The 276,368-nt window shown below is 49.6% G+C and overlaps 9 protein-coding genes and 1 long non-coding RNA gene across 18 annotated transcripts; 4 read left to right on the plus strand and 6 right to left on the minus strand.

Annotated features, from left to right (window-relative positions):
* Positions 1–23,560: 23,560 nt before the first annotated feature.
* LOC311527048 (epithelial sodium channel subunit beta) lies at positions 23,561–75,302 on the plus strand. 4 transcript variants are annotated; one of them, XM_084640625.1, is made up of 16 exons: positions 23,561–23,692; positions 39,579–39,650; positions 41,459–41,622; positions 41,793–42,111; positions 43,222–43,543; positions 45,723–45,916; positions 52,219–52,322; positions 52,987–53,150; positions 54,374–54,481; positions 59,356–59,473; positions 60,274–60,349; positions 60,536–60,593; positions 63,300–63,361; positions 67,711–67,786; positions 68,362–69,132; positions 73,924–75,302. In XM_084640625.1, exons 4-15 carry the CDS (start codon positions 41,801–41,803, stop codon positions 68,740–68,742), a joined length of 1,974 nt encoding a protein of 657 aa, XP_084496751.1. In that variant the 5' UTR covers positions 23,561–23,692; positions 39,579–39,650; positions 41,459–41,622; positions 41,793–41,800; the 3' UTR covers positions 68,743–69,132; positions 73,924–75,302. The 4 variants fall into 4 exon arrangements, with proteins under 4 accessions (XP_084496751.1, XP_084496750.1, XP_084496752.1 ...); XM_084640624.1 differs by lacking the exon at positions 41,459–41,622; XM_084640623.1 differs by lacking the exons at positions 23,561–23,692; positions 41,459–41,622 and adding an exon at positions 33,688–34,070.
* A 6,612-nt stretch (positions 75,303–81,914) lies between these two features.
* COG7 (component of oligomeric golgi complex 7) lies at positions 81,915–113,867 on the minus strand. Of its 4 annotated transcripts, XM_084641624.1 has the most exons (18): positions 113,658–113,841; positions 112,609–112,822; positions 108,123–108,271; positions 106,522–106,638; positions 106,162–106,330; positions 103,906–103,988; positions 103,013–103,135; positions 101,034–101,232; positions 99,043–99,170; positions 97,128–97,282; positions 95,931–96,047; positions 93,909–93,974; positions 92,111–92,297; positions 90,688–90,828; positions 90,136–90,219; positions 88,047–88,161; positions 84,105–84,248; positions 81,915–83,343 (listed from the first exon to the last, which is right to left on the minus strand). In XM_084641624.1, exons 1-18 carry the CDS (start codon positions 113,694–113,696, stop codon positions 83,177–83,179), a joined length of 2,397 nt encoding a protein of 798 aa, XP_084497750.1. In that variant the 5' UTR covers positions 113,697–113,841; the 3' UTR covers positions 81,915–83,176. The 4 variants fall into 4 exon arrangements, 3 of the variants coding, with proteins under 3 accessions (XP_084497750.1, XP_084497751.1, XP_084497752.1); XM_084641625.1 differs by lacking the exon at positions 112,609–112,822 and having other exon boundaries at positions 113,658–113,836; XR_014713357.1 differs by lacking the exons at positions 81,915–83,343; positions 84,105–84,248 and adding an exon at positions 89,161–89,238 and having other exon boundaries at positions 113,658–113,867.
* A 3,224-nt stretch (positions 113,868–117,091) lies between these two features.
* LOC311527484 lies at positions 117,092–147,034 on the plus strand. The gene is made up of 3 exons (XR_014713350.1): positions 117,092–117,186; positions 137,583–137,855; positions 146,052–147,034. It is a non-coding gene; the product is annotated as an uncharacterized lncRNA (long non-coding RNA).
* LOC311527483 (epithelial sodium channel subunit beta-like) lies at positions 117,128–149,278 on the minus strand (the record flags this gene model as incomplete). Its single annotated transcript, XM_084641513.1, has 12 exons — positions 148,786–149,278; positions 147,186–147,507; positions 144,017–144,210; positions 143,356–143,459; positions 142,583–142,746; positions 136,651–136,758; positions 131,954–132,071; positions 131,066–131,141; positions 130,823–130,881; positions 129,503–129,563; positions 129,183–129,258; positions 117,128–117,589 (listed from the first exon to the last, which is right to left on the minus strand). Exons 1-12 carry the CDS (start codon positions 149,094–149,096, stop codon positions 117,128–117,130), a joined length of 2,055 nt encoding a protein of 684 aa, XP_084497639.1. The 5' UTR covers positions 149,097–149,278.
* A 5,669-nt stretch (positions 149,279–154,947) lies between these two features.
* Positions 154,948–178,649, minus strand: GGA2 (golgi associated, gamma adaptin ear containing, ARF binding protein 2). Of its 2 annotated transcripts, none has more exons than XM_084641072.1 (17): positions 178,566–178,649; positions 175,134–175,218; positions 173,753–173,828; positions 172,618–172,716; positions 170,534–170,657; positions 167,675–167,778; positions 166,996–167,076; positions 166,266–166,403; positions 165,302–165,383; positions 163,683–163,796; positions 161,967–162,131; positions 161,679–161,734; positions 160,519–160,676; positions 159,036–159,205; positions 158,012–158,181; positions 156,979–157,089; positions 154,948–156,266 (listed from the first exon to the last, which is right to left on the minus strand). In XM_084641072.1, exons 1-17 carry the CDS (start codon positions 178,603–178,605, stop codon positions 156,156–156,158), a joined length of 1,884 nt encoding a protein of 627 aa, XP_084497198.1. In that variant the 5' UTR covers positions 178,606–178,649; the 3' UTR covers positions 154,948–156,155. The 2 variants fall into 2 exon arrangements, with proteins under 2 accessions (XP_084497198.1, XP_084497197.1); XM_084641071.1 differs by having other exon boundaries at positions 163,683–163,799.
* A 1,784-nt stretch (positions 178,650–180,433) lies between these two features.
* Positions 180,434–193,546, minus strand: EARS2 (glutamyl-tRNA synthetase 2, mitochondrial). Its single transcript, XM_084641627.1, has 9 exons — positions 192,886–193,546; positions 190,384–190,539; positions 188,849–189,038; positions 187,887–188,359; positions 186,423–186,531; positions 185,571–185,724; positions 184,340–184,470; positions 182,174–182,309; positions 180,434–181,510 (listed from the first exon to the last, which is right to left on the minus strand). Exons 1-9 carry the CDS (start codon positions 192,995–192,997, stop codon positions 181,427–181,429), a joined length of 1,545 nt encoding a protein of 514 aa, XP_084497753.1. The 5' UTR covers positions 192,998–193,546; the 3' UTR covers positions 180,434–181,426.
* A 90-nt stretch (positions 193,547–193,636) lies between these two features.
* UBFD1 (ubiquitin family domain containing 1) lies at positions 193,637–201,195 on the plus strand. The gene is made up of 7 exons (XM_084642051.1): positions 193,637–193,718; positions 194,072–194,353; positions 194,464–194,672; positions 195,896–195,961; positions 196,162–196,267; positions 199,450–199,532; positions 200,963–201,195. Exons 1-7 carry the CDS (start codon positions 193,691–193,693, stop codon positions 201,071–201,073), a joined length of 885 nt encoding a protein of 294 aa, XP_084498177.1. The 5' UTR covers positions 193,637–193,690; the 3' UTR covers positions 201,074–201,195.
* An 8,284-nt stretch (positions 201,196–209,479) lies between these two features.
* Positions 209,480–231,658, plus strand: ERN2 (endoplasmic reticulum to nucleus signaling 2). 2 transcript variants are annotated; one of them, XM_084641276.1, is made up of 22 exons: positions 209,480–209,632; positions 215,078–215,195; positions 215,602–215,635; positions 217,006–217,078; positions 217,409–217,481; positions 217,921–218,043; positions 218,487–218,588; positions 219,329–219,590; positions 219,964–220,042; positions 220,157–220,307; positions 221,133–221,254; positions 221,517–221,693; positions 222,284–222,494; positions 222,903–222,993; positions 223,755–223,944; positions 224,613–224,712; positions 225,051–225,250; positions 226,029–226,176; positions 227,022–227,149; positions 228,415–228,538; positions 228,907–228,974; positions 229,060–231,658. In XM_084641276.1, exons 1-22 carry the CDS (start codon positions 209,552–209,554, stop codon positions 229,282–229,284), a joined length of 2,880 nt encoding a protein of 959 aa, XP_084497402.1. In that variant the 5' UTR covers positions 209,480–209,551; the 3' UTR covers positions 229,285–231,658. The 2 variants fall into 2 exon arrangements, with proteins under 2 accessions (XP_084497402.1, XP_084497403.1); XM_084641277.1 differs by having other exon boundaries at positions 222,909–222,993.
* A 2,623-nt stretch (positions 231,659–234,281) lies between these two features.
* Positions 234,282–245,041, minus strand: PLK1 (polo like kinase 1). The gene is made up of 10 exons (XM_084641789.1): positions 244,522–245,041; positions 243,608–243,776; positions 243,036–243,180; positions 241,821–241,914; positions 240,932–241,151; positions 237,696–237,854; positions 237,380–237,457; positions 236,227–236,381; positions 235,508–235,690; positions 234,282–234,987 (listed from the first exon to the last, which is right to left on the minus strand). Exons 1-10 carry the CDS (start codon positions 244,897–244,899, stop codon positions 234,781–234,783), a joined length of 1,788 nt encoding a protein of 595 aa, XP_084497915.1. The 5' UTR covers positions 244,900–245,041; the 3' UTR covers positions 234,282–234,780.
* Positions 245,042–246,794: 1,753 nt separating this feature from the next.
* On the minus strand, positions 246,795–248,816 carry LOC311527856 (ras-related protein Rap-2c-like). Its single transcript, XM_084642239.1, has one exon. The coding sequence runs from the start codon at positions 248,745–248,747 to the stop codon at positions 248,133–248,135; it is 615 nt and encodes a 204-aa protein (XP_084498365.1). The 5' UTR covers positions 248,748–248,816; the 3' UTR covers positions 246,795–248,132.
* Between the last annotated feature and the right edge of the window lie 27,552 nt (positions 248,817–276,368).

Below are 276,368 nucleotides of genomic sequence, written 5' to 3' on the forward strand. Positions count from 1 at the left end.
CCAACATTCCACACAAAGATGGACTACAAGCCGTCAGTAACACTATCCCTGATAATGTCACGGCAAACCTGGTGGCTATGGGTACCCGCATGGCCCCACCGTATTCCAACATTTTTATGGCTGACTTAGAACAACGCTTCCTCAGCTCTCGTCCCCTAACTCCCCTACTCTACTTGCACTACATTGATGACATCTTCATCATCTGGACCCATGGAAAAGAAGCCCTTGAGGAATTCCACCATGATTTCAACAATTTCCATCCCACCATCAACCTCAGCCTGGTCCAGGCCACACAAGAGATCCACTTCCTGGACACTGTGCTAATAAACGATGGTCACATAAACACCACCCTATACCAGAAACCTACTGACCGCTATTCCTACCTACATGCCTCCAGCTTTCACGCTGACCACACCACACGATCCATCGTCTACAGCCAAGCTCTGCGATACAACCGCATTTGCTCCAACCCCTCAGACAGAGACAAACACCTACAAGATCTCTATCAAGCATTCTTACAACTACAATACCCACCTGAGGAAGTGAAGAAACAGATTGACAGAGCCAGAAGAGTTCCCAGAAGTCACCTACTAGAGGACAGGCCTAACAAAGAAAATAACAGAACGCCACTAGCCGTCACCTTCTGCCCCCATCTAAAACCCCTCCAACGCATTATCAAGGATCTACAACCTATCCTGAAGGACGACCCAACACTCTCACAAATCTTGGGAGACAGGCCAGTCCTTGCCTACAGACAGCCCCCCAACCTGAAGCGAATACTCACCAGCAACCACATACCACACAACAGAACCACTAACCCAGGAACCTATCCTTGCAACAAAGCCCCTTGCCAACTGTGCCCACATATCTATTCAGGGGACACCATCACAGGGCCCAATCACATCAGCCACACTATCAGAGGCTCATTCACCTGCACATCTACCAATGTTATATATGCCATCATGTGCCAGCAATGCCCCTCTGCCATGTACATTGGGCAAACTGGACAGTCTCTACGTAAAAGAATAAATGGACACAAATCAGATGTCAAGAATTATAAAATTCATAAACCAGTCGGAGAACACTTCAATCTCTCTGGTCACTCGATTTCTGATCTCAAAGTGACTATCCTTCAACAAAAAAACTTTGAAAACAGACTCCAACGAAAGACTGCTGAATTGGAATTAATTTGCAAATTGGATACAATTTACTTAGGCTTGAATAGAGACTGGGAATGGTTGATTCATTATATTTCCCCTTGTTTATTTCTTCACCCGCCCCCCACTGTTCCTCAGACGTTCTTGTTAAACCCTGGATTTGTGCTGGAAATGGCCCACCTTGATTATCATACACATTGTAAGGAGAGTGATCACTTTAGATAAGCTATTACCAACAGGAGAGTGGGGTGGGGGGAGAGAAAACCTTTTGCAGTGATAAACACCCATTTTTTCATGGTCTGTGTGTATAAAAACATCTTCTGTATTTTCCACAGTATGCATCCGATGAAGTGAGCTGTAGCTCACGAAAGCTTATGCTCAAATAAATTGGTTAGTCTCTAAGGTGCCACAAGTACTCCTTTTCTTTTTGCGAATACAGACTAACACGGCTGTTACTCTGAAACCTGCCTAAGAAAGAATACTCTCCTGATTAGCAGAACCAGAACCTTGAACACCTTCCACCCATTTGTCTTAAGAACTTAATTAAAGTGATTAAAATATCATAAAAGTAAAAACTGTCCTATTAGGGACTGTTAGGCTAAGTAATGTATAAGACCAAAGGTCTCTTGGTCCTCTGGTAGTGGCCTATACCTGCTGATTCAGAGGAAGAAAAATACCCAATAAAACAAATAAACCATAATGCTCCTGAGCCAAATTTTACATATCAGGACTTGCTACTCCGGCAGGTGATGAGTTTACACTCTGAAGTGCATGTTACTTGTATTACGTTGGGCCCAGTCCTGCTCCTGGAGAAGGCACTGGGAGTTTTGCTATTGATTTGTGGCACATAATGTACAGCCTGGGGAGGGGATTGGGCTCACTGTCTTTTAGCTTCTATCCTTGTAAATGTTATCAATGACCATAATATTACCCACTCCCAGCCCTTTTAAAAAAACCTTCTTACACTATTTGCCTCAATGTCCCACTGGGGGCTGCCCTGAGTTCCAGGCAATATTTTAGAAACAGACTGTGAAATGTTTGTTTATTGCGAGCTACTTTGGAAGAGAGGAGGAAAAACTGCAAAGAGTTTCCCCCTCCATGGTGCAGTTAGTTCCAGTGCGAGACTCCACACCCTTCAGAGAAGTTTCAGAGTAGCAGCCGTGTTAGTCTGTATTCGCAAAAAGAAAAGGAGTACTTGTGGCACCTTAGAGACTAACCAATTTATTTGAGCATAAGCTTTCAGAGAAGAATTGTCAGAGACCTGGAGAAAGGGTTTCAGGAACTACCCTGCAGCACCAGAAGAGTTTCTGTGCATCAAGAGAACTTTTGTCACTTACCAAAATAAATTAACATATAAAAACAAGGAAACACCATGGTTTATGCAGGAGACACAGGTTTTAGCAGGAGACACAGTCTGGATTCATGGGTTTCTGCCACAAATTCGTTATGTGACCTAGAGCACATCACTTCATCTCTCTCTCCCTCAACTTATCCATCTGTATAATGGATATAATAGGCAAAATCCTGCTCCTACTGAAATCAATACTTCTCTACCACAAATGAGGTAACACAAAGCTTAATAAATTAATGCTGTAAAAAAGCGAGTCCTTTGGGTGCAAAATACAATAGAAAAACTATTATTTGTAATGATAATATCATATTTAACTAGCATCTTTCATGATAAGGGATCTTGCGGTATTTTATAAACTTAAGCTGGTATAGAAACTATACACAGTGGTCATTTCATCCACCACTGAAATGTAGCTACTTCTGAGGTGGAACAAAGCAGCTGTTTAACAGCACACAGCCATACTACATACAAGATTTTGGAATTAGAAGTGAAGAATACCTTTTCCTACTGAAATTGCAGAGTTTGATTTAATTAGAGTGAATATAAAATATAACTTGGTCAGCACACTGGGCTAGCAAGAACCCTTTTCAGGTTGTAAGGTTTTTCAGAGGAAGGAATGATGACAGGTTTCAGAGTAACAGCCGTGTTAGTCTGTATTCGCAAAAAGAAAAGGAGTACTTGTGGCACCTTAGAGACTAACCAATTTATTTGAGCATGAGCTTTCGTGAGCTACAGCTCACTTCATCGGATGCATGTGAGCTGTAGCTCATGAAAGCTCATGCTCAAATAAATTGGTTAGTCTCTAAGGTGCCACAAGTACTCCTTTTCTTTTAGAGGAAGGAATGTGACTTCATGTGTGTTTGCACAGCATCTTCTAGGACAGCTAGACCAGCCTGGCTCATGACAAAGGAAACACATCATTCTTTTGTTATGCAATAATGAAACTACACCAGATAAATACAAAACAGAATGCAAACTCCACCCCCCGGCTGCATTTCCTGCAAATCAGTTACACCTGGTCCCCTCACTTTACAAGAAAAATCTATACGGAAACTTCTTGTGAAGTTTTCATTTACCAGACTTCAGTAACATGTGCCCCATCATTCTGAGAACCAGACCCAGCCCTAAGGTCCTGATCCTACAAACACTTAGGCATTTGCTTAACATTAAGCAAATGTTTAATTGCTTTGCTGGATCAGTGCCAAATCTGCCTCTCAGGGACTTATGACATTACACAAAGAAGAGTATTTAAAACACCTAATATCCATAGGATAAGATATTCAAGAGGATATTAGATACTAACCAAAATTTCCAGGTGTGCATTGCATGCCACAAACAACAAAGACTTTGAAAACAATGAAGGAAAATGGAGAGAGAAACCCCATTTTTGATTTTTATATATATAAATGAGAGACAAGGTGAGGGAGGGAATATCTTTTATTGGACCAACTTCTGCTGGTGAGAGAGACAAGCTTTCGAGCTACACAGAGCTCTTTTTGAGGTGTAGCTCGAAAGCCTGTCCCTTCCACGGATAGAAGTTGGTGCAATAAAAGACATTACCTTCCCCACCTTATCTCTCTCATCTCCTGGGCCAACATGGCTATGAAAACACTGCAATACAGATATATAATTATTAATACTAGCAAAATAAGTTTCTGGGCTTTAGGTCAAACATACCAAGTTGTGTTTGTTTGTTTTCGCTGCCCTTAAAGGAGTTCACATAAACTATTATCATCATTTTATGTTTGACTGTGTAGTAATTTCCATACCTGTCCAATCACTCATTATATTGATACAGACAGCCCTGAATTTCACAATTCTCAATACAGTACTTCCTACAGCCCCTATTTCAATACCATTGCTGGCATGACAATGTGTTGTGGGCATTACCCCAAGTCTTGGTGTACTGGACAGGTTTCACAGTAGTGGTGAGGCACCTTGGGCTTTGTTTTGTTTTTTAGTGTCCCTGTTCCTACTCTCAATGAAGTAATGGCAAAATTCTCATTAACTTCAAAGGGAGCAAGACGGTATCCTTTGTGTTAGTCAGTTTCTGATTAAGTGGTTCAGGCTGCTACGCTGAGCTGTGCAAAGGTTTCGTGACAAAAAGCAAAATTTGGCACAGGATCATCTAAAAGGTCATCAGTGTTCCTGGACCTTTCAAATAAACCTGGGCTCAATTTTGACCAAACATCATTGATTTATTATTTTTGAAAAAAAGGCAAAATATGTATCTAAGATAGATGGTTTTACATGGCCCCATCAACAAAGTATCAGGGCGCCTGCCCAGTATACATAGATGTATTTTCCCAATAGCTCTGAGGGGTAGGGAAGTATTATTTTCCCCATTTTCCCCAGATGGGGAAATGAGGCACAGAGAGAAAAAATCACTTGTCAGAAGTCACCCATGCAGTCTGTGCCAGAGTCAAAGACTGAACACAAATCCACTGAGATGTGCTAAAGTGTCCATCCTTCCTCCTTATTTGAGTATTGCTTCAAACTTGATATTTGAACAGACTCAGAACAAAACTCAAGGAGCGGGAACCCACCCAAAATTAAACTCTAGAAAGTTTCCCCAAGCCCCAGGAAGTAGAGTTGCCAGCTCCATGTGGCTGTCCTGCCACATACTGATGTTTCTGGTGTCTCTTTTCTTTCTCCCAAAGTAGATGTCTCCCCTCACAAGTCCCCTTCAGAGAATACTTAAAAGACATTGTGATTTCACTGGAAGCTGTTGTCATCACAGAACATATACCAGTGGCCCCACCTTGGTTTTTCAAATATCACAGCCGAAGCCTGATTAAACTACAAGTCCCTGAGTCATAATGACAGGTTTCAGAGTAGTGAATCATGGCTATATTTTAAAGAATCCTTATTGAGGTTACAGGGACAAACCAGCCCGATGTGTAGAAAGAATAGTAAATATGGCAGGTGACCAGCTTGGCTTGACAGTGAAATCCTTGCTGATCTTAAACACAAAAAAGAAGCTTACAAGAAGTGGAGATTGGACAAATGACCAGGGAACAGTATAAAAATATTGCTCGGGCATGCAGGAGTGAAATCAGGAAGGCCAAATCACACCTGGAGTTGCAGCTAGCAAGAGATGTTAAGAGTAACAAGAAGGGTTTCTTCAGGTATGTTAGCAACAAGAAGAAAGTCAAGGAAAGTGTGGGCCCCTTACTGAATGAGGGAGGCAACCTAGTGACAGAGGATGTGGAAAAAGTTAATGTACTAAATGCTTTTTTTGCCTCTGTCTTCAAGAACAAGGGTCAGCTCCCAGACTACTGCACTGGGCAGCACAGCATGGGGAGGAGGTGACCAGCCTTCTGCGAAGAAAGAAGTGGTTCGGGATTATTTAGAAAAGCTGGACAAGCACAAGTCCATGGGGCTGGATGTGCTGCATCTGAGAGTGCTAAAGGAGTTGGCAGATGTGATTGCAGAGCCATTGGCCATGATCTTTGAAAACTCATGGCGATCGGGGGAAGTCCCGGACGACTGGAAAAAGACTCATGTAGTGCCCATCTTTAAAAAAGGGAAGAAGGAGGATCCTGGGAACTACAGGCCAGTCAGCCTCACCTCAGTCCCCGGAAAAATCATGGAGCAGGTCCTCAAGAAATCAGTTCTGAAGCACTTCGAGGAGAGGAAAGTGATCAGGAACAGTCAGCATGGATTCACCAAGGGCAAGTCATGCCTGACTAATCTAATTGCCTTCTATGACAAGATAACTGGCTCTGTGGATGAGGGGAAAGCAGTGGACGTGTTGTTCCTTGACTTTAGCAAAGCTTTTGACACGGTCTCCCACAGTATTCTTGCCAGCAAGTTAAAGAAGTATGGGCTGGATGAATGGACTATAAGGTGGACAGACAGTTGGCTAGATTGTCGGGCTCATCAAGTAGTGATAATGGCTCCATGTCTAGTTGGCAGCCGGTATCAAGAGGAGTCCCCAGGCGTCGGTCCTTGGGCCGGTTCTGTTCAATATCTTCATAAATGATCTGGAGGATGGTGTGGATTGCACCCTCAGCAAGTTTGCAGATGACACTAAACTGGGAGGAGAGGTAGATACGCTGGAGGGCAGGGATAGGATACAGAGGGACCTAGACAAATTAGAGGATTGGGCCAAAAGAAATCTGATGAGGTTCAACAAGGACAAGTGCAGAGTCCTGCACTTAGGACGGAAGAATCCCATGCACCGCTACAGACTAGGGACCGAGTGGCTAGGCAGCAGTTCTGCAGAAAAGGACCTAGGGGATACAGTGGACGAGAAGCTGGATATGAGTCAGCAGTGTGGCCTTGTTGCCAAGAAGGCCAATGGCATTTTGGGATGTATAAGTAGGGGCATTGCCAGCAGATCGAGGGACGTGATCATTCCCCTCTATTCGACATTGGTGAGGCCTCATCTGGAGTACTGTGTCCAGTTTTGGGTCCCACACTACAAGAAGGATGTGGAAAAACTGGAAAACATCCAGCGGAGGGCAACAAAAATGATGAGGGGACTGGAACACATGAGTTATGAGGAGAGGCTGAGGGAACTGGGATTGTTTAGTCTGCAGAAGAGAAGAATGAGGGGGGATTTGATAGCTGCTTTCAACTACCTGAAAGGGGGTTCCAAAGAGGATGGCTCTAGACTGTTCTCAGTGGTAGCAGATGACAGAACAAGGAGTAATGGTCTCAAGTTGTAGTGGGGGAGGTTTAGGTTGGATATTAGGAAAAACTTTTTCACTAGGAGGGTGGTGAAACACTGGAATCTGTTACCTAGGGAGGTGGTGGAATCTCCTTAAGGTCAGGCTTGACAAAGCCCTGGCTGGGATGATTTAGTTGGGGATTGGTCCTGCTTTGAGCAGGGGGTTGGACTAGATGACCTCCTGAGGTCCCTTCCAACCCTGATATTCTATGATTCTATGCCATCTTTTATATGCAACAATGCTACAATATCTTGCTCAAAAATAAAGACCTTCTCAACAAAGTTTACATAACTAATGCAAAAAGCACAGTATGTTCCTGTCATCAGGACAGCCACAATCAGTGATCCTTCAAATTCTTCCTCACGCTGAAAAATTCAGCAGCCACAAAGTGTCTGACTTCACTCCTCAGAGAACGGGAAGGAACCAATAAAGTGCTGATTATGGGAGATTTTCAGATACCCATTCCTCAAAGAGCACATACTACTAACTTTGTCCTCAGTTACACCTGTGCAACCCTAGGAACCTGTAACTAAGGACATGATTTGAGCCATGAGTATTTAGAGAAAGACGAAGTAACATCAAGCTGGTTATTTTTGCAGTAAAACTACTTTTGAAGAAAAATTAATGAGCAAAACTATTTTCCAGTGAGGTCTGTTGGTTATGTAGTATTACTGTGAAAAGCTGTTGAAAAATCACACCAATAACAAATGATCTACCTGGTCTTCCGGCACTATGCTTATGGAATTTCTTTGCTGTGCAGTCTATTAGTTCTGCAGCACATCTACACATGCATCTACAGTGACACTAGTTAAGACAAAAGCTATAGTAGTCATTCATCTTCATGCTACAGCAAGGGACACTAGGCCCACCATATCTTCCCCATGCTTTGTAAATCACAGGACCATGCAGAGAAGCTTACATAGCAATGAAGAAGAACAGTGTCTCTCTGACAAGGACGAAAGCCATTTCTTCTTATTTTACTCTCCGTTGGTTGACGTAGTTAGTGCTGGCCAAATTTGCAAAGTTTTATTTCAGAAGTTTATCTTGTTATATTTGTGAAATACTTTCAACATTCCAAAGATACAGAGTTTTTCAAGATAAGAATTAAGATGGCAAAAAGTCTGTGTTCATTTGAAGGGCATGGCTGAGTTAGTGCTGTCTAGTTATTGTAAATCTTATCAGCAGTCCCCCTGGCTGTTGGTTGGTTGGTAGGGAGGGAGAAAGAGATCCATTGTAAATCTGAGTTGCCCCTTAATATCTCCAAAGGCCCTTTTCTTTGCAGAGCCGCCCGGGGGGAGGGGGTGGGGGCAGAAGTGGGGCAATTTGCCCCAGGCCCCGGGGCAATATACTATACTATAGCATTGCAACTATTTTTATGGAAGGGGTCCCCGAAATTGCTTTGCCCCAGGGCCCCTGAATCCTCTGGGCGGCACTGTTTCTTTGCCAGTAGAAAAATAGGGCAACAGGAAAGTAGTCCATGACTCTTGGAGACGCTCATAAATGAGGTCACTCTTCAGCAAGATGGCTGCCATCAGCACAAGACTTGGAAAATATTAATTTGAATGCAGAATCATTGTCCTGTCCAGTTCCCCACTTGTCTGGCAGGAAAGGCTGCTCACCATGGGAACTTGCAGTAAACTGAATGCACACAGATGGGTGCCACTTTCTTTATATTCCTCGGTCATCTGTAAAACAGAAATTGTGCTCATTTTATTGATAGGCCGTAACTCTAATCAGGCAAACACAGGCTGGTAAAAGGTGTGTTATGTAGGACAAGCATTAACGATACTTGGCAGCAGGAGTGCTGAGAGCCATAGGCTCCAACTCCGTGGCTGGAGCACCCACTGAAAAACATTAGTGGGTGTTTAGCACCCACCAGCAGCCTGCTCCCTCCCTTTCCCGCCAGTACCTCCCATCCACCAGCAGCCCTGCTGATCAATTCCTCCCGCTCAGCATCTCCTACCCGCCACAATCAGCTGTTCCACAGCAAACAGGAGGTGCTGGGAGGGAGGTGAAAGAGCAGGGACGGGGCACACTCAGAGGAGGGGGCAGAAGTGGGTGGGAAGAGACAGGGCGGGGGCTTGGGGAAGGGGTGAGGGCAGGACCTGGGGAGGAGCAGCAGTGGGAAGAGGCAGGGCGGGGGTGGGAGTTTAGGGGGAGGAGGCAGATGGGGCCGTGGGCGGAGCGGGGGGGCTGAGCACCCCTGGGACCCGGAAGAAGCTGGCACCTGTGCTGAGAGCCATTGAACCAAACTGTATATAATGGATATAATGAAATCCACTTCAAGCCAGGGGGTGCAGCAGCACCCCCAGCACCCCTAGTTCTAGCACCTATGCTTGGCAGTCTGTCTAAATGTTCAGAGTCTTTGACTGGGATTTTATTGGTCACATCTCAAATTGCTGTATATATTATTTTGTTTAATCACAACATATGTCTGAAAATTAATCTGATAAACCACACAATTAAAGTGGTAAAACAGGCTGGTTTAGTTCTATGGAAGAACAGGAGAAGCCTGATTTGTTTGGATAGCACACAGCGTTAGAAATTTGTCTGCTTTATTGACTGCAGCACTTCACCATAAATGCTAAGTGAGTAATATGACACAAGGTTAGCTGTTTCTTTTCTGTTACTGCTTAGCATCGGAGTTTCCTGTAGATGGAAGGGTGGCCCAGCCAAGAGGCCAACCAAGGAAATGATTTATTCCTAGCACACAGGCTTGCTGCCTCGGTTAGAGAGCAATCTAATTTGTTTAAATGTTTGAATGTTTGTGGTGTGTGCTTAAAGCTAGGGTGTTACAATATAGTATTGTTTGCAGTTCAAATAGGATGATGTTACTGAGGAAAGGCGTCTGTTGTGCAGAAAGGATAGCAGTCTTAAAATGCATCAACAGGAATCAGATAAACAATAACAATAATATACTTTTCCCCTTTCATTCCAGGATCTCAAAGCACTTTACAAAGATTAATTAATTAAGCTTCATAAGCCTCCCATTGCATCAGCTTCATTAACCCCAGTTGGGGAACCCTAAATACAGGAAGGTGACATGACCGCAGGTCATACAAAGAGTCAATAACAGAGCCAGAAATAGAACCCTGAAAAATAGAACTCCCCATCCCCTGCTCTGCCCATTAGACCACACCTAGGACATAGGTAGGCTTGCACAATCACCCAGTTTCTCAGAGACCAGTGATTACACGGGTGTGATGACCGTGCTGTATGTGTACTGATGAGAGTGGAACTGGAAAGTCAGACACATAATTCTGGAAATGAGGATTATCAAGTGTCACAGCGGTGGGACTTCAAACCACACATGCTGAGGGGCAGAATTTGGCCTAAAGAAAAGAAAATACAGACTAAAAAACCAACAAAGCAAGAGTCACTTTGTCTTTGCAGAGGGCTAAAATCAGCTAATTTCACTGTGGTTTCTCTCCTTTGGATTTGTCCTTTGGTCTGTGTCAGGGAGGCTCCTTCCCCATTACACCTGTCCCTCAGCTGTCCTGCAGAGCTCTCTCCTTCTCCCCACAGAAATGCCTTTGATCTTTTACAGCCCCCTTAAGAAACCTGTTACTCAGAGAATCATGCTAGCATTATCTTGCATATTCAAGCTTAGCCTCTCTTTTCCTTCCTCTATTCAGCTACCCTATCTCAGCTGTGATGTTTTTTAACTCCTCACCAACAGCTGATATTCTCCCAGGTGACCAATTCCCATGCTAGTATGTGCCACATGGAAACCCGATGTCAGCCACAGTACCCCTTTGGATTTTGGGTGAGCTTAGGAGAGGAAAGCATATGTCACCTAGACATGCAGAAAAAGAGAAGGTGCCAGAAAGATAGCAGACATCCACACAGTCACATGCATATAGTCATGGCCTCTGTGAAAGTCAGTGAGGGTACAAGAAACACTGATCCGGGCTAACATTGCAATGTTTATGCTTCCAAGCGCAAGAACTATACTGATCTTTAGGCAAGAACCTCCTGACTCCTGGATTCTCATCTGCATTCTGGACAACCTGGAAAACGTTCACTTCCATCCCTCTTGCAGGCTTGCCAAGAATCATGAAGCAGTAATGCAGTTGAGAGTAAACATGACTACTCATTTGAGGAGTATGGAGTTTATCCAGTTCTGATGTGGGGAATATGGAATTTAGTTTGTTAGTTTACCCACTTTTTTCCCCACCATTACACCACTGTCATGAGGAAATGTGAACCTGCATCTCAGCATCCAGAGGATCCCAGAAGGAAGAGCAACCAAAGCTGGCAAAGTGGCTACATCATTGAGAGATCCTGAGCACAGCAAACCATCACCATTAAACCATCACCAAGTGTGTGCTGAATATTCTGGATGGATGACAAATGGGTTCCTAGTAGAAAATCAGGAATACTAGTTAAAGGACATCATCATCATAAAAATCATACATTGTAAATAAACAAAATGATTTACCAATGGTACTAATAAGACCTTAAATAAAAGTGAAATCATTTTGAAATCCAATCACTACTCCTTTTCCTTGTTTCCTTCTGGCATTTCTCATCTTGGACAATGACAATCAATTAAAATCCGTTTTAATTTGGTTTATAATCCACTTCACTTTCAGGTTCACTCAGTGCTGCAATGCTTGGGTTACAAACATTCTCCTGCTGTGTTTTTACAAAAACACTTTTGTTCACTGGATTTTTCAAAAAATATTGTGAAAACATGTCTATTGATCTTAGGGTTTGTAAAAGATTGTGCTTACAAAATGTAAATATTAGGTCAAACAAATTTTGTTTACATTAAAGGAAGAGTTTTATCAAGTGGGCATTTTCCTAATCATTACAGAAAAGTGTTCTCACCTATATAATGAGCCAGACAAATCCCCACGGACCCAAGCTGAGGAGCAGTTTGTGGTTTTGTTCGTGTTGAAAGGATTCAGCAAAGTTTTCACTGTCTAAAACATCATATCCCTAGAAATTGTGTGTGTTTTAAAACGGTTACTGTTCATGCACCCAGAGATTGTAGCAGGGGTATTGAATGGATGGATAAACAAAAAACCTAAATTCCAATAATATTTCTTCTTAGCACTGAATCTATCATTTGATTTGAACAATTTTTACTTCCAATCTAATCTAATACATGCACAATTTCATTAACCATTTTTCCTATTCTATTACTTCTTATTTCTCACTGTCATAAGTCTTAATATTTACACAGAAATCACCAGCATCATGCATGGGACATGGCATGGCAAGGCAAAGACCTAGTCCTCATACTTCATAGTATCAACTTAAAATTACATTTATATGTTTTTTTTAAAACCTGCCATTGTTGTAAATAATTTTAGGATCTTCTTTATTTTTTCAGGTTTCAGAGTAACAGCTGTGTTAGTCTGTATTCGCAAAAAGAAAAGGAGTACTTGTGGCACCTTAGAGACTAACCAATTTATTTGAGCATGAGCTTTCGTGAGCTACAGCTCACTTTGAAGTTCAAGAAAGCTCATGCTCAAATAAATTGGTTAGTCTCTAAGGTGCGACAAGTACTCCTTTTCTTTTTGTTTATTTTTTCAGTTTACTTTGACCATTTGACAGCACTTTGGATATGGTTAGTTTAATTGTTTCCCTCTTCAGTCCGTCATTATCTCCTGTTGTTTCCACAGGTGTTTCACAGAGCAGCAGCAGAGTGAAAAACTTTATTAAAAAGAAAAGGAGTACTTGTGGCACCGTAGAGACTAACCAATTTATTTGAGCATAAGCTTTCGTGAGCTACAGCTCACTTCATCGGATGCATACTGTGGAAAATACAAAAGATGTTTGTTTTTATACACACAGACCATGAAAAAATGGGTGTTTATCACTACAAAAGGTTTTCTCTTCCCCCACCCCACTCTCCTGCTGGTAATAGCTTATCTAAAGTGATCACTTTCCTTACAGTGTGTATGATAATCAAGTTGGGCCATTTCCAGCACAAATCCAGGTTTTCTCCCCCCCCCCGCCACACAAACCCACTCTCCTGTTGGTAATAGCTGTATTACCAACAGGAGAGTGGGTTTGTTTGGGGGGGGGGGTAGGGCGGGGGGTGAAAACCTGGATTTGTGCTGGAAATGGCCCACCTTGATTATCATACACATTGTAAGGAGAGTGATCACTTTACATAAGCTATTACCAGGAGGAGAGTGGGGTGGGGGGAGAGAAAACCTTTTGTAGTGATAAACACCCATTTTTTCATGATTTGTGTGTATAAAAACAAACATCTTTTGTATTTTCCACAGTATGCATCCGATAAAGTGAGCTGTAGCTCACAAAAGCTTATGCTCAAATAAATTGGTTAGTCTCTAAGGCGCCACAAGTACTCCTTTTCTTTTTGAGGTCTAAAATCTGACTCTCAGCATCTTTTTCTATTGGTATCAGAGTACTGGGTATTGGTTTCTTTCATTTTATATGAACTTGAAAAATTACCATGAACATTTACTAGCCCAGACAGAAAATCTACTCACATATCTTCTACCATGATCATTTAATATAATGAACAAATTATATTTTATTTACCCACCTAAACAAATTATTTGCCCTGTATTTGTAGCAACTAGAAATTTACAAGGCGTATTCTATACCTATTGTTTCATAGTCAATAAAATCTCAGTTTAAAAAATGTTCTGGAATCATAAACCTCCCCTAGCAAGTAATGGGATTTCTGGATGAGCATGGTTAATTTTAAGGTTCTATCTACTCTGTAGAAACTACCATGCTGGTGGAATAGATTGCAATACAGTAGTTCCCCATCATGATTTAAGTAGACAAGACCAAGCCAGGCTGAACTTTACCAAGGCTGAAATACAGCTCAGGAATAGAGTTAAAACAGAAGTCATTCCCAACTACACTATAAAACCAAAGATTCTAACCCATGTTTGGTATTACCATGCTGCAATCTGGTGCTCCACTGCTGTCACTTTTGGTGGTGTAAATGTGATTAAAAGGCAAACAGAACCCGAAAATGGCAACTCCTTATACTTTCACTCCAAATAGTTGGAGTAAGCTATCTGTTCAAGCAAAACAGGCATTGTCTGGTTTCAAGGAAGATTTTTCTCTTCTGAAGCCTTGTCAGTACAAAAAGGAATGAAAATATAACAATGTTGTCTGCTTCTTTCAGACTGAGCGTCTTGTCTTATAGCCAACTAAAATGTCACTCAAATGGACCTAAAAAGTTCCTATCCTGCACCTACAAAAACAGCTGTTAAAAACCATGATCAATGTAAAACCTGTTTTATGTCCACCAGGTAAATGTAAGGACCAGCTGATATTTTGGATACTCTATAGATTAGAGAGATAAAATAGTCAATTTCAATGTTAATCTGTCTTGTGTATCTCATTTCTCAGTGGCATTTAACCACTGACTACAGTACACCATAGTAGCACAATGCATGCAGTTATGCGACTACTCTGCTGCGCATTACGGTATCTGCTTGTTGTGCTTGCAGGAGATTTACTGAGTATTCTTCAGCTGTATTTTTGACAGGAGGCTTTTGCTTATGGGATAAGCACCTTTTTGGTGAAGTAAGTGAAAGATACAACACAAAGGTAAAGTCAGATTCAAGGTCAATGTGTTTGGTTGGCTTCTCAACTGATTTTCCATACTAAATAAGTGTAACCTGTTCTGTTCAGATTATTAGAACTGCCAGGGTGTAGTTAATAGATATTTCAGAATAACAGCAATGTTAGTCTGTATTCGCAAAAAGAAAAGGAGTACTTGTGGCACCTTAGAGACTAACCAATTTATTTGAGCATAAGCTTTCATGAGCTACAGCTCACTTCATCGGATGCAGTGAGCTGTAGCTCACAAAAGCTTATGCTCAAATAAATTGGTTAGTCTCTAAGGTGCCACAAGTACTCCTTTTCTTTTTGTAATAGATATTGTTCTCAAGGGGAGTTTATAGTAATCAGAAGGCAATTATTTTGACAGGATTTTGGTCAGAAACTGACCAAGTCCTGGTCTTCACCATCAAACCTGCTTATTCTAGCTTCATTTCAAAACATTGTTTATACACAATCCTGCATTCCTTTTCTGACACTGGGGCAGCGGGTGCATTTGTGCAATTTGAAATTAAAAAACGCCTTTGTTCCCAAACAAAATATAAGGACATCTGGGAAAGTCTGAGAAACTCTTGAATGAGAAAGGAACTTCTAGGCTTAGCTCTCACAGTGGGAAGCAAGATTTTATGCAGTGATTAGCTCTTGTGCAGGGCTTTGCATTTTCAACTTGCTTTACAAATGCGGTTAGGAGTAGTTAGGGGTGCTTAGCATTTCACAGAATCAGACTCAAAATGCTTCAAATTAATATGAGATGCTACAATTAGTTAACCTTTGTACAGCACTTCAGGGGTGCAATCCTGCAGGATGCTGACCACTCTGGCTCTAATCCAGCAAAACATTTAAGCACATGCTTGATTTTAGGCACGAGTAGTCCTAACAAAGCTAACAGGACTATGCAGGTGCCGGAATGCTTTGCTAGTTAAGGCCAGAATGCTCAGTACCCTGCAAGATCAAGCCCTAGAAATGAAAGACATGCAGAGGGGATAGGCACTATATAAAAATCTTGCCTTCCACCTGCAGTAGTAACCATAGAACGATTTTGTTCATTAAAGAGTTTTCCTCTGGCTTTCCCAGATGCCCTCATATTTTGCCGTTTGTGAATGAAAAGGTTTTGTTGCTGTTTACATTAATAGACGCAGAGGTTATTTATCCCCTTATAAGATGAGTTCATCATCTTTCAGGCCCCATATGGCTGGCTTTAAGCCACTTGCACAGACCCCTGAGCCTTCCACTATTAAATGTCAAGATTTTCTGAAGTGTGCACTTACAAGATGTACAATATACAAAATGTTCACAGAGAAACCAAACCCAGCAGCAGTCTTGATAGTAAACACAGCTGCACAAGCAGAATTACCGATATAGCTTCAACAAAAAAACCAGACCTGTAAAACGTATTGCTGAAAACTGCCTTTAGCACAGCTCACCTGAAACTACTTCCTACGTGTTGAGACCCAATTTTAAAACACCATGTGGGTGTTGTTTGTTGAAAGATAAATCCAATTTGTCTTAAACTGGAGGGAGGGGACAGAATTAGCAAACTAAGGGCCAATGTTCAAGCTAAATTGTTTAAATAATGAGAGGTCCCATCATTTGGAACATTTAAAATGTACGGGTGCATTTTCCAGTATGAATTACTATAGGGAGCAATGTAGAAAATGGATGGGGGTCTGTCTGTTGTGTTAATTTAGATGGAATACAGAGCCCAAGGAGTCAAAGGTGTTAACATGACCCTGAAACGGTCCAACATTAAACAGTTTTAAATAAGTTTTGGGGTTTTGTCAACAGAGACCTCAGCCTGCTTAGTACCCTGGCAAACACAATAGGAAATTCTTGCCAAAGGTTAGAAATGTATCGCCTGAAACACACACATGGAAAAGAATCAAAACGAGCCAGAGCATTGAAACTGAAATTGAGTAATTATGCAAAACAAACAATCAAAACCTATCAAAGTCCCCTTTTGGAGACAGTGAATATTAGTTTAAGTCTCTTATTCAGTCAAGCAAACCTTGTTGGTGGGGAAGAAAGGGTTAGTTCTGTTGTTCAATTCTGTGTCTGGAATGATAGTCACTTTGCGGCTTTAGATAAAACAGATAGACCCAGAAGGGAGAGAAGACATAGGATAGTAAAGATGGAGGTAATATGGCTTTTGTTGACATTCTCAGGACACAAGGCTGCTGCTCAGTCATGGATGGATGCTTTGAGCTGGCACGCAAGCCATGACAGCTGGCAGTCTGGACCCCGACTCACCTCCTGGTCAGGGACATCATCTGGTTTGTCTGGTCAGGGCCCTCTCTTTACTGGTCCTTCTCAGACTGAGCAGAGCTGAATGGGCTGTCTCAGCTCTCTGTGCTGGAGCCGTGAAGTACAGTTGATGTCAGGATCAAGTGAAAAGCCGGGAGAGAAAGGGGACAGGAGGAAGACAGTGGGGGAGAGAAAGGAGCACACAAGGGGAAGGCAGAGCAGGCTTTCACATATATCAGCTGGGTCAACCCTGGTGCAGCAATGATGGTTAAGTGTTCCCTCTGGAGTATCAAGGTCTGGTGTTATGGCAACAATTCTTCTGCTACAGCTGTGGTGATGGTAAAAAGGTTGCCTTTCTTCCTCCTGCAGTGTCTCTTTTGAAGGGTCCCCCAAAAGGCAATGGGTGGAATGGCCCATCCTCTCATTATTTTGCCCACCAATTAGACCTAATTTCCATAGCACCGATTTTGGTCCAGTACTCTACTCCTTTTGTTCACCAGTTATAATCCTTGTGTGGTATCAGTAAACCCTTTCTGTTTACATTAATTCAGTCTTTCTGACTCCTCCTTGCACCTTTTCTTAAACAATTGTATATAACAGATCATCGTGACAATTCACCAACTTTTACCTACTTTTCACCACTTAGGCTAACAATTAAAGTAGGCCTGCTAGGCCACAATTATTACAACATTATTATTGCTCCTGCTATTGAAGTAAATGATAAAACTCCCATTGACTTCAATATGAGCAGCCTGAGTCCCTAGGATGTGACCTAAGGGTAACAGATTTTTTCCATTACCAAATACTATGATTCTGTCATTCTATTAAGAGTCTCCTTGCTTCTTCCAAAGGGGTGGCGGAGGGAAGACATGCAAGGAAGGTGTTTCATGATGGGGGCCACCTGAGCTCTAGAGGGAAGAGAACTGCAAAAATATACCTTAAAAATTCATAAATACCTGATAAGAAAAACCTTCCCCATACAATATTACAGTGGAAACAATACATTATTTTGTACAGTTTATTTCATACAAACTATCTCAAAATTCTTCACAGAATTACATAGTAGCAGCAGAGGGAGACAGATACTAAGAGGCATGAACACGAGAAACACAGATGTCTACATGGAATTTGAAATGAGATGGAGAAGAGTTAATGAAGCAGCAAAAGGCTGTTTCAGACAGCAGGAGCGACAGCGATGATGGCTCTTACACTGCTAATGGTGAGACTGTGGGAGAGGAAAGAGATGAAGCCAGGGCAAGATGGATGGAGGTGGCAGGAAGTAGAAAGAGATAAGATTTTGGAGCTCAACTAGGGCAGTTCCACGGAGGCCTGTCAGAAGAGCCATTTTAAACTGGATCCTGGAATGAACAAGAAGTCAGGAAAGGTGTTTGAGGCTGGGTATGATGTAGTGATGGTTCTTCATAAGGCAAGAACACAGCAGCATTCTGCACATGCTGGAGTCTGTTGATCTAGAGCTTGGGGGCATCAAAAAAGAGGCAACTTCTGTAGTCTAGGACAGAGGAAATGAAGCCAGAGATGGTAATTTCAGCAGAGGAGTCATCCAGGCTATGTCAGACAAAGCCAACATTATGGAGGATGAAGTAGGCAGAGTTACAGGGATTGGAGATGTGGGAGGACAAACATTTGGTTAAGAAAACATCACATCCTTGGGTATTCCATGGCTTCAGAAACATTTATTATGCTTATACATACTAGCTTCTCATCTAAAACCTTGCTCCCTTATAGTAAGACTGAACTTAACTTCTAATATGCTTCCATTATAATGAGGGTCCAGTTCAGAAACAAACCCCAATGTACAATTTTTGCAATTACAGCTGGCTGCAATACAGAATGTAGCAAATCTGTCCTTTCCTTACTGTGATACAATAACCTCCACCCTGCCCTTTTGAAAGTAGAACAGCACCTTACATCATAGATCTTAAGCAAGGTTTAAACTCAGTTTCTTTCCGTCTGAATAATCAGCCAACAGCTGATTATAAAGGGAACAGGAATGTATGGAGGAAGACCAGAACACCACACAAGCAGGCCTGATTCTGGCTAAATTGTGTTGCTTCACACACTCTGTATATTCCATTGCGCTCAGTGGAATTCCACTACGTGTGAATCAGAGCAAGAGTTGTCCTCAAACTCTAATGATATTCTACATGCCTGTTTCAGAGTAACAGCCATGTTAGTCTGTATTCGCAAAAAGCTTATGCTCAAATAAATTGGTTAGTCTCTAAGGTGCCACAAGTACTCCTTTTCTTTCTACATTCCTGAATTCCTCTTGCAGTTTCAAGTTAATACAGGTTTCCTCTTCATTTCCCATCTTAAACTGTTCAGTAGCGTTCCTTATTAATTAAATGTTGAGTGTAACTTGAAAGCTTGGGTTCTCCAAAACAGACTCCCTTGGTAAGAGGTTTTGGCTGCTGCTGATGGTGATCAGGATGCACTATAGCCTCTCCTCACTTAAGATGTGGGTTTTCTTGAAGGAGGTATGGGCCAAGCCACCTCACTTTGAAAACAACTCTGGCTGCTGGACCATAAGATGGACGGCGAGGAAATCATTAATGTCTGATAGATTGGGAAGAGGGGGCTTAGAATTGGAATTAGGTGAGGATCTGAAATCTGTACATTCACCACCTTAAAAAGAGACGCTGTCACAGTGCAATATAGAGACTGTGGCTGAGTTTTGACCCCCAGCTGTCAAGAATAATCTTGATTTGAACTCACATTATCAATCGCTCAATATCCACTCAATCATGTCCTTAAAAATCAGAAAGGTAAAATGTCCTTTGTTCATACATGGTAACCTATTCACCCAAATGTTCATAAAGGAAACAAATTGCAAATTTCAAGGCAAACAAAGCTTACCAACAAACTACTTAACTAGAGATGCTGCAATATGCAATGAAAAAAGTCTGAGTTATAATAGAGGCTCCTTTCAGAAAAAAAACACATTTGTCTGTTTCCAGCCAAAATCAATAACCATAAATATTTGCGATCAAGAGAAATTATCAACAAAACAAACTGATTTACAATCAATACCATTAATAAGCCATTCTGCCCAGTTCTTAAAATATAAATTAGAACTTTTACACATTGGATGAAATATTTAAAATGTGATAAACACCATCTCCATAGAAAACACCTATCATTCCAGTGAAAACACCTGTCATTCCTTACCTTTCCACTGCAGTGCGGCATTGGCCTGAAGGAGTCTGCCTTGAACTGGTTATGCATCTGGGTGAGGAATATTAGTTGGGATGGGAGTCACTTTGCTGACAAACATTCGCAGCCAGTGCTGCTGGTACATCTCTCCACAGAGAAAGTTGTCATTCCACCAAACACAACTGTGGTTCCTTGTAATTCCATGAGATACGGGTCTGTCTTGCGATTAATCTGTTTTGTTTCTTTAAAAGTTTTGTAGGAGCCCATTTGTTTTCTTGTGACAGTCAAATGTGTGGGCATCCCAACAGCAGCTTAATTACCTCCCTCCCTTCAGTATAACCACCAGTGGGCATTCCTCACCTCCCACACTGTTACTACAGCTAGATATTTCCCATCTCCGATCATGTACCACTGGCAGTCTGCCTCCATCCCCCATTTCCACCTTCAGACATTGTCGTCAACGAGCACTACCAATAGATGGACCACTAATGTTAAATACTGGCAGAGAAAGATTCTTTTCTTAATACACAGCAGAGACAGCTCAGGGCCTAGACTCTGAGCATTGACTCCTGTCATAAATATAAAGGGAAGGGTAAACACCTTTAAATCCTTTCTGGCCAGAGGAAAAACCCTTTCACCTGCAAAGGGTTAAGAATCATAGAATCATAGAATATCAGGGTTGGAAGGGACCTCAGGAGATCATCTAGTCCAACCCCCTGCTCAAAGCAGGACCGATCCCCAATTAAATCATCCCACCCAGGGCTTTGTCAAGCCTGACCTTAAAAACTTCTAAGGAAGGAGATTCCACCACCTCCCTAGGTAACCCATTCCAGCGCTTCACCACCCTCCTAGTGAAAAAGTTTTTCCTAATATCCAACCTAAAACTCCCCCACTACAACTTGAGACCATTACTCTTTGTTCTGTCATCTGCTACCACTGAGAACAGACTAGAGCCATCCTCTTTGGAACCCCCTTTCAGGTAGTTGAAAGCAGCTATCAAATCCCCCCTCATTCTTCTCTTCCGCAGACTAAACAATCTCAGTTCCCTCAGCCTCTCCTCATAACTCATGTGTTCCAGTCCCCTCAGCATTTTTGTTGCCCTCCGCTGGATGTTTTCCAATTTTTCCACATCCTTCTTGTAGTGTGGGACTCAAAACTGGACACAGTACTCCAGCTGAGGCCTCACCAATGTTGAATAGAGGGGAACGATCACGTCCCTCGATCTGCTGGCAATGCCCCTACTTATACAGCCCAAAATGCCATTGGCCTTCTTGGCAACAAGGGCACACTGTTGACTCATATCCAGCTTCTCGTCCACTGTCACCCCTAGGTCCTTTTCTGCAGAACTGCTGCCGAGCCACTCGGTCCCTAGTCTGTAGCGGTGCATGGGATTCTTCCGTCCTAAGTGCAGGACTCTGCACTTGTCCTTGTTGAACCTCATCAGATTTCTTTTGGCCCAATCCTCCAATTTGTCTAGGGCCCTCTGTATCCTATCCCTGCCCTCCAGTGTATCTACCTCTCCTCCCAGGTTAGTGTCATCTGCAAACAGAGCTAAGATAACCTCGCTGGCACCTGACCAAAATGACCAATGAGGAGACAAGATACTTTCAAAGCTGGGGGGGACAAAGGTTCTCTCGGTCTGTGTGATGCTTTTGCCAGGACCAGAGCAGGAACGCAAGTCAGAACTCCTGGAAAGAGTTAGTAAGCAATCTAGTTAGATATGTGTTAGATTCTGTTTTGTTTAAATGGCTGATAAAATAATTTGTGCTGAATGGAATGTATATTCCTGTTTTTGTGTCTTTTTGTAACTTAAGGTTTTGCCTAGAGGGATTCTCTATATTTTGAATCTGATTACCCAGTAAGGTGTTTACCATCCTGATTTTACAGAGGTTATTCTTTTACTTTTTCTTCAATTAAAATTCTTCTTTTAAGAACCTGATTGCTTTTTCATTGTTCTTAAGATCCAAAGGTTTGGGTCTGTGTTCACCTATGCAAATTGGTGAGGATTTTTATCAAATTGGTGAGGACGGGGTGAGGGGGAGGAGGTTGGGGTCTCTGGTGGTACAGGCTTGGGAGGGCAAGGAAAGGAGGTTGGAGCCTCCGGGGGGAGGGGGTGAAGGGAGGAGCTTGCGGTATTAGGGGGTGGGGTGAGAGGGGGAGGAGGTTGGGGGTCTCTGGGAGGAAGAGGGGAGGAGGTGGGGTGTGTGGGGGGTGACAGGGGGAGGAGGTTGGGGGGTGAGGGGGCGGGGTGTGAGGGGAGGAGGTTGGGGGTGAGGGGAGCGGTGAAGCAGGAAGAGGTTGGGGTGGGTGGGGGGAGGGGAGGAGTTGGGGGTGAGGCAGGAAGAGGTTGGGGTGAGAGTTGGGGGTGAGGGGCAGGGGGAGGAGGGAGGCAGGAAGAAGTTGGGGGAGGGGTGAGGGTTGGGGGGAGGCGGGAAGAGGTGGGGGAAGGGGAGGAGTTGGGGGTGAGGCGGGAAGAGGTTGGGGGGGTGGGAGGGGAGGAGTTGGGGGTGAGGGGCGGGGTGATACGGGAAGAGGTTGGGGTTGGGGGGTGAGGTGGGAAGAGGTGGGGGGAGGGGAGGGGTTGGGGGGGAGGCGGGAAGAGATAGGGGGAGGGGAGGGGTTGGGGGGAGGCGGGAAGAGGTTGGGGTTGGGGGGTGAGGTGGGGGGAGGGGATGAGTTGGGGGTTGGGGTTGGGGGGAGGCGGGAAGAGGTTGGGGCGGGGGGAGGGGAGGGGAGAAGTTGGGGGTGAGGGGCGGGGTGATACGGGAAGAGGTTGGGGTTGGGGGTGAGGCGGGAAGAGGTGGGGGAAGGGTTGGGGGGGAGTTGGGAAGAGGTTGGGGCGGGGGGAGGGGAGGAGTTGGGGGGAGGCGGGAAGAGGTTGGGGCGGGGGGAGGGGAGGAGTTGGGGGGAGGGGCGGGGTGATACGGGAAGAGGTTGGGGTTGGGGGGTGAGGCGGGAAGAGGTGGGGGGAGGGGAGGGGTTGGGGGGGAGGTGGGAAGAGGTGGGGGGGAGGAGTTGGGGGGAGGCGGGAAGAGGTTGGGGTTGGGGGGTGAGGCGGGAAGAGGTGGGGGGAGGGGAGGAGTTGGGGGTTGGGGTTGGGGGGAGGCGGGAAGAGGTTGGGGCGGGGGGAGAGGAGGGGAGGAGTTGGGGGTGAGGGGCGGGGTGATACGGGAAGAGGTTGGGGTTGGGGGGTGAGGCGGGAAGAGGTGGGGGGAAGGGTTGGGGGGGAGTTGGGAAGAGGTTGGGGCGGGGGGAGGGGAGGGGTTGGGGGGTGAGGCGGGAAGAGGTGGGGGGAGGGGAGGAGTTGGGGGGGAGGGGCGGGGTGATACGGGAAGAGGTTGGGGTTGGGGGGTGAGGCGGGAAGAGGTGGGGGGAGGGGAGGAGTTGGGGGGAGGGGTTGGGGTGTGACGCGGGCGGGCGGCTCGCGCCCCGAATCCGCGTCCGGCGCGCGCTCCGGCTCGTGCCCGCGCCTGGCGGGAGCTGAGCCGCATCAGCCGCGAGAGCCGCGCCGCCCGCATCCTCCCCGCAGCCAGGTAAGCTCCGCCGGGCGGGGCGCTGGGGGCCGGGAGCGGGGCGACACTTGCCCGCGGGACCCCCCGAGCCCCGAGCCGGGGCGCTCAGGGCGCCTGAGTTCTACGGCCGGCCCGCGGGACCGGGGGCAGTCGCTGCCGTGCCTCAGTTTCCTCGCCCTGCTCCAGCTCGCAGGGGCTGCGAGGGCGCCTCTGTCGGTGTCTGCGAAGCCGAGACCCACGGCCGGGGAACAAGCTCAGGGCCAGTCTTCAGCTCAAGATACCCCCATCCCAGCCCCATAGCCTGGGCAGGGGCCATGCTGCCCCCACCCTCCCGTGGGATCCTTCCAGCTGGGCATTTTCCGTAATGCCTCCTGGATAAAAAAAGTTGGATTAAAAGTAACCAAAAATATTTGCAACCAGCTCTCCCCAGGCAGGGCCGTCTAGCCAGCCCGGCCTGGATTGCGAAGGTGGCAATGCCCTGCTCCCAACAATTTGCAGGCAAAAAGTGCTCGCTGAAGACATGGGTGAATAGTCCCCCAAATGACAAATACATGCAAGAATTTTTTTTATCTGCTCTTGGAAAATTTGCACAGATGAAATTTGCAGAATGAATGGTTGTTCTTTACACGTCACTAGCTCAGCTGTAGCTGGGGGCGTGCGCACCTTCGGGAGAGCTCGGAGATAAGTCGGAAATTGAGCCGTGATTGACGTGAGCTGTCAGCACTTGAACCAGGGTTGGAGACAGTTTGCTACTGTAAACAGGACAAAACTCTTGTCAGCACTATTACAGAAAGCATGGCTTGGAGGGAATAGCCACCTTGCAGTTTGTATTCGATAAACACTGGAATTTTCTATTATTTTTCTGGCTAGGTCTGTCAGGCATGAATGATAGGGGATGGTCTCCCTATTGGGTTTTCTGGTAAAATGTGCAGCAAGCTGAACTCCTCAAACAGACTGACATAGCCCGGTGTTTCACCAGGCAATGTCTCTCTGACAGATGGTACCCTGGGTCTTCCGGGGGTGTTCTATTCCTGCATACATTGAGGCCTCTCGTGCAGAGCCTATGCAGGCGATACTGGCTCTGAAGTCTTTTCCCTAACTACTTTGTATTCAATAGGGTGAGGTCTATGACTTTGTGCCTGTACCGCACTGAGTGAATAAGAGATGCTACCCTGTCTCCAGCCCACATCTTCCAGCAGAATTCATACTCATCAAAATCCATTCTGCACAAAAATGTTACCCTGTGCATCTTACATGCTGAAGGGACAGAGAAGTGATCAGAACTTGTTTTCCTCTCTGTTTGCCTAGGGATTCATGACACTTCATCAAGACGGACCCAATCTTGTAGTCTTTACACGTTCAAAACATTTGTAGCTTTTCTCATCTCCTCCCTTTGTCTATTGTAAATTTTGGACATATGGAATAATGTTCTGTGACTCACATTAAAATGCATTCAACAGCATTTCTGAAAGAACGAAGAGGGGCTGGAATGTTTATGGGATTGTTAATGTTACTCTGAAACCTGTCATTAATGGGACAAGTTGATCCTGGGCAAAGAACCGTTCACCCTGGGCCAAGTTCAGGCAAATGGCTGCCCAGCCCACCATCACTTACACAAACAGTTACAGAACACCTTGCCTCAGATGGCCCCATGCTGTTCTGCCTGTAGAATAGAGCTGTCCTGCTTTCTCTCTAACAACAGTTTCAGCTCCCGTTAGTAGTGGCTATTGCCAACCCCAAGCATTCAAAAATCATGTCTCAGGCCCCCCAGGTCAATGAGACTGAGTTAAAAATCACAAGCTTTTTAAAAAGAAGAATGCATCTGTGGTTCTTTTTATTTACCTCCTGATGTTGGAATGTTCAGGGGTCACATTTTCAAGATTTTCTCCCCAGAAATGAGGGCTAGAAACTTACTAAAAAAAGCAGAGATTCCGAGCTGATAACTTAATTCCAGCAGCTGGGTCTTTAAGAAAAACACCAAATGTGATGAGAGTTGGCAACACGACGTTTGAGTCTCGGTCATGTTCCTAGTGGATACGTGCCCATATCACAAAACCTGCTATAGTAACAAGCTCTATTTGGGTCCCTTGCTGGCAGCCTTAGCAGAGGAATGAATGGGTCAAAGGGAGACATCAGCGAGGGGGGGAGGCTGTACCTGTTCTGGGGTGACAGAAGACAATTCAGTGTTCAGTGCTGTTAATCTGGCACCTTTCACAAGCACTAAAATTCACTTAATAAAAACAGCAACACCTTATTACCTGTATTGACACACAAGGCTGCATTAAAGGATAAGTGACAGTTATAAAATAGACTAACAGACGTATTGGAGCATAAGCTTTCGTGGGTGAATATCTTATTCACTTCGTCGGATATTCACGCACAAAGGCTCACAATCCAATACGCCTGTTAGTCTATAAGGTGCCACAGGACTCTTTGCTGCTTTTACAGTTCCAGATTAACATGGCTACTCCTCTGATACTTGAGTTATAAAATAGATATTTTCCATTATGGGTTGGAGTTTGTGCAGTGCCAGAGAAGCAGCCACCGAATTTCTATTAGTTTTAATGGGTTGCTTTGTGGTTAAAATTGTGCAGTATGCTTAAAATTCACATGGTAATATTGACTATCAATAGCCAAGAATGGATTTTACTTGTTATCCTAAAACACATACTGAGGAGGCCAATCAGAAAGCTTTGGGGATTTAAATGGTTGGTTTTAGATTGTAAGAATAGGAAATAGGTATTTCATTCGTTTAATTCATTTTTCATTTGGTGTGTTTGTGATGTCGCAGGAACCTGTCATTCCTTTCTTACAACACAGGAAATTAATTTGCACTTCAGTAAAGGCTTTAAGCTCCATGTTTTGCAAAATAGAGTATTCTGAGCAGATAGCTTTGTATAATGTGAGGCAGGAAGGAGGAGACCCTTATTGGAATGACAGGATGTATGAGATCTGTTCAGGAGCAAAGCAGGTGTGACCTCCCTAACACTGGGCAGCTGTCTAATGATTAAGCATGAGTGAGGATTTGTGTGTGTCTTGCTGAATTAAGATGAAAAACTTATTAGCTCCATGTATAAATGAGGGCAGAGTAGGGACGTAGCATACAGAGAGGAATCATCAAAATTCTAGGGCAAGGAACTAGTCCTAAAATTGATTGGTATTACTAGAAGAAACTCTCAGTATGGAAACTTGCCACAGGCCATGGTGAAAAACCTATATAAATAAGAGGAATACATTTTAAAAAGTCATACAAAAGGCATGAGATAGATATCATTAAATTGGCAATAGAAAACCCTCAATTTGTGCAAACATTCTGGAAATACTAATTCAAAATACAAGTTTTCAGTGCTCTACATAAGTCAATAAACCCTTAACTCAGGTGTTCACAACATCCTTAATATGTCCCTAATGGATTTTATTTTATTATAAGACAAATGAATTTCACAGGAGGAATCAAAGTTCAGGAAGCTCAGTGGACTAGTTTGAACAAATAAGATAAGTGTGTTTTGTTTCTGCCTCTGTCAGCAAATGATTTGCTTCACTAACATAACAAGGAAGAATCACTTATTTTACCTCCTTCTGTAATATGTATATGACATATGTCAATGTTTTTGGAATGGAAACTTGTCACTCAAACATCACATAGGTTCAGTAAATGTTTTTCCTACCTGATAAGAGTATGTGCACTACTGGTTCCATTTTTGTTACACTGCCTGGAACTGTGCTTTTTAGTGTTTGATCTGCTGATGGGGGCTAGAGGTCTTTCAGTTCTTTTACACTTTGGCAACACTTGTACAGGCAGTCAAGCCAGTAGAGTATACTGAATGTGTGTATAGTGCAGTCAGGTATAATGTTTCCTATTTAATTTGTATTAACTTCTCAGTTTTTTATATTTAAATCTCTGTGACTAAATGAATGAAGTTAGAGTTTTGATTTTCCAAATATATCAGTGGCCATGTCCTTTGTTCCAGATGTCCCATGCATCCCCAAACAGCTGTCACTTGGATTTCTCATCAGAGAACTGTCCCTCTTGGGGATGTATGATGTGTTACCTGATCTATTCCTGATATAGTGTTATTGTAAAGCACTAAGAAATCCAAACTTATGAGGGAACTGCTGGTTAGAGCTCTTGCTGCACCAGTTACAAGGCTTCTCTTCACACATGTACATTTCTGTTGATATGTATAATACATAAATGTAATTCTCAACATCATCATCCTCACTAAAAACCAACAAAGAACGTGGTTCCTTGGCTTGTTCTAAGTGACTGAAAGGCCACTGACTCTTACAGGAGAAACACAGGACTTGGAATGTATGTCAAGGAGAGGTTTCCAATATTTGAAGAAGAAAGGCCAGGGCGCTCCCCTGCCGTTTAAGGCAAGATAAGCAGGGGAATTCCTGTCTTGCCCTAGTTTGAATATTATGAGTTGGGACTTAGACAAGAGAGAGGCATCCATGTGCCGGCTTGAGGTAGTGCGTGCAGGCCCATAGGTAGAAACTTAGGTGCCTAGGGAACTTTTATGGCAAAAATGTAGGTCCTATGGCACCTACAGTGTCAGGTCGCAGCTGAGGAGGGGGTTCTGGATTGCAGTAGTGCTTAAATCTGGGCTTTAAGTGCCTAAGTCCTTGTGTGGTTCTGGCCCCAAAAGTACTGTAATTTTTCGTGTTGGAAATAGACTGTTATTTTTAAAAACTTAATCCTTTTAAAAAGTCTTCTAATGACATGTAACACACATACTCCATCCCACGCTAGTACTAAGCGTTGTGTCTAGGAGAGTAGACCCTACAGGGAGGTTGGATCTCATTCAGAATTAGCCAAGATATACACAATAATGGAAGCAAAACCTTTGCTGATCAAGTTAACATCACACAGGTTCAGTAAATGATTTTCCGACTTGATAAGAGTATGTACACTACTGGTTCCATTTTTGTTACACTGCCTGTTAGTCTGAAAACTGGTACTAAAATAAGAATATTTCTACCCCTAAATTGCAACAGTTAAATCAGAACAGAGTAAAATCCTTTCTGTAGGAAAACAAGGCGGCAGGTGATTTCTATGTACACTTTGCCCCAGTCTTTGGTTCAGGCTGTGGAAAAGGTGGCATGTGACCAAATGAAGATTGGAGAGGAATTATTGTTGTGCATTTCAGCAAGGAAACTAATAGCAGATATTATGGGCCTGTCCTAGTATCGGAATCATGTTAGCAACTGGTTATTAAACAGAGTCATGACCAACAAACCTTTTGTGTAGACTCCCTAATCAGCGTGGACTGGGATTTTTTAAAAATGAGAACTATGCTCGCCAAACCCTATTACAGACTAATAGGTAGTCTATAGCATGATTTTATAACGTGAAGTCTGATCCTATAGGCATCATCAGGCACAGGAGTGTCCCTTTGGATTTCAACAGGAGCAGGATTGGATTTATGGGTCTCAGGGTGTGATGGGAGTAGCCTCTCCACAATGCTGAGGCAAACCATGCTAGGACCATACACACATTTGTTGCTAGCATTATTTCGACCACTGTGTGGATAGGGCCTCCGTGAGTGTGAAATGCATATGGCTCCTTTTGTGCTACAGAAGCCCTGCATCCAGAACTGATTTTCACGATCAGTTATTGAACATTATTTCAGATCACACAATTATGGTAGCAGATGCCAGCAAGAGCCAAACTTTAACTGTGTCCAGACAATGGTGGAGGTATCATCTGGTGTAGACAACTGCTCCATTGTTGACTGGAGGTGTCGATTAAAGTTTGTAAAGTGCTTTGAGATCCTCAGATAACTATAAAAGGGCAGAGTATTACTACAGTATATTGTTGAAGAAAAATGCAACTAATTTCTTATTTACTTATTAGAGAAGAATCCTTACAACCCGAGTAGTGTGTAGGGGCAAAGTGAAGATCATCAGAAGAGGAAGAGACAGGTAGCTGGTAGATGCTCTACCCAGCAGTGCCCAAATCAGGGGAGGGGAAGGTAAAACAGTAAAATGAGAAGCTTCTGGAAGCAGCAATGGGGCATCATAAAGTTTCCCCCATGGCTGCAGTTATTGCTGCATACTTCAATTTTGTAAACAGTGCGATCTAGGGGAAGCAACAAATACATACATTGCCCTGGGTTCATCTGCTACTGCAGTAGCCTGACTGTGCGGTGGAGTTCTGTCTGGCTCCTGCAACCTTCCAAGTTCTCAGCCAAGTTCTCCATTTGGATGTGGGGCAGGGGAGGGGAAGAGTATTGTGCTGCTGTGTTCCCTGATTCAGGGTGGGATAGGGAGGGGTTAGCAATAGTGGTGGGTGGGTGGATGTGTGAGTGCCAGTTTCTCACTTATCACCTGTGTGCTTTACACTACATGGTACATCCCAGCTAATGGAAGAGCCGGGCAGCCTGAAGGGTTCATAGAGAAGCTGTTGAAGTATCCCTTTAGAAAACATGAGCCACTTGAACTCCTCTGACATTAAGCTCAAGTGAGTACAAGGAGCTGTCTCAGGATTGCAGGTGTGGCTACAGAACCAAGCAAGAGCCAGCTGCAGGAATAAAGAAAGAGTAAGATTTCGTCTTAGAAAAAAAGATTGTAGAAATTAAGGTAAGGAAATGTTGGAAAGGTTAAAAACAAACGTAGGGTTACTTCCCTTCTGGAAAAATGACCATTTGTGTGTGTGAAAGTGCAACTTTTTCTTTTCTGAACCAGCTTTGCCCTTTGAAAGCAACGCTTACTCCGGCCAGAGGGAGTGAGCTTGGCTCTTGGCCTCCTGCAACATTAGAAAATCCCTGTAAAATGGTGTTTGTTAACCAGTCTATTGTGCTACCAGCATTGGACAGAACATTGTTAAAATGTGTCAGGGTTTTTTTTAGAGACGAGGTGGGGGAGGTAATATCTTTTATTAGACCAGCTTCTGGTGGTGAGAGAGACAAGCTTTCAGGCCACACTGAGCTCTTCTTCAGGGCTGGGAAAAGTAATTTTAAATCATTTTATGGTCAGTTTGCTAACCTGGCAGCCAGTTTAGTGCTCAGTCCTGTAAGATACTGACCACTTTAGCCCTGATCCAGCAAAGCTTTTAGATACACGTTTAACTTTAAATCTTTGAGCAGGGTCATTGAAATCAGTGTGCACAGGGTAAAAAGCCAGTTTGCTTCCTGTGGGATTTGGCTCTTAGAATATGAGTCCCCACTACTGTGTTATCTACTGTGTGTAAGCGATAAAGTGAAGGCAGGTTATGTTAAACTCATGCAGGTAAGGATTGACTCCCTCTGCACTGGGGATAAAACTTTTTATGAACAGTTTTAAGCACAGTTCAAAACCAGTTTGGGCTAATTGGATTTGTCTGGTCAACATGGGCAGGGGTTAACTATTTCACAATAACAGGTTTCAGAGTAACAGCCGTGTTAGTCTGTATTCGCAAAAAGAAAAGGAGTACTTGTGGCACCTTAGAGACTAACCAATTTATTTGAGCATGAGCTTTCGTGAGCTACAGCTCAAAGTGAGCTGTAGCTCACGAAAGCTCATGCTCAAATAAATTGGTTAGTCTCTAAGGTGCCACAAGTACTCCTTTTCTTATTTCACAATAGTGTTTAAAAAGCTACTGTAGAACAGTGTTTAGGCCTAGTCATAAACCCATAAATACATAAACCACGTCCGCTTGAATGGGTGGTAAATTGTGATTCAGACTGATTTGATGATAGAAAGATCTGATGACTATATTCCTGTATAAAGTCTCTTGAAATAACAGCTGTTGTGATTATTTTGTTTCGGATATTTACATGACAAGGATTTAACCTCCTAAGTAAATAGTTTCTAAAAATTATTTGGATAAACAGTAATCTCCAGCCGCCTGGAGCCTCCACAGCATTTTTGGTGGGGTTAGAGAGGAGATTATGTCTACACTGAAACCGGAAGATGTACTTTCCTGCTCAAGTAGACATGCCAGCTTGATCAGCGTTGGTGCAGGCATGCTAAAAATAGCAGTGCAAGCGGCAGGATGATGATCTAGCTTCCCTATGATCCCATCTGAGATGGTAGGTGTGTACTTGGCCAGCTAGCCCTCCTCCAGCTGCACTTCTATTTATGGCTACTCAAGCTGGGAATTAGGACTTCCTGCTCAACAGGGCAGAGTCCTTTTACCAACATGCTATCTAAGTCAGCTCACAGCAGGTCTCGATGGTAGGAGGTTAAAATGCCTTTGGCTTGCCTCCAGTCGCTCTCCCACCATGTCTGTCACCAGTAGAGGTGTACCAGTGGTTCTGCAAAGATGGGTAGATTTTCTCAAAATTGTTATTGAAGTCACAGCAGATGTGGGCAGAGCCTAACTGCAGCCTGGAGCCAATTCAGGGCACTTCCCAGGTCCAGAACTAGGACACGTTTCCACAGATGGATTTAGAAATATCAATTGTGTTAAAATCTTTAAAGGGCCATGGTCAAGATTAGTCATAATTAAAAATCCTCTATTAATAATGTCTCAAATTATGAATAAAGAATTCTCATTTCATTTTCACCTTTTATGCTGTTTGTTTTTTCTCTTCACGGATGATCCAACGCTGCAAAAGTTTACTCACATGAATAATTCCCTCTCAGGCAAGCACATCATTTGACATCAGTGGGATGTCTCGTGTGAGTAGGAGTTGCAAGATAGCATCCTTAAGTTAAGCAATAACACAAAGCTGGTCAGATTAGCTGGTTTTGTTTATACTAGTAGTTATTTTTCCACTTCTTGTGGGGTTGTAACCAGTGTAGTATAATGGGAATGAATCCCAAAGAAAGTTTTAATTGAGTGTTTAGAAAATAATTGAAACATTAGGATAAGTAAATAAACAATTAGATGTTGTGTTTGAACTACTTGACACTGTTTTAAATTACAAGAAAACATTATAAAATAAGTAATCTGAATCTAGTTTATGATGGCTAATTCTGTGAAAACAACTAGTTGCAAGAGAATACAAAAGGGTGCTGAAAGTACTGGAAATATGAGCTACAAAGTAACTTTTAAAAGGGCCATTTGTTAGATGGATAAATGTAAATACATTCAAGATAGTGCATGTGGGTGTAATGACTGCTACAAAATTATGAACAAAGAAATATAAGTTTCATAGTGGTAGTCATGTTAGTCTGTATCAGCAAAAACAATGAGGAGTCCTTGTGGCACCTTAGAGACTAACAACTTTCTTTGGGCATAAGCTTTCTTGGGCTAAAACCCACTTCCTCAGATGCATGGAGTAAAAATACAGTAGCAGGTATATATACACAGTACATGAAAAGAAATATAAGTAAACACTTCAAGGTTTTTAATTTTATATAGATAAAAAGATAAGGATACAATGGTGTACATATGCTGCATTATAACTGATTGTAATTGTGTAAATGAAAAGGTTTAAATATTCAGAAGACTATAGAAACGTTGTGGTTTATTCTAAAGAGAATACAATGTTTGTTATGGAAACTTCTGGGGAGCATTTGCTTGAAGAGAAACAAGAGGAAACCCTTCAATCCTGGGTAGAAGAGATATACATTTTACAGTATTGTAATATCAGAATTTATGCATGCTTTATGAATTATGAATGTTGGCTGTCTGGGCAGTAAAGTGAAAGGCTAATTAATGAATAGTGATTTTCTTGAGTCTATCTGCAATTTCAGATTACTCAGAACATTTTTGAAAAGCACCTGTAGCACAGAAGTCTGTGCTGTGATCCTGGCTGACTAGGATAATTGGCAAAAAGGAACCAGCTGGTCACTCAGGTCACTGGTTCTTGATCGAGTCCTGTTCAGTAGCAACCAAAAATCGCGAGTGCCTTAGTGGAAGGAGGTGGGGTCTCTGACAGTTCCCAGTCAACAGATGTTGACCTAACTTTCAGAATAGAAAGAAATTATGTGTGTGTCTGACAGACCAAGGACTCGCTGGACTTGGAGAGGGAACACCCCTCTTGCCACCAGAGGTTCTGTTTCTTGTAAAGGCTCATGGTAGATTGACATGGTAATTTGGAAGAACTTTCCACTGCTGCCACCCATCCCATCCCAGATCTTTGTCTGGAGGTCTTCCCAGAACTGCTGTTCTGGCACCTTCTCAGCACTGAATTCAGAGAGTGGAAGTGTGATGCTCATGTCGTGGCAGTTTGAGGAACCATTCAGTGGTCACCAGCTTGATTAGAAGGGAAAAACTAAGCAGTTTATCCAGTGGGAGTATTCATGACAACTTCCTGTTTTTTTTCCCCTACAGTATGTTTGACACTGTGCCCTGATGCCATAACTCCACTGTCAACACAGTCACATGTAGGAGAACATCTCCTTAACATTTACAAATCGTTTATGAAAGATGATGTAATGGAAGGGAAATATAAGGAACTGAAATTCAAAGTTATCTATAGAAGCCAGTCATCCGGAGGGGATTGTTCAACTGTCAGCCTGTTACTTGGTATGGAGAAGAGCAGTTCTGGATTGCTGGTGATGATAGTAATGCTCATCATCTGGTTTTAATAATCACTGGAAAACCCTGTGGCAAAGAGAGTAGGAAACTGAGGGAGAGAGAATTTTGAAGTTATCTTTCAGAGGCTCAAAGAAATCCTCTTCTTTGAGATGCGTTGGAATATATCTGAATGTCTTGGCATCACTTGACCACACCCTTTCCAAAGAAAGCTCCACAAAATCTGGTACCCAGTTTGCATCAGCTGCATGACAACTGCAAAAGCAGCACATCCCTCATAACCATGAGGGCTTAATGACTCATTAGTAGGGCCATCCAAATTCACGGCCATGAAAAGCATTTCATGGAGCGTGAAATCTGGTCTCCTGTGAAATCTGGTGCTTTTACACTATACAGATTTCACAGGGGAGACCAGTGTTTCTCAAACTGGGGGTCCTGAGCCAAAAGGGAGCTGCAGGGGGGGCGTCACAAGGTTATTTTAGGGGGTTGCAGTATTGCCTCTCTTACTTCTGTGCTGCCTGCAGAGCTGGGTGCCTGGAGAGCGGCAACTGTTGGTGTGGGCAGTGGGGGGAGGCACTATCCTTGTCGTTTTCTGTGTGGTCGTATATATTTCCCTCTCTTAACTGGTCCCTTCAGCCTGCAGATAAACTCACTTCACACTCTATTGCCAGTAGCAAGGCAGATCTGGGTTATGTCTACACTATGCCACGATGCAGACTATGGGGGTGGGAACTGCAGAGCGCACCAAAGTTTTGCAGCCTCATTGCCCCATATGGACGCTGCTGGCACAAACTAAAAGGTACCCAGTTCACATTAACATAGTCCAGCATGGTGCATTCTGCGGTTCTTGCCCCCGGAGTCCACACTGCAGCACAGTGCAGATGAGAGTGTTAGTCCTTCCTCTGCTGTATGTGAGGAGCTAATTCAGGAAATGCTGTGATGGTGAAGGAGGCTGCAGAAAGTTCCCACTCCTGAATTGGTGGAAATCTTTGAAAGGTCACACAGCTTCTCTTCCAGATTACGGCTAGTATCTCTGTCAGGGATAGGTCCCACACAGTCAGAGCATTCTACCAGCTCCTGGGAAGCAAGTGTTGGCAACTACGGTCTATTGATTTAAAACTATGTAGGAGCCAGAAAGCACTGCCCAGTTACAATTCAGTCATAGTTACACTCACAGTTTCAGTCAGAAAAGTACATGCTACAGCCAGAGTGAGTTGTACAAGGGAAATGGAATTGTTTTCAGAAACTGTAAACTATCCCCTCCAACCACTGCAACTGTGACGGTGGCTGGGAAACAGTGTGGCACACTGCAGTTTAACGTGATCATTAAGGCTGCCTCTGGTCTTAAATCTGTCGTAGTAAATACCTCTCTACAGACCCTCTTTCTTCAGCTGGAACAAAGCTCTAGATTGTACTTTCTGAGGGGAACATTAGCTTTCACAGACTATTTTAGTGAGTGCTTCTCCATCACTACCCATCAGCTCACCAATCTCATGTTGTTAATGGAAAGAACAAGGTGAGAACAAGTTCAAACACAAAGTGAACAACAAAATCTCCAAACCAAAGATGTGAGGGAGAATGAACATTTGAATATAGTTTGGTCAAGCCATGGGCATTTAGACCAAACTTTTAGCCACCTGATTGGGTAAATGACTCTGTGAAACCCTGAAACCGTTCCCACTTGTTGCTCAGAGCTTTCTGGTTTATATAAACTGTAATTTGCTTCCCTAATTTGAAACTTTTATTATTCCCATATCCTGCAGAGCTGTGAACACATTATCCATGTGATGGGCGATCATTGTGTGTCCAGCATGAATGGGGTAGCTCACGTTCTAGTCTAAGTGAGCTAACAAGGGGTTGAGTTGTAATTTGATCTGTTCTTAGAGACCTCTTTACCATTTATTTTCAGAGTTCAGAGCATTATTCCTTTCTAGATGGAACTGTCTGAATCATGGGTCTTAGTTTAGTGTGTCTGATTGCACCCTCCCAGGAAATACCCACAGGAGGCGTTTGGGGAGAAGAAAATCTATTGTGTGTCCTCCCAAGTTTTTCACTTGAGAAGTATGTGTTGGGGATGGGAAGATATTTGTCCCCACATGGACCCAACACCAAAGCAGAAGGTTTAGCCCCATAGCCCCACAGAGCTGCTCTCTGGGGATACACTGGAGGCCAGAGCCATCTGCACAGAGACTCCTCCACACTAACTCCTCTTGTTCTCTCTGGTTGCATAGCTCTGCTGTAGTTGAGGTGACAGGACTCCAACCAGCTTCTTCCACGAAGACCTTAAAGAGGAAAGTTCCCTCGCACAAAAAGGACTTGCTAAAATGTTCAGCTCAGGCTGCAATAACTTTATGATAGCCTCACCGCTGGTTTGAGGGGCTATGGGGGAGGAGGGTTAGGTGAAGGGTCGTGGTACATTTTAATCAAGGCAGCAAAGGGAGTGAAAATATGTGGCCAGGAATGTACAAGTTACTTGGAACAGGGAGAATGCATTGAAAGGAATCCATGACACCTCCTACAGTAACGGCTATCTCAGTGAGCTATTCCAAATAGCATTGGTGGCCAGCAGAATGCATTTCCCATCTGTGCACGCACACGAGAAAGTAGTGGAGTTGCCATGTGGGTTTTTCTTTTTTAAAGCTTCTCAGGATAATTAGGAGCAAACTTGCAAAGCTTTGCCCTTTTTCAAAATGATTGCCAACTCCATTGTTCTTAATTAGGTGAAGCCACAAAACTGTCCTCAATTAAAATAGCCTGTGCAGGCAGCAATGAGGCTGCCCTTGGCAAAGATGGACACGACCTCCCGTTGTTTCCAATTGGACTAATGCTAGATTGGGCTTAATGAAAACGGCCCCTCCTTTGTGCTGTCAGGAGGCAGCGAGAGGGATGCTGTAAGGAGCTGGTGAACAGCAGTGGGACAAGGAGGGACAGTGGGGGAAGCAGGTCACCAGGGGGGGGCAGGGAGGGTGCTGTAAAGGGCAAATGAAGGGGGCCAGCACAATCTAGAAGAGTAAGGAGGGCAGCTGTAGGAGAGAGGAATGGGGCACCAGGGAAGACTGAAGGAGGCAGAGGAACCCATGGGGGTACGATGCAATAAGGTGCAGCAAGGAATAGGGGGCAAAGAAGAATTTGAAGGGTAGGAAGTGAAGGGGGGCAGGTAGGAGACTCTGGTGGAGCACAGAGGAGAATGTGAGTTGGACAGAGATCAGGAGGGAGAAAGGACAGTGAATGTGGGGGTGGACGGAGGATAAGGGGAATCTCCCATCAAGAAGCCGGCAGGGAGGATGATTATGTGTATGCTCATTTCAGGGTAGCGTTTGAATCTCAAATTATCAAACACAATTGGAGTCGGCATCTTCCCCCTAAAGCCATAGATCACAGCTCAAAGCAAGAGGCTGGCTTGACAAGAATGAGATTTTTAAAAGCAATCCCCTGACTTAGGAGCCCGGGGCATCATTCTGAATGCTGGGGGGGGGGGGAGGAGGGGCTACACTGAAGAGATTCTGATTGGTTGTGAATTTTGTTTTAAGAGCGTTAAAATTCAGACTTGGGAGATGTACTATTAAAATAAAGACAGGTTTCAGAGTAGCAGCCGTGTTAGTCTATATTCGCAAAAAGAAAAGGAGGACTTGTGGCACCTTAGAGACTAACCAATTTATTTGAGCATGAGCTTTCGTGAGTCTCTAAGGTGCCACAAGTACTCCTTTTTTTTATTAAAATAAGCCAACTCTTCCTTCAAGCCCTTCAAGTATATGAGCCATTGATACACATGTCTGCGTGAACTCAGGATCCCCTTCGGTGGGAGATTTTTAGAACTGAAACAAGACCAGACTTTGTACCTCTCAATTTCAAATTCTTATTTGGTCAGTGGGAAGAGTGAATAAGCAGCAGAGCGAACCCAGATCCCAGGGAATCCAGGTAGTCTGGTCTATCAAGTATGGATTGGATGAATGTACTATAAGGTGGACAGAAAGCTGGCTAGATCATCGGGCTCAGTGGGTAGTGATCAATGGCTTGATGTCTATAGTTGCCAGCCGGTATCGAGTGGAGTGCCCCAGGGATCTGTCCTGGGACTGGTTTTGTTCAACATCTTCATTAATGATCTGGATGATGGGATGGACCCTTGCACCCTCAGCAAGTTCGCGGATGACATTAAGCTGGGGGGAGAGGTAGGTATGCTGGAGGGTACAGATAGAGTCCAGAGTGACCTAGACAAATCGGAGGATAGGGCCAAAAGAAATCTGATGAGGTTCAACAAGGACAAGTGCAGAGTCCTGCACTTAGGACACAAGAATCCCATGCACCACTACAGACTAGGGACCGAATGGCTAAGCGGCAGTCCTGCAGAAAAAGACCTAGGGATTACAGTGGACGAGAAGCTGGATATGAGTCAGCAGTGTGCCCTTGTTGCCAAGAAGGCCAATGGCGTATTGGGCTGTATTAGTTGGAGCACTGCCAGCAGATCGAGGGAAGTGATTATTCCCCTCTATTCAGCACTAGTGAGGCCACACCTGGAGTATTGCATCCAGTTTTGGTTCCCCCACTACAGAAGGGATGTGGACAAATTGGAGAGAGTCCAGCGGAGGGCAATGAAAATGATTAGGGGGCTGGGGCACATGACTTATGAGGAGAGGCTGAGGGAACTGGGCTTATTTAGTCTGCATAAGAGAAGAGTGAGGGGCGATTTGATAGCACCCCTTTAATTACCAGAAGGGGGGTTCCAAAGAGGATGAAGCTCGGCTGATCTCAGTGGTGGCAGATGACAGAACAAGAAGCAATGGTCTCAAGTTGCAGTAGGGGAAGTCTAGGATGGATATTAGGAAACACTATTTCACTAGCAGGGTGGTGAAGCACTGGAAAGCGTTACCTAGGGAGGTGGTTGAATCATCATAGAATACCAGGGTTGGAAGGGACCTCAGGAGGTCATCTACTCCAACCCCATGCTCAAAGCAGGACCAATCCCCAATTTTTGCCCCAGATCCCTAAATGACCCCCTCAAGGATTGAACTCTCAACCCTGGGTTTAGCAGGCCAATGCTCAAACCACTGAGCTATCTGCCTCGCGTCCCCGTCCCCGTCCCCCGGTGATCCTTAGAGGTTTTTAAGGCCCAGCTTGACAAAGCCCTGTCTGCGATGATTTAGTTGGGGATTGGTCCTGTTTTGAGCAGGGAGTTGGACTAGATGACCTCCTGAGGTCTCTTCCAGCCCTATTCTATGATCAAAGCTGGATGTTGCCCAGTGGAGTTTGGGTGTGTTTTAATTTTAATCTAATCTAAATCTTTTAATGTTTTTTTTTTAAAAGAGGGAGAAATATTTACTAGTTTGCTTTTGCCAATCTCTCTGGCTTCCAGTGTATTTTGGTTATGCCAGTTTATGAAACAAGGGTTGTCCTTGAGGTTTCCTGATCTGGGATTTAGCAAGCAGATGTCTAACTGGTGACAGGACAGCTGAGGTGAAAAGACCACATGTAATAAACCTCCAGCCTTTCTTTATGCCGCAGGTTTGCTTATTCCTCTGGAATTGCCTACTCAGAGGGTATCTACTGCTTGGACCACTCCTGTCTTGCATGGTGGTGAGTTGGGATGCAGCGAAGAGCCATTGCTTCTGCAGTACCCCAGCCCCTGCAGAGAGCTTCTGCAGGGTCAGGCATCCATGACTGGAAAGTAGAAGAGATGGGCAGGAAAAGTGCATATTGCCTGCCCTCATCCCCACCACAGACCTGCACAAAAGCCAGTGGAAAGTTAATCGAACCTAAAGGCCCCCTTCATGCTGAAGAAACTCTTGCGAGCAGGGGGCTTGGAGAGTCCTTCCTTGGTATTGTGACTTCATTGGAGCAATGCTGTCAGGGAGGCGGAGGGCTGGGGGCCCCAGGTCCCCTTTGCAGGTTCCATGAAATCTGCTGGGTTTGGGGACAAAACTGCTTCCTGTTCCCAGGAGGAAGGAGTCTAAGCCCTGTCCCTGACACAACAATCCTAGGAAATCTCTGGAATGGGATAGTGCTAGGGGGCGGGGGAGTTCCTCCCCTCCAGAGCTCCTTACCATGGGTTTTGCTTAGGGAAGAGGTAATCTGGGTCTCATGACATTTGATCTTGGGTGATGAGGCTCTGTTGGGGCATGGCACAGGATCATAGGGCTGTGAGTAACTGGAGACAGATGGAGTTTGACTCCAGCTCAGCATGAAGTTGTGAGACACCACAAAGTCAGTGAATCGTTTTCAATCTTTATCAAACTCATTGCACTCGCAGTCTTGGCCAGATGTGGAAGGTGTCCTCACCCACTCCCCATAAATAGCTGAGCCTGTGTGAGTACTCAGTTACTATCCAGTTCCTCTGCTCGGATAGGTAAGGTTTCAAACTGATGCAGTCATCTCACCAAACAGGCCCAAGAGAAAAAGACCATCTAACCAAATGAAATCAGCCTACATTGTCTTCCAATTCTAGAGGAGTAAAGAGATCCTTCGAGTGTGCATGGCCTATACCCCAGCAACCTGTACAGCAACTTTCCTTTTATATTTTATCTACATGGGATTAAAGTTAGTGAGAGTAACATTGAATAAAAGCAGAATTTGTTCTTTCTTCTGAATATTGCTGATTATTGAAACGTTTCTAGTTCTACACTTTCAGTATTACTGCTCCCTCTGTGCTTAATACCATATTTAACATGGGTCCTCAATCCTGACATTCTACATTTTAAACCTCTGAACGATTTTCAACTTAGCTAGATCTCTCTTTTGTTGTGAAATTCTGCTCCGGGATATAAAGATTTAGTAACACGCATTCTCAACTCACAATAGCAGCATAAAATGTACCATGTACTCACAATACCAATGCAAAATATGCAGCATCCCTCACATCAGCAGCACAAAATGTACTGATATTATCTCAAAACAAAGGAATCTGGAGAAAAAAAAACAATCTATTGTCCTTTCTCTGGCAGGCACCCTCACCCCTTTGACATTTTTAGTCTTGAGAACGGACACTTGTGCCCAAATCCCTCTTTCCTACTCCCCTTTCGGGAGGTGGATACATCTGATGCCCAAGGAGTTGGTAATACTTCTTCCCCAGTCATTTTAAGTCAAATCCCTTTAGGTCCCTTCTACACTGAGAGTTGAGCTGAGTTAGCCTAATTGCTGTTCTAAACCAGTTCAGAGTCATGCAGTTTAAACAGACCTAGAGCAGATAAAGATTTAAGACTAAGACTGGTCTACAGTAGTAGCATACATTAATGTTCATACAGTGCCATGAATGATGGTTCTTTGAGACAAAATAGGGGTCCCTTCTCCAAGGATCTTACACAGTTTAGGCTGTAATAGGCTCAGAATGGGTTTGCAAGTATGACTTGCCTTCCAATAACTGCATGTTTTCTGTTCCCCACGTCTAGGTGGGAAGGATTTCCAGTATTGCCGTAGGAAGCCCAGCTCTGGGGTGGTGGTACAGGGGGAGGTTGAGAGGTCTCCAGAACTCTTTCAACACGGGTAGTGAGACGCTGAGAATCTCATTCACATTTCCCTCGTGGCAACACAGACCACAACCATTAGGGCATAGGTGAGATTGCTACCCTGTGATCTGTGAAATCCACCTGTAGAGCTACCAGAGACAGGCTGAAGGCACCTGCTGGTTAGCCTCCCATCTGAAGGACTCCTAGAAGCAGAATATGGCAAGTAATTTAAATCCTGCTGCCTAAGACTAACCTGTTTCCCCCCCCATGTTCACAGGCATTACAATGAACTTTAAAAGGTATTTCATTAGAGTGCTGCACCGTCTCCAGAAGGGGCCAGGATACACATACAAAGAGCTGCTGGTCTGGTACTGCGATAACACCAACACGCATGGACCCAAGCGCATCATCCGAGAGGGGCCAAAGAAAAAAGTCATCTGGTTTTTCCTGACTCTGCTCTTCGCATCTCTCGTCTTCTGGCAATGGGGGATCCTCATTGGCACATACCTCTCCTACAGTGTCAGTTCATCTCTCTCTATAGGGTTTAAGACCATGAAGTTCCCAGCAGTCACAGTCTGTAATGCCAGCCCCTACAAGTGAGTTGCCTATCTGCACCAAGTGATACAGCATCAGCTGTGAAGCTGACTTTCTCAGTGACATTTCCAGAGCATAGCACTATAAATCTTTTCCATCTCAAATTGCAAAGATATGGGCTTTCTGAAAGTGGCCATTGTCATTCAGCAAGCCCTTTAAACCAGTGGTTCCCAAACTTGTTCCGCCGCTTGTGCAGGGAAAGCCCCTGGCGGGCCGGCCGGTATGTTTACCTGCCGCATCCGCAGGGTCGGCCGATCGTGGCTCCCAGTGGCCGCGGTTTGCTGCTCCAGGCCAATGGGGGCTGCGGGAAGCGGCGCGGGCTGAGGGACGTACTGGCTGCCGCTTCCAGCAGATCCCATTGGCCTGGAGCAGTGAACCGTGGCCACTGGGAGCCGCGATCGGCCGAACCTGCGGACACGGCAGGTAAACAAACCGGCCCAGCCCGCCAGGGGCTTTCCTTGCACAAGCGGCGGAACAAGTCTGGGAACCACTGCTGTAAACAAATGAAAACAAAAGAATGAATGAAAACACTTTCCGCAACCCAACCCCATTATCTGGGTGCCACAAAAGGCTAATATCTGCTCTCAGTTACTTCAATGTAAATTCAGAGTAACTCCTATGAAATCAGGCAGTCCAACAACTTCACTGGAGGTACTTTAAATTTACATCAATATGACAGAGCAGAGGTGTGGCCCAAAGTGTAAAGTACATCCCAGTCAGTAGTGTAAAGTACATCCCAAAACTTAGAGCAGATCCACAAGTAGGTTGATTTTTGTGTCTTCTCCTTCTAGAGTGGCTCCTGGGTATGTTAGCCCTCTGCTGACCCAGGAACATGAGTTATTTGAAAGATAATGACATTATTTCTGTAAACACAAGTCATCAGTAAAACACTGATGGTTTATCGCCTCGCTAATTTTATATCTGGTTCTTGCTCCAGGGTCTGGCCGCCAGGATACACATTCTAGCCTAGATCACACTTTGTACATGGACTGCATTCATTTTTCAGTAACTCTTTATGAAGCTACCTAAGGCCCGTGTTCCCTATAGACATTCAATCTACTGCAAGCCACTGCCACCTTCCCAGCACCTGCTAACTGCTCTTTGTCCTTCAGATACTCCAAGGTGAGGCATCTATTGAAAGAGTTGGATGCGCTCACCGAGGCAGCCCTGGAAAGGATCCTGCAGTCCAAGCATGGGGACGCAATCTCAGCTCCCCCACTAAACTCCAGTGAGACTGTTTCTCAGAGGTTAGACCTGAAGCTCTGGAACCAAATCCCCTTGGTTCTGATTGATGAGAGTGACCCAGACCATCCCGTCATTATCGATCTCTTTGAGACCGACCAAAGCGGCTCAGGAACCCGACCCAACAGTTCCTCTCCCGCCCTGTCCAACGTGACATCAGAAGCACAGAAACACAAAGTGGCAGTGAAGCTGGTAAGTGTAGGTTTGTGGCTCCATGCAGACGTGCTCTGCACTTCGCTCGAGGACACAAATGGGAGTTACACAAACATTTGGGGAGGAGAGTTAAGCCGTGGGAGTAAGGCAGATAGGGCTGTATCCATTGACACAGGATGACTATGGCCGTGAAAAAAGCTAATGCAGTCTTGGGATGCATCAGGCGATGTATTTCCAGTAGAGATAAGGAGGTGTTAGTACCGTTATACAAGGCACTGGTGAGACTTCACCTGGAATACTGTGTGCAGTTCTGGTCTCCCATGTTTAAGGATGAATTCAAACTTGAACAGGTACAGAGAAGAGGTACTAGGATGATCTGAGGAATGGAAAACCTGTCTTATGAAAGGAGACTCAAGGAGCTTGGCTTGTTTAGCCTAACCAAAAGAAGGTTGAGGGGAGATATGATTGCTCTCTATAAATATATCAGAGGGATAAATACTGGAGAGGGAGAGGAATTATTTAAGCTCAGTACCAATGTGGACACAAGAACAAATGGATATAAACTGGCCATCGGGAAATTTAGACTTGAAATTGGACGAAGGTTTCTAACCATAAGAGGAGTGAAGTTCTGGAATAGCCTTCCAAGGGAAGCATTGGGGGCAAAAGACCTATCTGGCTTCAAGATTAAACTCAATAAGTTTATGGAGGAGATGGTATGATGGGATAACATGATTTTGGCAATTAATTGATCTTTAACTATTCATGGTAAATAGGCCCAGTGGCCTGTGATGGGATGTTAGATGGGGTGGGATCTGAGTTACTACAGAGAATTCTTTCCTGGGTATCTGGCTGGTGAATCTTGCCCACATGCTCAGGGTTCAGCTGATCGCCATATTTGGGGTCTGGAAGGAATTTTCCTCCAGGGCAGATTGGAAGAGGCCCTGGGGGGTTTTTCACCTTCCTCTGTAGCATGGGGCATGGGTCACTTGCTGGAGGATTCTCTGCACCTTGAAGTCTTTAAACCATGATTTGAGGACTTCAATAGGTCAGACATAGGTGAGAGGTTTACTGCAGGAGTGGGTGGGTGAGATTCTGTGGCCTGCATTGTGAAGGAGGTCAGACTAGATGATCATAATGGTCCCTTCTGACCTTAATACCTATGAGTCTATGAGACATAGCCTCTGCTAGAACGTAAAGCACAAATGGGGCCTCTGGATTTTGTTTCTCCACCAGGTTTCTCTCTTGAAAAGCTGCATCATGTGGTCCATGCTGGCTCATAAAGGGGCCCTGGCACAGTTCTGTGCATCATTTCCAGTCATTTTCTCTCAGTTTAGAGCTGGTTGGAACTGAGCAAGGATCCCATATCAAATGATTTCCCGCAGAGTGACACACTGGGTGTATGGCTGGGGGCTGCTCCATCAGGCTGGTGCATCTCTGGAAGGTTGTTCCATAGGACTCGCTGGTAACACTGGCGTACTGGGGGGCTGCTGGGTTTGAGATTTTTCTAATCACACCAGCCTAGAACCAGTTTGTTTCACTTCTAATCTTTTGGGCCTGATCCTGCCCCCAGGTGACACACCCGAGACTCTGGCTGCAGTCATTCATTAGGGATTCTGAGGGCCCCCACCAGGATCAAACACTCAGGGCTTGTGTGGATGAAAAGTTAGTGCCCAGCAAGCTGGTGTGTAAATCTCTCTCATGCTAATGTATTGCACACTGACGGTCTGCATGGACTCTGCTCCCACACCCGGAAAGCTCCTTAGTACATTGCTATCCACTCCATGGGAGTAGCACACTAGGGATCTTCTAGTGCACAGTAGCAGGGTCGTCTGGTAACTGAGCTAGGTGCAACTGACAGCAGATGGGTTCCAAGGTGAAATTCACCTGTGGTATGAAGGCCCGTGTTAGATGCACCAGTCCACTGAAGCCCTGCCCTGGGGACCATGGGCAGAGCTGCACTTAGATGTCCTTGCTCTGCAGAAAGGGCATCCATGCCAGCCATGCAAATACCCATATGGGTAGTGGTGATGGAGTGGGCTGGGAGGTGGCCACAGGATTTACATTCCTGTATGCTGTGACCCCAATACCCTGTGAATGCTACAGAGGGCCACAGCCACTACTCCAGCCCGTAGGTTATCCCATCCCTCTGAACACAAGGCCAGCCGCCTGCTGGTTGTTTGTTAGTTACACATTAATATCTAACTCCATGTGTCTTCAGTGCCACCACAAGGACACCCCCCAGTGCATCTACAGGAACTTCACCAGCGCAGCCCAAGCAGTGACAGAATGGTACGTTCTACAGTCTACTAGCATCCTCTCGAAAGTCCCGCTGCAAGAGAGGATCAGGATGGGCTACCAGCCAGAGGACATGATCCTAGCATGTCTGTATGGGGCAGAGCCCTGCAGCTACAGGTATGTGGAACCCACTGAACTTCTACTTACTCTCAGTGTCACTTGAAACTATACTGGGCAAAATGAGTATGAAGCTCTTCGGAGCAGGGACCACTTTCTTCTGTGTCTGTAGAATGCTGAGCACAATGGGGTCCTGGTCCATGACAGAGGCTCCTAGATGCTTTGGAAATATGAATAATTACTACTACTATGAATTATTAAATCATGTACGAGCCAGGGCCTCACACTGATGTGTGATTCCTGCTCCTTTTATTGTCTTTCTAAATATTTTAATTGTACAGAATCAAGTCCTTAAAAGGCAAAGAAAAATGTTTATCTAGAAGTCTGTATTAATTTGTAATAGAAACAGCACACAAGTCTCACTCCTTACAGCAATGAATTGCAATTTGGCTTTTATCCATCCAGTGTTGCTGGGTGCTCATTAGCCTGAATGGAGCAGGGATCTTATAACAGAATCTCAAATCAAATTATTAAATGGCCTAAACTTGAACTGGGTATTCCCATCACAGCTTCCCCATTTGGAGTGTTACTGGATGCTCGCTTCTGTTAAAGCCTCCAACCAAAATTTAAGGTAACTTCTTAAATAGTCAGTTATTTAAAAAAAGGGAAAAGACACCTCCGTTCATGCTGCAGCTCTGTCTCTGCGGTTCCAGCCAGTACAGAGCCTACACTTGAGTCTATTTCACAGGGAGAGCGGAGTGCAGCAGGGGAAACAACCCACATAGTCAGGTTTATGGCAGAATATTTTTTAATTTTAAAAAGAAAACCTCAATTCAAAAACTTCAACCTCGAAGACCATGCGCCTGACCTGTAATTAGTGATGGACAAAGCTACTGCAATAGGCTTCAGCAGCTCCAGGGGTCGCTGCTTTTCTTAAGCTTACCTCAGTGAATCAAGAGATTTCCAATGCTCCCTAGTTAATACGAGAGCCACATATCCCACAGGATTTCTGGTTTTGATCATAGAATCATAGAATATCAGGGTTGGAAGGGACCTCAGGAGGTCATCTAGTCCAACCCCCTGCTCAAAGCAGGACCAATCCCCAATTAAATCATCCCAGCCAGGGCTTTGTCAAGCCTGACCTTAAAAACTTCTAAGGAAGGAGATTCTACCACCTCCCTAGGTAACGCATTCCAGTGTTTCAGAATGTAGCAGATGACAGAACGAGGAGTAATGGTCTAAAGTTGCAGTGGGGGAGGTTTAGATTGGATATTAGGAAAAACTTTTTCACTAAGAGGGTGGTGAAACACTGGAATGCATTACCTAGGGAGGTGGTAGAATCTCCTTCCTTAGAGGTTTTTAAGGTCAGGCTTGACAAAGCCCTGGCTGGGATGATTTAACTGGGAATTGGTCCTGCTTTGAGCAGGGGGTTGGACTAGATGACCTTCTGGGGTCCCTTCCAACCCTGATATTCTATGATTCTATGATTCTATGTTTCACCACCCCCCTAGTGAAAAAGTTTTTCCTAATATCCAACCTAAACCTCCCCCACTGCAACTTGAGACCATTACTCCTTGTCCTGTCATCTTCTACCACTGAGAATAGTCTAGAACCATCCTCTCTGGAACCACCTCTGAGGTAGTTGAAAGTAGCTATCAAATCCCCCCTCATTCTTCTCTTCTGCAGACTAAACAATCCCAGTTCCCTCAGCCTCTCCTCATAAGTCATGTGTTCCAGACCCCTAATCATTTTTGTTGCCCTTCGCTGGATTCTCTCCAATTTATCCACATCCTTCTTGTAGTGTGGGGCCCAAAACTGGACACAGTACTCCAGATGAGGCCTCACCAATGTCGAATAGAGAGGAATGATCACGTCCCTCGATCTGCTCGTTATGCCCCTACTTATACATCCCAAAATGCCATTGGCCTTCTTGGCAACAAGGGCACACTGCTGACTCATATCCAGCTTCTCGTCCACTGTCACCCCTAGGTCCTTTTCCGCAGAACTGCTGCCTAGCCATTCGGTCCCTAGTCTGTAGCTGTGCATTGGGTTCTTCCGTCCTAAGTGCAGGACCCTGCACTTATCCTTATTGAACCTCATCAGATTTCTTTTGGCCCAATCCTCCAATTTGTCTAGGGCCCTCTGTATCCTATCCCTGCCCTCCAGCGTATCTACCACTCCTCCCAGTTTAGTATCATCCGCAAATTTGCTGAGAGTGCAATCCACACCATCCTCCAGATCATTTATGAAGATATTGAACAAAACCGGCCCCAGGACTGACCCTTGGGGTACTCCACTTGACACCGGCTGCCAACTAGACATGGAGCCATTGATCACTACCCGTTGAGCCAGACAATCTAGCCAACTTTCTACCCACCTTATAGTGCATTCATCCAGCCCATACTTCTTTAACTTGCTGACAAGAATACTGTGGGAGACCGTGTCAAAAGCTTTGCTAAAGTCAAGAAACAATACATCCACTGCTTTCCCTTCATCCACAGAACCAGTAATCTCATCATAGAAGGCGATTAGATTAGTCAGGCATGACCTTCCCTTGGTGAATCCATGCTGACTGTTCCTGATCACTTTCCTCTCATGTAAGTGCTTCAGGATTGATTCTTTGAGGACATGCTCCATGATTTTTCCGGGGACTGAAGTGAGGCTGACTGGCCTGTAGTTCCGAGGATCCTCCTTCTTCCCTTTTTTAAAGATTGGCACTACATTAGCCTTTTTCCAGTCATCCGGGCCTTCCCCCGTTCGTCACGAGTTTTCAAAGATAATGGCCAATGGCTCTGCAATCACAGCTGCCAATTCCTTTAGCACTCTCGGATGCAACTCGTCCAGCCCCATGGACTTGTGCACATCCAGCTTTTCTAAATAGTCCCTAAGCACCTCTTTCTCCACAGAGGGCTGGCCATCTATTCCCCATGTTGTGATGCCTAGCACAGCAGTCTGGGAGCTGACCTTGTTAGTGAAGACAGAGGCAAAAAAAGCATGGAGTACATTAGCTTTTTCCACATCCTCTGTCACTAGGTTGCCTCCCTCATTCATTAAGGGGCCCACACTTTCCTTGGCTTTCTTCTTGTTGCCAACATACCTGAAGAAACCCTTCTTGTTACTCTTGACATCTCTTGCTAGCTGCAGCTCCAGGTGCGATTTGGCCCTCCTGATTTCATTCCTACATGCCCGAGCAATATTTTTATACTCTTCCCTGGTCATATGTCCAACCTTCCACTTCTTGTAAGCTTCTTTTTTGTGTTTAAGATCAGCAAGGATTTCACTGTCAAGCCAAGCTGGTCACCTGCCATATTTACTATTCTTTCGACACATCGGGATGGTTTGTCCCTGTAACCTCAGCAGGGATTCCTTGAAATACAGCCAGCTCTCCTGAACTCCTTTCCCCTTCATGTTAGTCCCCCAGGGCATCCTACCCATCCGTTCCCTGAGGGAGTCGAAGTCTGCTTTCCTGAAGTCCAGGGTCCATATCCTGCTGCTTACCTTTCTTCCCTGTGTCAGGATCCTGAACTCAACCAACTCATGGTCACTGCCTCCCAGATTTCCATCCACTTTTGCTTTCCCCACTAATTCTTCCCGGTTTGTGAGCAGCAGGTCAAGATCCCAGCTGCAGTGGACATGCAGGGGCAGAGTAAAATATTCTCAGGCTGGAGTTGGTTTGAGTTTTAGAAGCAGGTGCAGGTTGGTCTTAATTTGATCTGAGTTTGTTCACTTTCCCTGCTTATAGTATCTCATTCTTGTCCACAGGCTCCAACACACAACTTGAAAAACCCTACTGGTGAAATCTGATAGTGTTCTTACTTTAATTACATGTACAGATTGGCATACTGAGAAGCCAACACTTAAGGCTTAGCTGGTAAAGTCTGGGTAACTGAGATCAATTTAATTCTGCATAGGAGCATTGCAAAGGAATTTGCTGGTGAATATTAATTATAATATTTACATTATGTATAATATTCATGTCAATCAATAGAAATGACCCTAAGGAGCAAAAGAGCAGACATGTCTGACATGTACATGGGCTGCAGGGTGATTATGGATTGGTTAATATCAACACTACTCCAAGCTCCCCTCCAAATCAGTGGGAATTATGTGCTCTTCACAGCTGCAGGATTAGACCCTTAATCTTTCTCATCTTCCTTCTTCCATTTGTACAGACTGAGTAATTGAAAATGTGCCTGCTGATTAACACCCTGCGGTCACTGGTGGATGATTTGGAACTAACATAAGCACAGAGACTTAATTACTCTTCTATCACGGTCTTATTTGTACCAAGTGTCCCAACACAGAACAATGCCAGTGTGTCTGTGTACCAGGTGGAGAGTCTGTGCATGTTTTATTCCTGTCAGCAACAAAGCCAATTGCCCTGGGCATATTCCCAAGGTTGCTGATTACCATTTGGATATCAGTGGAGTTCCATGCATGGAGTGAGAGCCGTTACTCTGCAGGGCGCCTGGACACCCAATGTCCGCTCTGCAGTCTTCCAACACAAGTTGATGGGTTCGCTCGTTATTATGAAGGGTTGTACCCTCCACATGCTCTCAGAGTGGAACCTATATTGACAAGAGTGGGGGCTCTACCTGCTAACAGAGGAGAGACTGTGAGCCAATGCTCATAACAGATGTATTTGCCCATCTGTGTTTGAGAATGTACGAACTTCCCTTGGTGCCAGGAGACCTCGGAGAGGTGCTCTGCTCAGCTCAGCAACTGTTAATCGTCCAGTCATCCCTTCTCTCTGACCCGCTGCTGGTGGGTCTGGTGATGTAAGCACAGGACAGGGAATCAGAAGAGTCCCAATCCCAGCTCTGTCACCGACTCCTCATGACCCCAGAAAAGGAACTAAGGCCAATCTTTAAACTTCACACCCTAAAGTCGAGTACATAAATAAGTGGCCTGATTTTCAGAGGGGACGAGCACCTTCAGAGCTCAAATGGCTCCTGTGAGAGTTTGTCTGAATAACTAACCCTAGAGCACAGCATTTGGCCCAGTGTACACTTCTTCCCTCAACATGCCTTGTGATTGACAAACCCTTTGTATCTGCAGTTCTGCAGAACTGAGTGTATGATTCCAACCTGGGCTGTAACGAGCCCTTCCCACAGTACTGCTCTGTACAGGATATTACAAGAATTATCAACAAACAAATAGTTGGGTAGTTATCTAAACTTGGCAAGTCAATTATTACAGCCCTAGGGCAAGTCAGTTATCACAGCCCTAAGCCAGGCACTTATTTGGGTGTGCCACACTTATGTCACACTGTAGCATTCAATAGAAAATCCCAGGCAGGCTCCTTTCTGTCACGGGACGGCACGTACCTCTGAGATGCTGGCTCTGTGGGCAAGACTGTGTCTATACCCTGCACAGGTGAGCAAGAGGGCCGAGGGGTAGGTGCTACAAGGAACCTTTTTCCCTCTCTCGGCGCAAGGTCAGGCCTGGTGCTCCCCTGAGCCAAGCAGTGCCAGTGACCTCCCCGAGGAGATGAGCCCTGGCTAGCCCCGTGCTGTGGGTATCACAATGGCTGTGCTTCTAGAGGTACTGGGCCTGCGTGAGGCATGAGGCTTTCCAGAGCAACTGTGGGGCAGGGAAGCTCTGCACTTCTCCGTTCTAGGACGCACCGTAGGCACAACTGAGGCTCAAGTCACAGCGTCTCCTGTGCACTTTGTTCCATTCCCAGAAGGAACGCTTGCGTGTTAGTTCTGTGTTTAAATGTGGAACATCCCCTTTCCCCAGTCTGCCTCCACTGATACTGGAAAATACTTTATTTACAAGGTCCTTAAATACCATATTCTAAATTCTGTTTGGGTTTTTGGCTAAGTACAACGTATCGATGGCACAATTTAAGCCTCCTCCCAGTGCTTTAGGGTCCTGTAAGTGAGGAGCCCTGAAATAATTCACACCATTAAAGACACTTGTTAGCACTGCACCTCCACCGACCTGAAGCTCTGATCTAGCTCCTAGTGTATTGCTCCCTTTGCCAACCAGCACCATGCTTGTCTCAGAAGCAGGAAGGATTTCTATGGGACAACGAGCCCGCGACACTGTCAAATTCAATAGGAAAAAATGAAATCTTGCCATGGAAATTAATAAAAGAAAAACTTCAAACGAGTCTCTCTGAAGTCCCACAAAGAGCTGCTGCTGCTATTTTTCAGTAGAGCAATTTGGTTGAAACTACACCACTTAGGAACTGAGCATCGTCTACCAGAATAAACTGTTGTATTTGTGTGTGCAGCAAATAAACAAGCTACCTGTACATCCCAGGCACAACTACAAGATATCAAAACATAGGATCAATTAGTCCCATTCTTTTACCACCTTAGAGGGTCACACCTTACTGTGCATGATTCTTACAGAAATTTCACCCAGATCTATCATCCTGACCATGGCAACTGCTACATCTTTAACTGGGGCATGGATGAGGAAGCCCTGATTTCTTCCAACCCAGGAGCAGAGTTTGGTAAGTACTAAACCCCCAAGGAACAAAGGAAACAGGACAGCTGGGAAATGTTTCATCTGCAGAAAGCAAGATGTTACATGTTTTGAAGAGGCCGATTTATGGTATCATATAGGGCTACGACAGGGGATAGATCATTTGACGATTGTCTATTCTGTTCATTCCCTCTGAAGCACCTGGCATTGGCCACTGTCAGCAGACAGAATACTGGACGAGATGGACCTTTTTGTCTGACCCTGTATGGCCGTTATGTTCTTTTGAATGAGTTCTTGGAGCTACAGGGAATGGATAGGAAAACGATAACTGTCTGCCAGGATTAGAAAGGGGCTAAATCCCAAAGAAGGACATGGATTATATATGGAATGGCAAAGGGTATAACACAGAATAATGGGATGACTTTAAGAAAAGTGCATCTCAGCTGAATACCTGGGAAAACACTGACAGAATCAGGTGTTACACTCAGCCAATGTGTGGGAAGGAAAGAGTCCTTTTCAAAGCATTAACAAGTGTAACAATGGTCAATCTAAGGATGAAGGGTCTGTTCTCCTCTCTTAGTGGGAGAGGGATTTCCCTGCATAGTAAGAGAGTTCCTCTAAACAGTCATGTTTATATATAAATGCTGCACTTCATGTTGTGGGTTTTTGAATGTTGTGTTTGGTGCCCACAGGACTGAAGTTAATTCTGGACATCAGCCAACAAGACTACATTCCCTACCTCACATCTACTGCTGGGGCCAGGCTTATGCTGCATAAGCAGAAGAGTTTCCCGTTTCTTAAAGACCAGGGCATCTATGCCATGTCTGGGACAGAAACTTCTATTGGCATATTAGTGGTATGTGTGACATTTTATCAGAACAAATTGTCGGAGAGTAAGACTCTCTGATGGGGCAGCAGCCAAGTTTGTTTTCAATCTTAACTGAACTGGCTCAGTCCAAAACAGCCAAGTTATATTCGAGCTACGGCTTGGAACATTGTTTATGAAAGATTGAATGCAACTTATCTGGTAAACTGATTTATTGAAGCCAAAAGCCGCAGCCTAGGTAATTGTTGCCTCTTCACTCCATGTGTCAGGAGCTGCAGTGCTAAGCGAGTCCAGTTACATTTAACACTGCAGCTAAAGTAACTGGATGGAGTCTTCGGGGCAGGGCACCTCTTCCTTGCCCCCTGCTTCTCACTAAGGTGCAGTTACCTGAATGTTACACTCCCTGACTGACCTTGTCGTTAGTCTTCAGAGCATACTTATAATTGTCATTAACATCATAATCTTCCTAGAATTCTACAGACAACAGGTGTCATGTTTCTTTCTGTACGTTCAGTGAATAAGGTACTAGGTGTTTTGCTTGGTTACTACTGGTCTTGCTGGCTGTGCCTCTGTCAGCCTTTACCATGCATTGAATGTGGCTAAGACAACCCCCTCATCATAGATCCCAGCTTCTCACTCAATCCTCCCCTTCCCTTCTATGGGCTATAATGCAGTTGTCACTGCAACGTATAACCTGGGGTTTGGGACAGGGTGGAACCCATGGATCTGCCATTAATCCTCCCCCAGAGACAATCAGATGGGGTCACAGAGCAGTGGGGTCTGAGGAGGTCCTCGCTGTGTAATCCAGGAAGCCCCATGCTCCTCCTGAGCACCAAAGAATTCCAGTTCAGCACCATGCATTTCCCAAAGATGATGTTCCTTGAATATTGCAACCTGTGGATGTTATAGCCTCTCCAGGACTGTACATTTCAGGGAAACTGCAGGATCTGCGTGTCTGAAATGGTCTCGCACCAAACAAATGTGACAGAAAGAAAAGGAGTACTTGTGGCACCTTAGAGACTAACCCATTTATTTGAGCATAAGCTTTCATGAGCTACAGCTCACTGCATCCGATGAAGTGAGCTGTAGCTCACGAAAGCTTATGCTCAAATAAATGGGTTAGTCTCTAAGGTGCCACAAGGACTCCATTTCTTTTTGCGAATACAGACTAACACAGCTGCTACTCTGAAATGTGACAGAAAGGAACTATGACTACAACATACAGATATTTGGTGGGTTTGGTTTTCTTTCAGGATGAACTTGAGCGGATGGGTTATCCCTACAGCGACTGCACTATGAATGGGTCAGATGTCCCCGTAAAAAATCTTTATAACGAATATAACACCTCCTACTCCATACAGGTAAAAAGCATTATTAATTAAAACAATTTAAAAATAAATCTTTTAAGCAATTTAAATTCTTAATTTATATGAACGATTCTAGAGAATAAGTTAAACGTAATAGATCAGAATCTCTAAAATAACCATTAAGCATGAAGCACAAGAAACAAACACAAATGAGAGCCCTAATCTTGCAAACGATTATGCATGTCCATAACTTCATACATATGAATGTTCCCAATGAGTTCAGTTGGAAAATTGGTGTGCATGTTTGCAGGATCAAAGCTTAACAATTTATCTATTCCAAGTTATATTAAGCCACTAGGAATTTTTAAATTGCTTAGACAGAGAATCCAGTTCAATGTAATTCTCTGTCTCTCAATCTTACTACACAGATTGCTGAGCAGAGTGAAGACATGGTGGAAAACAGTTCTTTTCACTCTGTCCAGTTGGAAGCTTTATTTTTTTGCTGTTCTGTAGCTTTCTGCAAAGCGGTAGCCTAGCAAGTTTCCCTTGCAACATTCCCTATGGTTGCACAGAATTCCAATAAGTGCAACTTACAAGCAAAACAGCTATTTGTAAACCGAAAAAGCAAAATGTTTTTGTTGTGCTTTTGGTCCCTGGAAGAGACTGTGGGAGCTCAGGTGACATGGATGATTATTATACACAAGTCAAAGCAGTCAGAATCTAGAATATCTGTGCATCCTCCAATATATTATACATTCTCATTGGATCCCTCCCAATTTTCCTCCCTTTTACTTACCTTCAGACAAGCATCCAAAGGCTTGCTTGTCTGTCTCTGCCAGATAAAAACTGTTAAGAAGATTGGAGAGAACAGAAAAGGAGTACAGAACGTAAATTGATTTCCAGTAGAGTGTATTTTAGAAGAACAGGCAAACTGTTGGGCAAACTTGAATGGATTAAAGGGTCAGACCATAAAGGGGAAATGACAAAAGTTCCCACATAAATTGCAGGGTGCAACAAAATGTGATGTACCAAAATAAGTGCATTAGCAGTAAAGTAATGGGAAAACTCAACAATGAATAAAGCAAAGGTGGAGCCTGCACATGGGGCCCAGAGAAATGCCAAGATGGACAAGGACTCCAAGTGAGATGTTCTCACCCAGTGAGAACTTGTTGGCCAGAACAAAACCAAAATGAATGTGGTGAAAGTACCAGAGAGCTGTTTTGTTTGAAGGATGTCCTAGGGCTTTAGAAAGGCTGGGAGCCCTAAGGGACAAGTGTCCCTGCAAAACATCAGAGAACAAACTCAGGACAATAGTGCTGGTGGAGAGCAGGGTGATTTACCTCCTTGGTCCAGCCGGGCAGCACTTGTGAGCTTTGTCTGGTTTTGTTCATTGCCTCTACACTGCTGCCCAGTTTCTGTCTCGGGGCTGAGCGTCCCAGAATAGAGTTCCCTCTGAAGCCCCATGGCTGGAGGCCCCCATCCATCCTGAAATCAGAGCAAAGGCAGCAATAGGGTGACTCCAACCACAATGTTCAAAATGTCCCCTCCTGTTCCCGTCCTAAATGCTGTGTCTGCAATTCAGCCACCTCTAAGGCCACTTGGGTTTCCACCGCCTGCGGCACTTAGCAGGACTCTAGCAGGGCATAACAAAAGCCGAGCAGAAATGGCCCAGAATCTCTGTAGCTATAAATTACCCCTGAAGCTACCATATGACCCTACCCAATTCACAGCTGTGAAAAACAGGTCACAGACTGTGAAATCAGACCTCTCCCATGAAATGGAGCTGTTGGCGGGGAGGAGAGGGGGAGGAATGGAGGCATCCTAGCCGGGGCTCCTACTGCCTATAGGAAAACTGATGATTCTTTCAAGGAACTGAAAGTCCTTGTGCCTTATCTACAGAGAGAGAGTGAAAGGGGCTTGTCGTCCAGTGATCCCAAAGTCAGACTTAATTAGGGGACACCCCTCCTGGCAGAGCAGTGCACAGGACAACAAACGGGTTTGCTAGAGGATGAGCTGCTGAATGACCGTTCTGCCTCCTGTGTTGCAAACGTTGTCCTTGTCAGACAATAGAAAGGAGCCAACAGTAAAGACTCAGCGGGCAGGGAGCAGCTGAGGAGGATTGGGCCTGCACCTGCTTTAGCAGATTGTCTGGGGGCTATCCCTTTGGAGGCGGGGCACGGTGCGAATTGCCATGGGGTATGGCTAGTGTGTTAAAGGTGACTCACAAAGGGGGAAAATGGGTGTGACCCCCTTTTTTGCTTCTTTATGAAGGATAAAGGGGGCTTGAAACACTTTTTAAAGAGAAATTATCCAGCTTGAGCACATCCCACATTCAGGTCTTCTCTGCTCTGTTCTTCTTACAAGACACTATTGACAAGCATTATGGCCCCACAGATACCCAGAAGGTATCTGCCTGAGGGGGTGAGAAGAGAATTTTTATTTGGACAGTTTGAAATTTCTACTTTTGTTGGATAACATCTGTTTCTTCCACAACTTAAGCAAGGGCTGAGAAGGCTCCCAGTCCACAGCTGGGGCCTCTCTAGAGTCCGCCAGCAGAAAAAGCGCTGACAAGCCTCTACATTCCTGATATTTCTCAGCTAAATCACCAACAGGACAATATATAGCTTGTTAATCTCACACCTTACTGACCCTTTGTCATCATAAAGCAGCAAAAGGCACAAACCAATTTTTGCCTTTGCAGGTCTCCTGTAAAGGAGCACTGTGATATTTACATAGTGTCAATAAGGAAAGAATTTCATTGTTGGTCGTGAGAGGATAATGTTTGATTTGTGTGTGTCTGATGATTGACTGCAATCCTTTTATTATAGAACAGTGAGTTAACTAGCCAATGGGCCTGGAGTTGTAATGTAATCGTTACACCTGTGCACTAGGGATGTGCTTTGGACTCAGAAGGGATTATTGAACAATCAGTGTATACTTCCCAGGCTACTTCGGTTAGAATATTGGAGGGTAAAATCAGTCTAGAATAACTACTACAGTCTTGGGTGGATTGCAACATAAACAGCTACCACAATTCTGGATAGGAAGCCATTCAAGATTATCTACTTTTCCTTCAGACTGTAATATTCAGTTATTTCGGGAAACAGCATGATTACTGCTGTTTCATAGGCATTGGGAAGTTAAAGGTATCTCTGGTCTACGTAGCTGTATAAATATTATCTTTTGACTTAGGTGTGCTACAACTTTAAACTGCTAACAACTCTGCCTTCTGCAGAGACAGGCAGGCACAAAGGCTGATGCCTGTGACAGGAACTAAGCACACAAACGTGGCTCTCTCATGGAGACTTCACTTTTGTTCTTTCATTATCTTGTTTTCCTTAAAGAATTTATTTCACTTGAGACTGAAAACGGAAGTTTGGCTTTCACTAGATGGAAATGCAAATTCACCCCAGGCCTTTCTTCTTCTTCAGAATCAAAGACGGGAGAGAAACCAGATATGTTTGCTTAGCATTTATATTGCGCTTTTCATAGCGTTTGTTTCTAAACTCACAAGGCTGTAACTAGGCCTAATGGAATACAAGAGAACTGAGGGATATTTAAGCAGAACATATTTCCTAATCATGACAAATGTCAGACTGCTGTGGAACAGCAGAAGCCCTTTTGCTTGAGTCATTTACAGCTGGCTTGGAGATTAACACACCCCTCCCAAGCCTGGGGATGGGCTCTATGGAGTAGTAGGTATTTCACATATCTAACAATATACATGTTTTCATTAGACCCCTTTACATTAATTTTAAAATATTTAATGAAGCGGACACTTGAAATGACACTATCAGTACTTAATAAATAATACTTAGCTTAACGGTTTCTAAATTTTGCCTCAGTCCATATGTAATGCATATCTCCCAAGGGACATTTAAAGACTTGTCATCAAAATGGAACTTTTTCATTGCTCTATGACTAATTATAGTAAAATCCTTAGACATTTCCCTTCATTCAGCTGGAGGTGTTGGGTTTTTCTCTTTTCTTAGTCTCCAATTTCTTCTCTCACTCCTTCATCAAATATCCCAGTCCAATGTCTTAGGGGTGTCATCCTGCTTCACAATGGCCCGAGACTGAAAGGCTAATCAGAACGTGCAGCCTCGATCATAGGGTAAGCTGCAGCCATGACTGTCTCATGGGAAGGATGTGGATGGGTGGAGAAGAAAATTCAGCTTTCAGAGAGCTGCTCTCTGTAATAAGAACTTTCCAATGTTTCACATTTTAATAGAAGTTAGAAGGATTTTGAAAAATGGAGTCCACCACCTAGTCAGGCATACTATCCATCAATGTTCATAAATCAAAGGAAAATAAAGAATATGCCATATAAGGCCAAGAAATAATGTCAAGGTCCATAGGTTTAGTTTAACTTACTTTTTATTTCAGTTTGGAAACCTCATATAACTCCCCAGCAACCCTAAATAATCAGTTTTGTGTGTGACTAGAGGTAAGCTGCTTAAGCTCTCTGAGACTCCATTATTCCATCTGTTAAATGGGGTTACTACCATTTACTCACCATGGTAAAGAGCTTTGAGATCACTAGATATCAAAGCAGTAAAAGTGCAAAGCAAAGCCAGCTGGAGTTCTAAAGCAAAGATTTAACAGCTGGGAATTGTAAACCAAACCATTCGCTACTACTGAGTTCCATAGTCTGCCAGTGCATTCTGATTTGTACATGCTTATCACTCCACCTGTAAGAACCATCAGCCTCAAGTCACACCATGCAGTTCAGCTTGTTAAACCAGCAAAACTGGCTCCCTGTGCAAAATTAGCTTTTCCTAACATAAGTCTCCAAAATCTTCCATTCATTGTGGGAGGAATAGGCCCTGGTAGGAAGGCATCTGGGAGCGGTCTCTGCACTCTTTGATGCACTGATCAGCGTGAGAGCATGTCCCAGTTCTAAATGGCTCCTTGTCCCCTTTTTGCAGGCTTGTCTGCGCTCCTGTTTCCAAGCTCAGATGTTCGAAAACTGTGGGTGTGGTCACTATCTGTTTCCTTTACCTGAAGGGGTAAATTATTGCAACAGTGAAGTTGATCCAGACTGGGGTAAGAACATGAAGTAACAAGGCCCCATAATGCATCAGGAAAGGGATCAGAAACATACAGGGCTCCGTCAGGAACATTTTAAGTAACTGAATTAAACACTTTCCTTGTATGAGTTCAGCAGTGGCGCTGTTTGCTAACCAGATGGATAGTGAGTAGCGTGGCAGAGTTCTTAGCTCTGGCATCAGATTAAGAAACCTCAAGTTCCATAGCAGTTTAGCTGAAGGCTGCTCACACAGAGATGACCAGCTGGTAACACCAACATGGTATGAGACAACAGGGATTTCTGCTATGAAGTGAACAGAAAGCACCGCACCGGCCTTGTTGCATTTCAGGTCTCTTAGCACAGAAAGGTCAGCACTTCTCCACAGGTTTGTACAGACCCCAGATGAATTTGCCCCTTCAATACAAGGTGACACAGAATAGATGTAATCCTCAGCACACAACTGTGTCTGCTCTGAATGTTTCTGAGTGCTGCAGTTCTCTTGTGACAGACATTCACAGAAAAGGGATTGTAGTAAAACAAGGTGCATTACTACATTCAATGAGTTTCTATTTCAAGTGACAGCCCATGATACCTACTGGAGTGATGAAGATCTATCTTATGTAGTACAGTGCTGCATAATCAATCTGCTAAGCCCTTAATAATAGCTATCTGCAAAAAGTGTTACGTCGTCTAAGAGTTTAACTGTTTTTGCTTAAATGGTTTTCCAAAAAACCAGAAGGTTAAAGGGGATGCAAATTTGTGCAGCAGCAAAGTTCTCATCTGAAAGGATTGTTTGCTTTTTGTTTTCACCAAACAGCATATTGCTATTCTTCACTGAGAGCAAGTATAGGACACAGGCAGTTTTGTATTGACTCTTGTAAGGAAACATGCAAGTAAGTAAATAAACTCTCTCTGGCAGTTCTCAAGGTGGAGGGAATCCTGCGTTTCATTCCTCACTGAACAGTGATGATCTTAAAATCTAAAATCCTTTTTGGGGTGTTTGAAATCAAACTAAAGTTCTGATAATTTAAGAAAAGTGAGAAATTCTGTGTATTAATGTTCTTGTGTCTTCTTTCCAGTGACACTCAGTACAAGATGACCATATCAATGGCAGACTGGCCGTCTGAGGCTTCCGAGGTAAAGCCAATTTCTAACTTTTAAAATGTAGATTGATAATGAGATGTTTTTACCCAAGTGACTCCCTCCATGTGTGAGGTTAACGTGTTCAGCGAGGCAACCTCCCTCTCTGCTAATTGACACTTTTGTCAGCATACAGCAGAGGACAGACTCTCCAGGCTGTGAAATACAAACAGGGAAGGAGAGCTTTTTATTTAACAGAATTGGAGCCAGGAATATTGTATCTGGTTTTAAAAAGCAGATAAGGCCTCCGTTCTTTCACTTAGATGAAAATCAGGAATAGCTGATAGTTAGAACCATGCAAAATTGGTGTCAGTGAGAGCAGAATCCGGCCCTTAATTATTCATTATTTTAGATGTTCTTTAACTATAATGAGAACAATGGCCTCCTCTTTCAAATAAATACCGCACTCGCCTTTGTAACTCACTGCGCCACGGACAGCTGCCCATCCAAAGCTATACAATAGAAACATGGTACAGGACTCTCAGGCATAACAGAAGGCTACTGTGTTTGGGCTTGGCCATTTCACCATAAACTTCCTGTCTAGCTTACACACCTCACTATGATCTGCATATTTCACTTACCCAAGAACAGCTAGAGCCTGCTAGAGAAGCAACATGGAACCGGTTGGATTTTACCCTCTCTCAATAGCAGAGAACAACAAAAACCATCCACCTTTGTACTAGATGAAAGTGTTGTCTGAAGTAGAAAAGTGTGATAAGATCTCATAGAATAGCCAGTGTGAAAGTTCAACATTCCATAAATATATTCATTAAATGTTCAGGTTGCATACTTAAGCAGCCAAAGGTCAGGAAATGTCAAAATTAAGGTTGCACACAAAGCCTTAACTCTGCCTCTTTATGTATATATATAGATCTGCAAATCTGTGGACTATGTTTGCTGATCGCAGATCAGATGCGGATACAAATTTTGCATCCGTGCAGGGCTCTACATATACATGACAAGTCTTTAATTGTATGACCACATTCTATATGTTTAATACATCATCATACAATATTTTCAACAAGATTTTAGATGGGTGTCACATCCTCTGGTTTCAGAGGAGCAGCCGTGTCAGTCTGTATTCCCAAAAAGAACAGGAGGACTTGTGGCACCTGAGAGACGAACCCATTTATCTGAGCATGAGCTTTCGTGAGCTACCGCTCACTTCATCGGATGCATACAGTGGAAAATACAGTGGGGAGATTTATATACACAGAGAACAGGAAACAATGGGTGTTATCATACACACTGTAAGGAGAGCGATCACTTAAGATGAGCTAATACCAGCAGGAGGGCGGGGCAAAAACTTTTGTAGAGATAATCAAGGTGGGCCATTTCCAGCAGTTGACAAGAACGTCTGAGGAACATGGGGGGGGGGGAATAAACATGGGGAAATGTCACCTCCTCTGGTACAAACCCATGTTAACAGCTTCTGCTTATCTAAGAACAGGTTAGAACAATTATGCAAACCTGAGAGAACGACTCAGGGACTCATTCCATAGTTGGGGAATGCTTCTGTAGAAGCGACACTTGTCTTGGTGTTATCACTGGTAAGAGCCACTAACTATGTCGGCTCACTCTGGATCGGCACAGTACAGAGCCGATGTTGCAACAATGAACAGTGCTCCGAGCAACCAGGGAATTACCTGGAGACTAAAAAGGCAGGAGCCAGACTGACAGCAGATCTACTAGAGCTGTGAAGATAATAGTTGTTGAATACATTATTCAACACTTTTCTCCATTTTTCTAGATAGAACATCTGGGTAATAAAAGTGATTTATTCAGAACAGATACAGGTTCTATGACATCTTTCTAATCAGACATGGGAACAGTATTTATAATTACCCAGTTCTACTCTTCAGAACACCCCTGCCTCCTGTTCTCTAATTTTGCTGACTTCCAGCATACTTAAAGATTCTCCTGTTGTTTCTTCTTCCCTACTGTATTTGGACTTTATTTTCTCTTTAAATGCTCTTCTCTAACACTGATGCAGATTATCCTCCATGTATTTTTAGAGCTCTAGTTTTATTTGCAGTTAACTTGTCACTCATCCCCACTGGGTATAAAGTTTTAGGTTGAGGGTTCTGTGAAGGGATATGCTTCCCCTGGGCTAAGTCCTCCACCTCTTCAAACTCTAGACAGGTCTCATCTACCACTCCACTTGCTAAGAAACACTGCCACTCCCTATCCCATAATAGGCAACTCACTTCATCAAACTGGCCTTTTGGAAGGTTTCATTTACTTGAGTTCAGATCCCAAATCCTTCCAATGATGGAAATTTGACTCTGTTTCTGGTCTGATCCCATTTTCCCAAACTCTCCCGAAGTCACCTCACCACATTCTCTCATCATCAGTTGAGAACAGTGAAGCTAAAATATCAGGGCCTGTAACATGGACTGATAGAAAATTGGAAGCTCTGTAAAATTACCCCTTTTACCATTTCAGCAGGAATTTTCCTGTTGATTTGCTTCTCTGGACCCTGGTTCTCTGGCCTGGAGGAAAGTCACCTGTCTGCAACTGCTATTGACTGAATCACAAATTCCTTTATGTAGTGTAATATCAATCGTTATTTAGCATAGGCAGGTGCCAGAGGTTCCAGCTTTCTTGTGGACCGTGTAGGTGGTATTTTACCTCCCCCAGAGCACACGTGGCTCAGAGAGAATATTTCCCTTTTCAGTTATGAATCAATTTTTCTTTTTCTAGGACTGGATTTTCCATATTTTGTCCTATGAAAGAGATCTGTCGACAAATGTGACTCTGGACAGGTGAGTAAAAACAGAGGTGCCTGTTGACATTAGGTTAGCTCAGACCTTGACGATCAACCCAAGCATGTGGGAGGAGAGCAAATTCTTGGACATGGTGCTTGTCTGTCCATGTAGGCAGACAATCACAGAAGAAGCACATGCAGATACCATGCTCTTCATAGCTCCAAACTAGGCAAATCAGAAACCTGCAACCAGAGTTTAAGCTAAAAAGCATATTGAACACAGCAGGTTCTTTTCAGCTCCAAATAAGTTTTAACAGAGACCAGGGCTAAAAATGCCACAGGTTTCCAAAGTTCAGCACCTGTATGTGCATGTGAGAGCACACACACACACAAACAAACACCCCCCACCCCCTACTCTCGTGTGTGGGAGGCAGGGTTTCCCACCTGAAAACACTGGATTGGCGCCTGCCCCCAGAAGGAGCCAATCCAGTGCACCAGGTTGGATGGAGATGGCTGTTACTATTTGATAATCTGAACTGAGGCCTCGGACAAGTGGGAAATCTGAACTCTGCCTTTGTGGTGCAGAAATAATCTGACTCCAAACCCAAACTATAGCTTTGTTTTGAAAATTCCTGACTTTTTTGGATGCGTGCACACATGCAGCAAACAAGTCACATGAAAGCGGAGGCTGGACATAAAGGCAGAGCCCCGAATGCAGTGCTAGAGGTGGGCTTAAAAAAAATCAGATAGAAACAGGTCACATTGCAACCAAACTGTGTGAACATTAAGCTCCCTAAAATAGGACTGACACTGGTATTGTATCAGCCCTGTGTCTTGCATATCAAGCCCTAAACCCAGGTGAAACAGACCTCAATGCAACTAGTTCTACCCTCACAGGAAGGCACAAGGAAACTGGTTTTAAGTCTGTGCTCGGGAACAGTCACTTCTCCTCATGCAGAAAACCAATGCCTTGGATTTCATAGCCACACCCAGGCTACTCTGGCATCACCATTTTACCGGGGTGTAGAGCACGTGCGATGCTGACCCATGGATTTCCATGTGCCTGACACTTGTCGTCGTTGTTTCTAGTGCAGCGTTTCTCAAAGGCGGCCACCATGGCCGTATGCGGCAACCAGCAGCTTTTCTTGTGGCCACAGCCTCCTGAGTGTGATGTGGGGGAGAGGGCAAAGTAGAGCCCCCTCTCCCTCCCTGTTGCTCCTGGATGCACCGCCCTGGTGTTGGTTGCTGGGGCTACCAGCAGGGGGTTGGGCCCTGCCCCCCTTAGAGTCACCTGGGGCACAACGCTGGTGGAGCAGGCAGCCGATGAGTTCCCCACCTTCCCAGGGCTGTGGGGCTCAGGCTCCAGCTGTGGGCTCCAGCCCTGGGCTCTGGCTGCACCGTGGCAGGCCCCAGGCTCTGGCCACACGGCTTCAAGCTTCATCCTGGCTTCAGGCTCCAGACCCCCACTGCCTCCCCCAACCCTCCATCTAGGGCTTAATTTGTCCCCAGGCTTGCCAGGGCTGATGAAGTCTACTGTGAAAAGTGATACTTGTATGTTTGTTAATACCACTTTTCACAACAGACTTGCTAGCTAGCAATAAATAAATTACAATAATTTGGCCGTGTCTACATGCATATTTATTTGGTTTTCCTACAGCTAATTAAGTATCTTAGGAAAAGTGTGAGAGTGGCCACCAGCAAGAGTCGTTTTAGAGTAGCAGCCGTGTTAGTCTGTATTACTCCTTTTCTTTCAGCAAGAGTTGGTGGCCGCACTCTGAGGCCACCAAAACATTTGTCCTGAGACCCTGTCCTAGGGGTAGCAGTTGCATTCCTTGTTTATACAGAATTCCAGCTCCAACTCCTAAGCAGCGTAAAGGATCCCGAACTAACAATGTTAAATAGAGAAACTGGTTCCATATTCCCATCCAGTCTGCATAATGTGGAGGATGCTGCTATGTCCAGATTACAGTGGACCTGAAATCATGTCATTGTGCAGAGTGAGACCATGTGATTAGGTTCTGAGGGAGAAATTAACTAGAGGCAACCACCTGGAGCAGATCTGTGACCCTGACTCTTCCCCTGTGGAGTCAGAGTATTAGGTGCTGTTACCCTGGGGTTATTTGCAGACTTGGGTGTTTTAAACTGAGGCAGGACAGGGAGGTTTGCTGCAACTGAAGTCCATTTGCCCAAGGGATGAATACAGATAAAGTTGCAGGTCCTGTGCTGAATTAGAGAATGAATGCAAGGCTGGCCATAAAAGGTCTGGCAAAAATGGACAGAAGTAGCATAATAATAATGCTTGGCGGAACATGAAAGTAAAACCAGCTAGCTACCAGGAGGTTTGGTGATGTGCGAGAGACCAAGTTCTGTGGCAAAAAGCAGAGGAACATTAACAAGGCCTTCACTGGAGTTACCCTAATTCTATAATAATATTACAGTCATAAAATAGATTTAAGAGACTGAGGCAGAAGAAAACAGGAAGTGCCACTGTTGCCGGCACCCAGTGCCGAGAGGCTGAACAACAGCTTGAGTGGTTCGTTACCCGGTGTGCTACACCCAATAATCACAACGGGGTGGAGAAGCAGAAAAGTTTATTTGCAGCTGCAAAAAGGTACAGGGAGAATAAAATCTCAAATCCTGCACAACAGAGCAGGAAGTTACACAGGCTTTTATACATCCTTTTTCCCAGCATACTTATCCAATAGCAAGCTGCTCCAAGTATTCATATAGCCAGCCAATCCAGTTCCCAGCTAGTTTCCTGATTCTCTGTATCATTTGTTAAACTATACATAAAGCTGCTTTATTCAGCATTGTTCTTCCATATCTCCCCTGTTTGGCCTTGCTTAGTTTCAGGCAGTCTGACTCTGCAACATACTGTTGCAGATTCTCAGCATAACTGCTGTGTGTGCCTCCAGGCGGGGGGGCCAAGGACACTTGGGCCTAGCACACAGAGCTGCTGCGAGTGCCTCCAGGCAGGAGGGGGGGGGGGCAAGGACACCGGGGCCTAGTGCAAGGGGGCTTCATCAACACTCGTGGTCTTCCATCCCCTCGAGTTACCTAGTGGCCATGCCCCAGTGTTCCCAACAACTCCCCCCTTTGAGAACACTCAACAGCCTTGGCTCTGAGTTTTCTCACTTGGGCTACTTATTTCTTTACAATATGACTTTGCATAAGCACTTTGTGATAGCCCTGAAGAGAATGACTTATTAACTTTTGCAAAAGGGCCCTGACACATGATACCGCACAGCATAATACCAATAATACAAGCAATACAGGAAAGAGAAATTTTAATAGCAGGCTAAATAAACCACCAAGCCAAGACGACAAACCCCAGCCTGAAAACAAGGTTTGCAACCAATCGTTCTCTGGGGCAGTATAGGCAACCTGTGCTCCGGCTCGGGCATGGGCCTCAGCCTGTACCACCTTTTCACAGATTTCATAACTGCTATCATTTACATATACACAACATCGGGGCCCGATAAGGGCACAAACCCCTCCTTGGGATGCCAAGAGATAGTCCAAAGCCAGCCTGTTTTGGAGGGAAAACGTCCTGAGCTGCTGTACCTCTTTATTTAATGTTTTTACTGCTGACCATCCCCTCGAGTTACCTAGTGGCCATGCCCCAGTGTTCCCAACACCACCATGACAGAGAGTTGGCAGAAACGAGTAAGTAAAGATGGCGGCCAAAATTTTCATACTTCAATGTTAGGCACTTCTAGAAGTGGCGAGAGCCTCCATTGGCTTCAGTGGGAGAGAGGCTGCTTTGCCTCTCTGAAAAGTCAGCTCCTATTTAGGTGCTTGATTATGAATTTAGAAGCCTAACTTTACCACGTCTCTTTTTAAATGGGGTCAAATGGCTACAAAACTAAGCTCCAGTACTTTCCTCATGAACAGCTCTAAAAACCATCAGAAAATGCTAACACAGGCAAAACCAAATGCCTCCCTAGCACACAGTTTATGCCCATCCCTTGGCTGCCTCCAGAACAGACCTCATGGGTTATTCAGATGAGTCAGTCAGATGAAAGGTTGCTAATTGGCTCCCAGAAATTTGCTCCTGGCAAGTTCCCCCAAGAGTCTCAAAGCACTTCCAATACAGTCACTAGGCTGCTCTGTGTTTTTAATGCACCTTTGACCCCTTAAGGGATTCAGTTTATAAGGTGCCTGAGAACAAGATCTCTCCCCCAGCAACCAGTCTTACCATTTCTACCTCCTCTACATTCCAGACTGTGTGGTTAACAGAAAGAATATTATAAATGTCACCCTTAGCACTGCTTTGGGAAGCCTGATCCCAAATGCAAGCCCAGCCCCTCCCAGGGAGCAAAAGAGACAAGCTGGAACCACACCTGAGTAAATGCACAGGGTGTACAGGGCTAGAATTTAGTCTGAACTAATTCTTGTGTCCTACAGAAATGGGATCATCAAGCTAAATATTTACTTTCAAGAGTATAACTACAGAACCATCTCGGAATCTGCGGCTACAACCGTAAGTGCAGTATCAGGCTCCTGCTTCTAAACCCGTGCCAGAGCATATTTCCATAGCCTTTTCCAGAAGCCAAATACCTGCAGAGTTCCCACTGAAATGACTCTGCCAATCTCGGCCTCTGAGCAGCGTCCCTGCAGCTCCCCATAGAGATTAATCTGAAGTATTTAGAGGTGTCCCCATCCCCTGGACTGGGTGGTAAATGCACCTGCTGTTCTGCTCCGTGGGATTGAACTCCTATGGAGTTCAGACACTCCTGGTGGGTCAGAACCACTCTCCACAGGCTGGTTCACAATCCCGTCTACATTCCTGCCGCTGCCCCATTTCTTCCTTTATCCTTGGTTGGGGCGGGGGAAAGTGATGCTAAGGAGTGCTGTGAAATCTCCTTTGGGGTGAGCCGCTGCCTTCACATGCCTCTGTGCCTGCGACATGAGGGACTCAGCGAAACGTTACAGGTGTGATCTAGGTGTGGATAGTCACCTAGTTAAACTTAACACACACACACCCCGAGTACACAGCTGCCCAATTGCTCCTGGGGCTGAGGGTAGGTGGGTCCTGACTTCATTTTCCTATTTCAGATTGTGTGGCTCCTGTCAAGCCTGGGAGGCCAGTTTGGGTTCTGGATGGGGGGCTCGGTGCTGTGCCTCATTGAATTTGGAGAAATCATCATTGACTTTCTGTGGATCACCATAATTAACATCATCAGCTGGGGCAAAGGCCTGAAGCAGAAACGAGCCTGGGCCCAGTACCCAGACGCACCTCCAACCGTGTCAGAGCTGGTGGAGGCTCACACCAATCTTGGGTTCCAACATGAGGACATCATCACCCACTCCCATGATGAAGTTCCTCCCCCTGGAGCACTCCCACCAGAGCCAGGCACCCCACCACCCAACTACGACTCACTGCGTGTAAACCCACTTGCTGTCATTGACTCGGACAGTGATGCAGAGGCCAGTTAAGCAGCACAGAATATCGCACTGCACTTGGCCTCTGAGGAGGGGCCTGCTCTGGCTTGACATGACCCTGTAATTCACTCTGCACCATGCTCTGCTCTTTAGGAAAGCTGCAGGGGATACTCTGCCATGTACATTGGTCAAACTGGACAGTCTCTACGTAAAAGAATAAATGGACACAAATCAGATGTCAAGAATTATAACATTCATAAACCAGTCCGAGAACACTTCAATCTCTGGTCACGCGATTACAGACATGAAAGTTGCGATATTACAACAGAAAAACTTCAAATCCAGACTCCAGCGAGAGACTGCTGAATTGGAATTCATTTGCAAATTGGATACAATTAACTTAGCCACTCCCAGTCTCTATTCAAGCCTAAGTCATTATGCAAGGTAACCTATTTCCCCTTGTTTTCCTAACCCCCGCCCCCTCTTCCTCAGACGTTCTTGTTAAACCCTGGATTTGTGCTGGAAATGGCCCACCTTGATTATCATACACATTGTAAAGGAGAGGTTTCAGAGTAACAGCCGTGTTAGTCTGTATTCGCAAAAAGAAAAGGAGGACTTGTGGCACCTTAGAGACTAACCAATTTATTTGAGCGTGAGCTTTCGTGAGCTACAGCTCACTTCATCGGATGCATACTGTGGAAAGCATAGAAGATCTTTTTATACACACAAACCATAAAAAAATGGGTGTTTATCACTGCAAAAGGTTTTCTCTCCCCCCATCCCACTCTCCTGTGGGGGAGAGAAAACCTTTTGTAGTGGTAAACACCCATTTTTTTCATGGTTTGTGTGTATAAAAACAAACATCTGCTGTATTTTCCACAGTATGCATCCGATGAAGTGAGCTGTAGCTCACAAAAGCTCATGCTCAAATAAATGGGTTAGTCTCTAAGGTGCCACAAGTCCTCCTTTTCTTTTTGCGAATACAGACTAACACGGCTGTTACTCTGAAACCTGTCATTATCTTTGCACACAGTTTCTGTGATCAGTAGCTTCTCACAGAATGATTGTGATAAACTAATCATACTACTAGGTATACAAGCATGATAGCAGAATAAAGGCTGTCACAATGACAACAGGAAATTTATTAAAATGGGAGAAAAGTCACAAAGGAAAGACTGAGGCTGGCTTGTGGTAGGGAGAGACTGGGATGTCCATGGCATGAGAATCTGATAGTGGCTTTGATAAGAAAAGGAGTACTAGTGGTACCTTAGAGACTAACCAATTTATTTGAGCATGAGCTTTTGTGAGCTACAGCTCAAGGTAGAGTTTTAGAAACTGAAAAGTAGAAACTAGAGCCTGTTCTACACACTTCTGTTCCTGTACAGCTAGCCGGCAAGTCACAGAATTGAAGTGACCCACCCTTTTTATCTTGTTCTAAGGTCTTCAACTCCCAATATTTCTGCCTCCAAATAACCAGGAGTATAAACAGTGACCTACTCCAGACAAGGTGTGTCGGCTGCTTGCTGGAGCCCTTATGCTTTTTGTTTGTGTTCCTATGCTCACTGCTCTGATTTTTGTAATTAGTTTCCTGCAGATGGGCACATTTGTTAATATATGTTAGAGGTAAACAGTTCAGATTCCAATAAAGATACAAGCACACCTACCATGGGTGGAGTGGCAGGTCACCTAACAGTATCATTCTTGGCAAAAAAACCACCAGCTATCATGGCTGAGTTTCCTGGTGGCAGAGCAGGTGAAGTTTAGTGCTTATAAAAAGAGACGCTGCTAGTCCAGGACAGGACTAGGTATGGTGCAGATTTGGGTCAAGCTTCCCTAGGCAGCCAGCTCTCCTAATGCAACAGCACTAGCCCTGCAATTCCATCTTGCAGGCTGCCTTGGGGAGCTGGGGTTGCTGTTATATAGTCAAATCTCCACCGGGCACTTGGCAAGGGAGCGTAGCACCTTGCTCTTATGGCCAACATGAACCATGTCTTTGTGAGGAGGGAGCAGCTCCGTGCCAAGGCTGCTGTCCCACTACCTCTCCACCACGCTGCAGATCTAGTTTATAGAAATAGTTTTCAGAACTTCAGGAAGAAACAAGATTGTGTGGTCAAGTCATGAGAGTGGGAACATGGAGTCCTGGGGCTTAGCCCCAGCTCAGCAGTTCCCAGCTGTGTGGCCATGGGTGAGTTATCATCTCCCAGCCCCCGACCTGTAGAACGGGGCTAATACATTCTCACACATCAAAGGGGTGGTGAGGCTCCATGCTAGTTTTTATAAATCCTCTTGAAATCCACAGCTGAAAACTGCTATCAAAGTGCAGTGCTATTAATTACACACACAATTCTCACAGCCCAGGCTGGCTGGAGTCTCTCCGTTCCTCCTTCACACAGCCACAGAAGTGATCAGCCTCACACATAGCAGCACAACTGATGTAACAAAATTCTAGCAAGACACACCCTGACAATCACACAATCACTTGCTAGCGCAGCAGGCCCTGGTGGCTGCAGTGCCCAGCACATTTGTGGGTCCCCATATTACGCCGATGGCTCTGCAGTGGGATTTTATTGTAAGGCGGCCTTGGCTGGGAATTTTGGATACTTCCCGTGATGTTCAAAGTACCAACCCTTGCACGCTTTGACGATCACGCAATACCACTCACACACACACAACGATAAGGAGCTGCATTCTGCACAGGCCTGTCTCCTCCCAGTCACAGGAACCCTTTTGGATAAAGTATTAGGCCATAGGCTCCACAGCGTAAACCAGGACTGACAAGTCACAAAAACCACTGAATGCCTGCCATTCTGCCCCAGGCAGGGGAGCCCAGTACAGCTTTGTCATTAGCCGAGGGCACGGCTCCTGAGAGCATACACTGAATTGGTTTTCCTTTCAGTATGAAACAGGATTCAGTGTGAATTACTGTAAGTGGGATAAAGAAAAGGAATACTTGTGGCACCTTAGAGACTAACCAATTTATCTGAGCATAAGCTTTCGTGCGCTACAGCTCACTTCATCAGATGCATACTGTGGAAAGCGTCTTCTACACTTTCCACAGTATGCATCCGATGAAGTGAGCTGTAGCTCATGAAAGCTTATGCTCAAATAAATTGGTTAGTCTCTAAGGTGCCCCAAGTCCTCCTTTTCTTTTTGCGAATACAGACTAACACGGCTGTTACTCTGAAACCTGTAAGTGGGATAAAGTTAGGGATAAGTGACTCATTCGCTAAAGCCCCAAACCTGCCGTGAACTCCAGCTGGGCAGACCCCTGTCCCCACACGGAGCCCCAGGGGCTCAGTGCAAGCATCACGCCCTCAGAACTGATTACAGGATGGGATTCTAAGATAAAAGTGAATGGCTCTCTTTCCACAGCTGGGAAATAGGCAGCTGTGGGGTCTCTCCCCATTCCTGTTTCTCGATGGAGCCACTTGCAGTCTACATTTTAAAAATTTTATTTCCTGCACCTACAATGGGGAACATGGGTAAAAACCAACAACAGTTTTCAGAGAAGTAGAAACTTTCTGAGTGCGCTCACTGAGAGGGGAAGAATACAACAACATAGCCCAGAACATTGATAACACCTTCCCCTCATTAGGACATACCAGCCCTGATTTTGATTAATTCACATAATAATTTTGGGCAGATTTCTAGTTTCAAAACCACCTCCACCAAAAGCCTTTTACTGTATCCATAATCTCAATTTGTTAAATGTTTGAGAATTCGCATTACGACCAAATCTCTATTACATCCCTCTATTAAACCATTACTAGAGAGCTGGATAGACAGAAATCTCTAATTTCACAGACTGCAGGGAGAAGTCTCCTAAAAATGAATGTGAGCTACACTTTATCATCCTTTCCTGGTCTTACCATTTACAGTGCCCTTTCCCTCCTTTTGTTAAAGAAAGTTATCTAAATTAGCCACACAATGTGTTTATTTAAGCAAATGCTCTAAAATCTGCAGAGATTATCTATAGCAAACAAAGCAACATCATGAACTAGGTTCTTAAGAATTTTTATATCTTTTTCCCTACATAAATGAACATTTACTACAGTCCTATAGCTGCAGTTCCCAGCATCACAGGAGTGAAACCAAATTCCCTTATTCTATCAACCCATATTTTGATTTGTTCCATTTACTCCAAAGGAAGCTTTTATTTACAAGAACAACCCTTGTACCGCCCATTCATAAAATATGCAGAACAAACCATCTCTGTTATCCTTCCCCATTACCACCCTTTCCTTCTATACTAGGAATACTTATGGTTTTGACATCTTCAAATAATTTTAATTATTGGTGAAAGACTGTTTCTTGGGCTACTGAGGAGGAGCGGGCTGGGGGAGTTGGGCAGATATTACTGGCAGTCCTTCGTATTGTGTTTTCATTTGTGAGCTAGGCTGATCCTATACTCTGGGCACTAGAGAGATTTCTACAAATACACAGAAACAAATAAATAACCAGTGCCACATATTACCAGCAGATCTGCAAACAATACAAAACCTGCATGTTGCCACTAATGCCACCTAATCAATATTTTAATCTTGTTCAAAACACTGGAAGCTCACTCAGGGAGACAGCGTTCATTTTTCAGGTCTAGGAAAAAAGGGCAGGATCTAAGATGTATCCATTATAACCTTCTAACAGTTTTAAAACCGGAAGATAACTAGATTAAGTAGTAGACTCTAATTTTCCAAATACTGGTCTAGCATTCCTGTAACTTCTATTTGTGTCTCTCATCTAATCACTACATTTCAAAAGGAAGCTTCTTTAGGTCAGTAAATGGAGCCATTCTGTCAAATGTTTGCCTTGAAAATGTGGTATTTTCGCTTTCCATACACAAGGGGATGAGCACAGCTACCGACTACACTTTACTGAGGGCGTGGCTACACTTGGCAGATGTAGAGCGCTTTCAGTTAAACCCGCCTTCGGACAGCGCAGTAGGGAAAGCGCTGCAGTCTGTCCACACTGCAAGCTGCAAGTGCACTGGCATGTCCACATTTGCAGCTGCACTGGGAGTGGTGCATTGTGGGCAGCTATCCCACAGAGCACCTCTTTCTAATCTGGCGCTGTGGCTTGTGGAAAGTGGGGGGAGCACTCGGGGAATTCCGGGTCCTGTCCCAATGCCCTGTGATGCATTGGTTCACATCCCAGCAATCCCTCTGCTTCTGTCCACAATTGGCACCATCTTTCAACAGTTTTTGTATGGCGCGCTCTGTCTTCCCTTTCGGTCTGCAGGAATAGATCCCGAAGTGCTGAGGAATATGCAGACGATTCACGCCAGCACATTGTGTTTGGCAGTCAAGTTATTCCTTATGATCCAAAGTGACAGTGAGGACTCCGATGATGATAGATGCGAGTAACGCATACGACATGACATTGCTTGTGGCTTTCACGGACATGCTCACCACCGTGGAACGGCACTTTTGGGCTCGGGAAACAAGCACTGAGTGGTGGGATCACATTGTCATGCACGTCTGCGATGACGAGCAGTGGCTGCAGAACTTTGGGATGAGAAAAGCCACTTTCATGGGACTGTGTGAGGAGCTCGCCCCCACCCTGCGGCACAAGATTGAGAGCTGCCCTGCTGGTGGAGAAGCGGGTGGCTATTTCAATCTGGAAGCTGGCAACTCCAGACAGCTACCTATCGGTCACTAACCAGTTTGGAGAGGGGAAGTTAACCGTTGGAATCGTGTTGATGCAAGTTTGCAGAGCCATTAATCACATCCTGCTCAGAAGAACCGTGACTCTGGGTAACATGCATGACATTGTGGCTGGCTTTGCACAAATAGGTTTCTCTAACTGCAGAGGGGCGTTAGATGGCACGCACATTCCAATTCTGACACCAGCCTCCAAGTACGTTAATCGGAAGGGCTATTTCTCTATGGTTCTCCAGGCACTTGTGGATCACCGTGAGTGTTTCACTGACATTAACGCAGGCTGGCCCGAAAAGGTGCATGACATACGCATCTTTTGGAACACTGGCCTGTTCAGGAAGCTGCAAGCCAGGACTTTTTCCCTAGACCAGAAGATCACCATTGGGGAAGTCGAAATGCCCATTGTGATCCTTGGAGACCCCGCTTACCCTTTAATGCCATGGCTCATGAAACCCTACACAGGGAGCCTTGACAGTAGCAAGGAGCAGTTCAACAACAGGCTGAGCCAGTGCAGAATGACTGTGGAGTGTGCTTTTGGCCGTTTAAAGGGCCGTTGGCGCTCTCTGTATGGGAAGCTGGACCTGGCTGATATCAGCATCCCCGCGGTTATATCCGCGAGCTGTACCCTCCATAACATTTGTGAAGGGAAGGATGAACGATTTACTCAGGCATGGAACTTGGAGGTTTAACACCTGGAGGCTGAATTTGAACAGCCAGAGAGCAGAGCTATTAGAGGGGCCCAGCACGGGGCTGCAAGGATTAGGGATGCCTTGAGAGAGCAACTTGAGGCTGAAAGCCACCAGTAATGTCTGGTGCCCTGCACGGGCGTGCAGTGGTTCCAATATTAGTAGGAATCTGTGTTTGCTACGTATGATATACTGACTTGCGGTGCCTGTTGCTTTCCTGGGCTAAGGTATCTTTTACTTTATGCAATAATAAAGAATGTTTTCAAAGCAAAAATATCCATGTATTGAAAAGAAATAACTGCTTGGGAAACAGAAAGGGCAAGGGGGTGGGGTGGGGAACGGTACAATCACAGGTTTGTGTATGTCCTATTCTCATACGCAGCCTTTCTGTCTGGAGTGCTGTGCAATGAGTGCTGCTCTTCAGGATGGCTATACTGCATGGTGATGGGGGTTGAGTGCGGTGTGTCAGAGTCGTAGTTTTCAGGGCTGGGTGGTGAAGCTACAGGTGTTGGAGGCAGCTGGTGGCTGGCGATAAGAACCCGGATGTTAGGGAAAGTGGGTTGGAGGTGACATGGGGGCACAAGGGAAAGAGTTTTGGGACAAGGGACAAGGGCTGTGGGCGGGGGGGCGGGCGCAGTAGTGCTCCATCTGCATGGCTATGAGCGCCAAGCAGACTCGATCCAGGCGCTCCACAATGCTTAGTAGCAACTCTGTGCTTTGGTGCTGGTGATCCGCATTCTGCTGGTGGACCCTCCTTTCATTTTCCCACCACTCCTGCACTTTTTGATTTTTATTAAGGGAGTGCTGCATGACTTCATTCAGCATGTCCTCTTTGCTTCTACGTGGCCTCTTCCTGATTCTTTGCAGCCTCTTGGCTGGTGATAACATGGATGGCTGAGATCTCAAAGTTGCATCTGTAAAGGCAAAATGCAACACTTGACAGAGGCAGCATTGTTCACACCAGACAGAGCAATTATGTGGTTTTTATTAAGGGCAAGCATAGTCTACACAATAGCATAATTTGCCCGTCCCAAAGCGAGTGCACATAACCCCCAGGAGCCCCAAAATGGTGAGTAAACACAGGGTCAAGGGGGACTGATTCTTTCATGGCTGTACTGTCCTCTGGGTTTCTGTGCCTTGGGGAAAGCCAACAGCGGCAGGGGGCCCCTGTACTGAACACTGTCCCCACATTTTCCACAGGAGTTCGTCCTGAAAGATATTTCACTGTTGAGGGTGACCTGGGAAGCAACGGAGGGTCTTCTACTGCAATGTGGCTTCTGCCCTGGCCCATATGCAGCTTGCCTGTGTGCAGCAATGGTCCCCCCGCCCCTCACAGCATAGTGGCGGGGACATGTTAGCCTGACTGGGACAAGGACCACAGTGGCTCTCCCATGAAACTTGTGCGAGCGCATTGCCCAAGTGCTGGATGAGACCTTTGAAGAGATCACTGAGGCCGATTACCACGATGTGAGAGCACATCAAAGCCCTATTCCACATCGAGGCATGCATGCGGCCCTAACCCTCCTCGCCCCAACAGCCTGCACCGAATAACTTCCTTCCCAAAATAAAAGCCGCTTACTGGGAACCTCCTCTGATGTTTATCCTTCCCCAAGCACCGGCCACCATAACTGGCTACCTTCCTCCTGGCTTGAGAACAGCTCCTGGCTGCATGCATCTAGGGATGCCGGGGCATCTTCCTCTTCCGGAGCACCCTCGCTCCCGCTTTGCTCCTCCTCCTCCTGTCTTGTTGGACTGGGCTCTGAAGTATCCAGGGTAGCCCCCGGAGTGGTGGTGGGGTTGCCCCCAAGTATTCTGTCCAGCTCTTTGTAAATACGGCAGGTCGCGGGGGTAGCACCAGGGCGGCTGTTTGCCTCGCGGGCTTTGCGATAGGCATTCCGCAGCTCCTTCACTTTAACCCTGCACTGCAGGGCATCTCGGCCATGGCTCCTTTCCATCATGGCCCTTGATATCTGCCCGAAGATACTGTAATTCCTAGGGCTGGAGCGCAGCTGGGACTGGTCAGTTTCCTCCCCCCTAACACTGATGAGGTCCAGCACTGCGCCATTGCTCCATACTGGGGATCGCCTGGTGCGTGGAGGCATGGTCATCTGGAAAGATTTGCAGAGAGCACTCCACGCCTGGCTGAGCAAACAGGAAGGGGATTTTCAGAATTCCCAGATGATTTAACGGGCGGGTCTGACGGTTGGTCACCTGAGGGCAGGGCAGTAGAGTTCAAAGTGATGACCAGAGTGGCTAGCACAGGCATTGTGGGACACGTCAGGAGGCCGATCAGAGCGCTCTACGTGCCTGGCCAGCGTGGACACGTCGTGCGTTAGTGCACCCTGGGCTCCTTTACTGCACTGTAACTCACAAGTGTAGCCAAGCCCTGAGTAAAGGAGTGAGACTACACCACACTTCCAAGGATCAGATTCCTTATTGTGTGTTTCAGAGTAACAGCCGTGTTAGTCTGTATCCGCAAAAAGGAGGACTTGTGGCACTTTAGAGACTAACGAATGTACTTGTGCATAAGCTGTGAGCTACATCTGCAAGCTGCATCCGATGAAGTGAGCTGTAGCTCACGAAAGCTTCTGCTCAAATACATTTGTTAGTCTCTAAGGTGCCACAAGTACTCCTTTTCTTATCGTGTGTGAACACTTACTGCTGAGCCAACTCAACACCAGACAGGACCATACCCCAAAACTCTCACCATGCAGGGATGAGCTCACAGCAGTTAGTGAGGGAACACACCTACCCCAGCACTCAAGAGGGATTGAGGCACTTTAGGTCCCCAGTATCTGCAGCAGATGCTTTTAGGGTTAATAAAAGGGGAGTCTGTTGTCCTGTGCAATGAACAGACACACTTGTGAACCAGCTTCTCATTTAAGTTCTGTTGCTGTTTCCAGTTCTCATGCTTCTTATTCACCAGGTTGTTTAGTGTTTGTAGAAGACAGAAGCTAACAGCAGATGGAGACCAGCCTATTCCATACAGCCAATTATGTTATCTGCACAGATGGTGTTGTGAGGAAGAGATCGCCTGGCCCTGGGTGCATCAAAAGCAAAACCATGAACAAGTAAAAATAACCAGAACTGGTGACAGGGCAGATGAAATGCAGTTAGGAAACCTGCTCAGGACAGCAAGATCCAGTTCTTACAAGACCTATCCTAGCCCTTTACTGTTCAACTCTTCATTACCCTCCTACCCAATAAATGGGTAACTTCCTTCATAAAGCAGAGGATGACTCTATATTGCACCTGCCTTCACAAATAAAGAGAGTTTCCCTAGAGCAGGGGCGGGCAAACTTTTTGGGCTGAGGGCCACATTGGGCTTCCAAAATTGTATGGAGGGCCAGTTAGGGGAGGCTATGCCTCCCCAAACAGCCAGGCATGACCCAGCCCCTGACAGCCCCCCCAGGACTCCTGCCCCGACAGCCCCCCCAGGACTCCTGCCTCATCCACCACCCCCTGCTCCCTGTCCCCTGACCACCCCCAGAACCCCTGCCCCTGACTGCCCCTTGCCGCCCCATCCAACCCCCCCTCCTTCCTGACTGCCCACCCCAGGACCCCTGCCCCCATTCAACCCCCATTTCCCACTCTGACCACCCTGACCCCTATCCACACCCTGGCCCCGACCACCCCCTTGAACTCCCCTGCCCCCTGACTGCGCTGCCTGGAACACTGGTGGCACGGCTGCACCAGGACAGGCAGCCACGGCGCCCGGCTGGAGCCAGCCACGCACCACAGAGACCGGGTCAGCCAGGCTCTGTCGCTGCACTGCCCCAGAAGCTTGCAGCCCTCGCCCTGCCCAGAGCAAGGTGAGGCTGCGGGGCAGGGGGATCAGCGGGGGAGGGGCCAGGGGCGAGCCTCCCGGGCCAGGAGCTGAGGGGCCGGGCAGGAGGGTCCCGCGGGCTGTAGTTTGTCCACCTCTATCCTAGAGCCCTTCACTGTGCAGCCCATGTGGCCACTGCATGAGGACTGGGTAAAGGAACTAACCTCTGGTTTTGGGTCAGTGCATTCTAGCACGCTGGTAGTAACACTCAGGAGCTTCTCAGCCACAGACCTCCGCAGCTGCATGCAGCAGTGGGCACGCATTGCTCTCCCCATTTCACAGAGGAGTTCGTCTAGCCACAGAGAAGCTATTTGCTTAAGGCACCGAGCAACACAACAGGGAGCTGAGAATAAATCCCGGTCTCCTGATTCCAAATCTGGTGTCCTAGCCCCTGGACAATGCCGTCTTAATCACTTGTAACAGCTCCTATTTCATTAGAGCACAACAGCTGTTCCAGCCCAGAGCCAGGGCGGATTTAGAAGCATGTGTAGAAATCTCATTTGGCCTCACTATTGTCCCAAGCCCATGCTTTACACGGCAGCAAGCCAGAGTGCTTAACCCTGGGAGGCCAGCTGCAAAGAGAGGAGACAGAGTCTGTTCCCAATCCAGCCCTCACCAAAACTGTTGATGAATCGGTCCCCTCCAATATAGCATCCTCTAGCTCAACAAGGCCTGGCCCAGAAGGGGGGCCTCTGGGCACTACTACAACAGAAATAAAAGAAAATGCACCATTATGTCTAAGATCCTGCCGAGGAGTAAACATCTGCCACATTCTCAGACCTTTATTCCTAGCTGGGTACCTGCAAGGGTTATTCACTCTGTGAACTGCGACAGCAGCTACAGCCTGGAAACAAAAGGCATAAAGGAGCCACCACACTCCTCAATTTTGAGTTACAAAGCAGAGAAAGGATAGGAGAGGCTCAAATCGTGAGAGTTTCAGCCCCTCACACAATCAATTGGAACAGCATGTTCTCTGGCAGCAGGTGGAAAATTTACTATTCTAGGCATTGCTGGTTTATAGAGGGTGTTTGACAAACTAATAAAATGAAAAATGTGCCTTAGGTACTTGAGTCAGGGTGTTTACTTACTTGGTTATTTCTCCCAAAGTGATCAATGAGAACGCCGAACACGTAGGTGTGACTGCCCCTTGCTAATGGGGTGCTCTGCTGGCTCAGTGAGCGGAAGAGTCTGGGCCCCATGGAAGGATATAAGCTGACAACAGACAGTCACATACTGCCAGCAGCTAGGAGGGGTGGAGGAACAAGCCTCTACCCTACCACAAAAAGCATATAGCGTGTGGAAACAAAGACATATTTACATTTTATGAAAGCAGCAGGACCTGCAGGAGATGGTGCTGGGGAGAAAGGCAGATGTGGGACTGCAGAGGAGGAGAGAGATCAGAGGGTGATTTGACAGTCACCAGCTTAGAGATAGAGACCAAAACACTGGAAACATGTACGGTCGCCAAGGAGTGCAGAGGGAAGAGAGAAAGTGGCAGAGGACAGAGCCCTGAGAGGGGAAGAAGAGGAGTCACAAAACGCAACAGTTCAGGGGCAGTAAGAAAGGAACATCAGGGAAGCCCAGGAGGCAGCGAAACCTGAGACGAGGATGGTCTGTGAGCTAAAGAGAATGGAACAATATGCTGACTTGCCTAGATATCCGGTTGTGACTAGAGAGGGCAGAAACCAGATGGAAGTGAGTTAACAATAGAACAGGAATAGAGAAGATGGAGGCAAGGGGGATGGACAACTGCCCCAAGGAGTCTGGAGGTCAAACCCTGATGTGCACATGCTACAGGTAGGAAAACCAACGTGATCCTCCAAAAGAGAATGAACCGACCAGGAGGTCATTACTAGCAGCTCAATGGCCTCAGAGAGTTTAGAACAAAAATTTGCACATCCCTGCTCTTGGGCAGGCTACGAAGAACAAACGAGTTCAAAGCTCCCCAGAGACTGGAGATTCTCCAGTGCGCTCCACAAACAGCTTCTTTCTTCCAGCTCAAAGGAGAGGCTGCACCATAAAACAAGTCCCATACACATGCCTGATGCCCAATTCCTACTGTGCTACTCAAGTCATCTTCACCCTTCTGCAGATGTTGCCAATCAGCAAGGCCTTCGGCCATTTACAACATACAGGCCCAGGAGCAACTATGCTTTGAGGCCTTACCCATTAGATGGGCCTTAAGTGAATAATGAAGGGCCGATCTGCCTGACGAGAACCTCAAAGTACGAGATAGGGTCAACCAAGGTTTGCAACACTAGAATTCCCTCCTCCCCCCATACACCAAAGCGCTTCAAGACTTGTTTCCCCTTGCACAGTTGCGGGAGCATGCTGAGGTTTTGTTTCTGCTCTGTGACACCCCTGAATGTGTTGCCTTATTACATAAACTAATGGGGTGTTTTTGTTGAGGTGCTCAGAGAAAGTCAGCGCCGGGTGTATAAATTACATTATTAGAGTCTCAGCAGCTGGGGGCTGCTGAAACCAAGCACTTCTGACCTAGAGCACCCTTCCCTGTGCAACTCACCTTGAGAACCGGCATCTCCCCTGGAAGGACACAGCACCCCCCCACCACACCCCCCCGAACTACAGTGACAGGAGCCACGTAGCCGCAAAAAGGAAGCAGTGTGAAATATTGTTTAGAGACCAATATCCTTGAAAGCCACTTGACTCCTTTATGTGTCTTCTGATTTCCCCCCATCTTGAGAGAGGTTTATAGGTCTGCTGCATACTCTTTACTGCTACTGAAAACTGCATGGGGAATGATTGGTGCAGAGGAACAACAGACACATGGCTGAAGATCAGGTCACTGCTGCATACACATAGTCCAATGGGGATTAAGCAAATGTCCTCATCTGCATGAAGGAGTTTGGCACAGAACCTCCAAAACTCAAGACAAGGAGATATCTGTGAAGATGATCCATGATGAATGGGTGCCTCTTTGGCAGAGCATGTCAGCAAATCCAGAGAGGATCGGCTGAGATCAGGAAAATGCCTCTGTTCTAGCTGGAAGAAGAGGGAGAAAGGACAAAGTGCTGGAGCAAAAGAGAAGAAAATCAACTCTGCAGTAGAAAGGTTTTATTTTTATTTGGTTAAATGGGCTGTAACTGCACGTTTCTTAAGTACACACCAGATAAAGAGTTCACTCTGCAATTCAGAGGAGGGCAGTTCACTGTTAAATAGACTATTCCATTCTGATAGGAGAGCAATAAAACCTCAGGGCTACTGCTGCCAGCAACCAAGAGAGTCGTAATCCCTTTCAGGTACAGCCTGTGCTTAGAATCAAGACACACCTGAATATTTGTGTTGGTTTGCATTCCAGATCAGGATTCCTCTCTTGCCAAAAAAACTGGTTACAGTAATGTTGCAGATGAAGTGTCAAATTCTATAGGTAGCTTGGAAAAGCAGTTCAGACTGACACTACATGGAGCAGATGTTCCAGGGAAATTCTTCTAGTGCCCCCCCACCCCCACCCCCAAAATCAGACATTTTAAAATTTCTAAGACTTGATTCACCCAAAAAAGGTTCCCATAAGCTGAGCCTTGCAGAATTTCCCCCAACTGCATTTGTATCAACCATGATTCCACACAGCCAAAATCCGAACAGTGGGATCAGTTTATACTTTCCCCAAGCCTATACCCTGGGAAGCGTTCCTAGATTAGAGAAGCCTTTTCGCAAAAACCCACACACCACTTCCATCCATTTCACAAGAAGACTACAACACTGCTACATCCAATTCCTTAGAAGCTTCCCAAGAGCTTCAGAAGGAAGAAAGTCTCCTGAGAGACAACCTGCTAAACTGGTTTTGTTGTCAGGGCTTAGTTTGGTCCTGCCTTTTCTGCAAATTGCTGAGACGCTACCTTCATGAGATTGTGGATAATGAACGACTTGAGCAATGGGCATTGCCTGCAGGTAGTAGAGTCCTCATTTCAGTTGATCCACGCTGCACATACCCTGTAATTTCAGTCAGCATTGGTTAGACTGCACTAAAAAAGCCAGTCATTTCATTGTCATGCGGCATGTACTCTCCAGCTAGTGTCACACTTGTCACAAGACAGCTCTAACTCACCCAGGTCACCCAGATGGCCATAGGGAAATGTGGTCATTAAGATATTTTTCTTTTCCATTTCATAGTTCAAAACACCTAGAGAGCTCTCTCAACATTTCCAAATGAAGAAATGTATTAAATGAGTCACAAATAAATTCCTCTTTTCCCCAACGACATTCCCATCATCCTTGGAAAGTTTACTGGAGAAAAAATTCAATTTAGGAAATTTAGCCTTTAGCCAAGAGCTCCCCTGCTGGTGTTTCTCGAGGGCCTGGAGTTAATAGTCCACACTTCTCATGGTGGCGATGTTGCTTGCTAACCTGCGGGGCAAGCTTTTGGCTGTTTGCCTGTAGTCTTCTGGTTTGGTCTTCAACAGTGTTACAATGTTTTGTAGTGTCTTTGAAGGCTGAAGTCCGAGGGCATCCATCACATTTATCAGATAATCTACAAGATTGAAGGACAAAATGTATTTAAACAGGCAATGGTTACTATGTCAAACACTCCCCAAAGTAGAGCCATGTAATAGAGAAGCCTCCATGGCAATTCTGCCCCCAAAGCACTACACCAGATGTCCTCTGTCCATCAGCACTAGTTCAGACTAACTCACAGCACCTGAAAAGCGGCTGGAATTTAGTTACGCTCCCATCTTACATTTTGGATCTTCGGTTACTGCTTTACGTGATCCGTGGTTTTGGTCAGAGGAATGGGGTACATTTCAATAACTGCACAAACTAACAGGAGAGGATTCAATCACTTCTTCTCTCCCTATCCCCTCAACACCTGTTGGAAAGGCCCAGCTTCTCCAAGTGTCCAGGAGACAAGTCTTGCCAAAAACAAAGCTGTCGGGTTTCAACTCTGACCACTTGGTTTATTTCTGCAGCTTTACTAGTTGACATGTCACTCAGAGAGTGACTTGGGCTGCAGTCTGGCACATGCCCTTAGTACCAACAGTGGGGAACAATGGGCTCTGAAATTGAACCACTAACCGGCCATCTCAGCTGTTAGCTGCAACATCATCAAAAGCCTTGAGATGCAAGATATCGAGCAGCTCCTTTAGGAGCTCTTATCCCCCAAAGAGCCCACTAGGAAAGGACAGCAAACCGCACTGCTTGGGAGCTTACTGGCACACTATAGGATTGGGGTCTAGGAGAGTAAGGCCTGCTAGGGAGAAGCAGCTCACTAGACAATGTATGTTCTGCGCTCACCAATGTCTGTGGCTAGCTGCTTCGCTGAGTGAAGGGTGAGCTCTGGAATCTGCAGGATAACTTCACAGTAGGTTTGCATTGTAGCTCTGGCGACGGAACCTAGCCAGTAGTCAGCCATGTTGTCCAGCTCAGGTAACTCGTCACCTGAACAGAAAGTTCTCATTAGTCATCAGAACCCCTACTCGCCTGCGCTTACTCAGTCTGTAGCTGGGGGTGAATTCTGTGCTAGGTAAAAGAAAAAGTCAGTTTAATCTGAAAAACTTTAAGGTACTGGGACTTAGACAGAAAGCGGTTCTCAGACTGGTCTATGGAGAGTGGGGGTGGTGACTGGTGCTAGCTCTTTTAGTTGTTATCAGCTGCTATCTCACATTAAAAGGTAGCTAAATACACAACACTCTTTCTTCATGTTACTCATCCTCATTAAGTCATTTCCACAGAGATATGAGGCAACCATGCACAGCAGTGGGCTGGGTTCCGGCTAGCACTTCTTCTCTAATTCAGACATGGAGAAGCCCTCCAGTAAGCAACAAAGGTCCCTGCAGAACGGATACATGCAAGGCGTCCTCTGTTCACGGCGACATGCGAGGTGTTTCGAAAGCTAATGAAACCCTTTTAAATATGAAAATACTTTAACGAAAGAAAATCATGCACATCACAAGCTAAACCACACATCGTATTTTTAGCAAGCTACAGGAGGAAAAAGGTAAAGAACAGAATTATCAGACAGAGATGAACATGATTTGTTGGGGAAGAGTCAACATTACTTTTGTAAAGGGACATCACGCCTCACCAATCTACTAGAATTCTTTGAGGAGGGTCAACAAACACGTGGACAAGGCGATCCAGTGGATATAGTGTAATTGGACTTTCAGGAAGACTTTAATAAGGTCCACCACCAAAGGCTCTTAAGCAAAGTGAGCAGTCATAGGATAAAGGGAAGGTCATCTCATGGATCAGTAACTAGTTAAAAAGACAGGCAATAAAGGGTAGGAATAAATGGTCACTTTTCACAGTGGAGAGAGATAAATAACTGTCCCCCAGAGATCTGTATAGGACCAGGGCTGTTCATTGTGTACATAAATTATCGGGAAAAAGGGGTAAACAGTGAGGTGGCAAAGTTTGCAGATTATACAAAATTACTCAAGATAGTTAAGTCTAAAGCAGATTGTGAAAAGTTACAAAGGGCTCTCACAAACTGGGTGACTGGGTAACAAAATGGCAGATGAAATTCAGTACTGATAAATGTAAAGTAATGCACACTGGAAAGCATAATCCCAACTATACATACAAAATGATGGGGTCTAAATTGGTTGTTACCACTCAAGGAAGATCTTGGAGTCACAGTGGATAGTTCTCTGAAAACTCCCGCTCAATGTGCAGCGGCAGTCAAGAAAGCAAAGAACGTTAGGAACCATTAGGAAAGGGAGAGATAACGCCACTATATAAATCCATGGTACACCAACACCCTGAATACTACATGCAGCTCTGGTTGCCCCATTTCAAAAAAGATCTATTAGAAATGGAAAAGGTCCAGAGATGGGCAACAAAATGAACAGGGGGATGGACCAGGTTCCACGTGAGGAGAGACTAAAAAGACTGGGGCTGTTCATCTTGGAAAAGAGGCGACTAAGGGGGATCTGACAGACTTTATAAAATCATGACTGGGGTGGAGACGGTGAACAGGGACGTGTCATTTACCCCTTCAGACAACCAGGGGTCACCCAATGAAATCAATAGGCAGCAGGTTTAAAACAAACAAAAGGAAGTACTTCTTCACATAATGCACAGACAAGCTGTGGAACTCATTGCCAAGACTATAACAGGGTTCAAAAAAGAATTAGATAAATCCATGAAGCATAAGTCCATCCATGGCTATTAGCCAGGATGGGCAGGGATGTAATCCCATGCGCTGGGGTCCCTAAACCTCTGACTGCCAGAAACTAAGAGTGGACGACGGGAGATGGATCACTTGACGATTGCTCTGTTCTGTTCACTTCCTCTGGGGCACCTGGCATTGGCCACTGTCGGAAGACAGGATACTGGGCTAGACAGACCATGGGTCTGATCCAGTATGGCCGTTCTTATGAAGAACGCAAAGCATCAAGCCATACACTGCTTCAACTGGCAGTGAAAACAAATGTCCATAAGAGATTAAACACCGCAGACCAAGCCACTTTACAATTTAACACTAAGGGGATGGAATGAGGAATTCAAGTTACAGGTGCTTTCCTTCAGCTCTCACGGAGGTCTGGGTGATCTGATCAGCAACAGCAGAAGGAAGAGCCCTTGATAATCCTTATTTACGCCAATCTGGGTAAAATGGCAGGTTGGAAACATGAACATTGTGTATAATTATTGTTCTTTATAGTATGTCTAGTAAACTGCTCAGGACCCAGCTCACCCCCACAATATTCCCTCCCCGCCACCCCGTGTATCACAGGTGGGAATGCACATATCTGCACAGGCATCTATGTCAGATGAGCAGCTATTCAGGCCAGCTTTCCATGCCATGTCAGGATACAAGCACAGAGGTAACAGAATTGAGGGACAGGTCAGTGGGGAGCATTGAAGCCAAAAGCCTCATTTGAGAGGTCTTTGAGAAACACGAAGGCGGGCCAAAATGTAGAGCTCACAGGAGCCTCACTCCTGCCAGCTACAAGAGTTTGAAGAGGACTACTGATGCTGTAGTGACTGAAGTGTTTTCCTTGAAACCACCACCCACCTTCATCACACTCAGGGCAGTGCCCATCTGCTTCAGCCAGTCACATACCAACAGCTTATGGCTGTGTTGATGCACAAAAGCCAGGGGAGCACAGGGAGTCTCAGGAACAGGAGAAGGGAGGACAGTAGGGAGAAGGGGAGCCTAGGATTTGACAGGATGCCACAAGCTTATTTAACAGTCAGCCCCAGAGCAGGGTTATGGGGCCAGAGGGCAAGAAACAGGGATGGTCTCTGCCAGGCTATGCATTGATGTTATTCAGAAGAGACTCCACCAAAGTGGTGAATTTGCTTAAGTGTGACCCTCCCTCATTTAATACTTTAATTAATCCTCAGGCTTGGCACTCATGTAGTGCTGTTCACCCAGGCAGCTCAGAGCACTTCACAAAGCTGAGGAGGAAGTAGTGTTTTCCCCATTTTACAGATGCAGTGACTGAAACAGACAGACGTGAAGCGATTTGCCCAGGGTGTACAATGAGTTAGTGGCTGAGCCAGGAATGGAACACAGATCTCCTGCTTCCCTCAGCACTCTCTCTCCGCTTGTGTGTCGCTTTGTGCTACCTAGGTAGGGCTTGTTATAGTGCTCAGATCATGTGATCTTTTATTAGCTAGACAAATTATCCAAACAGCTTCTCTGTGGACAGTGTTTCTCTCAAACATCAGCGGTTTGGTGCCAGCCAAAGAGCAGTGCTCATGATGGACATTTCAACACGGACAGCTCAGAGGGGTTTCCGGGGCATTGTCACAAATAACGAAGATTTAGAGCTAGAAATAAGTGAACGCATCAAGTGCGGCTACAATTGTGATTCAACTCGACACCCAAAGGGAACCACACAGCATTTCCCAGGAACTCACACTGACCGTGAGACAGATCCTAGCGAACCAAATAATGCCCTGGCATTGGCACGTTAACCAACTCATCTCTTCACTCTCACACATAGCCCCCATGTGGGCTCATCCCCTCTTCAGGGCAACTTCCCTCAATACAGACATCAACACAGCTCGACCTAAAGCTTCTAGTTTCAGTGAAGGTGCTGAAGTTTTCCTCATTAACTAGGGTCTCATTGTGAGTATTAGGGAGGGACAACCGGAAGGCACTATATGGTTATACAGTAAGGTACCACATCAGCAGGGAAATCAACCTCATCCCCACAACTCATATCTCTGCAATGCTAAAAATACACGCTTTCCTCCAGACACCTCAGTGAATCGGTCTTGTCCTACCTTGCTCTGGTGGATACGGCAGTTTACCAGCATGTAAAGCTAGTTCCAGAGCAGAATCTTCCTGAGTAACAAATGGCTCGAGATGAAGTGGGAGGGACATAATATATTGTCCAATCTAGGATTAAAAAAAATGAAAACCGTAAGCGTGACACTGAATTATTAAGGTTTGTGCATTAAGTGGGCACTTCACTGAATGAGACGCCAATGAGAGAGGACCCCCCACCTACAAGGTCTGAACACAGAGCGGGACAGCAGCTCACCAACCCACACTACGCCAGGAAGTGACGTCCATCTCTCGCTGACCATTAATTCCCTTTGTACAAACACAAGTTTATTTTCCAAGAGGTCAAGGCCCAGTTACAGGAGCAACCATGGCAAGAAAGACTGATACACAGATTCCCAGCTATAATTGCATTGTACTCTGGGCAGGGGCATAGCTCAGAGCACTCTGCCTTCATCCACTGGTGCTCTGGAGAGCAGATCGAGTCTCATTAACATCTCTTTTACTGAGCTCACGTTGCGCTCTCTCTTCTACATAGAAAGTCCAGTTTTGTGGATTTGAGTTTAAACGGCACTTGTAGCTTTTTGGCCATGCAGCAGCTTGGTTTTGGGGCCACCCAAGGAGAGTCTCACTTGGTCTCAATCCATAAATCACGCTCCCATCTCAATCACAGGTTAAAGAGTGGCTTGGGAAAGAAAGCAGACTTTCTACATCTGAACAAGTCCCAGAAGCCCCTCCTGGGCCCAGAAAGGCTCAAATTCCCTTTGAATCCTTACAGAACGAGACCCTAACTGATGCCATGACGTGCTTGGTTTAAAATTGCACTCAACTGCTGCCAAATGTATCCATCAGTCTCACCAATCCCACCAGGGCCTCTCTCAGGCAGTCTGCATCAGCAGCTTGGTTACACGAATTTGGTGGCGGGGTGTCCCCTCTCTTTTCTTCCTGCGACACTGCCCACGAACCTTGTGTTGTAACAGAACCCTCCCAGGTGGCTGAAGTTAGAAATAAGTGGGGAAATTACCCCACACCTCAGCAGGTGACCAACTCTTGGTATCTGCATGCGATGGGAAGAGGCAAGTTTCAGAATGCCAACACCAGAAATGAACTGACCGCATCCTACGGCCTCAGGTCCTCCCTTCAGCTGCTCAGCTGGGGCATACCCCCTCAGGGTCTCTTCCTTGTGCATGTCTGAGAATGAGACATGCAGAATGAGAGCAGTGCTGTCCGGGGCACATCACAGTGAAGAGCAGACATCCTCCTGTTTGTCAAATTACACTGGGGGGTGGAGTGAGCATCCAGCAGGTCAGTACAATTCTCTTGAGTATCGGACTGATCTTTGCTCACTGGCACAGGCTTCAGAATTACTGCCCCTGGCCCATTTAGAGAGAGAGACGATAATGAGAAGCAGCACGTGGAAGAAGTTCAGGAGCAGTCCTCAAGCCTCTGCTGGTGAGTAAGGATTAAACAGTATATAGCCAGCAAGACCAACCAGTGAGACTGATGGCCCCTGTTCACTCTTGGCATCCCAGCACCAGAAGATTATCGCTGCAGCAGAAAGGGAGATGGGAGAGGCTCCCATGTATTGAGGGGAAAAGAGATCAAGCTCTTTTCAAGCCAATAATGACACTAAGTCATCCCAGCAAACGGCAGGGACTCCAGCCCTATGTGCTCAGTGTGATTACTCTGCTGAGCTAGCCTCTCCAAGAGCTGCGTGACTGAAGAGATACTGAAAGACGCCACTTTTCCATAGTTACAACTAGGAAGCAGGGGGTGCCAAGGACTGCAGCAGAGTAACCCACCCCAGTACAAGTGTTAACACAACTCAATAGAGAAGTAATTTTCCACCACCTTTCCTGGGCTCTCCAGAAACCTTGGTGCTTTCCTGGCACCCTTTACAAGAGGTCCCTCTCCAACAACTGCCTAAAATCCTCATAGAGTGGTGTTCAGAAATCCTAGGGGTAGGAACCTGGACCAACAAAACAGCAACTCCTGCCCTTATACAATGAACAAAAATACTCTGACAGCCAAATTACAGAGTCCCCCGAGATTTGGCCATTTCTAGAAACTATCCCCATGTGCTCTTACGTTGCTGATGTACTCAAGAGGAGTCAGACTGAAGTTTGGCAGGTCATCTGTTAGTGTCTCCCCAATGCCACCTGAGCTCCAGCCCTAGGAAGGAGTAAAGCAGAGAACCAGTCAACACTCTCTTCAGCCAGCATGAGTAGCAGCCCCCAAGAAAGGGAGTGGGGTCATATGCTAACAAGGATCGGGATTGCCAGTGGACTCCTAAAGAAACCAAGGACTGTGGAAAAACCCCTCCTCTAAAACACTTCTCTAAAACCTTGTACATAGGTTGAAATTAATTATTTTCACAGAAATGTCGGAACGCTGGAGCCACAAATCCCAGCGGACGATGCAGTGGTGGGGGCCTGTGGGGCTCTCCTTTGAAGCAAGAGCACAGTTCCAAGAAGGGAGTTTACACCCGAGAAAACAGAAATCCTGGTAGCTGTGAGGGCATCCAATATGAGAGGCAATGAGGGTTTACTAGTCTCAAGCTCCCAAAAAGCGTGGGGAGAAATCCATGCTAGGTTTTCCCACTAGCTATACTGGATCAGTGGAACCATCCAGGGAACTTACCTCCATCCTGGAAATCAGTAAGAGCTGCTGTTTGATGCGAAGAAAAACAGAGTCAAATGCCAGCTGCTGAGCTAGCTGGTTGAGGTGGGTAAGGGCAGATCGAGATGCAGACAACAGGTTGTGGTTACTCGTCCCTTTCTCCTAACACAGAAAGGAACAGTTACATACAGATGCCACTAAGCTGATCATAGGAGGCCTAGGTTAAAATATCAGAAAGAAAGGTTTTGATTGGGCTCAGCACAAAGGATCCTCGTCCCGCAAGGGCCACACACATTACCAATGGAGAGCACTACCTCTCCTTCCTACTCAAGGCCCCTAGGGAGCGAGGTCCCTGAAAGGAGGCAGGAAAGGGTGGCACCCTCCACCACCACATCCCCTCCACACCAGCCAGCAGACCTGGTCAGGCACAGAGGGGAGCACACCTGTAGCTGCTGAAAGGGTGGAAGTGGAAGAGATGCCACTGCAGTATGCACTCCCCACACAGCAGCACGCCCTCTCCACACCCCATCCAGTACAAACCAGGGCTTAACAGTCACAATCCAACCGAAAGATTTTCCCTGGTTCCGTATAACTCCTTTGGCCAGTTGCAGGAGGGGCTGGCAACAGCACAGAGATTTTATTGCACTCTGCCAAGCAATCACTAAAAGAAACCTTAGATAATATAATCCATTTGCTCACTAAAGCTATTATGAAGTTACAGAAATGAGGAGGAGGAATACAAACATGACCTTTAGATGACCATGGACAGAGGGCACAAGCAACTGGCCTGCTGTGTGGAATCAAGGAATAGCTTTGCACAAAAAGTTGGTACAGAGAAGGCTGAATACAGAAATATGACTATGTTATTTCTACACAAATCAAATGTGTAATATTGAGGGTACTGATGCATGAGTTATGTGTAATTTAAGTACCAAAAAATTCAACACCCTGGGAAAATAAGGAAGACAGAACAAATAACTTAGCTTTATTATTACAAACGATCTAAGGAAGACAAACAAACATAAATTAGATCAGTCCTGAAGATAACTGGAGTTGCTTTACCCTGTTCGCAGATGCACACATGAATGCACAGGCAGAATTACACACAGTTCAGGATGGGTACACCAGCAGAGTGTAACTTGCTGAGAAAATCTTGGAAAGACAATGACCAGACTTGGAGCTCAAGGTGGCCCTCAAATACAAACTATCCCTTGCCTCTTGCCTTGGGATATCTCATCTGAACTGCACACACCCAGAGCTCTGTACTTCAGAGAGAGGGAGTGAGCCCAGAGCCTCACAGCTCTGGACATTTCGTTCTTTTGGGACTGGGGTGTCTGGAGATTTTGGAATGCCCCTCCCAATCAACAGGCTGCTGTTATGGAGGCATGTGACCAGGGAGTGGCCCCAACTGCCAGATGTGTCCCAAGCAGCACAGCAGTCCTACCTTTAGGGTATGGAGTGTTTCCATGAGGCTGGCATACTCAGACGGAGTCTCCTTCAGGAGGGAATTGTATTCCTGCCAGGGGTTCTTAACTAAGCTCTTCTTCTCTGCAGAGCTGGCATCCTGAAAGCCAGACAGACTACAAGGGCTGTAGGAGTCCAACAGGTACTTCCCAGCAGTGGATAAAACCCTGAAACCAACCAACACAACTAACAAAGTTACAAGCAAACTCCACTGAAGTTGGCACTGGGTTGCTCCAAGAGAATTCCTGAGTTTCTCCCACGGCCCCTGCCCCAGCCCTGCATGGAGTTTCCCCCATGGTCCTTCTGGGAAGCCCCATCTCAGCATCACCAGCTTTACTGACACACAAGGCTCCAGCTTGAGAAATAAAGCAAAGAACAGAGCTAATGTGCCCCTGCCCTCCACATGTTTTTTTAAACTTTGACAAACAAGTTAAGCAGCCTCTACCGGGCCCTGAGGTTAGTCCACTCTGCCCTATCATGTTTCACACCCTCCCTACCACAGTTGGCAGAAATCGTGCCATGTGTTGCTCTGTGGTGACCTCCACCTCACCCCAGCAGCCAATCTTGGCGCATAAGTCCCAGAGGGAGCCCTCCAGGGCCAAATGAACGTCTCTAAGGGTATGTCTTCACTACCCGCCGAATTGGCGGGGATCGATTTATCGCATCTAGACACGATAAATCGACCCCCGAGCGCTGTCCCCTCGACTCCTGTACTCCAGCGCCGCAAGTGGCGCAGGCAGAGTGGACTCACTGCGGTGGAGACATCACGGTAAGTCGATCTAAGTACGGCGACTTCAGCTACGTTATTCATGTAGCTGAAGTTGCGTAACTTAGATCGATCCCCCCCCGCATCCCCAGTGTAGACCAGGGCTAAGACATAAGGTAGCCATTCCACAGATCTATCGGCAGCAGAAACTTGCTCCCATGTGGCAATGTGAGAGCGGCACTGCAGCTTCAGATATCTGTAGGGACTCTAACAAGCTTGCAGCATGCCAGAATCTCACCCCCAAAATCAGGATGGGAGACAACCCAACCACAAAACCAGTCCTAGGTTGAAGGGGTTAAGAGTTGGGGCATCTTCTGTAAACTGTCCCCTTACCTGCTCTCCCAGTCACCCCCAAAAGCCACTCTTTGTACACTGCAAATGAAGTTCCCATTAGCTGGTGATTTACAGAACCCTCAAAGGATAAGCAGAAGCCTCAGCAGCACAGGACATGCTCCTTTTGTCTGGCCTGGTTATTTACCTAGCTCCTGAATCTCCTGGAAGTCACTAAGATGGCTCCTGATAAGAGAGATGCTGCACGTGGGCTTTGTCAATAAGCTGCTCATCAGAGCTTCCCAACAGCAGCAGCAAGTGGAAACTTTACTGGCTGCATTTCCTGCCTTCCCAGGAACAGATGCGAGTACCTCAGTTCCACACAGCAAAGCATCTAAATTGTTTCACTCTGCCAGTGCATGCTCTTCTCTCTATCTCTAACCATCCCTCATTAGAAAGCCCAGCTTCATTTTGTGACACCATAATGTCTGAAGCTATTGCCTCCCTTATTCCCGCCCCCGCAATTTTATAGGCCATTGTTACACATTTGGGTCTTGACCAGGGAGACCTAGGTGGATTGGCGGTGTACACAAAGTCACTACTTTTCCACTGCCGTTAGCAAAGTTCATTGGCTCTTGCGTTCCTTCTGCAGCCTCCATACAGACGGAGCACCTTGGGGTTTGGTTCCTTTTAACTGCATAGACCCGTATACGGATTGCATGCTAACCCCAGCATTTCCTACCTGTTTGCTAGCTGCTGCTCAAAGTCCCCGCACTGCCGAAGGAGTTCACCACAGGTAGCTATTATCCTGGGAGGGAACAGAACAAAACACACCATGCTGTGAACCTGGGGGAGTCAGCACACAGGTTCCCAGACTCTCCCTCACGCCATCTAGCCTTAGTATGCAAGTCTCTGGGAATAAAGTTCATCACTGGATGATTAGAGGGAGCTCTCCCCATGGTAGGAATCACTTTTTCAGCTTGGCAGTTAACATGATGCTCATATCCTCACTCTCTCCTGCTGATGTCACACCGTAGCCAGGTCTGCACTACACATCTCTGAAATACTTCCCACCATGGCTAACACCAGCTCAGCTCCAGTAGCTATTTTAAGTGATGTATCCTGCTCTGAGCAGAATCAGTAAACATACTGCTTAAAATGCCAACAGCCACCTAATGCTCAATCTCCACTAACACTTCCACTAATTTAGATGCCATGTAGACATAGCCCTATGTCAGGGGAGGGCAAACTTTTTGGCCTGAGGGCCACATCGGGTTTCCAAAATTGTATGGAGGGCCAGTTACGGGAGGCTGTGCCTCCCCAAACAGCCAGATGTGGCCCGGCCCCCAACCGACCCCCCCCGCTTCTTGCCCCCTGATGCCCCCCCCGGGACTCCTATACCATCCAACCCCCTCGTTCCCTGTCCGCCCCCAGACCCCCTGCTCTGACCGCCCCCGCTGCCCCATCCAACTCCCCCCTCTCCTTCCTGAGTGCCCCCCCGGGACCCCTGCCCCATCCAACCACCCTTTCTCCCGGTCCCTTGACTGCCCCCCGCCGCCCCATCCAACCCCTCCTCTCCTTCCTGACTGCCCTCCCGGGACCCCTGCCCCCATTCAACCCCCCTGATCCCTGCCCTCTGACCGCCCCAACCCCTATCCACACCCCAGACCCCTGACCTCCCTCCCGCCCCCCCGAACTCCCTTGCCCTCTATCCAGCCGCCCCTGCTCCCTGCCCCCTTACCACGCTGCCTGGAGTACTGGTGGCTGGCAGCACTACGGCCGGGCTGCGCAGCACAGGGCACCGGGTGGGGGGGCTCTGCCGCGGCGCTGCCCCAGGAGCCCGCAGCCCCCACCACGAGCAGTGTACAGGGGTGCAGCACGCTGAGGCTGCAGGGGAGGGGAGACAGCGGGGGAGGGGCTGGGGGCGAGCCCCCTGGGCCAGGAGCTCAGGAGCCGGACAGGAGGGTTCTGCGGGCTGGATGTGGACCACGGGCCGTAGTTTGCCCACTTCTGTCCTATGTGAATCTGAACTAGCAGGGCCTCATCAGAGCCACATTTGTTTGATATCAAACCAACTTTAAAGTAGATCATACTGGAGGCCTAGATTATGGAGTGTCCCTTTCTTGAGCATTCAGATGGTTATGGCCTGAGAGACACAGGCTCCAGGGTTCCAACTGTCTTGGGGTTTGTTAGGGTTTTCAGAAATCATTGCTTCTCCATCCCACTAAGCAGATGTTTATAAAAATTACAAACAAAAATTCCTCTAGTTTTGCAGCCACTACCACCACAGAGTGTCCTGCCTTCCCCCTCTTCCCAAGCAGCCTGGCTCTGAAGCAGCAGTCAAATTAGAAACAGTTTCCCACAGTAGTGACCACACTACGACACAGGCTTGTTCGCATGGTCAGAGAGCTTTTACTAAATTGTTGCCACAAAGAAATCCACTAGTTAATTTCACCTCTGCTCAAAACTGACAGAGTATGGGTGAGCAAAGAGACTCAGAATTAGCCAAAGGTACAAAAAGAACAAGTTCTAAAAATGGCAAATGGGAGTGGGGACTCTTCATACTTCCAGAAGGGAGTCTCAAGCAATAGAGAAAAAGGGAGCTAAAATACCCAGGCTGAAAAAAATAATAAAGACCTTCTCCCCCTTCCGTTCTCACGTAAAAACCAGCTTGACCTCAGGACCAAATACCATGTGCCATTTCTCAAGAGCCCTGTTTCCAGTGTTTGCTGCACCGGAAGCCTGGCTCATGCTATCAAGTTACCGGATAGAGTTTTGGAATGCAGTCCAGTCTTCCTGGAAGAGGGAATCCGAGGGGATATCATCCAGTTTGCACTTCTTTCTTATGGACTGCAAAGTAGTAGTGAAGTCAGACACATACCTGTGTAAAGAGACGGAGCAAAGACAGGCAACGGAATAAGACCTCAGACTACAGCAATGGCACTTGCTATGAGCAGTTCACTTCATCTCAGGCAAAGAGCCAGAAGCACCTGAACAAGAAGAGGAGCACAAAGGAAGTATTCCTGGCTCCAGCCCAAGCCCTGACATTTGCAGGCTAGAGGTGGTCAGCAGTGGCAGGTCCAGACCCACCCTGGAGGATGAGGGGTTTGGGTGGTGCCCAGAGCACCAGTCACAGTAGCCTGAAGGAGTAGCTGAGTGACTGGAACCCACCGTCATCACGCAGGTAGGAGCAGAGCACTTTGTTGTCACTAGCATCACTGCTCTCTCCTCGAGCAGACGAGCCAAAGTCAGAGGCTACTGCTCCTCTCACACCTCTTGTTCCCTCACCAAAGAGCAGTGCTCTGCTTCCACCTACTCACGGAACAGGCCTCTCCCCACAGAGCCAATAGTGCACTGATGCTAAGACTTCGTTTATGCAGGGTTAGCAGCTGCCTTGGCCCAGGGAAAAAAGGATAAGTAGGGGAAATCAGTACTGGAATGCTGTCTTAAATGGGAGTATGTGATAGATTTAATAGGGGAAAAAATACATTGCCTCTGATTAGTGTCCCTCGTTATTCTACAGGGAAGCTATGCAGCAAATACTGTAAGGGGGAGGTCACTTGTGCACCGTACATGTTTCCCACTGAGGGTTATGTTCACCAGCCTACCATGCCTCTCTTCTATTAGGCCCTCTCAGAAGTGGTTCTTTCCCAGAAGTGCTTTTAGGCACTTTATCAATGAAAATTCAGGCATACTGTGACTATGAGGAGCTTTACCTCCAATCATGTTTAACTTCCACTTTTCATGAAAAGCCACAAGTTGAGGGATCTTTATTGATGAGCTGAGTGGCAGATCACAAGGGAAGGGATTATGCTAAACACTAGCTGTGTCTATAGAAACGTGACAATATCACAAACCACAATGTCCTCAGGTCTCCCCCCGCATTGCATTCAGAGCCACCTATTGGACACTTGCTCACTCGCCTGGGATAAGTGTATTAGAAAGACAGAAAATGCTTTACTTTTTGAACAGAGCTTTCAGTGCCTTGAGCAGCCCGCACACCCCCAGCCCATCGGTGAGTTTAACGCAGTTGTCAATGGCTCCAGCAGCCAGACTGAAGAGTTTGTTCACTGAGTGGTTCAGCTCCTGGACACAGTCAATTACTTCCCAATGCTCCTGGAGAACAAAAAATACACTGGTTGATCCCAATCCTCCTTCAGCAAGTGTCCCTGCAGTAACCACATTGTACCAGGTCTTTCTGTAGCTAACACTGTAGTTGCTGTAACGCTCAGATGGGGAAGGAGGATGTTTAACCCAACAGGCATACCTTCCCGTCAACATCTAATTGTCTTGTGGAGTGCACTGAGGGCTAACAGTCTCCTTTGTTTTCATCCTCCTACACCAGGGGTGGGAAAACTTTTTGGCCCGAGGGCCACATCGGGGTTGCCAAACTGTATGAAGGGCCAGGTAGGGAAGACTGTGCCTCCCGAAACAGCCTGGCCCCCAACCCCCCCTGCTCCTTGTCCCCTGACCGCCCCCTCCTGGGCCCCCCACCCCTAACCACCCCTCCGAGACCTCACCCGCATCCAACGCCCCCTGCTCCCCATCCCCCGAGTGCCCCCGGACCCCTATCCACCCCCCACCCCCTGACAGGTCCCCCGAGACCCCATCCCCTATCCAACCCCCCTGCTCCCCATCCCCTGACAGCCCCCTCCAGAACCTCTGCCCCATCCAACCACCCCCTGCTCCCTGTCCCCTGACTGCCCTCCGGGACCCCCTGCCCCCTTACCATGCTGCTCAGAGCAGCCGGAGCTTGCAGCCCCGCCAGAGCCAGCCACGCCGCCCGCCCTGCCCAGCAGGAGCGACGGGCCAGAGTGCTGGCAGCGCAGTGGCGTCTCTGCTGGGAGAGGGGCCAGGGACTAGCCTCCCCAGCCGGGAGCTCAGGGGCCGGGCAGGATGGTCCCGTGGGCCGGATGTGGCCCACGTGCCGTAGTTTGCCCACCTCTGTCCTACACAGTGATAGCACATAAAATTCAGATTTCCCTCTCCTATCTCATCACTGCCTCTAGACAAGATACACTGACCTAACCTTCCTATAGGACAGTGTTCCTCGACCTTTTTTTTTTTTTGCTGGCGACCCCCTTTGGACTTTAAAAAAAAAAAAAAAAACGCTGAGCCCCCTACTAAGCTGGAGTCCGAACCCCACTACCCTGGGCTGAAGCACGTAACTTGGCTTTGCAGAGCCCTCTGTGGCATAGGGCTCCAGGCAACCGCCCTACTTGCCACCTCCTAACGCCGGCCCAGCACTTGCAACCCCCAGGTTGAGAAACACTGCTATAGGAGATTCTTCTACAGGAAATTCCCTCCCCCACCCACTCAGTCTATGGTAAGAAAACAACAGAGGAGGCAGGAACGCACATAGCTAGTCTATGTAACCATTTGTCATTGTTACGCCATCCTCCCTGCAGTGGTTTGGTATAGCCACTTGCAGCACAAGAATCTGGGGCAGGGACTGTCTTCTAGTCTGTACAGTGCCTAGCACAATACTCCACCTCCACTCATTCTGACTGAAGGACACATTTGCAAAAGGTTAAAAGACACAAGGCAAACTCAGAGGTTTTCTTCCTTGCTTCTAACAGTCTGCTTAAGCGTCCAAGAGGTTGTCTGCTTATCCCAAAGGTTTCCCCTACATTAGATGCATGAAGCACCAGTTACTGATTGCCCAGGAGCAGGCAAAGTTATAAAATTAATTCCAGCAACTTAAGTGAAAAAAGCAATATTTAATTAAAAAGAAAAATCAAAGGCAAATGGAAAATGCGAGCCAAAATCTAGGCTCCAACCACCCTGACAAAGATGCTTTAAACTACTCGTAAATATCAGCCTCCAATCACCTGCTGACTACTACTGTACAGATGGAGCAGAATACATGACATTACCAAGGGCACTGCACTGATCTGGATGAGGAGGTTTTCTTCTTCCAGGTCTCCATACCGCAGCTGGTAGGGCTTATATGGACCATACACTACTTCCACCAGTTCCATCACTTTTACCAGGTTATGCTCATCTATAAGGAATCAGAAGTGAGTGTACAAAGAAATAAATGAACTGCTAAAAGGTGGCCTTAAAGCAGCATGTTAGGCTCTTTCAAAGAGTTGTGCCTATTGACAGCCACTATCACGTGCGCATATACCTTGGGACTTTGCCTAGCACCTTTAAAGCTGAGCTGCAGACTTTTTAAACAAATGGGAACATCATCACTATTGGCTCCTTAATACCCAGGTATTCTATTTCAACAAGCACAGCAGGAAATTATTAAGAATATTCCTGGCTGCTCGAGAACAATCTGGGGCCACAAGTCTTCCAGCCAGCTATCTATCACCCATCCCCAGCCTGCACAATCAAAGACGAAGTAAGGAATCTGTCTGAACTGTGCCTGCCTAAAGAGAGTATAGTCTCATTTTATGTCCCATCAAAGATTCTAAAAGGAAATTACACAGTCTTCATCCATACCTAAAATAAATGATGCCAACTCATTTCATGTAGACTACTACACAGCCACAGTCACTCCCAACCTGGCCTGAAAGTGAACCAGTTGACCTAATGCCCCACTGACAATCTGCTTAGTCACCCAGCTCCCGCATTCCTGGGATGCTTCTGCTTTTGCATGTTGCTTTTAGAGCACGCCACCTTGTTGCATGGTAATATGCAAATAAAGAATGCAACTTTTATTCCCAACTGTTCAGTAACTGGTTTCCTATTCTCTCATCTTACAAACTTCGGCCTCTTCTCTCCAAGTTCCTTCTATACAGGGTCTATGGTATTTATTACCTACCCCAATTAAGCCAGACCAGTATGTGGCAAGTGTTTGCTAAGAGTGCACGAGGACTTCCAATGAAAAGCAGAACACAAGCACAGGACAATAGCCATGCTTCCTAGAATGGCACAGTCATTAAATGTAATCTACTAAAACTGGGTTTAAATAACTGAGGGGTATGACGCAAAGCAAACACAGGCAGGAAATGCAGCGTTAAAGATAACCCATCAACCTTAAGGTGTGATTTTCCTGAACGCTCTCTTTGAAGGGACACGGTGACAAATTAAGATAAACCTATAAGGTTCATAAATTAAAACTGCTGAGCCTATATAATCAGATGGTCTCATTACTGTTAACTCACCTTCCTCCCTCCCTTACCTCCAACGGTTCACATCAACTGCTCATGGATTTCTGTCTAAAATTGAACTGCAAATGCTTTAGGGAAGGGAGAGGTCTTTACTTTGTTCTGAACAGCACACTTTAGGCACTAAACAAAAGCATACTTAAATAATAAAATTTGACCCACCAATTTAATTTGGTTAAAACATGGTTTTCATAAAACCTAAGACCAACAGAACGGTTTCCACAATTTTTTTTACATTCCAGTGAAAACCATTTTGGCAAACTTTCCCTTGCAATGTTTGAGAAAGCAAACGATCAGGAGAACTTGTTAAGAGAGGCGCGGTCTAAATCAAGAACTCCTGAGCTTTTATTGCCATGCGATCTCAGACAAGTCAAGTATCCTCTGACTCCATTTCCCCATTTATGAGACAGGAATAAAACTGATCCACCTTACAGGGATGTTGCAATTCACCCACCCAAATGTTGTAAAAGGAAAGTGCTAAGTATTCTCTACACAAGGTAGCATCAACATAGCTCTGCTTCAGTAAACACAGCCAGGACTGTGTCAATATATTTGGGATAAGTTAAACATACATTTTAGTACAAACATTATGTAAACAGCAAATACTGCGGATGAAATCCAGATCCCTTACATTGTTGTAGCAGTTTCCATGAAAAACAAAACGCAAACCACAGAACCCAAAGGCTGTACAGAGAGTTACACCAAAATATACCATAAAGTCTGGGAATATTTGAAACAACAGTCCCTACTTAAGTTAGACAGCATTGCTACTTCCAAGCCTCTTGCAAAGTGGGCTGTGGTGTCATGCAGCTCCAGCAACTTATTCAGTCTGGTTTCCTGGCTGGCCCTCTCCATTGCAGTGCTGAGGCAGACTGGGATTGAAGGCACCAAGGCACCGAGTGTTTGGATCAGCAGCACAGTCACAATTTCATGGGGGTTCTTAAAAACCTGCACGAACAAGGAAGCTGTTAGCAGGAGCATGTGAGCAGGAGCAGGCCACTGCTTCTGCGTAAACTGAGCCCCCCACTCCACCACTTTAGCAAGGGAATCAGCACAATGACCTAGTCAACAGAAGCCATATAGAAGCCCCCAGAAGCAATGCATAAAGAAGAAGAGACTAAACTGCCTCAAAGATGAAATTTAAATTATGTTCATTAAGAGGCAATTGTATGCACATCGAGAACACTGTACTCAGGGAACTGCCAGATCGCTGGATCCTCTCTGGGCATGTGCAATCCCAACTAACACGAACAGGAGCACAGCATTTGAAAACTCACAAATGTTACCAGACTAAAAGCAGAGCCAGGTAAGATTTCTGGAACCTTGCTGACTGAGCATGCAGGAAAGGCTGACTCAGGATATGAAAGCAGAGTTAATCATTGTCACTTTAAGAGCCCAGCCGAGGAGCGCACTTTATCTAAGGCAGCAGAGAATTTATGAGGTTGAGCAGAGGCTGGATCCGAAGGAGGACAGGCAAATAGTGGGCAACGGAGTAGAGTAACAACAAGGTAGAGAGCCTGCTGTGTCTTCAAACAGAATTTAAACAGGTACCTTTGAAAGACACGAGGAAAGGGATAAAGAATCCCACGAATAAGCAGCTAGGTGATGGGGTCAGGATGGACTGAGGAGAGAGTTGGGAAGTACTACATTCTAGCGCCAACGAGAATATAACCAGCCGGCAAATGCTATCCTTAGATCAGCATAACACCAGCTTCACATTCATATCCATCACCCTCATCTTGGTTTGCAGTAGCTTTTATCATCACCACTTTTGACTGACTGGTCAGCTATTCTCTCTAGGTATTTATACAGCCCCCACCACTGCAGTACCAGAACATACACCCCCAGTATCCAACTCGCAGCAGTAAGACCATGAACAGCAAGTAGAACAGGGGGGAAAAAAATGGTTTTCCTAACACAAGCAGTGCAGGAGGACTAGGGAGAAAAGCCCTGGATGACATGAGCTTTGGTCCACATGGCAAGGCCCCTCACAATAACCAGGTCCTAGAGCACATGTTAGTGAATAAGCCAGCATCTGAACTGTGATTCACAACTAATTGTTATGCAGGAAAAAAACCCAAAGCTATTATTTCAAGGTAAGGCTGGGTATCCTTGCAGAAAAGGACTCAGCCCTTGTTACAAGCTTCATACCCATGAGATAACAATCTCCCTTACCCTTCACGGGTGAAAACTCTGACAGGCTCAACAATGTCCAACACAATTTGTTAAGCTAAATGAAGAGAGGTTAACTCCTTTTGGGATCAGGTATAAGTATGGTAAGCTCTGCATTTACAAATTCAAATGCTTTTCTTGGTACTGCACAGTCCTGAGGGGTTCCAGCAGAAGTTCCCCAAGAATTCACACACAAATCAGTCAAGCAATCCCTCCAGGGCCTCCTCTAGGTCAGGCGGTAATGAAATTCAGGTATTTCAAATGTTTTACAACAGAACAAAATGCAACACTGACAAATTAGATTTCATGTATGATACAGATGAAAGAGAGAGCAGTTTGAACAGCAGCGATGCAGCGATACTGCCATTGGTCTTGAGTCAAACATTTAATCTTTCTGTGGCAGCAGATGAGCTAGATCCCTAAAGCAAGCTCCAAGACGTTAGTGAAGAGGCACAAAATGAGACCATGAGCTGATCAATTATTCTGAGCCTTATGGGAATTTGCAGTCTTTGTTCCCATGCATTGCACTGATGTTGTTAACTGACAGTAACAGTACCTGCATGACCCACTGGAGTTGCGAGTGCCATGTTCCAAGCAGAGTATCATACAGTTCAGTCAGCTGCCGATTTAAACTTAAGTCACTTTGACAAAGATCCTGCCAGACTGTCACCAGCTGCACCTGCAGGGGTAATAAAAGTCACTCATGCTACAGAATTGGGCCTTGTTAACTCAGAGACATGTCCTAGGGAAACTGCTTCTACACAAAGGCAGCACCCCTCAGATTTGAATGTACCGCCATGCAATCATTCAGCACCCAAGAGGACTCAGACTTTAAAACGTTAAGCTAAAGGCTTCTTGGCTTATACAAAGATTTAATTAACCTTGGTATTTTGCTCATAAATGAGACTGAAACCAATACCACCCCATAACAGTTGAAATATTTGGCAGGCCCCAGCTCTGAAGCTAATCCTCACAAGGCCCACTGCTAATAGGGCTTTGGAGGATCAGGTTAAGGTCAATGAACCATCCAGAATTCCAATCCCATCTGAAGAGAGTTTCCATAATTCAGCAGCAGCAAGATATAATAAAGTTTAATAACAACCAGAGATCATAAAGGAAGGAAAAAGCAACAACCGAACACCTTCTCAGGGCACAGAGGGAAACCCTTTGGGATGCACAACTACATTTTTCATTTGGCCTACTAGCTGCTGTAGGAAGGCACAGGAAGACTCCTGTGGAGAGTTATTCCCCAAACCCCCATGTGCGGAGTAATCACAGCCAGGAAAAGATTCAAGCGGATGAAATGTGGAAGAGAACAAGCGCCATCCTCAGTTTAAATTGGACAAGTGAGATGACCAGAGTGGCAGCCCCCCCCACAGGCTAAACCAAGGAACTACTCCACATTTCTCTCCCCCAAATTAAAATGTGACCATGACAGAGACTAGATACCTTGTGACATTTGTAGTAATAAGCCAGGAGCTGGGGCATCCGATCAATTTCAGTGAAGACTTTCACAAACACTTTTGCCTGGTCTAAATACAACAACACAGAACATTAGTTAACAGGTCACCCTCCTAACTTGTGTGACAGAGGTACTGCCCTGAGCAAAACAAGTCTTCTGGACTAAGCAGGAAAATCCACCCTCTTCAGTTTGGAGAAGAGCCTGGATACAGTGTGTATGGGATGTAGAACCACAATATGTCAAGAAAGTGACAAGACCTCCCTGTGTTCCTTTCCCTTCACTTAGGAGGGCAGGTGCCTCTGAATCCATGGCCACAGAAATTCCAGAGTGGGTAGAGTAAAGTGATGATGGAAGAGTTTTTAACTTCCCTTGGGAAAACATTTCTAACTCCAGACCCCCTGTAACAGTACTGAGTCCCCTAAGGACATGATGCTTTTTTCAGACAGAGCTAGTGCCCTCCAGACCAGAGAACGTGTCAGTAGATCCAAACTGCACTCCTCAGTTTTGCCTTCCTCACCCCCAGGTGCCAGGACCACAACCAGCTGTTTCTTCACCTTGACTAAATGACCCAGCTACCGCTTACTCACAACCTGAAAGTCTCCCTGCTCCCTTTGCATTACTGGAGCAGTGGGGAAGGCTTTGTCTACAAAACACACCTGGGTTCAGAGATGTTAGTAATGACGTATTTAGGAACTTGTTTCTGGTTTGCTGGCAGGGCACAAGTGGCTTCCTGTAAATCTGACACACAGCAATTAACTAGGGTTGCTCTAGAGCAGTACAAGGGAGAGAACAGTGCCTCCCACCACCACCACCCCACCCCAGGGACACATTTGTTGTCCTAAAAAAATAAAAGGAGGACTTGTGGCACCTTAGAGACTAACAAATTTATTTGAGCATAAGCTTTCATGAGCTACAGCTCACTTCATCGGATGAAATGAAGGATGCATCCGATGAAGTGAGCTGTAGCTCACGAAAGTTTATGCTCAGATAAATTGGTTAGTCTCTAAGGTGCCACAAGTCCTCCTTTTCTTTTTGCGAATACAGACTAACACGGCTGCTACTCTGAAGTTTGTTGTCCTGTGTTCCTATCTACAGGGTCAGATCTAAGCAAGAACTCAGAAGAACATGTGACATACTATCAACAGAAAGAAAAAGTGTGTTTGACAGCTGCTCCGGAGGAAATATTAAAAGGAGAATAGACTCAGGGCTGCATTTATCGCAAAGTGAGCCAGAACATCTTGAATAACTAAGCGAAGCAATGGACCCATGTCCAGTACAGAAGCGCCACCTGCTGTCAGTTTCCTACCACAGCTACATGGCATTCCTAAAGAACTCATCACAGTATCCTGCAACTTCCACGAGGCTCTCTCCTGGTAGGTGGGAGAAAACATTCTCAAACATCACTGTGTCCCCTGCATCTGCCTGCAAAAGGGCCATACAGCCCAAGAGCAGCAACAAGATAGACACACATACTGAGACAGATGGGTGCAGAGTCAGTATGATAGACTGGAAGACCAGAAAGAGAGTGAAGAGAAAAGCAAAGAGAGGAGTAAAGGAGGAAGAGTGTGAAAGAGAACACAAACATAAATCGTTCATATTAACCTTTTCCTTCCTCCCTCTGCTTGTCTCACTCACTGCATCTTGTCTTAAATTAGAAAATAAGCTCGTTGGGGCATGGACTGCCTCTAGGTGCTACTGAAATACTAATAAACTGTGTAATGGTAGGGAAAGGGAGCAAGGTCAGACCAAAAACCCAAAAATCCAGGGGTGGAAAGTAGGGTTGCAGGCTTTCGGAGCACCCAACACATACTGGGCTGCAGGCTGCTGTCCCATCCATCTCTTTTTGTTTGGTTCTGCCAAGAAAGGGCACGTAACCCAGCCCCAGAGAGACCCAATGGATACACACCCAACCTCAGGCAGCATTTAGCTTTCTGGTGAGCAAACCCCAAAACACAAACAGAAACAGAGGGCAAAAGACAAGAAAGAAAAAAAGAACAGAGACAGAAATGAAGAAAGGACAAATTAAATAGGAGAGATGGTGGTAGGTGTACAAGGCTTGGCAGAATGGTGCTCCTGCTCCCTACCTTGCCCCACCTGCCAGTTCACTGCAAAGGCGGCTCCAACAACAGCTAGGAGGCTGAAAGCATGCTATTCAGAGCACCATGCCTCACGCTCCTGATGAAGGCAGCACCAACATATAAATACATCTATGCTGAAGACAAGGGAAACAGAGCCGTACTGACCTACGGACTGAGCATTGAAGGTGGCCACAATCTGGGGGCTGGCCATGGCCTCTAGCCGGTTCTTCAGAGCCTCTAGGTGCACACATTTCTCAGAGTAGTCCGGAGTGTCCACAAGCATCGCCAGGCTGTTCTGCATACCTGTTAACTTGGCAGAGATCACAGACACATCCTGCCACCAAAGGAAGTTAGGGGTTTGTTAACACAATATCAAAAATGCCAAGTCCTAAGCTCCACAGTGACATCTGGGAAGCACAGGCATATTTCCTTTTGAAAAGTGATCTGAAAGGACTCTTATTTAAATTTGGTTTCTTTATAATTGACAGTTTTTCATGCCTTTGTCTTTTTCAAGCAGGTACCTACTTGTGTTTTAAAAGTTTCCTCAATATCTGCACTCAGTGTGCTCCACTTGTCTGCTTCCTGGAGGGACTCAGCAGCCAGCTGCATTCTGGATTTCACTCGATCAAGTTCCACCAGAACCTGAAAGAGAGATGAAACTGCTGCCCATCAGAATTGGGGACAAATGTGCAAGTTGCTTCACTTGGTGGGGAGTAAGGTGGGATGGGGAGGAGAGGGTTATTTCTGTTATATTTGCATTTAAGAAACTGGGTGATAACAATTTCAGGAGGAAGTTGGCTAAAATCAATTTTAGGGGTTTACACAGAAGTGGATAATCTCTCCAAAGAGCTGAAGAAATTTAAATCAATTTTAAAGTTGAACCAGCTGATGAGCATCATCAGTAGAAATTTGAGTACATAATGAGGAATGTTGCTTTTATTCAGGGTCAACACCCAACTCTAAACAATAATATGGCTATGTGATCCGAGGGGAAGGGGGCTGGGCTCTGATGACAGCCAAAGCTGCAGGAACAACTTGCAAAACAGTTCACCAAAGATCTGCAGTAATGTGGGTAAACCATCAACCCCTCTGCTTGAGCAGCTCACTCCTGAAATTTCACAAGAAAACAAACACACCTATAAACTGGTTTGGATTCGGGATTCAATATAATCAGCGTCTATTTTGTCTGGAAAATGCAAAGCAACTCTATAGCATGGTATTAACACAACACCACCACCAATAAGCTCACACAATCAAGGCTTTTGCATCTTGCTGCCTGTCATGAAAACTGGATCACTCACATGAGGAGAGTTATCAGCTCTTGACAGGTCTGATCAGAGCTAGCTCTAGTCTGGGTTGTGAACATCTATGCCTTGGTGGTGAGGTGGGGGTACTGCACAAGCTTTTCACTTCTGAGCACACAATGCATGGCTGAGTTAACAAGGAAAATGCTTTTGGGGATGTCAACCTAGTCTCCCATCTGTCCACACACAAAACCACCATACAGCATCATTCTCTGATTAAAAGAGGCTTTGGACTCTAATATCAGGGGTGCTGCAGCCCAGAACCACGGTACAATCTGTAGGGAAGTTTGCATTGTGCCTGCTCTTGCTACGTCCTGCTCTAGACACTTCTATTAGTTCTTCAATTCAATAAGTGCGATCATTCATTCACAATAAGGAAAGTCAGCATCTCCAGAACTTTTTACTTCCTCACAAAAGTACCAGAAATCTGAAGCAGCCCACAGGGTATCAAATTGCTGAACCCTAGTGCAATCAGACTGTAGTTCAGAGAAGCTACCAGACTGTAGGAGTTTTCAGTGACTGTTCTGCTTGAAAAAAGCATAGAGATTCCTTGCATCTAGGATCTCATAGCCTCAGAACTTGCTGAAGTGTAACAGGATCACAGTAGCAATTTTAAAAGGACACAACATCAGAGCAGGAAATCAGGCTCCCTTACCTGTCAGCATCTACCAGAGCTCAAGCTGCTGCAGAGAGCTAACAGAGCCGCCCTGGAATTGCACAAACCGAAACAGACAGTCTTCAAGTTCACTCAACATCAGTAACTTTGGCAACTACAGCAAATCTGGAAATCAGAGTCAAATATTTAGTGATGAGAGAAGTTACCTGCATTGACTGAGCTGTGTCCTCTTCAAATTTCTTAATGTCCTCCTTAACAAGGACCATTTGTTCCTTCAGGAAAGTTGCCTCCTGTTTCAAGGCTTCCACATCCCGCAGGACTCTGGGCATGTTCTGGAGCGCCTGGTGGCTTGTTTCTGCAGAACGACAGAGCAATGGAATTCTGCAGAGCAATGGAACGACAAGGGACTCAACCCTCACACAGAAGAAGAAACTTGGCAAGGAGCATGGTGTCCAACAAGTCTTCATTGCTGCATTCAAGCTACAGCAGAACCTCAGAGTTACAAAAACCTCGGGAATGGAGGCTCTTCGTAACTCTGAAATGTTCAGAACTCAGAACAAAGCGTTAGGGTTGTTCTTTCAAAAGTTTACAACTGAACATTGACTTAATACAGCTTTCAAACTTTCCTATGCAGAAGAAAAAAGCTGCTTTCCTTTTTTGTTTTTTACAAGTTTACATTTAACACAGCACTGTACTGGCTTTCGGTTGGGGGTTTTTTTGGGGGGGGGATGGTGGGGGGGTGTCTCTGCTGCTGCCTGATTGCATACTTCTGGTTCCAAATGAAGTTTGTGGTGGACTGGTCAGTTCATAACTCTGAGGTTCTACTGTATATTTAATAAGATCTTCCAGATCTGAAATAGCAGGGCATGCTGCATATTAGGGACAATCCTCCAAGAGTTTGGCAAGTGCCTATCACCACATATAAATGTGAGAGAACTGGAGGTCCTGGTGATGTCAAGGAATTAGGACATGATTGGAATAACAGAGACTTGGTGGGATAACTCACATGACTGGAGTACTGTCATGCATGGTTATAAACTGTTCAGGAAGGACAGGCAGGGCAGGAAAGGTGGGGGAGTAGCACTGTATGTAAGGGAGCAGTATGACTGCTTAGATCTCCGGTACGAAACTGCAGAAAAACCTGAGTGTCTCTGGATTAAGTTTAGAAGTGTGAGCAACAAGAGTGATGTAGTGGTGGGAGTCTGCTATAGACCACCGGACCAAGGGGATGAGGTGGATGAGGCTTTCTTCCGGCAACTCGCAGAAGCTACTAGATCGCACATCCTGGTTCTCATGGGTGACTTTAATTTTCCTGATATCTGCTGGGAGAGCAATACAGCAGTGCATAGACAATCCAGGAAGTTGTTGGAAAGCGTAGGGGACAATTTCCTGGTGCAAGTGCTAGAGGAGCCAACTAGGGGGGGAGCTTTTCTTGACCTGCTGCTCACAAACCGGGAAGAATTAGTGGGGGAAGCAAAACTGGATGGGAATCTGGGAGGCAGTGACCATGAGTTGGTTGAGTTCAGGATCCTGACACAGGGAAGTAAAGTAAGCAGCAGGATACGGACCCTGGACTTCAGGAAAGCAGACTTCGACTCCCTCAGGGAACGGATGGGTAGGATCCCCTGGGGGACTAACATGAAGGGGAAAGGAGTCCAGGAGAGCTGGCTGTATTTCAAGGAATCCCTGTTGAGGTTACAGGGACAAACCATCCCGATGAGTCGAAAGAATAGTAAATATGGCAGGCGACCAGCTTGGCTTAACGGTGAAATCCTAGCGGATCTTAAACATAAAAAAGAAGCTTACAAGAAGTGGAAGGTTGGACATATGACCAGGGAAGAGTATAAAAATATTGCTCGGGCATGTAGGAATGAAATCAAGAGGGCCAAATCGCACCTGGAGCTGCAGCTAGCAAGAGATGTCAAGAGTAACAAGAAGGGTTTCTTCAGGTATGTTGGCAACAAGAAGAAAGCCAAGGAAAGTGTGGGCCCCTTAATGAATGAGGGAGGCAACCTAGTGACAGGATGTGGAAAAAGCTAATGTACTCCATGCTTTCTTTGCCTCTGTCTTCACTAACAAGGTCAGCTCCCAGACTGCTGTGCTAGGCATCACAACATGGGGAATAGATGGCCAGCCCTCTGTGGAGAAAGAGGTGGTTAGGGACTATTTAGAAAAGCTGGACGCGCACAAGTCCATGGGGCCGGACGAGTTGCATCCGAGAGTGCTAAAGGAATTGGCGGCTGTGATTGCAGAGCCATTGGCCATTATCTTTGAAAACTCGTGGCGAACGGGGGAAGTCCCGGATAACTGGAAAAAGTCTAATGTAGTGCCCATCTTTAAAAAAAGGAAGAAGGAGGATCCTGGGAACTACTGGCCAGTCAGCCTCACCTCAGTCCCCGGAAAAATCATGGAGCAGGTCCTCAAAGAATCAATCCTGAAGCACTTACATGAGAGGAAAGTGATCAGGAACAGTCAGCATGGATTCACCAAGGGAAGGTCATGCCTGACTAATCTAATCGCCTTCTATGATGAGATTACTGGTTCTGTGGATGAAGGGAAAGCAGTGGACGTATTGTTTCTTGACTTTAGCAAAACTTTTGACACGGTCTCCCACAATATTCTTGTCAGCAAGTTAAAGAAGTATGGGCTGGATGAATGCACTATAAGGTGGGTAGAAAGCTGGCTAGATTGTTGGGCTCAACGGGTAGTGATCAATGGCTCCATGTCTAGTTGGCAGCTGGTGTCAAGTGGAGTGCCCCAGGGGTCAGTCCTGGGGCCGGTTTTGTTCAATATCTTCATAAATGATCTGGAGGATGGTGTGGATTGCACTCTCAGCAAATTTGCGGATGATACTAAACTAGGAGGAGTGGTAGATGCGCTGGAGGGCAGGGATAGGATACAGAGGGACCTAGACAAATTGGAGGATTGGGCCAAAAGAAATCTGATGAGGTTCAATAAGGATAAGTGAAGGGTCCTGCACTTAGGATGGAAGAACCCAATGCACAGCTACAGACTAGGGACCGAATGGCTAGGCAGCAGTTCTGCGGAAAAGGACCTAGGGGTGACAGTGGACGAGAAGCAGGATATGAGTCAGCAGTGTGCCCTTGTTGCCAAGAAGGCCAATGGCATTTTGGGATGTATAAGTAGGGGCATAACGAGCAGATCGAGGGACTTGATCATTCCCCTCTATTCAACATTGGTGAGGCCTCATCTGGAGTACTGTGTCCAGTTTTGGGTCCCACACTACAAGAAGGATGTGGAGAAATTGGAGAGAGTCCAGCGAAGGGCAACAAAAATGATTAGGGGTCTGGAACACGTAACTTATGAGGAGAGGCTGAGGGAACTGGGATTGTTTAGCCTGCAGAAGAGAAGAATGAGGGGGGATTTGATAGCTGTTTTCAACTACCTGAGAGGTGGTTCCAGAGAGGATGGTTCTAGACTATTCTCAGTGGTAGAAGAGGACAGGACAAGGAGTAATGGTCTCAAGTTGAAGTGGGGGAGGTTTAGGTTGGATATTAGGAAAAAACTTTTTCACTAGGAGGGTGGTGAAACACTGGAATGGGTTACCTAGGGAGGTGGTGGAATCTCCTTCCTTAGAAGTTTTTAAGATCAGGCTTGACAAAGCCCTGGCTGGGATGATTTAATTGGGGATTGGTCCTGCTTTGAGCAGGGGGTTGGACTAGATGACCTCCTGAGGTCCCTTCCAACCCTGATATTCTATGAAATAATACTAAGGACAAAGCATGTAAAGCAATGCTGGTGGGGGGATTGGTAGGAGAGCAGAAGAGAGAAGAACAACTGGGCTGGAATACCAGAAGATGCTGCAGGTCAGGACAGAAATGAGCGGGAAAAAGTTCTCTCATTCTGCAAGAGTTTTCAAAACTTCAATTTTTTTTCCTTCTCCAAATCAAGCACAAAAAGTCAAAATCCTCAAACTAATAATCTAAAAAAAACCCAACACACACAAAAATGGGTCAGGTCAATCAAAACATTTCATTTCAATATTGACTTTTTTTTTTTTTTTTAAGAAAAACTTCTTTTTAGTATAAATTAACATTTTAAAATGAAAAGTTGTTTCAAATTTAAAAACAAAACTTTTTGGTTTCAAAAATATCAAAATGGAATGTTTCAACAATTTCAAAAGATAATTTACAATTTTTCAAATTGGGAGATTTGTCAAAACCGACCCCATCTCACAAGCAATTGTGGGTTCCATGAATCAATGTTTTTTGAGAGAGAAAAATGGTGGGAAAATTGGCAACCAGTTCGACTCAGCACTGGGTGCCTGCTGGCAGCGCTCCAGGAGGAAGCTTGCAAAGCAGGTGCCGGTGTACTGTATTAAACTGCTCCGCAGGAATGTGCTACTGGTAGCAGTTACTGATACGTGATGGATTGTAGGAAACTGCTATTGTAGTAAGCTGCTACCTGATGTAGCAAATGCCTACGGGTAGCAGTTACTTGCACCACAGTATACGTGCAATTCCACGCGTAGCAATGTCAGCGCAGCGCAGAGCGGACATCCCAGCGTGATGTTCTGGTTTTTTGCACGCTCTGTACACTGCAAGTAGCACATTACCACGGAGAGCACTTTGCTGCACTACACCGGGACCAGCCCTGGCTGCAGCGAGCGCCATCCCCTGCCCACACGGTCACGACATCCGCTCCCAAGCGCAAGGAGACACAAGGCGGCACCTTCCACGGCATTGTTGACCTCCTGGATGAAGAGCTGTAACTTCATCACCAAGGTCGCTGCGTGGGCGTCCACTTTGCCAGGGGCATCCTGCTGCTGCACGGCCCGGAAGGCTCCGTTCACCCAGCGCTTCACCTCGAAGTCATCAGCCAGGAACTTGGAGAAATCCATCCCGGGCGCCGGGGCCGCTCCGCCACCAAGCTCAGAGCCGGGCTCCTACCCGCAGGCGGGCGGGACGGGGGCAGCGCTCAGCGGGGCTGGTCGCAACCTCGGGGGCCCCCTCTTCTCGCCAGCCCCCGCTCCGTCCGGGGCCAGCGCCGCACAACACGCTGCCCCTCCCCGCGGCCCCCTGATCTCGCCACCCCCCCGCCCCTCCCCCAGCGGCCCCTTGGTCTCACCACCCCCCCTCCCCCGGCCCGAGCCCCGCGACCCCCTGGTCTCGTTGCCCCCCGCCCCTCCCCCAACAGCCCCCCGCTCTCGCCGCCCCCCCGCCCCTCCCCCAACAGCCCCCCGCTCTCGCCGCCCCCCCGCCCCTCCCCCAGCGGCCCCTTGGTCTCACCACCCCCCCTCCCCCGGCCCGAGCCCCGCGACCCCCTGGTCTCGTTGCCCCCCTCCCCTCCCCCAACAGCCCCCCGCCCCTCCCCCAGCGGCCCCTTGGTCTCACCGCCCCCCCGCCCCCGGCCCGAGCCCCGCGACCCCCTGGTCTCGTTGCCCCCCCGCCCCTCCCCCAACGGCCCCCTGGTCTCGCCGCCCCTCCCCCAGCGGCCCCTTGGTCTCACCGCCCCCGGCCCGAGCCCCGCGACCCCCTGGTCTCGTTGCCCCCCCACTCCCCCAACAGCCCCCCGCTCTCGCCGCCCCTCCCCCAGCGGCCCCCCGGTCTCGCCGCCCCCCTCCCGAGCCCCGCGCTGCCCCGCCTGGGCCGGCTAACTGGGAGGGGGCGCTGGAGTCACGGCGGCGCGGCGCGGCCCCACCCGGGACAGGCGCCCCCGGCCCACGCAAGGCCCCGAGGGGCAGGAGGCCGGCTCTGGGGGAGGGGACGCCCCAGACTCACCGTCTCCCCAGGCGGCGGCGGCCATCTTGGCTGGGTCATGAACAACGCAGGGCGCAGAGGTTGCCGGGAAACGCCAGGTGCCGCTCCCCGCCGGCCACCGTACCCAGCGGCCCTGCGATCGGCCCCGCCCGGCCACCGTCGCGGCCCAGCGCCGGGGCCCGCCCCCGGCTCAGCAACCAGCGCTGGCGGCGCGGCCGGGGCTGGGGTGGCTCCGGCTCCCCCGCGCCCATTGGCCAGGGGCCAGGACCAATGGGAGCTGTAGGGGCGGAGCCAGCGGGCGCCGCGGGGCTGCAGGGACCTGGGGGCTGCTTCCTGGGAGCCATGGCAACCGCCCCCCCCAAACTCCCCTCCCGGAGCCCCCGCCCCTGCCCCCCCTCCCGCACCCCCCGCCGTCCCCCACCCCTAAACTCCCCTCCTGGAGCCCCCACCCCCAAACTCCCCTCCCGGAGCCCCCGCCGTCCCCCCCACCCCTAAACTCCCCTCCTGGAGCCCCCACCCCCAGCGCCCCCCCCACCCCCAAACTCCCCTCCCGGAGCCCCCGCCATCCCCCCCACCCCTAAACTCCCCTCCTGGAGCCCCCACCCCCAAACTCCCCTCCCGGAGCCCCCGCCATCCCCCCCACCCCTAAACTCCCCTCCTGGAGCCCCCACCCCCAAACTCCCCTCCCGGAGCCCCCGCCGTCCCCCCCACCCCTAAACTCCCCTCCTGGAGCCCCCACCCCCAGCGCCCCCCCCACCCCCAAACTCCCCTCCCGGAGCCCCCGCCCCTGCCCCCAGCACCCCCCCACACCCAGAGTGCCACCACCCCCCGAACCCCTAAACTCCCCTCCTGGAGCCCCCGCCCCCAGCGCCCCCCCACCCCCAAACTCCCCTCCCGGAGCCCCCGCCGTCCCCCCCACCCCTAAGCTCCCCTCCTGGAGCCCCCGCCCCCAGCGCCCCCCCCACCCCCAAACTCCCCTCCCGGAGCCCCCGCCCCCACTATCCCCCCCACCCCCAAACTCCCCTCCCGGAGCCCCCGCCCCTGCCCCCAGCACCCCCCCACACCCAGAGTGCCACCACCCCCCAAACCCCTAAACTCCCCTCCTGGAGCCCCCGCCCCCAGCGCCCCCCCACCCCCAAACTCCCTTCCTGGAGCCCCCGCCCCCGCCGTCCCCCCCACCCCCAAACTCCCCACCCGGAGCCCCCGCCGTCCCCCCCACCCCTAAACTCCCCTCCTGGAGCCCCCACCCCCAGCGCCCCCCCCACCCCCAAACTCCCCTCCCGGAGCCCCCACCCCCACTATCCCCCCCACCCCTAAACTCCCCTCCCGGAGCCCCCGCCCCTGCCCCCAGCACCCCCCCACACCCAGAGTGCCACCACCCCCCAAACCCCTAAACTCCCCTCCTGGAGCCCCCACCCCCAAACTCCCCTCCCGGAGCCCCCGCCGTCCCCCCCACCCCCAAACTCCCCTCCCGGAGCCCCCGCCCCTGCCCCCAGCACCCCTTCCCCACCCAGAGTGCCACCACCCCCCGCACCCCCAAACTCCCCTCCCAGAGCCCCCGCCCCCAGCGCGCCCCCCCACCCCCAAACTCCCCTCCCGGAGCCCCCGCCCCTGCCCCCAGCACCCCCTCCCCACCCAGAGTGCCACCACCCCCCGCACCCCCAAACTCCCCTCCCGGAGCCCCCGCCCCCACTATCCCCCCCACCCCTAAACTTCCCTCCTGGAGCCCCTGCCCCCAGCACCCCCTCCCCACCCAGAGTGCAACCACCCCCCGCACCCCCAACTCCCCTCCCAGAGCCCCTGCCCCCCAGCGCCCACCCACCCACCCCCAAACTCCCCTCCCAGAGCCCCCGCCCCCAGCACCCCCTCCCCACCCAGAGTGCAACCACCTCCCGCACCCCCAAACTCCCCTCCCGGAGCCCCCGCCGTCCCCCCCACCCCTAAACTCCCCTCCTGGAGCCCCCGCCCCCAGCGCCCCCCACCCCCCAAACTCCCCTCCCGGAGCCCCTGCCCCCCAGCGCCCCCTCCCCACCCCCACCCCAGAGCCCCCTCCCCGCCCAGCATGCCGGGGGCCTCGGGGGAGGGGCAGGACCCGGGTGTCCGGTTCTGTGCGAGAAGGACGTTGGCCGCCCTGGTCCCAGCAAAGCGAGTCCCTCGCCCTCCTTGTCTCGGCGGGCTGCGCGCTTGGCCCGTGGTGGGCAAAGGCTTTGACTGAATCCGCCCAATGCTGGCTCGCAAAGACACTAGGTAATTCGCACTGCCAGAGACCACTGGCTGAGAAATAGGGGGGAAGCTGAATGTATTTGCTGGCACTTTGCCTTTCTGGGGGCTCATTTACCCGTGTGCCGACAAGCCGGGCTGGGGCCAGACACTTGCACTTTTACCCCGGGGGAATTCTGCACTGCTGCAGGCGCGCGTAATCAATGAGCTGTGCGTATTATCACAAGTTTCTGCCAAAATGCTGCTGCAGTTCTGCCATTTTCCCACCAGACAGTGCTGTGGCACAAGAACAGCTGCGGCGCTGAGCAGAAACTAACTTCTGAGTTCCGCCTTTTGCGCACCAGAGGGCAGCCTGGCGCTAGAACACAGCAGCAGCTCCTGGCCAGCAAGGGAAGAGAAAGAGCCTGTCAGGCCAGGTCAAGAGACAGGTGCTATTGGGAGACAGACAGCACGCAGTGCTGGGTGGGGTCAGACAGGGACTCATAAGGGCCAGTGGTGGAGAACGGGGCTAAATGAGAGTGGAGGCATAGGGCCACATAGTGATGGGGGAGGGGTGCAGAGCTACATAGGGACAGGGAGTGGCTGGGTGAGGGCACAGAGACACATGGGGATGGGGGAGTGGGTGTCTGAATGGGGGTGGAGGGACACATGGGGGTGCAGGAATACGTGGGAGGGGGCGGATGTGCCTGACTGAAGGGGAGAGGCTAGGAGCCAGGCTCTGCATGGGGGAAGCTCCCTAACAACCCCTCCTCACCCCCCAAAAAACCCTGTTCCATACTTTTCCCACTCATACCCAACAACCTTCCAAGTTCACACCCGGGCTCCTTTCCAGCAATTCACTTCCCTCTCCCTCAGCTCCTCCGTTACCCCTGACTCCCCCAAACCTTTGCACTGCTTCTGAGGGGTGCAGGAAATGCAGTTCTGTAGTGTAGTTTAAATGAATCTCAGAGTTCTGTATTAATATGCCTAGTAAGGAATCTATTTGTCAGAAAACATTTCCTGGTTCTTTTTTGTTGTCTGAATTGTTACATACTTGCTGACAGTTATTTTGAAATAAATGACCACAAATAATTGAAACCCGTGTGATTATATTGTGTTATTTTGACAAAATATGCTGAATTTTGAAGAATTTTAAAATATTGTGCACAGAATTTTATATTTTTTTGTTGCAGAATATTTAATTTTTTGGTGCAGAATTTCTCCAAGAGTTCACCTTGCAAGACTGGGCTTCTTCAGTGGGTTTATATTTTGGAGTTTTAAGAACAAAGTGTTCAGAGTGAATCGCAGAGCCCCGGCAGACCAGGCTCTTCGTTGGGACAGTTAGATAAAGGTGATAAATTGCATTCAGTGTTGATCTGGCCCCCTCCATCGCTGTCTGATTCTGTGAAATCCAGGGGCTGAATGCGCAGTGAATCGTAGTGCGGGGGCGGAGTGCCGGGTTCTGGTGGGATTTCTTCATTGGGATAAGTTTCATTATTGGGGTTGAAATGGGATTTTTCATGTTGGAACCCAAAATTGACATGAGCCTGTGACAGCTCTGACACTGTCAGAGGTGTATCTGGGTACTGGGCCAGGGCTCGCTTCTGCTTCAGGCCTTTGCACCAACTGATGATATTAATTATGGTGACCCACAGAAAGTCAATGATGATTTCTCCAAATTCAATGAGGCACAGCACCGAGCCGCCCATCCAGAATGAGAACAGGCCTTCCAATTCACTCACAAGCAGAAAGAGCTGTAACAGGAAATCAGGAAAGTGAGGGGAGTTCCGGGCAGGATCCTAGTCTGCAGTCAGCCCAAGATGCCATTGAGCAGCTGTTCACTGAGGATTTCTTAAAATATTTAAGCAGGTGACTATAAGTGGTCAGAGCCTAACACCGGCAACATTTAGCTCAGCCCCTCAATTTGCTGCCAAGGAGTGCAGTTAAGGTAGCGAGTGAGATGATCGCCCCCCACCCACACCTCTTTACACTACGAAGAAGTGCTGGAATGGCATAAAGGCCCATATCTGATTGGGGCAGGGTTAACCCATTGCAGGAACGGCAGAAGGCAGCTGTAAATTTGCCTCTAGAGTGCCCCCTCACAAGCCCTAGGGCTGGGGTTCTGAGGATCAAGTCAGGGATGGAGCCCAGGGATGCAGCACTGTGGAGGTTCCAGAAAATTCTGTGGGCCACATGGCAGCTGCCATAACTTAGGGCCCCCACGACTCTATGTTATAACAGGAGCCTAGTCTAGGCCCTGAAATAGCCCAGGCTGGGGAGGGTACAAATGTGGCATAATGCCTCCCCTGCCTGTGAGTTCCTGCTGCACCTCTTAGCCCTGGTCTACACTAGGGGTATGTCTACACTATGAAATTAGGTCGAATTTATAGAAGTCGTTTTTTTAGAAATCGGTTTTATATATTCGAGTGTGTGCGTCCCCACAGAAAATGCTCTAAGTGCATTAAGTGCATTAACTCGGCGGAGCGCTTCCACAGTACCGAGGCAAGCGTCGACTTCCGGAGCGTTGCACTGTGGGTAGCTATCCCACAGTTCCCGCAGTCTCCGCTGCCCATTGGAATTCTGGGTTGATATCCCAATGCCTGATGGGGCTAAAACATTGTCGCGGGTGGTTCTGGGTACATATCGTCAGGCCCCCGTTCCCTCCCTCCCCCCGTGAAAGCAAGGGCAGACAATCATTTCGCGCCTTTTTTCCTGAGTTACCTGTGCAGACGCCATACCACGGCAAGCATGGAGCCCGCTCAGGTAACCGTCACCCTATGTCTCCTGGGTGCTGGCAGACGCGGTACGGCATTGCTACACAGTAGCAGCAACCCCTTGCCTTGTGGCAGCAGACGGTACAGTACGACTGGTAGCCGTCATCGTCATGTCTGAGGTGCTCCTGGTCGCCTCTGTGAGGTCGATCAGGAGCGCCTGGGCAGACATGGGCGCAGGGACTAAATTTGGAGTGACTTGAGCAGGTCATTCTCTTTAGTCCTGCAGTCAGTCCTATTGAACCGTCTTATGGTGAGCGGGCAGGCGATACGGACTGCTAGCAGTCGTACTGTACCATCTTCTGCCGAGCAGCCATGAGATGTGGATGGCATGCAGTCCTTCTGCACCGTCTGCTGCCAGCCAAAGATGTAAAAGATAGATGGAGTGGATCAAAACAAGGAATAGACCAGATTTGTTTTGTACTCATTTGCTTCCCCCCCTCCCCTGTCTAGGGGACTCATTCTTCTAGATCACACTGCAGTCACTCACAGAGAAGGTGCAGCGAGGTAAATCTAGCCATGTATCAATCAGAGGCCAGGCTAACCTTCTTGTTCCAATAACGACAATAACTTAGGTGCACCATTTCTTATTGGAACCCTCCGTGAAGTCCTGCCTGAAATACTCCTTGATGTAAAGCCACCCCCTTTGTTGATTTTAGCTCCCTGAAGCCAACCCTGTAAGCGCCCCTCCCAGCGTCAGAGCAATGGCAAACAATCGGGCATCTGAGAGTGCTGTCCAGAGCACTCACAATGGAGCACTCTGATGGGGCTAAAACATTGTTGCGGGTGGTTCTGGGTACGTGTCGTCAGGCCCCCGTTCCCTCCCTCCCTCCGTGAAAGCAAGGGCAGACAATCGTTTCGCGCCTTTTTTCATGAGTTACCTGTGCAGACACCATACCACGGCAAGCATGGAGCCAGCTCAGGTAACCGTCACCCTATGTCTCCTGGGTGCTGGCAGACGCGGTATGGCTTTGCTGCACAGTAGCAGCAACCCATTGCCTTCTGGCAGCAGATGGTGCAATACGATTGGTAGTCGTCCTCGTCGTGTCCGAGGTGCTCCTGGCCACGTCGGCTGGGAGCGCCTGGGCAGACATGGGCGCAGGGACTAAATTTGGAGTGACTTGACCAGGTCATTCTCTTTAGTCCTGCAGTCCTATTGAACCGTCTTATGGTGAGCGGGCAGGCGATACGGACTGCTAGCAGTCGTACTGTACCATCTTCTGCCAGGCAGGCAAGAGATGAGGATTGCTAGCAGTCGTATTGTACCATCTTATGCCAGGCAGGCAAGAGATGAAGATGGCTAGCAGTCGTATTGTACCATCTTATGCCAGGCAGGCAAGAGATGAAGATGGCTAGCAGTCGTACTGTACCATCTTCTGCCAAGCAGCCATGAGATGTGGATGGCATGCAGTCCTTCTGCACCGTCTGCTGCCAGCCAAAGATGTAAAAGATAGATGGAGTGTATCAAAACAAGAAATAGACCAGATTTGTTTTGTACTCATTTGCCTCCTCCCCTGTCCAGATCACACTGCAGTCACTCACAGAGAAGGTGCAGCGAGGTAAATCTAGCCATGTATCAATCAGAGGCCAGGCTAACCTCCTTGTTCCAATAACAACGATAACTTAGGTGCACCATTTCTTATTGGAACCCTCCGTGCAGTCCTGCCTGAAATACTCCTTGATGTACAGGCACCCCCTTTGTTGATTTTAGCTCCCTGAAGCCAACCCTGTAAGCCGTGTCGTCAGTCGCCCCTCCCTCCGTCAGAGCAACGGCAGACAATCGTTCCGCGCCTTTTTTCTGTGCGGACGCCATACCAAGGCAAGCATGGAGGCCGCTGAGCTCATTTTGGGAATTAGGAGCACATCAACCACCACACGCATTATCCAGCAGTATATGCAACACCAGAACATGGCAACGCGATACCGGGCGAGGAGGCGACGTCAGCGCGGTCCCGTGAGTGATCAGGACATGGACACAGATTTCTCTGAAAGCATGGGCCCTGCCAATGCATGCATCATGGTGCTAATGGGGCAGGTTCATGCTGTGGAACGCCGATTCTGGGCTCGGGAAACAAGCACAGACTGGTGGGACCGCACAGTGTTGCAGGTCTGGGACGATTCCCAGTGGCTGCGAAACTTTCGCATGCGTAAGGGCACTTTCATGGAACTTTGTGACTTGCTTTCCCCTGCCCTGAAGCGCATGAATACCAAGATGAGAGCAGCCCTCACAGTTGAGAAGCGAGTGGCGATAGCCCTGTGGAAGCTTGCAACGCCAGACAGCTACCGGTCAGTTGGGAATCAATTTGGAGTGGGCAAATCTACTGTGGGGGCTGCTGTTATGCAAGTAGCTCACGCAATCAAAGATCTGCTGATATCAAGGGTAGTGACCCTGGGAAATGTGCAGGTCATAGTGGATGGCTTTGCTGCAATGGGATTCCCTAACTGTGGTGGGGCTATAGACGGAACCCATATCCCTATCTTGGCACCGGAGCACCAAGCCGCCGAGTACATAAACCGCAAGGGGTACTTTTCAATAGTGCTGCAAGCTCTGGTGGATCACAAGGGACGTTTCACCAACATCAACGTGGGATGGCCGGGAAAGGTGCATGATGCTCGCATCTTCAGGAACTCTGGTCTGTTTCAAAAGCTGCAGGAAGGGACTTTATTCCCAGACCAGAAAATAACTGTTGGGGATGTTGAAATGCCTATATGTATCCTTGGGGACCCAGTCTACCCCTTAATGTCATGGCTCATGAAGCCGTACACAGGCAGCCTGGACAGTAGTCAGGAGCTGTTCAACTACAGGCTGAGCAAGTGCAGAATGGTGGTAGAATGTGCATTTGGACATTTAAAGGCGCGCTGGCGCAGTTTACTGGCTCGCTTAGACCTCAGCGAAACCAATATTCCCACTGTTATTACTGCTTGCTGTGTGCTCCACAATATCTGTGAGAGTAAGGGGGAGACGTTTATGGCGGGGTGGGAGGCTGAGGCAAATCGCCTAGCTGCTGGTTACGCGCAGCCAGACACCAGGGTGGTTAGAAGAGCACAGGAGGGCGCGGTACGCATCAGAGAAGCTTTGAAAACCAGTTTCATGACTGGGCAGGCTACGGTGTGAAAGTTCTGTTTGTTTCTCCTTGATGAAACCCCCCACCCCTTGGTTCACTCTACTTCCCTGTAAGCTAACCACCCGCCCCTCCTCCCTTCAATCACGCTTGCAGAGGCAATAAAGTCATTGCTGCTTCACAGTCATGCATTCGTTATTCATTCATCACACAAGTAGGGAGATGACTACCAAGGTATCCCAGGAGGGGTGATGGAGGAGGGAAGGAAAATGCCACACAGCACTTTAAGCACAGCACTTTAAAAGTTTACAACTTTAAAATTTATTGAATGACAGCCTTCTTTCTTTTTGGGCAATCCTCTGTGGTGGAGTGGCTGGTTGGCCGGAGGCCCCCCCACCGCGTTCTTGGGCGTCTGGGTGTGGAGGCTATGGAACTTGGGGAGGAGGGCGGTTGGTTACAGAGGGGCAGCAGTGGCAGTCTGTGCTCCAGCTGCCTTTGCTGCAGCTCAACCATACACTGGAGCATACTGGTTTGGTCCTGCAGCAGCCTCAGCATTGAATCCTGCCTCCTCTCATCACGCTGCCGCCACATTTGAGCTTCAGCCCGCCACTTACTCTCTTCAGCCCGCCACTTACTCTCTTCAGCCCGCCACTTACTCTCTTCAGCCCGCCACCTCTCCTCCCGGTCATTTTGTGCTTTCCTGCACTCTGACATTATTTGCCTCCACGCATTCGTCTGTGCTCTGTCAGTGTGGGAGGACAGCATGAGCTCGGAGAACATTTCATCGCGAGTGCGTTTTTTTTTCTTTCTAAGCTTCACTAGCCTCTGGGAAGGAGAAGATCCTGTGATCATTGAAACACATGCAGCTGGTGGAGAAAAAAAAAGGGACAGCGGTATTTAAAAAGACACATTTTATAAAACAGTGGCTACACTCTTTCAGGGTAAACCTTGCTGTTAACATTACATACATAGCACATGTGCTTTCGTTACAAGGTCGCATTTTGCCTCCTCCCACCGCGTGACTACCCCCTCAACCTTCCCCCCTCCCTGTGGCTAACAGCAGGGAACATTTCTGTTTAGCCACAGGCAAACAGCCCAGCAGGAACGGGCACCTCTGAGTGTCCCCTGAAGAAAAGCACTCTATTTCAACCAGGTGACCGTGAATTATATCTCACTCTCCTGAGGATAACACAGAGAGATAAAGAACGGATTTTGGTTGAATGCCAGCAAACATACACTGCAATGCTTTGTTCTACAGTGATTCCCGAGTACGTGTTACTGGCCTGGAGTGGTAAAGTGTCCTACCATGAAGGATGCAATAAGGCTGCCCTCCCCAGAAACCTTTTGCAAAGGCTTTAGGACTACATCTAGGAGAACCGCAAATGCCAGGGCAAAGTAATCCTTTCACATGCTTGCTTTTAAACCATGTATAGCATTTTAAAAGGTACACTCACCAGAGGTCCCTTCTCCGCCTGCTGGGTCTAGGAGGCAGCCTTGGGTGGGTTCGGGGGGTACTGGCTCCAGGTCTAGGGTGAGAAACAGTTCCTGGCTGTCGGGAAAACCGGTTTCTCCGCTTGCTTGCTGTGAGCTATCATCTTCTTCGTCCCCAAAACCTGCTTCCGTATTGCCTCCATCTCCATTGAAGGAGTCAAACAACACGGCTGGGGTAGTGGTGGCTGAACCCCCTAAAATGGCATGCAGCTCATCATAGAAGCGGCATGTTTGGGGCTCTGACTCAGAGCGGCTGTTCGCCTCTCTGGTTTTCTGGTAGGCTTGCATCAGCTCCTTCAGTTTCACGCAGCACTGCTTCGGGTCCCTGTTATGGCCTCTGTCCTTCATGTCCTGGGAGATTTTCACAAAGGTTTTGGCATTTCGAAAACTGGAACGGAGTTCTGATAGCACGGATTCCTCTCCCCAAACAGCGATCAGATCCCGTACCTCCCGTTCGGTCCATGCTGGAGCTCTTTTGCGATTCTGGGACTCCATCACGGTCACCTGTGCTGATGAGCTCTGCATGGTCACCTGCAGCTTGCCACGCTGGCCAAACAGGAAATGAGATTCAAAAGTTTGCGGTTCTTTTCCTGTCTACCTGGCCAGTGCATCTGAGTTGAGAGTGCTGTCCAGAGCGGTCAGAATGGAGCACTCTGGGATAGCTCCCGGAGGCCAATACCATCGAATTGTGTCCACAGTACCCCAAATTCGAGCCGGGAACGTCGATTTAAGCGCTAATCCACTTGTCAGGGGTGGAGTAAGGAAATCGATTTTAAGAGCCCTTTAAGTCGAAATAAAGGGCTTCACTGTGTGGACGGGTGCAGGTTTAAATCGATTTAACGCTGCTAAATTCGACCTAAAGTCCTAGTGTAGACCAGGGCTATGACTTTAGGTCGAATTTAGCAGCGTTAAATCGATGTAAACCTGCACCCGTCCACACAGTGAAGCCCTTTATTTCGACTTAAAGGGCTCTTAAAATCGATTTCCTTACTCCACCCCTGACAAGTGGATTAGCACTTAAATCGATGTTGCCGGCTCGAATTTGGGGTACTGTGGACACAATTCGATGGTATTGGCCTCCGGGAGCTATCCCAGAGTGCTCCATTCTGACCGCTCTGGACAGCACTCTCAACTCAGATGCACTGGCCAGGTAGACAGGAAAAGAACCGCAAACTTTTGAATCTCATTTCCTGTTTGGCCAGCGTGGCAAGCTGCAGGTGACCATGCAGAGCTCATCAGCACAGGTGACCGTGATGGAGTCCCAGAATCGCAAAAGAGCTCCAGCATGGACCGAACGGGAGGTACGGGATCTGATCGCTGTTTGGGGAGAGGAATCCGTGCTATCAGAACTCCGTTCCAGTTTTCGAAATGCCAAAACCTTTGTGAAAATCTCCCAGGACATGAAGGACAGAGGCCATAACAGGGACCCGAAGCAGTGCCGCGTGAAACTGAAGGAGCTGATGCAAGCCTACCAGAAAACCAGAGAGGCGAACAGCCGCTCTGAGTCAGAGCCCCAAACATGCCGCTTCTATGATGAGCTGCATGCCATTTTAGGGGGTTCAGCCACCACTACCCCAGCCGTGTTGTTTGACTCCTTCAATGGAGATGGAGGCAATACGGAAGCAGGTTTTGGGGACGAAGAAGATGATAGCTCACAGCAAGCAAGCGGAGAAACCGGTTTTCCCGACAGCCAGGAACTGTTTCTCACCCTAGACCTGGAGCCAGTACCCCCCGAACCCACCCAAGGCTGCCTCCTAGACCCAGCAGGCGGAGAAGGGACCTCTGGTGAGTGTACCTTTTAAAATGCTATACATGGTTTAAAAGCAAGCATGTGAAAGGATTACTTTGCCCTGGCATTTGCGGTTCTCCTAGATGTAGTCCTAAAGCCTTTGCAAAAGGTTTCTGGGGAGGGCAGCCTTATTGCGTCCTTCATGGTAGGACACTTTACCACTCCAGGCCAGTAACACGTACTCGGGAATCACTGTAGAACAAAGCATTGCAGTGTATGTTTGCTGGCATTCAACCAAAATCCGTTCTTTATCTCTCTGTGTTATCCTCAGGAGAGTGAGATATAATTCATGGTCACCTGGTTGAAATAGAGTGCTTTTCTTCAGGGGACACTCAGAGGAGCCCGTTCCTGCTGGGCTGTTTGCCTGTGGCTAAACAGAAATGTTCCCTGCTGTTAGCCACAGGGAGGGGGGAAGGTTGAGGGGTTAGTCACGCAGTGGGAGGAGGCAAAATGCGACCTTGTAATGAAAGCACATGTGCTATGTATGTAATGTTAACAGCAAGGTTTACCCTGAAAGAGTGTAGCCACTGTTTTATAAAATGTGTCTTTTTAAATACCGCTGTCCCTTTTTTTTTCTCCACCAGCTGCATGTGTTTCAATGATCACAGGATCTTCTCCTTCCCAGAGGCTAGTGAAGCTTAGAAAGAAAAAAAAACGTACTCGCGATGAAATGTTCTCCGAGCTCATGCTGTCCTCCCACACTGACAGAGCACAGACGAATGCGTGGAGGCAAATAATGTCAGAGTGCAGGAAAGCACAAAATGACCGGGAGGAGAGGTGGAGGGCTGAAGAGAGTAAGTGGCGGGCTGAAGAGAGTAAGTGGCGGGCTGAAGCTCAAATGTGGCGGCAGCGTGATGAGAGGAGGCAGGATTCAATGCTGAGGCTGCTGCAGGACCAAACCAGTATGCTCCAGTGTATGGTTGAGCTGCAGCAAAGGCAGCTGGAGCACAGACTGCCACTGCAGCCCCTCTGTAACCAACCGCCCTCCTCCCCAAGTTCCATAGCCTCCACACCCAGACGCCCAAGAACGCGGTGGGGGGGCCTCCGGCCAACCAGCCACTCCACCACAGAGGATTGCCCAAAAAAAAGAAGGCTATCATTCAATAAATTTTAAAGTTGTAAACTTTTAAAGTGCTGTGCGGCATTTTCCTTCCCTCCTCCACCACCCCTCCTGGGCTACCTTGGTAGTCATCCCCCTATTTGTGTGATGAATGAATAAAGAATGCATGAATGTGAAGCAACAATGACTTTATTGCCTCTGCAAGCGGTGATTGAAGGGAGGAGGGGCGGGTGGTTAGCTTACAGGGAAGTAGAGTGAACCAAGGGGCGGGGGGTTTCAACAAGGAGAAACAAACAGAACTTTCACACCGTAGCCTGCCCAGTCATGAAACTGGTTTTCAAAGCTTCTCTGATGCGTACCGCGCCCTCCTGTGCTCTTCTAACCACCCTGGTGTCTGGCTGCGCGTAACCAGCAGCCAGGCGATTTGCCTCAACCTCCCACCCCGCCATAAACGTCTCCCCCTTACTCTCACAGATATTGTGGAGCACACAGCAAGCAGTAATAACAGTGGGAATATTGGTTTCGCTGAGGTCTAAGCGAGTCAGTAAACTGCGCCAGCGCGCCTTTAAACGTCCAAATGCACATTCTACCACCATTCTGCACTTGCTCAGCCTGTAGTTGAACAGCTCCTGACTACTGTCCAGGCTGCCTGTGTACGGCTTCATGAGCCATGGGATTAAGGGGTAGGCTGGGTCCCCAAGGATACATATAGGCATTTCAACATCCCCAACAGTTATTTTCTGGTCTGGGAATAAAGTCCCTTCCTGCAGCTTTTGAAACAGACCAGAGTTCCTGAAGATGCGAGCATCATGCACCTTTCCCGGCCATCCCACGTTGATGTTGGTGAAACGTCCCTTGTGATCCACCAGAGCTTGCAGCACTATCGAAAAGTACCCCTTGCGGTTTATGTACTCGGCAGCTTGGTGCTCCGGTGCCAAGATAGGGATATGGGTTCCGTCTATAGCCCCACCACAGTTAGGGAATCCCATTGCAGCAAAGCCATCCACTATGACCTGCACATTTCCCAGGGTCACTACCCTTGATATCAGCAGATCTTTGATTGCGTGGGCTACTTGCATCACAGCAGCCCCCACAGTAGATTTGCCCACTCCAAATTGATTCCCAACTGACCGGTAGCTGTCTGGCGTTGCAAGCTTCCACAGGGCTATCGCCACTCGCTTCTCAACTGTGAGGGCTGCTCTCATCTTGGTATTCATGCGCTTCAGGGCAGGGGAAAGCAAGTCACAAAGTTCCATGAAAGTGCCCTTACGCATGCGAAAGTTTTGCAGCCACTGGGAATCGTCCCAGACCCGCAACACTATGCGGTCCCACCAGTCTGTGCTTGTTTCCCGAGCCCAGAATCGGCGTTCCACAGCATGAACCTGCCCCATTAGCACCATGATGCATGCATTGGCAGGGCCCATGCTTTCAGAGAAATCTGTGTCCATGTCCTGATCACTCACGGGACCGTGCTGATGTCGCCTCCTCGCCCGGTATCGCTTTGCCAGGTTCTGGTGTTGCATATATTGCTGGATAATGCGTGTGGTGGTTGATGTGCTCCTAATTCCCAAAATGAGCTCAGCGGCCTCCATGCTTGCCTTGGTATGGCGTCCGCACAGAACAAAGGCGCGGAACGATTGTCTGCCGTTGCTCTGACGGAGGGAGGGGCGACTGACGACACGGCTTACAGGGTTGGCTTCAGGGAGCTAAAATCAACAAAGGGGGTGCCTGTACATCAAGGAGTATTTCAGGCAGGACTTCACGGAGGGTTCCAATAAGAAATGGTGCACCTAAGTTATTGTCCTTATTGGAACAAGAAGGTTAGCCTGGCCTCTGATTGATACATGGCTAGATTTACCTCGCTGCACCTTCTCTGTGAGTGACTGCAGTGTGATCTAGAAGAATGAGTCCCCTAGACAGGGGAGAGGGGGAAGCAAATGAGTACAAAACAAATCTGGTCTATTTCTTGTTTTGATACACTCCATCTATCTTTTACATCTTTGGCTGGCAGCAGACGGTGCAGAAGGACTGCATGCCATCCACATCTCATGGCTGCTTGGCAGAAGATGGTACAATACGACTGCTAGCAGTCCATATCGCCTGCCCGCTCACTATAAGACGGTTCAATAGGACTGACTGCAGGACTAAAGAGAATGACCTGGTCAAGTCACTCCAAATTTAGTCCCTGCGCCCATGTCTGCCCAGGCGCTCCCAGCCGACATGGCCAGGAGCACCTCGGACATGACGATGACGGCTACCAGTCGTACTGTACCGTCTGCTGCCACAAGGCAAGGGGTTGCTGCTACTGTGTAGTAATGCCGTACCGCGTCTGCCAGCACCCAGGAGACATAGGGTGACGGTTACCTGAGCGGGCTCCATGCTTGCCGTGGTATGGCTTCTGCACAGGTAACTCAGGAAAAAAGGCGCGAAATGATTGTCTGCCCTTGTTTTCACGGAGGGAGGGAGGGAACGGGGGCCTGACGATATGTACCCAGAACCACCCACGACAATGTTTTAGCCCCATCAGGCATTGGGATCTCAACCCAGAATTCCAATGGGCAGCGGAGACTGCGGGAACTGTGGGATAGCTACCCACAGTGCAACGCTCCGGAAGTTGACTCTAGCCTCGGTACTGTGGAAGTGCTCCGCCGAGTTAATGCACTTAATGCACTTAGAGCATTTTCTGTGGGGACACACACACTCGAATATATAAAACCGATTTCTAAAAAACCGACTTCTATAAATTCGACCTTATTCCGTAGTGTAGACATACCCTTAGAGCTGCAGCATAGAATGTCACCCCCCAACCCCTGGAGTAAGGAGAGGTTGTGTGCTGCTCTTGAACAACCCAGGCACCCTCCTCCTTGAACAACCCAGCCACCCTCCCATTGAGCCACAAGCAGCAGTGGCAGGCTTTGGAGGCTGGAAGGGAGAGGCAGCCAGTAAAGGCTGGTGCTGACAAGAAGTAGGAGTTCTGTCCCAGACTACAGATACATTTAACATTCTCCGGGTGATGGGGGTAGGTCTAAATACTTCAGATTAACCTCTTGGGAGCAGCATGGACGCTGCTCAGAGACTGAGTGACAGAGTCTGCAGGTATTTGGCTTCTGGAAAAGGCTATGGAAATATGCTCTGGCACGTGTGTTAGAAGCAGGAGCCTGATACTGCACTTACAGTTGTAGCCGCAGATTCCGAGGTGGTTCTGTAGTTATACTCTTCAAAGTAAATATTTAGCTTGACGATCCCATTGCTGTAGGACACAAGGATCAGTTAAAACTCATTTCTAGCCCTGTATACCCTGTGCATTTACTTAAGAAAGTGGTATCTGTATAAGCTGCTTTTGTGATCAACTAGCTTGATAGACAAGCACCCCGGCATCAGTAGATTTGTTCTGTCCCACAGGAACACGTTTGGGATGATGGTCAGGTTTTGTGCTAATCTAACATTAACAGGCCCCTTGGATCAGAGAGAAAATGGTCTATTCTTTTACTCACCTGTCCAGAGTCACATTTGTCGACAGATTTCTTTCATAGGACAAAATATGGAAAATCCAGTCATAGTAAAAGAAAATTGATTCATAACTGAAATGGGAAATGTTCTCTCTGAGCCACGTATTCTATGGGGGAGGTAAAATACCACCTACAAGGTCCACAAACTGTACACAGAAAGCTGGAATCTCTGGCACCTGCCCATGCTAAATAACAGTTGATGTTACACTACATAAAGGAATTTGTGATTCGGTCAATAGCACTTGCAGACAGGTGACTTTCCTCCAGGCCATAGAACCAGGGCCCAGAGAAGCAAATCAACAGGAAAATTCCTGCTGAAATGGTAAAAGGGGTAATTTTACAGAGCTTCCAATTTTCTATCAATCCATATTACAGGCCCTGATGTTTTAGCTTCACTGTTCTCAACTGATGATGAGAGAATGTGGTGAGATGACTTAGGGAGAGTTTGGGAAAATGGAATCAGACCGGAAGCAGAGTTCATTCCAATGTGGAACAAAAATAAATGATGAAACCTCAAAAGTTGTCCCAAAAGTTGGCCTCCATCCAGCTCTGCTACCAGGCTTAAAAATGCTTCATTTGGTTAAAAATGCAGCAGCCTGCTTACTGAGCCACATAGACCACTACGAGCATACCACCTTCTCTGCTCTGTGCTCTTTACTTGGTTTTTAAAGAGAAGTTCAGTATTTCAGTTATTCTCCTCAAAGGGCCCCTGTGGAATAGCCCATATCATGCAAGGGACCATGTCCCACTCCAAGTTTCTGACTCCTGTGAGAGTGACATTCCATAGAAACAGTGAGTCAGCTTTCAGAGTGAGAATTATGTGTACAGGAGACAGAACTTCCTCAATACTGTCCCATGACTGAGTATCTCAGACTGGAAGACACTGGAATCATCACCCAGCACTTTCAGATCAAAATTGAAACCCTGTTACTGTGGCTGTACAGGTCACAAAAAACCAACAGCCTGTACTGAATAGGGGCTGGAGAGAGAATGGCCATTTATAGTGTTTATTTTTAACATCTGTAAGGCACTTAAATACCAGTGAGAAGCAGAAACAAGGTAATGTAATGGTAACAAGGTAATGTAATGGTAAGGTGTGGTAATATGTTATCAGACCAACTTCTGTTGGAAAATGTAAACTCAAAAGCTGCTCTCTCTCACCAACAGAAGTTGGTCCAATAAAAGATATTACCTCACCACCACCCCTTGTCTCTCTAATATCTTGGGACAAACATGGCTACAACAAAAGTGCATACAATAGCGATAAGCAGGGAATCTTCCCTAGACAGACAGGAACTGATTTTACCTCTGACGCCTCAGATGGCCAGCCTGCCACAGAGATGGTCGTTTTGAACTGAGTGTTGCTGGAAAGAAGACACAAGAACATTAATTCATGGAGCTTTCCACTGCTCTTAAATCACCAGAACTTTAGCTCAATTTCAACCCCCCATAAAGGTCTGTTCAGATTTTAAGATCAGTGTTCAGTGAGGGATAAAACGCAGGATTCCCTCCACCTTGAGAGCTGCCAGAGAGAGTTTATTTACTTACTTGCATGTGTCCTTACAAGAGTCAATACAAGACTGCCTGTGTCCTATACTTGACCTCAGTGAAGAATAGCAATATGCTGTTTGGTGAAAACAAAAAGCAAACAATCCAGTCAGATGAGAACTTTACTGCTGCAGATTTGCTTCCCCCATAACCTTCTGAAGCTTTGACAATCCATTGATAAAAACAATCAAACTCTTAGACGATGTAACACCTTTTGCAGGGCCTAGTGGACTGGCTTTCATCAACACTGACACGTGTGGTGGGCTGTCGATGGTCCTACACCTCACTTACTGCAGTCCCTTCTGCAGGAAACATTCAGCTGGATGCTTGAGCAGTGCAGAATCTTGTCAGTGATGCACCCGCCGATGAATACAGGGTGACTTCTAAAACATTTGTTGCAAGAGAACTGCAGCACTCAGAAACGTTCAGAGCAGACATAAGTGTGCTGAGGATTGCATCAGGTCTGTGCCACCTTGTACTGAAGGGGGGGAATTTATCTGGGGATCTGTACAAACCTGTGGAGAAGTGCTGACCTTTCCGTGCTAGGACACCTGAAATGCTGAGGCTGGTGGTTTCTGTTTACTCCATAACCCAGAGTAGAAAACCTTGTCATCCCATATGGTGTTGGTGTTACCAGCTGGCCATTCCTCTGTGAGAAGCCTTCATTCAGCTAAGCTGTTATGGCAGCTGATATTCCTTAGCCTTAGGCCAGAGCTGAGAGCTCTGCCTCCCTCCTCACTCTCCACCTTGTTAGCAAACAGAGCCCCTGCTGCAAAAACGTTTAACTCCCAGCTACTTAAAGTGCCCCTGACAAAGCCCTTATGTTTCCAACCCCTTCCCATACGTATTATGGGGCCTTGCTATTTCACACTCTGTTCGTGTTCTTACCCCAGTCTGGATCATCTTCACTGTTGCAATAATTTACCCCTTCAGGTAAAGGAAACAGATAGTGACCACACCCACAATTTTCGAACATCTGAGCTTGGAAACAGGAGCGCAGACAAGCCTGCAAAAAGGGGACAAGGAGCCATTTAGAACTGGGACATGCTCTCACGCTGATCAGTGCATCAAAGAGTGCAGAGACTGCTCCCAGATGCCTTCCTACCAGGCTCCCAAAGGGCCGACTCCTTCAACACTGGTTGCCGGTGTTTTACACTGTAACCTCACCCAGCTGAGAACAGGTGTTCATGTCACAATGGTAAAAATGCCACCAACAGCCAGTACTTTCTCTCCACTAGCATTCCCACCTGCTGCCCACAGCAGAGCTGCCCTGGGCTTAGCAACAACGGGAAAGATGTCAGACAAAAAGCCAAGCGTAGACCAGGCCGAAGGGGGATGCTCAGCTCTGAAGCAGAGAGAGGGTAACAGCATGCAGAGCAATAACCAAAACCAGACAAAGTTCACAAGTGCTGCCTGGATGGAGCTTTGGCCTCTGGATTTCTGCAGAATCACTTGTCCCTTGTGGTTCTCTGCTTTCCGAGGCCCTCCCTGTTTTTTCTCCAGCTCTCTGGTTCTTAAAACACATTTGTTTGGTTTTCTTCTGGCCAGTGAGTTCTTACCTGGGTGCATCTGCATGGCGCAGGATTAATGACATGATACTAAGTGCTCAGTCAGGGCCAGATTCTCCCCTGAAATCAATGTGGGGGTGGGGACAAGGAGAACCAGGACTTAGCATCTCCCATCTACTTGCCCAGGGTTCCCCTCTCACTGTTTGATGGCCCAGGAACCTAGGGTGGTTCGTGGTGAAGAGCGGAAGACAGGCAACTTCACCTGGCTTGTTTGTAACAAGGTGCTGGGCTCTGGCCCACCAATTTGTTTCTATGGGGAAGAGAATCTGTCAGAGCCCAACCTGCATCACCTGACCCCCTTCCAACCTACAGACCTAGCAGCTGCGGAGCCCCCTCAAGGGGCTCTTCTAAGGTCAGGGAGGAGCATGCAGCACAGTCAGCTCCTCCCCACTTCCACACCCTGCACTGGGATCCATCGTCCTCCGCTTTCAGGAACAGAGGGGTCACTTGGTTCCTTAGTCTGAGAAAAAAACGGTTACTTACCTCTCGTAACTGTTGTTCTTCGAGATGTGTTGCTCACGTCCATTCCAATAGGTCTGTGCGCGTGCCCTAGCGGAACCCGTCGGGTCGGCTGTGGAGACCCCTAGAGTGGCGCCTTCATGGCGGGGTATGTATGTCCCTGCCGACCCGCCGCCTGCTCGGTTCCTTCTTGCTGGACACGCCGACAGTGGGGCGGCGGGAGGGATTTGGAATGGACGTGAGTAACACATCTCGAAGAACAAGTTACGAGGGGTAAGTAACCGTTTTTTCTTCTTCGAGTGGTTGCTCATGTGCACTCCAATAGGTGTATAGCAATGGAATAATAGCAATGTGACAGTACACGTCCTTCAAGTCGAAGACAGTGTACCAGTCTCCCGGATCCAGGGCGGGAATGATGGCGGCCAGAGAGACCATGCGGAACTTCACCTTTTTTATGTATGTGTTGAGCTCTCGTAGGTCCAGCATAGGCCGAAGCCCGCCCCTGGCCTTGGGGATGAGGAAATAGTGGGAGTAGGACCCCTTGCCCCTGAATTCCTGAGGAACCTCCTCTATTGCCCCTACAGCTAGGAGTGATTGTACCTGTTGTACAAGGAGTTGCTCGTGAGAGGGGTCCCTGAAGAGGGACGGGGAAGGGGCATGGGAGGGCGGGAGGGAACAGAATTGGATTGAATATCCCACCCCCACCGTGCTGAGGGCCCAGCGGTCTGATGCGATCTGAGACCAAGCACGGTAGAAGCAGAAGAGTCGATTCACAGAGTGGGGGAAGGATCCAAGAAGGCGACTGGTGCGCTGTCCTCGTGTGCATCTTCAAAAGTTTGGCTTGGGGCCGGGGGGCTGTTTGGTCGAACCCTGGCCTTGGCCTGAGGAGGATTGCGGTGGGTGCCTCCTGTTATTTCTGCCCCTCCTCCTAGGTGGATCCCACCTTGGGGTCCCCGAGTAGAAACGGGTTGGGGGCTGAGGTCTAAAGGCCTTTCTCTGAGGCGCTGGGGTGTGTAGCCCCAGAGACTTCTGAGTCGCCCGCCAGTCCTTCAGGATATGTAGATGTGTGTCCATATTTTGAGCAAACAGGCCCTCACAGTCAAAGGGGAGGTCCTGAATTGTATTTTGGACCTCAGGTGGGATCCCCGAAACCTGAAGCCATGCACTGCACCTCATAGCGATGGTGGTGGCCATGGTTCCAGCCGCAGAGTCCGCTGCATCCAGGGCTGCTTGGAGGTCAGTCTTAGAGACCACTCTACGCTCCTCAAGGAGCGCACTGAACTCCCTGCAAGAATCAGCTGGGATTAACTCCTGGAACTTAGCCAACGAGCTCCAGGAATTGAAAGCGTATCGGCTAAGCACCGCCTGCTGATTCTCTACCCGACTTTATGGCCAAAGAGATCCAGCTTCTTGGCGTCATGTGACTTAAGCGTGGGGCCGGGTTGACCCTGCCACTCCTTGTGGTTTGCCTCGTCAACCACCAGAGTCCCCGGTTGGGGGTGCGTAAACAGGTGCTTATAGCCCTTTTGCGGCACAAAGTAACGTCTCTCGACCCCTTTCGCCGTTGGTGGTTTGGAGGCCGGGGTTTGCCAAAGCACCTTCGTGGTGTTCTGAATTGTCCTTATGAGGGGCAAAGCTACTCTGGAAGGACCCTCGGGGGTGAGGACATCCACCATCGGATCTGAGTCCTCCATAACCTCCTCTGCCTGGAGGTTGAGGTTAACTGCTACCCTCCTAAGCAGGTCCTGGTGCCCTTTGGTATCCATTGGTGGTAGAGTGGTGGAGGTGCCCACCACTGCCTCATCCGGCAAAGAGGAGGAAGAGGTTCCTGGGACAGGGTCTTCCTGACCCTCGGGTTCTCTGGACGCTGGGTCAGCTACCTCGGAGCACCCCGCGACTGGAGGTTCAGGTGCCACCGACGTCGGTGGAGGAGGGGCCGTGCTTGTCCGTGGCCGCTCAACAGCCCTGTCCCATAAGGGATCCTCCGGGTCCCTAGGGGTATAGCGTGCCATCGACATCGCTGATGGAGGGGCATGGGGGGCCGATACCACCGACACCAGCCTAGATCCCTGACCTTGAGCCTGGTGGTAGGCCCAGGGGGTCCAAAAAGGCCATTGCATTGGACCTGCCACTGGGGTGGCCAAGTGGCGACTGGTGCTGGTTGTTCCGCCGACCTTCAGTGCCGGGATCGGGGCCAGGACCGGGAGCAGTAGTGGATGCATCGGGACACAGACGATTCCGTGTCGGACTCTGACGAGTATTCTGTACCGGACCATGGGGGAGCGGAGCCCGATGGTGCTGGGGAGTGGTGCCGGGGAGACGGCGATTGGTGCCGCAGCATCATGGGCCTTCCCCAATGATGAGTCAACGGCGGTGCCGCCATCAGTGCCGGTGCGGCCATCGGTGTCACGACCGGGGCTGTAATCACCCGCGGTGCCAGGCGTGACGCGGCAGTCGGTGCCATCGCCGGTACTACTGGCCGTGCCTGAGTTTGCGAGGCCGGGTACTGCGCCGCCATATCAATGAGGTCTCGAGCCGCCTCATGTGTGTCTGGAGTGGAGGGGAGATCAAGCTCTTCCTCCAAATCATCGCGGGTAGGAGAGTCCGTTCTTGCCGGAGTCAAGAGCGCCGGTTCTTGGGGGCCAGACCGAGGGTGTCCCACCAGAGGATGCAGCCCACTGGAAACCCCCTCAGCTTCCTGACAGGGGAACGACCCCTGTCTGGTTTCTTTTTCTCATGCGGCACTGGAGGCTGTGAACAGTGCCGCCGTGAGGCACTGGCCTTGAGGGCCAGGGAGAGGTACCGGTGCTCCCTGGTGGAGTCTTTCCTCGGTGCCGGGACATCCCACCCTGAGGCTGGTGTGCTGTGCACCGAGGGTGCCGGCATCGGCTCAGGCTGTGGCTGAAGGGCCGACTCCATCAAGAGGAGCTTCAGGAGATAGTCCCACTCCCTCTAAATCCTGGGTCTGAAGCTCGTGCAAATAGGGCACTTATCTGTCTGATGGCCCTCCCCAAGGCACTTGAGACAGGCGGCGTGCAGATCACTTGTTGGCATAGGTTTTGCACACCTCTCACACACGACCGAGGCATGCCCCAGTGCTGGGGAGAGTAAAACAGGGGAAACCCCCCCAAAGTACGCTAAACTAACCTAATCTACAACTATTAACAACTAACTAACAACTCTGTACACTAGAACCACTCGATAAGGCACTTGCAAAGCAAGAGACTAAGCTGTTCCAACAGGTAAGAAGGAACCGAGCAGGCGGCGGGTTGGCAGGGACATACATATGCCACCATGAAGGCGCCACTCTAGGGGTCTCCACAGCCGACCCGACGGGTACCGCTAGGGAAAAGCTTCCAGCGATCGTGCACGTGACATGTGCACACACCTATTGGAATGCACATGAGCAATCACTCGAAGAAGAAGTATTTATTGCATGATAATTAGTGCTAAGCCCCTGGTCTGTCACACACCAATATTCAGACTGTCCAGAAAGAGTGCAGAAAAAGAATCCAAATGGAGGATTTTTAAAAAAAAACATTCGATTTTTTAAATTACCTGTATGGAATAGGAAGTGTTGTACTTGTTATATAGATTTTTCACAGGGACATCAGAGCCATCTGTCGTGCAGTTGTTGTAAGGGTAACCCAGCTGCACCAATTCATCCTGAAAAATCCAACACTTGTATGTTGCAGTAAGAATCCACATGTATCTTGGCTTCTAGTTTATATATAAATGGAATCCCTTCTCACTGCAGCTCTGGCACCTGGAGTGCAGAGGCAACACTTGCCCATGCAGAGGGAGTTATTTGGATTTAATAAAGCAATTTAACTTAAAATCAGAGTTGCTATGTGAATGCTTATGTTGGAAGTGCACAATTTGCTTTCTATTAATAGTCCCTAAGTGCCACATAAAGGTCTCAAGCACTCCTGCCAAGATTGGCCAGTGTACATGCAGAAGGTGTACCCAAATGAGCACGCATGCATGCAGCCAACGCAAGTTCTGTTATTTTATTAAAGCAAATCTTGTGAAGAGTTAGCTCAGCTAAGACGGAAAGTGAACAGCAAACAGCGGAGAGGCTAACAGTGGGAGTTCGCCTGGGGACAACCCACTGAGGCTTTCATCTTGCCGGCTTCTCTGAGTAATTACTACAGCTCCTGAAAAGAAAAGGAGTACTATTGGCACCTTAGAGACTAACCGATTTATTTGAGCATAAGCTTTCGTGAGCTACAGCTCACTTCATCGGATGCATTCAGTGGAATGCATCCGATGAAGTGAGCTGTAGCTCACGAAAGCTTATGTTCAAATAAATCGGTTAGTCTCTAAGGTGCCACAAGTACTCCTTTTCTTTTTGCGAATACAGACTAACATGGCTGCTACTCTGAAACCTACAGCTCCTGAGGAAGCTCGTAGAAGGAAGGTGATATGGATGGGGGGTGTTCAGCTGTTGTTACCTGCACAGCATGTGCCATGTTGTTTTTCTTCCACAGGACAAAAGCAACTTTGTCTGTACAAAGTGCAAGCTGGTCTCCACATTGGAAGAGAAGGTTCAAGGTCTGGAGAAACAGGTATCAACCCTGCATTGCACAAGAGAAACTGAAAATTTCCTAGACAGACATCAGGATATGCTTCTACGGGCACAACGGTCTGAAGATTCAGAGCAGGCTGCGCAGCGGGGACAGGAGGATGGTGAAGAAATTTGGCAGCATGTGGCCTCCAGAAGAAGAAAGGGGAGCGTCTATGTACCAGCAATGCAGATACAGGTAAGCAACCATTTTCATGTTCTCTCCACAGGTACTAATGCAGAGAGTGGACTAGATGATACATCTGAGGGAAGGGAGCAGAAGGAGACTCCGCCGATTGGAAGGCATGAGATGCCCTGTCCTAGGGATGTGGTTCCACGACCACCGCTCCCAAGTGAAGGAGGCAGGTGGTGGTGGTCGGGGATTCCCTCCTCAAGAGGACTGAGTCATCTATCTGCCGCCCCAACCGGGAAAACCTAGAAGTCTGCTGCTTGCCAGGAGCTAGGATTCACGATGTGATGGAGAGACTGCCGAGACTCATCAAGCCCTCGGATCGCTACCCCTTCCTGCTTCTCCACGTGGGCACCAATGATACTGCCAAGAATGACCTTGAGTGGATCACTGCGGACTACGTGGCTCTGGGAAGAAGGATAAAGGAGTTTGAGGCGCAAGTGGCGTTCTCGTCCATCCTCCCCGTGGAAGGAAAAGGCCTGGGTAGGGACCGTCGAATGGTGGAAGTCAACGAATGGCTACACATGTGGTGTCGGAGAGAAGGCTTTGGATTCTTTGACCATGGGATGGTGTTCCAAGAAGGAGGAGTGCTAGGCGGAGACGGGCTCCACCTAATGAAGAGAGGGAAGAGCATCTTCGCAAGCAGGCTGGCTAACCTAGTGAGGAGGGCTTTAAACTAGGTTCACAGGGGGAAGGAGACAAAAGCCCTGACGTAAGTCGGGAAGTGGGATACCGGGAGGAAGCACAAGCAGGAGAGCGCGCGAGGGGAAGGCTCCTGCCTCATACTAAGAAAGCGGGACAATCAGTGAGATATCTTAAGTGCGTAGACACAACTGCAAGAAGCCTGGGAAACAAGCAGGGAGAACTGGAAGTCCTGGCACAGTCAAGGAATTATGATGTGATTGGAATAACAGAGACTTGGTGGGATAACTCACATGACTGGAGTACTGTCATGGGTGGATATAAATGGTTCAGGAAGGACAGGCAGGGCAGAAAAGGTGGGGGAGTTGCATTGTATGTAAGGGAGCAGTATGACTGCTCAGAGCTCAAGTATGAAACTGCAGAAAAACCTGAGTGTCTCTAGATTAAGTTTGGAAGTGTGAGCAACAAGGGTGATGTCGTGGTGGGAGTCTGCTATAGACCACCGGACTGGGGGGATGAGGTGGACGAGGCTTTCTTCCGGCAACTCACAGAAGTTACTAGATCGCAGGCCCTGGTTCTCATGGGAGACTTCAATCACCCTGATATCTGCTGGGAGAGCAATACAGCGGTGCACAGACAATCCAGGAAGTTTTTGGAAAATGTAGGGGACAATTTCCTGGTGCAAGTGCTGGAGGAACCAACTAGGGGCAGAGCTCTTCTTGACCTGCTGCTCACAAATGGGGAAGCAAAAGTGGATGGGAACCTGGGAGACAGTGACCATGAGATGGTCGAGTTCAGGATCCTGACACAAGGAAGAAAGGAGAGCAGCAGAATACGGACCCTGGACTTCAGAAAAGCAGACTTTGACTCCCTCAGGGAACTGATGGGCAGGATTCCCTGGGAGAACAACATGACGGGGAAAGGAGTCCAGGAGAGCTGGCTGTATTTTAAAGAATCCTTATTGAGATTACAGGGGCAAACCATTCCAATGTGTAGAAAGAATAGTAAATATGGCAAGCGACCAGCTTGGCTTAACAGTGAAATCCTTGCTGATCTTAAACACAAAAAAGAAGCTTACAAGAAGTGGAAGATTGGACAAATGACCAGGGAGGAGTATAAAAATATTGCTCAGGCATTCAGGAGTGAAATCAGGAGGGCCAAATCACACCTGGAGTTGCAGCTAGCAAGAGATGGTAAGAGTAACCAGAAGGGTTTCTTCAGGTATGTTATCAACAAGAAGAAAGTTAAGGAAAGTGTGGGCCCCTTACTGAATGAGGGAGGCAACCTAGTGACATCCGATGAAGTGAGCTGTAGCTCACGAAAGCTTATGCTCAAATAAATTGGTTAGTCTCTAAGGTGCCACTAGTACTCCTTTTCTTTTAACCTAGTGTCAGAGGATGTGGAAAAAGCTAATGTACTTTTTTCGCCTCTGTCTTCACGAACAAGGTCAGCTCCCAGACTGCGGCACTGGGCAGCACACCATGGGGAGGAGATGACCAGCCCTCTGTGGAGAAAGAAGTGGTTCAGGACTATTTAGAAAAGCTGGACGAGCACAAGTCCATGGGGCTGGATGCGCTACATCCGAGAGTGCTAAAGGAGTTGGCGGAAGTTTTTGGAAAGCGTAGGGGACAATTTCCTGGTGCAAGTGCTAGAGGAGCCAACTGGGGGGGGGAGCTTTTCTTGACCTGCTGCTCACAAACCAGGAAGAATCAGTAGGGGAAGCAAAAGTGGATGGGAATCTGGGAGGCAGTGACCATGAGTTGGTTGAGTTCAGGATCCTGACACAGGGAAGAAAGGTAAGCAGCAGGATACGGACCCTGGACTTTAGGAAAGCAGACTTCGACTCCCTCAGGGAACGGATGGGTAGGATCCCCTGGGGGACTAACATGAAGGGGAAAGGAGTCCAGGAGAGCTGGCTGTATTTCAAGGAATCCCTGTTGAGGTTACAGGGACAAACCATCCCGATGAGTCGAAAGAATAGTAAATATGGCAGGCGACCAGCTTGGCTTAACGGTGAAATCCTAGCGGATCTTAAACATAAAAAAGAAGCTTACAAGAAGTGGAAGGTTGGACATATGACCAGGGAAGAGTATAAAAATATTGCTCGGGCATGTAGGAATGAAATCAGGAGGGCCAAATCGCACCTGGAGCTGCAGCTAGCAAGAGATGTCAAGAGTAACAAGAAGGGTTACTTCAGGTATGTTGGCAACAAGAAGAAAGCCAAGGAAAGTGTGGGCCCCTTAATGAATGAGGGAGGCAACCTAGTGACAGAGGATGTGGAAAAAGCTAATGTACTCCATGCTTTTTTTGCCTCTGTCTTCACTAACAAGGTCAGCTCCCAGACTGCTGCGCTGGGCATCACAAAATGGGGAAGAGATGGCCAGCCCTCTGTGGAGATAGAGGTGCTTAGGGACTATTTAGAAAAGCTGGACGTGCACAAGTCCATGGGGCCAGACGAGTTGCATCCGAGAGTGCTAAAGGAATTGACGGCTGTGATTGCAGAGCCATTGGCCGTTATCTTTGAAAACTCGTGGCGAACGGGGGAAGTCCCGGATGACTGGAAAAAGGCTAATGTAGTGCCCATCTTTAAAAAAGGGAAGAAGGAGGATCCTGGGAACTACTGGCCAGTCAGCCTCACCTCAGTCCCCGGAAAAATCATGGAGCAGGTCCTCAAAGAATCAATCCTGAAGCACTTGCATGAGAAGAAAGTGATCAGGAACAGCCAGCATGGATTCACCAAGGGAAGGTCATGCCTGACTAATCTAATCGCCTTCTATGATGAGATTACTGGTTCTGTGGATGAAGGGAAAGCAGTGGATGTATTGTTTCTTGACTTTAGCAAAGCTTTTGACACGGTTTCCCACAGTATTCTTGTCAGCAAGTTAAAGAAGTATGGGCTGGATGAATGCACTATAAGATGGGTAGAAAGTTGGCTAGATTGTCAGGCTCAACAGGTAGTGATCAATGGCTCCATGTCTAATTGGCAGCCGGTGTCAAGTGGAGTGCCCCAGGGGTCGGTCCTGGGGCCGGTTTTGTTCAATATCTTCATAAATGATCTGGAGGATGGTGTGGATTGCACTCTCAGCAAATTTGCAGATGATACTAAACTGGGAGGAGTGGTAGATAACGCTGGAGGGCAGGGATAGGATACAGAGGGCCCTAGACAAATTGGAGGATTGGGCCAAAAGAAATCTGATGAGGTTCAATAAGGATAAGTGAAGGGTCCTGCACTTAGGACTGAAGAACCCAATGCACAGCTACAGACTAGGGTCCGAATGGCTAGGCAGCAGTTCTGCGGAAAAGGACCTAGGGGTGACAGTGGACGAGAAGCTGGATATGAGTCAGCAGTGTGCCCTTGTTGCCAAGAAGGCCAATGGCATTTTGGGATGTATAAGTAGGGGCATAGCGAGCAGATCGAGGGACGTGATCGTCCCCCTCTATTCGACATTGGTGAGGCCTCAGCTGGAGTACTGTGTCCAGTTTTGGGCCCCACACTACAAGAAGGATGTGGATAAATTGGAGAGAATCCAGCGAAGGGCAACAAAAATGATTAGGGGTCTGGAACACATGACTTATGAGGAGAGGCTGAGGGAACTGGGATTGTTTAGTCAGCGGAAGAGAAGAATGAGGGGGGATTTGATAGCTGCTTTCAACTACCTGAAAGGGGGTTCCAAAGAGGATGGATCTAGTCTGTTCTCAGTGGTAGCAGATGACAGAACAAGGAGTAATGGTCTCAAGTTGAAGTGAGGGAGGTTTAGGTTGGATATTAGGAAAAACTTTTTCACTAGGAGGGTGGTGAAGCACTGGAATGCGTTACCTAGTGAGGTGGTGGAATCTCCTTCCTTAGGGGTTTTTAAGGTCAGGCTTGACAAAGCCCTGGCTGGGCTGTTTTAGTTGGGGATTGGTCCTGCTTTGAGCAGGGGGTTGGACTAGATGACCTCCTGAGGTCCCTTCCAACGCTGATATTCTATGATTCTAGGATTCTATGAAGTGTGTAACTCAGTTCATTCAGATTGGCCAAGACAAACTTGGCTGCTGTCCCATCAGAGGGTCTTACTTTCCAATGATTTGTTCTGATGAGATGTCACACATACCACTAATACGCTGATAGAGGTTTCTGTCCCAGACATGGCATAGATGCCCTGGTCTTTAAGAAACGGGAAACTCTTCTGCTTATGCAGCATAAGCCTTGCCCCAGCAGTAGATGTGAGGTAGGGAATGTAGTCTTGTTGGCCAATGTCCAGAATTAACTGCAGCCCTGTGGGCACCAAACACAATATTCAAAAACCCACAACATGAAGTGCAGGGTTTATATATAAACGTGAGTGTTTAGAGGAACAACAGGGAGTCCGGTGGCACCTTAAAGACTAACAGATTTATTTTGGCATAAGCTTTAATGGGTAAAAAACCCACTTCTTCAGATGCAATGTTTAGATGAACTCTCTTACTCTGCAGGGAAATCCCTCTCCACTGAGAGAGGAGAACAGACCCTTCATCCTTAGATTGACCATTGTTACACCTGTTAATGCTTTGAAAAGGACTCTTACACTCAGCCAATGTGTGGAAAGGAAAAACCTGATTCTGTGGGTGTTTTCCCAGGTATTCAGATGAGATGCACTTTTCTTAAAGTCATCCCATTATTCTGTGTTATACCCTTTGCCATTGCATATGTAATCCATGTCCCTTTGGGGGTTTACCCCCCTTTCTAATCCTGCACCTCTAAGAACTCAATCATAGCCCTACAGAGGAACATAAATCAACAGTCTCTGTATGATGTGCAGTAGAACTTGCTGTCTGCAGAAGGAACATTTCCCAGCCTTCCCAGTTCCTTTGTTCTGTCTCTTTTAGGAGGGGTTTTAGTACTTACCAAACTTTGCTCGAGGCTTGGAAGAAATCAGGGCTTCCTCATCCATGCCCCAGTTAAAGATGTAGCAGTTGCCATGGTCAGGATGATAGATCTGGGTGAAATTTCTGAAAGAATCACGTACAAGCCGTGACCCTCCAGGGAGAGCTAAAGGGTGGTAGGCTAATTGATCATATGTTTTGTTATCCTGCAGTTAATACTTGGTCCTCCTGCTTCATGGTGTAAGCCAATCTCTGACTATTAGATAGCAGGATAAGTCCTAACATGGGGGCAGATTATTCCACATCTGCTAGTTGGGGGTTCTGACAGCTTCGTTTGAAGCATCTGGTGCCGTACACTGTCAGAGGCAGGATACTGAGCTAGACGGACCTCGGGTCTGAGCCAAATTGGCAATTCTTAGGTTCCCATTGGCTACACACTTACCTGCCTATTTTATTTAGTAAAAAACCCCAAAAAGTACATTCACATGACACTATTATAGATCCCTACAAATGCTTTTCTTTAGCAGTCAATTAGAAGGACAAAACTGGCAGGTGACAATGCAGGATCACAGCATGTCTCATACACAATAACGTGGGGACCATGTGGCACTGTGAAGCCCTCTGTGCCAATATAGTTTCAAGTGACACTGAGAATAAGTAGAAGTTCAGTGGGTTCCACATACCTGTAGCTGCAGGGCTCTGCCCCATACAGACATGCTAGGATCATGTCCTCTGGCTGGTAGCCCATCCTGATCCTCTCTTGCAGCGGGACTTTCGAGAGGATGCTAGTGGACTGTAGAACGTACCATTCTGTCACTGCTTGGGCTGCGCTGGTGAAGTTCCTGTAGATGCACTGGGGGGTGTCCTTGTGGCTGCACTGAAGACACATGGAGTTAGATATTAATGTGTAACTAACAGACAACCTGAGACTAGGCCATCCTGATGGTGAGGGTGTGGGGAGAATGATCTGTTCCCTTCAGTGAACACACAGGGTCATCTTCTTTTCTCTTCTCCCTCTGATCCGATGCCAGCCCTCCCTGCTTATTCCTATAAAGGTGAACAGAGATAAAGCCAGGAGTGGCCTGTAGAAATGAATGATCTGGAAAAAGGGGTAAACAGTGAGGTGGCAAAATTTGCAGATGATACAAAACTACTCAAGATAGTTAAGTCCCAGGCTGACTGCGAAGAGCTACAAAAGGATCTCTCAAAACTACGTAACTGGGCAACAAAATGGCAGATGAAATTCAGTGTTGATAAATGCAAAGTAATGCACATTGGAAAACATAATCTCAACTATACAAGCAAAATGATGGGGTGTAAATTAGCTGTTAGCACTCAGGAAAGAGATCTTGGCATCACTGTGGATAGTTCTCTGAAAACATCCCCTCAATGTGCAGCAGCAGACAAAAAGGCTAACAGAATGTTGGGAATCAATAAGAAAGGGATAGATAATGAGACAGAAAATATCATAATGCCTCTATATAAATCCATGGTACGCCCCCATCTTGAATACTGCATGCAAATGTGATCGCCCCATTTCAAAAAAGATATTAGAATTGGAAAAGGTTCAGAAAAGGGTAACAAAAATGATTAGGGGTATAGAACAGCTTCCATATGAGGAGAGATTAATAAGACTGGGACTTTTCAGCTTGGAAAAGAGAAGACTAAGGCAGGAGATGATAGAGGTCTATAAAATCATGACTGGTGTGGAGAAAGTAAACAAGGAAGTGTTATTTACTTCTCATAACACAAAAACTAGGGGTCAGCAAATGAAATTAACAGGTAGCAGGTTTAAAACAAACAAAGGAAGTATTTCTTCATGCAACACACAGTCAACCTGTGGAACTCTTTGCCAGAGGATGTTGTGAAGGCCAAGACAATAACAGGGTTCAAAAAAGAACTAGGTAAATACATGGAGGATAGGTCCATCGATGGCTATTAGCTAGGATGAGCAGGAATGGTGTCTCTAGCCCCTGTTTCCCAGAAGCTGGGAATGGGTGACAGGGGATAGATCACTTGATGATTCCCTGTTCTGTTCATCCCCCGCGGGGCACTTGGCATTGGCCACTGTTGGAAGACAAGATACTGGGCTAGATTGACCTTTGGTCTGACCCAGTATGGCCGTTCTTATGTTCTCATGACTCTAAAATCCTAAAGAATTTAATAGAGAATGATCCCCTTTCTACTGGGATTTTGAAGCATCCTAATGACTTCTGTAATAAGGACAGAATTCTCTGTTCATCCTGTGGGATGGCCCAAGATGCCTATGGAATGTTCATTCCCTATTCCTGTATACCCCCCACCCAGGATCCTGCCATGCCTCAGTCTGCCTGGACCAAGGCACCCTGGGGGGAATTTCTTCAAGGAGCAATTCACATCAGCCAGTAAAACCCCATCACTGGGCTGGTTGTGGGTGAAGTGTGGCTGGGTAGGGAAGGGAAACCTGTACTGCAGCACAGGGCCAAAGACTGCTCAGAAGCTCCACGACAGCTGCTCTGGCAGCCTAAGGGCTGGGTAGCTGCTGTATTCGGAAGGGACTGGGGCCACAAGATCAGGTGGAGATTTTTAACAGAGAGGGTAATTAACTACTGGAGCAATTTACCAAGGGTTGTGGTGGATTCTCTGTCATCGGCAATTTTTAAATCAAATGTGGGTGTTTTTCTAGAAGCTTTGCTGTAGGAATGATTGTGGGGCCGTTCTCTGGTCTGAATTATACAGGAGAGCAGATGAGATGACGACAGTGGGCCCTTCTGGCTTGGCATCTATGAACCTGAATCCTGTGGTCCGTCCTAGCCCACCCTCCTCACCACTGCCCACAACAGCCTGCACACAGAGACACTTTCTGCAGAGCAAGGATGCCTGTAAGTGCAGCTTCGCCCATGGCTCCCAGTACAGCCGCAGGACAGGGCTTCAGTGGAGTGGGGCATCTGACACTGGCCTCTGAGCACAGGTGAATGTCACCTGGAAACCCCCCTGCTGTACACGTCACCTCATTCAGTTACCGTGCATCCCTGCAGAGCACTCCGAGGGTCTCCCCCTGCCAGGAGCTGAACCGCCTCTCGCCGAAGTGCTCCCAATAGCCCTCGCTGGGGGAGCAGGCCCAGCACAGACGCATACAGGCCGCACTACCCTACACAAACACAGGACACTGTCCTGGGACTGCTGACACCAGGGGAAACGCTCCGTCTTCATTGCAGCTAGCTGGGTTCTGGAGGGAATAACTCAGCCTGGCTCCTCTCCGGGAATTGCAATGTGGGCCTGATCCTGGTGTGGGCACTGAGAATCCCTCATGACTGCAGCCAGAGCCCCAGGTGTGTCACCCAGGGCAGGATCAGGCCAAAAGGATTGGAAGTGTTTCTGTTAAATGAACTTTCTGTGTTGGTGTGATTAGAAAATCTCAAACCCAGCAGCCCCCCACTACACCAGTGTTACCGGCAAGTCCTATGGAACAACCCTCCAGAGATGCACCAGCCTGATGGAGCAGCCCCCAGCCATACACCCAGTGTGTCACTGTGCGGGAAATCATTTGACATGGGATCCATGCTCAGTTCCAACCAGCTCTAAACTGAGAGAAAATGACTGGAAATGATGCACAGAGCTGTGCCAGGGCCCCTTTATGAGCCAGCATGGACCACACGATACAGCTTTTCAAGAGAGAAACCTGGTGGAGAAACAAAATCCAGAGGCCCCATTTGTGCTTTATGTTCTAGCAGAGGCTATGTCAATGGATACAGCCCTATCTGCCTTACTCCCACGGCTTAACTCTCCTCCCCAAATGTTTGTGTAACTCCCATTTGTGTCCTTGAACGAAGTGCAGAGCACGTCTGCATGGAGCCATAAACCTACACTTACCAGCTTCACTGCCACTTTGTGTTTCTTTGCTTCTGACGTCACGTTGGACAGGGCGGGAGAGGAACTGTTGGGTCGGGTTCCTGAGCCGCTTTGGTCGGTCTCAAAGAGATCGATAATGATGGGATGGTCTGGGTCACTCTCGTCCATCAGAACCAAGGGGATTTGGTTCCAGAGCTTGAGGTCTAACCTCTGAGAAACAGTCTCACTGGAGCTTAGTGGGGGAGCTGAGATTGCGTCCCCATGCTTGGACTGCAGGATCCTTTCCAGGGCTGCCGCGGTGAGCGCATCCAACTCTTTCAATAGATGCCTCACCTTGGAGTATCTGAAGGACAAAGAGCAGTTAGCAGGTGCTGGGAAGGTGGCAGTGGCTTGCAGTAGATTGAATGTCTATAGGGAACACGGGCCTTAGGTAGCTTCATAAAGAGTTACTGAAAAATGAATGCAGTCCATGTACAAAGTGTGATCTAGGCTAGAATGTGTATCCTGGAGCAAGAACCAGATATAAAATTAGCCAGGAGCCCTGTACCTGGGCAGTCATTTTCACCATTGCACAGTGGGCATAAAATGGTCCCACTCTGGTTTAATCAGCAGTTTACATGATCTTTGTGCTGGTGTAAATAACTTCACAAGGTGCCAGGATTCAGAGAACGAAGCCAGCTGTGTTCTACTGATGAATGTGCTCTCAGTTACTCTACCCGATGGCCACTGTCTTTCAGGTGATTTTCTGGGATCCTGCTCAATACATAGGAGCTGCTGTGGAAGGAAGAGATGCACCAAAATCGGTCAGCACCCCTGGTACTACCCCACTTCTTTCTCTGCCCTGATCCAGAGAACTTTCCTGGAGAAAGAGGGCGTGCCTAGTGGGCCATGGCAAGCCACAGGTGCTAGAACAGCCTGGGGGGAAACTGGCACCCAACATAGGTTTGAACAGCCAGCTTTGTCAGCGTAAGAAGGGCCCATCTCCCTCGTAACTTTACCTGCATTTATCAGCAGCAGCTGGCATGGCTGGCTCCTAACATGCCGTGCGTACCCAAACCCATGCTTAGGAACAGTGTTACTGCTGGCAGTGTTTCACCCCCGCCAGTGGCCTAAATGGGAGCCTATAGTTTTCTTCCTGTACATGATTCATACCCCAGTTGTTTTGCGGCGTGAACAGGGCGCACTGAGCGTGCCCGTATAGCAGACTCCCGTCAGGCACGGCCCGCGGCTGCTCTGTGTGTGGGGCTGCTGGGCACTATGTTCCCTGCTGAGTTATTGGCAGAATAGAGTTGTGCAGATTTTCCCAAGATTTTCTCATACAAACAAAACTAGGCAGCCCCTTTGCGTCAACTTGGGTGACCCAACGAGGGGGCTGGAACACTTTGTACAGTGGGGGTGCAAACCCTGGATATGATGGAAACCACTTCACACCAGGGGGTGCGACTGCCCCCTCAGCACCCCGAGCTCCAGCACCTATGGACACCCGGTTGCACTGTGACAAAATCTGCTGCATGGACAAAATGCAAATATATTTGTTATAACTGGGCCCGGTGGCAGAGTCCCAAAGGGGCAGCAGCCACTCCCCCGGACTTGTCGAGTGCAGAGGCCCTAAGGAGCTCACTTGAAGGGGCTGGCATTGCAGACTGTGACCGCTGGGAATGCCATGGCTTTAAATCCCACCGAGAGCGATGGAGTGACACCATAGGAGAAATATCCCTGCACAACTGTCCCCCAGTGCAGAATAAGCAGCGACACTGAGAGCAGCACCAGGAAGAACCAGAACACTCTTTTCTTCGGCCCCTCTCGGATGATGTGCTTGGGTCCATGCGTGTTGGTGTTATCGCAGTACCAGACCAGCAGCTCTTTGTATGTGTATCCCGGCCCCTTCTGGAGACGGTGCAGCACACCAATGAAATACTGCTTCAAGGGCATTGCACTGCCTGCTAAAGAGACAGGAAACAATTCAGAGCAGGAGCATCCCGGGCAGCCAGGATGGGATTTTCCAGAGAGACAAAAGGAACAAGGTTCCCAACTCCCCCTGAAATTCAGAGGGAGCTGGGCACCTAACAGGTGCCTTTGAAACTTCTGGCCCTCAAGCTTCAGTTCCACTGGACAGATGAGCTACAGGACACATGGAACATTACTGACATTTTAGTGTAAACGTGATTTCACAACATCCCCAAGAGGACTCTTCCTCGAGAACGGAGCTCCCCTCCCTGAGCTTGGGTGGGTGAGTGGGACATACTGGTGGGACATTGGAACCTCCTTTGTTTGCTGGGATTTACACCGGTAGCACGCACAATGGGTGAGGCAGTTCCCAGACAAGGTGAGTGCGTGGACCTTGACCTGGGCAACTCACAAAGGTTTGGATCCCATAATGTCAGGCACCTCCTAAATGCATCCCAGCTCGGGAGAATCCTCTGGGGGCCTGCCAGCTGCAAAGGGACTTGCTTCCTGTGAAAATGGCTTGTTTATTGTGTGTCTAACTGGGGAGTGGGGAGTTGCGGATGGAGCTAGGAGACTAAACATGGGGAAGAACACAGAAAATAACTCAGGGCTCCACCAAACCTCTCACTGTCACTGTGATTCTAGAGCCCTGCCCCCCCCCCAAACCTCTCACTGTGATCCCAGAGCCTGCCCCCCCAAACCTCTCACTGTGATCCCAGAACCCTGCCCCCCAAAACCTCTCACTGTGACCCCAGAGCCCTGGCCCCCAAAACCTCTCACTGTGATCCCAGAGCCCTGGCCCCCAAAACCTCTCACTGTGATCCCAGAGCCCTGGCCACCAAACCTCTCACTGTGATCCCAGAGCCCCGGTCATGCCTGCTTCCCCCGAACCTCTCACTCTGTCTCAGAGCCCTTGACACCCTCCCATACACCTCCACCCCAGCCCTCTCACTGCATCCCAGGGCCCCAGCCCCAAACCGCACTGCATCACAGAGCCCTGGCCACCCCACACACCTGCCCCAAACCTCTCACTGTGTCACAGATCCCCAGCCACCCCCCACCCCTCTCACTGCATCCCAGGGCTCCAGCACTCCCCCCCACCCCCCGCAAGTCTCACTGCATCCCAGAGCTCCAGCTACCCCACCCACCTACCCCAAACCTGTCTGCATGTTCCTGGAAGTCAGATGCCAGCACTGCTCTTGGTGCCCATGAGCCTTGAGTACCTTCTAGCCATCCTCTCGAAAGCCTGAGCATTGCACCCTTCAGTGCCATGAGACACTGGTACTCACGTCAGGCCTCCCAGCTGGCGTCAGGCCGCTGCTGACTTGGGGCGAGGGAAGGTGGGGGTTAGTCTCTCTCTCTCACTTTTGGATGAAAATCCCAGGATCCTCATCCACCCCACTCTGGCTGCTGACTCTGTGCTTCAGTGTCCTGCACCTGGCTGCGCGGTACAAGCTGTTTGGGGCCAGGGTTTTATGGTCAATATAGTTCACCTGTTGTACAGCACAGGTAGGGCTGTGAGCTGTGTGCACGGCAGAGCGGCTGCAGGGCGGGAGTGGCTGCTCTGTTAAGCATTGCTGCTCCTTCAGGTAACATAAGAGCAGCAAACGCCTGGCTCCTAAACCCAGCACGCAGCAAGCTCAGCCTGGTGTTTCCGATATGCCGTCAGGCGATGAAATGGGGAGGATTCCATTCAGTTTAATTCAATTGAGTGTATTGGCCTGACAAGCTACCAGAGCAGGGTTGCTAAAATGAAAGAAAGAGGCAGGCCTGTGAGGTCTGGGGGCTGGTCCCCCCGGCCCGTCCAGGCGAGGGCTGCAGCGTATCTGGGGGCTGGTCCCCCCGGCCCGTCCAGGCGAGGGCTGCAGCGTATCTGGGGGCTGGTCCCCCCGGCCCGTCCAGGCGAGGGCTGCAGCGTGTCTGGGGGCTGGTCCCCCCGGCCCGTCCAGGCGAGGGCTGCAGCGTGTCTGGGGGCTGGTCCCCCCGGCCCGTCCAGGCGAGGGCTGCAGCGTGTCTGGGGGCTGGTCCCCCCGGCCCGTCCAGGCGAGGGCTGCAGCGTGTCTGGGGGCTGGTCCCCCCGGCCCGTCCAGGCGAGGGCTGCAGCGTGTCTGGGGGCTGGTCCCCCCGGCCCATTCCCAATCTGGTGGCTCCACAGCACCATGCCATCTCTTTCCTCTGGCCTGGGCAGGCCCTATTGTCCCTCGTAGCTTGTTTTCCTGAGCCCTGGTAACTGGAGGCCAATCTGGATTAATGCCAGGGCTTTAGGGGTGGCAGGCCACGGCCTCGGGCTCTGGTGGCCCTGGTGCAGCGGGGCTCAGGTAGGCTGTCCGCATGCGGTGGCCCCACGCCGCTCCCAGAAGGGGCCAGCTGCTGGCACGTCTCTGCGGCCTCTGGCAAGCAGGGTGGGGAGGAGGTTCTTGGTCTCCTGAATCCCAGCCTGGAGCCCCCTCCTGCACCCAAACTCCCTCCCAGAAAGAAACTAATATAACAGCTGTTCTCAAGTAAGTAGTAGGCTATTTTGAATTAACTATATTCTACATGTTTTAAAACTCAAATGTAACCACAGAATGGCTTTATGTTAAATAAGAGGCAAGTTTAGTATAGTGTTAATAGCCTCGATGCCATAATTGTGATCATTTTGTTTTAAATTAGGAAAAAGACTTGGATACAGGGGCCCCACAAAATCTAATAGCCCTAGGCCCGCAGAAGAGTTAATCTGGCCCTGAGTGGAGGAAATACCTTTCTCACACTTGTCTATTGGACAGTGGAGTAGGAAGGGTCTGTGCTGTACACTCACACTTAAAACGTAGCTGGATAAATGGTAAGAGTCTGGGGTCAGGCTAGATCATTACAATGGGCCCTTTGGGTCTTAAAATCAATGGAAGATTAATTTAGCCCGACAATTGTTACATTTTCTCCAACAGCCTTGGAGAACATGTTGGTAGAATTTGAAGAAAGCTACTCTAAGTGTTATTTGAGTTATGTTGTTAGAAAAAGACCCAATTTTAAATTGTGTGTGAGAGAGAGAGAGAGAGATGGACTTAGCCCTTCCTACCCAGTGGCCAGGCGCGGCCTCCTGGCCTCGCTATACATTAACTTTATGATGGTTCCTAAGCCCACAGGCAGCAGCCCCACCCAGCTCTGAGCTGCTCTCCCTCATTCCTGGGCACTGGAGAGGCAGAATTGCACATGAATTGCACAGCTGGGAACAGGCCCTTGGTCTCCTGAATCCCAGCCAGGGGCTCTATTTATGCCTTATTGAAATAACCTGCAGTGGATCCTATTTCAGGGGTCCCTGCAGCAGCTCAAGAGCTGAGGGCGGGGCAGTGGTGGGTGTTATCCCTTCCCACATTTTCAGCACCGTGGGAGTCCTTGGACTAGCTCCTGGGACTAGTCTGTGACAATAGCTCCTTTCAGGGCATTAGGTAGCACATTTCTCACTATGAAACTGTTTAATCTTGAGCTGCGGACCAGCCCAACATACCTTCTGACCAGCCTGCACAGGGCAACACCCATCCAGCTGGCAAAGCTCAATCTCCGTTTCTTCCAAGGGCTGTAATGATTTCTCTGCTACTCTTGGTTTACTCCAGTTCTGTGTGAACCCAGTGATGACACTGATCAGCGATTGCCTTCTGTTTCGCTGGAGTTGGCCATGGAATGTATTGGTACAAAACTCGCATCGAGAGGATATTCACCGTGATGATTTCCATTCTCCTTTACCCTCTACAGAACCCCACCTTAAAACCTACCCGTGCTGTGATCCCCGCCATTCCCTCCTGCCTGCCAGTGGCCAGCCAAGAGACTAGCCAGGAAGTCTGGTCTTCTCCTACCTCTGGTCATTTTATTCTTCCAAACCACCCCAATTTATTGTCTTTTTCATCCACCTGTTGCACCCTGATGCCCAAGACTATGAGGATGCTGAGGCAGGACTGCCTTAGCTGTTACTTCTCTGTGCAGCACCTGGCTTAGCAGGGCCCTGATCCTTGATTGGGATTCCCAGGTGCCACCGTAATATAAACAACTACAAACATATGGACAGGACATCCCCCCTTTTTTGCATCGTCTTCTATCTTCTGGAGCCACGTGCTGCCAAGGAGTGTAACTGATGCCAGTTCTAAAAGCCGTGTGTAAGACAGTTCCAGTCAGGGTGAACTTAGAAGCGGGCGTCAGGTTTTCATAAAGATGCCCGTTTACTGCTCTTCAACAGCGACAATGAGAGCAATTCCTGAACCCTGGCTGCCCAGCCGCACAGTTCTGCTCTGAATTCCAGTGACTCAGCTTCCCCTCCCCGCATCATGGCACCAAAAGAAAAAACGGCACCTGCAAGTCCATGCCCAGTAACTGGCACAAGCGCCAAGTTCTGGGACCTCTCTTCCTAGCTGGGCGCCTGCCCAGAGTTATTTGCTCTGTAAAGAGCAGTAACATCTACAGGCCGGAAACGAAAGGCAAAGACAGTGTTGAGTTGTGAAGTGTTTGTGCCTTAAAGAATTTGGGGACAGAGGAAGAGTCAGGTGGAAAAACATGCTAGTAAGTCAGGGGAGGAGCATAGCGTTTCAGGCCAGAAGGAACCAGATCATCCAGTCAGACCTCCTGCATAGCCCAGGCCACCAGCAGCACCCACCACCTGCAACCCAACAACCAAAGTCACACCAAACTATGACAGCCCACAAGGAATGAGACTATGATGTGCCACAAGCAGAGAGCAGGAGGGGCCCAGGTACCCCTGGGCACCGGGTCCCTGCAAATGGCAGGGAAGTGATTGAGATAGACCCAGATAATCCTGACAAGTGATCCACACCCCAACGCTGCACAGGAAAGCAAAACCCCCCAAGGTCACCCCCAATTCCTTCCTGCCCCTACACATGGTGATCAGTTAGACCCTGAGCATGGGAGCAAGAACCAGGCAGCCCAGCACCTGAGAGAGAGCTTGCTCAGAGCCACCTCGGAGCCCTGGCCCTGTCCAACCTCCCATCTCCAGCTAGAGCCATCAGAGGAAGGTGATGACAAAACCCCACAACCAACCCAAAACAGGGGGAGGAACCTCTTCTAGACCCCTACAGGTGGTGGCTGAAGCCTGAAGCTGTTGGCCAGGCCAGAGGTTGGCTGGGCAGGGCCTGACCCAGTGCTCTGGGACAACCGCACCTTCCACGGAGGTTTGATGGGCGCTTCAGTGACAATATTGACACTGGTCTCAGAGGAGCAGCCGTGTTAGTCTGTATCCGCAAAAAGAACAGGAGGACTTGCGGCACCTTAGAGACTAACACATTTATTTAAGCATAAGCTTTCATGAGCTACAGCTCGCTAACACTGACCTCTGAAAAGGAAGGGCCTTGCAAGGTGGGGCAGGGGAGTGGCACAGAGGGAGGAGCTTGGATACCCCAGGGATGGTCTGGGTGAGACCTGAGACAGATCCCAGGCTACTTTGGTGAAGAGCAAGGGTGTGAAAGAGGCACAGGGCCATGAGGGAGATGGCAAGACAGAGGACAGGAGGGATATGCCACACAGAGCAGGGGAGAGTCTGTCCCTCTTCCAGCCCCTGGGGATGGCTAACAAGCTCCCTACCTGACAACCACCGTGCAGACACAGATCCTGTCATGAACCAGACATCTGCTGTCTGCTTCCAGCTCTCTCTCCTCCGCCCGTTCCTAGCTACGGCAGACGATCCTTGCAGCAGGAGCCTTGCCTTCACTTCTGGCTGTGAAGTGCCATTGAACAGGTTTGAATAAAATGCGGAGGCTAAAGCCCAAGTGCCCCTCATCCCCCTCCCTCAGCCATTCTCCTGAGCAGCAGAGGGACCTTGCATGCACACCCAGGAACCACCAGCAAGCAGCCCCAGTCAAAGCAAACGCTGTTTATTCGGGTTGTGCCTGGGAACCCAGTGCTCTGTACAGGAAAAAAAAGCTCAGAAAGCGAGCGCCCTACGTGGCCAGACTCCACCGAGCTGGGGATGAATAACGCTCTGGCATTTCAGGCACCAGTAGCAACAATGACAACCAGGAGTCAAAAATACTTTGATTTAAAAATGCACAAGTCCAGCATCATATAAAACCTGACGCTCAGGACGCTGGGTTTGCTGGCTGGCTGGGCACATTCCACTAATAACAGCGCAGGGGGTCCTTTCTCCTCTGCTTCCCAGCACAGGGGGAACAAGGGGAGAGCTGGCCTAAGCAGAGGTTTGTCTAGACATGGATGTACAAAGTGATTTCTCCAGACACGCTCTCCCCGTGGAGCAGCTCAGGTGCCTTAGGACTTGATCCACATTTCCACTTGTGCAGCAGTGAAATTCTTTATACATTTCCCCCCTTAAGTTTTGAGTGACCAGGAAGGAAACGTAAGCTTTGCATAGACACAAACCCACATGCTGCAGTGGGCCCTGCCCATGAGAGCTCCCCACAGGATGCTCCCCAGCATGGAGGCTGCCTCAGGAATCACGGTGAGGCTGAGAAGACACTAAGGGTCCCAGGGAAGGAGCGAGGACACAGCGCCTTGCAGTGCAGAGGCTGTGGTAACACCCAAGAGGTTTGGCTTATGGATCCACCCCCTTTCAAGCCACAGTCGTTCCGTTCTATACCCAGTGGTTCACACCACGCCCATCACTGCGAGGTCAGAGCATTGATCCCCAGATACTGCGGACACCAGCATCAAGAGCTGCTCCGCCCTGGGAGCAAACCGGGCCTGAATTAGGGAATTGTTTTCAAAGAGGTCAGAGGGTGAAATGGCTCAACAAGCAGGAGAAAGCAGAAATGCTGGTAGGAAAGGAGCATCCAGCCACTGGAGGGATGAACGGTGAAGTAAGGCAAAGAGCAGGAGCAGCTGGTTTGCACTCCCTCCTACCAGGTGCCCACAAGGAAAACCCGAGCAGGAGTGGAAGACTGGGCCCCGGGGAGAGCAGCCAGCCTGGAGCCCACCCTGGCTTTCTGGGTGCTGGGCGCCTCCCCCAGCCACACACACAGGGCAGAGGCTCTCGCTGCCCTTCACAGGCGACTCCCCACAGAGCGGTGCTAAGGCGATGCGGCAATGTCCACGTTCCATCAAAGCAGCAGTTCAGCTCTGGCCCCACAGCTCGGCCTCCGGGAAGCCAGTCACCTCCCCCACTTCGCTGAAGGGCCGCTTGCCCTGCGTGAACATGAGCTTGTACCGTAATCGGATGGGGTCCTGGACAGGGGCGAGAGGAACGTTACACAGGCAGGTTACGTGGCCTGCTCCCCTCCACCCCACCTCTGCTAATGCCGAGGGGCTGATGGGTCCTGCAAGGGGAGGGCAACACCCTGAAGCAATGGACACAGCAGTTGTAACGCTATGGGGGTTGGGAAGCGGGGGAGCTGTCCCACAGGCCACCCAAGGGAGTTCCCAGACAGCTGTGCCTGGCCACATTCCCTCTCTGAGGAACCCACAGTCTACCCCATAACCATTAACCGCAGAGTCACCCTCCAGGGCCTGGCCAGCTTGAAGAACACATCTAGGGTGCCTCATGTTCCAGCAGGAATAGCCATCAGTGTTCCCATGGCATGTCAGCACCAGAGAGCCCTCCAGGTCCCACCACTGCATACAGGCTGCGGCGGGGTAAGGCAGTGAAGGGGTTAAAGCTGCAGCCCGCAAGGGCCACGCACACCTCAAGATCACCAAGCCCATCAGCTGGAGTCTCTCTCCTCTGGCTTACCCGCCCCCCCCGCCCGACCGAAAGCTCCACTCTTACTGCAGCTTCAGCTATCGCGGATTTCCCACAGGATTCAGAGCTCTGCCCTGCCAGGAGAGCTCCCCAATGCTGCTGCCTTGCTGGCAGAACCCAGATGGCCCTGCCTCTCCTAGCATCAGCTCCCCATACACACGTCAAAGGCGAGCGCTTAGCAGGGTCACTGCCACGTACTTTGTGTGGGTTGGCGAGCAGCAGAACCTGGGATATCACAGCTGGAGGGAGCAAAGGGCTGAAGGCAGGAAGCTCAGAACCAGTCGCCGGCTGCAACTTTACTCTCATAACCTGCCATGAGAGAGAGATCACAAGACACATGTTCTAATCACCACTGGAGATGGGCTGGGAGCACTCAGAGCCCCAGAGCCAGTCCTGGGTATATATATGCCAGCCACGCCTTGTCATCCACAAGACTAGTGCACCACGAGCGAAGAGTAAGTGCTGAGAGGAGCATGCAATGGATCCTTACAATGCAAACCACCTTCTGTGTCCGGAGGAAGGAAAGCTGCTACTATCGCCATAAAACCCAGGGGGCAGGGGAGTCCTGGTTCTGTGCCTGGGTGCCTGATGCTGGCACACAGGCTCAGGACAGAGGCTTGCTCATGGTCTCTGGAGGGCGTGGTCAGTGCAAGGGGCTGGCTGTACGTGTGAGCAAAAAGCTACAGGAGTTCAAGGACAGGGACATCCCGGTGATACTGGGAGGGCACCATGATGCAGAGAGCTCCAGGGGACAAAGGTAGTTGGGGTTTGGTACATGCATAAACCGGGTGTAACTGAGCACAGACCCAGTGTGTCAAACCCCTGGATTCTCGGTTACACTGCTCTGTTCACACAGGTGTATAACATGCCTGGGCTTTCCCCAAAGCCTAGTCCAGTGAGGGGGGCATGCAGAGGCTCTAAGCAAATGCATGCCCCTTCAGTAGGATTTTAATGAAAGGCTTTTAATTGAGCACAGGTACAAAGACAGGACATGTGGCTTCCTCGTGAAGTTATTATCCTCCAGTTAAGTAATGCACCCAGGCTAGCCCTCAGGCCAGGTCTCCTGCAAAGCAGGGGGCAGGGCTGTATATTAAGCAGCCAGTGAATACATTACTAGAAACGAGCAGCTTGGTTACTTTGTTATTTCAAGTATTCGAGGAAACCCCTAAGCCAGAAACAGCAGTGCTTTCATTCAGGATAATTTTCCCAGGTCCCACTCCCACGTTCTCACCTTTGGGACCGCAGCCTGGAACACAATGTCCTTAATTGGCTGAGTGGATGTGCTCAGCATGGAGAGCACCATCACCAGTACATCTGGTCGCCCAGGGGCTAGGTCTCTGGAGAAATGGATCATGACCTTGAAACCATCTTGATCATACACTGTAACTGGAGGGATATGGCCTGTCAGAGACAAAACAGAGTCAGGAGAGGATGCAAAGGCCACCTGGGAACAGGAACCGCCCCTTCCTTCTGAGAGAGAACAGGAGAGAGACAGAATGAGGAACAAAGAAAGGGAAACGCTCTCACAAACTGTCGTCTTCCTCAGTAACATCAGAGGTCAGTGCAAAGCCCAAAGGTGTCTGTGTGCACCTGTCCTGCTCCTTTGTGACAGAGCACAGGGAACCTGAGCCTGCCTAAAGTTAGGGCTGGGAGAGCAGCAGCTCCAATTTTACCATCCAGCTGGGACAGCTCTGTCCAGGCCCTCCGAAGTTTGCTGAAGTCCCTCACGTAAAAGAGGGAAGGCAGACAAGGAGGTAATGAAGTCTTTGAGTCTATCTTTATAGCTCAAGGAGCAGTAACAGGCTGGGACTTTAACACAACATTGACATGCTTCAGCCGTACCTTGCTTTGCTGGGCCCAGTAACACAGGGAAAAGGCAGAGGGAAAGGAGCACAGTTCTGTTTAGGGAAGAGAGATAACCTGCCGATGACCAGTTAAGGCAGACTCTGGCATAGCTGTGCCCAGGCCCGGCAGAGCTGCTCAGAGCTATGCGGGGGATGATACTACCTGTAGGTTTCGAAGCCCACTGTACAGTTCACATATATGTATCATGAGAGTGGGAGGCAACCTGGCCATGGGTAGGGAGGGCTAAGTACATCTCCATGGCTGGGCTCCCGGAGTTCAAACATAGTAAGTACTAGGCAGAGTTACCCTAAAATCTGTCCAGCTTCCCCGCCCCATGAAAAATCCCAGCCTTCAATGCCATAAAGAAGCTGCACTGAGCAGAGCTGGGACACAGAGATCAGTGCACTTACTCGGTGTAATTGAAGTGAGTGGGACAAAAAGGTTTGCCAAAGCAGCATCGTGGGCAGTTGGCTGCGAAGGAGCAGCAGGTTTCAACTCATAGGCTGGGTCAGAGAACAAAGCGTCTGCAGCTAAGCTGCTCGGAAGGCCTGCCGGGGACAGCTGCACTGGTGGTAAGTTCCTGGAAGGAAAAACATTCAGATAACTGACATTAACTGAAGAGATCACATATGGGATCTCATCCCGTCCTCTCCAGCATCTGCCCTGCCCTCAGAATCATCCACCCCCTTTAGGGTACAAAGAACCTACTGTCCGAAGACTTAAGGGAGTTATCAAGTTTGGAGGCAGGCTCTATGTTACACTGAAGATGCTGCTGCTTCTGTGTTCTTTAGGCTGAACTTTTGTCTCTGTTGCAGTGAGTAGATTTTGTTACAAGGTGCTGGCAGTTGCTCTCCATGACAGCTGCAGCCAGGCTCTAATACAAACCCTGCTCTCAGTCTCCCTGTAATGCTGGAGCAAGATTAAAGTACGCTCCCGCTCAGCCACAAAGTAAGGAGTTGAGGCAGGAATCACTGTGTGAAATCCCTTGGCCAGGGGTCAGGCTAGATCATTACAATGGGCCCTTTGGGGCTTAAAATCGATGGAAGATTAATTTAGCCCAACAATTGTGACATTTTCTCCAAAGGCCTTGGAGAACATGTTGGCAAAATTTGAAGAAAACTGCTCCAAGTGTTATTTGAGTTACAGTGTTATAAAAAGACCCAATTTATAAATTGTGTGCGTGTGTGCATGTGTGTGGGGGACCGACCGAACCACCACTGGTCCATCTAGTCCAGTATTCTGTCTTCCAACAGCAGACAGTGCCCAATGCTTCAAAGGGAATGAACAGAACAGGGCAATTTTGAGTGATCCATCCCCAGTCATCCAGTCCCAGCTTCTGGCAGCTGGAGGTTTAGGGACGCCCAGAGCACAAAGTTACATCCCTGACCATCTTGGCTACTCGCCATGGGTTGACGGTGAGCTGTGTGAAGAAGCACTTCCTTTTGTTTGTTCTAAACTGGCTGCCCATTGATTTCATTGGGTAACCCCTGGTTCCTGTGTTGTGTGAAGGAGTAAATGACACTTCCCGATTCATGCTCTCCACACCCCTCATGATTTTACAGACTTTAATCATCTCCCCCGAGTTGTCTCTTTTCTAAGTTGAACCGTCCCCCGTCTCTTTTTAATTGCTTGCTACCAACTCTTGGGATTGTCCTTCAAGTTAAGAACTCCTTGAAAACGTAGTGCTGGCTGTATCTGAAGACCCTGGCTTGCCATTCAGCAAAGCTAGAAATGACTGTTGTAACCAACTATAAGAAGTTACAGTGAGCCATCGAGCAGCTTGCCCTTTACTGGCAGGTTGCAGTTTAACAGATGATAAGGGGTTTTCCGTACTTCAGTGCCAGAGCAGAGGACTCCCCTTTTCCAAACCAGTGTGCTGTACAGTCTGCTTACATTGGAAATGGCCTGGTCACAGGAGGTGGAGACAGCTGCCCTGCCAAATCCTGAAGCGCACTCCTCTCTGGTGAGCCACCCTGCCATCTATCCCCCAGCACCATGGTTTGATGGGTATCGGCATTTCCGGTTTGATTATATCCATTGTGCCCAGCACTCTGCCAAATAAAGAGGTTCTGATTCACCAAGCAGCTACAGAACACCCGCAGAAGCCACACACATCCTGCTGAAACAACCTGTTTTTAAACACAGGCTGAAATGGGACGATTATAGACAACCTAGTGGCAAGTCCCACCCCAACAACACTGCCACTCTCAGACTAGGGCTGGGACAAAAATGAGTGCTCCTGCCTCCCCAGCCTGCATCCTGGTGGCTCTGCATCCGCAGATACCTACAAACCCCAGGAGTGTCCCCTGACCTCCTGTGTTACAAGGCACAGGGACCACATTGCACAGCCTTCTGCTACAGAAACAGAGGCCTTTACTACCTAAGCTGAAGGAGAATCTCCCATAGCTGCCTACAGTATTAGGGCTCAGAGCATCTTCTAATCTCTCCAACCCTTGCAGGAAGATCAGAGCACTTGCAGATCTGATTCTTTCCAATAGGGGTCAGTGGTGCACGCACCAATCAACTCTCCCAGTGGATGGACTTCCACAAATATTGATCAACACATTATTGCCAACCTCTCATTGAATCATAGAATCATAGAATATCAGGGTTGGAAGGGACCCCAGAAGGTCATCTAGTCCAACCCCCTGCTCGAAGCAGGACCAATTCCCAGTTAAATCATCCCAGCCAGGGCTTTGTCAAGCCTGACCTTAAAAACCTCTAAGGAAGGAGATTCTACCACCTCCCTAGGTAACGCATTCCAGTGTTTCACCACCCTCTTAGTGAAAAAGTTTTTCCTAATATCCAATCTAAACCTCCCCCACTGCAACTTGAGACCATTACTCCTCGTTCTGTCATCTGCTACCATTGAGAACAGTCTAGAGCCACTGGGGGAATGGGGGGCAGCCATTAGTATTTGTAATTCTAAGCCCCCCAAAAATGTGCATGTGGGGGAGCAATGGAACCTGCAGCTAATGCACGTTGGGGCAGGCTAGGTCAGCAGAAAACTGTAAATGGTATATGGAGGACTACGCTACCAGGGGACCACTCACCTGTACTGAGCTGAAATCAGGTGACGGCCTCTGTCCAACAGGGGAATCATTGAGACCTGCGGTAGGGAACCAAAGTACAGACCAATCAGAGCAGGTTGGGCACTCCCATTTGCCAAGTACCTATGAGGTCTAATAGCAGAGCTGGACTGTGATTGGACTCCCTGAAAACTCCCAGCATTTGCCCTGGCTCAGAGGGCTCTGGTTAAAAAGAAAGCTACCGAACCTGCAATATACACAGTCATCCCTAAGGATCAAGGACAGCCCCATCCCTGCGCCCCAAGGACAGACCTAATGACATTAGTTCCTCGTCGAGCAGGCAGGCGGAGGTGCTGCTGTGCTGAGCGGCAGCTGTCGCGTTCACGCTCTGCTCCGAGAGAGACTCGAACGTGGAACCCAGCTTGGAGAAGTCGATCAGTGTGTAACTCTTCGTACTGCCCAGCGGGGACCGAGGTGCTTTGGGAGTGAGAGAAAGCGTTAAAGAGCTGCCATCTCGTGTGCTACGCCCCGGCCGCTCTGACCCAGCCGCTAGCTCAGTGGTGTTCGGACTTTTTGGTTTAGTGACCCCTTTCACACAGCAAGCCTCTGAGTGCGATTCCCCCCTTATAAATCAAAAACAAGGGGGTTAATTTAAGTTAATGGGGGCTTGGGGCTGTCAGTCCCATGGAGCTGACCACTCACGACCCCCATGTAACCACCTTGTGACCCCCTGAGGGATCACAACCCCCCGTTTGAGAACCCCTGTGAGCTGATCCACAGTGAGAGGGGAGGGCTTTCCTGAACATTTTTTTAAACACATTTATTGAAAATCCTACGGCTGGAAAAACCCTAGAAAATCTTAACTGGACCAGCATTTTCCTAGGAGCACAAGGCCTCTTTCAGCTCTTAGGCTCCATCAATACTGGGCTTTGAATCGTATCTGAAAGCAGGATTTGAACATGGTTAAAACATGGCTCAGGTTAGCATGCTTTCACAAGGGACTGGGCTGACCAGGGTCGATGGAGCAAACCTATTTCAAACTCTTCACAAGAGCCAGGCATGAGCCAGTGACACTCCTGAGTGCCGTTAACCAGCTGTCTTAACACTGCTCCAGCTACGTGCAGCCCGCCTCATGGTCGAGAACGGACATAAGTGACCTGTGCAGCACCATAACAAGTCAGAGAGAATGGGGGGCCACATGGTGCCACTTCTCTACAGTGTCAGGGGTCGTTTCCCAGGTCGGGCATAGCTGTTTAAGGGCAGCGTCCTGCAAAAGATTTTGTAAGAATTGGGATTGGGCCCTTTTCTGCTTCTTTCTGGCGTAGAAAGAAACCTAAAAGGGTTTCCTGATTGTTTTATACCTTAGAAATATCGGGAATATCAAGTCGAGTTCCCCCTGGTTTTGCTGGAGGACGCAGAGCAGGTTACTTGTGTACTCTCACCTTAATAGAAGGATAGCTCTTTAACAAACACTTCCTTTCTCCTGGGTTAGTCTTTGACGTTAAAGAGATATTAGCAAACCAAACTCTGTTCGAGTCTAACTAGCGACCCTTTCCCCTCTCAAGGGCACAGTCTTCACTCTCTGGGCAATGGTGATGTCACCATCTGACTATGTCTCCAGCCACCACGGAGTCTGCCAGCCTGGAATTTCTACTGTAACACACATAACGCTTCAGGCCACTTGGATACAGCAGAAAGAAGCAGGAGGCGGCACAAACCCATTTTTGTTTTCCTTTGCAGGTCTCCTTGTAAATACACAAAGAGCTCGAGTAGCCACCTTCCCACATAACTGCTTAGCCTGAGGCAAGGGGGAGGCCTAATACAGCCACACTCCAGTACCCTCCCTGGCCCCCAGCGAACTCACTGAAAGGCCTGGCAGTGGGAATCCCGTGTGCTGTTCTGGGCATTTCAGGGCCTTCCCCACGTTTGGTCTCCAGGCCCCACCCCGCCTTCCTTCCAAGCCCCATTCAGACACCGTAAACCAGCAAGGAAGCAGGTTCCTTTGCGGCTGTGGGGGACCCTTTCTACCTGAGGCATCCGTGGAGATGGTCACCGAACTCCTCCTGCCCTGGTCACAGCCCACTCCAACCTGCCTGTACAAGTCTAGCGCCTGGGTGAGTTTGTCATTGGCCTGGAGAATCTCTGCTGGAGAAAGAGGAAGACAAACAAATTAATTATACTCCAACAGGAGGGCAATGGAGGGCCACACTCCGTGCTGGTCACGACAGAGCCAGTCTGTGTCTGGGAACCCGCCACACGCCGGTCCAAGCCCAGCTGGCCACTCGGCTTTTGTTGCAGGGGTTGAGGATAGGTCCATTGAATACCAGCTTCCTTCTCAGACTGACCCATGTGTATCTAGCTGAGATGCTGTGATGTCACACACACAGCTGAGATGCTGTGATGTCACACACATGCCTCGTGAGCCCTGCCTAGAGGCTGCAGCCTGGAGCTGGGACTCTCAGCTTTGCCACTGTTTAAAACAAACAAAAGGGACAACGCACAGTCAATCTGTGAAACTCCTTGCCAGAGGAAGTTGTGAAGGCCAAGACTATAACAGGGTTCAAAAAAGAATGAGCTAAGTTCATGAAGGATAGGTCCATCAATGGCTATTAGCCAGGATGGGCAGGGGTGGTGTCCCTGGCCTCTGTTTGCCAGAAGCTGGGAATGGGTGACAGGGGATACATCACTTGCTGATTACTGTTCTGTTCATTCCCTCTGGGGCACCTGGCATTGGCCACTGTCAGAACACAGGATACTGGTCTGGATGGACCTTTGGTCTGACCCAGTGTGGACGTTCTTATGTTTAGGCCTGTCACTTGTAAAACAGGGATACCAATAGCAGCCTATCTCCCAGGAAGAGCATGAAGTGACATTCAGTCTGTTACCTCAGAGGGAAGTGCTAGAGAGATGCAAAGTAGTGTTATCTCAGGCCTAGGGACTGGGACAGCAAAGTGGACAATAAGAAAATGGCTTTGACTTATGTATCTGAATGGGGATTTAGTGGGCTCTAGACACTGTATTTTGTTGCATGTTCCCTTAAACTGCCACTTTCTTTGTTACTATCTGGTTTGCTTAGATCTGAGCCTGACTGAAGTGCTGGGTGCGTGGGACACAGGGATACAGCGCCTGTCTGAGACATGGGGGCAGGGAGTCAGATATCCTTAGGTGGGAAGGTAGAGTCCTGATGGACGGAGCAAAGGGCCTACTCTCCTCCCGACTCCAGCAGTGCCATCCCCACGACCCAAAACGAAGATGAGAGACATTAAATGGAACCCCTCAGGATAGAGATGGCTCTTGGTTAGATCCTGTCCTCAAAAGCCCAGGGAGTTTGGGGCTCTTGATCTAGTTGCTGGGGGGATTAGTTTACACTTCACCCAAATCGCAGCCTTTGATATGTTTGCTCCCAGGCTCAGGGGGCTGAACAGCAGGGGCTGGTGCGGCAGGTGAGGAAGGAGGTACATTTCCAAAGCTGGTGGGCTCTGAAGCGTAACAGCAGGGATGCTGCTGGTTAGGAACGGGTGGGCCACTCCAGTAACATCAGGAGAGTCCCACAGTCCCTGCTTGCACTAAAACCCAGGAGTTCAGACAGTAGGACGGGGAGTGAGAGAGGTGAGGAAAGAGCAGCAACAGCATATTTTGTTAGATACCCAAAGCCTCGTCATCTTCAGTAGTCTCGCTGGCAAGGCGGAAGAGCAGCGGCCTGAGCTTCTCACAGCGTTCAAACAGGCTCTGGAGAAGAGAACAAGAGAGTCAGGCTATTTGCTTGTTAGATCACAGGTCCTCAGAACCCCGGCCCAGCCTCTGGGGCCATAAAACCCAGAGAGGAAAGGAAGTTAGCTATACAGGCAGCCCTGGTAAAATGCAGCCACGCTTTCTGCTCAGTTCCAGACGCTGGCTTTGTCAAAGCCAGAGAAGACAGTTCAGCGCGTTACTTCCCCTTTCAAATGTGCAATAAGTAAGGCCATGATTTAGTCACAAAAAGAAAATGAGTACTTGTGGCACCTTAGAGACTAACCAATTTATTTGAGCATAAGCTTTCGTGAGCTACAGCTCACTTCATCGGAATATGCATCCGATGAAGTAAGCTGTAGCTCACGAAAGCTTATGCTCAAATAAATTGGTTAGTCTCTAAGGTGCCACAAGTCCTCCTTTTCTTTTTGCGAATACAGGCTAACATGGCTGTTACTCTGAAACCTGGATTTAGTCACAGGTATTTTTAGTAAAAGTCATGGACAGGTCACGGGCAATAACCAAAAAGCCACGGCCTGTGACCTGTCTGAGACATTTACTAAAAATATCCCTCACTAAATCTTAGGTGCTGGGGTGGGGCAGGCGCTCCCATGGATGCTGCTGCTCTGGGGGGGAGGGAGGGGTGTTTTCCAGGGGTCGCTGCTGCTGCTGAAGGGGGGTGGCCTGGGGCCCCGCAGCTGCTGCCAGGTTGGGGGGGAGGGGAGATCCACCCCCTGAGCGGGGGGGATCCCCCCCACCAGTCACAACACTCACATATACAGATTAATAGGCAGCTCTGCCCCCAGTTTTCACATCCCGTCACTGCTAGACGCCATCAGTGATACCAAATCAATGAGTCTCAAGGCAGGAGGTGTCATTCACCTGCAGAATCTGTAGGTCAGATTTGGGTAACTCCTGCCTCTTGTAGCTGGTCAGCATTTCACCCAGAAGCTTAACGCTGTTGTGAACCTCATCAATTGCATTCAGTCTTTTGGACACCTTGGCAGATTTTTCTTGTTCCTTTGAGACAAAATAAAACAAAGGGCGAAGGGGATGAAATCCCTGATTTAGCCAATAACCTCATCACACATTATGCTGATAGCTTGGACTTCTGCAATATCGCACTGCCTGGCCAGTAATTTCTACTTGTATTCCATAAAACAGAAAACAATGCTAGAAAGGACACACAATGCACCTCAGTGCTAGAAGCTGGGGTGAAATTCACCCCATCGGAGTGCAGCACAAGGCTCGCGCCTTCCTGAAGTGCCAAGGACTGAGCCAGACTCCCCAGAACGCATGGGCCTTGCGCTGGTCCCCTGCACGGGGCGAATTTCACCCCAGCTGCACCAGCTTGTGCTGCAGAGTCTCCAAACTCTCATCTCCGTTACAGCTAAACAAGTTGCAAACCCGTGAGCTGCCAACGGCAAGTCCAGCCAAGCTCTGCCTCGCTCTGAGCAGTGGCAGACATTATGCATTCCGTGCTTCAGAGGATCACTGTTGAAACCAAACTGTGAAACTGCCTCCCCTGCCCCACTCCCCTCCCGCCTCTCCCGCCAACTGCCAGCAGCAGCTTCTTTGACACTCAGAGCTGTGAGCTTCTCATGATGCCTACCTCTTTAATCATGCTCTTGATCAGCCTGTTGGCTGCCTGCAGGTCCTCAGGGTGGTTGCTCTTTAGAAGTCTTGCTAAGAGCTGTTGAGTGGAGACCATTAGAAGACAGACAGCATGAGCAACAGCCCCAGGCACCATAATGCAGCCACTCACCCAATAAATGCAGATGTGTCCAGGGCCCTACTGCCATAGCTGGGCTATAGCTCTATGGACATGTGGACTCACGTCTCACAATCTGATCAGGGTCACACTGCTGCCACACAGGCTGCCAGCCTCACTGAGCTTGTAATGCTGCCTGCATGTGTCAGCAAGAGGACAGAAGGAAACTGTAGTCAACAGTGCGGAAGGAAAATAGGTGACAAATACAAGCCAGATGTTAGAAAAATGAATCCTGGTTCTGAAACAGACTCTCTCTGTGGCATAGGGCAAGTTACATAATCCTCGGTGCCTCTGTTTCCCCATCTCCAAACAGAGATAATGATACTCACCTGTCTGACTAGGAGGCGATAGGGTTACTTATTAGCTAGCCTTTGTGCAGCATGGAATGTGATAAGTATTAGCATTATTCTAAGGAGATCTTCTCCCTGGAACCATAAAGGCCCAAAATACGACCACACACACTCTCCTGACAATACAACCTAATCAGAGGAGGACACAGATTTGAAAACATGAGATTTACCTTGGATTTCTCTTCATCAACATCAAAAATAGAATTCTTAGGTCTCGGAGAAGGAGGTGGTAAAATTTTGTCTTCTAGGAGTTTGGGGTCTTGTTTTATGACTCCTGAAATGAGTAACAGAGAGAGAGAGATTCTACCAGCCCCCATGCAGCTTTGCACAATGCTCAGCCGGGTACCGAACCCTGCTGACCTCTACCACGTCTGCTGGCAATTGAGTACCCCCAACACAATTTTAAGGAATGAGGGGAAGAAGGAACCAGTGGGCTTAGCATGTACCCCAAAAGCAGGTACATGCTAAGATGAGAAATACACGACTCAACTGGCTGTCTGAGATCAAGCAAAAGGGTGGGGGAGGTTTTCAGGACAGGAAGATGAGGAATAAAAGCCTGGCAGTTTCCCTAGAGGGGAATCTGTGGCACCATCTCCCAGAAAGGACTCTGTTCTCCATTAGTTCATAGTTAGGCAGGTCAGAAATCCTTTCTGAGGCTGCTTAGCCCTGCAGGGTCATCTGCCAGTGCCCAGAGCCATAAAACACAGGCAGCTCACTAACATGAACACACAGCAGAGGCAGCCTCAGAGCTTCTGTGAAATTCTCCTTCGCTCCTTCCTAGACACACTGCCTCTGCATGCGTGACAGGCTGTCGTCTTCAGATGTCACCAGAGTGGTGGTCTGCTCTGTTCAATGTTGATAACAGTCGGCTGCGTGCATATGTTTCCTCTGTGTACTGCCCTGGCTCTGCAGATCGCTGACACAGCAGACCCCGAGAGAACGCCCAATGACCACAGGCTCCGATAAGGTACGAAGGCACCTGGCCAGGTTTATTGTCAAATGAAGCACAGTAATAGTTTCCTGCAGACTCTACAGGACATACTACGAATATGTGCCCCTGACAATGGACCAGGTCAGTAAGTGGCAGGATTCTCCACTGCCCACAGGCCACACAAAGACAACCCCTCAGAGGTACACTTCTATACACAGGTACAAACAAGTTACACATCACTCCTGACGTACAGAGGTACAACCCCTCTACGTATTAGGGTGCCGCCTCTCACCTTGTACATGTTGGTTTGAACAAAACAACTCTACCCATCATATTACCCTCCTGCCCTGTCTTTAGGATGGGTCAGCCTGTTCCTTGTTATCTATGTGGAACGTGCTAGTACCGGAATGTTCTGGTACCATCCTGGCATGTGTTTATATTACCAGTGCTTAGTACCTGTTAGGAAGGTGTATTTTTGCAACATCAGCCTTCTTCTTGCCAGCTCCTGTGAGCAGGGCCTGCCTCTGGCTCACAGCTTAACTTTGCTTTACGTTAGCAAAATCTTGACCATTCCTTTAGTTCAGGCCTTAGGCCTCACACCGGGCCTCTGATACAAGCGCTTACGTTTCAGGGCCTCCTCTTACCACTGCTGCGTGCAGGAGAGACTGCAGCCAGTCACACACAAGGCTGCTGACTGGTTTTGTGAAGATCTGTGCTGTCCAGCCAACTGTCTGATTTACTGCCCACCTGACCTCTGCGGGGCACCCAGTCTGGTACCTCCAGGCCCTGCCCAGGGGGCTGGCTTCCTAACAAATCTAAACCTTCCCCATCAAACACTAGCCCTGGCCTCCGAACAAGTCAGGATTCGACAAAGTGGTCCATGCCAGCTTGGTATAACCAGCCCGTCTGGGCAGCTGCCATATCCATCAGTGCTAGCCCTGCACTGGGACAGACAAACCCAAGCTCCTGGCTGCACACGTCCCCATCTGAAAGAGGCTTTGGTTGCCACTGGCAGGTCTGGGTTATTCTTATTCTCAGGGCTGGGTGCAGTTCCTCTGATCTCCCCACTGAAGCTCTGTGGACAGACACCTTGTCTGTCCTATGCTTCCCATCCATCCAATAAGGTAGCACTTTTTTTACCCCCACCTAGTCTTGCAGCACGTTCTATACTAACCTACTTCTCTCTACCCCTACCAAATAGCTAACAGTGGTGGGTTCTCCTATTCCAGCCATCCAATCCCTGGGCATTTCCACACCCTCCTCATCTCATTAATATACATGCTTTCCTCTGACAGCGTTGTAGTGTGCCGTTCACTGAAAGAGAGCAAGGGTATCTAGCACATGACAAAATCACACAAATGACTTCACAACAGGAAAGCATTTTAATGTTCCTGTCAAGCATACAAAAGATGTTTGTTGCCAGAGCACAGGGCCAACCAGTAGCCAAATATTTACAACTAAAGCAGAAGCTTCTTGTAGCAGGAGTCAGGGCCAGATTTACAGACCTGTGTAGGCACAATGGTCTTTAGGAAGCTATTTATTTAGGATGGTATTCAGACACGGAGGAAGGATGGGCATGGATATGATACTAGGCTAATATTTGGGAGATGAGAACTTCACTTTGATTTCCTGCTCTGCCACAGACTTCCTGTGTGCCCTTGGGCAAGTCATTGAGCCTCTCTGTGCCTCAGTTTCCCATCTGTACAATGGGCATAACAGCCCTGCACTGCCTCCCAGGGGTGTTGTGAAGATAAATACATTAAAAGGCTTTGATGTGCTTTAAGATCAACTGATGAAAAGTCACTATGTAAGAGCTACAGATTTATTAATTATTATTATTATAAGTTTGCAGGTAGGCATCTAATAGGATTTAACCTCCTGAGGTGCTTTTATTGATCCCACTTGTCGTTTATTGGCATCTTTAGGTGCCTACATCCCTCTGTAAATCTGACCTTTAAACCTTCATCTTGTACAAATAATCATTTTTGGAAAAGTCAAATCACATGGAATGAACTTTAAAACAACTACTCAGCTATTTGTGGTTTGAATCCACATGACTTTGATGTGACAAAAGGAAACTGAAATAACAGAACTAAACCTTGTTTCTTCAGCATCTGATAAGCGTCCCGGATTTTAACTTCCTGAGGAAACCAAACGGTCCAACTGAACATTATTTCTATGACTCTCGATTTGACCTTTTCTGCAGACCAGGTTCCAAGATACTGGGGAAAAAAAAAGTGATTACAACCAGCAAGTTACTGTCAGTTAGGAGTCAGGGATTCTGCCCAGAACGTTCATGCTGAAAGACTGGGGTGAAAATGGGTTCTCAATGCATTATTCAGAGTGCTGTCAACTGTACACCTTACAGAAGATACATATATAGCACTATAATTTATGTGGAATTGTAAGTGCTACATTATTAAATGTGTAGAATTTCATATAAATAATCTGTCACTACAAAAATAATGGCCCATTCAGTGCTGCTTTGGTCAGGTTTTACTAAATCCAGGATCAATATAAAGTATTCTTTCTAATTTGTTTTTAATTACACTGAAAATAGTTTCCTGCTTGGATTTAAACATCCCCCTTCTCCATTACAACCTAGCCAGAACCAGAGCGAAACAAACTGAAAACTGACCATATAGAAAAGTGAAACTACATAGTATGTTTTCAGTGCTCAAGTTTTATCTTTCTACACACTTGTAGGTCCCGATCACCATAGTATCTGAACATCTTGCTGAATAAAATGCAAAACCAACCAGGATGAATGGTGAAAGGTAAATGTGAGTTTTAAAATTCTTTTAGTTTTAATAATCTTGGACATTACTATGAACCCAGAGACAGACACCTGGTGTTTAAAATACGAGGCTTGATTCTTCATGACTTTACCCCAGCTGTGAACTGGGATAGCACCACTAAAGCCAGGCTTTCCTAAATCCAAACTCAACAAAAGCATTTGCTTTAACCTATTTGGTTTTTAACTACAATGAAAACAGCTTCATTAGATTTAAACATTCCCATGAAACCAATGGAGGTCATCCTCTGCCACAGAGTTGGGGTGATGCAGAGCAAACCAAGCCCATGATATTTAACCTGGCTGTGTCCCTGTAATTATTAAATAAATCATCAGGCTGAGAAAAAGGTCCCAGTTTTACTAGTTGATCCAAAGGACGGAGAGAAATGTGGCAATCATGCACAGTAAGTGATGTAAATTGCTCTCTATTTCCCACTATTGCACCAGGTGTCAGTGCACTGGAGAGGTTATTCTCTCTGCATATTGAGCTTGTTTAGCATTTCAAGCTAAAATTCCTATTCCTATCGGTTACTTTTCCAAGGAGACGAACCCCAGGAAGCTGAGTGGGAGCAGGGTGTAGCGCACACCCCAAAAAGAGAGATGAGCAGCAGAGATAGCATACTGCAGAACTCAAATTAGGTCCCCCCAATCTCTCACTTGAAGCAAGTCAGGGCAGAGTCTCCAGCGCCACATTCTTCCCCAGGTGCCTCCTGAGAGTTCACAGTTCCCTATCTGGGCTTTTGGGATGTTCCCAGGGAGAGGTACCTGTGGGGCTCTCATGGGCTTGTGCTGTGTGTAGGCACTGACGACAAAAGCCTAAGAAGAACAGTTCCAAAGGCTGGAATTTGAAGCGAGAGCAGGAAGGTGGGGGAAGGGCCTATGATACAAGGCCAAAATGTGGCCCATGAGCCACTCCTCCCTCTTACTGTGCGGGGCAAAGGGTCCAACCCAGCGAAGCGCAAGCTGGTGAATGACAAGAGCAGATTGGCTCTTCGAGGGTCACTGCCACATTGTGGTGGAGTTCAGAGCAGTAAAAAGGAGGAAAGGTCCCCCAGAAAGAGGCAACTAGGAATAAAACCTTCTGTATTTACCAACACAGGACCTGGGCCCTAGCACACCAAACACCTTCCTCACACTGGCCTTCTGGTGAAGTCTGCCAAGTTGTTCAATGCTTTCACCCCTACTCTGTACCCATCTCCCTTCCCCCTTTGAATTCTAAAGAGACGTTTCAATTATTATCCTTGTTGCTGGGAAATTCATAGCCTGTCCCCGCCATTCATTGTCCCAGGGAACCACAGCAAAACAGTCACACTCAGTTCCTATGTGGAATTGGTATGAAGTTTGCATTTTCTCATCTGCCTGCTAGATCGGGGTGGCTGGGCACTTACCTTCGGGGACAGCACTTTAATCAGTTCATTCAGAAATCTGAATTTTGCCACTTCATTGTGAAACCTTTCTCCACAGTTATTCACACATGTCTCCAGCACCTGGGACGAGGTGGGAAAGCATGAGACATAAAACAAACTTTCCAGGCAATTTTAAAACCTCTTCCATCAAGACAAAGATCTAAGAACCTGTTAGCGGCATGGACACAGATAACGGATAGTACCCTAGGTGAAACTGCTAATTAGGCAACACGTGTCATTTTTACCCACATCCATCATTCATTTTCACCCGTTTAAAACAAATGAGCAAGAGTGAACTGGCAGAGCTTCATAGGTATAAATACAGACATTGACAATGGCTAAGACATTCCCTGTCATAATCACCACACACAACATTCAGGCTGTAAGCTTCAGGGACTGAGTGGCAAAGGGAGCTGATGTGTGATGGCTTCTAACTTCCAGGAGCAAGGCTCCAAATCTGTGCTTGGCCACCGGTAGGAAAGGAGGGCAGAGCCTCAGTCTAGTCCCTGTCAAACATTTGTTCACATGAGGAAAAGCAAAAGACATTCTGGCAGAACCAGAAATCTCCGCTCAAGAGGGGCCTAGGACTGGAATAGCAAGGGGTGCTGTAAGTCAGGAACGAGGGGTGGGAGGAGCTGGGACAGATCAGATAGTAATTTGGGAAATTATATTAGATATGAAAAAAGAAAAGGAGTACTTGTGGCACCTTAGAGACTAACCAATTTATTTGAGCATAAGTTTTCATGAGCTGTAGCTCACGAAAGCTTATGCTCAAATAAATTGGTTAGTCTCTAAGGTGCCACAAGTACTCCTTTTCTTTTTGCAAATACAGACTAACAAGGCTGTTACTCTGAAACCTGTCATTAGATATGAAGGGGATTATCGAGGCATAGGGAATCACTGGGATGGGTGACGGGAACCTTACGGCTGTGAATGCACAAGGAATCCCGGTGACCAAGATGAGTGACAGGAACAGCGTTACAAATTTGAACGCAGTGAAGGGTTAAAAGCGAGAAACACTAATTTTTTTAAAAAGCGGTAGACACAAAAATCTACCACAAGAGATACATTTCCAGCTTATCCCAGCCCATGTCTGTGTGCTGATGAAAGCACTCACTGTTAAGGCATGAAGAGCTTCCATCTCCTGAGGCGACTGTATCTTATGCGCTAGCAGTCTGGGTGCAATGGACGGGCTAGGGAGAAGAAGCAGCAAGTCAGACCAGGCAGGAAGTCTCAGGAAAAGCAAACACGGCGACTTTTCATGCAAAGAAAAGGGCAGTTACCATGTTCACAGACACACAAATCGGGGGTTGGACTAGGTGACCTCCTGAGGTCCCTTCCAACCCTGATATCCTAGGATTCTATGACTGCATCACAGCAACCCTCCCCTTGGCACAATGCTGGGATTATACACCCAAGAAGTAAGGAAGAGATTAATGCAGGCCAGGAAGCCAGAAGTGTCCCGCAAGTGCTGATTACTGCTGCTCTAGCAGCTGTCCCCTGCAATGGAAAAGGGGGGGAGGGAGAGAGGGAGCGGTGTATTCATTGCAGAAGCATCACACCAACTGGGTCACTCAGCATTTAGCAGAAGTGCTCCACTTTGCTGTTCATCACGGCTGGCCCTTTGGCTCAAAGTCTCCCACAGCAGGAATGTTCATTAGACAACAAGTGCAAGTTCTACAGACAGAAATTGTGAGCATCTGCTCGACAGAAATGCTAGCTCAGGGACCTTTATCAGCCCTTTTACTCAGGGCCGTCCCTGGCTATTCTGGGGCCCTACACAGCCTCCGCCGGCGGGTCGGGGGGAGAGCGGGAGGGCTGTGGGCCCAGCCCCACTGCAGAGCTCAGGGGAGTAGGGGCGGGGCAGAGCAGGGGCCCTGGTGAAGAGCCAGAGCAGGGGCTGGAGCAGCACGCAGCTGCGCAGGGCACCAGGAAATTTGGTGCCCCCAATTTCCTGGTGCCCTACGCAGCTGCATCCTTTTTATAGGAAAGGGCGGCCCTGCTTTCACTTTACCAGTGCATACGCTTTGCTGCGTATTGGAGACAATCCCATGAGCTGCAGGGGTGGGGAAAGCCCGGGTAGAGACCTCACCTCCCAGAGAACAGCAGCTAAAGCCACACCAATAGCTACGGACGCTCAGGTCTTCTCTGAAACACAGCCCAGAAGAATTCAGCATCCCACTCATGGCACAGGGATGGGATCTGACCACCTCTGAGACCGTGAGGGGGAGAAGGTGCAGGCTCGTGCTAAACGAAAAGTCCTTTCCTCTAGATCTGCCATGTTACCACAATGTCGCAATAATCTGGCAACTCTTTATCTACCCACTTCTTGCACAGGCATCTCCAGGAGTCACTGAAATTAGCCACTCCCTGCCATTCCTCCTAAGGTTTTACAAAACTGCAATTTACAGATTATCCTTTCACCTCTGAGATCAGAAAAGCTCAGAGCCAGATGCACAGTGCAGAGAGAATACAAAGAGCCTTTCTGTCCAGCTTACCCTTCCGGGTCTGCATTCACCTGGTCACAGAACCGCTGGATACATTCCCAGTTTTCTTCAGAGATGCTTGGGTCCGTGGCTTTATCTTACAGGGAACAGAACAAAAGATCATCTCAGTGTGAGATGAATACAAGTGACTGACTGATGAGACAGTTCAAAATACATTCTTCCCCACTGCAATTCCTCCAGGCTCCATACTCACTCCCACTGGACCAGCTGCTCCAGGACTGTTATCAAACAGGCAGAACTGCTGGTTAATACAGGGCTGGACTCACAGCATCACTGGGACTAACACATACAAGTCTCAGACAATCATTAACTATGAGGCAGATGTTAAAGTCGTGATATTACCCTTTGCAGAAAGAGGTGGGGGCTATTAAACTCCCAGAGGTGTTGGACAGGCTTCTGCCCCCTACCTAGGGCCCATCTATGGACAGTTACATTACATTCAGCTATGTGCCCTCAGGGCAGTCTAGGCACCTTCCAAGCTCATCCAGACTGTTCTCCTTTCTCTCACTGCCTGATTTCCTTCTGGCGTGAGTGGGTGCCACCCAGAGATGTCAACCAGGTCGCACCTACTTAAACCAGTGATTAATTTGGCCCCCATCGTTTAGGGGAATGTGACAGCAGCTGGATTCCAGCAGTACCACATTTCTGGGAGATGAAGTTTGCTTTAATTAAAGTTCCAAAATCATAGAAGATCAGGTCCTCTAGTCCCACCCCCTGCTCAAAGCAGGGCCAATCCCCAATTTTTTCCCCAGATCCCTAAATGGCCCCCTCAAGGATTGACTTCACAACCCTGGGTTTAGCAGGCCAATGCTCAAACCACTGAGCTATCTCTCCCCTTCAGTGCAACAGATGTAAACCAAAGACAGAGGATAGATCCCTACGCTGAGGAACATTCCCTGGCTAATCATGATGCCATCCTTTGCATTTGGCCCAGAAAAGCCGGACTGTACACTCAACTCAATGGCCCTTCTCTGTCTGTAATGCAGCAACTTTTGAAAACCACATCTGATGTATTAAAACATTTCAGAGAATACTCAAAGTATCAATGGTCAGAACCCTATAAATTCTGGTGAAAATCTGAAAGCCAGAAAAGCCTGATTTCCACTAATCAAACTGTTTTGATTTCGCCTGGATCCGGGCGTGAAGCAGTGACCTCAGGGTTAGGTTTAGGGCTAGGGCACCAGACTCCTCGGCCTGCAGCAAAACACAGGTATTCTATGAGCCTGATTCTAGTGGACAGCAGGCTGCTGAAAGCCTCTTGCATCCCTCCACCAGGCATATGGTGACCAGTCAGCAAGTGTGAAAAATCGGGACGGGGGTAGGGCTAATAGGAACCTATATAAGAAAAAGACCCAAAAATTGGGACTGTCCCTATAAAATCAGGACATCTGGTCACCCTAACCAGGCAGCCCCCTCCGGCGAGCCCTTTCCCCGCACTCCGGTCTGACCGCCCCCTGGGGCCAAAACAGGCATACAGCTCAGCCTACATAAACAACCAGGTGTGAGGCCTTTTCATTTGTTACGTCTCCTCACAATTGTTTCCAGTGCAGACTGTTCACAGCTACACTTTGCAGGGCTCATGGGTGACTCAGATTTACAATAACTGTGGGGTTGCCTCAGGTTTCCGGGGGATGTATGTGAAAACGAAACGGCTTAAGATGATCAAGCAAACACATGTTGCCCCTTCATTACAGCCCCAGTCCCAGGGAGCCAGGTATTTGCAGAATGGCCATTGTCGCTAAATGCCTTAGCACAAGGCTGCATTTTACAACCTGACACTTAGTGAGACAGGCAATATATGCCGAATGCCACAGCCTTTGGATAACACCACTGTGACTACACTTTGATCAGGAATTGCTTGAACAAAACTTATACCCATAGGTCTCGCTCTAGCAGTAGTTTAAAATGCTGGCCTTGCACCTCCAAGGTCTGTGATAGGTGTTACAGGAAAACTTAGACAGCTTTGAAAACTAGCCCCACAAACAACTAAATGGAATTTTAAAATCAAATATTCAGGTAGCTGCTGTTTGACGGTCCGCTGTGTCGTGGGCTGTGCAGCAGCTTCCACCTCATTCTAAGCTATTCAAAAAGCCCAAAATTGATACATCATTAGCTCACTATTTCTCCCCCTTCTCTCCCCTGTCCTAGTATTTAATTCCTGGCCCTAGGGTGGAAAGTCTAAGAACTCCTTTCCCATTACTGAGCTGTTCCCCTGTCACCAAGATGAGGTGCTACTTCCTCATTCTGCTCTGGGCAGCCTGCTCAGATGGTCTTTGCCTGAGCAGTTACTTGTTTGGAAATGGTGACCCTTCCAGGGAGCACTGCACTCAGCGCCTAGCTGAGAGCTAGGCTACACGGCCTGCTGCTCGGGGCAGCTGCACTGGTGTGAGATGACAGAGGTGGAAGCTATGTCAGCGGAGCGTGTCTCCCAGCAACATAGTGCCAATGTGGGCGGCACCTAGGTCTCTGTAACTTGTGTCGCTCAGGGGGTGTCTTTTTCCCACCCCTGCGCGACGTAAGTTACATCGACGTAAGCGGTAATGTAGACAAGTCCGAGACTGTGCCCGCTCTCCCAGACAGACACAAAAGAGAGAATGCTGCTTTTTGTCTCCTGCTAGGGGGTTGAGCAAAGGCGGTGCGAACTAGGCTAACTTTATCCCACCATAACTCCAGTGAAGCCAGAGGGGTTTGCCCAGGAGGGACCCTCAGGGCCTGCTCCTCAGGAGGCGGCTCTGCCCAGCCCCTTCTCGGTGAGACATACTTGGAGCTCTACCCCCTGCAGGGCAGCGACTGTGAACCCCTTTGCCAAGCCCGTTTTACCCAGGCCTCCCTGTCTCCTGCTCCGGGCCTGCAGCAAGGGACTTAGGGGGCACTGGAAAACCAGGCAAGCAACCAATTCCGTAGGGAACCTGCAACCCTGGGACATCCATTGTCCGTCTGTCCGACCTGCCCACTCCCCAGGGCACCCAGTCCGTCTGTCTGACCCACCCCGCCCACTCCCCGGGGGCACCCAGTCTGTCTGTCCGACCCCCCCCAGCGGGGCACCCAGGCCGTCTGTCCGACCCGCCCCGACCCCGGGGCCCCCAGGCCGTCTGTCCGACCCCCCCCTCCCCACGGGGCCCCCAGGCCGTCTGTCCGACCCGCCCCCCCCCTCCCCGCGGGGCCCCCAGGCCGTCTGTCCGACCCCCCCCCTCCCCGCGGGGCCCCCAGGCCGTCTGTCCGACCCGCCCCTGCCCGCGGGGCCCCCAGGCCGTCTGTCCGACCCGCCCCCCCCTCCCCGCGGGGCCCCCAGGCCGTCTGTCCGACCCGCCCCCCCCTCCCCGCGGGGCCCCCAGGCCGTCTGTCCGACCCGCCCCCCCCTCCCCGCGGGGCCCCCAGGCCGTCTGTCCGACCCCTCCCCGCGGGGCCCGGCCCGCTACTCACGGAGCCAGAGCTCCAGCGCCCCCAGCGCCGCCCCAGCCATGGAGACTCGCCCGGCCCCGGCCCCCGACGCAGCCGCCGCGCAGGGAGGCGGCGCCCGACGGGCCCGGCCCCCTGCCCCGCCCAGAGCCGCGGGGTCCGCGCCCCACCTGCAGCCGCCGCTGGGGCGGGGCACGCTGCGGGGGCAAGGACGCGGCCGGCCGGAGGTGCCAGGCCCTGCTGCGGGGCGGAGACTGGCACCTGCCCGCGGCAATGCGGGCGCCCCGCACGTCCAGCCCCGCACAGCCCCTGCTAGCGACCCGCCAGCGGCCGCCGCGTACACACTGGAGGAGCCTCCGTCGCCCGCGGGCTCCGGCCGACAGGGGCAGTCCGTGAAGTACAGCCCCCCGCTCCTCGGGCCCGCTGCTGGCCGGCCTGGGCTGGGACCCGCGGGCTCCGGCCGACAGGGGCAGTCCGTGAAGTACAGCCCCCCACGGCAGGGCTTGACCTCAGTCCTCGGGCCCGCTGCTGGCCGGCCTGGGCTGGGACCCGCGGGCTCCGGCCAACAGGGGCAGTCCGTGAAGTACAGCCCCCCGCTCCTCGGGCCCGCTGCTGGCCGGCCTGGGCTGGGACCCGCGGGCTCCGGCCGACAGGGGCAGTCCGTGAAGTACAGCCCCCCACGGCAGGGCTTGACCTCAGTCCTCGGGCCCGCTGCTGGCCGGCCTGGGCTGGGACCCGCGGGCTCCGGCCAACAGGGGCAGTCCGTGAAGTACAGCCCCCCACGGCAGGGCTTGACCTCGGTCCTCGGGCCCGCTCCTGGCCGGCCTGGGCTGGGACCCGCGGGCTCCGGCCGACAGGGGCAGTCCGTGAAGTACAGCCCCCCACGGCAGGGCTTGACCTCGGTCCTCGGGCCCGCTCCTGGCCGGCCTGGGCTGGGACCCGCGGGCTCCGGCCGACAGGGGCAGTCCGTGAAGTACAGCCCCCCACAGCAGGGCTTGACCTCGGTCCTCGGGCCCGCTCCTGGCCGGCCTGGGCTGGGACCCGCGGGCTCCGCAAGGAAGGCTCCAGCCGCACCTCAGCTCGGGTCTGCGCTTCAGTCACCCCCGCATCACAGCAGGGAGGGCACAAGGAAATTTGCAACACCCCCCACCCCGCTCTAATGATTCGCAAACCACAACATCTGTCAGTGACAGCACACACAGCAGGCCTCCCCCAGCCGAGAGCCCCACACTTTGAACATGGAACATTCCCAACCCGCTCGACTCCATGAGCCCCCTTTCCTGACGGGCTAAAAGTGCACTTCTCCCAAGGCTTAACCCTGAACATACAGCTCAGATCTCAGCATATTTTTGGAACATGTTTGAGTGGCCGTCCCTGCTCTAAGGAGCAAGTATTAAATCTGTGAGATACACTCAACTTAGTTCCAGGCTTTTCAGAGTAACTACATTCAATTTAAAAAGAAAAGGAGGACTTGTGGCACCTTAGACACTGACAAATTTATGAGAGCGTAAGCATTCGTGAGCGACAGCTCACGAAGTTGCATCTGAGGAAGTGAGCTGTAGCTCATGAAAGCTTATGCTCTCATAAATTTGTTAGTCTCTAAGGTGCCACAAGTCCTCCTTTTCTTTTTACGGATACAGACTAACACGGCTGCTCCTCTGAAACCTATATTCAATTTGTCGCACTTACACTTGTGTTGACTTCAGAACAAAATGGGGCCCATCATTATTTATCCACAAGGAGTAGACTCGCATATGTTTAAAATGCAACATTTGGCCATCGAGGGGGAGCACACAGTAACTTAATGTTCCCAATGTACAGTTCTTGAAAGACCTAGACACTTCCCCACCTTAGATGCACTGAAAGACACTGCTGAAAGAAGGCCACAGTAAAACAGTTACAGATTTTTATGATAGGAAAGAGTTACACACTCACGTCACATTTAGACACAGCTGTACAAATGTACATGTTTTCTCTGCTGCGTTAATGGGGTGGGGGGTGGGAAGGCAGGTAGGATGACCTGCAAGGAAAGGATCCAGCATCCCCAATTTCATGTCAGGATGAAAGTGCTTTTATCCAAAAAAGGGGCTTTAAAAACCAAATTGCTAACTGGACATGACGATGTGCACTGTAATACTCTAGCACAGAAACTGCTGTTTGTTATCTTTTCCTGGGTCCAGTTCAAAAACAAAAATACCAGGGACTTGTTTAAAAAGTAGAAGTAAGTATTCATGAAAAATGTGGGTTACAGTGCTGGAAAGAAAAGTCCTTGCATCACCCACAGAACAGAGACAGTGAAAAGTGTACACTTCTCTCACACAACAGTCCCCACCAACATGCATCAAGCCAGACCTGGAAGGGCACTTTGTATGGCTGAAGGGATCAAATCTACATTGCCCATTTACATGTGACCTCTCTGCTCAGATTGCCAACTGGGGGCTAATTAGCATCAGTTGTGATGGTTTCTGGATCATGTGGACACAGCTTCAAAAAGAGATCACCATGCTGTGGCTTATGGGAAATCAAACAGCCATCAGAAGTAACCACTTTCAGTCACTGCCAAGCTAGGCTGGACTTGAACATACAGTTAAGATGAAGGACTCCATATCCCAATCTGAATGTCAGCCTGGTCCCACAAGACGAAGACAATGAAGCAGATCTGAATCAGAATTCAGTTGCACCCCTTATATGAACTAGGTTATGCCTCATGAAGACACAGAGATCTTCAAGTGTGCTGATAGCACTCTCACAAATTCAGCATGGTATAAGGCCCAGTTCCTGTGAAATACTGTGACCTCAGAATTTAGGCTGCAGTACTGAAGAACACATAGGGCTCGGAAGGGGAGTGCTGTCTGCTGGAGCCATTCCTTCTAGGAAGCTTCTTGCTAGTTGGAAAGCACCTTCTTTATCCGTTCACACACTTCTCTAGGTCCCAAGGAAACCATCATCTCAGCCACGCTTGGTCCATGCTGAAAACACACACAAAAGACACTGCACAAGTGAAAGCAAACACTCTGTTGTTCTACTCCCATTCCCACACTGCGCTCATCACAACACTATCAGAACTTGGAGTTTTTTATATTTTTCCCTTGGTAACATCCAGTGGGTACAAGTCTGTATCACTCTATACTGGAGATGACTGAATGATGAGTTGTTAGTCACCTGCGATTAAAATATGCTGAAATTTCTAATACAAGACTCTGGTTCTGTCATCTTGGAAGAAAAGTCCCCAACATCAGGCCAACTTCTCTGCTGGGGTAGCACCATCAAACTCAAAGGAGTTATGCCATGAGAGAACTCGCCCTGCTTTTTAACCATCATTTTGGACCAAATGAGGAATTTATTCTTGGTTACATTATGAACCATGACACACCCAAAAGCTGACAATGCCCCTTACGAACAAGCCAGCTGCCTTTCCAACCACAGGTTTGCAGCTCTGGGGGGATGGCTTGGTACTTCTTGCCTCTCTTAGCATCCCTCTCTGCCAAGGAGCTTTTTCACATTAGCACATTCACTTATTACAGAAACTGAGGAAAACACACACAAGGTTTAGCACCCAAAAGCCTGTCTTGTGACCAGAGAGCAGGCTGTTATTACTGGATGGGAAGGTCTCAACTTCAAATGGCTTTTACCTGCTGTCCACTGAGGGCCAAGCGGAGGAGTTTCATCATGCTGCTGTATTTGGTCCCTCTTGTTTGCTCCTGTAGGCCTCTCAGGTCTTCATTCAACCCTTCTGTAGTCAGGGCAGCAGTCTGCCCTTCCATCAGCCTTTGGGAGAGAAGAAGCCCTCTCAGTCCAGTGACACGTGGAAGTGAGGAATTCCCGCTGACAGTAGGAGCTGCCACAAATGACCCTTTTGCACACAAGCAAACTATTGCTTTTAGGAAGCTAAGCACTACCTCAGCAGCACCAGGAAAACAGTTAGCTCAGATAGGCAACGGATTATAAAATGATGCCAGAGATCTGGAAAACCACATGGCTGATCAGACATTTTTTACACGGACATGATCTCTCGAGGAGTCAGGGACAGGACCTGTTACTAATGTTACCCCAACTATAAGAGCAGGCCCAGTGTGCTCTGCATGTCAGCTGGATGTTTCTCCTGACATTTGCATTGCCATTGTTAAGGTTCAGTTACTGTCCCACTACAATGAACAGGCAGCTTGCACCTCTCAGAGGTCCTGTTTCCAGCTGTCTGTCAAGGGTCTGCAGACATCACTGCATCAGTTACGGTCAAAATCACTGCATCAGTTACGGTCAAAATCACTGCATCAGTTACGGTCAAAATCACTGCATCAGTTACGGTCAAAATCACTGCATCAGTTACGGTCAAAATCACTGCATCAGTTACGGTCAAAATCACTGCATCAGTTACGGTCAAAATCACTGCATCAGTTACGGTCAAAATCACTGCATCAGTTACGGTCAAAATCACTGCATCAGTTACGGTCAAAATCACTGCATCAGTTACGGTCAAAATCACTGCATCAGTTACGGTCCTGCTACTCTGAAACCGGTCAAAATTTAGCTTTCAGCACAACTGCTAGTCTCAGCTCAGAAGAGGCCCTTGGTCCAGAGTAGCAGGGTTTGCTGAAGGTTGGAACTGAGTTCTGGGGAATCTAGGATCCGAATTGCAGATGACTGTGCAGGTCCATATTATGATGGCTTAGCAGAGCTGGGAGAAGGAGATTTAGGAGTGGAAGAGAGGGTGGTACAGGTCAGGGCTGAAATGCACTGGCAGAGCTGTGTGAAGGCCAGAGGCATAAAGTAAAGGAGATAGTGCACAGCAGAAGCGGTATGGCCTGTCCTCCATCGCAGCACTGTTTCTGAACAGAGGACTGTGGCGCACTAGGCGGAAATGCAGACATGGAAACAGCAGAGGTCCCCTCCAGGAACTCCAGGGGTGACAATTATTCAGATTAGCTGAGAATTCATGTAGAAGTTTACAGTTTATCACACTGGTCTCTTGCATTCTGCAGGCCACAAGATCCCAGATTAATTCCAGACAAACACCCTGGTCATTTTGTTAATAATCAGAATTGTTTTGAACATCCTCCTGCACGTGAAAGTTTGAGCCAAACCTTCCTGGATTCTTGAAAGTTAGAGACTACCGTTGGTGAATTGCACCACAGGTAATTGCAACACGCTTTGATACACCCCACTGTGAAACTGGAGTAAATCAGAGTGCACTAGGGAACTTTTAGAGCGCAGAAGCAGGGTCCACATGGACAGCTAGTGTGCACAGGCTACTGTGAGGTAGACTTACACCCCAGCTTGCTGTGCGCTAACTGTTCATATACATAAACCCTCCGTACAAGAGAAGAGATGGGCAGACAGACAGACTGCTGCAGGGGGACGAGTAAACAATGAGACCCTACCAGTCAGCATGAGAGGCAGTGATCTCTGAACACCAGCTGCCTAACAGGGTTTGTTGGCATCTCGGCAGAGGAGAGTTTTAAGGAGACTGGAAAGTGGCATGGAGGTAGCTTTGTGGATGTTTACAGAGAGTGCCCCCCATGCACCTGGGGCAGCGTGGGAGAAAGCACAAAGGTGCTTGTTTGAAAATGTAACAAGTGGGTGATAGAGGCTGGTTTCATGGGCTGACTGGAGGTGAGCATCAAGTGCGGCCGAGAGAGGATAGGGAGGGTGAGGACTGAATGTGAATGCGTTTAGCCTCTTGATGCACACTAACTACAGCATGTTTTCAAGAGTTTGTGTCTGATGCCAGTGCAGAATGAGCAGCAAGACCAGCTGGAGGGGGCAGGCGGGAGAGAAGAGAGCAGGGAAGAGACACTTACCCTATGACTAGCTTTCCTATCTCATCTACTTCTGCTGAAATGGTTTGCAGCTGCTCTCGGGACACTGAGGGCCTGACCCATAAGTAAGAATACTCAGGCGCCACCAAGTTCTTCAGGCGGCTTATGTGACCCTGCGGGATGGAAAGAAGGTCTGTCAAGATCGGGCAGCTCAGGAAGAGAAAAGATGAAGTCTATTTCCAGCTAGATGTCAGGGTGACAAAGGGGTCATTCACCACTGTTCTGCACTCTCACCAGTTCAGAGGGCGGAATGCTGACACTTGGCTTGTGTAGCATTTTACACCCACTTGCCACTGGCATAAATGACGATGCAAGTGCTGGGCAACAATGAGTCAGGGACAACGAGCCTCCGTAACAGGCCAGCGGTGGAGCAAGCAGGCTGAGTCAGAGCAGCACTCTGCAAATGACTCCCCCTGACATTAACTCGCTGATTCACTGAGGGCAGAAGCAGGAAGTCACATGAGTAATTTTATATTTGCTGCCATAGTGAAACCACATTTTCAAGAGCCACAGTATTTCCTGCCTTTATTAAAGCAAGAGTGTGCAGTGACCCCCAAACCTGCAGTGATCTCATGGGGCTGGAGTGTAGGAACCATGCGGCCTTGCTCATGTAGCAATAGGCAGGGCCATCATCTCCTCTGCTCCCACCTCAAGCCTTGCTTTGCCACCTCCTTTTAGACCAGGGCTCTGGATTAAGGAACGCTCTTGATTTAACCACAAAGTCCCACACTGACATAGCTGGAGACGTGCTCTCTCCATTTAGCCCCAGAACAGGCAGAAGGTAGGCAAGCTTCCCCAACTGCCTAGCCAACGAGCCCTGAAGATAACCAATCTCCTGGGGCAAGAGAAGGCCCATTCAGTCCTTGGTCTCTCTGCTGAGACCACCATCTGTGACGGGGGCTTGGTGATAGAAATGGCTGCTCACTACCCAGCAAGGTCATTTTGGATAGACACGCAGGTCTGCAAAGATAGTGGAGATGCTTGGAGTGTCATACCTGCAACTTGGACTGACTCCACAGCTCCATATTTTGGTATTAAGCAGGGACGCAGGTGCCTGGCAGGATGGGACCTCTCACTGTTTGTGAGGCCTTGGAGCTTTAGCTCTCAAGTTCTAGCATTGCCCAGAACCCAACTGGGTCACCTGCAGAGCTTCTGCCCTCCCAACTCTCTACTCCCCTCCCAAAGGGCACCATAGCTTTAATGCTGGTCATACTTTTCTCAGTAGGAGGACTCGCTCCACATAATCCTTCTCTAAAACCTCTCTGTCCACAAGCCGATCACCATAGACCTGCTCCACCTTCATCTGCAGCTCCGTCACCAGCTTTCGTCGTAGCCTCTCATCTCCAATCTGCTGGACCAGGTGAATCCTGCACAGAAGACAGAACCATCCGAATGGTTACAGACCTCTTTGGCTTAGACTCAGACTTATGAACGTCATTATACAGTGTTTACAAAATAAACCCACAGAATCATTTAGAAAAATCAACATTACAGTGAGTGTAAATATTCAACAATCCTTAACACATGGCTCTGGGAGAAGGTGGGGCACTTCACAGAGGTACACCATTAATAATGATGATTTTTAAAAAGTAGTTTCTCACCCAGACTTAAGTCCTTGCATTCCTCTCACAACATGGCCCATCTAGCTAGGCCTTCCTACCATGACCACCACCAAAGTATACAAGCTCCTGGCACATGAATGCTAGTGTTATTTAGGAGGTTGGCTCAATTCCCCCCATTTGGTATCTATTTGCAGAATGGCGGATTTCAGAGCCTTGCGCCATCAGGTTAAAGAGGAAGGGAGCCACTGCACTGAACCTTCCAGTGGGTGCAATGGGCAGGACGCTTATATGGAGCTGCTGAAAAACTATTTGCTTTACAGTAGATGGAGTGGGGCTCAAGGGAGAAAGGAACCCCAACAGTGGAGAATACAGAGAAGAGGTCATGACTGGAACAGCAGGCCAGGGGAGCAGGTGGACAGAGTCATTAGGTGAAGCTAAGTCCATGGAGGGCAATTTTTAGAGTTGGTTGGAAATGAATAAGGTGCTACACCCAATTGTCATACCTGTTGAATTCTAGGAGTTTGTCAAGATCCAGCAGGGCTGAGTGGGTGGTAATTCTGCCCACATCAAACTCCAAGATCAGCTCCTCCAGCGTCCTGCCCATCTGATTGCCTGCAAAATAACCCAACAATGGCATCATGCATTCACTCCCATGGACAGCTAGTATCACTGCTGCTCATCGTAACCAAGGAAACAGTGACACTGGAGGGTCTCGCTGCACCGGCTCAGTGCCAACACAGAGCAGGGAACTTTCTTAAGAGAAAGGCAGAGCCCTCACGGCAAGATTTTGCGCGATGCCCATCTCGTCCTGAGAACAGACTCTGCCAACTTTTCTACCAAGTCCCAGCTACAGGCAGTGCCCAGGGAGTTCCTGCTGTTTTAAAGGGGTGACACTGAATGAAGTATTTCAGTAGACGTGCCATTACCTGACTAATAATTTCCCCTGTATCTCTAACACCTGCCCATGCAGCAGTCGGCCTGGAAGTGCCAGTGCAGGGTATCCGGGCCATTTAACAGCAGCACTGAATTGTTACAAAGGTGGGGGGGAGGGTGCGGGGAACACTGATTCAGAGCATTACTGCGGAGCTTCATAGAACAATACTGCATCCCACATGCACCAGACAGCCTGGAGAGGCCCTGTGAGCGGTTGGAACCAGGGACTTTTCCCTCTGGCTTTTTGCTGCTCTGATTCAGTTCTTAAAGAGAAATCATCCTCACGTTGCTCAACCCAGCAGCAAAAGTGTTCAGAGGCAGAAAGTTTCATCCCCTGGGAAGGGGTTAATTTGCAGTGGGGTTCCTAAGCCACACATAGGAAGCGCTGTCTTGCTGAGACATGAGACTGTTTGTGACTCCTGCAAAATGAGAATCTGAAAGGGAGTGACTAGCCCAGCTTCCCATGGACTTTCAGGTTAAACAGGCAGGGAAAAATCTTTAATGTAGTGTTTTAACTACTAATCAGAGAGCAGAAGTGTCCCCAACAGTCCGCAGAGCAGCTGCTGCTCTCCTGACACCCCACCTCCAGCTCTTTTCATTTTACAATGAAGCTGGTGCTGAATGGACAGTCTTGGGGACTGAAATCCTCTAGTGTGGGGAGCAGAAGGGCAAGCTTTCCCCAATCCACCCCACCCATGCTTTGGAGGGACCACCTCCATAACCCATTCCCTCTCTGCTGAGACTGTCACCAGGTGGCCGTTAAGATCTGGACCTCTGCCCACTAGGAACTGGACTGAATTTTAAACAGCTCCCCAGAGGTATCCTGACCCTCGTCACTCTTGGGGGAACTTTAGAGGAGCTGGCAGCATTTTGATTGTAGAGACCCCTTCTGAGACCTTCCTTTTTGACCCCCTCCAAAGAGAGCTCAGAGAGTGCTGAAACATTAATACACCAAATCTTTCCACAAGCAGTAAACGTGTCAAGTAACCAGACCTTGGGGCAACTCCCAGTGAATCACGCCTGTCCCCAAGTACCTGCAAATCCAGAGCCGCAGTTGGTGACGATGTCCAGTAGAGCTTCCGGCAAGCAGCCATCTTGAACAAAATGTTCTAGAAAAATGTCTCCCTGCCTTTTGGACAGTTTACTGCCATCTTTGTTCAAGAGCAACGGAAGGTGGCCAAACCGAGGAGGGTCCCAGCCAAAGGCTCTGTAGATAAGAAGGTGCTTGGATGTTGAAGTAAGCCACTCAGTTCCACGGAGAACGTGGCTAATTCCCATGTGATGGTCATCCACCACATTTGCCAGGTGGTATGTGGGGAAGCCATCCCCTTTTAAGATCACCGGGTCACCTTCCACCGTAGCCACTTCATGCTTGCTCCATCCATAGACCAGATCATGAAAGGGCTCCACACCTTCCTTCAAACGGAAGCGGACCACGTAGTCAGAACGCTGCGACAACTTCTCAGCCACTCGCTCTGAGCTCAAGTGTCGGCACCTGTTGTCATACCTTTTGGGACAGGAGAGCAATGGTCTTGGTTCAGTACCACTGGCAAAAGGTCAGCTTTTTCTATTCTAGTCTGGATCCTGAGTTCTAATCTCAGCTCTGGCAACAATTCACTCAGGGCTGGGTCAAGTCTCACCTCTATGCCTCAGCCCCTCGTTCTGTAAGGTGGGGATAATGTTTATCTACTTACACGCCTCACTAGGAGGGTGGGGGATTGAGAAGCTTGATCAGTTAATGTGTGTAATGCTCTTTAGAGACAGTAGGTGATATATAAATGTTAAACATGGTCATTTAGGCTAGAGACTGGGACTTTCCCTTCAACAACAAGATACATTTGGAGCTAAAGCCAAAGTGACAAGTAAGACCTCTGATTATTCTGAGCTGTTAATGCCTTCAGTGCCCCTGTAGCTGGGCAGCTGGTGTCTTGGATCCCAATGCCAGAGACTTCTTCACTGGTTCTGCATGCACACACTCCACAGGAAGCCCCCCTACCGTGGTGTCTGACGATTCCGTAGCGCATCCTTCTTCAGCAGTTCCAGGCGCTGAGGGGTGCAAAAGCAGCGGTAGGCAGCTCCATTCTCCAGAAGAAACTTGCTGGCTTTCTTATACAGCTCAAGTCTGAGAGACTGCTGGTAGGGCCCGACCGGGCCTCCTTTGCGAGGGCTTTCATCAGGTGGGATACCTGGAATGCCAGATTTATGGGATTTAACAAGCTCTCAGTCCAAGGTAAAGTCTGATGATAGAGCATTCAACAGGGATCAGAAGGCAGGAGTTTGTAGTGTGTCCACAGAGCACACTGCTCACTCACAGCCTGGGACTCTACCTGGTGAACTGTAGAGGAATCTTCCAGAGCCATCAACAGTGTTAGCGTTTATAGCAGGGGTGGCCAAACTGTGGCTCGCAAGCCACATAAAGCTCTTTTACAGTTAAAATGCAGATCGCGGAGTCCCACCCCATTCTCCACCTACTGGACTTGGGGTGGATGAGAGAGCTTGGGACCTCTGTCTTGCAGGAAGGTGGTGGAGTAGCGGCTTCTGCCCAGTGGGGAAGGGGGTCTCAGGAATTCAGTCCTGCGAAGCATGCCTTCTGGGGCTCAGGGCTTCAGCAGGAGCGGGACTGATGCCCTGAGCCCTGGCCGGTGCCTCCCGCAGGGCAGAAGCCCTGAGCCCCGGCAGACCCACCCTGGCTCTTGAACTTCTGAAGATTGTCAGATTCGGCTCGGAAGGTCAGTAAGTTTGGCCACCCGTGGTTTATGGTCTCTTTCAGGTTTCCAGCCTCTGGTAGGTCAGACCATGACAAACTGGCAAATACTTGAGCAGGTCCAATCCATTTCAAGTAGCTGAGTGTGAAGTATGTAAGTGTGGCTGCCCGCACTCACCTTCCTCTGGTAAGTTACACTATCTTCACAGAAATGCAGCTGAGATTTTAGGACCCATTATTTTCTCTACTGTAAAGTGATTCAATTACCAGAGTACTCGGAATTCTAAACATGCGAAACAGAATTAACAGTAACACCGTCTTCTCAAACGTTCACCATCAATGCAATATCTTTAACACTCATCCAAGCACAAAAAGAGGCAAAGGATGCAGCCCGGAGACTGGTGTGTACACAGATGAACAACCATCTCTGAATCTTATAAGACATGTCACAGAACCCTTTTTTGCAAATTACATGCACGCACACAATTTATTAACTCATGCTGAGTTCTCTCAGTTCCAACTCCTGGTCTTTTTGCCAACCTCCTACACACCTCTTTGGTAGGGATGCATCTCTTTCCAGATAAACATCCATGGTCCTTCTGCACAGGATAACCAAAGGACACTCACCTAATCATTAGCTAAAGTCTTACTACAATAGGACCCTTCTGGCTCCTAGCCCTTTGTGATAACCACTCAATATATTGAATAGCAAGGAAGAGTGCTGACGGGATTTTGAATTTTAGTGAGGTTCTTTTTAGTAGTAAAACTCTTCATGGTGTAGATTGTTTCAGTAGTTAAGAAGTGAAGTGTATAGACTTGGAAGTTACCTGCCCAATCCAGCATATCCTCTATTCCTTCCGCAGCCCCAGGCACAATGCGACTTTGATCCGTATCTTCCAGTCTCAAGATAAAAGCCCCTTGGTTTTTTCTAGCAAAAATGTAATTGTACAAAGCAGTGCGAAGGCCGCCCAAGTGCAGAAAGCCTGGGTTATAAGAGCAAAAGCAGAGCAAGTCAGGTCAAATTAGATACAATCGACAAAAGAAGTTTTTCAACAGGAGCTGTAAACTATTGTTTATGATGGCATTTCACACATTATTACACCTGAACAGCACAGAGAAACATCAAACGGCTATGCAGACCATTAAAGCTCTGTCTACACTAGGAAACTGAAGCACCGATGACTGGTGCATAGAATGCCATTCAGAAATGGCTTCCTTGAGCTGGTGCAGAATATGATTTAAATGACAGTATCCACTGGAGAAAGCCATTCTCAAAACTCTTTCAGATGGCACGATTAGCTTCTGTCTTCCTCTCCAAAACACTGAAGAGTTTTGTGTGGTCTGCACTCTCACTTACACAGGTTTCAGTACTGGTTAGGGGATCTAATATTGAAAATTAGCAGCAGCTGTTCAATGTCCTACTAGACAAGTCTTTAAAGAGTAAATATGCAACCTGAGGGTCAACAGCAATGGCCTAGTAAAGGCAGGATGGACTGTGTGATCACAAGAGCCTGCACAGATTGCCAACTCGGCCCAAGCATTTGCCAGTTTGTAATGATCCTACCCTCTCGGAGCTGAGGCCATTAATCAGTGCTTCTCATTGCAGCAGAGGAAATTGCCCTTTATCTTATTTATCTGGGAGACCTGTACGGCTGGAGCAGAACACTGCAAGATCTGCTCCTGAGTTGGCATACAACATACCCATATGCAGTTTAACTGATCACTAATGCAACTAATTTCAAAGTGTGACAAGACAGATCTATTAAGGGACAATGTCACAGTTTGGTGTAAAACGTACTTTTTTAAAAGAGGTATTTAAAATGTTTTGGGAGCCTTCACAGATGAAAGGATGTAAATGTCAGGTATCACCTATAACAGAAGTGTTTTTATGAATGTTCAGTTTCAGTTGAGAGGGTTTCCCCTGCAACCCACATTAAACAGACCCTTGTAGCAAGCTACAAAAGAGAACCTGAAAACAAAAAGGACTAAAAACAGACCAGTATATTTTCACTGGGAGAGAATGCTAGTTCTGAGCATACAGAACTAGCCATTTTAGGTTCCATTATTACAAACCACTCCGCATTGACACACTGAAGTCCATGGGGCTCTGTACAGGCTGAGGGGCCCAAATTTGTCAGATTGTGTCCATTATTTTTAAGGCACCTATTCCTGTGACACGGAAGTGCCAGCTGATAGATGGAGTTCCATTCTCAGATCCGTCACAGGCACAGGCCTTGTTTAGATACAAAACTTGTATCAGTTTAATTTTTTAAAACATATCTATTTACTTAAACCACTGCAAACCTCTGTGTGGATACTCTTAAATCAATTTTCTGTTGCTTATATGTATTATAACTTAAATTGAGAAGGAATCAGCTTAAAACTATATTGACACAACCCAGGTGTAAACAGATTTAAAAGAGCCCATAGAGCCATTTGCATGAGTTTATCCAAATCGATTTAAGACATTTATTCTAGCTCAACTGATGCAACTTTAGTATGTATACAGAGCCTTTGCGTGTGACCCTGAGCCTTTAAACTCAGAAGAGTGATATAATACACATCGCTCTCACAGGGACATTGTGACGTGCTTTGAAAACTTTTAAATGAAAGTTTCTCCAAAAGTGCAAATTATGAAAAAAATACAAAAACCGGGTGGGGAAGGGTTATTAAACAGCCACTTTTTTTTTTATTATTATTATTATTTCTGGCCCTGTACTAGATGACTGATTTTTATATTTTAAGTCGACGTTTAGATTCTAAAGGAGTTTCACCATTCCATTTACATCCCCACTCCTGAATCACAACAAATTGGGCTCATTTTTAACTCACACCAAGTTTATCCTCTCGGATATTAGCTACATTTCGGTAGTTTTGGTTTAGTTTTCAGGCACTTTTTTAAAGTCTCCATGGGTGTTTCAAGGACACATTTACAATTCTCATGCAAATTACCCCCCCACCCCCACCCCCACCCCTCCGGTGTCCCTTCCAGTAGGGCAGAACCACCCCCCCCCGGCCAGTAGCATGCCATCCCAGTATGGTTTCAGAGGAGCAGCCGGGTCAGTCTGTATCCGCAAAAAGAACAGGGGGACTCGTGGCACCTTAGAGACGAACCAGTTTATTTGAGCGTGAGCTTCCGTGGGCTGCAGCAGCTGCGCCCGATGCAGCGGGCTGTAGCTCCGGGAAGCTCACGCTCAGATAACCTGGTCCCCCCCCCACACACCCCGTTCTTTGCCCCAGCGTGGGTAACTTCAGGTGCGGGCGAGGACAGGAACTCGAACCCCAGCTGCTACCGCGGCCCTGTGCGGCTGGGACTGGGGACCCTTTACCTGTGGGGCTGGGCGCGAACCGCACCCTCGCCCCGGCTCCGGCGGGCACGTCCCCCGCCCGAGACGGCGCCCCGCGCAGAAGGGGCCCGGCCCCGCGCAGCGCAGGCGCCATGGAAGCGCCCGTTCCGGCACGGAGCTCCCCGCGCACGTGGGTGCGCCGAACGGCTTCCGGCTTTGCACAGCCAGCCAATCAACTTCGCCCCCACACCACAGGGCGGGGCGTCCCTTAAAGGAGCCACGTCCCCTTTATCTTACGCCTCCGGTCCGGGCACGGTTGCCGGGCGCTTCGCTGTGTCTAAACGGGGGGGGGGGGCGAGCTATAAGTCACTCCGCATTGGCCAAGCCTATCCCCACACCCCGAACAACAACTCCTCCTGGGTCCTCTCCGGGGCGGCGCGGGAGAGGTGGCACCTTCCCCGCAGCGCCAGCGACACCCGGGGGGATCCCGGCAGGGGGTCCCCGCGCCACGGGCAGCTCCGCGCGGGGCCGGGGACCGGCGGGGGCCCGGGGCGGCGAGCTGGGATGGGCGCGGGGCCTGTCAGGCGCCCGGCTCGTCTCGGGGCGCCGCACCAGGCCGAGGGGAGCGGGCCCAGCCGGGCGAGGGGACGTGGCGGGACCGGGCTGGGGGGCAGCGAGCGCGGCGGGAGGGCTCCAGCCTCGCCTCCTCTGGTGGGGGAGGCGGGCTACGGGGGCCAGTAGGGGCCAATCCGGGGCCGGCGGGGGCGGGGTACGGGGCGCCGTGGGGGCCAATCCCGGCGCGCGGCGTTTCCCAGCACCCCCCGCGGGCGGATTGTACACAATCATCATGGCCGCGGCCTCTGCCTCCCCTGACGGTGAGAGCGGGTGGCCGCCGGGGCAGGGACCGTGCGGGGGCAGGGCCTGGCGCCGGGGTCGGAGGGCTGCCCCGGAGCTGCCCCGGGAGGACAGGGCCCCGGGCGGGCCCTAGCAGCTGCCCCGCGCCGTGGGGGGGGGGGTGCCCGAGTCTCGCGGCAGCCGGCGGGTGGCGTGTCCCTCCCCCGGCAGCCGGGGCCCGGCTGCGGAGCGAAGCGGCTGCCCTGGTGCCGGGGCCTCCCGCCCGGAGGAGCGCGGGGCCGGGGGCGAGCGGAGCCGCCGGCGGGGGACCTCCGCGGCGTTAATCGCCCGACCTGCCTCTCCCGGGGCTTTCCGGGTCTGTTTGTTCCCTCAGACGCTGATGAGCCCGGCATGGACACAGAAGCTCAGGACCTGCAGCTTAGCTGTGGAGATGCTGGGGAAAGCCATGCCTCTGCTGCTGGAAAAGCCCTGGAAATGGACCCGCTGCAAGAGGATTCAGCCATTTCACAGGCCTCAGTCAGCAACGGCGGCGATTCCGAGACTGGGAAGGATCTCGTAGAATTAAAAATCATTTGGAACAAAAACAAATACGATGTGAAGTTCTTGCTTGACAGCACAGGGGCTGATCTGAAAGAGAAAATCCACTCACTCACAGGTAAAATGTTGAGCATGCAGAGGTGACTACTTGCCATATAAGCTTGTTTCTCTTCTGACCAAAAATATACTCATGGGGGTTTAAAATGCTCTTTAATTCTTGCCTGGTAGGCCTTCCACCCACTATGCAGAAAGTCATGTTTAAGGGACTTCTACCAGAGGAGAAAACGTTACGGGAAATCAAAGTAACAAATGGTGCAAAAATAATGGTGGTTGGTTCCACTATCAATGATGTGCTAGCAGTAAATACTCCCAAAGAAGCTGGTCAACAAGAGGTGAAAGCTGAAGAAAATAAAAAAGAGCCGCTTTGTAGACAAAAGGTAAGTGATGTCTCAATAACTGTTGGCATAGGACAAGGAAAGCGGGGCTAGTACAGTTCTTGTGTAACGTTGTGTTCTAACCCTTGGGTTCCATTCCACTATGAAGTAGACTATTTCTTACTTACAATCAGTATTACAAGAAGGGACCACCATAGATGAGTTCTAACCGGAAATATTGGTGTCTAGTCCAGTGGAAGCCATGGATTCGCAAGTTCAGTGCTGCACTGCTGGCTGATGGAGCTCAGCAACTCAGTAAGACAAATGTTAGCAGCAAGGATTCACAAGAGACAGGCTTCATATTCCATTTTTAGTCTCCTCTTTTAGGTCAGGTGAGCAAAAATTGGTGGCTGTTCAGTCACCAATGTGAAACAACTTAATGATCTTAGTCCCATTTCTAGCAGTCTAGTTTCTATGTCTCCAAAACCATCTTCATAGTTGGTACCTAGTGGTCTCTTTTTTGGCAGCTTCATCAGCACAGAGAACACTGAACTCTCTCACATCTAAAAGTGTCGTCCGTCCCCCCCCCCAAAGAAAGTTCAGCTACAGTGTGAGAAAGCATGCTCTCATGGCTGTGCTGCATCTGTGGTAGGGCTAAATAAAGGGCTTTTAATTCTAGTTGTTTTCAGCCGCATATCTTTCATCAGCAACAAATTCCATTAAAAGTTAAGATCCCCTGTTGGTCTGCAACTCTTTTATGAAATGTCCTTTTGTCTTTTTATAATCTATCATAGTTCGCATTTACTGTAAATTTCATCATTGTTCAAAGGTACTCAGCAAACTTGTCAGTTGCAAGCATGTTTTTCCTTATTAGTAGTGCTCTAATCTATTCTGGTTTTGTTGCTGTGTTACTTTATTAAATCTAGGGATTGTATTTCTGACAATCATTGAATATAACGCCTGATTATTACAATTGTCTTACTAAGGGATAACTCCTCTGTGATATTAAACTGATCCCTGGCTTTTGCACACAATAGAAGACGTTTTCCTTTTTTGCATCTTCTTTGGGTTTTGATTCTCACGGTATTCTTTAGACAGTCATAAAAAAAATCCCTTTGGTTAACTAACTTTTAAAACTAACCAGTTTCTGTATGATAAATGACTTTTACCATATTTTAAAAAAAATGTTACATAGACCTATTGCACGGTATTTCAGGAAGTGGTCAGGAGTAAATTAAAAGCTTTGTGTCACGTTTCAGTAGTCTAACTTCTGGTTTTTGTTATAGCAACACAGAAAAGTATTGGATAAAGGAAAACCTGAAGACGTGATGCCTTCTGTTAAGGGTGTTCAGGTAAGTTAAATAACCACTTGGACCACTGTCCTGATCAGGAAATACACTACCAGCCCATTGTTCATGCTCCCTGAGACTTTTTCCAGATTTGTTTCCTCCTGCTATCTTAGTAGAATAACATAGATATCCCTTGTACTCTACAGCTTTTTCTTGTGCATTTTAAGTCTTGCATTTTCACTCTTCGTATTGTGTATTTTTAGGAACGCCTGCCAACAGTGCCCTTATCCGGCATGTACAACAAAACAGGGGGGAAAGTGAGGCTGACTTTTAAACTAGAGCAAGATCAGCTGTGGATAGGCACTAAAGGTAAGTGACTAAGACTATTACACAGCTAGTCAATACCTGGAGTATGTACAGACTAGACTTGTAGTCCCTTCTGACCTTAAAGTCTATCATGATTATCTAGTCTGACCTCCTGCACATTGCTGGTCACAGAACCTCGCCCGTCCACTGCTGTAATAGACCCATCACTCTGGCTGAGTTACGAAAGTCCTCATATCATGATTTAAAGACTTCAAGTTATGGAGAAGCCACCATTTACACTTGTTCAAATCTGCAAGTGATCCATCCCCCATGCTGCGGAGGAAGGAGAAAAAACCCCAGGGTCTCTGCCAATTTGACCTGGGGGAAAATTCCTTCCTGACCCCAAATATGGCGATTAGTTAGTCCCTGAGCATGTGCGCAAGGCCCACCAGCCAGACACCTGGGAAAGAATTCTCTGTTGTAACTCAGAGCCTTCCTCATCTAGCATCACATCTCCGTCTGTCGGAGATATTTGCTGCTAGCAATCACAGATCAGGTACATGGCATTGTTGGCAGTCCCATCATAAAGATCAGTTTCAGTCCAGAATAAACTTTATTAAAGGAATAGCTCCAGCTCTTTGTATATTAATCATTCAAAATCAAATAGAAAAGGAGTACTTGTGGCACCTTAGAGACTAACCACTTCGAAGTAAGCTGTAGCTCACGAAAGCTCATGCTCAAATAAATTGGTTAGTCTCTAAGGTGCCACAAGTACTGCTTTTCTTTTTGCGAATACAGACTAACACGGCTGTTACTCTGAAACCTGTCAAAATCAAATGTTCACTCTGTTTCTTTCCCAGATAGGCTTTCTTCAGGCAGCTGAATATTACAAAATATTTTACGTATTTGTACTTGAAAAGCTTGAATTTATTTGTGTTACTATGCCATAAATAAGGTTAAGATTTTGTCATGGTTATTTTTAGTAAAAGTTGCCGGGGGGGCAGCACCCACAGGGGCTCGGAGCTCCAGGGCCACCCGCAGCAGCTTGGTACTCCAGAGCTGGCACCTGGGAGATCCACAACCTCTGTGACATAATCTTATTCTTAGCCATAACTCTCAATTGTGGATTATAATACTTAGCATTCATAACATTTCTTATTTTCAGAGCACTGCATAAGCAATTTAATCCCCACAGCACAGGGAGGCTAAGTGACTTGTCTAAAGCCACAGAGGGTCTCTCTTGGAGCTGGAATACTGCTAGGAACACTGGCACTGCTTTCATTATCTGTTCTAGGAACTGAAATGAGTTGGGTGACTTGTTTCAGGGCTGTGCAATTGCAATCTAGTTTAGAGATGACAGCATGTGCAGCTGCAAGGAATTCAATTTACAATCTTGAAGACAGGCTAGCAGGAGCTGAAAGTGCTGTGGAGATAGCACAGTGTGCAGAGGACATCACTCTCAAATAATCCCTTGCTTCCAGATAACTAAAGGAACCCATGCCTTGCTCTTTGGCCAGAACGGGATGATGCTGCAAAAATGGGGAGAGGAATGGGAGGGACTTGTTGTCTGAGTAATAGAGCTTAACTGTACTGTTATGTTAGCTTGGATAACAATTTCCTGTTGCAAAATAATAATAATAGACACTTATATTGAGCTTTGCAAACATTAACTCCCATACAGCATAGGTCTTCTTCCAAAGCCCAGCAGAAATCACTGGCTGGGTTCTGTGGGCCTGTGATGTCCAGGAGGTCAGACTAGATTACCATAATGGTCCCTTATGGACTTAAAATCTATGAATTTTTGGCGCCAATCCTGTGGCAACACCCAATACGGCGACTTCATTTGTGTTGGGGTAAATGACTGATGGAGAACTAGTCCTTTTACAGCATGGTGTTGAGTGTTGGTGCAGTCAAGTCAGAGTTGCTCTCCATTTCATTATTGATAGGTGTGTTCTATTGGCTAATTAGTGTTTGAATAATTGCTTACCTTTCCCTCTGCTACAGATTTTGAGGATTAATATTTCTAAAGCACCTTTTGATCCTAGGGCAAGCAACTTCCCCTGGCTGTGCCTCACTTTCCTTATCTGTAAAGTAACGCTGACCTGTCCATTTCAGAGATGTTTTGAGAAGTAATCAGTTAATGTTTGGAGGATGCAGAATAAGTGCCAAGTAATTTGCTCAGTAAATGATCATCCTTCCATCAATTTGATTGGAATTGATCTGTGACAGCTATAGGGTCAGGGTAATTATTGCATTAAAATGGAGAATATTGGTTTACATTTTTACATTTTTGTCTTCTCTATGGTGTAACAACAAAGTGCCTCTGTGCAGCTGCATTTCCTTATGTGTCTTTTCCGAGCAGTTGCTGCTTTCTGCATTGCGCTTCAAAGGGTGCTCCTCATTTAAGGTGTGCATTGCTTGGCTTATCTTCTATAATTAGAGCTTGTTTTTGTCTGTCTCTTGTTCTCAAAAAGATGAACTTAGAGTGTCAGACTGACGTGGGTGATGGAAGTAGGAGTTAAAAGGAAAGATTTTAGTTAAAAGTCTAAAGGAAGAAGTGACGACATAAGTCATAGATAAGAAATGAAAGACATCCATCGTGAGTCCTATGCGTTAGTAATTCCTCTTGGTCACAGCTGACTACCAAATCCATTATTTTGTAATGTTGTTATAGTCATTTTTTCAATATCTCTTGTATTTTCTCTCCCTTCTATACTCTTATTAATATTTGCCTTCCTATTTTTTTAATACCTTTATAATAACCACTAAATGCAGTCTTGTGCTGGAGACAGGACTAGATCTTGATAGAGAGTTGTACACTTTTTTCATAGCTCAATTCTGCAGAAATTGGAAGGATGAAAAGAGTTAATTGTTTTACACACTTAAACCCTGATCCCACATACATATATGTAAGTGCTTCACTTTACAGTTGTGAGTCCTATCAATTTTAATGGGACTGATCACAGTAGTAAAGCTAAGCACATGCATAAGTGTTTGCAGGATCAGGATCCTATATTGGTTGGTGAAGAAGATTAGGTTTTCTGGTATTTAGAGGGGCTACCTGGCACAGTGAGTCATCAGAGTTTAGGTAGCAGGGACTGGGATTACTTGGAATTGTTTGCATGCTGCTATGCCCTGTCCCTCCCCCAGCAGAAGTGTGAGAGATGGTGTTTGAAGTCAATATGAAGCACTGTAGCAAAGCACTGCTGACATATCCAATGTTATTTTTATCCATTTCAATGTAGAGAGAACAGAAAAAATACCCATGGGGTCCATTAAAAATGTGGTGAGTGAACCTATTGAAGGACATGAGGATTATCACATGATGGTAAGTAATAATGGACTAATAACTTGACGCTAATACATTGAACAAGAAGTTTAAGTTAGAATAAGGCCAAGGCTGACAGCCTTGTTTTAAATGCTTCTAAAAGGTTGACCCTTCAGTATTGTCTGCTATTACAGAGTAAATATTCTGAGCAATATGAGCTGAATGGTTGCCATGACTTTGGGATACTGAACTGTTTCTACCCAAGCTTTAAAGCCATTTAAAATCCTATGGCTTGAAATGACGGCACAGCCACTGTCAGATGTTTAAATTTGGAGTATTTCCTAAAATGGTGTATCATTTTACTTAGGGACAGACTTTCAGAAGAGCTCAACTTTTCGGGTGCAGATTGGGTGCTGAACTCTTCTGAAAACCTGGCCATAATCCTATCTGATTTTATGCATATTTAACATTTGTCTTTTCAGTTTCTTCCTTTGTAACACTTATGTCCCTAACATTGGGGCCAATATGAATTCCACATCTTCAGCATTACTTTCCACTAAAGAACTCTGCCAGAACAATCTTTAGCTCAGTAAAAACTTAACTGACAGTTACAGTAGGAGAAAGTTAGTCATCCTAGAGTGAACTTCCATCTGATCATTTCTCAAAATAAACACTTTGTGGTGGTGATCCTTTGTCAGAAAAGAGGTTAGCTCTTGGTAGGTTACTGTTGGTGTTACTTCCCCATATCTGGTTCTGCATTAATTCCTATTCCATTCATCTTCTTTACCTGCCTCAGTGGAGGTAAAGAATTTTCCCACCCTCCATTTTAATGTATTGAATCTCTGAAAGGTTGGTATTGTGTTTAGGAAAGTGATACATATCAGGCAAGGGTAATGTTGATTCTGCTATGGGACTTTTTAAAGTCCAAGAGTTGCTTTTTTTCCAGTCAGGCCTGTCTTTTAAAGAATATCACTGTAACTAAACTTCGTAATGTTGAGATAAGTTTCTTAGACAGAAATTCCACTTCTTTCTTTGTGGGAGGAAAGGGGGAAATGCCCTGAGAAAAAATTATCTGCAAGAGGAAGCTGGTCCATGCCTTTTCCAAACGTTCCATTTGTAATCACTCGGATGGAAGAGCAGCCTCTTCAGATTAGGGCATAAACTATTGCTCAAACCACAAGGATAGAGACTGTTGCCACTTCGTAGTTCTCCCTCCTGTTTACATCAGTCTATTTATTTTGACAATGGTATTTACCATTTAAATACAGAATACTTGCTGAAACTTCAACTGCTACAATGCAGCCATCTGCCTCAGCCCTTGGTTGGCGTCTCAGCCCTGTGCACTGAATTAACTGGTTTAGATTTTTTTTCTAGGCGTTGTGCTGCAGATTCTGCTCCGAGTATCAATTGACCATCCAGATTGTCTGACACCACCTGTTCTGTTTGTTTCCAATCTGTAAATGCTACCTGTTGTCCTTTTAATTTTGCAGGCATTTCAACTGGGCCCTACAGAAGCATCTTACTACTGGGTCTACTGGGTACCTACTCAATATGTTGATGCAATCAAAGACACAGTACTGGGCAAATGGCAGTATTTTTGAAAGCACACTCACCTCTGGCACAGGAGGCTGACACAAAACAAAGGACACTGCTGGGAGAGGCCTCTGACATCCCTGGATGTGACAGTCCTGGAACTTTATTAATAAAATATGATATAACGAGGCATTGACGGAAGCCAGAGGTGATGTTCTTTCACCATTAGTTTACTTTTAACTTAAAAATTTCAGCATCCCTTTTCTGCAGTCAGCTTCAATCATATTTAAAGTAAATACAATGGAAATCAATAAATCTTAATTCATAAACCATTGTGTGTAATACACTTAAATCTTCTGAGAGTAGATCTTCCAATTTAGTTTTCAGAAGAAAATATTACAATGTACCGAGGATTTTTTACTTGATTTGAACAAAAGACAAATATTTTCATAATTCTTCAGTTACAAACAGACTTAATTTAGTTATTTGGTTGTGACTGAGAGTTTGAAAACAGTTTTTTAAAAATTTTTGAACAGTATGCAAAATTGGGGTTTAGTAAGCCATATTACGCTGGCCCTTTTATTTCAGGTTTGACTTCTTTTAGTAGCAACATTTTAGCTTTTTTTTTTTTTTTTTTTTGTTTAAACCCAAAGATGCCCAGTTTCTCTGTTTTTTGTACCAGCAGCTCTGGGATGATGCTTGCAATGTTGCATATTGGGAGCAGGAAGATACCACTGTAGACTTTCTGTAGCCAAGATGGCTTGGTGCTGCTTATATCCCATTTCATGCAATTTCAGTCATTCTTTGTTGCTTGCATAGCTCTGCCCCTTTGTCTCTTTCAGGGGAATTCTGTTTTTATGAGCATCTTCTTTACCTTTTATGTTGGGGTCCAAAATCATATTGCAGCGAAGTCCTAACGCTGACCTAGTTGGCTGAGTTAGTATTGATTTTTGCACTCTGCAAAGGACTCCTGGAGTCAGTGCACTGCAATTGTAACAAAGATGATGCTAAAGGAAGTGAACCAAAGAGACCTTCCTATTAATTGTTGGGATAAGCTGGCCAAGATGCCACTTTATTTGGATACTGCATAGATAGGGTAGAATAGTCAGTCCTATGTGATCTGGGTTTGAAAAGTCCTAGTAATAAGGTCAGTGAGTCTTACAAAGTTTTGTACATGCACCCAACCACTGAGCTTTATCTTTAAAGGGTAAAGATGGTAAGGCTACATTTCAGCTTTTCTTTCCTCAAGTTTCCAACAAATTATTCTAGTTCTTTACCCTAGTTCTTTCTGATGTTCCTCATCTGTGGCTCATGACATTTTGCCTGTCCATTTAGCAGTTAAGTTAAAGTGCCATTTATCTCAGGTTTTCTGAGTGGACCCTTTCAGTCCCGGAAAAGTTCACACCCTTAACGGATTGTATTGCACAGCCAGGCTGAATCAGTCCTGCTATCGGTTTAACCTGCATATAACAGATCACTGTTCTGATTTTTATCTCCTGTGTTTTTTTTTTTAAAAACACTGTACACTTCTTAGTATTGTTTGATACGTGTAGCTCAAAATTTTGTGAAATTGGTAGGGAAACATCCCTCTTTAGCAAAGGCTAAATTTAACATATTTCTTGTCTATATTTTATTTTATTTGAAATAACCATGTTGAAACTCAGCAGATACAAATTCCTGAATAAGTATTTTTATAAAGATAGATGGGGAGGAGGTCAGTTATGGTGTGGGCTTTTTTTTTTTTTTCTTCCCCAAATATGGTGGTTGCAAGTCAATTTGGATTAAGGTTCTCTATCTGCCTGTAGACTATTGGTGGCAAAATAATTTTGGTTCTGGTTTGTCTTTCCAGTTTGAACATCCCTGTAATATAAATCGGTGTTAAAGGTGTTCTTCTCCCCTTGTTTATAAATTCTTCACATACTTGTTACATCTGTAGCTTTAGATACTTCCTTTTCATATGAAAACCGGTACTATTGTGTCTTGCCATATAATATATACATTGTAACAGGGGTAGTTTTGAAGTAGTACAATGTCAGTTTCCTAGGACAACCTCTGAAAGCTCTTAGCAAGTGCATTCATTCTGGTAATAGAGTTGCTGTCAGTTCCATTACCTTTGAGCGATATGTAAAACTTAAATGCAGATATCGTGCTTTTTATTTTCTAATGTCCAATTTTAGTATTAAGACTAAAACTGCAGTATATGAAGGAAAGTGTATGTACTGTACCTACACCAGACACTACCGCACTCTACGTCAGTGCATAGCGAGAGGCAGTGACGCACGAAGCATTTTCTGTTCCTCATACTCATTCACCTACACCTTCACCCAACCTTGCTGATTCAGCGACTATCAGCTTCCACTCATTGCCTCACGTACCCCTGAACTTGTCCGTAAATCCACTTGTGTTCCCTCTCCTGCGCTTTCATTGGCTTCTCATTTGAAAGGCCCCACTGCATTCTGTTTTGCAACCCCTTCTAAACTCTCCAGTGAATTCAGGGTTCACACTCAATAATGTGGCTGAGCACACTCTACCACCAGTGCTTGTAGTTCTGTGGTAGTGGTGTACATGTGACCTCACCACTTCCAAGAGAGCAAGGGCACCTAGGACACGGAATCCAGTGTCACCTTTAATGTTCCTGTTTGCTCCTTCCCTGAGGATTTTCTTGATTCTACATCCTGTGTCTGGTAAAATAGATCACTGGTATTTAAAAGGACACTGTCAGTTAAAAAATTCTAGATCTTTACTTGTGTTACAAACATCTTATATTATTACAAATGAAGAAAAATATTAAATTCAAATGTACTTGTCCCTGTTTATGTACCTTGTTTCCTTTTTACCTTCATTTGATTTAGAACATGAAATCCGTTTAATTTTTGTTCACCCAATTTCACTTTCAGATTCTAAGGGCAGTTGTCTGGGTTACAACACAGCAAGGAGAGATGTGTCTAACCCGTTTTCATTGTTGGCTTTGGGTTTTTTGGTTATGTTTATTGGTTTAGGGTTTCATGAAAGTTTATTCTTAAATTCAACCTGAACTATTTCATTTTAAAGTTGACAGTGCCCCTTTAAGTTATCTCAGCTCTATTTGGAGTGACATGAAGCTTTGTGTCTTCTGGTATTCCCTAAAAAAGTAACTTAGGCTATGTCTACACTGGCGCTTTTGTATGTAAAACTTTTGTCGGTCAGGGGCCTGAAAAAACACGCCCCTGGCGGACATAAGTTACACCGACAGACGTGCTCGTGTGCACAGCGCTATATCAGCGGGAGACGCTCTCCTGCTGGCATAGCTACAGCCGCTCGTTGGGGGTGGTTTAATTATGCCGACAGGAGAGTTCTCTCTGGTTGGCATAAAGCAGCTACACGGGAGTCCTTACAGCAGTGCAGGTACATCAGTACAACAGTGCCGCTCTAAGTTCTTCAGTGTAGAAAGAGCCTTAATTCACTTTGTTCATAAAAAGCTAGGAATACACAGTGACTTCAGCATATGTTCTATAGTCTGCTGAGTCCAAGTGCCATTTGCTACTCTGTGTCATGACACTGAATTCTCCTTCTGTAACCATGGGAAATTCCTTGTTGGATCCAGGGTATCCATTGGTCCTAAGAGCCCAAGGAGCACATGGGCAGTGATGGAGTAAAGAGTACATTGGTATCTCCTTAAGTAATAGAATCATTTATTACAAAATAAGTGTTAGAAGTAAAGTACTAATAAAATAAATATTTCTAAATTGGCTGAATAAGATTAAAGATCATTCATATAATCCTTCCAGGGGGAGTTCTTAATTATGCTTATAAACAATACAGAAGTTGAGTACCTTCAGTTATTTTCACATTAAACCCTTTAATGGGGGGTTCTGTTCCCTATTCTAAAAGAATGTAATTCCCAATTAAATGGGATGTAGCACCCCATAATTAAGTAGTAGTGAAGGTGCTTTGCCCCACTTCTATGGTTACTGGCAAGCAAAGAAAGTATTTGGAATGCAAGTGAGGATATTTTTGGTGGGAATGAGGAAAGTATTTCCATGCACACAGATCCTAGATGCTTTTCGTATGTTGTCTGGCCAAAGTATCCATTTTAGCTATTCTAGGCATCAGTTCTTCTTCTCTGAAGTACAGTAGTACCAACCCATGTAAGTGAGGAGCCTCAGTGAAGTCGAACATCTCACAGTGCTGGAGCCGGTGCTACCGCTACCGATGTAGTAGCAAGCCTTTCGCTGTATTACTTTTGATCTTTGCTTGCCTGGATTTCTCATTTATCTCTGCTTGTTTTGAATGTAGTATTCACTCCATAACACTCTGCATCCCAAGCGTAAACACCTTCCTATCATATTTGCAAATCAATACAATAAATGTTTTTAAATTTTTGCTGGGCACAAACATCAGCTGCACCAACTCTTCTGCTCAGTCATTTTTGTATGAAGAATTTTTAATACCTGTAAGTTTCCCATAGTTCAACCTTAAAATAAATCATGCGGTTTTCTTAGCACCAGTAAGTACATCTCAAGGATAATGTATTCCTAGCTTGGATAAGGATGCTCTTGGGGTGGTTAGTTGGGCAAAGTGACAAGAGAAAAAGAAAAAGTGGTTCAGGGGAAGAATTAGTTAAGAAACCGGTAACATGCAATACTCTAACTTGCCGCACATGCACACAGCCTGATAAATTATATAGATGTTTCCACACATTGTATCCACCATTTCATACGATAAGGGCCAAAGATAAACAGTTCATTTGCAATGCCATTTATATCAAAGGTGCCATATTTTGGTGGGGTTTTCTTCCTTTTTCTCTTTTACCAGACTCCAGCTTCCCTCAGAATAATTGCTGATGGAGCTATCAGGGCACTGGCATGTTCTCCTCAGAGCACAGGCTCTGTACTCTGTGATCCCATTGGTTGGTGTGCCAACTCAGTGGTACAAGTTTACTGTTTACTCCTCTCTCTCTCTCTCTGTCAGTATGCTTTCCCAAGGCACCTGTTTCATTTGGAGATTCATACTCTAGACTTTCACTGTCTGATAAGAGTTGATTCATTATTATGTTTATTGTCAGGGTCACTTTTATTATACTTGAGGGAGGGCAAGATCGCTGTAGCAAGTCATATGTAGAACACATGGTCATTTTACCTTCCAGCAAAAGATTTCCTTTGTGTGGCTCAATGAAGTTTACTATGTCTTACCCATATTCTAGGCAATTCATTCTTTAGTTCTATATGTTTAAAAAAAAAAGACCATGTTTAAGTTTTCACTGCAGAATTATTATAAAATGGAATATGTAAGTACCATATTTATGGTATTTTAAAATCTATTACCTATTTTGGAGGAGGGGGAGATGACAAATATTTAGTCTTAGATTTGCACTGCTGGATTTTTTTAAGCATAACCTTGACTGGTTATCCTATTGTTTTATTCTGTAAAATTAGTCTTATCTATTAAAGTTTGATAATTAAGCATTCTGTGTTTGAGTGATTTACATTCTACACACCCTATTTCCTATAGAAAACAGAATTCAAAAATCATCCCTGTTAGAGAATGACTTCATATGTACTAAGGACAGAAGGGGGCCACAGTTATCATCTAGTCCAACCTCCTGTATAACACAGGCTATAGAACTCCCCCTTCCTTGTAGTTTGGGGTGTGGGTGCTTTTTCTTTTTCCCCCTCTCTCGCTTACTGCGCTCTCCTTTTAAGTGTTTTCCCTGTTCAGGTTTTTGTGCTTGCAGTCTGTTTTTCATTTTTTCTCTTATCCTATCCTCACCCTTTTAATTTAATTAAAATGAACCAATAAAACTGTATTCTTACCAATCACTGATAAATTCATAACCCGTCCGAGTTGATCAAAGAAGGAGAAATTATCCTGGTACCAAGAATCAAGGTGTAGGTAATTTATAGATGCCAAAGGCATGCCTGTGGTCCACAGCATACTGGTCATTTCACAGTTTCGTTTCTGCTCCAGTGCTCCCGTGTTCCTTTATCTAATGCCCAGGAAGTCAGGATTCCAGTGTTACCTGTTGGCATTTCTATAGACTAGAGTGTCTGTGTTGGATGCTGACTTCCAAATGTGGATGAATTAGCTATGTAGTTTGTTCCTTGTATTATTTTAAAAAAAAAAAAAAAAAAAGCTGTGAATTATGAGACACGAATATCTACACTGATGCTTAAAAATCAGGTTAGGTTTTGTTTTAAATGCTGGAATGTGCCTGTTGAGTGCGCACATCCTAAAAATGTAAACACATACAAGTATAATCTAAAATACAGTCAAAAGTCCCACTTTAACTTCCCAATCCACAGGAAGTGAGACCCTGAGGAAAAGTTTGACTTAATAGACAGGACTTGCACAGTCTGGGTTTGTACAGTCTCTAACACTCTGGGGTCCTAGTGTGCCACTTGCTAGTCACATAACTTTTCTACAGTTCAGTTTTCCCCATTTGCAAAATGGAGACGATTATGGCCTCTGAGATCTGTGGTTGAAAAGTGCTGTCTGTGTGCAGTAAGTAAAAACTTTGTTAGATTGCACCTTAACTCAGTGGGTCAGTGCACTCTACCTCCACCCAGCAAATTAAGCGTTCATTTCCAGACTTTCTAATAGCGGCAGGCTTTTTTTTTTTTTAAAGTATAATTGTTGGGAAAAAAAAGTTTAATTGTTTGGGTGTGAGCTAGACCTCATTAAAATCGCTTTGAGCTTGGTTGCTTTTTACCAGATATGTTTATGGATATCCATGTGGGGTTATTTTTAGGAGGCTAAAGTTTATTTAAATAGGGTTGATGCAGGAAGGGATCTCTACTTTCTGAAGATGTTAAAGTCTATAGGAAGGTAGCGTGCTGGAAATTTATACGTGTCTGGACTGTAGGGCCGTGGAGGTGGACGGACGCATGGTACTCCTGAGGGCATTCTGCACCAAAAAATTTAAAATTCTGTGCACAATATTTTAAATTTCTGCACATTTTATTTGTCAAATAAATGTGGAGGCTCCAGCATGGCATTGGGGAGCACAGGCCCCTGGGCTGCACAGAGGTGGGAGATCACTGTGCAGCTCCCCCCCCCCCCCCCGGACACAGATTCAGCAATGAGGCTGCATCCAATCCTGACACAGCGCAAGGACCTGGCCTGCCCCAGAAACACCTTATGACCCTGCCCCTCTGTGTGGGCTGGCAGGCTCTGAGTGTGGAAGGGCTTAATGTGGGGGGGATCCATGTGTGCGGGAATCTGGCTGTGGGTGGCTCCATGGGGAGATCCCAGATGAGGGGGAATCTGGATGCACAGGGGCTTGTTGGAGGGTTCTGGGTGCAACGATAACGGGACTCTGCTGGGGGTCCAGGTGAAGGTGGTTGGGGCTCAGTGGCAGGGGGGGTTGAGTGTGTGGGGGATCGAGCTTGGCAGGAGGGTCTGTGTGTGGGGAGTTCGGGGGGGGGTTCAGATGCTGGGGGGGTGGGGATTCAGGGGTAGCTGGTTGGGGCTCAGTGGGGTGGGGATCTGGGTTCATGTGGCTCATCAGGGTGGTCCAGGTGCAGCGAGGCACATTGGGGGGGAGGTTCTGAGGGTGGGGGAGTAAGGCTCCGTGGGAGGGTCTGGGTATGAGGGGGTCTGGATGCACGGGGGTTGGGCAGATGGGGGAGCAACTCCCTTTTCAGGAGCCCTTCCCCCTGCAGCTGAGGAGCAATGGGTGCAGGAAGTGGGGTGGGGGAGTTTGCAGAGCTTCCTGCAGCTGAGAGGGAAACCTGGGGGTGTGTCTGACCTGGCCCTGGATGCTGTGCAGGGGAAGACAAAGTCCTGTCCTGCCCAGCCCAGCAGGGTAGGAGCCCGCTGCCCTGGGCACTTGAACCACGCTGCTGGGCAGGCGCCCATGCTCGCTCTTGTGGCTTCCCTGTCACCGTCATTTTTCTGCGGGGGAGCAAAGAACGCTGCGGGGGACAGGCACGCTGCAGGGCGGCGCGGCATTCCCCCCGGAGTCGCCTGGGGGGCCGCCCGTGCCCCCTCCCCCGTCGGCAGGAGCCGGGGCGAAGAGAGCTGAGGGGTCCCGGCCCCCATCTCCCGGCCGGCCCGGGGGCGCTGAGCGCCACTGATCCGAACTGCGAACGCCGGATCCCATGGAAACGGCTTGAAGCCAGCGGCCGCGGCAGCCCCCGCCCCAGCACCCACGGGGCGGCCCCCGCCCGGCCCCGCGGCGGGGAGCTCCTGGGCTGGGCCGGGCCGGGCCGCTCCTGCCCGGCGGGGGCTGACGTGGTGGCGGGGCAGGAAACCCGCATCCTGGTTCCGCCCGGCCCGCGGTGAATCATTAACCGGCCGGGGCGCGGGGCCAGCGGCCGGAGCCTCGGGCGAGCAGCCGGGCGGCCCGAGCACCGCGCCCGGGGCTGGCGCAGGCCGCTGCCCGCCGGGGCGGCCGCGGGGAGGCGCCGCTCGGCGGCCGGGCCCAGACCCGCCCCGCGGACGGCGCCCGCCGGAGCCCGCGCAGCGCCCGGGCGGGATGCGGGGCGGCCGGCGGCGCTAGCGGCCCCGGGGCATGGGGCGGGCGAGCGGCATGTCCGCCCCTGCCCCCGCCGAGCTCGGGCAGCGCGATGGGCGGCGGGGGAGCGCGGCCGGCCCGGCCCGGGCGGCTCCTGCTGGGTCTCTGGGCACTGGCGGCTCACCTGGCGCAGGTAAAGGGGGGCCCCGTCGGCGGGCGCGGGGCGGGCTCTGGGGCCACCCCCCCCGGCAGGCGGGGGGCCCCGTCGGCGGGCGCGGGGCGGGCTCTGGGGTCACCCCCCCCGGCAGGCGGGGGGCCCCGTCGGCGGGCGCGGGGCGGGCTCTGGGGTCACCCCCCCGGCAGGCGAGGGGTCCCTGTCAACGTTGGGGGTCTGGGAGAGCTCTGGGGTCACCCCCAGCAGGAGGGGGCTGTCAATGAGGGGTCAGAGAGGGGGGGAAGCTTCAGGGTAAAGGTACCTGTAATCGTTGTGTCTGTTTCAGAGGAGCAGCCGTGTTAGTCTGTGTTCCCAAAAAGAACAGGAGGAGTTATGGCACCTTAGTGACGAACCAATTTATTTGAGCATAAGCTTTCCTGAGCTACAGCAGATGCATCCGATGAAGTGAGCTGTAGCTCAGGAAAGCTTACGCTCAAATAAATTGGTTCGTCTCTAAGGTGCCACAAGTCCTCCTTTTCTTTTTTCGTTGCATCTGTGAGGAGACTACTGAGCCTGCTAGGGGGCCGAGCCCCTCATTAGGGCCCCATACTGAGGGAGGTTGAAGCTGTGGGTTTGCACACACATTGTTACCAAGCTTCTTGGTTGATGTTCTTGAGCAGCCTGGTTTGCTGTCTAGTGTTTCACCCCCAGGAGGGAGGGCAGGTGGGCGATGCTGATCCCCAGTGAACGATAGGAGAATCTGCACCAGCCTGGATATTCCACCATAGAATCCCACGATCTTGGTGGATGGAAGGGGGGCGGGTGGCAAAGTGCCCTGGAGTGCTGTCTGCTGGGGGATAGCCTGTAGTCAAAATGGGATTATTTGCCTTTTGCCAAGCTCAGGTGTTAGATCCAGTCCTGGTTGGGCACGAACAGCTACTCTGCACTCAGGGGCAGCTCACCCAGCTTCCAGTGGTAAAGCTGACTGCGGGGGCACAATGGCCAGGATACAAGTTGTCCCCAGTTAGTTTTGACAAACACCGTTTGTTCATGACCCTTTACTGCCAGGGGCAGGCTGAAGAGAGCTTGGCCCCTGTGGGTGGAATCTGTAACACTGTCGTCCTTTCTCCACCGAGTCCTGCTCAGCAATGACTGTGGGCCCATGCCCTGTGACAGGATTAGAACCCACAACCTGCTGCCTCTTTCTGTCCGATTGGATTGGGCGACTGGATCAAGGTATTGCCAGCGTACTCAGGCTCGCAGCTTGTCACCACCACTAGTGATATGGCCACGTCCACAGACTCCAGGGCTGCGTGCCATGATGGCTTTTTGAATGGATCATTGATCGGCTGTCTGCCAAGAAGAGGAAACCAGCCTGTGGTACCTGTCGGGCTGATGCCATAGGTCTGTTAGGGTATGTCTACACTGCAGTGAAACACCAGGGGCTGGCCTGGGTCACCTGCCTCGGGCTCATGGAACTCGGGCTGTGGGGCTATAAAATTGCTTGTGTAGATGTGGAGACTCATTCCCTGCAAGGTGGGAGGTTTCCTGCGAGCCGCAGTCAGCTGACATGGGCCAGTGGCAAGTGTTTTATTGCAGTGTAGATGTACCCTTAGAGCAGGGGTGGCCAACCTGGGCCTGAGAAGGAGCCAGAATTTACCAATGTACGTTGCCAAAGAGCCACAGTAATACGTCAGCAGCCTCTCCCACCCAGCGCCTCCCACCCACCACTGATCAGCACCTCCCCCTCTCCCTTCCCCTCCCCTTCCGCCCCCGCACCTCCCAGTCAGCTCTTTCTTGGCATGCAGGAGGCTCTGGGTGGGAGGGAGAGGAGCAAGGGCATGGCAGGCTCAGGGGAGGGGGTGGGAAGGGGTGGAGTGGGGGCAGAGCCAGGGGTTGAGCAGTGAGCATCCCCTGGCACATTGGAAAGTTGGCGCCTGTAGCCCCAGCCCCGGTCTTGGTGCCTAGACAAGGAGCCGCCGATTAACTTCTGAAGAGCAGCGTGGGGCCCCGGAGCCCCAGGTTGGCCACCCCGGCCTTAGAGTCTGGAGAGACGTGTCCTGGTGCAGCCTTTGCTCCTCCCATTCCCTGAGAAGCTGTGGTTCAGCTGTAGTAGTGGCTGTAAGGTAAAGTCTATTACAAATAGATCTCCAGGGCTTTGGTAGAAACCTCCAACCCTTTTATACCCGAGGGTAAATAGGAGCCTGAATAAAATCTGGTTCAGTAACTGGTGGGCAGTCTAGCCTTTCAGTGCCTGGTATAAGATTGGCCAGAACATCTCCCAGTCATGTATGGCAGCCTGAGAATTGCTGAATGTAAAGAGAAAACCACCCTATTTAACAATGAAATTAAAGGGCTTAGCAGCTACCTGGACTGACAGGCAAGTTGGATGATTCTGCAGGTGTATGAGCCTGTCTCTAAGTCTTGTGCAGGAGCTTGGGGCTGTGTGCTGGGGTTGGGCAGCCCCTTAGTTTGGGCATCCTTCACAGAAGAAAAGAGAAGGGCTTTGGAGGAGACATCACAAACTCCAGAGAGCCTAGGGAGGAAAGAAAGGGGCGGAGAATGTGACTGATGCCTGCTCAGGGGCCTTTGTGAAATGAGTTTGGTGACTCAGCCCAGTTTCCATCAGACAGGTGGCTTCACCACAAAAGCCACCATCTCCATTAGCCCTTTTTGTGCTCTCATCTGCAGTCTCAGCGGAGAGCAAGGACTGAACAGGCCATGAAGACTGACCACTGCCCCCTGGCACCCATAGCATAGTGTGTGGGGCGGTGGAGGCCTATTGTTGAGGTGCAGTGAGGGGGAGCTTGCCCTGCTTCTGCCTGCTGGTATGCCTGCTTCTGTCCTGTTGATAAAGTGAGAGCTGCCGAGCCAGCACTAAATATACTTAAGGTTAAACAAGAAGGAATGATAGAAGTGGGAGAGAGAGAGAGATGGCTGGCAGGGGAGTGAGCAGGTGAGCATCTCTGCTAGGTGGGTTGGATGAGAGTAATCAATGCGGACAGGAGGGAGAGAACCAGTGGGGTGACCGAATTACTTTTGAGGTGTGCTGGGTGATGATGGCTTTTATTTATGTAGTTACAGCTGCATGAGTTTCAGCAAACAATGGCTGCAGGGAAGAATGTGTGTCTTTGTGTGCCCCCCCCCAAGTCCCTCTCTGGTTTGGTTCCCTGACTGATAGCCTGCACAGCCCTCCCCACAGAGGACTCGTTCCTGCTCTTCTTCTCTTCACCCTGCCCAGAGTTGGAGTTTCTTTTCAGTCTGGGTTTCTCTGCCCTGTCTGGGCTATACCCTAGCATCTAGTTGTATTTAGCAGACCCTAGGGAGTGAGAGGTGAGAGCTGGGCCACCAAGTGACAGCATCCAGAATCCAAGGCAAATACATGGCCCATTGAGCCCTCTGGGCTAGTGAGCCACAAGGTAAAAGGCTGCCTACTTTATCATCACCAGTGTAAACTCCTGGCAGTGCCCAGGAGCCAAGCAGGGGTCACGTCTAGATCCCAGGCCACTGTCACCCTTTTTCCTGTAATGTGGTGCTGAGTACGGATGTTGTTCCTGCCTTAGTCAACGGAGGCAGAGAGGACCGCCAAATGGCTTATTAACTGAAGCCTGTATGGGAACTGGAAGCCGTGTGGGTCTGGTGCTCTGAGCAGGTGGGCTCATTGGCAGCAATTCAAATCCTAATTCAGATTCCTGAGCAGGAAAAGAGCAGGTGGTTCCCTTCCCTCCTCAGCCTAGAGTGCCTTCTGCCCCGCCCCACCATGCCCTGGGGCTGTTTGCTCAGCCTTGGTCCTGTTTGCCGATGGGTGAGGCTGGCTTGTGTTGGGAAGGTGCAGTGTGGGCTGGCAGTGGCCCTGCGAGTAATGCACACAGAGCATTGTTTCTGTGGGGGATTTGAAGATACCGTCTCAACATCAGGGTCACTACAATCCATGGCATTAAAGTCCTGAGCCAGCAACACTTGCATTTCTGGCAGGAAAAGCAGCCTAGCCAGTTTGCTTCTGGGAGAGGCTAGTGGCTGGGTCAGCTCGTGTCACCCTTTAGCAAAGCATCCAGGAAATCTGATTTAGGAAACAGCCACTCTGTTCTATAGCTCATCTCCAGCAGGAGGAGGAGCCTGCTGGTGTCGATTGCCCCTTGGCCCCATGTTAAATTATGTTCTGTTCGGAAGGGCAGAAAATAGGGGGCTCTTGGTTCAGACTACTGTGTGTTTTTATTAGTACTATTTGTAGGCTGAGTAAATAGAAAGCATTTTACAAATTCAGCAGGCAGTCTGCAGGAAACGCTTCACCCACTGCGGAAACGCAGCCACCTCTGGGGTAGCTATTGCCAGAGCGCCACAACGCTACACAACAGTTGAGGAAAGGAAATTGAGAGGAATCCTATATCCAAATGCAACGGCATGGGGAATTTTGGAATTGAAATGTAAATACCCAAACTGGAATTTGGCTAAAAAAATCCGGGTCTACATCCTGACTCTTGGGGAAACGAAAAGATTTCCAATAAATTCAGATTAAGGAATTAAGGGAGAGGGCAGTTTGTGTTTGATTCTTGTGCTGTATAAATATGTAAACACGCCGAGCTCTATCGATAGGTATTTTCAACAAATCTAAAGAAGTAGTGGACTGAGAGTCAGGACCCCTAGGTTCAGTTCCCAGCTCTGGAATGGGAGGGTAGGCTGGCTGTCAGAGCAGGGGACTGGGAGACAGGAGCTTTGGCTTCTGCTGCTGGCCTCCCTGTTAAATAGTCCATACCTCCAGCCGCACAGTGCCTTGTCACACTGGGATGGGGCTACTGGGGACGTGTAGTCTGCTGCTGGCCTGCCTTCCCTGCACAGGAAGGACTAATGCTACACCTAGAGTCTGTTCAGACCTTGTCTTCAGGGCACAGTTTATTTGTCAAACGTGACACTCACAAAGTAACACAAACCTATTCCCCTGACCAAAGGAGGCTGCAGGGGGCCCATGCATCTCTCCCCCTGCTGTCGGGCTTGCCATAGGAGCCAACCTGCTTCCTGCAGCTCTGTTTTCAAATGAGCTCTTTCAGCCCTGACCCCTTTCAGCTGGGTCTGATCATCCCCTCTGTTCTTCAAATGGCTCTGTTTCCACACAGAGCTGGCTGGCCCCAAGCCCCTGGCTGGTAAAGCAGCAGACACCCTATCATAAGGCAGCACAGACTCAGTAGGGAGAACACCCTCTATAGCACCTATTCCTGTATTTAGGGTTTTTTTCCATGTCTCCCTCCCAAGGGGTGATCCATCCTGACGCTGCTTCACTTATGAGACTTGATGGGATTACAGTACAAGGTGGTATCAATTTAGGGGGGAACCCTCCCTCCCCCCATTGCTTGACCCATTGGGCACTTCCTCAGTGACCCAGTGGAGTGGTTAGCTGGTGTACTGGGGGATGCAGTTGGCAGGCCCATTAAATGGATCTGGTTGTCCTGGTCAGGCGCTGTATTATCTTTGCCATGTTTCTGCCCTCAGTGTCTTGCTGGCAGCACAGTGACTGTCCCAGAAACACTGCTGTTTGTGTCCACCCTCGATGGGAACCTTCACGCTGTGAGTAAGAAGACAGGCGACATCAAGTGGACCCTGAAGGATGGTGAGCAATGACTCTGGAGGGTATTTATTTGGGGGTCAGGTCCCCGGGGATTGCCATTGCCTGTGGTCAGGCTCTCCTCCTGCCTGAGAAGGGCTGGAGGCATTGCCTCCCGTTCAGATCCTGCCTGTGCTGCTCTGAGCAGGGGACACTGGAGAATGACACCTTGTGCATGGCCCAGTCCCAGGGGTCTTGCTGTTTTAAGGGGAGTACATGCACCATTGGGCAGCTTCATACAAGCAGCTGTGACTGCTCGGGGCTCCCGGCTGGGTCTGAAATGCAAATAGGTAAATGATCTGAGCTTGTAACCATGTGATTGCAAATCCTGCTGTGAATGCTGCCACGTGGCCCCCTGTGGCAGGGACATTAGAGGAGACAACTGATGTGTTTCTTTCACTCTCTCTTTCAGATCCCATTCTTCAGGTGCCTGTTTATGTGGCAGAGTAAGTGTCCCCTCCCCTCCCCTTCCCTCCCCAGGGTGTCCTTTGCAAGAAAGGTTTCAGAGTAACAGCCGTGTTAGTCCGTATTCGCAAAAAGAAAAGGAGTACTTGTGGCACCTTAGAGACTAACCAATTTATTTGACCATAAGCATATGCATCCGATGAAGTGAGCTGTAGCTCACGAAAGCTTATGCTCAAATAAATTGGTTAGTCTCTAAGGTGCCACAAGTCCTCCTTTTCTCTTTGCAAGAAAGCTTACCACTTCTCATCCTGCCAGGCCTTTGCAGACACTGACTGGGGAGCTGCTCCCCAGGGAGGTGCAGAATGAGGAAATGGAGGCTCAGAGAGGTTGAGCACCCTGCCCAATGCCACAGCTTTTTCTTAAAATCTTTCCCCTTTTACTAGCACTGGTGCCACTTGGCCACTGCAAGCTGTATCGCAGACAAGGCCCGGCCGCTGTGTCATCTAACCTTGCTCACAACCACGCTAAACAACATGCTGGCAGCCCCTGAGCCCTGTCTAAACTTGTGCTTCTACCAGTGGAAGCAACAGTCGTAAACTTACTGAGATACCCTAATGCAGCCAAACCCTGTGTGAGTGCAAAGGCAGGCATTTGCTGGGCAGATTCTCTGCAGGGTCTCCAGAAGCTTGCCATCAAAGCCAGAGCTTACCTCCTCTGGGAGGGGATGTTTATCTGAGGGGCCTGTTGTTAATGGATCACTCACTGGCTCTCTAGTACTGGTCTGGGCTGCTTGTGTCTCCTGAGGAAATTGGTTAGTCTCTAAGGTGCCACAAGTACTCCTTTTCTTTTTGCGAATACAGACTAACACGGCTGCTACTCTGAAATCTCCCAAGCTGATATTCAGGGCTTCATTCATTCTCAGTTATGATTCCTGTTTGACTTTCCTCCCCAAGGAGCCCTGAACTGCTACAAATACCAGCAATGTAGGACTTTCTTCCCCCACTGCTGAATGTGCAGCCACCTCTAGGGTGGACACGACAGCTGTCTAACAGCGCACAGTAACACACCACACACGTTTAGGATGAGAAATGAGGAAAAATTCTGCATCCATTTGAAACTGCAGGGGGAATTCATGGAGGCAAATGGAATGACTCCAGCTGGGATATGCCAGGACATCAGAATGGGGTAGATGTGGAGTGGCTGTGTAGGAATTGCCATATTGGACAGACCAGTAGTTCAACTGGTTTGGTATCCCATGCCAGGAGATTCACCGGAAGGCATACCCGCCCCCCCTCATAGCGAACAATCATGGAATAACCTACGGAGGGGGATCCTTCCCCTAACCCCTGTGAGTAGCTGGCTTGTGCCCTGAAGCAGGACATGGCTGGCATTTCATTCTCCTTCCTTTCAGGCCGGCATTTCTCCCGGACCCCAATGATGGCAGCCTGTACATCCTGGGAGGCAAGAACAAAGAAGGCCTGATGGTCAGTACCTGGGGCGGAGGGGTGGCTCAAGAGTGCTGTCCTCCATCCTTCCTGGCGGTGGTGCATGCAAACAGGGCATGAGATGGCAGCTCTGCTGGAAGGTGCAAGGGCCTCATGCTCTTCGCGCTAACCCCTGCCACCTTAGGAATGGCCTCTGGGAGAGACAGCAAAGCCATGTGGGTCTCCTCCCTGACTACTCCTGTGGCTGGCCTGTGTGTCTGCGTCACCCGAGGAGGACCCCCTTCTTGAGGGACGGGCCGTGGTGCATGTGGCTGTCTCCCCTGGCTCTTTGTCACTCACAGGCTGCTTCACTGTCTCTGTTCACTACAGAAACTCCCATTCACCATCCCAGAGCTGGTCCAGTCCTCACCGTGTCGCAGTTCAGATGGTGTCCTCTACACGGGTATGAGCAACCCCCTGCTGTGGGAGAGAGAAGGGGCTTTCTCTGTGCATAAGGCAGCCACTCCTGCTCCCTCCTCCAGACTGCCATGGAGATGACACTGGGACAGCCTGGCACTGCAGGGGTTTAAATTAGTAGGGTGCAGATCTGTGTGCAGGACCCATAGCCAGCTCCCTGTTGGAGCCAAGCCAGACTTATGGAAGATCTGAATTTGAGTATGAACGTGCCAACCCTCTGGGACAGGGGAGCTTGATGGAAGGGGGTAGGGGTGATCCTGTGTGGGAGCAAGTCTGGGGGCAGGTGGGAGTGACTGGAGATTGGCCTGAGGGGAAGACGGGTTGGTGTTGCATGGGAGAGGACCTAAGGAACCTGGAGAAGCGGTGGCTTCTGAAAGAGGGGTACCAGGCACATGGGAGATTGAGAGGCATTACTGACTTTCCAGGGAAGAAACAGGACACATGGTTCGTCGTGGACCCCAAGTCGGGAGAGAAGCAGACGACGCTGTCAACAGAGGCCTGGGATGGCCTGTGTCCTTCAACTCCTCTCCTCTACATCGGCCGCACCCGTAAGCCAAGTCCCCTTTCTGCTGGTTGCAGGCGCAGAGCCATAAGGCTGAGGGGCTGTTCCCTGTGTCTAGTCAGGCTGCCATCCATTCTTACTGTTGGAGGAGGTTCCCAGTTCTGGTGTGCTGGAGCAAAAGGCCCTACTTTCCCATTACAAATGGGGAGTGGAGACCTTTGGTTATCCAATGAAAAGGGACAATCCCTATAGCTCTTCTGATGCTCCTTGACCTCCTCGCAGGGCTTCTCCTGAGGGAGGCTCTCCTGACTATGTCATTAGTTCAGTGTTGCCTAGCAGCATTGTGGTGTGGTTCTCTTCTGAAGTAGTTAACAGAATGATCAGCATCCTGTTCCTCTGGCCTGTCCCGTTGGAAAGCCCCTCGTTCTGGGTAGAGTAGCCACCTGAGTTCCAGCACAGTGGTCGTAGCTGTTCCTCTCTGATCCCCAGAATACGTCATCACCATGTACGACACCAAGTCCCGGGAGCTGCGTTGGAATGCCACCTACCATGACTACTCAGCAGAGCTCTACGACGAGGCGTACGATTACAGTGAGTCCCTGGGCACTGCAGCGTGTGTGTGGAGGCGGGTCCTGTTCTCAGCTGCAATGAGGCAGTCCCAGCTTCCCAAGGGGAGAATGGTCCCCCTCACCTCCATGGTTATTAGCTCCTGTCCAGCTTTGCTTGCACATGGAGCCTTGAAGCAATGCTGTCCGTGCATGGGAGGCTCTCCGTTTCCAGAAGGACTGATCTGAAATCAGTGCTGCATTGGAGAGTCGTTTTCCCGCACGGCAGCGGGGGAGGGGGAGAGCAGCGGGGCTGTGGGCAGCCTTCAGGACTACAACTTGCCTGACTGGAGAGAGTCGGATGCTGTGACCGGGCAGGTGGCATATGTCTGTCACAAGCGCTGTGCCAGCTGATCAGTGCTCCAGCTGTGTGCAGCCCTCCTGGGCTGGGGGAGAGTCACTGACGCTTCCGAAGGGCAGACTAAAGGGCACACGTGTCTGGGAAGACATCCCTCACCCCCAGCCCCTGTGGATCCGGGGGAGCTGGGGCAATAGGATCCTCTGGGCTGCCTTTGGTTTGGATTGAGGAGTCACGTGGGGCGAGGACTGGGGAGGTTTGCTCCTTGCAGTGACCCAGCAAATGGCACATGCCCCAGTAGCATCAGTGGGCAGCATCCCCAACCTGTCTGTAACTGGGGAGACTAAATGGTCTGTGAGAGGGGGTGGGGGAGAGACAACCTTCCCCAGGAAATGCTATGGCATTAGCTGCCTTGTGTCTGTGGCTAGAGATGGCTCACTTTGCGTCGAGTGGGGACGGCCTGCTGGTGACTGTGGACAAGGAGAGTGGTAATGTCCTGTGGATGCAGAACTATGGCTCCCCTGTGGTGGGGCTGTATGCGTGGCACCAAGACAGTCTGCGCCGGGCCCCCCACCTCAACGTGGCCATGGAGACGCTGCGCTACCTGACCTTCCACTCACAGGACATCCGCCTCATCAAGTGGAACTACCAGTCCATGAAGGACTTCTCCACCACCAAGACCCAGCTGCTGTAGGTGTTTCAGGGGCCTTCCAGGTCGGGGCAGGAGGGCAGAAGCATGCTGGGGGGTGAACCTTGGTACCTACGGGGTGGGGATGAGGGTGGCAACGCACTGAGGAGCGCTCTGGAGATGGAGTTGATGCTCTCTTGGGTGAGAGGACAGTGGCTCCCCAGGAACATGCTAGGGTTGGAATTTAAGCTAAGGTAAATGAAATGCTTTTCCTGCCCCTCTCCACCTTGGAAGGAGCTGGCTGTGTCTCAGAACCGGGGGTGTGGCTGGGGGTCCCCCAAGCCTGTTTCTCTGGGAGGTCTCACTGCATTCATGTTGCTCTGTTTGTCCCATGCGGTGGCACAGGCTGGGACTGACTCTGTCTCTACACCACAGGCCGACACTCTACGTGGGGAAGCATGCAGCCAGCTTCTACGCCCTGACCTCCTTGGTCCACGAGAGCATGGCACTTGTGGTAAGTGTCCCATATCTCCTCCTGCCCCCTACATGCCCTTGACTGGCAAGGCAAGTCGGTGTGAGTGCCACGTCTGCCCTGCCTGATACTTACTGATCTGTCTGACTCCTCCAGCCCCAGGGGATCACGCTGGCCAGGATCGATGGCCCCACCACAGATGATGTGACAGTGAGAGCGTCCGGCGAGTGTGAGATCACACCAAGCACAGATGTCAAGTATCCGCAGGGCAGCATGAGCTCCCTGCACAACGAGTGGCTCCTCATAGGTGAGGGCTCCAGGGCTGGACAGGGCATTCCCTGTCCCGTTGCTCCTGGAGACTGTCCCAGTGAGGGGGAGCCAGGCATGGGGATGTTCTTTACTGTGGCAGAGTAACCTGCTTTGCCTGGTACTTTAAATGAAACCTGTGCTGTGATCTGCACCCACAAGACGCTGCAATGACTGAGGGCCGGGATTTACTTTCCCGGGAGCTAGTTTCACTGCATCCCTGGCTCCTTGCCAGGGACAGCTTCCTGTGCAGGCATGGGGGGCAGAAAATCTGCGAAGCGAGGCTCACAAACCTACATGCAAGTGAATAGATCGTTGCACCCAATGTGTGCGCACAGATATTGTGCCTGGGGAATAGCAGCTGCAAACAGGAGGTGCGTGTACTCACCCCAATACTGTGAGCACAGTCGTGATGTCAAGTGAACAGGTCTGCATCGGCATGTTTGAAAATTTGGCCCATGTTGTAAAACTGCAGCAGGGTAACTGCAAGCGGTCACACCGAGCGAGTGGGGTCAGGTCTTGGGCTGAGGAGTTTCTAAAGAGGTCACTGCCTAAGCTGTCACTAAAGGAGATCTGGTGTGGGACACGCCTCCTCCAGGATCTGAGGCCATGGCCTTCCAGGGATCCTTGCCCACGCCCAGGGATTGAGCCAGCAGGATGTTGCTCTGATTCTCTTAATGCGTGAGGCCCAGATGTTTCCCATCCTGGCAGACCCCCCCCCCCCATGCTGTGTGTCTGGCTGGGGCCCCTGCTGGGCTCAGTTTGGAGCTGTGAGCAGACTGAGGTGTGACTGTGTGGTCAGGTGAGCGCTTTCTCTGTCCCACAGGGCACCATGAGCTGCCTCCTGTGGTCCATACCACGATGCTAAGAGCCTTTCCAGAGACCCTGCGGAAGACTACCGAAACCATCATCCCCAAGAGCTCCCCTCCCAGGACTCTGTTTGATGATGTGAGTGGTGTGACTGTCTGGGGGGCTGCCCAAAGGTCTGTGGCACGTGGGGGGCACCCAGAGGGACAAGGAGAGATGTCTTGTGTGCAAAGCAAGCTGGTGTGTCCTGGCATGTGGGGTCTGGCAGGGAGAGCGAGGAATTGGAGGCATGCTCCATGTGCATTCCTGCATGTGGGGGGAAGCTGTGGGGGATGGAGTCTACAGCAAGGGATGCCTGGGGGGCCCTGTTGGTGTAACCCATTACCCTGGCTCTGTGTTGCAGTTTCTGACCCCAAACGGCTTGGAGGATCAGGCCAGCACGGGCGGCGATGGGCGGTTCCGTTGGGACTCCACCCAGGCAGAGCAAACGGAAATCTACCCAGAGTCAGGCAGCTGGGATCTTGTGGTCACTGCAGTGCTACTGGGCGGAGGCATTCTGCTCCTGAGTTTCGGTCTCAGGGTGAGTCTTTCTTCTCTCTGTGGTGCCCCTTGCTGGCAGCTGCAGGAACTGATTGCCGCAGCAGTCCCCCTGGTATGGGGGCTAAAAGTTTCCTCTGATCCCTGCTTGCCCTATTCCTTGGTACACACGGCGTCCTGGTTAGCATGGCCATACAGGGTGCTGTGATGTTCCTGTTACCAGGCCCTCCCCTTGTTGCCCCAGAGGAATCGGCAGCCATCAATTAACCCTGCAGGCCTCTCCAGGGTCATATTAAGTACCTCTAAGAACCTTCTGTGTCACAGCTCTGCCAGTGTCCTGAGTCATGGCCTCCAGCACTCCCTGCTGCCTTAGCCCTGACTCTTCCTGCCCCACCCAACTCTGCTGGTTCAAGGGCCCAGGAGAGGCGAGCTCAGTTGCCCCATTACTACACAGAGCCCACCCCCACTGGAGCTGTTTGACCCCAGGACGGGGTTTGCTGGTTTCCTTCACTGTAATGGGGGAGGGATAATTGTCACGTTGCTGCCCTCAGGGTGGTAATGCCACCTCGGTAGGTTCATCTGCATCACCTGCTTTTCCAAGAAACTGAGACATCCACGCTGTTTGTGCCCCAGAAACTGCTGGAGCAGCGACTGCCGCAGCAGGGACTGCTTTCCCCAGGCCGGATCTCTGGGGAGATTCTCCCGCCAAGCTCTGAGGAATCGCTGAGTGGGAGCCAGCGAACATCTTCGCAGCCATCACGGAGCTCAGGCTCATCCTCCTCACAGAAGGACCTGCCTAATGGAATGGCCGACCAGGATCTGGCTGTGTCTGGAGCTGCTGAAGGTCTGTGCTGGTGGGGAATGGGGAGGTACCTTCTGTCCTGTGGTCCAGCTTGTGGGAGGCAGGTTGCCCATGTCCCCTTCCTCAGAGAGCAGAGGGGGCCGTGTTAGGAGGGAAAAGCCAAGGCTCGGAGGCAGCACTAAGTTCTAGAGCTCAGGTCAGGATGACGTCTTCCCCAGGGCTTTCCAGAGCGGGGCATTCAGGAGAGATGGTGCCATCCGCAGTAGGATCAGGAGGCACAGAGATGCAGAGGGGAAGGCTCTAACATCAGTGGGGAGACAGAGGAAGCTGGTGCTGGACAAGCATAGGAAATAGGAAGGAAAGGAAAGTAGAGATGGGGCCTGAGAGGGGCAGGTGGGCAGTGAGTGAGGGGATGGCTAGTGATGTTAATCCGATCTGCACTCTCTGCAGCTGCAGAGCCTGATTTGACTGTAGTTGGGAAGATTTCCTTTAACCCCAAGGAAGTGCTGGGCCATGGAGCCAGGGGAACCTTTGTATTCAGGTGAGTAGTCGTCCCATCCCCCCACCGAATGCCCTGCTTTTTGCTAATGCGAGGTCTGGTTTGGAGAAGCCACGACTTCTTTCCTCCTCAGAGCTGGGAGCCGTGGGGGCTTGGCCTGGCAGTAACTTGGAAGGCCCTTGCAGGGTGGATCTGGCTGGGGCCATCTGGTAATGGGGTATCGAGCTTTCCTGTCTCACCCACCTAAATCAAATCAGATGATTCCTGTTGGACTGGAATTCAGTGGCCTCTGTAGAAAACAAGGCGGGAAGTTACCAGTCCTGCCCCCCTTGCACTTGGCACAGCAGGCCCCCCAGCTGGCAAGCACAGCCAAGGACTGAACTCCCCTCATGGCTGGCATGTAGACACACTGGGGAAGCCTGCGCTGCCCTGCCCGGGCTGCGTCTGCTCCGGTGCACAGAAGGGTTCTGTTGGTTGGTCTGCCTGACGCTGAGCGGAATCCCTCAGGCTGTGGCTACAGCACCTTTCCCCAGGACCGAACTCACTCTGAAGGCCGAGGGGACTTCATTTCTCTGAGAAAAGGCTCCACCAAACCTGACCTTTCCCAGTGGCTGCAGAGATTTCAGCCTAGGCCCAGTTGCCCTTGTGTTTGGGGTGCGTCTCCTGATGTCACACTGGGGAGCCCTTGGGGACTAGTTCTTGGGCTAGGCCAGAACCTGGGTGGATCTCTTTGAGAGTCTCCTGTGTGTCTGGGCTGGCTGGCCTGTGGGCAGGGTGTGATGGTGGCTCTCTTCTGATCCCAGGGGTCAGTTTGATGGCCGGAATGTGGCTGTTAAGCGCCTTCTGCCCGAGTGCTTTCACCTCATCGACCGGGAGGTCCAGCTGCTTCGGGAGTCAGATGAGCACCCCAATGTTGTGCGCTGCTTCTGTACGGAGAAGGACAAGCAGTTCCGTTACATTGCCATTGAGCTCTGCTCTGCCACACTGCAGGAGGTGAGCCACTGGGCTGCTGCTGCAAGGTGGCTGTTAGCTCTGTCGCTCCTGCTGGGTGTTCGCTATGCAGTCCAGGTCCAGGGGCCCTCGTGGAACTATTTCATCGCTGGTTTGTCATCGGCTACCAATGGCCTGGTGTGCCATACTCTCACGGGAGATAGCAGGTTCCAAAGGTGTGCGTGTGGGGATGGGACCTAGGAATTCCTAACTTCCTGTGTGGCATAGGGCAGGTTGTTCCATCTCTTTACACCCGTTCCCCCACCTGCAGAACGAGAGAGAACTGATGATGGGATAATGCTAGCATCGCTCACGGGCGTGTGGCAAGGCACCCGTCCTCATTCACTTGCTTATTCGATCCCCTCTGCACTAGGTGCAGCTAGTGCTTCATCGTGCTTCCTGCGCACCCGGGGCAGCTAATCTGGCACGCGCCTGTTCCCTTCTGTAAGGCCTGCAGTGAAGTGTGGAGCTGCCGTATGAACGGAGAGGTTCTGCCTGGGGAATGCAGACCTCGGACTCTAGCTTGGTTCTTTTCTTCTGTTTCCCAGGATTTAAGCTGGGAAAAGACGTGGTTTATTGTCGCAGAAGGAAAAGTCCTTATAAATCTCTGACTCTGGTAAATGCAGACCTGGGTGAACTTCCTCTTTGGTTTTTCTCTCATCTGTTGTTAGTATGTGGAAAGCCCCAGCTTTGATCGTCGGAACCTGGATCCAGTGTCCCTGCTGTATCAGACCACATCCGGCCTGGCACACCTGCACTCCTTGAACATAGGTGAGGGAGCGCTTTGCCCCCAGTTTTGGTTGGGATGCCTGTTGCCTTAAAGCAATAGGTTCAGTTCTAGTGAATTGTCTGTGGAAGGGAAATTCTCCAGCCCAAAATCCTGGTGCAGAACTTGAATCCGCAGCCTGCAGAGGCAGGACTGCTGCTCGCTGACCCGCGCTGTGTGGCAGCATTGGTGGCATGCAGGTTACCCTGTGGTGATGCTCTAGCCTGGCACACCTGCACTCCTTGAACATAGGTGAGGGAGCGCTTTGCCCCCAGCTTTGCCTCCGGCTGCACGGCCTCTTCTGCAGGTAACTCCAGCTCACTTCGGAGGATATTTCTTTCAGTTCATCGTGACCTGAAACCCTGCAACATCCTCATCTCTGTCCCAAACAGTCACGGGCAGATCCGGGCTGTCATCTCGGACTTCGGCCTGTGCAAGAAGCTGCAGGGGGGACGGCACAGCTTCAGCCTCCGCTCTGGAATCCCAGGCACTGAGGGCTGGATCGCACCGGAGGTGCTGCGGGAGAACCCAAAGGAGAACCCTGTGAGTGTGCTGTTGTCATGTCCCCTCAGCCCTGCTTGCTGTGCACATTTTCTGTCCTTGCAGCTTCCTCCCTTGCACCTGCAGAGGATTATTCGTTCTGCCCACGTCGAAGGCTCTAATTCTCTGCTTTGCCGGAAGGCAGTGACCATGCTGGGCATCCTGGAGGGAGGCAGCTGCCCTCAGAGCTGGTGCCTCAGTCACTGCTAGAGAATCAGATAGTTTGGCAATAGGGATTGGGAAGTGCTTGTGTTGGCCCCCGTGCTGCTGGTCCATGCGGGTGTCTCTCATTCCGCAGGTGCCTCTGCGGGCTGGAAGCATGGTTCATAAAACCCTGCACCTGCTGTTGTTAACGTAAAAAGCCCCACAAAAGTCACAAATGTCAGCTAGGGGCCCAGCTCCCATCTGAGCCTTTGAAAATCTCCTCTCAGTATTTCTACTGCAGTGTCAGCCAAAGGCTGCAGTCAGGACCAGGTTCCCATTGCGCTAGGGGCTGCACAGACCGTAGAAAGAGACAGTCCCTGCTCCAAAGAGCTTCCAGAGAGAACTATTTGCGTACATCCAGGAGTTCTGCTAAACTCCCTTCTGCAGAGAAGAGTCTGGTCCCAGCAAGCAGCTCACGCCTATCAGAAGAGAGACCACTAGGTGGTCATTCTTGGAGCTCAAACTAAGGGGTTGCCTGGCTAAACCTTTAGCCAATCAAGTGTTCGTGTTCAGAAAGAGAGACAAAGGCCCTCCCACCAAAGCTGAGCACTCCCATGGCCCCGGTTGTGTTTTGCAGACGTGTGCAGTGGACATCTTCTCAGCTGGCTGCGTGTTTTACTACGTGGTGTCAGGCGGGGAGCACCCCTTCGGGGACAGCTTACGGCGACAGGCTCATATATTGTTGGGCTCTTACCAGCTGGCATGTCTCTTGGAAGACACTCATGGTAAGGACCCTTCTCTGAGGCTGTCTGAATGTTTACAGAGCTCCCAGCCCTGTACAATCTGGATGCTGCAGTGCTGCTCTGGCCCGGCTCCTCTGCAGCACCTTCCATCTGAGGATTTCAAATCACTTGGCAGATGTTGCTTTATTCTAGCCTCGCTAGCCCCTGTGAGGCAGGCAGGCAGGTCAGTACTGCTAACCCTGTTTTACAGCTAGGGAACCTGAGGCACAGAGAGACGAAATGACCAGCCCGAAGTCACCCAGGAAGTCATGACAGAGCCCGTTTTCCTGATTCGCTGTCCCATGCTGCAGCCACAGGACCAGCACTTAGGTGCCCAGAGGATAGAGACTGCATGTCCCCAGCAGCAGATCTGGAACCCTAGAACAATGGGAGAGGCCTCTTAGGTCATGACTAGTCCATTCCAATGGCCAGCGGCGGATTATCCCCAGCGGTGCTGTAGCTAGTTGAGTTGTAAATGTCTCGAGCAGTGGGGTTCCTCCTTGGCAGATGACTCCACAGCCTACTAGACTTCGCTAGTATTTCCAGCTACTTGTCTGAAATGTTCCTTTGCCCCATAGCTTGCCTATGGGGAGATATTGGTGAGTCTGGTGCATAGAAGGAGCCAGACATATTTTGTTGTATTTCATGGTCTTCCAATGATCTGGGGTTCAGTCCTGCACATGCACGTTCCCTTTCTGGGAATCCTACTGGGAGTATGCAGGACTAAGAGAGTCAGTAATATGATTGGAGCTGTGATTTGTAGCGAAAGCTCTGGGCTCGAGGTGTGGACAGCTCCCTTCAACCCCAAGGGTGTTAGTAACCTGCTCTCTTTCATGCTCACATCCAAGACAACATTGTTGCAAGGGAATTGATTTCGGTGATGATCAGCAACGAGCCCCAGGAACGCCCATCGGCCCCGCAGGTCCTCATGCATCCCTTCTTCTGGAGTCGTGAGAAGCAGCTGCAGTTCTTCCAGGTGAGAACCCTTTGGTTGAGCAGGGTGCATCCCAGTCCTTCTGTCCCCATTTCCAAATTCAGCAATGAAAGCTCTATTCTGTGACATCAGAAAACAAGCTGGTGTTTTTCCTGAAGCCTGGGATTCTCAGCTGGCCTCAGCTGGTTTGGTGCTCTGTGGTTATAAAATTCACCCCCTGCAATGAATCTGCCTTTTTGTGAGCAGGGCTTCTTCTGTTCCGGGATTCTTTGGCTGTGGGATCCGCTCCATGCTGCAGATTCTGAGTTTTCATTTAAAACAAGCAACCAACATGATTGCTAGCCCTTTTGCTTACAAACATCTTAAAAAGATGATCTGAGCATAACCTAACAGTGCTGTGTTCCTGAGTCTGCAGCGAGCCTGAAACAAAAGCTCTGAGAGGTGTGAACTTCCCCCTTTAGCTCAGTGAAGTATTGGCTCTGAAACCTAAAGATGACAGTTTATTTCGCTGCTGATCAATTTTTCAGAAACATCCAGCTAATATAGTGATCCCACAGTCCCAAGGTGCTCCCTGTGCAATTCAAGGTGCCAAAAGCCCCAGCTGTCTCCTAGCCAGTTGTCAAATCTCCAGCATCCCACCAATACCTTCATTGTCAGTGCAGAACTCAACAGCGCTCTGAAAATTGACAATGTGGAGAGGATCAAATAGATGGAATTGAATGCAAAAATAAACACAGACTGCGGTGCTGATTGGATCATGCACATGTGTGTTTATATCAACACACACACACACCCTTTTAAGTTAAAAGAATTCAGGGTCCTTGCCATAGAATGTAGGACTAGCTGTCTGCAGAGTGCAGGGCTCTCTGAGTTAATTGTGAGCCATTGACTTTCATACAAGGAGAGTGAAAAGCTTTCTCTTGGGTTTGGGGGCAGTGACCCTGCGGAGGGAAGTACCTTGGCATGGAGCCATCTCTCCACTAGAAGAAACAGTTTCAAATACCTCATCTCACCGTGATGGAGGCTGGGGTCTGTCAGGGGGTCAGGTTTCTGCTAGACCTCATTGCAGCCAACTGTGGGTTCCTTTCCCAGAATGCTCCAGGTCCCAGCCCATAGGCCGTACCTTCGGTTACAGACTCTCCTGTAGGTGGACCGTGCTGCTCAGTTCCGTTGGCACCCAGTGTTTGAGCAGAAGTAGCCCTACGTCACCTTGGTGTCCATAAGCCTTTGGAAAATGTCAGCACTGGGACTCCCCCAGTACAAAGTGAAGTTTCCATTGACTCCCCCCACCCCTCTCTGGATTTCAGGACGTAAGCGACCGTATTGAGAAGGAGCCTGCCGAGGGACCCATTCTTACTGCCTTGGAGTCTGGGGGGTGCTCGGTCGTGAGATTGAATTGGAGAGCTCACATCTCTGTCCCGCTGCAGACAGGTGAAGCTCAGGTGCCAGGCTTACTGCTTGGCAGTAACCTCACGGAGCCGTTTCATGCTGAGCCATGTGGAGCGTTTGCATGGAGCTCACCAGTGCTAGTGTCATGTTCTCATGCAGTCACTTCCTGGCAGCTGGAAGTCAAATGGACTGAAACCCATGGACCCAGAATGGATGACTAATCCAGCTAGCCCTTCCCCTCGACAGGGCTTTGTTCTGCCCAGTCTTAAATGCCCCAAGCAGATCTCCCTCGGAAGATTGTCCCACTGCATCCCCCATGGGGAAATGTTCCCAGCCCTGATGCCCTGTTAGCACATTACTGCAGAGGCCCAACATTGCTGATGCTTATTTGGGTCTCTTGCTGTTTGCAGACTTGAGGAAGTTCCGAACATACAAGGGCAGTTCAGTACGTGACCTTCTGCGGGCCATGAGGAACAAGGTACTGTTACTCCCCCAGCAGCGTGGGGTCCAGTTTGCCCTGTGCAGTGACCCTGGTAATCGTGTTTAATCTGTTTCCCATGTAGAAGCATCACTACCATGAGCTGCCAACAGACGTCCAGGAGACTCTTGGGGCTGTTCCTGATGAGTTTGTTCAGTACTTTACTTCTCGCTTCCCCGAGTTGCTGCTTCACACACACACAGCCATGCAGATCTGTGCCACAGAGCGGCTCTTCCACCCCTATTATCAGCAGCAGCAGCCAGGAGACCTTGGAAACAAGTGGAGAAGCCACACCTGGGAGGGAACTTAGAGTGAGGGCCTGCTCTCTGGTGCTGCCACGGTGAATCCTGCTGGAACAGGGATCCCAGCAGGCGGGGCTCAGCTGACATGTGCCTCAATTTTATCTTTTTTTAATGCAGAGATTTCTGAAGGATTTTATCTCCCCAGCAAAGCTACCAGGACCTAGCACAGCTTCACAACGCCACCTGCCACCCTAAACTGGTTCTGGAGCTCCACTTCCCCTGGAGAGCAACAGGATGGCATCTCTGGACGCTCCCTGGCACTCGCAGTCTAGGGATGTCACTGCCTACCTTTCCAGGGAGAGGCCTGTGGTGGGAACCCAAGAGAGTTTTCTCGGTGGTTCCTCAGTGGCTTGTCTCTTCGGGGCTGCTCCTTCAACCATGGCATGTGCCTGGCCCTGACTGAGGCCTGGTCACTAAATGTAAAGCGTTAAATCCAACCTGGGCTGCTGTGCAAAGCCACCCCTGGAGAGGTAGGTAAGTGCATGCACACGCATGCCTGTAGACAGAGTCTCTCTTTTTTCTTGGGACTCTCTGAATGGATTTTATCCAAACATAAATGTTCGGTTTATGCTCCATCGAGACATTTCAGCTCAGAAGATAATTGGAGCGGGGGCATTAGAATGGAAGAGACTTTTCCTGTAGGGCTGTAGTGTGGCAACCATCTCACCAACAGCTGCAGCGAGTTGCTTTACCATTTTTAATTGAAAATGTTTTAGGCTATTTATATTTTGCTTCCAAGACCCTATCTTTCCAGTGCCAGCCCTTAAGCATCAGACTGGGAAACAGCAAGGTCCTCTGTTGCCTGTATGCCTCTGCTAGAGCAGAGGCTGATGCAGCAAACTTCTCTCTCATTGATTCCTTTCCGTGCTGAGCTGTTGGAAGCTGGGGTGTTTGTCTATTTAAAACTTGAATGTGAACGGCAGGACTGATGTGGTCTTGACACTGGATATGGTCTTATGCCCTGGCTGGACAACATACCTGCCTGACATTTGGGCTGGGTTTTTTGTCCACTATCTACAGAAGATGTAGGCCACCGGCAGTGCTAAAATGAGAGGTCTCCGTCTCTCACCATAGCCCTTCCCCACTGTTTTGTGGCCAGGTAGAAGTCACTGGGGCTGGATCAAGTGGATTTGCAGAAGCTCAGTTTACAGGATGCAAGCTCAGGGCCTGGGTGCAGGAGCACCTCCTGTGGCCTCTTTTCTGCCCCACCTGGCAAGCCCAGCCGGGGTTGCCCAGCTCTGGAGGCAGGTAGGGAAGGCTGCTCTAGGGAACATCCCAACAGAATCCCCGTATCTCGGTTTGGCTGAGTAAAAAGCTTTCTCCGTCTGTAGCAGCTCATCTTCATCCCAGCTCGCAGGCTTGAAGATCTCGGGCAGATGCCTGATGCCACATCTGCATGAGGCACGAAACTATGGAACCCCAAGGGATTGTTTCCCCTATTTTGTGGAGGATGCTGCTGTTCATGAGGAGCCCTCTGTATAGAGGGGGCTTCCTCATCCATGCAGAGAGCCTGTCTCTTGGAGCGTACGGTGTACCGGGCCTCCCCCACTCCCAGGGCCTCCAAGAATCTAGAGAAATGGCCACCGCTTCCAAATTCCTTGGTTGTGAGGATCCTTTTGTGTCTGCTGGCAGTGTCTGATCTGGAATCTCTTCACCATGGAGGCAGAATCCTACCCTTGCCCAAGAGAACATTGCCACGGAGGTGGTGGTAGCATTTCCTGTTTTTCCTCCTCCTGGGACCCAGTCAGTGGAAGCAGAATTCTCTGCAGGACAGGGGTCTCAAGTGATGAATTACAAACTAGATGTTTTTAACTCCTTCTCAAGGGCCTGAGTTGAGAAATGGGGGAGGGGAGACTGCTGGAGCCTTCCCACTAACAAGGAATGCTCCAGCCCAGCAAGGACAGAAAAATCCTCCTTCAGCAGAGGTGGGATGGGGGTGTCCCTGAGGTCTGACCTTCTATCCCCAGAGCTGGGGAGCAGGTTTTCACTCTGCTGGGACATGGCCCTGGCCAGACTTCAACTCGCATACAGTTTCCACTGATCCCAGCTGGAGCCCCTATGGGAGGAAGAATTGATAATGGGTCTCTAAGCCCCTTCTGCATTCAGCAGCCTATAGATAACTCATGCCACTGTTGCTGCTGGGTCTGGAGGCCCCATGCCTGAATGTCTCCTGCTAGCTCTTCTCCTCTGGGCAGTGCTTTCCTCTCTAGGGGTGTGGGTTTTGTATGTTTTGATTTAGCTTTGTATGTGGGTGCTGGGGGTCTGTTCCTTTGGTCACAATCAGTTTGTACCTGGTGTATATTCAGAACATTTTATAGGGCAGAGAATGTTTTATACAAAATATTGTAAATAAAAATTGTCTTGAAAGTTTGGACTTGTTAACATTGGAAATAAACTCAGCAATTCATGCAGGCTGAAAGCCCTGCTTAGGAGCTGCATCTCCAAACTAAAGGGCCAGGGAGGGATAGTGAGGCCCCAAAATGTACATGTTCAGGCCTGCCAGAGTTGAGTCCTTTTGGATCCTCAGGGACACCCACAACACTGCTTAGGACTGCCTTGTAAGGGTATTTGAGACCAGGGTCTGAACCAAGTAGCTATTGTCCTCTTGAGTGATTGACCAGATGATCAAAAGTGTGTGTGGGGGGGGGGGAGAAAGAGTCTGCTCTGGAAATTGTGATAGTTTTGGCAGAAAGTTTGAATATTGAACAATTTTGAGCAAAAGCTGCAGCCTTGGAAGCATCACTATGGTGCATCAGGTTCCTATTCTCCTTTGGAGATGTCTGCCTGGTTGGACTGCATCTCTCAAAATCCACCACGGTCTCTGTTCTGGGAGGGGGAGGCAGTGCATCATGGGTGATGTAGTCAGGCCAGGGAGCTCAGCCCATACAGAGGAACAAGGCACCATTTCCAAATTGAAATGTCCTTTTTCAGATCTCTCTCTTTTCTGAGAAATCCAAAACTTCCCAGAGAAAACAGCCACTTGTCACCACTATCTTGGCATTGAATTGAATGCTCTGTTTGCCATCAAAACCTGTTGTGACAGGACATCCTTTGACCAGCTCTAGGTGTTGATAGCAAGGAAGCAGTAGCACTGGTGGTAAGAGGTTTGGGACTAGATAAGGGGGCTTCTGCTCAGCCCCTCAAAACATTCTCCCTGGGACAAGGCAGCCTGACTGCTCCTGTTTTCAGGGCAAGCTCAGATTCCCTCTGGGCAGAACTCCCCCATCTCTTCTGTGGAGATAGCAGGGGGGGGCACCTCCTAGTGAGGACACTGTCCTACACAGGCTCTTCAGGGCTGAGCCTTCATCCTAAAGCAGGGTACAGACCTCACCCCTGAACAGCAGAGTTAGGTAAGAAAGAGACAAAACCTGTCATTCTCTTCCCCTCTCCCCCCATATGCAGGGGAACTATTACTCAGGTTGGCCCCAAATGGGCAGAGGGGCTCCCTGCTGAGGTGCAGCCCTTTCCCCGCCACAGAGCCCAATACTGCATCTTAATGGGGGAAGATCAAAACCCTCCCTGCAGTTGTTACCGACTCAGAGCACCCAGCTGGGCAGTGTTTCTGGGGGACCTGTGACCAGCAGGGAATGGTTAGTTCTTTGAGAGGTATCAGGGCCTAGTCCTACAGCTGAGTTGTGGAGCTTCTGGAAGCTTTGCTGTACCTGTAGCCCATAGCATGAGTCCAAGCCAAGGGGATGCAAGGCTGGGAGAGCCCCATCACCTCAGTTCCTTCCCTGAAACCCACTGAGGGAGGAGGGGACAGATCATAGTCTCTTACACTGGGACACTCACCCTGCAAAGCAGCCACAAGAGGTGAGGTGGCCTTTTCCTGTTCTTCCTGGGGACACCAGCAACACAATGGCCACCATGGTGGCTATAGAGGGTGAGAACTACCTCACTTATAGGCCTGCTCACAAACAAACTGTGCAGCCTGGTCATAGAATATCAGGGTTGGAAGGGACCTCAGGAGGTCACCTAGTCCAACCCCCTGCTCAAACTTGGACCAATCCCCAACTAAATCATCCCAGCCAGGGCTTTGTCAAGCCTGACCTTAAAAACCCCTAAGAAAGGAGATTCCACCACTTCCCTAGGTAACGCATTCCAGTGTTTCACCACCTCCTAGTGAAAAAGTTTTTCCTAATATCCAACCTAAACCTCCCCCACTACAACTTGAGACCATTACTCCTCGTTCTGTCATCTGCTACCACTGAGAACAGTCTAGAGCCATCCTCTTTGGAACCCCCTTTCAGGTAGTTGAAAGCAGCTATCCAAATCCCCCCTCATTCTTCTCTTCTATAGACTAAACATCCCCAGTTCCCTCAGCCTCTCCTCATAACTCATGTGTTCCAGTCCCCTCATCATTTTTGTTGCCCTCCGCTGGACTCTTTCAAATTTTTCCACATCCTTCTTGTAGCATGGGGCCCAAAACGGGACACGGTACTCCAGCTGAGGCCTCACCAATGTAGAATAGAGGGGAACGATCACGTCCCTCCATCTGCTGGCAATGCCCCTACTTATACAGCCCAAAAGGCCATTGGCCTTCTTGGTCCTACTTTCACATACTGCAGGGTGCTTGTATTAACCCCCCAGAACTGCTGCAGCATGCAGGGGTAGTCCCCCTGAAGGGGGAAGGAAGGCAGACAGCCCTTTAATAGCTTTGCTCTGAGCAGGCAGGCGTGCGTGCAGGCTGGCTGGGCACTGCAGGCTAGAAGGCTCCAGGAGCTGTAGGGAGAGCACATCACAGAATTATACAGCAGCCAGCTGGAAGAACAGGGGATTCCTTAGGGGCAGCATGAACAGACCATGTGCAGGCGAGTCCGCCCTACCTCTCATGTTAGAGAGGGAACACAGCAGAGTGGGAAGACTTCCTTCTGCCTCGTACTTAAGAGGGTCTCCACTATGGGCCAGGCAAAGCCCTTCACCCAGAGTGGGGCCCCTGCAGACTAGGTGGGACCCAGAGAGATGCCGGGAGGGAGGGGACTGCAGAGACCAATCTTTAATCAAGTTATGTAATATACAAGAGTTTAATTTGGTGCAGATTAGTTTCAATATTAAAAGGCTGATTGCTCAGACTCAGCATGTGAGCACATTAAATATATTACAGGCACTACAGGAGGAGGAAGGGAGCCCCAGAGCATCACAAACATACAAATAACTTACAGAACGCTGCCCCGCCCATGCTCTGATCTCCACAGGAGGCTGTGTCAAGGCTGTGGAAACAACTCAGGGGCTGGGGGAGGGGATTTGACAGTTAGAAAAACTAGATATTCAATAAAATCAACTTCCTAAAGGGTGCTGAGGGGCCAGTCTGGCCATGGCATAAAGATGCACCAGTTCCTCAGCAGTGGCCCCTTCTGTGGCCCCCATGCAGCTGACAGCACGTGGCAGCAGAGAGGTGGCCCAGCTGGTGGGAGGTAACAGTTTGACAGGAGGGTGTTGCAGAGGCCCCTCCGTCCGAGGCTGTAACAGTTTGGCACAGACACTGAGTCCATTACAGCCGGGTTCTAAGCAGAGGGCTTCACACGGGCAGAGCCAGACTTGGAGCTGAGCAGCTTCTCCACCATGGTGCGGGCGTAGCGTAGCCGGCTGGCCAACTCCTTGCAGCAGCCATGCTCCTCTATCAGGCTCAGCTTGTACGTGCGGAAGTCCCGTTTCTCATCGATGTACGTGACTGCCGCCATCAAGGGGCATAGGATGATTTTAGTGTGGTCCTGCAGAGAGAATGCATAGAGCTTGAGAGGTCCCTTGGCAGGCTGAGCCCACTGGTTCACAGCTAGCCACAGGGGTCCTCAGACTATCCTAGGTGAGCATCCCACATGCACCCCAGCTGGAATCACCTCGCCTGTCTCTGCTGCCGTGGAGAAGCAGGACCAGGAAAGCACCGACTGCATTTCGTTCTTTTAAAAGGATTTCAGCAAGTGACAACAAAGGTAGCCAGCACCACATGGCCAGCCAGATCTGCACAGGCTACAGGGCAAACAGCAGCACTAAGGATTAATAAGGCACAATAGCCTTGATTAGTGAGCAATGCCAGGGAGTCTGGCTCGCTCAGGTACTGGGAAAATGGACTAAGAGGCCTTCCTGTCCTGGGTCAGCTGCTCTGAAATCTGGCCTAAGTTGTGACCATCTTATAGCACCATCTTTCTGCGTGTTACGATGGCCCCCAAAGTGGTTGGTGAGCTGCTGACACTGGAGGTTTTGCTCCTGCTACCACGCGAGCAGCTGTCTCACCTGGAAGAAGTTGATCTGCACAGTGCCGTTGCTCAGGTGCAGGATGATGGCACTGCGAGTCCGGAACCAGGTGCGGAGGTAGGGGAGGCGTGCCAGCTCATCCCCCTCCCGGGGCGTGATGTTGGCTCCAGCCTTTAGCAGGTGCTCACTCATGTAATTCCGGAAGTATTTCAGTAGTGTTATCTACAGAGACAGCTACATGGGTTAGCAGGATGAGCTGGGCTGTGTGGGGAAGATCATACTTCCAAGGCAGTGTCTGCTTCCATAGCTGCATGGCCCAACTGGTTATTGTAAGATTGCCAGGTTATTGTAAGATGTGAACAAACCAGAACAGTGTACTTGGATAAGGAACCTAGATTGGTTGTTCTACCTGGCCTCACTTCATGGGTTTATTTTTTAGTCCAGGTTGTTCTCGGCATTGCAGAGAACTATTGTTAATATTTTGGTGAAACTGCATTCGCACTGGGTTTTTTTACAAAGTGGAAACTGAACCTGAACTGCTGCCAGCGCTCTTTTTTGGGGGGGAAGCAAAGACTTAGCCTCTTTAGCCAGACCCTAGATATGTGGATTGTGCTTGGTCTGCTTAGCTAGCCCTTCACAGCCCAGGTAGGTTTCCAGTTCAGACCCAGTTTGGCCGGGGAACAGGGAAAGGAGGAGGACACAGTTAATAGACAGTAGCTCCTAGCTGCTGTTAAATTTGCATCTCCAGAGTGACTGACCTTCTTAGTCAACGTAGAGGGGTAGGATCTCACAGTGAAGTAGGACTCCGTGCTGTTTTGCTCAATGTACTGTAGGCTGTCCCCATCGTTGTACATAATGAGACGGGTGGAGTCATTGAAGAGAACCCCAACGCTGTTATCGCACAGCTGGTAGCCTGGTTAGAGAAGGGAATGCATTAGATCTCCGAACACTGAAGGTCTCCAGGCTTGGGATACTATAAGCTGCAAGAGCGCCTTTGCAGAAGGCTCCCACTCTGGCTGACCATGGTGCCACTAAGTGTCTTGAGCAGTGCCTCTCAACCTTTCCAGACTGCACCCCTTTCAGGAGTCTGATTGGTCTTGTGTACCCCAAGTTTCATCTCACTTTAAAACTACTTGCTTACAAAAATCAGACATAAGAATAGGAAAGTGTCTCAGCACCGTGTTACGGAAACCTTGTGGACTCAGTTTTACCATACAATTATCAATCAATTGGAATATCAATATTGTAACTTGCGTGTCTGTGTCTAGCATATAGAATAGTAGAAACAAGGCCGTATGACATTAGTTTGTCCTGACTTTGCTAGTGCTTTTTATTTGCCTAGTTTTACAACAGGCTACATATTTAGAGGAGTTGATGTACCCCTTGGAAAACCTTTGCGTACCCCTGATTGAGAACCACTGGTCCAGAGCTCCTGTTTTCAAAGGACTATGTGGGGAAACGTCCCCTGCAGAGTTAGTCGTGTAACAAATGAATGCACAGTGAGCTTCCCTCTCCATTGTACTGCCCACCTCAGAATGCCAGTGCTCTCTCAGCTGGCCTCACTGGTCAGCACCTTCACACCAGGCCCCGCACCCCACCCCGCCATGTGTTCGCTGGGGCATACAGTGTTCAGTGCCTGCCCGGATGCGGATCTGAAATCCTATGCTCTTTAGACTGTAAGGGGTTGGCGCAGGATGTTAATGATTCCTTTGATCAGCTGAGTATTTTGTGCTGCTCTCACGGACGGTGACATCTGAGGCACTGCACATACACCCTGTTAGTCAGTTAAAGAACCAGCTACATCAGATGGACGATATGCAGCCTGGGCCCTTGGATCTCACCCTCCCCTGGGAAGCTGGGGAAAGCGGCTGAAGTGAACTCGGCAGCTGACAATGCCAAGACGCTCCCTACCTAATCCGTACTTGTCCGAGTAGTCCACCCATTTGCTAACCCAGAAGATGGGTATGCAGGCAGGATCTTCAGCCTCCTCTGCAACAGAAATGGGGTTTGTTAAACAGCATTTGTAAAGCAACATGTGAAACCCTCAGCTGACTTGCTGGGTGTAAGGGGGAGCCAGGGGCAGGGCAAGGAGCTCCTCCGCCAACCCTCTGCTTTGAAGTTTTTAATCCAAGCACCTCGTAGCACATGGAGGCTCGGAGGTCAAAAAGCAGCACATCCGATCCTGTGCAGGGATCCTGGTGTGTGGCAGCCCGTCCCCGTGGCTCACCTTGTCTCACGACTGCCCTCTCAGAGGGTTTTGCTGCGTTGGCCACGCTCAGCTGCTGTAACATGTCCGCTAGGTGGCAGTCGACAGGCTCTCCCAGCTCCCGCAGTGCTGCTTCGTCTTCCTTTTCATGGGTTTTATCCAAGGCAGGGCTGTCCAGGCCTGAGCCGGAGGAGAAGAGCAGGGCGACAGCTGTATTAGTAGCATGAAGGCTAAAGCTGGCAGAGTTTCAGGAGAAGTTAGATTTACCTTCACACCAAGCTGCAGCAGTTTGCATGACTCGGCCCATAGGGCTGGAAGCAGAGACACCCATCTCTGCAATGAGCAGAAGTTCTGCCAGCCTCATCCTGTTGATGAGCCGCCTGCTCCATTAGAGCAGGATTACTGCAATTAACGCTGACGACCTTGTCAGCGTCCATGCCTCATGGGAGATGGTCTTACCCTGCTTGGGATACTAGTCACTCCCTCTAATGGGCAGGGGCAGGAAGGAAGAGAATGGAGTTAAGTGCTGCCAGGGGACACCATCTTCCCTTAGGCCATGAGCCTCCTGTGTGGTAGCAGGACACCTGGCAAATTAAACTGGCCTAAGGCCTGAGCTTGGATCGGGCATTCCCAAGTTATTGCCAAATGGGAGGAAGAGGATCCAGTTCTGCAGTGGCTGCCCCAGTGAGGCTAGAAGAGCAGCGAGCTGCCATCCTCACTCAAGCATGGCCCTGCCCAGAGCCAGAGCACTACAGAGAAGCAGGGAGGGCGAGGAACATGAGGCCTGACGTGTCCTGGGACCAGGATGCTCCATTCGCAGTATGTTTAAGATAACCCTCTCTCCATGCTGTGGGGGGATCTGTCAGAAAAGCAGTGACTGCTCCTGCAAGGGGCAGTGCTGGATTTCCAGGACAAACATCCCCACATGAGCTCACTAGGCATAACCGTATGTCACCAAGGGTAAGCAGCAGGATACGGACCCTGGACTTCAGGAAAGCAGACTTCGACTCCCTCAGGGAACGGATGGGTAGGATCCCCTGGGGGACTAACATGAAGGGGAAAGGAGTCCAGGAGAGCTGGCTGTATTTCAAGGAATCCCTGTTGAGGTTACAGGGACAAACCATCCCGATGAGTCGAAAGAATAGTAAATATGGCAGGCGACCAGCTTGGCTTAACGGTGAAATCCTAGCGGATCTTAAACATAAAAAAGAAGCTCACAAGAAGTGGAAGGTTGGACATATGACCAGGGAAGAGTATAAAAATATTGCTCGGGCATGTAGGAATGAAATCAGGAGGGCCAAATCGCACCTGGAGCTGCAGCTAGCAAGAGATGTCAAGAGTAACAAGAAGGGTTGGAAACAAGAAGAAAGCCAAGGAAAGCGTGGGCCCCTTACTGAATGAGGGAGGCAACCTAGTGACAGAGGATGTGGAAAAAGCTAATGTACTCCATGCTTTTTTTGCCTCTGTCTTCACTAACAAGGTCAGCTCCCAGACTGCTGCGCTGGACATCACAACATGGGGAGTAGATGGCCAGCCCTCTGTGGAGAAAGAGGTGGTTAGGGACTATTTAGAAAAGCTGGACGTGCACAAGTCCATGGGGCCGGACGAGTTGCATCCGAAAGTGCTAAAGGAATTGGCGGCTGTGATTGCAGAGCCATTGGCCATTATCTTTGAAAACTCGTGGCGAACGGGGGAAGTCCCAGATGACTGGAAAAAGGCTAATGTAGTGCCAATCTTTAAAAAAGGGAAGAAGGAGGATCCAGGGAACGACAGGCCAGTCAGCCTCACCTCAGTCCCTGGAAAAATCATGGAGCAGGTCCTCAAAGAATCAATCCTGAAGCACTTACATGAGAGGACAGTGATCAGGAACAGTCAGCATGGATTCACCAAGGGAAGGTCATGCCTGACTAATCTAATCGCCTTCTATGATGAGATTACTGGTTCTGTGGATGAAGGGAAAGCAGTGGATGTATTGTTTCTTGACTTTAGCAAAGCTTTTGACACGGTCTCCCACAGTATTCTTGTCAGCAAGTTAAAGTACGGGCTGGATGAATGCACTATAAGGTGGGTAGAAAGTTGGCTAGATTGTCGGGCTCAATGGGTAGTGATCAATGGCTCCATGTCTAGTTGGTAGCCGGTATCAAGTGGAGTGCCCCAAGGGTCGGTCCTGGGGCCGGTTTTGTTCAATATCTTCATAAATGATCTGGAGGATGGTGTGGATTGCACTCTCAGCAAATTTGCGGATGATACTAAACTGGGAGGAGTGGTAGATACGCTGGAGGGCAGGGATAGGATACAGAGGGACCTAGACAAATTGGAAGATTGGGCCAAAAGAAATCTGATGAGGTACAATAAGGATAAGTGCAGGACCCTGCACTTAGGACGGAAGAACCCAATGCACAGCTACAGACTAGGGACCAAATGGCTAGGCAGCAGTTCTGCGGAAAAGGACCTAGGGGTGACAGTGGACGAGAAGCTGGATATGAGTCAGCAGTGTGCCCTTGTTGCCAAGAAGGCCAATGGCATTTTGGGATGTATAAGTAGGGGCACAGCGAGCAGATCGAGGGACGTGATCTTTCCCCTCTATTCGACATTGGTGAGGCCTCATCTGGAGTACTGTGTCCAGTTTTGGGCCCCACACTACAAAAAGGATGTGGATAAATTGGAGAGAGTCCAGTGAAGGGCAAGAAAAATGATTAGGGGTCTGGAACACATGACTTATGAGGAGAGACTGAGGGAACTGGGATTGTTTAGTCTGCAGAAGAGAAGAATGAGGGGGGATTTGATAGCTGCTTTCAACTACCTGAGAGGTGGTTCCAGAGAGGATGGTTCTAGACTATTCTCAGTGGTAGAAGAGGACAGGACAAGGAGTAATGGTCTCAAGTTGCAGTGGGGGAGGTTTAGGTTGGATATTAGGAAAAACTTTTTCACTAAGAGGGTGGTGAAACACTGGAATGCGTTACCTAGGGAGGTGGTAGAATCTCCTTCCTTAGAAGTTTTTAAGGTCAGGCTTGACAAAGCCCTGGCTGGGATGATTTAATTGGGGATTGGTCCTGCTTTGAACAGGGGGTTGGACTAGATGACCTCCTGAGGTCCCTTCCAACCCTGATATTCTATGATTCAAGGGCCAAGCAGGGTTTTCATCTGTAATTTACTCTCAACAGCAGCCTTCTCCCCCTCCCCACTATAACCCAGGGCTCTCTTGTAATTGCCAGACACTGTTAAAACCTACATCCCGCCCCCTCCCCACATCTTACCTTTGTTGAGAGTGGTAAGAGGTTTCCGTCCACTCGGGTCAAATCCACTGGGGGCAATTGAAAACCTAGGCGGGATGGTTAGACAGGTGGTGGGCAACCGGGTGGGAATGTAACCTGATGTGAAGAACTCATCATTCAACAGTTCGTCAATAGTAGGGCGGGTGGCAGGGTCAGATCTCAGCATCTTCTGGATGAGATTAGCAGCTACGGGGTTGATGTGCTGAAAGAGGGGATAGGCAGGGTTCATGAGTGAAGGCCAGGAGATAAGCACGACCTAGCACTGGTGTGCACAATGGATAGGTCAGCCCCACAACTAGTGAGGCTTTCCTGCTCCAAGCAGAGGTCATGCATGGTTGGGAGATCAGGACTTAAGTCTGGAGGAGCTGCGGAGGATTAGAGTTCTAGATGGCTATTTCAGGGTGAAAGCTTACAGTGCAAGTACAATTGGTGATTGCGGAAGGTTCTGACAGGCAGCAGCAGGGATGGGTTTGATACCCAGACCAGTTCAAATTCTGAGTCCAGCCACAAAGGAGAAGGAGTCCAATGGTAGGAAGGGAGTTGGAATCCCTTATGTGCCCATGATATCACCCAACAGAATATTGTAATGCATCTCTGTGCCAGTTTGGGGGGCTAGCTCCCCCCTCCCTTCCCCTGGGAGTTGGCCTTTCAAGTTAACACTCCCTGCATTAAGCCTAGAAAGGCTTAACACAAATGTAGATCTTTGTTTGGTGTCTCCTCATCTGTACTCAGGATGCTGGAAGCCATTTCCATGGTTATGAGCAGGCACCAGAGAAGCAATTTGGCTTCTGCACGGGATATCAGCTCTTTCACAAAGGTGACAAAGATCGACCAGGAGGACGAACCCTCCCCTCTGCAGCAGGCTCCGTACCTTGGGGATGTTATACTCATTCTTCTTAATTCGGATGTATGTTTCTTTTAGACAAGAGGTTTCAAAGGGTGGCTTCCCTACCAGGAGAGTGTACCTGCATATTTAAGATATATAAAAGCCCGTCACAAGGAGGAGACTGCAAGATTTCCCCCATGAGGTGTCTTTTGCAGTGGGGGAGAATCACCACACACCCAGGAGATGAAGGGCAGCAGATAATTGTAACTGAAATGCCAGTTCAGTTTCCAGTTCCCTGCTCCCTAAGGGAGGAGATTAGAACTTGGCACCCTCTGGAGGGAGTTCCAGCTAGTAGGTGGCACTTGGGACTTTAAAGAGAGAAGCTTCAAAATAACCTGCCCTATAACAGGAAGTTAGCCTGCAAATGCCAGTGGGTGCACATAGGGCCGGGTGCGCACACAACAGCTGGCAGGTCAAGTTAAGCAGAAAAATCGCAGTGATAGTCTGATCTGAGGAATTTTCTGGAGGGAGTCAAGCCCCCGTCACAAAGCAAACGAGCCATGAAGGAAGCGGAGAATCATTACCATCTCCACCCCTTGATTACTGCCTTTATGGGAGTAGTCCTACTAGGGCAGCCTAATTTTCAAACCATTAATTTAAACTGTAACATTTAAGACCCAGTCCGGACAGAGATTTGAACCATGTTAGCAGCATTATAGCTAGAGAACAGCACACAGCTGGGTCTCAGGCCAGTTAGTGTCTCAGGCCCGGTCTACGGGTAAAAATCTGATCAACCTAGCTACGTCGCTCAGGGCTGTGAAAACTGTCATGCCCCAGTGCTGTGGTTTAGACACAGCTAGGTCAATGGAAGACTTCTTCCACAGATGTAGCTAATTCACCTCTCCTCCGAGAGGTGGATTAACTCCATTGACGGAAAAACCCTTCAGCCAATGTAGAAAGCATCTGCCCTGTAACACCACAGTGGCTAAGCTGCAATGCCATAGCAGGGCCATTGGTGCATTGACAGGCCCTTAGTCTGCACTTAAGCAGGTCCTGGCTTGGAATTGGTCATCTTTGTTTCATAGCGTCTCCTTTAAGAAAAAGGCTCCTTACAATCTAAGAGTAACTTGAAACCAGGAACCGATCACGGTCTAGTTGACTGAGCTGGCTCATCTCAGCAGCCTTAAGCCCATTACATGCTGAAGGCCCAAGTTTAAGGGCACACAAACAAAAACTGAAGATGCATCATAAAAAACTTACATAATGCAGCCGATGGACCAAATGTCCACTTCAAAGCTGTGTCCCTTCTTGCCCAGCACTTCAGGAGCTATATAGTTTGGCGTCCCACACAGGGTCTTCTTACGCTCACCATCATATTCTACTTTGGTTGCCAAGCCAAAGTCACCTTGAAAGAATGTTGGTGTCAGTCGGGGTTATGCACCAGGAAGACCAGCAGTTCTCAGGTGGTACCTTGTGGACATTCAGTGATCACAGACCTTGCTGCTGAGCCACAACTGGCAGAATTATAGGCAACATCCTCCAAATACTGAGTCTTAAACGGCCTGAGAGGCTGGTTTCAGGGTAGCCCGCTCAGAAAGGGGGAAGAATTCTGACAGGGGAGTTAAGAAGCTATCCTGTGGTTTTGTGGCAGCAGAAGCTACTGCTCTCTCCGCTGTCCTTTCTACAAACGAGCCAGCGCTCAAGGGAGAACGTCCCAAGGGCTCTTTGCAGCAAGAGAGGAAGAGAAAGGCTCCCTGGGCTGACAGATTCCTGGACATGCTTCTCCCCTGCGCAGACAAGTGGATAGGGAAGTGCCCTGCAGGTGTCCATACCTATTTTCACCTCCATGTCATCGTTGAGGAAGAGGTTGCCCAGCTTGAGGTCCCTGTGGATGACCCGGTTGCCGTGCAGATACTGGCAGCCCAGGATTGTTTGCCGCAGATAGTACCGAGCTTCGGGCTCTGTCAATGCTTTCCTCCGCTTATGCAGCTCCAACAGGGACTGGGGGCCAGGAGAGAGGCAGGATCATGAGCACCCCCCAGCCGAGAGCCAGTTGTTCTCCCCCCCCCCCAAATTCCATCCCATTTGTGTCCCAGGTGAGAGATCCCAACCCACCCTCCTGAAAACCAGGTATCCTCCCAGCCGCTTATCCAGCCCCCGGGGCAGGCCCAACCCATCCTGCCTCCCTCACCCTTCTCCCCCGGTGCCTGGACTGGGGACTCTGCCCCCGCGGGCATCACCCCGCCCTCGCGCCACTGAGGGGAGAGGTGCCATGGGAAGGTTTAGGAGGGTCCCCGCGCCTTGCTGCTCAGGGCTACTGGCCCTTTAAGGGCTTGGAACGCTCAGACAGGGTGGAACGCGGAGACAGGTTCAGAGTTCCGGCCGGGCGCCGCCCGCATCCCGCGTGGAACCGGGCCCCGGCCCCGGCCCCTCGGCCCGGCCGCCCGCCCCCTTCCCCAGCCCCTCGGCCCCGGCCGCCCGCCCGCCCCCTTCCCCAGCCCCTCGGCCCCGGCCGCCCGCCCCCTTCCCCAGCCCCTCGGCCCCGGCCGCCCGCCCCCTTCCCCAGCCCCTCGGCCCCGGCCCATGGGAACAGCGGGCATCCGGGCCAGCCGCGGCCGGGGCCCAGGGACCTGCAGCGGCCCCGAGAGCCGCCGTCTCTCTCCGCCCCGGGCGCGGGCCGGACCCGGCGGCGCGCTGGCGGAGTCGGGGCTCGCCCCCCGGAGCGCGCCCCCCGCCGCCCCCTCACCCTCCGGCGGCAGAGCTCCAGCACCACGAAGACGAAGTCGCCGTCCTCGAAGAAGCCCTGGAAGCCGACCACGTGGCGGTGCGCCAGGCTGCGGTGGATGGAGATCTCCATGGACATCTTCTCCTTCTGGTGCGGCTTCACCAGCAGCGACTTGGGCACGATCTTGCCCGCGAACACCTCCTGGCTCTGCAGCTCCGTGATCTCGTAGCACTTGGCGAAGCCGCCCTTGCCCAGGAAGCGGCCGCGCATGTAGCTCCGGCGGGTGCGGGGATCCACCAGCACCTTGGGGATCTCCTTGGCCGCCGCCCCGGCCCCGGCCGCCTTCCCGGGCTCCGCCGCGCCCGGCGGCTTCGCCCCCTTCCCGGCCACCGCGCTCATGATCCTGCCCCTGCCCGCGGCTCCCCGAACCCTGCCCGGCTCCCCGCGCGGCTGCTGCTGCCCGGCCCGGCCCGGCCCTGCGCCGACCTCGCCCCGCTCCGCGCCCCGCTCCGCCGGCTCCGGGCCCCGCTCTCGCCGCCGCCGCCGCCGCCCCGACACTGTAACAATTTCAAACCTCCAGCCGGAGCGTTACCAGCCCCCAGCGCGCTCCCCATTGGCTGCTAGGATTTAAAATCCAAGCCGCCCGCCGCTAGGCACCATGGGAACGCCCCCTCCCGCCCGGTTTAAAGGGACAGGCGCGCCCGGGCGCCGCGAGCCGACAGCCGCGAGCCGCTTCCAGGACGCAGGGTCTCGCCCCGCGGCGTCGCCCCCGCGGGAAGCAGCTCTCCTGCCCCCCAGCCGTGCTCCAGCCACCGCCCCCCAGACGCCCCCCCCCCGATGTGCAGCTCTAGCCCCAGGCACCCCCTCCCACATGTGATCCAGCCATCATCCCCCACCAGACGTGCAGCTCTAGGCCCAGCCGCTCTCCCCCGACATGTGATCCAGCCACCCCCCCGATGTGCAGCTCTAGCCCCAGGCACCCCCTCCCACATGCAAAGCTATGAGATCAGCCTTCCCTTCCCCCGTTGAACTTTCTCAGCTTCCTTCTGGTGGGTTACAGGAGCCGAGTCACAGGCTGTGGGCTCACTGAGGATGTGCTTCCTGCAGAGTAGGAGCCCTCTCAGTGAGCCACTCTTGCGCACACACCTCACTAGGAGGACTTGCAAAAAGAAGAGGAGGACTTGGGGCACCTTAGAGACTGACCCATTTATTTGAGCATGAGCTTTCCTGAGCTACAGGACTTGGTTTCTCTTTTTTGTCATAGGCTCCTCCAGCATTTCAGGCCTTACTGGGGAACAGACATCTCTCAGCCAATAGTTTTCTTAACTTTTATTATTTCCCTTTGCCTACTGAGCTTATCAATACCTTGCTACTTAGGGACCCTCGAAAAGCCCCCTGCACGGGAGGAAATTCTAAGAGTGAGGACAATTCAAAGGGAGATTCTAACTGTGGATAAAAAAAAAAAAACACCCCCTAATGAAATGCTACCTTGGTAAATAGCCATTTAACTAATGTGGCCTAGGGCCTGCTGGAAATTGACTGTTCCACAGCTCAGCCCTGGCTTCAAGTAGATTGAGGTTGGGTACTTTTGTTGATCATCATCATCTGTTTACCACCGCCCCACAGCCTATGGTAAGGCTTTGAAACAAACACAGGAGGAATCTTGCAGGGCGAGCAACCGCTTCTCTAGGCACCTCAAGTTGCAGTCGGGTGTTTAGCTGTCCGCACAGCCACAGCTGCGGCCTGGGCAGGGAAGGGATTTTGAGCTGGCCCCTGTGAAACTGGCCTTATTGCAGAGTCTTAGTAGATGTGACTTCAACAAATTATTCACAGAGGAACTTGGCATGCAGAGTCCCCCAACCCCCGTTCTTTAAAGTATGAGGTATTGGCTGCTGTTGAAGGCATTTGAAGGATGAAATAGTCTGACATGGTGCAGCAACGTCTATTAATTGCCTGTTTGTTATTTGACAAGTTAGCGCCCAAGACCCAAATGTTATTCAAATGGATTGAATTCACATTTAAATAACTCCAGTAAATTCATTAAAAGGGGCAAGTCTAAGTCTTCAGCTGTGCAAGTTAAAGCCCGCAAACATTCTTTCCAGTAAGACTGAGGTGACCGTAAATTCGCTTGCTCAGGCTCCACATTCCCAGGGGAGGGAGCAGCGGCTACTGCGCACGAAGAGGCCGGGAAGCAGGGAGCTAGAGAACCGCGCTCCGCGGCCCGTGCGGACAGGGCTCTGCCCACGGCAGCCGGCGACACAGCGGTCAGGGCCAAGGCACTTAGAGACAGGGACTTGTCCACACAGTGATTTATTACAGGCAGCTAGAGTGGTCACGGAACGCAAAGAAACAAGTAGCTTAACACATGTCTGGGTCCCCTGACAGCGTCATTCCTGGAGCCGTGTTTTGGCGGGGGCCGCGCTCTGCAATACACCCCCTGCCCCCCTTCACCTTTTCACACACCCCCCCAGCTGGCTCCATTTCTAGGCGGCTCTGGCTGCTCCCCTGGAGAAAGAGGTGCCAGGGGCCGCGGGGGCTTCGTTCCGTCCTTGCGCCCGGGGAGCTGCGGCGCAGGGTCACACATCGCCTGGGGTCCTTTGGCCGCGCGGCCGGAGCAGCTTCCCGCCCAGGGCCGCCCGCTGCAGCGCTTAGTTTGTGCCAGGCTTGAGCCCCGGCCGGCCGCTCCGGGCTTGCAGCACCAGGTGTGAGTGTAAACAAATCGCAGGAGCCCCAGCAGCTCCTTCGCTACACGGGAAGCCCTGCCCCGCCCTAGCTGGTAGCACAGGGCTGCTGAGCAGGCCCCTCCAAGGAAGGGGGGACGCGGTGCCTTTGTCCCTATGCAGGGAGGCGGGTGGTGGGACTCACTGCAGGACAAGAGTGGGAGCAGCTGGGCAGCTTTATTCGGATATTAGAAACTCAGCTGCCCTCAGCAAACCCCATGGAACAAGGTCAGGCCCCTGGCAGCTGCAGCCGGGGCAGGGAAGGGATTTTGAGCCCGCCCGTTTACAGCTCTGGCTTTAGGAGCCCTGTAACCTCAGTGACCGAGAAGGTTATGGAGAAAGGCAGGCTTTGGCAGAGGAGGTGTGAGCGCTCATCCTACCGCTGCCGAGATTGGGAGACCCAGAGCGGCATCCCCAGAGGTCCGGGACAAGCTAACAGGAGGCAGGGAGCTGCCTTTGAGGCTTCCCTTGCCCTCCGAACCCAGCAAAAGGGAGAGAGAAAGCCACAGCCTCCTCACTGTCGCCGGGCTCGTTGCTCGGATCCGACACCTTGCTTCCGAAACTCTCCGGCTCGGCCAGGCTGGGGTTCCCCCTGCCCGGAGCGCACAGCCCTGGAGAGCCGCCCGTGGGCGCACGCGGGGCACAGGAACACCCCGAGCCTGCTGCTGCCGGCGGGGACCCCCCCCTTCTAGCCGGCGCCTGGAGGCGGGGTACATGGGGAGCAGAGCCCGCTCCTCCCCCCGCTGGCAGGCGGGGAACAATCCCGATCGGGTCACTCTCAGCGGGCGGAGCGGGAGCGCCCTGCAGGCAGCTCCGGTCCGCTCCCTCCAGCTGCCGGGGGACCCCCTCCCGCCCGGCTCTGGGGCCCGCCGGCCGCGGCACCCCGGGGTCCGCTCTCAGCCCCGCCGGGCCCTAGCAGACCGCGCAGCTGTGGCTCTTGCCGCTCCGGCGGGGCGGCTCCTTGGAGAAGGTCTGGGGCCGGCGGCGCTGCAGGGCCGGGCTGAGCCGCCCGGGCAGGTTGACCTGGCTCAGCAGCTCCTGGAAGAGGCCGACCACGTTGCGCCCCTGCTTGGCCGACGCCTCCAGGCAGGGGCAGCCCCAGTCCCGCTGCGCGGCGGCGATGCGCGGGTCGGGCTCGCCCGGCGCCAGGTCGCTCTTGTTCCCCACCACCACGAAGGGCACCGCGCCCCGCTTGGCCTCCAGGATCTCGTCCCGCAGCCGCTGCACCTCGGCGAAGGAGTCGGGCTCCTGCAGCGAGTAGACCAGGGCGAAGGCGTCGGCGCGGCCGATGCAGAGGCGCCGCATGGCCGGGAAGCTGTAGCTGCCGCTCGTGTCCAGGATCTCCAGGCGGAGGCGCAGCCCGGAGCCCGCCTCCAGCTCCAACTGGTGCAGCTCCTCCACCGTGCGCCGGTGCCGCGCCTCGAACGTGTCCTGCAGGAAGCGGCGGATCAGCGCCGTCTTGCCCACGCCCGCCGCCCCGAAGAGCACCAGGCGCACCCGGGCCTCGGGCGCCGGGCACAGGGCCATGCGGGGCGTCCGGGCAGCGTCCGACTCCTCCCGGGGGCAGCGCGCTGGGACCCTCTCGCCGCCAGACCCCGGTTGGCACCTGCGGGGAGCCGCCCGCGCCCGCCCTTTATAGCCGCCCGCCCGGGGCTCCCGCCGGCAGCCAATCCGCCCGCAGGGGAGGCGCTCGGGCCGGACTCGGCCGGGGACAGTCACCTGTGGGCCCCGCCCGAGGGCGAATGTGAGCGCCTGCCGGGCGGCGGGAGGGACGCGGGGTGGGGGGCATGGGACGGGGGGCGGGAGTGACGGGGGACGGGGGGCGGGAGTGACGCGGGGTGGGGGGCATGGGACGGGGGGCGGGAGTGACGCGGGGTGGGGGGCATGGGGTGGGAGTGACGGGGGGCGGGAGTGACGCGGGGTGGGGGGCATGGGACGGGGGGCGGGAGTGACGCGGGGTGGGGGGCATGGGGCGGGAGTGACGGGGGACGGGGGGCGGGAGTGACGCGGGGTGGGGGGCACGGGACGGGGGACGGGGGGCACGGGACGGGGGGCGGGAGTGACGCGGGGTGGGGGGCACGGGACGGGGGACGGGGGGCACGGGACGGGGGGCGGGAGTGACGCGGGGCGGGGGGCACGGGACGGGGGGCGGGAGTGACGCGGGGTGGGGGGCATGGGACGGGGGGCACGGGACGGGGGCCGGAGTGACGCGGGGCGGGGGGCACGGGACGGGGGACGGGAGTGACGCGGGGTGGGGGGCATGGGACGGGGGGCACGGGACGGGGGGCGCAGGTGCTTCCCCAAGCCCCTGGAGTGGGGCTCCGCCGTGCACCCCTCGGAGTTTGCGGGAGTTTCCTTTCAGCCCCCGAACAGCACCAAGTTCCCTCGGGCTGCGTCCCCTCAGAGCCGCTAGGGGGCGCTCCCGGGCCGGGCTGCAGGGCCCCGGGGCCCCTTGCACCGGGCAGGCTCGGGCCGGGCCTGGGCATCTTTGCAAACACGGGGCTGCCCCTTCCCGTGGCGCCGGCCTGAGCCCAGAGCCAAGCCGCGTCCAGCCCCGTTGTAACGGAGCCGGGCCCAGCATGGGGAGCTGGGCTGGACGTTTCCTGCGGGACACTGGGTGGGGTCCTTCGGTCAATGTCCCGGGGAAGGGGGCTGGGGGGGCTGCCGCACCCCCTGGCTTGAAGCGGTTTCCATCATATACAGTTTGATTCATTGGATCCCAAGGCCTGGAGTGTCGCTGCCCGCGGGGGGGTGTCCCACCGGCCAGCCCCCCATCTGCCTGCCCACCATCACACATGCCCCCTGGGCTGGCGCTAAGGGAAACTGCACTGGAGAGAACTGCGGCCCTCAGCCAAGGGGGAGCAGGGCTGCTGGGAGGGTCGCTGGGGCAATGCCTTGGGGAGCCATGTGTAGCCGGTTCACGAGCCACAGGACCGAGCCCGGGTGCTCTTCTGCCAGACGGCTGGCTGCGAGAAGCCCCCAGGGGCTACCTGTGAGACCCCCATGCTGGGTAGGGAAGTCCGCAGCCTGGGTGGGTGGGTACAGGGAGGGGAGCTGCCCTTTGCTGCCCGTTCTCCAGGAGAGCTAGGCCATAGCTGGGTGTCAAAGCACCCCAACGCTCCACGCCTGTGGGGAGGTGATGCTAGGGGAGTCTGAGCCTAAGGGGAAGAGAGAGAAATGGGGGTCCCATGCCACAGGGCAGAACAGGCCTCTTATCCACTATGTCAGATGCTGGGGGGGGGGGGGGTAGGCAGCAGGTCTCAACAGCTGGCCCTGAAGACACCGGGGTTGTGGTGCCTCTGAGTCTCCCAGTCTCCCCAGAAGGCAACAGCAGGTAGGGGAAGCGGGGTGTGTTGGGGGCTGGGGTGGTTTTGTGTGTCTGGGGGTGGTTAGCGGGAACCTCCATAAGCTCAAATAGCCTCAAGGCTGTGGGAAGCGTCTCTGCCCTGACCCAAGCTGGGACTCTCCCGTCAGTGCTTTGGGCATATGCTGGAGGGCTCTCTGCACGTTGTGGCGAGGGGAGGTTGCAGTATTGATGTTGGTTTTGCACATGTGTTTCTGCAACACGACCTTATTGTGACAATCTAAATATCATCCCCCGTAACGATGCAACATCACGATGTAATATATGGGACAGAACATGGAGGATTTAGGGGACTACTTGTCTGATACCCTCCGTGCCTTCTAGGAGAGCAGATCTTTTAGAACAGAGGCCCTGATAATTTATGTTAATATAACAAACACCCTAATGGTCTCGAGTGTGCACAACCCCGTGTGTACCAGGGCACCATTCGAGCCCTCTGGTGTATTCAGGGAATTTTCCAGTGAAAAGGTTTTCCATGAAGTTATCAGCTACCTCCAGTGCTGTGTTACGGTTTAACACGCCCACCTCCCACATCATGGTGGGCATGAACAAGGGGCAGAGGAATGAATCCAGTTGGTCTTTCCCCTTTCCACCTGGGCTACAGGGAGCTGGGGAAACAGGGGTGGCCTTGGTGCTCCATTAGGGAATAGGGATGAGCTTTGGAAGGAAGAGTGAGGGGCTTAGGAGAAGAGAGGATGATGGGAAAGAAAAGAGCAGAACAGAAGGGCGGGGGAGAAAATTGCTGAGGGGCAGAGTAAACAAGGGGAGGCTGAAGCAAACCTGACCTTGAAGAAAAGTAACTGCACTGATTGTGGACAGCCAGCGTGACCAGCTGTTGGGCACAGTGCCCTGTGAGAACATGTTCAGGGGGAAGGTGCTGCCCCCAGACTCCGGATGGGTCCCCACCATCGCCGGCAGAGCACCACTGCTCGGGAGTGTGGCCCTGCCTGGTCCTACAGCATGGCCCAGCTGACACCACAAATGAGCAGCTTTTAGCTGAGCCCCTCGTGTGGGTCACATACAGATCTGTAAATGCACACAGGCTGTCAGCCATTCTGATACCACATTGCTTTCCTTCCCCAGAACTTTGAGGCTGAGAGAAGTGTGCAACTTGCAGGTGGCTTGGGCTATTTTATCTCACACTTACCGGGAATATTATTCATCTTCCCAAGAAAAGACACTACTGAATGGATTGTGTGTTCCTCCCTTTGTCTATTGTTCATCGTATACTGTATATTGTTCTCCCTGAGAGTGAAACATGATGTCCTACTGCAGTGAGTTTGCCAGATAACGTATCTGAGGGCATGGCCAGTGGCTTGGCTGAGGTGTGTATTGACTGGCCTTGCTGGGTGTGGTCCTCTTGGGATAGTTTTTTGCTTTGCATAAAGTGTTGTGCGTGTAAAGCAATCAGATGTTAACACCCTGATGGCTCTTATTGCTTCCATGGAAGATGACATGCCAGCCGGTCACATCCTTCCCGCAGATTAGTTGGAGTTGACTGGCCATGGAGCGTGGGTGTTGCTATCGTGTACAGGGGGCAGTGATCTTCATCTAGGTCAGAGCTGGTGACCTAGAGGTGAAGAACTCTGTCTTGGCTTTCCAGTCCCCTGAGCCAGACGGGTTGGGACAGGTGACCTAGACAGGAGAGACTCTGTAGCCCATTTCCAGTCCTTTGAGCTCATCTCGCCTCCTTCATTTGAAATGAGTTTTTTTAAAATATTTCATTTCTCATTTAGTTTGACATTAGGAGAAAAGCTCTCTCAGCCACGACTTAGAGAATGGGGATGCTTTAAAGGTGACTTGCAAAGGAAATTAACTTAAGGATTAGGTGTTTGCCCTTTTTAGTTGTTTGTGGGGTTTTTTTTTAATGGGGTGAAAGCTGGAAAAGACCCCTTCCTCCAGGTATTTTTCTGCTCATTTTTTAGTTGGGATGTCCAGAATGTCAAGTCTGGCCTCCCTGGGTTCTGGTGAAGGACTTGGTGGAAGTCTAACATGTATATTGGGAGCTCTCCCATGCCTGTAAAGAGTTAACACCTCATCCCTTCGATTAAAGACACCCTTTCTCCCAAGAGTGTACTAGGCATTGCAGGTAAAGATGTGTAAACAAAAATATGTCTGGCTGAAACGCTCTCTCCTTCTCGGTAGTTTGGCTTCCAGGCTTTGAGCTTCCAGGGCAGAGGAGACTTGGATTTCTCATGTAAAAACCAAACAGAATGATTATTTATTTTTTTACAAACTCCTTCTGGGCCTTGCCTCGTTGCCCATAAATTAAGAGCTCTGAGGTCCACTGAAAGATATTCCTCATCCACTTTGTCTCTCTAATGTCTTGGGACCAAGACAGCTACAACACCACTGTTTATTTTCTAACCTACCCCTCATGTTTATGCTTGTCCTGTAGAGAGTGGGATGTTTCGTTTTGGTCCCCTTGGGCGTCGCCATTGCACTGGGGCTCTGAGTTTGATAGTTTCCCTAGCAGGTATTTCTTGTTCTAAAGCCCCATCTAGCTCTGTTTGGAGAGTCCCTGTTGCTCGTTCCCCTGTGGACCTGCTGAGTCCCCTGCTCTCGGGATGATTCTGCTGGCAGGGGTTCCTTTAGATGCCCCACACTCTCTCACAGCTGCTGTTTGCTGTGGGGTTTTCACTGGAAGGAAACTCACTCTGCAGGCTCCCAGCACTCTCTGTTCCTGCTCAAATATTTACCTGCAGAATTAATGAGAAACAGTTTTCGTTAGTCAGCAAGTGGAGGTGAATGCCAGGGCTGCCCACACAGCAGGAGATTAACTGATTAATGGCAGGAGGGAAGGAGGTGTCAAACTGTGGGTCAAGTTGTGTATCCATCCATCAGCCTCAGCAGATGGAGCCCAATGAACCCCAACTGGATCCTGCCACTGCTCCAGGGAGACTTCAGATGATGCCCTCTGTGCCAAGGCTCACATTGAGTCATCTCTGGAGGCGCACGGCCCCAGCCCAACTCCAGTGGGTCCATCAGCTTCCTCAGAATCTAAATGTCACAGCGATGGTTTCTATTTTAGCCTCCCTGGTTGGGAAGATCCATCCCAAATGTGACCTGGATCCAGGCTGCGAGCCTTCTTCTCTCTCTCTCTCATGCTGGTTCACACAGGTGCGAGTGAGAGGAGAACTGGGGCCTGAGCCTACAGATGGACCTATCGGGATGGAAGGTGTTAAGAGCACAGGGAGGCTGCTGCACTGGGGGACAGTGATGGAGGGGGGACTGTACGTGAAGGAGTTTGGTGATGGGGGCAGGGCCCTGTAATGGCCAGTGTTCAGACCTGCCGCTTTGTGGGTCTCCAGGCCTAACTCCTGGCAAAGGAGGCGGATGGGGCTCTGAGCTTGTACGCCCACTGGCTGCAGCAGTGGCCATGGAAAGCAACGCAAGCTGTCCTGTACTCAGGTATCACATTTGAGGGAAGGATTGCTTTTCCATCACAATTTCCTAAGCCAGTTGCTAAGGCTACACACTAGCAGTTCAGCATTTGGAGCTGAGGTGATGTGAACTGCCATGGCCATCTCAGTGAACTGTTAACTCTGAGCCCTAAAGATGACCATTCAAGGGAAGATTTTTCCCAAGACACAAATGGCTGTCAGGCACCTAGCTGCCCTGGAATTTGATTGGGAGGTAGGGGTGCCTGTCTGCCGTCGGGGCCTTTGAAAATCTTATACTCTGAAATGTTGACATTGTTGATTATTTCCCTGCTGATCTTTAGCAGAAACACCCAGCTGCTCTGGGGTTGTGAGCAGAGCTTGAGGAGGGTGCCACTACTTCCCCTCCCACAGGTTGACCCTTGATTTGCTGGGGTCTCTGTGCACACTCCCTGCCAGGCCTGTGTCCTTTACATGCTTGCAGAGGGGGGTTTCTACGGAAGGCAGTTTGACTGGGAGACTCGAGACGCGTGCTGCTTGCTTGGAGCTAGAATTCAGGATGTGACGGAGCATCTGCCGAGACTGATCCAGCCCTCGGACCGCTACCCCTTCCTTCTTTCCCACATGGGCACCAATGATACTGCCAAGAATGACCTTGAGCGGGTCACTGCGGACTACGTGGCTCTGGGAAGAAGGATACAGGAGTTTGGGGCACAAGTCGTGTTCTCGCCCATCCTCCCTGTGGAAGGAAAAGGCCCAGGTGTGTGGGTGTCAGGTATCATAGGCACGGGAAGGCTTTGCCTTCCCAAACAGCCTGACGGCCCCCTGCCCATGCTCCACCCCCAGGGCCCACCCTGCTGTTCCCTTGGTGCCAGAGGCTGGGGCGGGCAGGCAGGCTGAGGGCTGCGGCATGCCCCGGGGCCGTGCCACGCCACCTGTCCTCCAAGCGCTGGGGCTGTGCTGCCCGCCCAGTGCTCTGGCTGCGCTGCCTGCCCAGCGCTGGGGCTGGGTTCACACCAGCTGCGCTGCCTGCCACCCGCCCAGCGCTGGGGCTGGCAGCTTGACCAGGGAGTGCCTTCAGAGGCGGGGGGTCGGGCCAGGTGGTGCAGCCCAGGCCGTGCTGCCTGGCGCTCCAGGGCCGGGGGCACTAGCCTGGGGCAGAGGCCAGCGGCCACAGTGGGCGGGGGGGAGGCCTGGGGGCACTGGGCAGGGGCCAGCGGCCACAGTGGGGGCTGGGCTCCAGTGGGTGCAGAAGGGGTGGGGCCTCAGGCAGAAGGGGCGGGGCTGGGGAAACTAGCCTCCCCAAGCCAGGGGTTCACCCATGTCAGGCCCGTGTCAGGGTAGGACCATCAAACTGTGGAGGTAAATGCATGGTTGCGGAGGTGGTGTTGGAGAGAGGGCTTTGGATTCTTCAACCCTGGGATGTTGTTCTGGGAAGAAGGAGTGCTAGGAAGAGATGGGATCCACCTAACGAAGAGAGGGAAGAGCATCTTCACAGGCAAGCTGCTAACCTAGTGAGGAGGGCTTTAAACTAGGTTCGCCTAGGGATGGAGACCTAAGCCCAGAGGTAGGTGGGGAAGTGGGATACCAGGAGGAAACACAAGGAGGAGGGTGTTACAGGGGAGGCCTCCTGCTTCATACTGAGAAAGCAGGACAATCGGCTAGTTATCTTAGGTTCATGTACACGAACGCAAGAAGCCTGGGAAACAAGCAGGAAGAATTGGAAGTCCTGGTACAAGTCAAGGAACTATGATGTGATTGGAATAACAGAGACTTGGTGGGGTAACTCACATGACTGGAGTACTGTCATGGATGGGTATAAACTGTTCAGGAAGGACAGGCTGGGGAGGAAAGGTAGGGGAGTTGCACTGTATGTAAGGGAGCAGTATGACTGCTCAGAGCTCCGGTATGAAACTGGAGAAAAGCCTGTTGAGTGTCTTTGGATTAAGTTTAAAGGCAAGAGCAACAAGGGTGATGTCGTGGTGGGCATGTGCTATAGACCACCAGACCAGGAGGATGAGGTAGACAAGGCTTTCTTCAGACAACTAGCAGAAGTTTCCAGATCACAGGCCCTGGTTCTCATGGGGGACTTCAATCACCCTGACATCTGCTGGGAGAGCAATACAGCAATGCACAGACAATCCAGGAAGTTTTTGGAGAGTTTTGGGGACAACTTCCTGGCACAAGTGCTGGAGGAACCAACCAGGGGCCATTCTCCTCTTGGCCTACTGCTCACAAACAAGGAAGAATTGGCAGGGGAAGTAGAAGTGGGTGGCAACCTGGCCAGCAGTGACCATGAGATTGTCGAGATGGGGGAGGTCCTGGGTGACTGGAAAAAGGCTAATGTAGTGCCCATCTTTAAAAAAGGGAAGAAGGATGATCCGGGGAACTACAGCCCAGTCAGCCTCACCTCAGTCTCTGGAAAAATCATGGAGCAGGTCCTCAAGGAATCCATTTTGAAGCACTTAGAGGAGAAGAAAGTGATCAGGAACAGTCAGCATGGATTCACCAAGGGCAAGTCATGCCTGACCAACCTGATTGCCTTCCATGATGAGATAACTGGCTCTGTGGATGAGGGGAAAGCAGTGGACGTGATATACCTTGACTTTAGCAAAGCTTTTGACACGGTCACCCACAGTATTCTTGCTGGCAAGTTAAAGAAGTATGGATGAATGAATGGACTATAAGGCACACCGATAGCTGGCTAGATTGTCGGGCTCAACAGGTAGTGATCAATGGCTCGATGTCTAGTTGGCAGCCGGTATCAAGCAGAGTGCCCCAGGGACCGGTTTTGTTCAACATCTTCATTAATGATGTGGAGGATGGTGTGGATTGCACCCTCAGTAAGTTTGCAGATCACACTAAGCTGGGGGGAGAGGTAGCTACGCTGCAGAATAGGGATAGGATCCAGAGTGACCTAGACAAATTGGAGGATTGGGCCAAAAGAAATCTGATGAGGTTCAACAAGGACAAGTGCAGAGTCCTGCACTTAGGACGGAAGAATCCCATGCACCGCTACAGACTAGGGACTGACTGGCTAAGCAGCAGTTCTGCAGAAAAGAACCTGGGGGTTACAGTGGATGAGAAGCTGGATGAGTCAACAGTGTACTCTTGTTGCCAAGACGGCTAATGGCTGCATTAGTAAGAGCGTTGCCAGCAGATCAAGGGAAGTGATTATTCCCCTCTATTTGGCACTGGTTGGTGAGGCCACACCTGGAGTATTGCATCCAGTTTTGGTTCCCCCACTACAGAAGGGATGTGGACAAATTGGAGAGAGTCCAGCAGAGGGCAACGAAAATGATTAGGGGGCTGGGGCACATGACTTATGAGGAGAGGCTGAGGGAACTGGGATTGTTTAGTCTGCGGAAGAGAAGAGTGAGGGGGGATTTGCGAGCAGCCTTCAACTACCTGAAAGGGGGTTCCAAAGAGGGCTGGAGCTTGGCTGTTCTCAGTGGTGGCAGATGACAGAACAAGGAGCAATGGTCTCAGATTGCAGTGGGGGGAGGTCTAGGTTGGATATTAGGAAAAACTATTTCACTAGGAAGGTGGTGAAGCACTGGAATGGGTTCCCTAGTGAGGTGGTGGAATCCCCATCCTTAGAGGTTTTTAAGGTCAGGCTTGACAAAGCCCTGGCTGGGATGATTTAGTTGGGGACTGGTCCTGCTTTGAGCAAGGGGTTGGACTAGATGACCTCCTAAGGTCCCTTCTAACCCTGATATTCTAGGATTCTATGAATGGATTGGCTTTTGCTGCTGCATCTGGGTCTCCCTCCCAGCCAGGGGCCTCTGTGGAGGTGGAAATGGTTGGGTTGCCTCCAGCTGAGCCCTAGGGCTTCCCAGGATCCGGTGGGACAAGGGGAGCTACAGGGAATGAGCCCATGCACCCAGATGCTGCGTCACTGACCTCAGGCTGTTGCATCAGGATGTTATTGCACCATTCCCCATTCTGGCCCAACAGCATCACTTTTCACTGTAGCATTACAAGTGGGGATACTTTATTGGTCCTGCATGCTGTCCTGAGACCTGGTCCCGCTGCAGAACACAAGGTCACTCCAGCAAAGTCTGGACATTCCCACAAATGAGAGCAAGTGGGGAAGCTCTGGTTTATATTCCACTGTCCTTGATAGATTGGTGAATGTGCAGGGAGTGTTCTGATCACAGTAGGGGAGGGCTGGGTTTATGTATAGAGCTGATCCATATAACAGCTACCTACTGTCCCAGGATATTGAAAGGTGGGTGCCTTACCTCAGGCTTGGGGCTCAGCTGCTCAGCCATATCCTTCCCTGTCAGGATCCCCGCAGCAAACAGCAAATGAGACATTTCAGCCCTTCCAAACCTTTTTCTGGCTGGCCTGTGGCAGTGGGAGCAGCCCCAGAAGGCCCAGCCCCCCCGCAGCACACTCTTCTCGACAATAATATTTGTGCAGAGCCGGTTCTACAGCTCAGCACTTTCCAGAGCTCGTTCTGTACATGCGTATGTCAAAAACACAGTGGCAGGGATAACCCCAAGCAAGGCAGGATAGCCCCAAGACAAAGCCCTGGCTGGAGAGCTCAGCTCAGCTACATGCTCCAGGCTCTGTGATCTCCCTGGCAAGCTGGACCTGTTTGCAGTAATACCTGAGAAGGTGTAGAAACCCCATGTCACGGGCAGCCAAGACCCCTGCAGCCTAGACCACCTTCTCCCTCCCTGCCTTCACTAGTCAGAGCTCCCTTTAGCTTGCAAGCTGCTTGGGGCAGGAGTATGTGTCTCAGGCAGAATGTCTGCAAAGCACTTAGAAGATCTGGAGCACGGTGCGTACGTTACAGAGAAACCCCTACAGTGAGCTGGGCACCAGCCAGACCCATGGCACTTAAGCATGACTCAGGCCTGTGGCGTGCTGCCACGGGTCCAGCTCAGCCCTGCGGCGGCCGCACAGCGAGGGGAGCGTTACTGCCTGTGATCGGGGGTGCTATCAAAATGCTTGTGGCTAATCCCCAGTGATCAGCACAGGGGAGAGGTTCACTCACACAGGAGGCAGAACAGCCCTGGGGTTCAGGCGCTGGATTGGGATCCACAGACTTCATGTGTGGGCCGGTCACTGCCTTGCTGGCGATCAGTCCATGAATGCCTGCGAGCTGCCGACACTGCTGTGATGGGGCCAAAGAAGGACAAGAGTGGCTCAGGGATGCTGAGTGACACTGTTAGAACAAGTCTCCTGGAGGCGGGGGGGAAAGGGAGTCCAGGGCTGGCGCACTCGATCCAAGGCACGTTGAGCACTACCATAATCTTACCAATACACCACAGTGGAAGGGGCCGGATTGGCAGCTCTGGGGCCTGACATCTTATGATACACAAAACAACAGCAGCATGGACAGTGACCTTGCAAGTGACACCCACACACCAGGGTGCCTCAGCGCTGACTTAGAGGTGCCCCCAGGTTCCTTGGCCTCTCGGCAGAGATCACCAGGCAGAGTGGCAGCTGACGGCGCTGTTTGTTTCCAGGGTTTGGGCATCCAAGCCCTAAGCAGCCTGATCCCTGGGTCCCCCTGAGCCAGTCATGTTGTTTTCCAGGTCCCTGGCTGTTTTCAAGTCTCAGTAAATCATTATCTCTGCCCATGGGGAGAGGAGAGAAAAGACCTGAGGCTTTATTTCCTCCTCAGCTCAGCTTTATTGTCCCTTTTATGACCCCTGGCAGGGCCTGACTGCTGGGCCCCAACCCCCAGCCTGGCTGGTGTTTAGAGAGCAAGAGCAAGAGCAAGAGTCCGGCTGTTGTGAGCAGGGGTTTGTTGGTTTTTCAATTTCCCCCGCCCTGTAGTTACCTTTGGGTGTTGACAGTCGGGGGAGCAGCATCTGGGCCTGCTTTAATTACTGGAGAATGAAACAGTAACAAACAGGCTGGACTTTGCCAGGGCAAATCAGGGCTGTGGGTTGGGCAAAACATTGTGACAGGAAAGTCTGGGGTTGTTTTTAATTAGAGGATAATTAAAAAGTTCTCCTAGGGCCTTTAGGGCCCATTTCATGCTGTCTTCATTGCAGGGAGTCTTCTTCCAAGCAGCAGTATCCCCCCGCATTCACGCATTCACGCGCGCATCAGTTTGCCTTCTTCCAGCTGCACTGTGCCATGCTACCTAACTAGGTCAGATCCCTGATTTCTGCCAGGTCTGGCAGAAGGGGGCCATAGAGTCTTGCTCCCTCTATGGATGACGGAGGGGACTCAGTCTCTTCGAATGCCTGGCATGCACACTGGCATCTCCGTAGGTTTTCCAGTTGCTCCTTTTACGAGAGATGCCTGCTCAGTCTGGCTCTATCCCCAGCCCTGTTCCCATCTCACGGGGGAAGAAGGAAAATGATCCAACTCTTTTTGTAGCCATTATACCCCTTTCCCACGGAGGGGAATCTGCCAGACATCCCTGCCTGAACTCTCTGCTGCTGTCCTCTCGGGCGCTGCCGGAGACAGAGGCCAGGGCCTGCAGAGCTAAAGGCGGTACAGCCCTAGGCTAGTTAACACACCGAGTCCCTGGGTGGGGAGAGTCCCAGAGTCGTGTCCTGTGTGGCTGGGGCACAGGGTGGGAGCTATCACACACACTGCGGTGTGTGTTCGGAGTAGAGAAGAGCTGAACTCTTGCCTAGCGCTCCCCATCCAGCTCAAAGCATCTAAAGGGGTCAAGTGTCACTATCCACTGTGTACAGATGGGAAACCGAGGCATGGGGTGAGTCAGGCTCCCAGCCCTGTAACGCACCCTAGGCCACTAGGGTGTCTGAGCCTAGGGCCTGTGGAATGTGCAGAGGGCTGTTCTGGCGGATCCTGCAGGTACAGATAATCCCCTGTACGTGGGGTTGCTGGCGGCACCTATCCATATTGATTCCCCTCGGCCGGGAACGAGGGCTCAGGTTTCGCCTCTCACGGCGGGTCCCTTCTCCCTCCGTGGAGTTGGAGAGACAGTTGTAGAGCCCGAGGCTTGGGAGGTGGTGACTGTGATGGTGCAGCCTTTGCTACATGCAGCATGCAGGGCCTATTGTGCCCTTGCCCCCCCTTCCCCAGCCCCTCCATAGGCACCCACTTGCCTTCACCTCCTGTACCCAGATTGCCACAGCCCCTGCTCCCTGCAGCCCCAACCGCCTGGTTTTCAGAAGTTCTGAGCACTCGCAGCTGCTGTTCATTCAGCCGCGGCTGTGAACACCAAGCACCGCAAAGCTTGGGGCCTGTAATGGGGCCAGCCCCCTCCTGGGGAGAGCTCACTCTGCAGCGCCTTGCTCCTGTGCGCTCCAAGGAGAGGGCCCAGACTTTGGCTTGGGTTTAAAAGACATGGGAGAGCTGCCAGTTAAAAATCAGATTTTAGGGAGGACCATTCTACGGCCCAGGTGGGTACTAGGCACCTGCTCCCATCTCCGCTCCATGGGAAATGGGTGCCTGAATGCCCTATGCACCTGGAAAAATTCCCTCTTTACTTAGCCAAAGCCCCCTGACTGCAGCCCCGGGGGGAGGGTGCTGGGACCCACAGGCTCAAACCGCCTGCCTGGCTGAGTTGCTCTGGGCTGCTGGCTGGCACGTTTGCATGTTGCTTCCAGCGCTTGTGGGTGGATGCTGGTAAAGGCTACAGATGCATGTTAATATCTCTCCTCCGCTCATTCATTGTGGCAGGGAGGTCTCATCTGCTCTGGAACAGCTTGCCTGCCCTGAGGAGACCTCTTGGCTTTGGCTTTCCGGGCAGCGTTTAACAGCGTGCTACTGGGAAGCGAGCTGCTCCCCGGCAGTGTGAAACCAGGGAGCGAGGACCCATCTGACCTCTCCTGCAGGAGAGGAGAGCATGGCAGTGCAGGGAGACCACACCTGGGCCACATGCCCTTTCCTTAAGGAAGGACTTTGAGGTCCCTGGTGACAGAGACTCACTGTGCAAAGATTTAACTCTTTCAGAGCCCTGGGTGGTGTGTAACCTGCCACCATGTCTTTATCTCTCTAAGCATTTATACCAGGGCCTGTGAATGCCAGGGCACGCCTGAGCTGTGTGTATGTTGGGGGGATTGCCCTTGGAGAGCTTCCAGCTTTGCACAAAGAGGTGGAGCTGCCTTCTTGTGACTCCGCTCACTAGGACCTTTCATTGAGCCTCTCCCTGGGGCTGGGCAGCTGCCCAGCACTAGCCACAACTCCTAGCATCACAGTCCTGGTCCAGAACTGGGAGAGGATCTTCCCAGGGCATTTCACAGACTGGGGGAAGTTCAAGGCAGCCAGGAGGAAATGGAGCAAACCTCTGCCAACCCAGGCTGGGACATACCGGCTAGTAAATACTAACTGCCCAGCAAATGTCGTCTTAGCGGAACCCAGAGTGGGCAGAATACCCCAGCGGACAGGAAACCGAGCAGATTGCCCATCCCCAGGAGGTTAAACTGCACCAAATGCTGCATTTCAATAGTGGTATAATGTCGGGGGGAGATGCTGGGGGGGGGGTGTCCGTGGGGTGTGAACCCAGTGCTTTCAGCACTAAAACCACAAACCACTACAGATGAGCTAAATTAATTCCCCTCACAGTAGTAGATTGTCCTCCCAAATGGCTGTGCTCCATATGTGGACTGCAGGAAGGCATAATGTTCCCAGGCCCAGAAATCTAACCTGTTCTGATTGGAAACACAACTTGATTTTGCTGCAAACAATCTCCCTTTCTGCCTTTTCACAAAAAAATCCATAAAAGAGTGAGTAAAGCAAATACACGAGTCAGACAGGGTTTTATTTAAGCATTTACTATCTAGCCAGTGTTGACACACTGAATAATTGGGGCAGAGGTTATTGTGCTGGGTATTTTTAGGTATCTTATCAAGCCTTTTATGGAAGTTAGAAATAAATGGTTCTCTCCAAGCAGGTACAAGCTCTGCAGGCAGCACAGTCATTACTGGATCACACAGAAACTCCATATTCTGGCAGCGGAAACTGACCCCAAGAGCTGGGCATCTTACCTAAGCGAGTTTCCAGTGACCATTGGGGTTGTGCTAAGTGAGGCTAATGCTGCTTGCCAGCAGCCACTACACTGTCCTTGCAGCCCGATGGCTTGGGCTGACTCGGGGAGAGGAGGCACCATCTGTCCAGAGAGGATGAGCAGGGCACAGAAACCCCTTGAAAGAACGTCAATTTGGAAAGCGAGCCCAGGGGAGTGCTTCTGTCTCCTGTGGGAGGGCCGGGCTAATAACAGGCCAAGGAATCCTCCCATCAGCCTTGCAGACTAGAGCAGAAGGCATCCCCTTGTGCCGATGGGGAAAGTGATGCAGGCTGGTGGAAGGACTTGCCCCTGGCCACACACTTGGTTCGTGGCAGACATCTTGGAAATGCCTGGCTCCCAGGCCCATGCTGCTCAGGTCACAGAGCGCTGGTGCTGCAAGGGAGGGTGTGTGAATGCTGATACTGCGAGCCCAGTGACCCCAGTTAGGGGTGTTTGTCTGTGCAGGCTCAGAGGATGGGGGGTTTGCAGGTGAAGCAGGGAGCCACGGATTGGAGATCACACAGGGTTTTGTGAACTGGAAAAACAGTTTAGAGGTAGTGTGATGTAAAGATGGGTACCCCAGAGCACTAGTTCCAATCCAGCCACAAATTCTGGGGACCGGACAGCTCCGGGATTGGGAATAGGGTGTGTAATCTTTCATGTTGAGTTCAAAAGGTCGAGTCCTGCCCAGAGCCAGACACTGGATGCCCCAGGTGACTGAGTTATGAGTTCTTTAACCTCAAAGTCACTGGACTAGACATGGTCAAGGTCAGAAGTGACCCACATATCTCAGTTTCCACGGCATGCATCTGATGAAGTGAGCTGTAGCTCACGAAAGCTCATGCTCAAATAAATTGGTTAGTCTCTAAGGTGCCACAAGTACTCCTTTTCTTTTTCCACATATCTCTGTCTTCCTACCTCTGGCTCCCCCTTTGAAAGGGCATGTATGATAAGTGGTATCCTGGATCAAAAGCATCAGCAGTGCCAATTAAATCAGTTTGTAATTGGCCACCCAAGTCAATTCATGGGAAAGGCCTGAAGTGGCGGGTCCCCATTGATTACTAATTAGACTTGTCTCCTGGGTTTGTGCCTTTGGCAGGGATGCACACAGAGCCATTTTTTAAAAGGTTGATATTTGCCAGTTGTTGTTAAAGAGCTTATTCCTTCACTCTCCCACTTCCCTGGTCCTTCTCGCATGAACAGAGAGCAACAATACCCGAAGTCCAAAGGTGCAAACAATTAGTTGTTTATGGGGGAGAACTTCCAGCAAGCTTAAATCCAAGTTCCTTTTTCCTTATTTTTGAATCCTAACTTACTTCCTGTTTGCCCCTAATTTATATAGTAATATTCTTAGCTATACCTTAACGAATCATTCTACTGAAATTTACCTAACCAATCCTAACATATTGTAACATGATTAGCTAACCAATTATATCCCACCACCTTAATTAGTTTACACCCAGCAAAATTAATTATACAGCAGACAGAAACAATCACAGAACCAGACAGAGACCATGCCACTAAACAATAGCAAAGTGGGAACTCTAATGACAGAACAATACAGAAGTGAGGATTTCACAACTACCTCTATAAAGACATAAGGGTTTCCCAGCTGTGTCTATAGATAAGTGAGTTCTTACCAGACAGAAAACTATCAACCTAAATTTCCTTTTACATCTTCTAGGCTCTTCCCTTTCTCTGGAGGTGAGAGATCGGATCCCCTTCCTAACAGCCCCAGATTGACTAGTTTGGGATGTGAGGAGGTGACCGGTCGCTTCCCAGCTTATGGCTGCCTCTGCTGCTTAGCCAAAGGCCTTGGCCGAAGCACCGGGCCCCAGACTGTCACGGCGAGAGAAGGCCCTCACACCGATTCTTTCTTGTATACCTCTATCACTAGCTAAATGATAAACATACACCTCCATTCTTAGAGTACAGGCCTTTCAGGCAGGCCTGAATGTCTAGATCCTAACAGTTGTAAGTAAGTTAAACCCTCCAGTCAGGTCTCTGGCATGGGCAGAGGGCAGCCCCCGAGGAGGCGCTGGCTAGTCAGTGTGTTACTGCTAAGCCAGCAGCCATCTAGGAATGAAGGGGACGTTGGCAAACAAAGGGCAGGCTCCCACTGAATAGATACAACTGACTACGCCCTTCCCATCCCTAGGGGTGGACCTTGGGAGCAGGGTGAGCCTGTGACTTCAAAGGGGCTCCGATTACAAACCTCCTCCTGGGGAGAGGGGAGGAGAAGGAGGTCTGGGGTGCCCCTGCCAACCACATCCAATATCTGGGTTTCACTTCTTAGGCACAGCTCCAGGGTAACTCCCGGTTTCTCTGCAACTGCTGCTTACAAGAGGTCATCTTCCCTCCAGGGACGTTACCTCAACCCTAGCTGAGGCCCTGGTGGCCCGAGAAAAAACAGGCCTGGTCGGGCTAGGGAGAGAAATGGATCTGATCTGCCACAGAGCTGGGCAGGTCCCTTGTGCACGACCAGGAAGGGAACAGCCTTACTGCTAGAGAGCACTTTCCCCTTCCCCCTCGTGCCCACGCCACCTGTCAGACACCTCCCCGTTGGGCTCCCCGTTACCTGGCTCAGACCTGCCAGGCTGTTATGATTCCTCTGGGTGTGCCTGGATACTGTCCCCTGCCCCACAACGGGGGCATCCCTGGAGCCTGTCTCTGAGTCCATTCTGGAGTCTGTTCAGTGCAGGGGTAGCCAGTTTCTCTCTAGTTACCTCTTCCACCTGTGCGTCTTGGCCCCTGCCCCTCCAAGGCTGTCTCTACCTTCTGTGCTGCCCCCAAGGGATCTAGGTTCATTGTCTAGGTTGGAGGGACCGCCCCACCAGCTCACCCCCTTCTCAAGATGCAGGGCTGTTAGCAGCTGTGATTTGCTGTTATGGTGAAATCAAGTACGAATCCTGGGCTGTCACAGCGACTTGCGCTTCCCTAGGGGAGGGGCCTGGTGCCACCCCCCTCGCTGTTCACCCTGCATGGCAGTGCCAGGGTTACTGTCTGCTAAGAGGATGCTGACCCCAGGGGAGGCTGGGTTGTGGCAGAGTCTGAAATCTGCATTTCACACCTCTGCTTCTCCTGCCTTTCCAGTGACAGTGCCCAGGAAATGGCAGTGCCCTGGGAGCAGGCTGCCCGCCGTCTGGCCTGCTTCGCTTTAGTGCCCTGTGGATGGAATGACCAGGGAGGTGCTGGTTCTGTTTGCTGTGTGATCTCTGCTCAGTCTTTTCAAGTGGGAGAAAAGAAAACAGTTAGTTGACGTCACCCGTGTTGGAGGTGAGATATCGGTTTGCCCTGGTTGCATTGTGACTGGCAGGTGCCTTATCATCCTGAGCTGAGTGACCGATACAGGCCATGTTCCCCTCTTGTGGGGCCTGGGGGCAGGAAGCAGCTGACGGTTCCCTAGTCAGATCCCTGAATCATGCCTGAATCTTGCGCCCTGCACTCACAGAACAGGCCTGGCCTTTGACCCTGTCAGCAGCGGTAGTGTGCACAGTGGGGACACAGGGTCGTTTTTACTGCACCGGCCCCCTTCCCTTGGCTGTGTGTTTGGGAAGTGCATGGAGTTCCTTCGGTGGAAGATGAGAGGCAGCCGAGCGTTGCCAGCCTCCCTGCTCCCCAAGCACGGTACCGCAGGAGAGTAGAGGTGTGAGGACTCCTCGTGCCGGTTGGACAGTGGACTCTGCATCCCTGCATCTTGAGCAGGAGCCTCTTGTCCCATTGGACTGGCAGCTCTTTGGGGCAGTCCTGTCTCTCGCCCTGGGCCCCTGCAGCACCCGGCTCAGTGGGGCCCAGTCTCCACTGGGGTTCCCGGTGCTGCTGTAACACCAGTAATAATGAACACTGGTTCACTACAGCGTCGGTGTATTACTCTGCAGGCATGAGCGGACCCATCAGCCTTCTACGTGGTCTAGCCCCTGGAGGGGGTAGGCCCATTTGGGTTAACGTGGGTCATGCAGGTTTCTGAGATGGGTCTCAGAAATTCAAAAGTCATTCATGAATGCCATGCAGCACCGGCTAAGAGCCAGGTGTTGTCGTTATTAGCTGCTGAGGGATTTCCTGGTGTCATCGTGTGACAATGTGATAGTCCACGGGGGAGAACCTGACAGGCTAGTCCCGGACTCCTGGCCCTGAACGCCAAAGCCCTTCTGGAACATTTCCCTGCCCCTGCTCCAGGCTCTTCTCTTGGGCCCAGGCAGCTGCTGTGGTTCAGGGGGAGGTGCTGGGCCCACTGACAGCAGCTGAGATGTAATGGAAAGCTTTCTGCACCAGGGAGCCCATGTACATAGCGATAAGGCAGCCAGCCGGCTCCAGTGCAGGGCACAGCAGGCACTGGAGTGTCTCTGGGGCAGACTGACCTGTGCATCTGGCAAAAGCATTGTTCTCAGCAGAAATGTCTCACATTCAGTCAGTTATTTCTGCTCTTCCAGGAAGAGCGATCTGGGCTCCCTGCCTCCAGAGCTGACTGCAACCTCGCCTGCCTCCTCCCTCTGTGGCCAAGGAAACGGAGGGTTGTGTTAGACGAGTGTCAGGTAGGAACTGGCCGCCTGGCATCCTTGTGCGTTGTGACTCAGTTTCCAGGGGTGGCAGAGTAGAAATGCTGCCGGGCCCAGGGGGACAGCAGAGGGGAGGGACGGGGCCCTGCTGCAGGCCAGAACCTGGGTGTCTCAGGACAGGCTCCAGCAGTGACCCGAGCCCTGCTGAGCTCGTCAGTTGCAGTGTGTCACTGGGAACATTCGCAGCCCACTCAGTTGTGATCCAGGTGAGGGCTGCTTCGCTTTAATGTTCCTCCTGTGTGTGGGCATCACGAGTTTGTCGTTCTGGGGGGCTCAGACCTGGCCCACTCCCAGCTGTGTTCAGCCCTTTGTACAGGGACTCTCTCACACTGAGATATTTTGTCCCACCTCACCCCCCTCCCCGGTACTAGCCCTCATCACCAGAGCTCACTGGCCCTTGATGTGACGTCTGTAATGCTGCATCTGTGACGGGTCGGACCAGGACAGGAAGGGGTTCATGGTCTGTGCTGGAGATGGGCTGAGGCTGGCCCCGTTCCCCAGCACCTGCCGGCCGTGTTAAGCCTGGAGGGAGTAAGGAAGGAGAAACAGACGTGGGTCTGGGGCAGAGCAGGGAACTGTGGGAGCAGCCCTGCCTGGGTGGGCCGGGCTCAGGCTGGCCTGTCGTCATGTTGTTCATGTGTTGAACAAAGTCCAGCCCAAGAGGGGCGAGTTTTGGGCCCCTGCTGGACGTGAGGCCTGTCTGGGGGTGGGGTGGGAAAGGCACCTGCTCCCACCATCAGAGACCACTCCGTGTTTCCAAGGTGACAGGCTCACAGGAGGCTCATGACTTTAGCGCAGGTCAGAGGAAGGAAGCCAGAAATGGGGGGAAGAAGCTGGGGGGGGGGGGGTGAGCGAAAGAGAGAAGTGGTGGAAAGAGGGCTCTTGTTTCGAGGTAAATGGCCACAAAACCTCTAGGAAACGGGCACAACGCCAGCATTCTCCTGTCCAGTCCCCACTCCCCGCCCCCTTGGCACAGTCCCTCGTAACGCGGTGTATGGTGCAACAGGCCCAGCCAGTCACAAAGCCACAGAGCCCTGAGCTTCTCCACAGCATCCTTCGTCCTGTGCCTCAGGCCGGCGTGACCAGCTGGTCGTACGAACTGTGCCATCGCGGAGCCCTGGGGCCATCCTGCACGGAGCTCGTTGGAGACATGCCTGGGGCCCTGGCTTCCCTTCCTGCTCTGCCGTGACTCCTCCAGCCTCTGGCTTCCTGGGGGATGGAGGGCAAGGCCTGGCCTCCGGCCCCGGGGGCCGAGCTCTCTGCAGTCAGGTGCGCCGGGTGCCTCTCCGTGGTGAGCACGTGGCACGGGCTGTCACAGGGACAGGAGGGGACTAGGCTGGCGGGCCACGGCCAGTTCTGGTTCGGCTGCTCCCTTGCTCTTGTGGAATGTGTTTCCCTGTGACCGTGGCAGCATTTCCCCGCTGGGCACTGGGTGCTCATAGTGAGCAGGAGGGACCATTTGGCAGCCTGCTCCAGATACCTCAGCCTTAACCAGGAGGGCAGCAAGGGGCTTCCTAATGGCCGGACCTGGTGGCTCATGTTCTTATTTATTTGTTCTGTGGTAGCTCCTGGAGGCCCCCCGGCAGGCGTGAGTGCCCGGTTATGCTGGTGCTGCACAAACACGCAGCAGAGACCCCCGACCAGACCCTGGCGGGCTGACCGTCCGGCAGGCGACGGCTCTGCTGGTGAAACTGGGCTGGGATGCTGCACTTCAGGGGAGATGGCAGCGGGGCTGGGCCGGGTCAGTGAGGGACTCGCAGCAACCTTGGAGCGTTTCTCCTCCTGGTGTCTAGGGCCTGCCATCTCTCAGGCTAGCAGTGAGGCAGATGGGTTGCCATGAGCTAGGTTTGAGTAGGGCAGGGATTCAAACCCGCAGCTCATAGTGCAAGCAGAGATGCTGATCAGCCCTGGCAGCCAGGAGCCAAGCACAGGGGACTGCTGCAGCCCCATGGGCCACATGGGGCATGGTGGAGGGACGGGGCAGTGCAAGCCTAGGTCTGTCCCAGGCAAATGTAACCCGGTACATTCTCAGCTCCAAAGGGCCCTGTGCGACTGGCAGCAGCAGGAGTCCTCCCAAAGGGCACAGGCAGGTTAAAACCAGGCACTTTGATTTCTGCCTCCCTCCCTTTGTTGCTGAGAACCCCTGAGAATGGGCAAGTTCTGATTTGGGCTTTGCTGTTTACTCTGTTTTACTCTCCGCGTTTCCCCCAGGTTGGGCCATGCTGGTTCTCACTGCTTTCCCCCTCAGGTGGTTGTGCTTTAGCAAAGGGTTCCCAGGGCTGCAGGGCGCATTAACCCCGACAGGGAAATCCAGCCTCAACCTCGTCTCACTAAAATGTAAATCAGGCACTTCTGGTCACATCAGGGATAGTGAAAGTAAGGTACAAAACCAAGCCCTCGACTCTGGGAGCCCTGTCACCTGAAATACAGAGCGTGGCAGCACCAAGGAGAAAATACCAAAGGCCAAGTCCTGGGGTCTGGGCTCAGGCAGATTTCCCTGACTTCACTGCAGCGTTGACTGTGAGGACGGCAGGTCTCAACCCCTGGGAAGCTGTGCTGTGCCCATCTGCTGCTGCTCCCATAAGGGTGTGAGCCCTGGGGAGCTGGGATCACACCTCCCTGTGAAAAGCTGTGAGGCTTTTGCGTGCAGGGCTGCTGCAGCTCAGATTACAGGACACTGTGTTCTTGGGGAAGGAAGAACAGACCCTGTTTTGTGCCTAGAATAATGTTGCAGGGGCCTGGGAGAAGCTCTGTGGAGGCAACTTGACAAGGACAACACCCTCCCGGGATGTCTTGCAAAAAAGCCAAATACTCCTGGCCACATGAGCCCTTTGCTTGGTCTCTACGTTAATTTGCCTGGCAGGCTGTTTCCTGGTACTCCTGCCAGCCTCAGGGGGCTAGGAGGCTGGAGATTGACGTGTACCAGAATACTGGAGGGGTTTTTACATTTAACTGCAAGGCTATCGGCAGCATTTGCTCTCAGGCTGAGTGCTCAATTCTGCCTGCCGCTGAGCTCCACTCGAGAGGGGGCCACTTACAGCTCGCTGATTCTGCACTAGCCCAGTTCTGGGGTGAGTCACAGCAGCCATGGGGGTGCTCTAACTTACCGTACTAGTGCATGGCCCCTAAGGGAGCCCCCTTCCCTGGCATGCCTGCTCACTAGGGGGGCTGCTGCTGCAGGAGCGAGATCAACTGGCTTTATGCCAGGAGTGTTCTGTGCTAGAAAATTACAGCCTTTGCACTGCCAGAGTGTGACCCCCGGATCAGGCCCGGTGAAAGGGGGTGTTTATGATGTGAGGGTATGGCTCCCAAAGCATCCAGGGGGCTGGAGGCAGAGGGCTGGACCCAGGTTCCTGACATTAACGCTGATCCCTGCCTTTGTTTCAGCCAGGGTCCCGTGTCCTGTGTAGCATGTTTGAGCCCAGGCCCTGGGGACACTGACCCTCCCCACCGCCATAGCTGACAGGGAGGCGGGGGACAGTTTAGCTGGGCAGGTGGGGCCCTTGTGATTCAAACCAATTTCTCTATGTATGAAGCACAGAGGGCTGCTCAGGTTAGGTAGCCATTGTTTGGTTTGATCTGTACTGAGTCAGGGCTCCCCTGGCATGCAGAAGCAGAGGGGATTGGGAGCCCAGGAGCCTGGGGAGAGGAAAGAGAAAGGTCTTGCCACAGTAATTCCTAGTCGGGGGTTAGGGGAGCCTTTGCCTTAGGCCGCATCAGAGCAATGTGCCCGAGTGTCCGTCTGAGGAGTATCCGTCACCTGGCACGGCCCAGTTTGAAATCCCTGCCATCCCCATGGCAGACATAGGAGAAACAGAAGAGAAAAAGCCAGGGGAAAGAGATTCCACTTCATAAGGAGGGGTCAGACCAAAGGTCCATCTAGCCCAGTGTCCTGTCTTCTGACAGTGGCCAATGCCAGGTGCTTCACAGGGAATGAACAGAACAGGTAATCATCAAGAGATCCATCTCCTGTCACCCGAACATACAGTTGCATCCCTGGCCATCCTGGCTAATAGCCACCGATAGATGTTTTCTCCGTGAACTTACCTAAAACTTATCACCTCTTTCACTTTGCTGTTTAGCCGTGGTGGCATTTTATTGGTCCTCTTGCTGTTTTCTTTAATTTGTGGTATACATTTAGTTTGCGCCCATGATGTTTTTAAATAGTTTCCGTGCAGCTTGCAAGCATTTCACTCATGACTGTTCCTTTTCATTTCCATTTAAATTAGACACCTCATTTTTGTGTAGTTCCCTTTTTTGAAGTTAAATGCTTCTGTGGTGGGTTTCTTTGATATTCCCCCCCCCCCCAAGGATAGTTAAGTTTAATTACATTATGGTCACTATTACCATTGAGCTATATTCACCTCTTGGACCAGATCCTGTGCACCACTTAGGACTAAATCAAGAATTGCTTCTTCCCTTGTGGGTTCCAGGACTGGCAGCTCCAAGAAACAGCCATTAATGGTGTCTAGAATCCCGGCCTGAGGTGACATGTCCCAGTGTAGCAGGGTGGTTACCCCGCTCCTGAAATAAGAGGAGTGAGAATAGCTGGGGAAAGCTGAGTGAGTAGCTGACCACAGGTGTGGCCAGCTCAGTCAGGGTGCAGCTGGCTCTGGTAAGGGGGCTGGAGGCCAGGAGCTACAGACTAGCTCTCTAGCTGTGGACAGAGAAGGACCTGACTGCCTGGGAGCTCAGGGTACCGGGACCAGAGCAGGCTGGGGAAAGGCAAGAGGCGCTGGGGAGCTCCAGCCTGGTAAGTCCCCAGGCTGCAGGCCTTGCTAAAGGCCAAAGCAGGTACTGGGGTTGCAGAGGTGCAGCCCAGGGTTAGGCAGAGGCAGCTGGTCCAGCCTCCCCTTGCCAATGATGAGTGGCCATTACCCTGCAGTCTGCCCCAGGGAAAGGGGGCTAGATGATGACTGGCAGTAGCCACTGAGGTGAGGTGGGTTTACAGGGTTGGGGGTTCCCCTGGGAGGGGAGACCCAGAGTGTGGGGGTACTGTGGGGCAGAACCCCAAGGTAAAGGGTACCCGGGTCTGGGAGGGACACAAGGGCCTAAGGCGGGTGAGACATGAGCCAGAAGGAGGTGATCTGGAGCTGGACAAGAGCTAATTCCCAGGACAACCAGCAGGAGGTGCTGCGGTGGTGAGTCTTTGATCTGCTACACTCAGTTAATATGGGGATAGTTGAATTCCCCCGTTATTATTGGCAAAGAACAAAACGACTCTGGCCCAGTGTGGAGCTCCCAGCCCTTCTCAGGACACAGCAATCGACTTGGGGCCTTGGGGGACGTCTCTTAGGAGCTCTCTTCCTCCTTGAACTTGAATCCATATAGAAACATGCAGCTTCCGCTGCTCTGAGCTTTGATCCTATTGCTTCTCCTTCCCCCTATGCTCGCGTTGGGCTCCCTCCCTCCCCGGTATCACGGAAACGTCAGCTGTGACCCCAGAGCTCAGGCTGCTGAGATTCGCCCTGGGATCCCTCTCTTGGTTGGTCATGAGCTGGAAAAATGGCTGGGTATTAGGGTGGGTAGAAGCCAAGGCAAGGGAATTGTGGCTTAGCTGTCAATTTCCTGCGTTTTCAGTGACTGCAGCGGTAGGAAATGCATGTGAGGAGCCTTGCGTGCAAGTTCACCAAGACGTTTGTGTGGGATAGAGACAGATCCCTGCACTGAAGGGCCAACAGTTCAACTCGGCCCAGTGTGATATGATGGACGAGGCTCAGAAAGCTGCAGCACACTTGTAGCTACTGAGATGGACGAAGGAGCCCTTGGCTCACCCTGGGCCTGGAGATAACCACTGGCTGGAACTCCTGCCCGCCTGCCAGCTGGTCTGGTCTCATTTAGCTGCCAGGCTACTCAGGGCGGAAGGGTGTGTTATCAGGGTGCAAAGCGCTATTGTCTTTGCGGCACCCTATCTGTGTTCTAGAATAAAGTGACACCAATATTAATAAATAATCTGCACCAGCCGCAGCAGCAGCACTTGGGCACCGACTGGCTGCTGCAGGATAAAAAACAAAGGGAAGGTTGCGTAAAACCAAAGGAAAGAAGGATCCCAGTACAGGGCTCCAAGGCATTATTATCGGAGCCCTGCTGATTCATCTGGGCCAGCAGTCCCGCCCACAGACAGTGCCCTGGATGTCTAATTCCTCTCCCTGCAGTGCTGGGGGGTGCAGATCCAAGACTAAGCATGGAAGTGCTTGGGGTGGAGCCCTGTGACATTTCCACAGAGAACAGTGGTCTAAAGGGATCACTTGTCTGTCCCTTCTGCTCTCGCCCCTCTCCCCAGGACTCAAAATGCTCCTGTTTTCAGGTGGAGAACCCAGTTCTCCGCATGTAGAAACCTCCAGACAAGACCAGAATTGCTTGGTTTGCCAACTTGCAGTAGAGTGGGAACTTCTTTATACCACTGCTATCCCTTCCCTGGGTTTTGGCCCCTTCTTTTCACTTATGCCCCTCCCATCTTCCTTGTTTCTGAACCTAACCTTGGCTCAGAGGGCTTGGCTGTATTTCTTCTGAGTCCTGGTCTTCTCTTTCCCTCACTCCCCCCGCCCTCCAGGGATTCCTGTTTTACAAGGCCAGATCCTCAATGTAATTACCAGCCTTTTCTTATCTTAATCACCCTGCCTCTGTTTGTAAACAAACACTGACTCCCTGCCCCAGGGGCACAAGCTGGGAGAAGCACCTCTCTGCAGAACTCACATTCCACACTAATACTGGTTTCAGAGTAACAGCCCTGTTAGTCTGTATTCGCAAAAAGAAAAGGAGTACTTGTGGCACCTTAGAGACTAACCAATTTATTTGAGCATACGCTTTCATGAGCTACATCCGATGAAGTGAGCTGTAGCCCACGAAAGCTTATGCTCAAATAAATTGGTTAGTCTCTAAGGTGCCACAAGTCCTCCTGTTCTTTTCACACTAATACTGTGCAGTTAAGAGCTCCGCCTGTGAGCCCACCTTGGCGCCCTTGATCACTGTTACCAACACTGCTCCTTGCAGATCCCAGCTACTGACCAGGCCTCGCCTAGTGAGACATGATCACTGCACAAGGTGCTGTGGCTGGCTTCCTTTTTATGAAGTTATTTGGTTATTTTTGCTGGTGTCTCATTCTCTGATGCAGCAGATGGCAAAATCAGTGTAATAAAGACAAGTCTCTTCTCCCTCATGGCACGTGTCTGGGATGCCCATTTGCCTTAAGGGAAGTTGTGCTAGGACAAATAGGGCCATGGCCTTTCATATCTAGTACGGTCCATTGCTTCCAGACTATCCACTGGAGAGGAGAGCCATGCAGTGGTCAGAGTGGAGGGGAAATTTGGAGATGATGGTGGAAGAGTCATTGACACCGTCAGCCCAGGGCACAGCTGCACTGAAACTGTCAAACAGCACTGCTAGTTGTATTAGCAAAAAGACTGAATACAGAGCGAGTGAGAGACCCTATCTGGCATACTGGGGGAAGAACTGTTCAAGGGCAGGTTTCAGAGTAGCAGCCGGGTTAGTCTGTATTCGCAAAAAGAAAAGGAGGACTTGTGGCACCTTAGAGACTAACCAATTTATTAGAGCATAAGCTTTCGTGAGCTACAGCTCACTTCCTCAGATGCATATCGTGGAAACTGCGTGTTCAAGGGCAGGGTTCTTTGGAGAGAACCCTCAGCACCGACTCGGTGCATTGTGCTAGGGGCCAGTATGCTGCTGGAAGTTCTGTTTTCCCGCTCCCTCCGAGGTGCCTACTCCATTCATGATGGTTGAAGATGCGTGGCGCTTTGTGCAAGGGGGGAGGGGCAGTTAACTCCTATCCTGGCTAAATTCAAAACTGGGCAGTTCCATTCTGCTGTCCCAACTGTCCCCTGCAGTTATGAAGGTGACGCTCTTCACACCTGACCTATGGTGCTGGGGATGGATGCTGGGCTCTGCTCCAACAGCAGTGGTGGGAGAAGTGATTCCTCCTCCCCCAGCTATGTGCATCCAGCCGAGACTCTAGTCATTGTTATCAAGAGCCTGCTGCTTGCCCCTCTGGTCAGCAATCCGTGCTTCTCTCATGGATGCCCATGCAGGAAGGAACGCCTCTGGCCCCCAGTGAGCTGTTTTGCTCAGTGGCAGGCAGGCACGCACCCCCTCTCCCTTTCCCCCAGCAAATGCAAGCCAGCTTGCCTGTTTCAGGGCAGAACACGCGCTAGCTAGAGACTTGCACAATGACATTGTTAGCCCACATCAGCTGGTACCTGCCCAAAGGCCTGTTTCTTGCAGCACCCGGGCATTGCCACTGGACACCTAAGCTCCATGTTCCAGTGAAATAGGTTCCTGCTCCCTTTATACCATAACAGGGAAAAAGGCCCGTGTGCCTGGCTCTGCCCTGCGAGCTGGCTGGGCCTAGGGCCCCCATGAATTTGCTAGGAGCTCTGCTCACTGTTAACAGCTTGCATGAACTGCAAACAGGGGTGAGGTCAGTGTTTTATGTTAATTTACAAATATCCCTGCCCTGGTTTCTCCTCCCCATTAACCAAACCAGCTTCATGTAACCCCAGGAGTGTGAGGATGACTCAAAATACAGCCCCAGCTGATACACGGCACCTTTGTAAGCAGTGAGCTGGCCCCTCCCAGAAGACTCTGCTGCTAAGTTTAAATAAATACTGGCTAACTGGTACCTCAAGCTAGAGGCATTAAGATCTTTTCTAGAAAGGACTTGAGAGTTCATGGCTCTTCCGAAGCTGGAGTGCTAGACACAGGTTAGGAGCCAACACTAGGCCCTGCAAGTCACTAATATTGCAGCCAATTGGTCAACTAGTTCCAAGAAATCTCTGGCCTGGCCTGGGGGCTCTGGTCTTTGTAGAGCAGGTCTGACCCCCACCAATGCTCCTGGGGCCCATTCCTCTTGTGGCAGGGCCCTATGATAGCCAGCAGTTACACAAT

This window comes from Lepidochelys olivacea (assembly GCF_965140295.1).
Source record: "Lepidochelys olivacea isolate rLepOli2 genome assembly, chromosome: 10".
NCBI classification, from domain to species: Eukaryota; Metazoa; Chordata; order Testudines; family Cheloniidae; genus Lepidochelys; species Lepidochelys olivacea.

Bases quoted from the DNA above. Each gene is read 5' to 3' on its own strand.
- EARS2 (XM_084641627.1), bottom strand. From the start codon at position 192,997: ATGGCGCCTGCGCTGCGCGGGGCCGGGCCCCTTCTGCGCGGGGCGCCG. The intron at 184,471-185,570 runs GTATGACCAGCA...TCCATCCCGCAG, and splicing joins GAGTCCTCCTACTGAGAAAA to GGTCACATAAGCCGCCTGAA. The intron at 181,511-182,173 runs GTAAAAGCCATT...GTGTGTTTTCAG, and splicing joins TGGCCCTCAGTGGACAGCAG to CATGGACCAAGCGTGGCTGA.
- LOC311527048 (XM_084640623.1), top strand. From the start codon at position 33,845: ATGACAACTTCCTGTTTTTTTTCCCCTACAGTATGTTTGACACTGTGC. The intron at 52,323-52,986 runs GTAAGTACTAAA...TGGTGCCCACAG, and splicing joins CAACCCAGGAGCAGAGTTTG to GACTGAAGTTAATTCTGGAC. The intron at 54,482-59,355 runs GTAAAAAGCATT...CCCTTTTTGCAG, and splicing joins ACACCTCCTACTCCATACAG to GCTTGTCTGCGCTCCTGTTT.
- ERN2 (XM_084641276.1), top strand. From the start codon at position 209,552: ATGGGCGGCGGGGGAGCGCGGCCGGCCCGGCCCGGGCGGCTCCTGCTG. The intron at 220,308-221,132 runs GTGAGGGCTCCA...TCTGTCCCACAG, and splicing joins CAACGAGTGGCTCCTCATAG to GGCACCATGAGCTGCCTCCT. The intron at 227,150-228,414 runs GTGAGAACCCTT...TCTGGATTTCAG, and splicing joins AGCAGCTGCAGTTCTTCCAG to GACGTAAGCGACCGTATTGA.
- PLK1 (XM_084641789.1), bottom strand. From the start codon at position 244,899: ATGAGCGCGGTGGCCGGGAAGGGGGCGAAGCCGCCGGGCGCGGCGGAG. The intron at 237,855-240,931 runs GTAAGATGTGGG...CCTCCGGCTCAG, and splicing joins TCTTACCACTCTCAACAAAG to GCCTGGACAGCCCTGCCTTG. The intron at 235,691-236,226 runs GTCAGTCACTCT...CTGTCTCTGTAG, and splicing joins CCTCTACGTTGACTAAGAAG to ATAACACTACTGAAATACTT.
- LOC311527856 (XM_084642239.1), bottom strand. From the start codon at position 248,747: ATGGCCCTGTGCCCGGCGCCCGAGGCCCGGGTGCGCCTGGTGCTCTTC.
- UBFD1 (XM_084642051.1), top strand. From the start codon at position 193,691: ATGGCCGCGGCCTCTGCCTCCCCTGACG. The intron at 193,719-194,071 runs GTGAGAGCGGGT...TTGTTCCCTCAG, and splicing joins GGCCTCTGCCTCCCCTGACG to ACGCTGATGAGCCCGGCATG. The intron at 195,962-196,161 runs GTAAGTTAAATA...GTGTATTTTTAG, and splicing joins CTTCTGTTAAGGGTGTTCAG to GAACGCCTGCCAACAGTGCC.
- COG7 (XM_084641624.1), bottom strand. From the start codon at position 113,696: ATGACCCAGCCAAGATGGCCGCCGCCGCCTGGGGAGACG. The intron at 97,283-99,042 runs GTAATGTCATGT...TTTGTTCTCCAG, and splicing joins AGATCAGTGCAGTGCCCTTG to GAGCATTGGGAAGTAATTGA. The intron at 84,249-88,046 runs GTAGGACAAGAC...CTTTCTGTTCAG, and splicing joins GCCGTATCCACCAGAGCAAG to GTGACGAGTTACCTGAGCTG.
- GGA2 (XM_084641071.1), bottom strand. From the start codon at position 178,605: ATGGCTGGGGCGGCGCTGGGGGCGCTGGAGCTCTGGCTCC. The intron at 167,077-167,674 runs GTAAATCTCATG...TCCACTCAACAG, and splicing joins TTGATGAAGAGAAATCCAAG to CTCTTAGCAAGACTTCTAAA. The intron at 166,404-166,995 runs GTAGGCATCATG...TTTGTCTCAAAG, and splicing joins TCAAGAGCATGATTAAAGAG to GAACAAGAAAAATCTGCCAA.